The following is a 248648-nucleotide window of genomic DNA, read 5'->3' as shown; positions in this document are numbered from 1 at the left end:
AGGATGGCTGGGACCTGGGAAGTTCCAGAATCTGAAAAGAGGGCGGGGCAAGAAGGAGCCAGAAGAGAGGTCCCACCCCTCAGTGGGCGGTGGGGCACAGAGGTCCGCACCAGCCAAGAACCTCCCAGGATGCCCTGGGCGCCTCATTTCACCCCACGTTTTTGGCACAGTCTGCTTTTTAGGTATTTTCTAAAGGAACTTCTCAGGATTGATTATTTGTCAGAGGAACAATTAGGCCAAGAGAAACTTGCTTGGCAGCCATACGTAAAACACATCTGTCCTAATAAAACTAGAGATGCCTCAAGGCCCAAGCAGGACACAGGCAGGTTCAAGGTCATACACCAGGAAGTTCATAGGGGAGGGTCAAGCGACTGAGGCCAAAGGGGGCTGGTAAAGTGCTCTTTGAGGTCTGAGCATCTGGAAGGCTCCTGGCAGCAGTTACCCTGATTGTGTCATTGAGAGGCACAGCAACTGGGCCCTCACCGTTTCCGCCAGCTCTGCTGAGGCAGCTCAGCCCGTGCATTCCGAACGTCTGACAGCTTCTTTCTCCAGAATGTCTTCTGTCAGAGACTTCCAGAAAAGGAGCTCCCTCCTGTCTCACTGCTGTTAGCATGGGAGCCCTGCTCCCCGGGCTCCACGTCCCCGGAAGGTCCAAGTTGTCCCGCAGCACACCCAGCCCCATTCAGGGTCAGTGCAGGAGGGACCAGGGAATCTGCATTTCAGTAAGCTCCCCAGGTGAGGTTGGAGAGCAGAAACCATGGCTCTCAGTTGTGAGCAGACTCCCTGGGCTGTTGGTGTCACCCTAGGGGTGGGTGAAGGCTGTTAGCCACATCTGTGGAATGTGGAAATGAGAACAAAGCCCCGCTGCTTAGTGCTGCCAGCAAAACCTCAAGTTGCATCAGTGGCTGAAATCTATCATAGGTGTTGAGGATATGTAACTCCCACCAATAAATACAGTATTTTCTTCCCTGCCCCTGAGCTTCCTCTGGGTTTCTTATCATCAGCTATTACACACAGACTTCCAGTGCTTCTAAATTGTACTGTGTAACTTTTATATCATACTTGTGTGCTGAAAAAGCACACAGTAGGTAGTGGCTGGGCCAAGAGACATCACAAAGCTTCCTGATAAATTCGAATCCAGCCACAGCAAGAGCAACGTGCGGGTACCTGGTCCCTGATGCTTGGGTGCACTGTTGAGCCTCGGGTACTTCTTGGACACTATTGTGAGAGCAGCCATCCTGGTGTCTCCGCCAGCATCTTGGGAAAGGATGTGATGGTAAAATATCTGTCTCTCCTCTGGGAATCAGGGCAGCCCCAAGAAGTGGGCAGTTCCCTTTACAGATGGATAATTATTTGTGTAAGACCAACCAGATAAAGTCCAGACTGTATAGAACACACGTGTGCCTCACACATAGCCATCTGAGTAAAGTATTTTGCCAACATAGATTTATAATTAGAAATGATAGATTTGTAATATAGATTTCAGTGAGCTGGGCACAGCTGTCACTTCAGTAGTATTAATAAAAGACTGGAAAACTTGAGCGTCCTTGGCAACCTAGCCTTTGACATTGATGTTTTTACATAGGATTTTCTTCATTTGGGTTGGAATAAAAATGCATTTTTATTCACAAGGCATGGACAGATAAGAACATCATAAGGAGGGAAGTGTCTCCAAAAGTCAGGACTTATGTTTTTCTGTTGAGTGCTATATGTGGAGGTCATTGCAAATTCCCTGATAGAAGTATGGTTTCGCTTGCTACATTGTACCTATTGAAGTAAAATTTTACACAAGCCTCGCATTTCTAAGGTTAGTGTTCCTGAATGAAATGTTAAGAAAACATTAAAAGGTTATATCTTTTTAAGATGGAGGAAAAAAGTGAAAAAAGCTAATTAATCTATAATGAAAATTGCACAAAATAACAAAATAACATTTCTTAACAAATTTAGTACAATTTTGTGTTCTTTGTTGCTAGTGGTATAAAACGAGATTTTTTTCCCTCATTTTTCTAATTGTAGATGTAATCTCTCACATTTATATCAGTGAGGATTGAAATGCTGTGTAGCAGTTACTCAGCACATATGAGAGGGCAGCGAATGAATGAGATTTGTCATGTGCTAATAAAAGCTGAATTTTTATAATCTAAAATGATGTATTTTCTACTATTGCTGTTAATTTGCATTGTTAAAAATTCTTAAAGTTTGACATGTTATGTTCAGTCACTGAAAGCGACCACTCATTTTTTCTTAAAGTTGATGACTTTTCTGCTCTGCTAGAGGTAGTATTTTGCTTCTGGCAGAAGAGCTGCAAACTGTGTATCCTCAAACAGATGCAAAAAGTAGTGCTTTGCAAAATGTTTGTTTTGTGTTTATTTCAGATTAACATCCTTTAATACATGTTTCTTAAGTGTAACTTGTATTTCTGAAAATGCTTAAAATTATTTTATATTTCCCTTTGGGAATTTTGCTCTATTTCCAGCACGCTGATGTGATTTAAAGATGTAAGAAGACCAAGAGTTGGAGTAAAGGGATATTCATTCCATGTTGAAAGTGGCTTCATAGCTACTGACAAATGTCTGAACTATTGTTGTGCCCTTCAAAACTGGAGTTTTCTAAAATAATCTTATTTTTGTACTTGTATATCCCAATTTAAGATATATGCCATTGAAAGGGAAATAAAACATTTTTGTTTATTTGAATAAATAATACTCCCAACCTATTGCTTTTGGAATTTTTTGTAAATACTTCTCTTGGATCACACTTCTGAAATCACCATAGGTGTCATATCTGGTGGTCCATTACCTCCACTTTTTCATTGTGGGTTCCTGGGAAATGTCAAGGATAAGATGGAATGGAAGGGAGTGTTCAGGCTCAATCATTAAGATGCAAAACATGCTGAAGGTGGGGAAGGTAAAGTGCTTTAGAATCTGGAAACCCTACAGGTGGAGAGAAAATACCTGTAGAGAAGAAACCCAGTAAGCACATTTCAGCGGTCTTAAGGATGGGACAGATGGTTCAGCTCGGTCCTGGGGACTGAGGGTGACCAGGTTGGCAATGCCTGTGCGGTCATTCCCATGATCACCCTGCAGGGAGATGGCATTCTCCCATTTCACAGACGAGAAACCATCTCTGAGTCATCTGCCCAGGAAAACAGCGAAAAAGTGGAGAGGAACCCGACTCTGTTCCCCTCCAACAGCCCAGCTCTTTCTCTGCACTACACTCTTTTGTCCCTCTGCCATCCTGAACCACACTCTCAGAGCCTAATGCATCACTTGTGTCAGAAGAATCCAGTTTAGTGGTCAGTCTCTAGAGAGGGGTGTGCAGCAATCTGGGCACAGCAGAAGTACTTAGTGAATGAAATGAAGATCATCCGTGAGCCATGATCTAGCTGCTACGCCAATCCTTTAAATATACACTCCTTTCAATGACTAGACACTTTTCGTCTGACAATATCCAAATGAGGAGGAAAAAAACGAATCTCCAAGCATTAGGAGGTAAAGTGATAGTTACTGGAGAAACAGAATAGGGTATCTGCTTTCTAGTAAGAAGATGATTTATCCTATTTTGCCATCCCTAAGCTGGAGGGGACGTAACGGATGGGATTTTCACGAGTCTGTCACTAGGTGGTGCTGTTGTAAAGCGTTGTGGTATGTATAACGTTTGTGCCTCTTTCCCCATTCCGTGTAGCTTTCACAAAGCAGCTTTTTCTCAAGTATGGGTATGTAAGCAGACTACATTCCAGAGCTTTTTCATTCTGTTCTTTATAGAATCTGAAAACTAGGCCAGCTAGAGGTGTAGTCAATCTTAGAGGCAACCCCCAAATACACATTTCCAGCCCTGACCTCTCCCGGGGTTTTTAGACTTGTATCTCCAAGTTCCTCTGTTCAGATTTTTTATCTCTACTGTATCCGTTTGATAAATTATATTTTCTTATGAAATTATTCATCTAAGTTTCCAAATTAAACGTTAAGCAGAAGAGTGTTATGACTTTTTAAATTTCTCCTGTTTTTATGGTTTTCCCTGATTTCCTATATTGTATATTTTTATGCACACACACACATACACACACACAAAGACACACATACTCAAATCCTTAGCTCATGACTTATTTATTTGATTAAGAATTTTTTCCTAAAGGTTTAATTAGTTGTACTATTTACTGCTCTTGTTGTTTTTGTTTTTGTTACTTTTGCCGTGTTTAGTTTTGATTGATAATTCACTTATTTTCATTCTGTTGCATTGGCATAAGTATGGCAATAAATATTCCTCTACGCACTGATGTAATTGTTTTTCAAATATTCTGACATGTCTTTGTTTTCTAAAAATTTTACATTGCTTCTGTTTAAGAGACATTTCTGAAATTTTCTAGTGACAGGTGCTTTTTCTTTTCTGGTAATTTCTACTCGGGTTGCTCTGTGATTATACGTATGGTCTATAACAGCGGTCCCCAACATTTTTGGCACTGGGGTCTTGTTTAGTGGAAGGCAGTTTTTCCACGGGTGGGGGATAGGGGATAGTTTTGAGAAGAAACTGTTCCACCTCCGATCATCAGGCATTAGTTAGATCCTCATAAGGAGCCTGTAATCTAGATCCCTCGCCTGCACGGTTCACAACAGGGGTTGCACTCCTATGAGACTCTAATGCTGCCTCTGCAGGTCTGGCAGGAGGCGGAGCTCAAGCGGTAATGCTCCGTCACTCACCTCCTGCTGTTAGGAACCAGGCTGCTCACCTCCTTCTGTGCACCCTGGTTCCTAGTAGGCCACAGACCGGTACCAGTCCATGGCCCGGAGTTGGGGAACTCTGGTCTGTAACATGTCCAGGATGTGGAACTTGAGATTTTCTTTACGGCTCAGCACAGACCCATTTGTATGTTCTATGGCTGCTTGAAAAGGAGGTGCATTCTTCCCTTCCTGGTAGAGAATTTGAACTATGTCCATTGATGCTATTCTATTATGCTGCATAGCTTTGCCGTATCTTTACTCTTTAATGTGATCTGTCCTGGACTGAGAGAACTGATGCCTACTGCCAATGTGTTTTTATGTGTTTCTGTTGCACTCAGCTAATCTTTGTGTTATAAACATTGCTGCTGTATTGCTTTGTCCATATGTATTATATGTTATAGACTTAGGAATCTCTCCTTTAAGGCAAAGGGCTTCTCTTTGAAACATTTAATGTCTTTGGTGTGAATTCCTCTTTGACTAGAATGAAGTCCCCTGACCTCACTCTGTGGTTGTTTGCAGTGGCATCCTAGGAAGTACCCATCCCTTTATTTCTTTTCCTATTCATTCTCTCTCTCACCATGGAATGATGGACCGGCTATTCACAGGAGGCTCCACAGGGGCAGAGGGTGTAGGTGGCCTTCCAGGTTCCACCCAACCTTCCAGGCGTCACAATTCCAATAGTCCCTGTGTCTCTACGGGCAGGGAGACAGTCTGTCTTCTGGGAACCCGGAGCATGTGCGTGTACGGTTGTAGAGCCTAACTCTTCTGACTCAGTGTCCATCAACTCCGCTGCCCTGCAGCCCCGCTTGCCTGCTTTTCCATTCTCACTGTGAGAAGGAGGGATACGGCTTTGACGCTTCGTGCTGAGCTCCACCCTAGGGAATGTTTCTGGTGCCTTCTGAGGCTGGACACTGCCGAACCCTCTGACCACTGGCACCCTGTCTCCTCCTCCCCTCCCGACGCCCTCCGCCCCGCCCCAGGGTTGCAGCTCCTGCACATCCTTCGTGCTCTGTGCCTCCCTCTACCCCTGAGTTTCACTGGAAATGCAGCCTTTGGGGATCTGTGGTTCGTTTTGTTTTGTTTCATTTTTCTTGTTGTTGTTCTTCTGGGATTTCCAAGAGAAGGGAGAAGTTGTTACTTTATATGTGATGTTTACACTGGAAGTTTTTATTGAATATATTTTGCCCTTCAGTATTTATTGTATGGTTTTTGTATCATTTTCAGTTTTTTTCCCACAGGAATGTTTTAGTTTGGTTATTTAAATGTTTTTAACTTTTTATTGAGACTTGAATAATGATTTATTATAGACACACTCATAGCTGTGTTATTCAAGGTGGAAAAAAATTGAGGTGATCTAAGTGTCCAACAGTAAAGAAATCAAGTGATTGTTACACCCATAGGGTGGAATATTCAGTAGCCATTAAAAATCGATTTTAACCATTTTAAGGTCAGGAAATAATATTCTTATTAAAAGAAAGAATAAACTGTCTCTGCAGTGTGATGCACAATTTTAAATGCACACTTCCCATACACACACATACACACACAGAGAGAAAAGAAAAAAGACCAAAGACCAGAAATAAATGTACTGACAAGTTAAAGAAGTGAGCTTAAAAAAAATTACAAGTAATGTAAAATATTCTTGAAAAAAGTCTGTATTTTCTAAAAATATATTATTTTTCCAAACAAAATATAAATCAGCCTATTGTCATCTTCCTGTCCCCACATTTGATCTCGTTCCTATTCTACTCCCTATCTTGGTGGATGGTGCCCCGGCCCCCACAGCCTGGGCTGGAAGCCTGAGTCATTCTTGCCTCCTCTCTTCCCTTCACTCGCCACACCTGACTGGTCATGAATCCTTTTGGTTCTGCCCCCTAAACAGCTCCAATCTTTGTACCTTCGCTGGGACTGTTCTAATGATCTGTCTTCTGAATCTTGAGTTAGTTATTTTCTTATTTATCTACCAGCCTTTATCCTCTCCCACTTTGATACCACTTCTCCATGGGTTGTGCCAGTACCAGCCTAAACACTTCCCATGGCTCCCTGCAGCCTACAGGAGAAGATCCAAATTCAGCCACTCAAGACCAGCCCCAGTCTGACTCGAATCTACCTCTCCCACCACACATCTGCTGCACTCCAATCTCTAGGGACTCTGAATTCTAGCACTGAACCTAGAGTCAAGAATGACCATCAAATTCTGTCAGCACTGGCCACACAACAGACTCTAAACAACCAGCACAAATCCTGGCCATGCCAGCTGCCGTGGGCAGCCAAATCTTCCCTGCCTAGAACCTAACAGATGCTCAACAGACATGGCTTGAACAATGAGGAATGGAGGGAGGTGATTCAGTCTGATGTCCCTTTCCAGACAGAATGAGTGTTAAGCCATGCCAAGAAAATGATGGTGTCTCAGCTTAGAGTTGTTAAAGAGTAGAAACCCCAGATTCCTGCATGGCTGATGCACAGCAAGTGAGCCCTAAAATTGGGGCTTAGCCCAGGAGGGTTCTTGGCTTCGCCCAGGAAAGAACTCAAGGGTGAGCTGATGGTGTTAGGCAGTAGCTTTTATTGAAGTGGCTGTGTTCACAGCAGCAGCAGAGGTACTGCTGTTTGCAGAGCAGGGCTATCCTGTAGGCAGTGTGCCTAGAGTAGCAACCCAGAGGCAGTTCTGTGGTCATGTTTACCCACTTTTAATTAGATGCAAATTAAAATGTGGATTGTGCAAACATTTCTAAAAATAGTGTGATAACTTCCCGGTCATTAGGTCATGGCCATGGAAAGGGCTGGCATGGCAATGGCAAACCAGGAAACACCATTCAGGTGTTACCCTGGCAATGGTAAACTGACATGGCACTGGTGGGCATGTCTTATGGAGAGAGGCTTTTGCCTCTTTCCTGTTTCAGCTAGTCCTTAATCTAGTCCATCTTGGTTTGGTGGCCAAGCCCTACCTCCCGAGTCAAGTCTCACCTCCTACTGAGAGGTGAAGCCAGCTGGACTTCTGGGTCCGGTAGGGGATTTGGAGAACTTTTCTGTCTAGCTAAAGGTTGTAAATGCACCAATCAGTGCTCTGTGTCTAGCTAAAGGTTTGTAAACGCACCAATCAGTGCTCTGTGTCTAGCTAAAGGTTTGTAAACGCACCAGTCAGCACTCTGTAAAAATGGACCAACCAGTACTCTCTAAAACGGACCAGTCAGCACTCTGTAAAATGGAGCAATCAACAGGATGTGGGTGGGGCCAAATAAAGGAATAAAAGCAGGCTGCCCAGCCAGCAGTGGCAACCCGCTGGGGTCCTGTGGAAGCTTTGTTGTTTTGCTCGTTGTAATAAATCTTGCTGCTGCTCACTCTTTGGGTCTGCATTACCTTTATGAGCTGTAACACTCACCGCGAAGGTCTGCACCTTCACTCCTGAAGCCAGTGAGACCATGAACCCACCAGGAGGAACCAACAACTCCAGACTGGACACACCACGTTTAAGAGCTGTCTGCAGCTTCACTCCTGAAGTCAGCAAAACCACGAACCCACCAGAAGGAAGAAACTCCAGGCACATCTGAAAATCTGAAGGAACAAACTCCAGACACACCCTCTTTAAGAATTGTAACACTCACCACGAGGGTCTGCGGCTTCATTCTTGAAGTCAGCAAGACCACGAACCCACCAGAAGGAACCAATTCCGGATGCACTACCTCACAGCAATCATTGCGATACCACTTAATATTTTGATTGAGCAGTGTCAGGACAGGGCATGCTCCTATGTTATCTCCATACTTGTCTTTGCACTTTGGCTTTTCCCTTTAATCCTTTCAGCAACTTCACTCAGTAGCTAGAACAGATAGTATCATGTGTTTTCTAGAAAACAGAGGCTCTATCACTCAGTGCTTTGCTGGGTGCCTTTCCAGTCAGGATGTCCAAATTGGTCACCTGACTTGCACGAATCTTATTACTTGTTAAATCCTTGGTAATTTTAGAGGCATCTACTTATTTCAGTTGTAAGATTATTTCTTTATTCTGTATTCACCTGCTTTGTGCACTGTTGCTCCATTTCTTTGGCCCATGTTTTATATGATGTTTCAAGTTGGATTTACCATTTTCCTTCTGTGAACTTTTATACATTGTCATCACCGCTTTCATCAGCTGACCTGTGTGTAGGTAAGGAGGAAACATTCAAATAGAAATTTGCATCCTTGGCCCTGAGCACTAAATTACCTGCTGAAGCAAGAGCCACATTCTCTCCTATGAGTCTCTAAATCAATGCCTTGTTTATGGATTTCATTTTCATTCACTTGAAACTTAGGGCATCAGTAAATGGAGGAAAAAGACGATAAAATACTGAAATGAGTGAAAGTCAGGAAACTTAAATCCCAGTCTTGTTGACGTGCTTCGGAGGGAGAGAACGGGCTAGAACAATGGTCTATAACTTCTCTCTTGGTTCTTGCTCATGGGCACTTTCCTCCATTAGCCCTGAACTCTCTCTTGCCTTCAAGTCTCTGTAGATTTTCCTTGCACAGAATTATCTAGGTCAGGGCTTCTCAGAGTTGAAAGTGTATGTGAGTCACATGGGGATTTTCTTAAAATGCATATTCTGATTCTGTAGGTCTGGAGTGGGCCTTCCTGATAAGTTCTGGGGCAATACTGCTGGCCCGCAGGTACCCCTACCAAGATCTAGGTTACAATTCCTTCCCTAGCCCTACCTTCACTAACCTCTCTCCCTGGTTACTTCCACTCATCCTTCAGGCCCCATCGAGGACTCACCTCCCCCTGGAAGCCCTCCTGGTCCTCCTGAGGTGGGATAAAAATCCCCACCCTAATGATATTGATTAGTTTGGCCTATCTCTGAACCTGCCATTAAACACCGTTCCACCAGGGTCCTGCACCGTGCCTGGCTCCTGAAAGATACTCAGTGACTCTTTTCTGAATCAATGAATGAATGAATGCTTGTATGTTTTGCTCTGTACATTCTACAGTCTCATTAAAACATTTTCAGTCCCCAGACAGTAAAAATGTGAAATGTGCTTGTGTGTGTGCTTATGCGTGCATGTGTGTGAAGATCCATTTCTATGCCGTGCACTCAGCAAAGACACACTATTTCATTCTTGCAGAGCTGCGGTGATTCTCCCCATCAATCCACCTGCGCCTTCCAGCCCCTCCCCCGCACTCCCACTCTCCACCCTGCCACCTGCACTCAACAGGAAAGAGCTCCAGGAGGAGGAAGAGCGTGTCTCCATTTGTCCCCTCCCGCTGTGCACAGGTGGCCTCAGGTGACTCCTCTCCTGATTCCTGACATGTGCAGCCTTCCTTCAGTTATAAGTAGGCATTTGTTTCTCTCATTTTTTGAAGCCAGTTCCAGTGCTGAGTCCCAGGCTTGCTTTTCCTAAGGCTTCTGTGGAGCAGCGGTCTACCAGGCACGGGAGGGGGCCACTCTGACAATTCCTTCCCTGTAAGATGGGAATACTAACACCTACCTTACCAAGATAGCCCAGGTGTGCATGGCTTAGATAATAGTTTTGTTTACCCTCCTGTCCCAGCATGTAGCACATTGCCTGGCAGATATCAGGTACTCAATAAATATTATTTCACTGAATATATGAATGAAGGAAGAAATGAAAGCATTTGGTAAGCTGAACTCTTAGAAGAAATCAGAGGTATTAATACAAGCAGTTTTAATGTCTTTGAAAGAGAAGAGAATGAATCCAATAAATAGAACTGCCTCCCAGGTGTAGGAAAATTGAGCTATTCTTCATGGTTCTTTACTAGGGAAACCACAAGCAGCTTTGTAAAAATGCAGTGACTCAAGTTGTCAGAGGGAAAGGAAGAAGGAAGAGGTGGTTCCTCCCATCGTCATTAAAATAAACGTGGTTCATGGCCGGGCACGGTGGCTCACGCCTGTAATCCCAATACTTTGGGAGGCCGAGGCGGGCGGATCATGAGGTCAGGAAATTGAGACCATCCTGGCTAACATGGTGAAACCCCGTCTCTACTAAAAATACAAAAAAAATTAGCAGGGCATGGTGGCGGGTGCCTGTAGTCCCAGCTACTCCGGGAGGCAGAGCTTGCAGTGAACCAAGATTGCACCACTGCACTCCAGCCTGGGCGACAGAGCGAGACTCCGTCTCAAAAAATAAATTTAAAAAAAAAAAAAAAAAAATATATATATATATATAAAAACAAACAAAGCTGGTTCTTTACCTATTTGCTCACTCATTTATTCTGTTAGTCCCCAAATATTTGTGGAGTGCCAATGTACTCCAGACCCTGTCTTTGGCCCTGGGGATTCAGTTGGGAACCAAAAGCCCTGTCCTCATGGAACTTGGGTCTAGCAGAGAAGGAGGGTCACACTCCAGGTAATAAACACGTTAGCAAGTGAATGTCTAAAATAATGCCAGGTGCCATAGGTTCTATGGAGGAGAGAAAAAAGGCAAAGAAAGAGGAGAGTGATGGGAGGGGGAGGTGCTAATTTAGAGATATACCCCCATGCCCAACATGCCATCCCACCCCACCCATTATTATGCTCCCTTTCCACAGCACCCCTCACAGCCTGCTCTTTTGTGACTTTTCCCATCTTGGGGGCTAACCTTGGTAGTGACAGTCCAGCAGCCATCATCTGCACAAACATTTTGGGGATGTTGGAGGAAACTCCAGGAACTGGTCTTTCAGAAGCCAGAGTGGCATGCCTGCCCTCTGCCCCACCCACCAGCTCTGCAGTGGGTGTGGTGCCAGGCTGTGCCCTGAAGGCTGGGACTTGCTTCCAAGGCCCCTTCTCATTCACGCTTCTGTGGTAACTCACACCCCACCAAGAGGCAACCCTTGTTCATATACCAGGAAGCAAGGGTCTGGCAGGAATGCCATTTGGGAGGTGTCTAGAAGGGCGAGGTACTTGAAAAGTACATTTTCTCTGTAACAGCAGCCAGCTCACTCATGCTACTTCCTGATTAGAGCATCACTAAGGTTTCCTTTCATTCTGCCCTCCTTACCTCCACCCATTCTACCAACAAGGCACACCTCGGGCATGACTTCATCTTCTCACCTGCCTGCCCTGCCAGTCACTCGGCCTGAGCAAGCTCTGCTTCTGTGAGCCAAACCACCATCTCAGTCTTCCTGTCGGGAGGTTGAAATGACCTTTCCAGGGTCCTTTTTGCTTTGACATTCTATGATTCTGATCTCGTATTTTTTAAGATTCAAATGGGCAATTGCTCTTTTAATAAACTAATCCTATAAATAAGTATTTCCAGGAGGAAAAAAACGCCTGTGACCTGGCAGTACTTCTCAAGCTTTTGTACCCAAATCACAGGGGATCTTGATAAAATGAGGATTCCAAAGTGGGGAGGCATTCTTCTAACAAGCTCCCCAGTGGTGCTGATCTGGGGACTATACCTTGAGGATCAGGAGTCAGTGTAGCGTCTCTCCTCTCATCCTTTATTACTAAACTCAGTGGTTCTCAACCAGGCCAATTTTGCCTCCTAGGGAAACACTGTCAGTGGTCACAGCTGGGTCATTGCCACTGACCATCTAGTGGACAGAGATCAGGGATCTGCTCAACCTCCTACTATGCACAGGACAGACCCCCCACAGCAAAGAATCACCCAGCCCAAAATATCGATAGTCTCAGGCTGAGGAACTCTACGTACTAACTTAGCAGGTCTAATTCTGTCTATGCATTAGAGTCCCTAGAGTTCTTTTAAAAAATATAAATTCCTAGGGCCCCTCCTGGCCAATGATGTTAGAATCTCTGGGGGTGGCACCTTGGTTCTGTATTCTTTAGATGTTCCCTATGATTCCAATGTGCAAACCCAGCTGAGACACAATGGCCTCAACCAGCATTGAATCCAATGGAGGAAATTGTGGGCTGCATAACAGGGTTGGTGTGTGGGAACTTTGTATGTCCCATACAACTGCAGAGCATGCATTCTGTTAACAGCAGCTGCCAGTGTGTGGAGCAGCCTGAGGACAAACAGCTGAGTGGTCTGCTCAGTCAGGACCTGGGGAATCTGAGGCCTTTCCCAGTGTGCATGGTGGTTCTGACTGGGCCCTGATGCAAAGGACAGGGCCGAGGCCCTCATGTGCCCTCCTTTCCAAGAGACCCACTCCACCCTAAGTTTATACTATTGACTTCAGGCAGCGTGGAGTCTACAGGACATTTTTTCATTTTATCTTTATTAAAACTATGAAGGCGGACAGTTAATCATCATCTTAATCATCTGGTCATATAGGTGAGAAAAATCAGAGTCAGAAAAAATAGGTGAACTAGCCAGAAAAGTGGCAAAGCTGAGATGAGAACTGGAATTTACAAATTCAAAGCAAAAGAGGCCACGGCGATTATAGAAAATAGTGTGGAAGTGTCTCAAAACTTGACAAGTAGAACTACCATATGATTTCTGGCGATCTCACTACTGGATATACATCCAGAAGAAAAGAAACCAGTATGCTAAAGAGATAGCTGCACTCCCATGTCCACTGCAGCATAGTCACAGTAGGCAAGATTTGGAATCAACCTAAGTGTTCATCGACAGATGAATGGATAAGAAAATGTAGTATATATACACAATGGAATACTAGTCAGCCTTATCAAAAGGAAATCCTGAACATAGAGGTCATTATGGCAAGTGAAATAAACCAGGTACAGAAGGACATACTCCATCTGATCTCACTGATATGTGGAGTCTAAAAACCTTAAACTCATGGAAGCAGAGAGCAGAACAGTGGTTACTAGAGGCTGGGCATAGAGTTGGGGAGATGTTGGTCAATGGGTACAAAATTTCAGTTAGACAGGAGGATGAAAATAATAAGTATGCGAGGTCACACATAAGATAATGAGCTCAATTTAGCCATTTCACAATGTATGCATGTTTCAAAACATTGTGTTGTATACCACAAACATACACTTTTTATTCATCAGTAATACCTTAACTAAAGAGCTGCTGCACAGCAAAATAAACTGTCAACAATAAACAGAGAACCTACAGAATGGGATTAAAAAACTCACAAACTATGCATTTGTCAAAGGTCTAATATCCAAATCTATAAAAACTTAAATAGTTGAACAAGCAAAAAACAAACAACTCCATCAAAAAATGGGCAAAAGACATGAACAGACACTTCTCTAAAGAAGACATACAAGTGGCCAACAAACATATGAAAAATGCTCCATATTACTAATAATCAAAAAAGTGCAAATCAAAACCACAGTGAGGTACCATCTCACACCAGTCAGAATGGCTATTATAAAAAAGTGAAAAACAAAACAAACAATAGATGCTCTCATGGCTGCAGAGAAAAGTGAATGCTTATACACTGTTGGTGGGAATGTAAACTAACTTAGACATTGTGGAAAGCAGTTTGGAGATTTCTCTAAAACTTAAAACAGAACTACCATTCAACCCAGCAATCCCATTACTGTGTGCATATCCAAAAGAAAACAAATCGTTCTACCAAAAACACATATGTGTTTGCATGTTCATTGCAGTCCTATTCAGAATAGCAAAGACATAGAATTGACCTATGTGCCCATCACTGTTGGACTGGATAAAGAAAATGTTGTACATATAGACTATGGAATACCACATAGCCATAAAAAAGAATGAAATAGTGTCCTTTACAGCAACGTGGATGCAGCTGGTGGCCATTTATCCTAAGCAAATTAATGCAGGAACAGAAACCAAATACTGCATATTCTCACTTAAATGTAGGAGCCAAACACTGGGTACTCATGGACATAAAAACAACAGACACTGGGGACTACTAGAGCGGGGAAGGAAGGCAGGGGGAAAGGGTTAAAAAACTAATTGTTGGTTACTATGCTCAGTACCTGGGTGGTGGAATCATTCACACCTCAAGCCTCAGCATCACACAATATACCTATGTAACAAGACTGCACATGTACCGGCTGATCCTATAAAGGTTGAAAAAAAACTTGAAATCTTCTTTTGTTTCCTGTTTAGAAAGATGGCAGACATTTTTATTGAGTGGATTTTAGAACTTTTCTTGTCCTCTTTTTAAAATGTGTGTGTGTGTGTGTGTGTGTGTGTACAGTCTACTGCTCCTTGCTTGGCTTCAGAAAGAAAAAGGAAGCTTTTGGCTCCCTTCTAAAAGGGGTATTTACATTGAAAGAACAAAATAAGCCAAGTTCATTGGCGCAATTGTAAGGTGATGCAAGCAAGGAGTTTGGATTTGCATTACTAACTGGGTATTCAGTGTTGTGTTCTGCAAACAAGATGGAGGACAAACTATGAGAAGGGAACGAGTTTAGTGTTTTTACTACTCTCAGAAAACTACTTTTTTCCAGCCATATCCTGTGCTGATTAAATACCCATATACTTTACCTGTCAATGTTGATGGCCAGGTTGATTCGGGGTTTGGCTTCAACCACTCTTTTGGATTGTTATGATCTGAACTTGAATTACAATTATTGGTAGGAGCCAAGAGCATTGTTGTATGTGACAAATGTTCAAAAAAATGTTAGCTTATTATTACTCCCAGTTGAATACAGTTTGAGGTCCTTGAAGATCGACCTTCAAAAAGAGAACATTTATATACAACACATAGGTATGGAAGCATCCACTCTGAGTAGCCATTGCAGCAAGTCATTTCACTTGAGATTCTGTTTCCTCACTGCTAAACAAGGGCTTGAAGAGCAAACAGCATATAGGGCCTCCTTCCAGCATGGGAAGGTTATGTTGTTCTAGATTTCCATTATCACTGTAATTGAGGAAAAATAATGCCTCAAAGGAATTGACCTAAGGCAAGCCTAGGAATCTTACCAGCTCTGCATTTTAGCAGGCATTTATTGAACACATACAGGCATGCCTGGGAGATATTCCTGATATCCTGAGATATCCAGGAGATATGCCTGATATGGAGTATTTTTTCATATATTTGTTGGTCATTTGTATGTCTTCCTTAGAGAAGTGTCTGTTCATGTCTTCTGCCCATTTTTTTAAAATGGAGTTTAAATTTCAGACTGCTGCAGTAAAGCAAATAAGATAAACAAACAAGTTGTTTATGTTATATTTACACTCTACTGTAGTTCATTAAATGTACAATAGCATTATATCTGGAAAAGCAATGTACACACCTTAATTTGAAAATATTGCTGGAAATGCTAACAATCATATGTCTTCAGCCAGTCATCATAATTTTGCTGCTGGAAGGTCTTGCCTCAATATGGATGGCTGCTGACTAATTCAGGTTGTTGAAGGTTGTGGTGGGTTTCACAATTTCTAAAAACAGACAACAATGATGTTTGACTCTTCCTTTCAGAAAAATATTTCTCTGTAGTATGCAATGTTGTTTGACAGCATTTGGCCCCCAGGGCAAAATCTTTCAAAATTGGAGACTATCCTCTCAAACCCTGCCACTGCCATACCAACTAAGTTTATATAGTATTCTTAATCCTTTGTTGTCATTTCAACGATGTTCACAGCATCTTCACAAGGAGTAAATTCCATCTCAAGAAACTACTTCCTTTGCTCATCCAGAAGAAAAAACTCATCTGTTCAAATTTTCTCATGAGGTTGTAGCAATTAAGTCACATCTTCAGCCTCCAGTTCTAATTCTAGCTCTCTTGCTGTTTCCACCACATCTGCTGTAACTTCCTACACTGGGGTCTTAATCCCCTCAAATTCATCCAGGAGGATTGGAATGAACTTCTCCCAAATTCCTCTTAATGTTGATATTTTAACCACCTTTCGTGAATCATGGATGTTCTTAATGGCATCTTGAATGGTGAATCCTTTTCAGAAGATTTTCAATTGACTTATCCCAAGATCCATCAGAGGAATCACTCTCTGTGGCAAGTATGGCCTTATGAGATGTATTTCTTAAAATATAAGACTTGAAAGTCAAAATTACTCTTTCATCCATGGGCTGCAAAGTGGATGTTATGTTAGCAGGTATGAAAATATTAATCTCCTTCTACATCTCCTTCAGAGCTTTAGGGTGACCAAGTGCATTGTCAGTGAGTAGTAATACTTTGAAAGGAATTTTTTTTCAGAGCAGTAGGTCTCAACAGTGGGCTTGAAATATTCAGTAAACCATCTGCTGTAAACAGATATGCTAGCACTCAGGCTTTATTGTTCCATTTATAGAGCACAGGCAGAATAGATTTGGCATAATTCTTAAGGATAATTATTGGCCTTAAGGTCACCAGCTGCATTAGCCCCTAACAAGAAAGTCAGCCTGTCTTTGAAACTTTAAAGACAGTCATAGACTTCTCCTCTCTAGCTGTGAAAGTCCTGAATGGCATGTTCTAATATAAAGCTGTTTCATTTACGATGAAAATCTGTTGTTTAGTGTAGCCATCTTCATCAATGATCTTAGCTAGATCTTCTGGATAACTTGCTGCAGTCTCTCCATCAGCACTTGCTGCTTTATCTTGCACTTTTATGTTATAGAAATGGCTTCTTTCCTTAACCCTCATGAACCAACCTCTGCTAACTTCTGACTTTTCTTCTGCAGTTTCCTCACCTCTCTCAAATCTTAATAAAATTGAAGAGTTAGGACCTTTCTCTGGATTAGGCTTTGTTTTTTAAGGGAATGTTGTGCCTGGTTTGATCTAACCAGACCACTCAGACTTTCCCTATGTCAACAATAATGCTGTTTCATTTTCTTATTCCTGTGTTTATTGGAGTGGCACTTTTAATTTCCTCCAAGAATTTTTCCTTTGCATTCACAGCTGGCCAACTATTTGGCACAAGAGGCCTAGCTTTCGGCCTATCTTGACACCCCTTCTTCACTAAGTTTAATCATTTTTAGCTTTCGATTTAAAGTGAAAGATGTGCAACTCTTTCTTTCACTTGAACACTTAGAGGGCACTGCAGGGTTATTGATTTGCCTGATTACAATAGTATTGTGTCTCAAGGAATAGGGAGGCCCAAAGAGAGGGAGAGGGAGAGAGATGGTGGAGGAGTCAGAACACAGGCAATATTTATTGATCAGGTTTGCCACCTTATATAGGTGTGGTGGTGTCATGGCACCCCAAAACAGTAATGTCAAAGATCATTGATCACAGATCGCCATAACAGATAGACTCATAATGAAAAAGTGTGAAATGGTGAGTGAATTACCAAAATGATGGCACAAGAGACAGTGAGTGAGCACGTGGTGCTGGAAAAATGGCACCCATAGACTTGCTATATGCAGGCTTGAACAAATGTGAACTGCAAAGAGCCATTCCTTCAAAATGGCTCCCAGGGGACCAGCTGGGCCTAAATTTAGAACACAGCCAACTAGCCATTTGCTGCCTAAGAGCCACACATATACTCTTGAGTTCCTGGAATACTGGCACATTTTTATCTGTTGGACAGTTAGAGCTCACCTGAATCAACCAATCAGAGCTCACCTCCTTGGCCAATAAGGGCTGAATTGTATTAACCAATCAGAGCTCAGCTATATTGACCAATCAGGGTTCAGCTGTGTCAACCAATCAGAACTAAGTAAGTTTCAAGCCTTCTTTTGCATAAACAGACCTGATTGGGAACTTGGGCAGGCACTTTTGCTATGAAACCTGGGCCTTCTCTTTGTTCTCTGGAGTGCACCGTAATTTTTATATCTACGCAGTTTGCAAATTTTTCAGTGGAATAGTGTCTTTTCTCCACATTTTTTTTTCAGAGAACTTGTTCACACAGGGTTGTCACAAACCTTCAGTTTGTAAAAACTACATCTGTAAAGCACAATAAATGGAAGAGAAATAAAAAAAGGTATGCCAGAATTTAATTCCCGAGTGTGGATGCAGAGAAATAAACACAGACCCTCATTTCCAGGAACCTACAGGCTAACAGATGCAGCTGGCACCCAAAGGAGTCCTCAAGCCCACTTTGCAAAGAGTACGTGAAAGTACTGTGGGGGTCATGGATGGGAGGCAACGCCAGAAGCATTTTCACAGAAACATTTTAACGTGGAAATTCATTTCACAGGACTTCAGGAGACACCCTCAGACCCCATGTAATGCTCTCAGGATCCCAGCAGGGAAGACCCGGGAGCTGCACCAGGGTCCAGAACAGCTGGAAAAGTCACCAGTGAGGGTGGGAGGGGGGCGAGCAAGCAGGCGGGGGAGACGTGTGGACCCAGGAGGCAGAGGCGTGGATGGGGGCGGGGGGGCACTGACCGTAGGGGACGGGCGGACCGGGGTGGAGGGGACGGGGGCGGGGGGACCGCCGGGGGCAGGCGGGGCGGGGGCGTGGGGGGACGGGGTGGGGGGTGGCAGGAACACACAGCTGGAAAGTGAAGATGGACACCAGGGGGGGAACCGCAGGGGAAGGAAGGGCGCGGTGGAAAAGAGGAATTAGACGCGAGGGGGGCACACCACAGGGGAAAGGTGCGGTGGGAAAAGGGAGATGCACCCAACAGCCACACTGGGGTCTGAAAGCAGGGGAGGCAGGCAGTGTACACAGAATCCGCTTCCTCGGGTCTACTGGCGGGAACTTCCGCCTAGACTCGATGCGCGACTGCGCTGCTCCCGTGACGCACCGCGCTTGCGTAGGCGCCTAGGTGGGTTCGGCTGGCATGGCGGGGGCGCCGTGGCGCCATCTTCTCCCGGCGCGCGAAGGCAGGAGCCGGAGACTGGGTGAGAGGACGCGGGGCTGACGTGGGGAGGGGACGGCTGGGCGGGCCCCCGGACGCGGCCGCCCGCAGCTGGGACCCTGAGCGGCCCGAGGGAGTCGCCCTCGAAAGGCCCCAGCTTGCCTTTGCTGGCGGTTTCCCACGTGCCCATACACCTCCCGTTGGGGCTGCGTGGGCAGTGGCAGACACCCCTCCAACTCCCTCTAATTCTCAGCCCCTGGGAGACCGGAGCGTGGCACCCATCTGTACCCATCCCCAGACAGGAGATGGGGCTGCCTGGGTACGGACCCCAGACCCTGGCCCAGGGCCTCCTGGCTTGTCCCCTCCTGTGGGCAGCAGGCTGGGCACTGAGGAGCCCCCGACCCCACACGGGTGACCAGGAACAGCGTTCCTAGCAGAGTATTCCAGAACCTATGTCAGGGGGAGGGTGACGCCTGGAGATGGGATTCTCCTGCTTGTCCCTGGAAACTTTGAGAGCCATGGAGGGTTTCATCTGGGGCCAGTGGGAACGTTCCCTGGAGGTCGCTGGAAGACATCTGGAAAGAAGTGACTGTGGGTAGGGAGACCACCTACCTAGGTGGATGCTATGGTCAGGCAGCAAGGGCAGGAGCTGCTGGAGTGAAGTAGGACAATTTGAGATTCAAGAGGAAAGTGGGATCAAAACAAGGAAGCGCCCAGGGAGAGATTGGAACTGAAGGGATGACATGCGGAACTTCGTGACCTCCGCAACATATTTTCCTCCTTTATTTGACCATGTGTATTTTCATTGCTACAACAATGCAGAAAGGAAATGTGTGCAAAATTATGAGTTTCCCGGCTTGAGCCTCTTCATTTCCTGTAACCACACTCTGGGTGGGTAGAGGTCTGCAGGCTGAGTGAGAGACGAGTGACATTTTCAAACACTTTACAGGGAGGTAGAAAAGAAATGGGGTTGTTGCGGGTTCTATGCAGAGGTGTAGGCAATATGCCCTTGGCTTGAGGAATGAGGACATGGGAATCAGTAAAGGGTAAGGAGCAGTCCCATGCCAGCCCAAACTCCCAACACGTGGCCACTCAGTCCCACTTAGGAATCACATGTATTTCAGAAATACATTCTGTCACATACATATACTGCTATGAGTTTTTGTTTTGTTTTGCCTTCTTTCTCAAAGGATTTGTGCAAAACGACGACAACAACAAAAAAGAAAAAACTTTTTTCCTTGGAATACAGGCATATTTGTAGATATTGCAGATTTGGTTCTAGACCATTGCAATAAAGCCAATATCACAATAAAGTGTGCCATACAAACATTCTGGTTTCCCAGTGCACATAAAAGTAATGTCTACTCCATTAAGTGTGCAATAGTATTATGTCTGAAAAACAGTATGTATACCTTAATTTTAAAATACTTTATTGCTAAAAATGCCAACATTCATCTGAGACTTCAAAGAATCATAATCTTTTTGCTAGTGGAGGGCCTTAGCTCAGTGTGGATGGCTGCTGACTGATCAGGGTGGTGGTTGCTGAAGATTAGAGCGCCTGTGGCAATTTCTTAAGACAACAATGAAGTTTGCCACATCAATTGACAAAAGGTTTCTCTGTAGCATGCAATGTTGTTTGATAATGTTTGACCCATAGTGTAAATTCTTTCAAAATTGAAGTCAATCCTCCCAAACTCTGCCACTACTCTATCAACGAAGTTTATGTAGTATTCTCAATCCTTTGTTGTCATTTCAACAATATTCACAGTATCTTCACAAGAGTAGATTCCATCTCAAGAAACCACCCATTTCACTCAATCATAAGAAGCAACTCCTCATCTGTTCAAATTTTCTCATGAGATTGCAGCAATTCAGTCACATCTTCAGGCTCCATTTCTAATGCTAGTTCTCTTATTTCCATCACATCTGCTCTAACTGAAGTTACACTGAAGTCTTGAAGCCATCAAACTTATCCATGAGGGTTGGAATCAATTTCTTCCAAACTCCTCTTAATGTTTTATTTTGACCTCCTCCAATGAATCACAAATGTTCTTAATGGCGTCTTAAATGCAGAATCCCTTCCAGAAGGTTTTCAATTGACTTTGCCCAGATCCATCAGAGGAATCACCCTTTATGGTGGCTGTATTCTTACAAATGTATTTCTTAAAATATAAGACTTGAAAGTCAAAATTACTCTTTGATCCAAGGGCTGCAGAATGAATGTTGTGTTAGCAGATGCAGAAATGACATTAATTTCCTTGTATGTCTCTATCAGAGCTCTAGGGTGACCAAGTGCATTGTATTAATGAACTAATGGTTTCAAATAATTTTTTTTTCTAAGCAGTAGATCTCAACAGTGGGCTTGAGATATTCAGTAAACCATGCTGTAAACAGACGTGCTGTCATCCAGGCTTTGTTTTTCCATTTCTGGAACACAGACAATAGATTTAGCATACTTCTTTTGTAATTTTTATAGATTTAGGGGGTACAAGTGCAATTGTGTTACCTGGATGTTATATTGCATAGTGGGGAAGTCTGGGATTTTAGTGTATTCATCATCTGAATAGTGTACATTGTATGCAATAGGTAGTATTTCATCCCTCACCCCCTTCCTCCTTCCCATTTGACATACTTCTTAAGGGCCCTAAGCTTTTTGGAAAAGTAAGCATTGGTGTCAACTTAAAGTCACCAGCTACATTAGCCCCTAACAAAAGAGTTAGCCTGTCTTTGAAGCTTCGAACCAGTCATGGACTTTTCTCTAACTATGAAAGTCCCAGAAGGCACCTTCTTCCAATATAAGACTGTTTGTCTACACTGAAAGTTTGTTAGTGTAACCGCCTTTATCAGTGATCTTAACTAGATCTTCTGGAAGACATTCTGCACCTTCTGCATTGGCACTTGCTGCCTTACCTTTCACTTTTATGTTAGGGAGATGGCTTATTTTCTTCAACCTCATGAACCAGACTCTTCCAGCTCCGCAACTTTTCTTCTGCAGCTTCTGCACCTTTCAGCCTTCACAGAATTGAAGAAAGTTAGGACCCTGCTCTGGATTAAGCTTTGTCTTGAGGGAATATTGTAGTTTGTTTGATATTTTACCCAGAGCAATAAAACTTTATCCGTATCAATAGGGCTATTTCACTTTCTTATGATTTCTTTTTTCACTGGGGTGGCACTTATCATATCCTTTAAAAACTTTGCTTTGTGTTTATAACTTTGCTAACTGGCACAAGAGGCCTGGCTTGTGGCCTCTATTGGCTTTTAATATGCCTTCCTTACTAAGCTTAATCATTTCTAACTTTTGATTTAAAGAGAAATATGTGTGACTTTCACTTGAATGATTAGAGGCCATTGTAGTGTTATTAATTGATCTAATTCAATATTGTTGTATCTCAGGGAACAGAGAGGCTCAAGGAGAGGGAGAGAGATAGGGAACAGCTGGTTAGTGGAGCAACCAAAGCGCACACACATGCATAGATGAAGTTCATTGTCTTCTGTGGACACTGATCATGGCACCCCAAAAATAGTCACAATAGTAACCTCAAAGATGGCTGATCACAGATCCCCATACCATATCTGATAATGCTGAGAATGTTTGAAATATTGCCAGAATTACCAAAACGTTCCACAGAGACAGGGAGTAAGCACATGCTGTTGGAAAAAAATGGCGCCAGTAGACTTACTGGAGGCAGGGTTGCCAGGAACCCTCATTTTGTAAAAGATGCAGTATCTGCATATGAAGTGAAGCACAATAAAGTGAGGTCTGCCTGTATTTCAGGATGCGTGTCATATAGTTCTTTTTTTTTTTTTGTAATCCCTTACATAAGTTGTTTCTAAATCAACACTGAAATTTAGCCAGTTTCTCCCTTGATGTCTTATGACAGTGAGAGATAAAAGAACCTATTAATATAACAACCACAGTGACCACTTACAGGATGCTTCACTTGCATCCAGGATTATTCAAGTCACCTTCTCTCCATTTTCTCACTGAATCCCCACAACCACCCTATGAGATGGGTGTCACTGTCCCTGTTGTGTAGATGAAGAAACCAGGCTCAGAGAGGTTAAATGGCATGCCCCAAACCACCCAGCCACTGAGGGCAGAAGTAGAGGTTCTGGGTTGGGCTCATCCAATTTCCATGCTCTTCCTCCAAACAATCTGTGCAGCTGCCACCAGCAGAAATGGCTTTATCAAGAGTGAAAAGCAGGAACAAAGGCAACAAGTTTGGGTGCCGGTCTTGTGAGTGTTGGTTTTTGTTTTTCTTTTCTTTTCTTTCTTTTTTTTTTCTTTTTTTTTGGGATGGAGTTTCGCTCTTGTTGCCCAGGCTGGAGTGCAATGGTGCGATCTTGGCTCACTGCAACCTCCACCTCCTGGGTTCAAGCGATTCTCCTGCCCCAGCCTCCCGAGTAGCCGGGGTTACAGGCATGTACCCTCAAGCCTTGCTAATTTTGTATTTTTAGTAGAGACAAGGTTTCTCCATGCTGGTCAGGCTGGTCTTAAACTCCTGACCTTAGGTGATCCTCCCGCCTTGGTTTTTCACATATCTTGCAGTCCAGGCAAGGTATAAATAAACAGTGAAATGGTCATCAGGTCGCAGGCGTAGGATTGGGACAAGGAGGAAGAGAAGTGGTGGCAGGATCACACAGACTCTGGGAGGTCAGCACAAGCATGTGGATCTTCCCTTGCCCTTGACCTGGTGACCTCTCAGTTTGGATTCATCTTCACAAGAGGAAGCATGGGATGTGTTACTGGGACCAAGAAGACTCTGATGCAGGGTCTCAACTTAGGAGACCCAGGCTCTAGCTGAGTGGCGTGGGCTACTCACAGACTGTGTGCACTTCAGTAGCCTAATGGGTAAAAGACAGGGTGGCCAGGGATTTCCATACTGCTCAAGTCAGCACACAGCATCATCCGCCCTCAGGACTAGCTACTTAGATGATCCTGTAAACTATAGTACTGATTTATATTCTTATCTTGGTCAAAACCTCTTTTCCAACTGGACTCTAACTGGAGTCTCCTTTTCTGACAAATGGACAATAATAGCTTCAGCCTCCCCTTGGAGCTGTTTTCTTACTTCCGGGTCACTCAAGTTCATGAGAGTTGGTTGCCTTTCCTTCCCACAGTGGGTCACCCATGTGCTAGGGTCTCTTCCTTGCTAGGCTTGAGTTCTGCTTCTGCTTCTTCCTGTCCTACCATGCTGGCTACGAGCAACACAATGATGCAGAAAACCCATAAGGGACACTTGGAACTAAGGGACACATGGAACTGTAGGATATACACATCCCCAGTCACAGTTGCAGATCAAACCATCTAAAACTTTGGATTCTTCCCAAAACCTGCAGTGTATGTTTCAGGGTGCATTGCTGCAGCTAAGAGTGTGAACTCACACCTTTCCAAATGAGAGCCATGGATTTTCTGCACAGACACATCTGGCACCTTCAGGAGATTCACAGGGGAAACAGTCTGTAAGTAGCAGTTTTACCGGCAGAACCAACAAAAACAGTTTAGAAGCTTGGACACATTGCCCTGAACGTTCAATGGCTGTCCTTACTGAGGGCAATAGTCACGCCCCAGTGCCAGCTACCATCAGGCTTGGGAACTGGACCTTTGCATCACCACCAGGTCCACCCAGATCGTTCCCCAGAACAAAAGGGGAGCAACCCAAAATGGTGGCTTTCCCTCTTTCAGGAGAGCTCAGTTAACCTTTGCCTGCCGCCTCTGACCCCGTTCAGACTCAGAAATTTTTATCTAGGCTAAGCCTTCTGCCAAGCCAGAGTTCACAGGTCTCTGGGTTTCTCATCCTCCCAACCTGGTGCTGCAGGGAAGCGACCAGCAGAGCTATGATTCAGAAAGGTGGGTGGGAGTTTCTACCCAAAGTCAGCCTTGTTCAGCCTCAGCATCTTCCTTGTCTCTTGGTCCTCTTGCTCCAGGAGAAGCCTGTGGTCTCTCCACTGTCCTGACAGTCATGATCCTGGCTCTCCATGGCTATGTTCACAATGAGCCTCACCCCACCCCAGCCCCACATCACCAGTTCCTCTTGGTGGCACCACATGACCATGCACACTCTTTTGGTCACGCACAAGAGCCTGTAGGGTCACTGTCTGTCCTCTGCCCTTTGTGGGTTTTCCACTCTTAGTGCTCCCATCCTCAGGTCAGTCCTCCCTAGGGACCCTGTGAGCTGCTCCCTCATTTTCTGGATCTTTGTACTAGAATGTGAGTGGCACAAGTTCCACATCTGTGTCACTTTTGCGCACTGATGCATCTCTGAAGCTTACACATTGCCTGAGATCTAGTAGGTGCTTCATCCACATCTGGCTGATTGAATTGAATTGAACTAGGACCTGTACTTCCACTAAGGTGCTCTGTCTGGGTTTCTGGCCCTTCCAAAATGAGCACGCCCTTCTCCCAGGTTGGAAGCGCTCTGAAGAATCAGCCGTGCACCATCCTCTGGCTCTCCCAGGGTGCATGCTGGGACACAGAGAGCCTCTTGCTTTCCACGTAGTTGGTCAGCTGGCCCTGATTCTGGATAATGTCACCCCTGGCTCAGCAAGCCTGGCTGCTCCCAGCCCTGCAGGGTGAAGGGCAGCTGCATAAGTAATGGTGGCTGCATAAGTGCCTGCTGGCATGTTTCATGTGTTATCCCATTTAATCTCAACAGTCCTAAAAGGATATTATTTTCCCCATTTCACATATTTTTTTAAAAATCTGAGTTTAAAAAGTATTAAATAAGTTGTTCCAAATCTGCTAGTTTGGTGAGGAACTTTGATTGACACCCAAGTCTGACTCTAAACCTAGGTTATTTGTCCCTTTAGTTTCTAATGGATCTGCTCTGTGTTTCAGCCAGGCAGTCTAAAGCAGTGGTTCTCAAACATTTTTTTCTCAGGACTTCTTTATACACTTAAAAGTGACAGAGAAGCCCAAAGAGCTTTTGTTTATGAAGGTTCTGCTATTGATATTTACTGCATTCGAAGTTAAAAGTGAGGAGCAACATGACAAAACCCTGTCTCTACAAATACACACACACACACACACACACACACACACACACAAAAGAAGTAGTTGGATGTGGTGGCACACACCTGTGATTCCAGCTACTCAGGAGGCTGAGGTGGGAGGATCACATTGAGCCTGGGAGATTGAAGCTGCAGTGAACTATGATCATGTCACCTCACTCCAGCCTGGGTGACAGAGTGAGACCCTGTATTAAAAAAAAAAAAAAATTAAAAGCGACAAATTTTTAATTTATTAATTCACTTAGAAATAAAAACAATACAACCATTGCCTGTTAACGTTAATAGCTTTATGAAGAACAGTTTTATTTTCCAAAACAAAATATCTAGTGAGAAGAATGACATTGTTTTACATTTTTGCAAATCTCTTTAATGTCCTTAAGAGAAGACAGCTGGATTCTCAGGGCTCCTTTTGCATTCAGTCTGTTGCAATATGTTGTTTTCGTTGTAGGTGTGGAGAAAAACCTACTTTCACACAGATACATAGTTGAAACAGTGAGGAGTATCTTAATACCCTTTTCAGATAATTGTGTGTATTAGTCCATTTTCACACTGCTGATAAAGACATACCTGAGACTGGGCAATTTACAAAAGAAAGAGGTTTATTGGATTTGCAGTTTCACATGGCTGGGGAGGCCTCACAATCATGGTGGAAGACAAGGAGGAGCAAGTCACATCTTATATAGGTGGCAGCAGGCAAAGAGAGGGCTTGTGCAGAGAAACTCCTATTTTTAAAACCATCAGATCTCTTGAGACCCATTCACTAGCATGAGAACAGCACAGGGAAGACCCGCCCCCACGATTTAATCATCTTTCACCGAGTCCCTCCCGCAACATGTGGGAATTATGGGAGCTACAAGGTGAGATTTGGGTGGGGACACAGCCAAACCATGTCATTGTGGATATTATTATTTGATACTGCACCAAAACTTGATGCATGGTAGTTTACACTGTTATGTTAAAATTAATTGCTCTATCTGGCACTTTGAATGAACCTTTCCCGCTCTAATGATTGTATATATGTATATACTTTTGTATAATGATTATTATACATCCATCATTTGAAAAGTGCTGGTTCACTGAGTCACACAGACCTTCCCCGTGCACAACTGAAAGCTCCACTGTAGACTTCTGAAAGGATGAGAACAAAAAGCGCAGCTGGGGTCTTTGTATTCAGTTTTGACCTTTCAAACTCCCTCCAGGGTCTCATGGATCCCAGGAGTCCCTGAGCTGCACCTTGAGACCTGCTGGGCTGTAGTGTAAATTGAATGATCACTGAATGCAAAGCCCTATGAGAGGATACGAAAGAAATAAAACATTAAGCCCAATATCTTAACATTTAAAAAGAAAAGCATGTGCAATTCGGTATGTGAGTCTGAGGAGAGGCAAATGAAGACCTGAACATATAAGTTATGAAGCAGAAAAAGCCATTCTGGGTCTCACTGTGTGTGTGAGAGTGTGCGTGTGTGTGTATGATGTCTACATCTAACTGTGCTGCATCTACATTGTGATGACTTGATGTTCCCAAGCCACAGAGGCACATTGTGCCAGCCTCTCAGGAGCTGAGGGGTGACTGGAGAGTTTGGAATGACCAGAGGCCTGTGTTGGCCAATGGGAGTGGGGCAGAGTAGAAGCAAGGCTTAGAGGAGGCCTTTAAGGAAAGGCAGGACAGAATGTAGTGGGGAAGTGCAGACCCCACACTGTTGGGACCACAGATTGTTCATCCTAGTCCTTCTGAAGGAGGTGGGGACAGCCTGAAGTATGCTCAGCAAATCAGAGCTGAAAGCAGGCTTCCCAAGGCCACTCTAGGCCTGAAATGGCACTTGACCATGTTGACCAGACAGAGCTGTGAATGAATGTACCTTCAAGTGACAATGACGTGCAAAGGTCCACTCCCCTGATTGGCTCTGTCATCTTGAACCATTTGTTTTTTCTTTTTTAGATAACATGTTTTATTGAAGTGTAATTTATATGCAGTAAAATACACAAATCCTTGATGTATATAGCTCTATAACTTTTTCATGTAAGATTCTTGAATATTCACCAAGACAAAGACAACTTTCCGTTGTTCCAGAAAGTTTCCCTTGCTCCACCTTACTCAACACCACTCTGCCCCTGCACTCAGGGGAAACCACTGTTCTGACTTCTGTCACCACAGATGAATTTGATCCATTCTTCAACCTCGTTATACAGTATGTATGCATGTCACATTTGAGAGTCATCATGTTGTTGCCCTTGTCAGTGGGGCATGGTTTTTTGTTTGTTTGCTAAGTTGTACTCCACATGAATAGACCAAAATTTGTTCCTCCATTTTCCTGTAGATGGAATGTTGGGTTGTATATGGTTTGCTGCTATAATCATATGTAGATACTGTGGACAGAGGGTATGCATTTTTTTCTCTAGGATCTAACTGCCATAGCTGAATTGCATCCACCCCCACCAAAACAAAAATGAAAACATTCATAAGTTGAAGCCCTAATCTTCCAATTAGATCGCTTTGGGGTGGTTGGAGATAGGGCCTTTGGGAGGTAATTAGGCTCAGATGAGGTCATGAGCGTGGGCCCTCATAATAGGATTAGTGCCCTTCTAAGAAGAAACACCAAAGCCCTCACTTCCTCTCTGTTTCTTCGCCATGTGAGGACACAGTGAGAAGACAGTGAGAAGTCTGCAAGCCAGGGAAAGACACTCACCAGGAGCTGAATCAGCCAGTACCTTGACCTTAGACTTTCCAGCCTCCAGAACTGTGAGAAATAAATGTCTGCTGTGAAGTCCCCAGTGTATGGTGTTCATTACAGCAAACAGACTAAGTCTTGCCTAAGGAGACTAAGACACATGGCAGGTGCCTTGGTGTTATATATAACAAATATTTGTTAATTTGATTTTATTTGATCTGTGTCTATTTCAAAGGCAATGTCAACATCAAATGACAGTCTAGAGGGAAAAATGTACAATGAAAATATTTTTAAAAACAGTACTCCTTGTTATTGATGATGTTTTATTTTAAAAGGAAATATGCAATTTAAGTAATTTAAGGAAATGTGATGCACAACGGTCCACTGGGCAAAGGACTTAAGTGGACATTTCTCCAAAGATGATGTACAAATAGCCAACAAAAGTGTGAAAAGATACTCAACACTGCTAGCCATTAGGGCAATGCAAACCAAAACCACAATGAGATATCACTTCATACCCATTAGGAAGGCTATTATTAAGGAAAAAAAAAATGAGAAAACAACGTGCATTGGTGAAGATATAGAGAAATTTGATCCCCTGTGCACTGTGCGTGGGACTGTAAAATTGTGCAGCTATGGAAAACAGTATGGTGGTTCCTGAAAAAAATTAAGAATAGAATTGCCATATGATCCAGCAATTCCACTTCTGAGTATGTATCCAAAAGAATTGAAAGCAGGATCCAGAAGAGATATTTGCACACCCGTGTTCATAGCAGTATTATTCACAGTAGTTAAGAGTTAGAAGAAACCCAAGTGTCCATGGAGGGATGAATGAATAAACAAAACGTGGTACCTACGTACAATGGAATTTTATTCAGTCTTGAAAAGAAATTTTAACACATGCTATATAGCATGGATGGACTTTGAGGACATGATGCTAAGTGAAATAAACCAGTCAAAAAAGACAAATACTGTATGATTCCGCTTATATGAAGTATCTAGAGTACTCAAATTCATCGAAAAAGTGGAATGGTGGTTTCCAGGGACTGGGGCAGGGGTAAATGGTGAGTTGTGCAATGGGTACAGAATTTTAGTTTTGCAAGATGAAAAACTTCTGGAGATCAGTAATGTGAATTTATTTAACTCTATTGAACTTTACACTTCAAGATGGCATTTTAAAACCACATTTTTTAAAAAATTGAAAACAAACCCAGAGATAAAAGCCTTACCTCTGAAATCAGGTGAGCTAACGATGGAGGTAAGATTGGTGGTCAGTTCATATGTTTAAGGGAATTGTTCGAACTAGCTGGAGAGTGGCTTCTTAGTATTCTTGCAAAGCACATCCGAGTGGCATCCAGACTCAAATGGGCCATGCTCAGGCCCAATGCTGGCATGATTCTTGAGTCATTAGGAAGGATTCCTTACTATGGAGACCCCTGTCTTCTGGTCCCTCTGGTTTGCAGGTGGGGATGAACTGGAGGAATAAAGCCACATTGTCCACAGGACATGTGTCCCTAGAACTTCCCAGGAACAAAGACAATGGTGGAGGGAGACTCAGGGCCAAGCCTGCCAGGGTGACCCACAGGGTGGATGATGTCCCTGGGAAGGCAGGGCACCTTGGGCTTCTTGAGAGAGGAGAGGCAGGAGCAGAGTAGAATACCAAGAACCAGCCGGACCCTGGGGTGGGGACTGGGTCTCTCGCAGACCCTGCTTCCATGGAGCTCTCTTCTGTAAAAGTGACCAACTGGGCTCAGAGTTTTAACTTGCCCTTGGTAGCCTGAGGCCACTGTGACTGTCATGGGCCAGAAGTGCTATAAAAACCTGATGAATGTTTGGATTGAAAGTGTACCCATGGATGGGGAGAGAGGAGCTATTCCTGTTCGGGGATCCTGATGTCTTCACACACCTGCCTGACCCCCACTCCTGAAGCTCCTTGGTCATCATATCATATAAAGGAGGACTTGCAGACCTGTGCTATGGCCAGAGGGGCTGGGCATGGCCCTTGCTTCACTTTCGCAGAATGAATTCATCATCCTGGCAGTAAGAGAAAAGAGGTGGGGCGCCTGCTGGGCTGGGCTGGGCTAGGCTGCGACTGTTCTGGAGGAAGGGAAGAAGACCAATGGCCTCAGACGGTGGACATGGACTGCGAACTAGGCTGGGCCTCTCTGCTTTGTCGTTTGGGTCATGCTTTCCTTTCCTCTTGGGAGACATTAAATGGGAGCCTAGAGGGCGGAAGCATCAAGTGGCGCCGTTTCCTTCCTTCAGAGCCAACCCTGCTGGGCTTCTTGGGTCAGATCATCCCTGGCCCGGGGTCAGCCCGGCGGGGAAAGCAGCCCCCCTACGCCGAAAGCAGCCCCCCTCCGCCGGCGACCTCAGAGCTCTCGGGCACAGCTCCGCGCACCTGCCCCTCCCACGCCCGCCCCGCGCGCCTGCCGGGTCCGCACCTGCACCTGCCATTTGCCCGACTGGCCGCGCACCCAGCTGGCCCGCCCCTGCCCGACACGACCGCTGCCCGCCCCTTGCCTTCCTGACCCGGGGCTCCGGTGGCTGCTGTCGTCTGGGAGCTGCCGCCAGGGCCAGGAGTGGAGCGGCACCTGGAAGATGCGCCCGTTGGTCAGCGGTGAGTGCGCCCCCGCCTCGGGGCAGGGCTAGGGGCGGGAAGGAGGACACCGGGGGGAGGGTCGCTTCCTGGCCCTGCCTGGGACCCTCCAAACTGAGCAAAAGGGTGAGAGCTGGCGCTTGGCGCCGAGGTTAGTCTTAGACCTGGGATCAGGAACGTGGGAAGCGATTCCAGAGAGGGCGAACAGTGGTGGTTTCTAGCAGGGTTCCCCGACCTTGTTTCTCGCGCTCGCCCGGCCTATTCCTGCCGCCCCAGCCGGGGTGCATGGGGTAGGAGAGGAACCTGGAATGTAACATTGTAACATTTTACTTGGAAAGTAGGTTGGAGGGGAGCCCAGGCACAGCCCCGCACCCCTCCTGGGCTCCCCACGCTTCTTCCTGGAGAGGGTACATGCCTGCCCGCGCCCCTGACCTCGCAGGCCAGGTAGGGGCTGGCCTCTGCCAGTTGATAAGGCTGTTTTTTTCCCCCATTTTTCAAACGACTTGACACTGTAGACGATTTGGAAAAACAGGAAAAAGGAAAGGAGAAACCCATTATTTTGACCAGTCACCGCCGTTTCTTGCAGTCTGTCTTAGCTGTGCCTCAGTCCTCTGTCACTTTCCTGTCACAGGCCATCTCGGGTCCTGGTGTCCACTGCCCTGGCCTCAGTCACACATGCCCTTTCTAATTGGTTTTGCGGGTCTCCTCCTATAATCTGAAGAATGTGGATTCCTCCTGGAGCGACGCAGCCTGGCTGTGTGAAATGGAAGGTTCAGAAGTGGGAAGTTCTCTGGGCCTCTTCGGTAGATCACTTCCTGGTCTGGGATCTCAGGTGCTCTGTGGTGAGGGTGTTGGACTAAACCATCGCCATTCCTGCCAGCACCAGCATTCTGGTGGTGATCACACTCCAGCAAGTTCTAAATGCTGTCTTTTCTGCACCATTCCCAAATGTAGGAAAGCCGCATTTTCAGATTTTTGCTTTGTGTAAAATATTCATATTTTCCTTAAAAACTATGAATGACACTGTTTTTGATAACTTGTGTGGATTGTAGGAGAGGTATGTATCTCCTTCCTTAGGGCACCAACTTTCATTATAGCTATTCTGGAAGAGTGTTTTCCATTATTTCTGTATTGTATAATTATTATTTCCTGGTGACTTATGGACAATACTGAATATGATTACATTGCTTTCCCTCACTTTTGATTTTATGAACTAAAGATGAGGAGACATTCTTGGAGTGGGCGTTGTCCTGGACGCTTCTGTCCAGTGCTGGGTTTGCTCCAGGCAGACGTTCCCAGGAGGGACATTCAGACTGAATGGAAGGAGCAAGTTGAGCCGCCACCATGCCTTCACCTGCAGGGCCTGGTAGTGGGTATCTTAATGCCTTGAAATGGGCATTGGCGTATGGACAGTCAAGGCGGGTTATGCTGCACACCTGCTGTGGTGTTTCAGAGTGGCCCTTCCTAGCACTTCTGCCAAAAAGCCCTCCTGCCCAGTGCCCAGGACAGTGATGACAGTGGACACTGAGGCCAGCAAAGCCTAAGATCCCAAAGACAGTGAGTCCCAAAATATGGACCATCTACCCTCAGCAATCCTGGCCTCTCAAGTACAAAAGGTGTGGGTGTGGCCTTCATGGTGAGGTGATCTGAATACATGTTGGCAAGGCAGCAGTGACAACAGCTTCCCTGTCCTCATTCAGGTTGAAGGAAATCCCATCAATAGAAGTGGATCCTAGGGCCTGAGATTGCCCTTTTTAGGTGGCCCTTGGATTGGAGGGAGGGAGAGAGCCCTAAAATCCTCCTAGCTGTAACCCGGTGTCATATCCATTTGGTTTCAGGATTACTTTCTTTCTGGCACTTTTTAGATGTTTATTGTTTACAGACAGGGTCTTGCTCTGTAGCCCAGACTGAAGTGCAATGGAGTGATTATAGCTCACTGCAGCCTTGAACTCGTAGGTTCAAGTAATCCTCCTGCCTCAGCCTCCTGAGCAGCTGAGAGTACAGACACATGCCACCATGCCCAGCTAATTTTTTTAAACTTTTTGTAGAGATGGGGTCATGCTATGTTGCCTAGGCTGGTCTTGAATTCCTGGCCTCAAGTTGAACTCCTGGGCTCCTCGGCTTTCCAAAATGCTGAGGTAACAGGTGTGAGCCACTGCCCCCAGTTTCTGGCTCTTAAGTGAAGCAGCCAGGGCGCTCCTGAGACCCCTGTGGATCTCAGAGTGGGGATTGGCTGGGACACGTGCACATGCACCCACACACATTCACACAGAGGCAGACACACTAGAGGTGAGTCTCTTAGGAGAAAGTTCACTGGCTTTCCTCCTGTGCTAAGAACAGCCTTTGCTCTAACACTCATCCTGTCTGCTGCTCAGCAAGCACAGTGGAAGACATTTCCATGAGCCGATGATGACTTTATTACCTTATGGGGAAAGGCAGGATCCTGGTTACAAAATCACAGAAGTGTTCCTGGACTCTGTACTTCCTGCCCCGCCTCTGAAGCTGCTGGGTCTCCTCCCCTTGGGGCAGGCCCACCGGGGCTCCGGGAGTTGTCTTAGTGGAGGCCCTGGGCTCCCAAGCTTTCTTCTTCCCAAGTGTGTCCCAGCTTAGGGGCTGATTCTTCCCTGCTGCCGGGTGTCTGAGCCTCTGTCTTGACAGGCTGCCTTGGCTCCTGCCCATCCTGCTTTCACTCCCAGGACTGAGCTGATTGTTGGTGTTCAACCCACAGAGAGGCTATGCCACAGCTCACCCGGTGCTATGTTGGGGCTGAATTGTGCCTCCCCGCACAACTCCCCAACCCCCTTTACATGTTGTCATCCTAATCCCTGCCCAGTATCTCAGAATGCGACTGGATCTGGAGATAGGGTTGTTAAAGAGGTATTTCAGGTATAAGGAGGTCATCAGGGTGAGCCCTGATCCAGTCTGATTGGTGACCTTATAAGGAGGAGATGAAGACACACACAGAGGCCCTGTGAGGACACAGGGAGAAGACACCATCCACAATCCAAGGAGAGAGGCTCAGAGGAACCTTGATCTTGGACTTCCAGCCTCCAGAATCTTGAGAAAATAAATTTCAATTTCAATTTTTTTTTTGTAAAAGATGATGTCTTGCTGTCACCCAGGCTGGAGTGCAATATTGCAGTTGTAGCTCCCTGCAACCTCAAAGTTCTGGGCTCAGGCAATCCTGCCTCAGCCTCCTGAGTAATTGGGACTACAGGTCTGCACCGCCACACCTGACTATTCTTTTAAAATTTTTCTGTAGACATGGGGTCTCATTATGTTGCCCAGGATGGTCTCAAACTCCTGAGATCAAGCCATCCCTCCACCTTGGCATCCCAAAGTGCTGGGATTACAGGCATGAGCTATTGAGCCCAGCCTAAATGTCTATTGTTGAAGCCTCCCAGTTTGTGTTAGTTTGTTACAGCAGCCTGAGGAAATGATGCTGCCTGCCTGGATTTTGTCTGTCACGTCCTGGCTACTATGTCCTGCCCTCTCTCTCGTGGCTAGGATACTGCTGTGACTTTGTGCTAGACCTGAGCACAGGCTGCTGGTCCAGCTTACCACCCATCTTCTGATGATGGGCTGACCCCAGTGGCGGCGGCTGGATCTGCCTCCGGACTCTAGGTCATGGCTTCTCCCAGCCAGGTGCATGTTGTAATCTAGACTGTCCCCAGCCTAGAGGCCATTGGATGCGCCCCTCACCCAAAGCACAGATACTCTCTAGTCTTCCTGGGAGTCCTGAAAAGTGTCCCAGAAGAGAGCTCCCTGCCACACCAGGACCCGCCATGGGCTAGCTACCTACCCTTCTTCTTGTGAGGACACTTGGCTTATTTATTCTCCATTTTCTTCTCTGTCATGTCCACCTATTTGTTTTTGTTCAGCTGAGGCCATAGTTACCTCTTCCTTTGTGTAGCTGCTTGTTACACATTCAAAAGGTAGATAATGTTCCTTTTCAACCTGCTCCAAGCTAAACAGCAACTTGTTGCTCAGGATCTCAGGTGTGGCGTGTTGTCTAGAAGAGCCTCTGAACATTGTCTGGTTAGCCAGTTTCCTTCTTCAAATACAACACTTGGATGAAATAGTCCAGCTGTGACCCACATGCACAGGATACAGGGGGCGGTCCTTGCCTTTGTCACAGCTGTTGTCATAGCCCACTCTGCACTCTGTGTTCATCCAACAGAATTTTCTGGAACATCAGTGACCCACACAGTGTCCCAGGCATGCTGCGTGGCCCTGGAGGGAGGCTTCTGTGGCATCTGTGTGGGCGCTGTGGCTGGGCTGCGTAGGGAAGAGCACCCTCTAGGCAGAGACCACTGTTGCAGAGGAGTGAGCCCGGGAGTGTAGCGCCCACAGGTGGCTGAGCACAGCCGTTGGCGCTGCTGCAGGAGAGGGACCTGCAAGCTCACACCTGTCTCATTTTGTTTTCTGTGTCTGGTTTAACTACTTTGAGATGCCCCTCCAGTCCTAGAAACTGCACTGATCACACTGCCTTGGGCCTCTCCCCAGAGGAAACCACCTATGCTTACTAGTCTAACAATCTTAGCAGTTTGGAAATTCAAAATTTAAAAATGGTGTTGAACTATGCACTCGAAAAAGCAAAACAAAGCAAAACCTCAAGGCTAACCAGAAACATATCCTTCCATCCCCATGGCTCCCTCTGCCGAAGCGCTGGGCCTCCAAGCACAAGCACACGCTGCCTTGGTGCAGTACAGCCAGTGCATGAGCTGGGGACAGCTGGGTTCCTGAGAAGGGAAGGACTAGGTGCTGGAAGTCCAGCTGAGGTCCAGAGCTGCACCCTGGGTGGGTGGAGGTGTGGGGCCCATTGTTGGGTCCTTCAGACTCGACATTCCCTTCTCTTCCTTTCCTTTTTCCTCCTTTCCTCATTTCCCCTTCACTTACTTTCTTCTTTCCTCCCTGTCTCTCTCCCTTCTTCCTTCCTTCTCTTAATTCTTAGGACTGTACCTATTAGCACATACTTAAATGCATTAGGCACATACACCATAACCCATCCTACTCAGGGCCTGTGGTCATCCCTGCATGGTAGCAATCTGGGTAAGCGAACTGCTGAATGAGTTCTGATCTATGCTGTATTTAGGGAGCAAATTCTAAAAGCCTAGGCCATGGGTTGCCTATGAAAAGACAACCCCCAGACCTCTGGTGGCCCAGGAGGAGATCAATGTCTTTTCCTTGGAAATTGTGCTGCTCACATCAAACAAGAGAAGTAAGATATTGTTGCCAATCAACCAGAAATATATCTCCAGGGACTTTCTGTCATTGGGAACCTTGACTGGCCCAGCAGGCACATCCGCGATGATAGAACAGGTTTGGGGACTTTTCCCCAGTGTTATGTGACCAGGCCTTGATCTAGCAGGAATCTGTTGCATGCTTGCTGGCGTCAGCTACTATTCCCAGTGCTGGTGATATGGAAATAAACCAAAGGGACAGAGCTTTACCCCTGAAGTTTCAGTGTAATTGCAGGAGCGTGCTCAAATCCAGTTGTATCTCACAGGGGGAATGAGCCACTTTTGTTTTTTCAGGTTCACGTTGGGCATGCTGGTTCACAAGGTGCTTGATTAGCTGTTTTGACATTAACATTCAAGGAAGCACTTAAGACCCAAACCAACAGCAAATACAACTTGCCCTTGAAAGCATTCCTGTCTTGTTTGTATTCTCTGATACTGTCTACTACGAAGGCCCTGACACCGCCTCCCACCTTGCCTATAGCTCAGTCCCCTGACACTGGGCCAGGATGAAAAGCCACAGAGGGATGGGGAGAGCCAAGGGCCGGGGCCACCACCAAGTCCTTCACAGCAGCTGCTTGGTATCCTCTCTGCAGGCCCGCTCAAGGTGGTGTTCCTGGTCCTTGCCTCCTTGTGTGCCTGGTATTCGGGATACCTACTCGCAGAGCTCATTCCAGATGCACCCCTGTCCAGTGCTGCCTATAGCATCCACAGCATCGGGGAGAGGCCTGTCCTCAAAGGTGAGTGCCGTGCTTGGGGCGGACGGCTGCCTTCATGGCTTGTGTGCAGAGGGAGGAGTGGTGGTTTCTGCCCCAGCTTGGGGCTTGGGGGGCCCTGATGGCTTTATATCAGGAAGGAGGAGGAGAGAAGTATTTTGCAGTTACTCATTTAGGTCCTACACCATTCTAAGGCATGTGCCGCTGCTGACCCCATGTGAGACTAGAACAGTGTGGCTTCTGGTTACCAGCACAAACCTGCAGCCTGACCTTGAACTGTGCTCTTTCAGCCCAGATCTTGGCTTCCTCCCATGGGAAGCACAGGAGGGTCCAGGTTCTGTGCTCCAGAATCATTTTAAGGTTTCTATCAGACTGAATAGCTGTTGGAAAGTCTTATGTAATGTCTTGGGAAGCAAAAGCGAATAATTGAGTAGATGTGAAAGAAAGGTCAGACATTGTATGTCGGTGAACAGAGGCCCTCAACCATCAGCCTAGGAAAGGCCCAGCTCTCTGTAGGGTGGCTGCTTTCTGTCCTTCCCCGCAATCCAGGTGGGTTTTTCTGAGAGCCTGCTGTGTGCTGGGCATGTCCGGGAGCTAAGGAGAGACAGAGGACAAGCACACGAGGTCCCTGTCCCTTTGGCACTGAGACCCCAGTGAGGGGAGGTGACAGCTTAACACATGAACAAATGTGATTTGAGCATTTGTTCAATCACATTTGGAGGATGGGCGGGGAAAGCCTCTGAGAAGGAGGTGAAAATTGAGAAGCCATCTCAGTGAAGCAAGGGAGTGGACTGTGCTTGGTTCTGAGGGCTGTGTGCCAGTTTGGTTGGAAGCATCGTGGCTTAGTCCACGCAGGTTACTGTAAGAGAATACCATAGACTGGGGACTTTATAAACAACACATTTATTTCTCACAGTGTTGGAGGCTGGGAAGTTCAAGATCAAGATACCTGCAGATTTCCTCTTGTCTGGGGGGTACCTGCATTCTGCTTCTAAGACGGCTCTTTTTGCCAAACGAGGTCTCTGAGGCCCCTCTCATAAGGGCACTACTCCCATTCCTGAAGGCTTCACCTGCCAAAGGCCCCACCTCCTAACGCCAGCACACTGGGGGTTAGGTTCCAACATATGAATTTTGGGGGGACCTATTCAGTCCATAGCACATAAATTGCAAATTGGGGGCCCAGAGACAGACCTGAGACAAGATTTGTCTAAAAGCAAAACAAATGAAATATGGACAAATATTTTAAAATCAAGAGATTTCCCATAAAACTCCATGTTTATAGCATCTCTTGAAACAGTAGAAGCTCTTGTACCCCAGGCCCTCATTCCTGCAAGGCCACAATCAGCCACAGATGGGCAGGCTGTGGTTACACAAGGGCCAGATTCTGGCCAGGACCAAAGGCATTCATCCAGTGGCCCAGGTGTAAAGTCACAGGAACAGGGAAGGAACAAGGAAAATGAGGTCCTTGTGCTTTATACATAAAAAGAGTACCTACAAGTAGCGCTGATTACTATGTTCTTTGCCCTGGTTTCAATCTTATTTTACAATACACATTCTGGGAAAGACTGAATTATTGCCAAAGGAAATGCCTACTGTCAAAGTCCATTTATTTATTAATTCAGCAGGTATACTTAGTAACAGCCTCCCTCTCTGGGCCATGGTCTGAGTGCACGTGTTTTAAGGTTCATCCTTTACTTCTAAGAACCTCAGAGTCTACTAGAGAAGAACTTAAAAGCCAAATCATAATGTTAGCTGTTGGGAAGGGGTGAAATTTCAAAGGATTTATTAAAAATTATGTTGGAAAACTGTGGAACACTCTGATAGTAGACTGCTCCCTTTTCAAAATTTCACTGCAAATAGATATGCTGGTATATTTTTAATACAAAAATAAAGTATAAAAATCAATTTGCACAAATATAAAAAACTGGGTAATGGTAAAATACTTCTGTAAAAACCATTTCTTTTCAGATTAATTACCTTTTATGACCAAAAAAAAAGGAGAAAAAATAACTTCATAGGAATTGACTATGACTGGGTGTTTTTATTTTTCAAAAGATTTTTGCCTTGAACTTGCCTGTCATCACACTTCCTTATTACATCTAGGCTATGGGTGAAGGATATGTGTGTCGAGGACATGGAAGACGCCCTCAAAGGGATTACTTTCTCTTTCAGTAATTTTTTACATATCATTCATTCATTCATTTTTATTTTAATAGCTTTAGGGGTACTAGTGGTTTTTGGTTACATGGATGAATTGTATACGTGAAGGCTATGATTTTAGTGTACCCATTACTGAGTGGTATATGTCATACCCAATATGTAGTTTGTTATCCCTCACCCCCCTCTTACCCCCATTTCTGAGTCTCTAGTGTCCCTGATATCATTCTTACGCCTTTGCATGCCTGTGGCTTGGCTCCCACTTACAAGTAAGAACATGCAATATCTAGCTTTCCACTCCTGAATTACTTCACTTAGAATAATGGCCTCCAGTTCCATCCAAGTTGCTGCAAAAGACATTATTTTGTTCTTTTTTTATAGCTGAGTGGTATTCCATGGCATATATATATCACATCTCCTCTTCAGTTGATAAGCACTTAGATTGGTTCCATATGTTTGCAATTGTGAATTGTGCTGCAGTAAACATACACGTGCATTTTTACACACAATTTAAAGTTTGTCCAGACAGTGGTGCCTCTGAACCAGTCTTTTTAGAAAGGCTCATTAACGGGGTGGGCCAGGGACGTCCCCACCTTCTTCTTATGACTGAAGGAGGGCTGAGCTCCCAAAGGTGGTGGGAGAGGGGTGGCAAGTGGCCGTGATGTTCGTGTCCTGGCTCCTGTGACTTGAAAGCTCCACTTTGGAGGGATATGGGACTGCTTGGGGCCTGCTGGGCTCAGCGTTTTGGGGCTAACCCTGCTGAGAGATCCAGGTGGAGAATGCTGCTTTGCAGCAAGGCTTATTTGGTGTTGGCAGCACCGGCATGGCTGGTGCGATGCTTTCAAGGAACAGCTTCACCCAAAACACAGGTGCCTTCCTGTCCACATGCTGCATGTACAGCCTCTTAGGGCTGCTCCCTCAAGCTCCTTCTAGGTTGATGTTGCTGAATTGTTAGGAAAGATGGTGTTTTCCCCAGCTTCAGAGCAACTTCAAGGATTAAGGCTCAGGTCCTGGTATCAGTGCAGGTTCTGGGATTTCTCAGTTATACTTTGCTCATGCAGGGCACTGTCCTGCAGGATGTTCATCTTAGATGTCCACAGGTGCCCCCATGCATTTACCTAGCGACCAACATGCTGCATCCGAATCTGAAGCACAGGAACAGACACATTCAGACTTGAGATTGGTACTGGGTACTGAGAGAAGCCACTGAGAAGCTAGAAAACGAAGAACTCAACACAGTTGCTAGAAATGGATGGAAACTAGGAATCCAGGAGCATATGGATGATTATCCATCCTTGAAAGGACTCATGGAGTTCCTCCAACACAGATGAGGACCCTGTGTTCCTTGAGCCTATGGTCTGGTGGAAGACATTGGTGTTCCTTAACTAGAGCAAGGCCTGGTGGCTCTGCACTGGGCTAACTACCAAGGCAGAGAGGTGCTTTGGGCTGGGCTGATAGGACCTACAAGCTAAGTGGGAAGGAGAAGCCGTGCAGGAGGAGAGTGACCCTGGGAGGAGGGCTCCTGGGATCTGAGTGACTTCCATGTGTGGCCATCAGCATGTTAAAGACCGTAGGGCAGTGAAGGATGGTGCATTCATTTATTGCCTTTAAAGACTGGGTGTTCAGCCTTATGGTTAGGTTGGGCCGGGGCTTGGTCTATAAACCAGAAGCATCAAGGGAACTGCCTTTCCTGCGTGTTTGCAAAGCACAGACCTTGCTGTTCTGGTCAGGAGCTCTTTCCAGCCAGGCTAGGTCTGGGCAAGCCAGAGAGGCATTCTCGAGTCACACAAGTGTAGGGCTCAGCACCTATACTTAATTTAAATTCCTTTAATCCTGTCTTCCTTTAACATTTTGATATCTGTTCATCGTGGGTTATTTTGCATTCATGTTGTTGTTGTTTTTTTTTTTTTTTTTTTTTTTGAGACCGAGTCTCGCTCTGTCACCCAGGCTGGAGTGCAGTGGCCGGATCTCAGCTCACTGCAAGCTCCGCCTCCCGGGTTCACGCCATTCTCCTGGCTCAGCCTCCCGAGTAGCTGGGACTATAGGCGCCCGCCACCTCGCCCGGCTAGTTTTTTGTATTTTTTAGTAGAGACGAGGTTTCACCATGTTAGCCAGGATGGTCTCGATCTCCTGACCTCGTGATCCGCCCGTCTCGGCCTCCCAAAGTGTTGGGATTACAGGCGTGAGCCACCGCGTCATGTTGTTTTTTTAACAATTATTGCATTCAACTGTTACTTATTTTGATTCTTGAGCTTTTGGGTACCCCCTTAAGCTTCACACCTGAAGCCAGCACCTCACTGGCCTCACCCCAGTTCCAGCTACTCCTGTCTCTCTCTCAGACATGTTGTCACTACAAGTGCATGTGGAAGAAGGCTAGAAGCGTCTCAGTGCAATGCTACCTTAGATTGAAAAAAAGGTGCTCTGCTGACCAAGGCAGAGAGGTGCCTGTGGATGGTGATTTTGTACAGGAGTGCTAAGCAGGCATTGCAGGGGTTCGCACCACTGAACCCATTTGTAGATGTAATGGCCACCCGTTTAGGTGAATGTGAGCAGATACAAAGGAATAAAGACGGCCCAGCCTGCCCCAGGCTTGCTGTGTAAGTGGTGTGGGGGGAGCAGGGGAGGGTCATCTCTCAGGCTGATGGGAAGGCTGCTGCTGAGCTTCAACACCCTGTCATCTCTCGAGTGTCAGTTAGCACATTAATCCAAGCATTGCTGTTCGAGGGGACTGCCCAGCGAGGCTGTGGCAGAAACGAGACACACTTGGCAGAGAATGAGAACACGGAAGGATGGCTAACACCGCCTTTCCATGTCTGAATGGGCATCACTGCAGAACGGAATGAACCATGTTTTCCTCCTTGTTCTAAGAAGACAGCGCTGAGCCCAGCAGCTTCCACAGCTAGCTAGAGGACGAAGCTGCAGGGCACAGATTGGGAGCCAGAATTTTTAGTAATTAGGATTTTGAAGAGCAGATCCAGCTGCCCAGGAAACTTGGGAGCTCGAAGTCACCCCTTGCCCACCCCTCATCCTATGCCCAGAGTTCCAAGGAAAGTGATCCTGAGGTGCTTCTCAATACCACATTTGAGTCTTTTTTCTCAAAATCGATCTTTTAATTATAGTATGCTATGTGGTCATCAACACAGTGATACACAGGAGTTTCTTAGACATATGCAGCACGAAGCATGCCATACACATCTGTGGGCAAATCCAAGTTTTCTGATTTGGATCCTATTAGGACATAACCAAGGAGTCTTCTGTGTTAGGAAATTCTGAACTGTAACTTCTTGTATCTCAAAGAATAATAAAATATATGCATTTACAGTGCTTTATAAATCTAAAAGCAAGAAAGCATATAATCTTTGTCCCAAACTACCTTTTATAAATTTCACCTCTGGAGATTAGGTAGACACAGTGTCTGAGAAGAAATGTCTGGAATCAGGACCCTCTAACGGCTGCAGCACGGCACTAGTGCACAGCGAGACGGCTCGAGGGCAAACGATTCAGACCCTGAGAGGACTGACCTACTACACGCCACTTTCTGTCCTTCCTCTCACCCTCAACCCTTGGTCATTCAGTCTGTCAGCACCAGTGTTCTGGAACTGCTTTCCAGACTACCACATCGCCAAACCCAGAGCTGCTAGAACTGGGGGGGACTCAGATGCTGGCAGCCCCAGCTTTCCCACCACCTTTTCCCCATATTATCCTCAGGGTGGCATCTTTGTGCTGTTCCTGCCCAGGCCCCCACGGGCTGTTGCTGCTGCTACTCCTTCCCCGCCTCCCCTTCTCTCCTCCTCTTCTTAGATCTCCCCTCATCTCCCTCCTCCTCCTCTTCTTTGTCCTCTTCCTCATCCTCCTTTCCCTTCTTCTCCTCCCCATCCTCCTCCCTCTATCCTCCTCCCCCTCTTCCCCCTTCTTCCCCTTTTCCTCCTCTTGCCCCTCTTTCTCCTCCTCCTCTCCCTTCCTCCCTTCTCTTCCTCTTGTTATTTCTCTCCTCCTCCCTCATATCCCCACCTTCTTTCCTTCTCTCCCCGCTCCTCTTCATCTTCTCTTCTACCTCATCCTCCATCCCCTCCCCGCCTCCATCGTCCTCCTTCTCCTGTCCCTCCTCCTCCTCCTCTTCCAGCTTGCCTGCTCAGGCTGGCCAAACTCCAGCCACTGCATCATGTTTTCTTCATACCCAGGGCCCAGAAGACCCAGTAACCAACTCCTTCCTGCCCTCAGTTTCCTGATCTGTGTAGCCTAAGGCTGGTGAGATTTTATTTTTTATTTATTTACATTTTTTATTGAGACAGTGATATGGTTTGACTGTGTTCCCACCCAAATCTCATTTTGAATTGTAGTTCTCATAATCTGCACGTTTCATGGGAGGGACCCAGTGGGAAGTAATTGAATCATGGGGGCAGTTACCCCCATGCTGCTGTTCTCATGATAGTGAGTGAGTTCTCACAAGATTTAATGGTTTCGTAAGGGGCTCCCCCTTTGCTCAATTCTCATTCTTCTCCTTGCTGCTACCGTGTGAAGAGGGACATGTTTCCTTCCTCTTCCACCATGATTGTAAGTTTCCTGAGGCCTCCCCAGCCCTGGACAACTGCTAGTCAATTAAACTTCATTCCTTTATAAATTACCCAGTCTTGGGTATTTCTTCATAGCAGCATGAGAATGAACTGATACAGACGGGGTCTTGCTCTGTTGCCCAGGCTGGAGCGCACTGACAGGATCCTGGCTCACCGCAGCTGGCTGGAGAGATTTTAAACAGCTCCATCCCCGAACTGCCTACCAAAAACAAAGGAGTCCCTCAATAAGTATACGTTGACTGAGTGGCTTCATTAGTTAAGGAAGGGGCTTTGCAATACAGTGACCCTGTTTTAAGGATAGGAACAGTGAGATTCAGTCCATGCAACTGGTTCTTGGAGTGGCACTGCTGGTCCCTGCTCACTTTCATTCATATTGGAGCTCCCAGCCACCTGTTCTAGAACTGGCATTGATGTTGAGCTCATTGACCTTTGGGTTCTAGAATCCAGCTTTCTGGCAAGCTGGAGACATTTGTTGTCATTCCCATGATGCCCTTGGCCTCCATCATTCCCCAGAGATGAAGGATCGAGAGTCCTCGGGCCCATGTAGGAGCTCATTTGATGCCAAGGTACCCCCACCTGAAAAATAAGAACTTGCAGACTTTCTTTTCAACAGCAAGGACCAGGAGAGAGCTCCTGGTATCCACTTGTTGCTCTGAGCACCTTTATTGTGTCACTGGACAATCACTGTAGCCCTGAACATCAGTGCTTGCCTCCTGAGGAAACTGAGGCACCGAGCACTTCACCAGCTTCATGGCCAAGATTATAGGGAGTGAGACCCCTGAGTCTCGAGGCCTTACTGCCATGCCGCAGCTGTAGCGTCTCGCCCCTGGCGGCTTTCAGGCTTTCCTTTATCCGTGTGCACCCTGCTTTGTCCACCTGCTTACCTATCCTTTCCTAAGTGCAGCTGCAGAGGGCCTTTGGTTCTGGTCTTGGACCCCATCCTCCTTAACCTTGCAGGTCTGCACTCTCCTTGTGTTCATGCCATGGAGATTGCCTCCCCGTCATTTCTACATAGGCTGAATCTGAGCTCATCAGTGTGTCTCGCTGAATTTCCTTTCTAGACACGGCCTCTTCCGCTCCTCATGTGATCCCTGTGGTTGCTGGAAATCTGTTTGAGCACCAGCTGCTCCTGCTAGGGCCTTTCTCGGTGTTTCTTTAGTCCTTTTATTACTGGGAAGATTGAGGCTCACACTGGGTTCATCTGCGGTGTGAAAGACTGCTCACCCAGCAAGGCACAGAACCCTGGCTCTTACCTGGCTCCTTCTCATCCTGTGAAGCCCAGTTGCCTGGATTGCCCTCCTCCCTTCCTCCCCATATCTCTGTCTCTACCCCACCCCCCTACCCCCACCCCTCATTTTCCTCTTAACCACTGAACCAAGGATCAAGTTAAAGTTTTTATCACTCTGTGCAGGGCCTCCTTGGTTTTATATACTGATTCCCTTTTATTCCCACTTCTGTCTCCAGTTCCCCACACCCCTGAGGTGTTTAGGGATGCCTTTTTGTTTGAATATCTGACTGCAGAATGGGCCACTGTGTTTGGCGGGCATGTCCTTCAGTGTCATTTTGTAGACCCCATTCTAGTTCTCCTTTGTCCTTCAGGACCAAGCCTTGAGGGCGCATCTTCATGGAGGTCTCTCGGAGGGCCATGCTCCACACCATCCCGCCTAGGCCCATTTCCCACTCTGTGCACTTGAGGTCAGGCCCGGACTGGCCTCCAGCTCCTCACCTCCTTGCTGTTCTGCTGCAGGGATAGACTTGGGTGAAATTTCCTTTGGGATATATCTACCTAGGAGTGGAACTATTTGGCCATAGGGAAGCTGGAGACATTATGCCTATGATGCCCTTAATTTGACTGAGCCAAGCTAGAGGCCTTCTTCTAACATGTGGTTCATGGGGCTCCCTCCTCCCCATATTCACCTGCAGGCTTCAGGGACCAGCTTCCTGAGTGGGCCCATCCTGAGAGGTGCTCCGGGGACCTCACTGCACCAACAGGCAGCTCTCAGGTTACTAATGAGTTTATGAACACCAAGTTGAGCCTGAGGCTGCTATTTCTTTCTGACAGACAGGAGGAGGAATGAGAAACAGCTTAGGAGAAAAACCCGAGCTCACTAGAACCCCAGTGGGTGCACACCGGATGCAGAGTGCTGATGCCGGAGGGCCCATGCAAGAGGGTGCTGAGCTCTTCCCATGGCAGCCAGAGCCAAGGGCTGCTCCCGGCAGGCTATGACCGCGCAGCACGTTTATGAAGCCTTTGTCCCCGTCGCCCCATTCTGTAAATCACAAATTCCCACTTCGCTGGCTTTTCTATTGGGCTGTTCTCTTTTCCTACTTTATTTGCAGGGAGTTTCTTATCTATACTGAGCGATTAGATTAATGCCTACTTTGTACATAGCACATATCATCATCTGAAAAGATCTTCTTTGGCCAAGTGTCATGGCTTACGCCTGTAATCCCAGCACTTTGGGAGGCCAAGGTGGGTGGATCACTTGAGGTCAGTTGTTCAAGACCAGCCTGGCCAACATGGTGAAACTCTGTCTCTACTAAAAATACAAAAATTAACCAGGCATGGTGGTGGGCATCTGTAGTCCCAGCTACTTGGGAGGCTGAGGCAGGAGAATCACTTGAACCCAGGAGGTGGAGGTTGCAGTGAGCTGAGATGGCACCACTGTACTCCAGCCTGGGTGACAAAGTGAGACTGTCTCAAAAAAAAAAAAAAAAAAATATATATATATATATATATATTCTTTGACTTTACTTTCTGCCTCTTCTATTTGTGTGTGAGCTATTCTATTCATGCTATACCTGTAGAATCTAGGCCAGTTTCTGGTGTTTAATAAATGTTTGTGAGTGAGTAAAGGAGTGAATCTAGTTTAGAGCCATGTGTAGCCCACACACAGCTCACAGCCCCAGGCTGTACAGGTGAGCTTCAGGGGAGAGTCACTAGAAACAGCACCTGTTGACTTTGTCTTGCATGTAGTCAGATCTTAGGGAGGGCCATCATTTTCTCAGAAAGTCTTGTAAAACAGAACTAAACCAAACACATCAGCTGTATTCAGTCACCTCCCTAGACTCTCAACCAAAACAAAATGAACTGACAGCTCTTAAATGGCCATAGTTGAGGTAACACTGAAATTCAAGTCATGAAAACTAACATGTAATGCTAATCTTGCCACTAACTTGCTGTTAACATCTTGGAGTTGTTCCTTATCTGTCAGTGAGGGTGCATAGCAGATGCCACCTATACGTATACTAAGGCTCATTCCAGTCTTGAGATGACATCTACCTCCAATGGTGCCATGTCCTCTGAAATACCGCTGTCCTTAGTAAAACCCAGGATTACCCCGGAAGCACATTGTGTAGGATTCACTGCAGTGCCCTCTGGCTAAAGTCATATAGGAGCAATGCTACTCTCACTTGGTGGCAAAGGCTTAAGGCTTAATAAAGGTGACACAGTGCTGGGAATGGCCACCAACCCGGGGCGGGGGGAGTTCAGCAACTTTTGACAGTGGCTTCCCTTAGCCAAATGCACACCCAGCCATACTACCTTCACTGGACTCAGAAGCACCTAATAAATAATTAGCATTGATTAGCAGAGAAACAAACACTCTTTGATGGCTTCTGGTCTTTGTTTTTTGCAGACTGTACTTTTAATCTCCTATAGAACAATGAGGTAATTGAAATGGTCAAAATGCCATATGCAAACAGCCACCTCCTTTGTTTGCCTGGTCTATATTGACAGGATCTTATTTCATGACTCGATATTTCTAGTGACTTTGCATGGATCTCCTACCCTCTGGAATAATCTTCCTTGTTTATAGGAGTTAAAATGAGATCATTGTTCCCAAATCAGGAAGTATTTTTAAAAGACAGATTCCTGGACCCCACTCTGGGAAATTCAAAGCTCCCTAGGTCCAGGGTGGAAGCTAAGAACCTGTATTTATTTTAATGTTTTAAACTTGGCTTCATACAGAGCCAAATTTGATCGTCCTGGAACTAAGCAGTTGTTATAGTTTCTTTTAAATCTAAGGTTCTTTGTGATTTGTATCTGAATTTCATAAAACCTCCTCTCCACTCTTCCAAGTCCCAGTCTACACATTGCTGTGGTTACAGCACATCTGGGGAAAGCCACCAGGAGAGTCCAGAGGCAAGGCTGCACGAGCTCCATAGCTAGGTTCTCATTGCTGTCGCTACTTTCAGAGCCGGGTAAAGTAGCTATCGTATTATAAACCAGGAGTTGCCCATAAGGACGAGGAATCAGGTGGATTTTCCTCAGCAAGAGAATAATTTCTTAGACTGAAACTGACAGCAGAAGGCCGACTGCATCTTAGGGAATGGTGTCGCTGCTGGAGGCTTTCAGTCTTAAACAAGCCAACTTTTCATGAGGCATAAAAAACAGGAGACTAAATAGAAGGCCCACTGTTCTCCCTGGCTGGGACACTGGCTTCTACGTAAGCCACAGGAACTTTACCTTTTGATTGTTTGGGGGAAGGAATTCCAGCAAAAACACTGAAGACCTTGATGTGGTTCTCTAGGCAGGGTTTGGAAAGAACTGTGTTTTCCCAGGAGCTGTGTCCACCCTCCAACCCCACACTGAGTTAGGAACATGGTCTTCTTTCTTCATTCACGTGATGATACTTTGTGCTTCTGGGAAATGGATGGAGGACTCGGAAAGCCTACTGACTCTTTTTTTTAATGACACATGGGTTCCCTGCCCACTCCCAGGCCCTGTGAGGAAACACAAAGGCCCATCTGGGTGTCATCCTTAGTCACTAAAGCCGCATACTCCCTGGAGCATATGAGGCACATCAAACGCCTCCCTTCTGGAAAGCCCGCCTGCACATGTCCACACGAAACAGGACTCTCACTTTGCAGAGCTCCAGGGGCTGCAAGTCTGGAAGCTGGGGAGGAGGCCATGCTCCTGGCTGACGGGCTGCCAGGCCCTGTAGTGGGGACCTGCTTGTTCTGCTGCTGACCCCGTAGGAGGAGTCCCTGGGGAGAGCATCCCTATGGGACCCCCACAATGGCCCCGCTGGAAACTCCAGCACCAGCCCTTTGGGTGAGTGTCCTGGGTCCAAGGGTGGGAGTGCTGGGCAGGCCTGTGTAGGCCTGTGCACCCTAAGCCCCAGCCCCTGAGGCAGGAGGAGGGACAGGAACAAGTTAGGCTAGAACTCAGCCCACTGTTCTCCAGTTGGGGCTCTTCTCACCCAAGCTCCTCCTTTCCCTCCACCTAAGTTTAGAAGCTGCTGCTCCTGCCTTGGGAACCTGTCATGGGATTGAGGCCAGGCCTGGTGCCCTTTGATCATTGCAAAGGTTCCCAGTGCCTGCTGGTGCCAGAACCATGGAAAGTCAGGAAACAAAGAATGCAGATGTCAGGTGGGAGGAAGGTCCAGGTACCCTGTGGCCCTTCAGCCTCCCTGGGTGCTTATAAAAGAAATATTTAATGCATCTGAAATAAACTTTACCTGGAAAGCATTTACTGCTAGTTTCAGAATGAAAAATGTATTTTTAGGTCAAAACTGTTATTCGATATGTTTGCAGGCACAACCCTTAGCTAAATCACAAAACACGGATTATTTTATAAATCTTTCCACCATTTCTGGAAAGAAGTACTCCTTGGCTTTGTTATCCTCTCCTCCCTCGTTAGTTAAAGGTTTAACTTTGAATTTAGGCTTAACTTCTCTCTGCTTCCTATATTGCTTTTGAGGTTTATTGACCAGAACATGTGACTTGCACAGGAGCCAGAATCATCCCAAAGGTTAGTAGAGACTGGAGAAATATGAGGACCAGATATTTATACCAGTTTAGTTGCAAAGAGACACTGCCTTATTCATCTTGTGTTCCCATTTCTGTTTGTCTTAAGATATTTTTTAATTTCCCTTTTAATTTCTTCTCTGATCCATTTTCATTTCTTCTCTGATCCATTGGTTGTTCAGGAACATGTTGTTAAATGTCTACATATTTGTAGATTTCCTGAAATTACTCCTGTGATTAATTTCTAGTTTCATACCCTCATGGTGGGGATCTTCTCTTTGCCTCCTTTGTGGTGTCTTCAGATCCTGTTTGCCCATTTGTAATGGTTCAGCTGGCTTCACCACAAAGGAAAACTACCTTTTCCATCTTCCCTTGCTACCTCTTGTGCTAAGCTGCTGCCATACTGTTGTCCTAATGACCATACCCTCCAGGATGCAGAGGTGGTTTTATCTTTTAGGAACCATCAGGGCCATGGATGTGGCATGCCATCCACCTCTGTGAGTAAGCGTACCACACCTGTCAGCATGCACAGCGTGTCTGTGTAGAGGCGCACGTCCTCTTCGTCCTCCAGCTGAGAGGATTCTGTATCCAGTTTACTCCCCGCAGCATCCTGATGATGACAAAAAGACCTGGAAGTGTTTCCGAGACAGTTCATAAGTCTCTGAGAGCAGGTCCTGGTTAAACGAACCATGGAGCTGCCGTGCTGAGAACAGCACTGCCCACGGGAAAGCGGACGGGTCTGTGCGCTTGTGAAGGGAACAGGTCGCCGACGCTAAAGGGGAGCACGGGCTCCAGGGAGGATTCCTGAGTATTCCCATTCGTGTATTCTCTCTGAATTCGTGTATTCTCTGAATTGAGAGAATACACGAATTTGCATACACAGGGTGTCTGCAAAGTTGGGAACCAGGACACACCTACTTTTAAACTGTCAGTTACATTTTCAAATGCTATATTCAATGTGTTTTCAGGCGAATACCTAAGTAATGAGTATAATTATTAAATTGAAAAAAAGGAACAAAATGCAGAGTGTCCAAAAATCTAGAAACAGTGGAAAAAATAGTCTATTTATAGCACGTTTTCATGTGAGCAATTGGACACTTGCTTTAAATTTAGGTATCTGGAAATTGACAAAAAACAAAACAAAACAAAACAAAAACATTAAGTTAATTGTTTGAAAAGTGTCACCACATTGGCCAGGCTGGTCTCAAACTCCTGACCTCAGGAGATCCACCCGCTTTGGCCTCACAAACTGCTGGAATTACAGGCCTGAGCCACCGTGCCCAGCTGAGTATTTTTAAAAAGGGAAAAGAAACTGTAGGCTATTTGAGTGTTAACTGCTAAGAAGAATAAAATAAAACAGGAAGTGGGGCTGGGTGGTACTGAGGTGGGCTGGAGTGTTGAGATGAGATGGGGTCGGCAAGGAGAAAGATCTGAAGGAGGGAGCCAGCCTTCAGGATTGGTGTGAGCACTCACGGGAGAGCTCTGTGTTTTCACCTACTGGGGATGGAGGACTGTGGTCACCAAGAAACCCAGACCACATCCAGCTCGGCCCTGACAGCTTGCTCTGATGTCACAGCACCTCTCTGTGCCCAGTTTTCTCCAGCAGGCCCTTCCAGCACCAGTGCTGTTTGCCCTGGTCATGATAGCTTTTATCTTTAATTAATTCATTGACAGCATGTGTTGATATACATATACATTGTGGAATGGCCCAATCAAGCCACTTAACATGCATCACCTCACATATTTAACGTTTTTATGTGATGAAAACACTTAAAATGTACTCTAATGGTGATTTTTGTGTATACAATGCAGTAGTTCCGCCTCCTTATCTGTGGTTTTGCTTTCTGTGATTTCACTTACCTTTGGCCATTCACAGTGCAAATATACTAAACGGAAAACCCCAGAAAAAAGCAATTTATATGTTTTAAATTGTGTGCCATTTTGATTAGTGTGATGTAATCTCACACCTTCTCGTCTTTTCCTGCCTTATCCCATGGGAGACGTGAATCTTCCCTTTGTCCAGCATCTCGGTGCTGTACGCACTCCCTGCCTGTTAGTCACTTAGGAGCCAGCCTGGTCATCAGATTGACTGTCACAGTATCTGTGTTCAAGTCACCTTTATTTTACTGAATAATGGCTCCACAGAGCAAGAGTAGAGGTGCTGGCAACTTGGATATGCCAAAGAGAAGCCGGAAAGTGCTTGCTTGCTTGCTTGCTTCCTTTTTTTTTTTTTTTTTTTTTTTTTGAGATGAAGTCATGCTCCGTCACCCAAGCTGGAGTGCAGTCACGCCATCTTGGCTCACTGCAACCTCCGCCTCCCAAGTTCGAGTGATTCTCCTGCCTCAGCCTCCCAAGTAGCTGGGATTACAGGTGCTCACCACCATGCGTGGCTCATTGTATTTTTAGCAGAGACAGGGTGTTGCCATGTTGGCCAGGCTGGTCAACTCCTGAGCTCAGGTGATCTGCCCATCTCAGCCTCCTAAAGTGTGGGATTACAGGCATGAACCACCACGCCCAGCTGGAAAGTACTTTCTTTAAGTGAAAAGGTGAAAGCTCTCAATTTCATAAGGAAAGAAAAAAATCATTTGCTGAATTTGCTAAGAACTTCAAGAAATACAGTAAGATATTTTGCGAGAGACCACATTCATGTAACTTTATTAGAGTTTGTTGTTAATCTCTTGCTCCAACTAATTTATAAATTAAACTGTATTGTTAATTGTTGTTAATCTCTTACTTTGCCTAATTTGTAAATTAAACTTTATTACAGGTATGTCTGTATAGGAAAAAAATAATAATAATATAGGTAGAGCATCCCAAATCTGAAAACACACAACCTGAAATGCTTCAAAATCTAAAACTTTTTGAGCAGCAACATGATACTCCAAGGAAATATTCATCGGAGAGTTTTGGATTTGGGATTTTCAGATTTGGGATGTTCAACTGGTAAGCATAATGCAAACATTCCAAGATCCAAAAAAATTTGAAACACTGCTGGTCCCAAGCATTTTGGAGAAGGGATACCCAACTGGTATATATAGGGTTCTGTACTATTTGTGGCTTCATGCATCCACCTGGTATCTTGGAATGTACCCTTTGTGAATGACAGGAAGACCACTGTATATTGTTATTAACTGTAGTCACTATGATGTGCAATAGATCTGTTGAACTTATTCCTCCTATGTAGCTGAAACTTTGTACATTTCCACCAACATCTTCCCAAACCCTGAACCTCTGGCCTCTGGTAAGACCATCCTCCTCTCACCATCCTACTCTCTGCTTCTATGAGTTCAACTTGTTTAGATTCCACATGTAGGTGAGAACACGTGGTGTTTGTCTTTCTGTGGGTGTGTTATTTCTCTTAGCATAATGTCCTCCACATTCATCTACGTTGTCACAAATGGCAGGATTTCCTTCTCTTTTAGGCTGAATAGTATTCTATCGTGCACTCTATTATACCACATTTTCCTTATTCATTCATTCATCGATGGGCACGTAGGTTGATTCCGTATTTGGCTATTGTGAATAATGCTACAGTGAACCTGGGAGTGCAGATCTCTGTTTGACATACTGATTTCATATCCTTTGGATGTATGCTCAGATGTGAGATTGCTGAATCATATATTCTACTTTTAATTATTTGAGGAATCTCCATACTGTTTTTCCATAATGGTTATACTAACCTATGTTCCCACCAATAGCGTATAGGGTTTTCTTTGCTCCACATCTTCACCAACACTCATTATCTTTCCTGTTATTAGTAATAGCCATTCTAACAGGTGTGAGCTGGTATCTCATCATGCATTTGCATTGCCCTGATTGTCAGTAATATTGAACATGTTTTCATATACATTTTAGTTATTTGTATGTCTTATTTGGAAAAATCTTTATTCAAGTTCTTTACCCATTTTTCAATCAGGTTTTTTATTTGTTTTCTTGTTATTGGTTTTTTGGGTTCCTTGTATGTTTTGAATATTAATCACTTACCAGATTTACACTTTGCAAATATTCTCCCCCATTTTGTAGGTTGTCTCTTCACTCCGTTGATTGTTTCCTTTGCTGTGCAGAAACTTTTTGGTTTGATGTAATTCCCATTGCCAATTTTTGCTTGTGTTGCCTGTATTTTTAGGGCATATTCCCCAAATCATTGCCCAAACCAACATCATGGAGGTTTTCCCTTATATTTTATCTAGTAATTTCATATTTTCAGGTCTTATGTTTAAATCGTTAATTTATTTTGAGTTGACTTTTTTATGTGGTGTGAGATGAGGATCTAATTTCATTCTTCTGCATATGGAGATCCAGTTTTCCCAATACCATTTATTGAAGGGACTGTCCTTTCTCCATTAACTTGAGTTAATATTATGATGTTAACTGTGGGCTTTTCATATGTGGTCTTTATTGTGTTAAGGAACATTATCATGAAAGGATTTCAATTTTGTCAAATTCTTTTCTTGCTTCTACTTTCTGTCTAAACCATATGACATTATCATACAGCTTTTGTCCATTCTGTTGATGTGGTATATCACATTATTGATTTGTGTATGTTGAATCATCCTTGCATCTGTCCTTGCAAGGATAGGTCCCTCTTGGTCATGGTGATTTAGTTTGGATATTTGGCCCTGCCCAAATCTCATTTGGAATTGTAATCCCCAATGCTGGAGGTGGAGCCTGGAGGGGGAGGTATTTGGATCATGAGGGTGCATCCTTTACAGCTTGGTGCTGCCTTTGTGATAGTGAGTTCTTGTGAGATCTGGTAATTTAAAAGTGTGTGGCACCTCCCCCTGCCACTCTATCTCACTTGCTCCTACTTTCACCATGTGACATGCCTGCTCCCCTTCACCTTCCACCATGATTGTGAGTGTAAGCTTCCTGATGCCTCCCTAGAAGCTAAGCAGATGCCAGCACCAAGCTTTCTGTAAAGCCTGCAGGACCATGAGCCAATTAAACCTCTTTATAAATTACACAATCTTAGACATTTCTTTATAGCAATGCAAGAATGGACTAATACACATGGTGAATGATTTTTTTAATGTCTTGTCAAATTCAATTTGCTAGTATACATATTTTGTTGAGGAATTTGGCATCTATGTTATCCGGGATATTGACCTACACTTTTATTTTCCTGTAGTGCGCTTATCTGGCTTTGGTATCAGGGTAATACTGGCCTCATAAAGTGAGTTTGGAAGCATTCCCTCCTCTTCAGTTTTTTGGAAGAGTTTGAAATTGGTTGGTATTAGCTCTTTAATTGGTTGGTAAAATTCAGCCATGAAGCCATCTGGTCCTGGTTTTTTTTTTTTTTTTTTTTTTTTTTTTTTGATGAAGACTTTCTATTACTGACTTAGTCTCCTTACATTTATTGGTCTATTCCTTTTTTTGGTGTATAATTGTTCACAATAGTCTCTTATGATACTTCAGTGTTTCTGTGGTATCTGTGGTAATGTCTGCTCTTTCATTACTGATTTTATTTTGAGTCTTCTCTTTCTTTTTTTCTTAGTCTAGCTAAAGGTTTGTCAATTTTATCTCTTTTCAAAAAACCAAGTCTGTTTTTATGACCTTTTCTATTGTTTTTCTAGGCTCCATTTCATGTACTTCTGTTATGATTGTTGTCATTTTTTTCCTTCTAACTTGGGGCTTAGTTTGTTCTTCATATTCTAGTTTCTTGATGTATAACCTTAGGTTGTTTATGTGAGACCTTTTTTTAATGTACGCATTTATTACAATAAGCTCCTCTTAGAACTGTTTTGCGGTATCTCATAAGTTTTGATTTGATGTGTTTCTGGGGTTTTTTTTTTATTTTTTTGTCTCAAGATAGTTTTTAATCTCCCTTTTAATTTCTTCTTTGATCCATTGGCTGTTCAGAAGCCAATGTTGTTTGATTTCTATATATTTGTGAATTTTCTGAAATTACTTTCTGATCTAGCTTGAATCCATGTCCTCACCAAATCTCATGTTGAATTGTAATCCTCAGTGTTGGAAATGGGGCCTGGTGAAATGTGATTGGCTCCTGGGAGTGGATTTCTTATGAATGGTTTAGCACCATCTTCTTGGTACTGTTCTCATGATAATGAGTGAGTTCTCACGAGATCTGGTTGTTCAAAAATGTGTGGTACCTCCCTCTTCTCTCTCTTGCTTCTGCTCTGGCCATGTGATATGCCTGCCACCCCTTTTGCTTCTGCCATGATTATAAGTTTCCTGGGGCCTCCCCAGAAGCTGAGAAGATGCTAGCATTATACTTCCTGTACAGCCTGTGGAACTGTGAGCCAATTAAAACCCTTTTCTTTCTAAATTACCCAGTCTCAGATATTTCTTTATAGCAGTGCAAGAATGGACTAATACAGAACATTGGTACATAGGAGTGGAGCATCGCTATAAAGATATATGAAAATGAGGAAGCAACTTTGGAACTGGGAAACAGGCAGAGATTGGAAAACTTTGGAGGCTCAGAAGACAAGAAGATGAGCAAAAGTTTGGAACTTCCTAGAGACTAGTTGAATGGTTGTGACCAAAATGCTGATAATGAGGTGGATGGTGAAGGCCAGGTTGAAGAAGTCTCAGATGGAAATGAGGAACTTATTGGGAAATAGAGCAAAGGTCACTTTTATTATGCCTTAGCAAAGAGCTTGGCTGCATTGTGCCCCTAACCTAGGGATCTGTGGAACTCTGAACTTGAGACTGATGATTTAGGGTATCTGATGGAATAAATTTCTAAGCAGCAAAGCATTTAAGATATGGCCTGGCTGCTTCTAGTAACCTGTGCTCATAAGTGTAAGCAAAGAAGTGACCTAAAGTTGGAATTTATATTTAAAGGGGAAGCAGAGCATAAAAGTTCAGAAAATGTGCAGCCTGGCCATGTGGTAAAAGAGAAAAGCCTATTTTCACAGGAGGAATTCAAGCAGGCTGCAGAAATTTGCATAAGTAAAAAGAAACCTAGTGCTATTAGCCAAGACAATGGGAAAAAGGCCCCAAAGGCATTTCAAAGACCTTTGCAGCAGCCTCTCTTTTCACACAGGCCCAGAAGTTTAAGAATACAGCATGGGCTGGGCGCGGTGGCTCAAGCCTGTAATCCCAGCACTTTGGGAGGCCGAGACGTGTGGATCACGAGGTCAGGAGATTGAGACCATCCTGGCTAACCCGGTGAAACCCCGTCTCTACTAAAAAATACAAAAAACTAGCCGGGCGCTGTGACGGGCGCCTGTAGTCCCAGCTACTCGGGAGGCTGAGGCAGGAGAATGGCATGAACCCAGGAGACGGAGCTTGCAGTGAGCTGAGATCGGGCCACTGCACTCCAGCCTGGGCGACAGAGCGAGACTGTGTCTCAAAAAAAAAAAAAAAAAAGAATACAGCATGGTTTCATGGGTCAGACCCAGGGCCCCACTAACCTGCTGTTCCCTGCATCTCAGCAGCTCTTGTTTCAGCCATAGCTCAAAGGGGCCCAGGTACGGCTGAAGCGGCTGCTTCAGAGGGTTCAAGCCATAAGCCTGGGGGGCGTTCACATGATATTAAGGCTGCAGGTGCACAGAATGCAAGAGTTAATCCTTGGGAGCCTCCACCTAGATTTCAGAGAATATATGGGAAATCCTGAGTGCTCAAGCAGAAGCCGCTGCAGGGGCAGAACCTCTACTAGAATGGTGCAAAGGGGAAATGTGGGGTTTGAGCCCCCACACTAGTTCCCACTGGAGCACTGCCTAGTGGAGCTGTGGGAAGAGGGCCACCACCCTCCAGACCCCAGAGTGGCAGATCCTGGCAGCTTGCACCCTCAGCATGGAAAAGCCACAGAAACCTAATGCCAGTTTGTGAGAGCAGCCTCAGGGACTGAGCCTTGCAAAGCCACTGGGGTGGGACTAGTTGCCCAAGGCCTTGAGAGTCCACCCGTCACACCAGTGTACCCTGGATGTGAGACATGGAGTAAAAGGAGATTGTTTTGGAGCTTTAAGATTTAATAACTGCCCTGCTGGGTTTTGGACTCGTGTGGGGCCTGTAGCCTCTTTCTTTTGGCTGATTTTTCCCTTTTAAGATGGGAATATTTTACCCAATGCTTGTACCTCCATTGTGTCTTGGAAGTAAATAACTTATTTTTGATTTTTACAGGCTTGTAGGTGGAAGAGATTTGCCTTATCTCAGATGAGACTTGGGATTTTGGACTTTTGAGTTAATGCTGGAATGATTTTGGACTTTGGGGGACTATTGAGAAGGCATAATTGTTTTTTGCAATGTGAGAAGGACAAGATGTTTAGGGAACCAGGGGCAAAATGATATGATTTGGATTTATGTCCCCAACAAATCTCATGTCAAATTTTAATCCCTGTTGTTGGAGGTGGGGCATGGTGGGAGGTGTTTGGATCATAAGAGTGGATGCCTCATGAATGGTTTAGCACCATCCCCTTGATGTAGTGCTCATGATAGTGAATTTTCATGAGATTCGGTTGTTTAAAAGTGTGTGGCACCTCCTTCCCACCCTCATTCTCTATTGCTCCTGCTCTGGCCATGCTCCCACTTTGCCTTCCACCATGATTTAAGTTTCCTGAGGCCTCCCCAGAAGCTAAGCAGATACTAGCACCATGCTTCCTGTACAACCTGCAGAACCATGAGCCAATTAAATCTCTTTTCTTTATAAATTACTCAGTCTCAGGTATTTCTTTATAGCAATGGGCTAACGGCCTAATGTACTCCTATTATTGATTTCTAGTTTCATGCCATGGTAGTAGGAAAAGATACTTGATGCTATTTCAATCTTCTTAAGTTTGTTAAGCTTTGTTTTGTGACCTAATATATGGTCTGTCCTGGAAGGCATTCCATGTGTGCTTGAGAATAATGGATATTTTGTTGCTGCTGAATGGAATGCTCTGTATATGTCTATTAGATGCATTTGGTGTAAAGAGCAATTCAAGTCTCCTATGCTGAGTGTTGATGTCCCATCAGTATTTATATGTTGAAACCTCATCACTCATCTGATAGTAGTAAGAGGTAGGGCCTTGTGGAAAGTAAGACATGAAGACTTATGAATGGGATTAGAGCCCCTATGAATGGTATTAACACCCTTATAAAAGAGATTGAAGGGGGCATGTTTGCCCCTTTCCACCATGTCAGGACACAGCAACAAGGTGCAATCTGTGAAAAATGGGCCCTCATCAGACATTGTATCTGCTAGCACCCTGACCTTGGATTTCCCGGCCTCTAGAAGTTTAAGAAATAGGCCAGGCATGGTGGCTCACATCTGTAATCCCAGCACTTTGGGAGGCTGAGGTGGGTAGATCACCTGAGGTCAGGAGTTCAAGACCAGCCTGGCCAACATGGCAAAACCCCATCTCTACTAAAAAGACAAAAATTAGCCAGATGTGGTGGTGCATGCCTGTAGTCCCAGCTACTTGGGAGGGTGAGGCAGGAGAATTGCTTGAACCTGAGAGGCAGAGGTTGCAGTGAGCCAAGATCATGCCACCACACTCCAGCCTAGGCAACAGAGTGAGACTCCATCTCAAAAACAACAAGAAGTTTAAGAAATAAATTTGTATTATTTACAAATTACCTAGCCTAAGGTATTTTTTTTTAAAACAGCCTGAACAGACTAAGACAAAATTTAATTTTTAAATAATTTTCTGCCTGGCTGATCTATTGTTGAAAATGGGATATTGACATCCACTAGTATTATTGTATTACAGTTTATCTCTGCCTTCAGATCTCTTAATTTTTGCATTTAGGTGCTCTGATGTTTGGTGCATATATATATATATATACACACACACACACACACAATTATGTCTTCTTGATGAATTCACTCCTTTATTATCGTATAATTACCATCTTTGCCTTTTTTCAAAATTTGACTTAAAGTCTGTTTAAACTGATGTAAATATAGCTATCCCTGCTCTCTTTTGGTTTCCATTTGCATGAAATATTTTTTCCATCCTTTCATTTTCAATCTATACATTTTTTAAAGGTGAAGTGAGTCTCCTATAGGCAACATATAGTTGGGTCTTGTTTTTGTGTTTGTTTTTAAATCCATCAAGCTAATCTATATCTTTTGAGAATTTAATTCATTTACATTTGAGGTAATTATTGATAGATAAGGCTTTACTGCTTCCATTTTGTTCATTGTTTCCTGGTTGTTTTGTAGATCCTTTTTTCCTTTCTTCCTGTCTTACTGTCTTTGTTTCTGATTATATGGTTTTCTATAGTGGTATACTTTGATTCTTTACTTGTGATCTTTTGTGTATAATCTACCATTTTGCTGACTATACTTCTTAGTTTAAGGTGCTAAGAGTACAGTAATTCATAAAATAGAGCCAAGTCTCTACTCAAACTTAAGGTGAGAGAGTGCTTTCTGAATTCCTTTCTGCAGACTTAGGATTTAAATCTGAAGTGAGCACAGCCCTGTGGGTTCTGTGGGTGATGATAGACAACTATTCTGGGATCTGAGTGGGATCAGTAGTGATGCAGTGAAAGATGTGTGGGGGCTGTTGGGACATGGGAGCCTCAGGGGTGTTCGGGGCCAGGTAGACTCCTCGCATTCCAGCCTCAGGTCCCTCAATCCTCCCAAATTGCTGACAACTGTGAAATAAGGATGCTGATGCCAGGATCTGACATCATAGCATCCTGGGCAAAAAGCTCAGTTCCTCACACTCAAGTGAAGGAGAGTGGGTCAGCTGTGGTGGTCAGGTGTATGTGGTATAGAGTGTGTGTGTGTCTGTGTGTGATGTGTGTGTTGGGGGGGAATGTGTGTGGGAGTGATGTGGTGTGTGTGTGTGTACATGTACAGTGTGTGTGTGTCTATATGGTATGGTGTGCATATGTGTGTGGTGAGTACATGGTGTGTGTGTGAGATGTGCAGTATGTTGCATGATGTGTGTGAATGTGTGCTGTGTATGGTGTGGTGTGTGTGTGTGTGATACATCATGTGGTGTGTGTGTATGCATGTGTGGTGTGTGTGTCAGTGTGTTGAGTATGTGAGGTGTTGTATGCTATGTATGGTGTGTGTGTGTTTATAGTGTCTGTGGCATGTTGTGTGATGTGTGTGTGTTTAAGGTGTCTAAGGCTGTGTAGATGCGGATGCTTTATAGATGCTCCACAGAGGGCTGTCTTTGCTCACCAGCTCTCTTAGACCCCTGTAATCTTTCTTTTATTGTACTGCAAATTACATTGCCCACCAAGAACGTCACAATGGGCAGCCATGGGCAGTGATTCCCAGCCCTTTTGAAATTTTTACGCTACTCAGTATCCCTCTCTCTCTTTGCTTATTTGTCACTTTAAAATAAAATCAGATTCAGTGAGCTTTGTGTCTTTAGGGGAATTCTCAGTGAAGTCTGGAAACCCTTCCCCTCAGGTTTTCCCACTGCTGCTTGGAGTTTCTGGTATGAAGTGCTGGTGCTCTCCACCAAGCAGCAGGTGCATCTGCAAATTACTGTGGGATGTTAACAGCTATATACTTTCTTATTCATTACAGCCCCAGTCCCCAAAAGGCAAAAATGTGACCACTGGACTCCCTGCCCATCTGACACCTATGCCTACAGGTTACTCAGTGGAGGTGGCATAAACAAGTACGCCAAAATCTGCTTTGAGGATGACCTGTAAGTACCAGTGTTTAGAAGGAAAATAAAGCTATCCTACTGATTCTTCCACCTTCCCTGAGGCTGACCAAGCAGCAGTTCTGCCCATAGGAGAGAACCATATGTCGTTGGTCTCAGGCAAAAGGCTAAGAGCATCCAAGTGGAAATGAGAAAGCTCTGCTGTATTCACCAGGGAAGGAGCTGATTGTCTCTAATGGCTGTATGTGTCCGGTGTTGAATGTTTTACTGTTTCATTTGACTGCAGTTATACTTAGGATTTAAATCTGAAGTGAGCACAGCCCTGAGGGTTCTGTGGGTGATGATAGACAACTACTCTGGGATCTGAGTAGGGATCAGTAGTGATGCAGTGAAAGGCATGTGGGGGACGTAGGGACATGGGAGCCTCAAGTTAGACTACTTTACTTTGAATATGTGGCAAAGTCCTTCAAAGTCATGGGAATATGAAAATTCAGCTGATAGTTTCTTAGTTTTATTTTATGATCCTCACCCTCCTGGATTAAAGCAGGTGTTGTTTCTGTTTGCAGTCCATATTTCACACTTCTTCAATATTTTGGGAAAATCCATATAGGATTGATACTATTTCTTCGTTAAATATTTGGTGTGATTTCCCAACAAAGTCATCCTGCCTGGAAGGGTTTATTTTGAGGTTTTTAACTGCAAATTTAATTGATGTAATAAGTACAGCACTACTTAAGTTATCTGTTTCTTCTTGAGTGGCCCTTTTTTTTTTTTTCTTTTTTTTGTGCTTCCTTGATTTATAGCAAAGCCGAGTCTGTCTTTGTTCAGACTGAAATCAGCCATTTCTCTAAAAGGACAGTTCCTTAATGGGATATGGTATTTAGAAACTGAGACCTAGACACCCATGGCCACTTTTAGTGGACAGAACCAAGCAATGCATTTGTTTCTAAATCATAAATTTACATTAGCATTTACAATTCAAATTCAACAGTGCAGGAGTCTTACCCCCTTAAGTTCTTTGATTTTACATTTTAACTCTTCCTTTACACTGAGAATCTTGGTTCCTAGTACTATTAACCTTTGCCTTCAAATTACAATACCAGGACTACTAACAATACAACTACTGAGCGAAGTTAAAACATGTTGTTTGCAGTTCCTTACAGGTTTAAAAATATTTTATTAAGGGTATAAAAAGTCAGATGTCTATATTAATCAAGGCTCTCCAGAGAGACAGAGCCAATGGCGGTGGGAGGTAGGAAGAGAAAGGAAAGAGTGGATTTATTTATTAGGGAAATTGGCTTATGCAATTATGGAGGCCAAGAGGTCCCATGACAGGCCATCTGCAATTTGGAGACCCTGGGATGCTGGTAACATGGCTGAGTCCAAGTACCAAAGCCTCAGAACCAGAGAGGCAGATGGTGTAATTCTCAGTTTGAAAATCAATAGGAGATGGGGGTTCTGCTGGTGTCAGTCTTGGAGTCTAAAGGCTGGAGAGCCTGGAGTTCTCATGTTCAAAGTAGGAGAAGTAGAAGGGTGTCCCAGCTCCAGCAGACAGAGAGAGAGAGACAAAAGGGGATTGAAGTTGTCTTTTTTTTTTTTTTTTTTGAAACAGAGTCTCTCTCTGTCACCAGGCTGGAGTACAGTGGCGCCATCTCGGCTCACTGCAACCTCTGCCTCCCAGGTTCAAGCAGTTCTCCTGCTTCAGCCTCCCGAGTAGCTGGGACTACAGGTGTGCACCACCATGCCCAGCTAATTTTTGTATTTTTAGTAGAGACAGAGTTTCACCATGTTGGCCAGGATGGTCTTGATCTCTTGACCTTGTGATCCGCCTGCCTCAACCTCCCAAAGTGCTGGGATTACAGGTGTGAGCCACCATGCCCAGCCAAAGTTGTCCTTTTATAAGGAACCCACCCACTCCTGTGATAACAGCATTAATCCATTCAGGAGGGCAGAGTCGTCATGGCCTAATCACTTCCTAAATGTCCCAACTCTTAATATTGTTGCAATAGCAATGAAATTTCCACCTGACTTTGAGACATGTGACAAACATTCAACTCATAGCAATGGCCACAGTCATATGAAATAATTACTTTCCCTGTAGTTATTTTACATTGGATTAATTTCCATTTGCTTTCAATGCTAGGTTTTTCTCTTTTTCTTTGGGTTTCATTTAATTTTTGTATATATATTTATGTTGTTCAGAAATCAGCGTTATGTTTGAACATTACAGTTCCAAAAAAGGAGGCTCAGAGAAATCTTCCCTATATTCTCCACCTTTTCTCCCCACCTCCTGTTCCCATCTCCATTAATTTTTAAATTCGTTTTTGATTTATTCTTCCAGTATTTTTTAATGGCAAAAAATAAGCTATATATATATAATTAATACATATCTATGTATGTTTTGTATACATGTATATATGTGCATGTATACCTGTGAATATATGTATATGTGTGTATGAATATGTGCACATATATGTGTATATACACATGTATATACATATACACTCATATGTACACACACATACATATCCTTTCTTACATAAAAGGTGGTAAACTCTATACACAGTTTTGACTTTGGCTTTCTTCACTTAACAGTTAATAGAGGTTATTCCGTATCAGTACATAAGGCTTTTCCTCATTTCCTTTATTGATATGTGGTATTCCATAGCATGAATGTGTCATAGTTTATTCAACTAGTTCTGCACTGATAGGCATTTCTGATGTTTGATATATTTTGGTATTACCAATAATGCTGCAATGAATAACATGATGAATATATCATTTTGTAATAAATTATGATAATGTGAACACTTGTGTAACCACCATCCTGGCTAAGAAGTAGACTATCACTTATCTCTCCATAAGCCCTCTGTGTACCCCTTCCCAAATGCAACTTCCTCTTTCCTTCCTGCCCAATGGTAACCTGGATTTTTTTTATGTCGATTAATTTCCTCACTTTGCTTGGTAGTTTTACTGCCTAAGCATGCATTACAAAATACTGTTATTTAATTAAACATTTGTTTAATGTTGTCTGTTTTGGACTTTGTATAAATGGAATCGTAAACCAAATACTCTTTTGTGTCTGAGATTTATCCTTCTTGTTGGATGTAGCTATTGTTCTTAGATGTTCATTGCTGTCTCGTATTGCATTGCGTAAATATGTTACAGTTATCCACTCTATGGTTGAATGACATTTGAGTCTTCCCCAGTTTGGGGTTATTATGCCCAGTACTGTTTATGTCTCTTGGTGCACATGTACCTACATTTCTGTTGAGTGTTTTTTTGCAGAAGGATTCTCACAACTAGCCTCAAATTCGGTGATACTCTAGAAAAACTCCTAAGACCCAATAACATGTTACACTTATAGGTAAGGTTTATTACAGCAAAAGACACAGAGCAAACGCTGCTGCATGTTCTGCTGATGGTGAATTCTTCCAGTTTATGCTTCTCTGAAGTATCTTTATTTCACCTTCATTCCTGAAAAATAGCATGGTCTGCTGATGGTGAATCCTTCCAGTTTATGTTTCTTTGAAATATCTTTATTTCATCTTTGTTCCTGAAAAATACTTTTGCAGGCTGTGTTGGCCATTATTATATTTCAGCACATTCAAGGTACTATTCCACTGTCTTCTAGGTTCTATATTTTCCTTTTGAGAAGTCAGCTGACAGTCTTATTGTTGCTACTGTGAAAGTAACTGCCTGTTCCCCTCATCCCTGTAACCTTTGAGATTCCTTGTCTTTGGTTTTCAACATTTGTACCCCAGTGTGTCTTTTGTTGTTTTATCTTCTTTGGAGTTTTTTTGAGTTTCTTAAATATGTAGGTATTGAAGTCCTTCATCAAATTTAACAAATTATCTGCTCTTGTATCTTCTGCCCATTCACTTTCTCCTCTTCTTCTGAGATTCTTAATGAAACATATGTTAGACCTTATCACTACTATATTCTCTATAGCCTACAATCTATTTTGTATTTTCCATTTGTTTATCTCTCTTCTCTTTATCATGGTCAGAGATGTTTTCCAGTCACTGATTCTCTCTTCCACTGTGCCTAATCTGCTGTCAAACCCATTCATTCACTACTGATTTTAGGTTACTATATTATCTTAGTTTTAGAAATTTATTCTGGTTCTTTTTTAAATCAGCATGTCAGTTTTGGTACTTTTCAGTTCTGAAATTTTTAATTTTATCAACCATGTTTTTGAATACATTATAGTTAAAGTCTGAGTTGGATAACTCTAGCATTTCGTCTCTAATTTAAGCATTTAGACCTTATTTGGTCTGTAATGTATACAACCATTTAGAGTGCCTGTGAGTCTGTCACTGTTATCTACTGTTTTCTGCTGGTTCCATTGGCTCTTGTGTGCGTTGGCTTCTTTCCTCACGTGTCAGGTTTCATATGATCTTGTACCTGTTTTTTTAGAAAAATTGAGGCATGGGATGATATCTTCTTCTGAGGAATTATCTTTGCTTCTCCCAGGGACCTGGAACCTTTAGCAGAACAGGATGACCTGAATAAGTGTTAAAGATTTTCTGGGCCACCTAGTTGACTAAAAACTAGGCTGAAGTTTATACAAGCTCTGATTTATTTCTGGTTTGCTCTCACTTTCAGGATTCAACCCTTTGTGACCTCAGCCCAAATAAGATGTAGGAGATTTAACATGGCCCTGACCTTGGCTTCCAACTTCTGTTCCCTTGGCTCACATGGTTGTCAGAAGAGCTGTTCACATCCTTACACACCTTTTCTGGAATCAGAAAATTCTCCTTGGTTAAAAGTAGTTTTAAATGCTGGAGTTACCAACATGAAATTTAGTCTTCTTCCAGATCTTGGCCTGGGAAATTCTTTACTACCTTATTTGGTCTCTAATGTATACAACCAGATCTTTAACAACAACAGCAACAATAAAACTTGCCTCATGTTTTCTGTTTTTCTCTATTAGAGAGTTGGTTTAGATTAGCCAATTTTCTATTATCAGAAAGTTCTTTCTGCTTCAAGTTATTATGGAATATTCTCTAAAATTGTCAAAAAGCACTAAGCCTAGAAAACTCATAGGGGAGTTTAGGTAAAGGTGTCAAAACAGAATATTAAAGTTTTGTGTTCACTATTCCAAAGCATGGAGAAAGGAGGAAGGCTTCCAAATTCTTTTCATAAAGCTAACGTCATTGATTCTGACACTTGACAATGGGAACATGCACATGTACAACGTGCACACACACAATTTCTGTGATCTTCAGCAATAATTACCATCTCCAGGAAAGTCATTTAGTCTTCCTGATTTTAGGGCACAATCCTCTTGAATTTGGCATTTCATATTCTCCAATTTAAAGGTTAAAAATTAAGTGACATGGCTGGGCACAGTGGCTCATGTCTATAATCCCAGTGCTTTGGGAGGCTGAAGCGGGCGGATCACTTGAGCCCAAGAGTTCAAGACCCGCCCTTAGCTGCATGGCAAAACTCCATCTCTACAAAAAAATTTTTTTAAAGTAGCCAGTTATAGTGGTGCACGCTTGTAGTTCCAGCTACTTGGGAGACTGAGACGGAAGGATTGTTTGAGCCTGAGAGGCAGAGGTTGCAGTGAGCCAAGATCTCACAACTGCACTCCAATCTGGATGACAGAGTGAGACCCTGCCTCAATCAATAAATAGATAATAAGTTAACAAAAAAGTACATCTGTGAAGAGTCTGAGCTAAATAAATGTTGGTTTTTCTTCATCCTAGCCATTTGTCTAAATTGTAAGATTGAATGCAGTGTCCAGGTGCCCTGAGATTCCAGGTCCCCTGAGGGACTGAGTCTGTAGACATTGGGAGTAGATGTGTGTGGGTAAGCATGGGGGTGGTGTTCTCAGGAGCTGCACCAAGGCCAGTGCAGACCTTCAAGGAAAAGGTGGGGGACAGCAGATGAGACTGACATTTGGTCAGGCAAAGACTTCGTGGAGCGGGGAGAGTTGCATGCCTCTTGGTACTTGACTAATGCTTAGCTCCATTTCAGGCTCATGGGAGAAAAGCTGGGAAATGTTGCCAGAGGAATAAACATTGCCATTGTCAACTGTAAGTTATTAAATATTTTCTTTAAACTTCTCTAAAAGCTCTCTGGTCAGATTTGCAAAGGTACCTTGGGTTTTCAAGACTTTTGTACATGATTTAGGCTAGGTTTATATTTTAATGCATTTTAAAATTATATATTCAATTATTTTCACATGTCTCACTTCACAGATTATTTGTGGTTCTAACAACAAATAAACAACTGAAAACCAACTATAGATTTTATTTTAAAAAAAGGAAAAAACAGAGGGATAGGCCAAAGGTAGGGTTAAAACCAGAAGGGCCGCCAAAGGGGTGCAGACTGTGGTCCTGGACTGAGCCTCTCATTTGCTCCCAGAGTCCCAGTGTCTGCTTAGGGGCTGAGACCACAGACCATCTCATACTTCTGTGTGATAAAAGCCACTGCAGCCTCATGGGAAACAAAACCTGGCCTTTTTCTTAGGTCTGGAAAAAAGTTCTCTCACAGTTGCCATTGAGGGGCCCGGAGGAGAAGGAAAGGGTTTCCCACAACGTCCCTATGAGTGAGTGGACATATAGCCCCGAGACGCGAGGGCTGTGGAAGTGGAGATAAAATGCTCCTAGTCTGACAGCCCTGAAGGAGACTGTAAAGTAGGAAGTGAACAGGCTGAGTGGGCTCTGGTGTTCCTGTGGGTTGAGGCAGGTGGGCCTGGTTGAGGGGGGCGTCTGGTGTTTCTGTGGGATGAGGCAGGTCGGCCTGGCTGAGGGGGCTCTGGTGTTTCTGTGGGCTGAGGCGTGTGGGCCTGGCTGAGGGGGCTTTAGTGTTTCTGTGGGCTAAACTGCTTGGGCCTGGCTGAGCTGCTTGGGCCTGGCGGAGCAGACTCTGGTGTTTCTGTGGGATGAGGCGGTTGGGCCTAGCTGAGCAGACTCTGGTGTTTCTGTGGGATGAGGCGGTTGGGCCTGGCTGAGGGGACTCTGGTGTTTCTGTGGGATGAGGCGGTTATGCCTGGCTGAGGGGACTCTGGGGATTCTGTGGGCAGAGGCGGATGGGCCTGGCTGAGGGGACTCTGGTGTTTCTGTGAGCTGAGGCGGTTGGGCCTGGCTGAGGGGACTCTGGTATTTCTGTGGCCTAAGGCAGATGGGCCTGGCTGAGGGGGCTCTGGTGATTCTGTGGGCTGAGGCGATTGGACCTGGCTGAGGGGGCTGTGGTGTTTCTGTGGGCTGAGCTGATTGCATCTGGCTGAGGGGACTCTGGTGTTTCTGTGGGCTGAGGCGGGTGGGCCTGGCTGAGGGGGCTCTGGTGATTCTGTGGGCTGAGGCGATTGGACCTGGCTGAGGGGGCTGTGGTGTTTCTGTGGGCTGAGCTGATTGCATCTGGCTGAGGGGACTCTGGTGTTTCTGTGGGCTGAGGCGGGTGGGCCTGGCTGAGGGGGCTCTGGTGTTTCTCTGGGATAAGGCGGGTGGGCCTGGCTGAGGGGACTCTGGTGTTTCTGTGGGCTGAGGCGGGTGGGCCTGGCTGAGGGGGCTCTGGTGTTTCTCTGGGATAAGGCGGGTGGGCCTGGCTGAAGGGACTCTGGTGTTTCTGTGGGCTGAGCTGGTTGGGCCTGGCTGAAGGGACTGTGGTGTTTCTGTGGGATGAGGCGGGTGTGCGTGGCTGAAGGGACTCTGGTGTCTCTGTGGGATGAGGCGGGTGGGCCTGGCTGAAGGGACTGTGGTGTTTCTGTGGGCTGAGGCGGGTGTGCGTGGCTGAGGGGACTCTGGTGTTTCAGTGGGATGAGGCAGTTGGGCCTGGCTGAAGAGGCTCTGGTGTTTTTGTGGGCTGAAGCGGGTGGGTCTGACTGAGGGCACTCTGGTGTTTCTGTGAGCTGAGCTGGTTGGGCCTGGCTGAGGGGACTCTGGTGTTTCTGTGAGCTGAGGCGGTTGGCCCTGGCTGAGGGGACTGTGATGTTTCTGTGGGCTGAGGCGGATGGGCCTGGCTGAGGGGACTCTGGTGTTTCTGTGGGCTGAGGCGGTTGGACCTGGCTGAGGGGGCTGTGGTGTCTCTGTGGGATGAGTCGGGTGGGCCTGGCTGAAGGGACTCTGGTGTTTCTTTGGGCTCAGCTGGTTGGGCCTGGCTGAGGGGACTCTGGTGTTTCTGTGGGATGAGGCAGATGGGCCTGGCTGAGGGGACTCTGGTGTTTCTGTGGGCTGAGGCGGTTGGACCTGGCTGAGGGGGCTGTGGTGTCTCTGTGGGATGAGTCGGGTGGGCCTGGCTGAAGGGACTCTGGTGTTTCTTTGGGCTCAGCTGGTTGGGCCTGGCTGAGGGGACTCTGGTGTTTCTATGGGATGAGGCAGTTGGCCCTGGCTGAGGGGGCTTTTGTGTTTTTGTGGGCTGAGGCGGTTGGGACTGCTGAGGGGACGGTGTTTCTGTGGGCTGAGCTGGATGGGCCTGGCTGAGGGAACTCTAGTGTTTCTGTGGGCTGAGGCAGGTAGGCCTGGCTGAGGGGACTCTGGTATTTCTGTGGGCCAAGGTGGATGGGCCTGCCTGAGGGGGCTCTGGTGTTTCTGTGGGCTGAGGCGGTTGGGCCTGGCTGTGGGGGCTGTGGTGTTTCTGTGGGATGAGGCAGGTGGGCCTGGCTGAGCGGACTCTGGTATTTCTCTGGGTTGAGCTGGTTGGGCCTGGCTGAGGGGACTCTGGTGTTTCTGTGGGCTGAGGCGGTTGGGCCTGGCTGAGGGGGCTCTGGTGTTTCTGTGGGCTGAAGTGGTTGGGCCTGGCTGATGGGGTTCTGGTGTTTCTGTGGGCTGAAGTGGTTGGGCCTGGCTGAGGGGGCTCTGGTGTTTCTGTGGGCTGAGGCGTTTGGGCCTGGCTGAGGGGGCTCTGGTGTTTCTGTGGGCTGAGGCGGTTGGGCCTGGCTGAGGGGGCTCTGGTGTTTCTGTGGGCTGAAGTGATTGGGCCTGGCTGAGGGTACTGTGGTGTTTCTGTGGGATAAGGCTTGTGGGCCTGGCTGAGGGTACTGTGGTGTTTCTGTGGGATAAGGCTTGTGGGCCTGGCTGAGGGTACTGTGGTATTTCTGTGGGCTGAGCTTGTTGGGCCTGACTGAGGGGGCTGTGGTGTTTCTGTGGGATAAGGTGGGTGGGCCTGGCTAAAGGGACTCTGGTGTTTCTGTGGGCTGAGCTTGTTGGGCCTGGCTGAGGGGACTCTGGTGTTTCTGTGGGATGAGGCAGGCGGGCCTGGCTGAGGGTACTGTGATGTTTCTGTGGGCTAAGCTTGTTGGGCCTGGCTGAGGGGACTCTCGTGTTTCTGTTGGATGAGGCGGGTGGGTCTTTCTGAGGGGGTTGTGGTGTTTCTGTGGGCTGACGTGGTTGGGCCTGGCTGAGGGGACTCTGGTATTTCTGTGGGCTGAGGCGGTTGGGCCTGGCTGAGGGGACTCTGGTGTTTCTGTGGGCTGAGGCGGTTGGGCCTGGCTGAGGGGACTCTGGTGTTTCTGTGGGCTGAGGCGGTTGGGCCTGGCTGAGGGGACTCTGGTATTTCTGTGGGCTGAGGCGGTTGGGCCTGGCTGAGGGGACTCTGGTGTTTCTGTGGGCTGAGGCGGTTGGGCCTGGCTGAGGGGACTCTGGTATTTCTGTGGTCTGAGGCGGTTGGGCCTGGCTGAGGGGACTCTGGTATTTCTGTGGGCTGAGGCGGTTGGGCCTGGCTGAGGGGGCTCTGGTATTTCTGTGGGCTGAGGCGGTTGGGCCTGGCTGAGAGAACTCTGGTGTTTCTGTGGTCTGAGGCGGTTGGGCCTGGCTGAGGAGACTCTGGTGTTTCTGTGGGCTGAGGCGGTTGGGCCTGGCTGAGAGAACTCTGGTGTTTCTGTGGTCTGAGGCGGTTGGGCCTGGCTGAGGGGACTCTGGTGTTTCTGTGGCATGAGGCAGGTGGGCCTGGCTGAATGGGCTCTGGTGATTCTGTGGGCTGCGGCGATTGGACCTGGCTGAGGGGGCTGTGGTGTTTCTGTGGGCTGAGCTGATTGCGTCCGGCTGAGGGGACTCTGGTGTTTCTGTGGGATGAGGCGGTTGGGCCTGGCTGAGGGGGCTCTGGTGTTTTTGTGGGCTGAGGCAGTTGGGACTGCTGAGGGGACTGGTGTTTCTGTGGGCTCAGCTCGTTGGGCCTGGCTGAGGGAACTCCGGTGTTTCTGTGGGCTGAGGCGGGTAGGCCTGGCTGAGGGGACTCTGGTATTTCTGTGGCCTCAGGCAGATGGGCCTGGCTGAGGGGGCTCTGGTGATTCTGTGGGCTGAGGCGATTGGACCTGGCTGAGGGGGCTGTGGTGTTTCTGTGGGCTGAGCCGATTGCGTCCGGCTGAGGGGACTCTGGTGTTTCTGTGGGCTGAGGCGGGTGGGCCTGGCTGAGGGGGCTGTGGTGTTTCTGTGGGATAAGGTGGGTGGGCCTGGCTAAAGGGACTCTGGTGTTTCTGTGGGCTGAGCTCGTTGGGCCTGGCTGAGGGGACTCTGGTGTTTCTGGGGGCTGAGGCGGGTGGGCCTGGCTGAGGGGCCTCTGGTGTTTCTGTGTGCTGAGGCGGTTGGACCTGGCTGAGGGGGCTGTGGTGTTTCTGTGGGCTGAGATGGGTAGGTCTGGCTGAGGGGGCTTTGGTGTCTCTGTGGGATGAGTCCGGTGGGCCTGGCTGAAGGGACTCTGGTGTTTCTATGGGATGAGGCGGGTGGGCCTGGCTGAGGGGGCTCTGGTGTTTTTGTGGGCTGAGGCAGTTGGGACTGCTGAGGGGACTGGTGTTTCTGTGGGCTGAGCTGGATGGGCCTGGCTGAGGGAACTCTAGTGTTTCTGTGGGCTGAGGCAGGTAGGCCTGGCTGAGGGGACTCTGGTATTTCTGTGGGCCAAGGTGGATGGGCCTGCCTGAGGGGGCTCTGGTGTTTCCGTGGGCTGAGGTGGTTGGGCCTTGCTGAGGGGACTCTGGTGTTTCTGTAGGATGAGGCAGGTGGGCCTGGCGGGAGGGGGCTCTGGTGTTGCTGTGGGCGGAGGTGGTTGGGCCTGACTGAGGGGGCTGTGGTATTTCTGTGGGCTGAGGCAGGAGGCCCTGGCTGTGGGGGCTGTGGTGTTTCTGTGGGATGAGGCAGGTGGGCCTGGCTGAGCGGACTCTGGTATTTCTCTGGGTTGAGCTAGTTGGGCCTGGCTGAGGGGACTCTGGTGTTTCTGTAGGATGAGGCGGGTGTGCCTGGCTGAGGGGGCTCTGGTGTTTCTGTGGGCTGAAGTGGTTGGGCCTGGCTGATGGGGTTCTGGTGTTTCTGTGGGCTGAGGCGTTTGGGCCTGGCTGAGGGGGCTCTGGTGTTTCTGTGGGCTGAAGTGGTTGGGCCTGGCTGATGGGGTTCTGGTGTTTCTGTGGGATGAGGCGGGTGTGCCTGGCTGAGGGGGCTCTGGTGTTTCTGTGTGGTGTAGTAGGTGGGTGTGGCTGATGGGGCTCTGGTGTTTCTGTGGGCTGAAGTGATTGGGCCTGGCTGAGGGTACTGTGGTGTTTCTGTGGGATAAGGCTTGTGGGCCTGGCTGAGGGTACTGTGGTGTTTCTGTGGGCTGAGCTTGTTGGGCCTGGCTGAGGGGACTCTGGTGTTTCTGTGGGATGAGGCAGGCGGGCCTGGCTGAGGGTACTGTGGTGTTTCTGTGGGCTAAGCTTGTTGGGCCTGGCTGAGGGGACTCTCGTGTTTCTGTGTGGTGTAGTAGGTGGGCGTGGCTGATGGGGGCTCTGGTGTTTCTGTGGGATGAGGCGGGTGTGCCTGGCTGAGGGGGCTCTGGTGTTTCTGTGGGCTGAAGTGATTGGGCCTGGCTGAGGGGACTGAGGTGTTTCTGTGGGATAAGGCTTGTGGGCCTGGCTGAGGGTACTGTGGTGTTTCTGTGGGATAAGGCTTGTGGGCCTGGCTGAGGGGACTGTGGTGTTTCTGTGGGATAAGGCTTGTGGGCCTGGCTGAGGGGACTGTGGTGTTTCTGTGGGATAAGGCTTGTGGGTCTGGCTGAGGGTACTGTGGTGTTTCTGTGGGCTGAGCTTGTTGGGCCTGGCTGAGGGGACTGTGGTGTTTCTGTGGGATGAGGCAGGTGGGCCTGGCTGAGGGTACTGTGGTGTTTCTGTGGGCTAAGCTTGTTGGGCCTGGCTGAGGGGACTCTCGTGTTTCTGTCGGATGAGGCGGGTGGGTCTTTCTGAGGGATTGTGGTGTTTCTGTTGGCTGAGGTGGTTTGGCCTGGCTGAGGGCACTCTGGTGTTTCTGTGGGCTGACGTGGTTGGGCGTGGCTGAGGGGACTCTGGTGTTTCTGTGCGCTGAGCTGTTTGGGCCTCGCTGAGAGAACTCTGGTGTTTCTGTGGTCTGAGGCGGGTGGGCCTGGCTGAGGGGACTCTGGTGTTTCTGTGGGATGAACTGGTTGGGCCTGGCTGAGGGGGCTCTGGTGTTTCTGTGGGCTTAGGTGGGTGGGTCTGGCTGAGGGCTGTCTGATGTTTCTGTGGGCTGAGGCAGTTGCGCCTGTCTGAGGGGGCTGTGCTGTTTCTGTGGGATGAGGCGGTTGGGTGTGAATGAGGGGGCTCCAGTGTTTCTGTGGACTAAGGTGATTGGGCCTGGCTAAGGGGATTGTGGTGTTTCTGTGGGATAAGGCGTGTGGGCCTGGCTGAAGGGACTCTGGTGTTTCTGTGGGCTCAGCTGGTTGGACCTGGCTGAGGGCACTCTGGTGTTTCTGTGGGCTGAGGCGGTTGGGCCTGGCTGAGGAGGCTCTGGTGTTTCTGTGGGCTGAGGTGGTTGGACCTGGCTGAGGGGACTCTGGTGTTTCTGTGGGATGAGGCAGGTAGGCCTGGCTGAGGGGGCTCTGGTGTTTCTGTGGGCTAAACTGATTGAGCCTGGCTGAGGGGACTCTGGTGTTTCTGTGGGCTTAGGCGGTTGGGCCTGGCTGAGGGGGCTCTGTTGTTTCTGTGGGATGATGCGGTGTCTGTTTGAGAGGGGTGTCTGGTGTTTCTCTGAGAAGAGGTGGGTGGGCCTGTGTGAGGTGTCTCTGGTGTTTCTGTGGGACGAGGTGGGTGGGAGAGTTATTAGTGTTCCATCAATTGTCACGTGAAGCAAACTGGTAGAAAGTTCTAGCACATCTTCCAGCACTTTCCTGTGATCTTGTTTTGGGGACTCTCCTCAAAGGGCCAGCCGTGTCTCTGCAGGCCGGATCATTACATCAGTGGGGTTTCCTTGAGATTGACAGGGAAGAAATATTTCCTTCCCCAGGCCCTGGTGTCACAAGTGTGCCCTAGTTCTGTGAACTTTCCTTTAAAATACTATTTCTTTCATTTTCAGATGTAACTGGGAATGTGACAGCAACACAACATTTTGATATGTATGAAGGTGGTAAGAAAATTTTTTCTGTTAAAATTCAAATGAATTTTAAACATAAAATTAAGATTACAAAGCACAAAGAAAAATGTCAACCATTTTTATTTTGTCTACTAGAAAAATGCCAGCAGCTCTCCTGAGTAATCTAGTGTGGTCTTATGTAGATCCTCTTAAACTCTAATTGAATTCATAGAACATTTGAAGGCATCATCTACAAATGTCTTTTCTTCTGTTAGTTTTCTTCAGTCTTTCTCTTTTTAGCTCTCATGATATAATAAGAAAGAGAAAAAGCCTTTAAAAAAAAAAAAAAGCCGGTCGGGCACTGTGGCTCACGCCTGTAATTCCAGCACTTTGGGAGGCTGAGGCAGGCAGATCACGAGGTTAGGAGATTGAGACCATCCTGGCCAACAGGGTGAAACCCCGTCTCTACTAAAAATACAAAAAATTAGCCAGGCATGGTGGCGTGCACCTGTAGTCCCAGCTACTCGGGAGGCTGAGGCAGGAGAATGGCGTAAACCCGGGGGGCGGAGCTTGCAGTGAGCTGAGATCCGGCCACTGCACTCCAGCCCGGGCGACAGAGCCAGACTCCGTCTCAAAAAAAAAAAAAAAAAAAAAAAAAAAAACAAATACAAATACAGTCACCAGCATCCAGCCCTAAATACCATCATCCTTTGAAAGCTGTCACAATTACTCCTGGTGACTCACAGTGCTCTGCTGGGCGCAGCACAAGAATTCCCGGAACCCACGGGTGCCCAGTCTCTCTCGATGGTCTCTCCTTTCTGGGCACTGACTCTTGACTACAGCTGCTGGCCAGGATATACTATCCCCTCTTATTTTTATATATCACTGAGACTGTCAAAAACAAGCTTTTATAAAGATAGTGAAGACAAAGAATAGAAAACGCCTGCACCCACCCAATGAGAAGGACACAGTTGTACCCTGCAGTTAACCTAAGCAAAACAGTAAATAATGAGCCACAGTGGTGAGTAACAGGGTTTGTGGTTTATCTTTATTTTATAAGGCATAGATAAGTCTCTTGGCACAGACTTGCCCATGTTCCACACGTCTCATGTTTGAGTTCTGTGTGAGTCTGTCTTCTGCACAGGGAGGTGTGATTGCAAGGCTGCTCTGCTCAGTGGTCATGGTGTGGGTGTGGCGCTTTATCAGTGACTGCAGAGAACACTCCACCTGTGCCACACAGGCTGCTGCTTGTTAAGAGTTTGGTTAATATAATCTTTATGATCTCATTTCTAAGGAGGGTTTTTTTTCTTTTTCTACCAGAGGCTCTACTTCTCTTGTTTGTTGGTCAAAAAAAAGCTCCTTATCTTGACCCCCTTTCACTACCACCCTGAACACCTATTGCAAGTGTTCTGCCTAGTTCTTTTCCTTCTACACTGTGCCACTCACCTCAGATAGTCCCCATGGTACCCAGTGAATGTTCACATATCCAGAGCTAGCACATCATCTGCAGAGTTGAGCAGCAAGAAGAACCCCAAGGATTCAGAGTGGACACAGAATGCAGGTGCAGGAGGAAGCCCAGCACCCAAGGCAGAGCCTCAGTGAATAGCAAAGACCCTAAAACTGACTTGCATCCCCCAATAGATAACTCTGGACCGATGATAAAGTTTATTCAGAGTGCTCCTCCAAAATCCCTGCTCTTCATGGTGACCTATGACGACGGAAGCACAAGGTGAGTGGGTGTAGATGTGTCACAGCGGTGGGCAAGAGAAGCCAGCTGGGACAGAGACTGCCAGGGCCTCTTAGTGACATCCTCTGGGGAGAAGTAGAAAGTCCAGGAGCAAAGTACTTCTCTAAGGAAAAAGAATGAAAGATCATGACAAAATAGATGGCATTTCTTTAAAAAAATTACATCACTAACTACAGAAGTACTAGAATCTAAATCAAAGGAGTATTTCAAGGAATCAAGACAAAGCCGCTGTTGACCATAATTAGGACAGAAAAAATAACCTCTGGACAGAAAGCCTAAACCCAGGGTGGCATTAATACTTACAGCAATGTGAAAGGAAATTGAGATAATTTCCCTATAGAAATAGGAAAAGAGGCTGGGCGCAGTGGCTTACACCTGTAATCCCAGCACTTTGGGAGGCCGAGGTGGGCAGATCACGAGGTCAAGTGTTCGAGACCATCCTGGCCAACATGGTGAAACCTCATCTCTACTAAAAATAAAAAAAATTAGCCAGGCTTGGTGGCACGCACCTGTAGTCCCAGGTACTCGGGAGGCTGAGGCAGGAGAATCACTTGAACCCAGGAGGCACAGGTTGCAGTGAGCCGAGATCGCACCACTGCACTCCAGCCTGGTGACAGAGTGAGATTCTGTCAAAAACAAAAACAAAAAAACACACACACACAGAAGAAGAGAATAAAGAAATACGAACATACACATTCAATACTGTACTAGAAGTGGATGTAGGTCAGTGCTTCTCAGAGTGTATCTTACTAAGTAAACCAAACCTTTGTTTTTGCTGCAGAATGTCTAAGAACCTTCAAAGTGCTTATTTGCATTGTGAATTTCCCAGATAGGGCTACTGACCACAGCGTTTCCCAAATGTATCTGACCTCAGATTCCTTTTTTCATGGAGCATCTTACCAAACCGAAGTTCCTTAGCACATACTTTGAAAAACTCTGATTTCACTCACTTAGAACAATCTAAACTTAACTGTTTACTTTCCTGTCTACCCTCCTGTCACTTCCTCTAAATCTTACTGTTTGCAGTGGCAGTATTGTTTACATTTCTTTTTCCTTTTTGATGCGGACTTTTCTGATTATGAAAAGGGGGTAGTTTTGGCATTTGCTTTCATCTTTCAGCAACTTCTCTCCACCTTATTTTGTGGTCAGTAAACAAGGGGCAGAGCAATAGCCAAAAATTGTGTTGGCTGAGAGTGGGCCTGTGATTGAACCCCAAAGCACAAGGGCTTTCCAGAATTGAGAGGTAGAATTCTGTGTCCCAAATTGGGGTCTAAAATGGCTCTGGATGTCCAATGGTTAACTAGAAATGTGACATCCTCAAGAAGCACGTGTGCCTCTTAGCTGCCACTGTGTGTCATGCACTGCAGCAGGAGATAAATGTGTTTAGAAACCTCCGTCCAAGGACGCACAGTGTAATACACCCAGAGCAGGGCTCCACTCCCCTCCACATCTCCCTGAGATGCTCACATGCTTTTACCTTTGTCCCGCAGACTGAATAATGATGCAAAGAATGCCATAGAAGAACTTGGAAGTAAAGAAATCAGGAACATGAAATTCAGGTCTAGCTGGGTATTTCTTGCAGCAAAAGGCTTTGAACTCCCTTCCGAAATTCAGAGAGAAAAGGTGAGTGGTTTTTAAATGTCCCTTCCCACCAGTGGTGAGTATAGTAAGTGCTGTGACTTGAAAACATTCTGGTGGTAATGTTATAACTCCCTGTCTCCAAACATAAGAGTTTTGTCAACTGTTTCCATGAGATCAGCATTAGATCCGGACAGAAGTTTCAAACTTCTCCAATCTCTTTCAAAGTAGAAAATTCTGAATGGGCTGTTGGTATTGATTTTTCACCATGCTGCAGCCAACGTGGTCTGTCCTGGGCCTCTTCTTCCTTGGGCAGGAGGTTTACCTCCCCAAGCCCCTGCTACGGGGAAAGTGAGAGAGCTCACCTCTTAAGATGGCTGAGAGCATGAACAGACAGGGTGAACGCCAAACATGCAGAAGAGGCTGGACACCAAATCAATGCTGCACACATGTGCACGATTGATTCTAAGTCCCTCCCTTTATGACCTTTATTTATCAAAGAGAAGTAAAGAGCAAAAAATGACGTTCTTACTTACCAACCACTAAGTCTCCTGTGAAAATTCCAACTGAGGGTTTGTAAAATGTGTGGGAGTAACAAGCTGAGCATCCGATGACAATCATGACGTCCTGGAGAATGTCAGAGAGTTCTCCTCTCCAGGAAATGATGCTGCGGTAACCGGTGCAGAAGAGGAGGAAATTGTGCTGCATGGCCAAGGAGCAAGCGCTCCCCATTATACCTTCTGAGGATAAGGGCCTCCTTTCCACTTAGCTAGAAATTCCAAGAAAGCAGAGATTTCTACGTCTCCAGGGTGTGCAGTAGGCTGCTTCTGATTTCAGGCTCTGACATTTGGTCCTAGTCTGCCTCCTTGTGCTGTCTGGTGTGGATACAGTTCTGGGAAGAAAGACAAGCAACAGAAGCAGCTCAGCATCTTCTTGTTGCCATGACCACCTGTGGTGGAGGAGAAGGGGCCTGTATAAGGTGTGACTTCAGTGCAGGCCACACAACCAGATAACTTGTGACTAGTTCCCAGGAAACCCTAGACCTTCTGTGACCCCCTCTAGTCTCATGTTCTGGAGGCTGGAAACCATGGTTATTTTAGCATGCATCTAAACAAGCATGTTTTGCCCCTGTGACTTCATATTCCTCTAGAGCCAGGAAGTCAGCCCTGCAGAACATGTAGGGAATGTTTCCCAGGGCCCTGGCCTCGACCCCTCCTTGCTTATGATTGTGCCTGGGCACTTGCTTATACAGTGAGCTGTCATGGGTCTGCCCTAACAAGAGAGGCACTCTCTGAGCTCTGATTGGTGGGGCTTCTTGGGCCCCACCACTGCCTGGACCCACATTGAGGGCAAGCTGAACCAGCCACACAACAGGGAAGCAGGGGCTTGGGATCCTGTGTTAGTTTTGCGAGGGGACATCATGTGATCTTAAGTCACGTCACCTCTCTGGGCTCCAGCTTTCCTGCCTCCTCCAGGGCCAGCAGCTGTGCTGCGGTGTGCACCCCATTCTCCCCGGGATTTCCTCAGGCCGACCCTGGGGAGCGAATACTCGGCCCTCTTCTCTCCGATCCCTTGTGTGATTGTGCCACAGGCTGGCATCTTCAGAACGTCCAGGCTTTATCCACCTGGCTGTGTGGTCTTGGAAGGTTATCTACCCCTTTGTGCTTAGAATCATCACCTGTGAGAGGTGAATAAAGATAGTTCCTGTCACAGAAGGACTCCTGAAGATGAAAGAAGATAAACACATGAAGCTCAGAGTGGAGTCCTGTAACCCAGAATAGCTGGGCCTTCCTGGAGCTCCCCGGCTGGGGTGGTTAGATAATGGAGGCCCTGGTTCCACATACATACCCACACTTCCCCTTAACAGCGTCCTCTGACTTCTCTGCTCCTTCCCCACTTTTACCCTGTTCCTCCTCCTCCTCTTTCCCTCCTTCCCAGCTCCACAGTCCCCTTCAGCATCTCCAGGGGCCTTGTCCTACCTTATCTAACCACCCCAGCTTATTTAACCAGCAAGGGTGACAGTGAGCAGGTACTCCTGGCAGCCGGGGCGTTGTGCCACACAGGGATCAGCCCATGCACGCGAGCATCCGTGGTTATTATTACTACCAATGCTGCAGTTCTCCAGCTTATTTATGAGAGTGTCCAGACTGTATCAGAAAGGCGGGGGTGTGAGGCTGAAATTCTTTTTAACTCAAATGTTAACATCTCATCAAACAGGTTCTTTATTAATGTTTAGCTAAGTAATAGAAAACAAAAACCTCATTGGAATTGCACAGAGATAGTGGTGGTCCTTCCTTATGATTTCCTTCATATGAAAGAGTTTCTGGAATGGGAGAAATCAAGAGAAAGACTGGATGTCACAGGACTGAATTTAGAAAAGGAATGTGTTTGGAAATGGCGGCTCCAAGTGAATTTCAGGAAAATGCCTGTTTTGCCCACTTGTGTCAGCTAAAAGTTATCCAAGTTACTACAGGAGTATAAAGATGAGACCTGAACATAGCAAGCAGTCAGTGCTGGAGAGTTTAGGAGTTGCTCTGGTTCAGGGGCGCTAAAGGATGTTTGCTTAAATGTTGGCGAGGCCTGGACTGGTAGCCAGGGCTTCAAGACAGGTCTTACCACGAGCTTGAGACAAGTGCCATTGAAGGAACCATTTGTGTCTGTGTTACTTTGGCTATTCAGACTTGCAGGTGATATATTTCCCTAAGGATGGTGTACCCATGTTGGGAGGGCCTCCTGAGTCCTCAGGGGTCTCCCCAGCCCCCTGTTCACTCCCACTCCACCTGCTATTCCAGGAGTCGGCTTTCTAGGCACAGTGCCTGGGCCACTCTCATGCAGAGCCTTTAATGACCCCACTACCTGCTGAATTGAATTTTAAAGTACAAGGAACTTCAAAGATTATTCCATCCAACCTCTTGGTTTTATAGGAGGAAGGAAACTGAGAAATAAATAAGGACAGGAGTCTTGGAAGTGAGGATAACCTGGTTCAGATCTGGACTTGGCCACCCTGACTGCATGACCTGAGGTTGGCACTTCATAGGCCTGAGCCTCTTCTGCACCCTGAACTGTGGGTAGCGGAGCCTGCCTTGCTCCATGACAAGCACGACACAGCAGGAGGAGCCGTCATTCTCATCATCTCCAGCATGGTCTGAGTCTTGTCCCTGGTGATCCTAACTGGAGCACAGACCCTTGTCTTGAGCCCCACTCAGCCCCTCCCATGCTTTGTGTGCTCAGCACCCCAGCAAAGCCTCATGAGTGGCTGCTCTTCCCACACCCTGCAGCGCATATGCTTGTTCTGTTCAGGTCTCGTCTTTATACTCCTGCGGTAACTTTCCACGTGTGGACCTCTGCACCTGCCTCCCTCCGTGCAGGGGGTGCCTTCTCAAAGCCACCTTAAAGATCCACCTCAAGGCTGTTTCTTCTGAGAAGCCTCTCTGGCCCTGCCACCACTGCCGGTAATGCCCTTGGCATTTTGTACCTTCCCTGAGAGGGCATGCAGTACTTTGCATTGTTGTTATTTGCCTTTTCATGCTTGGATTGCTAGCTTTTAAAGGCAGGAGCCACCTTTTAAGATTTCCAGAGTCTCAACAATGAATACATTAATCTGAAGGGTGTTTTTAAGAAGGGATATATAAGACAAGTGGGATTTATCCCAGACATACAAAGTTGGCTTAACATCCAAAAATCAGTCAATGTAATGTGTACAACATTAATAGAATGAAAAGCAAAACGACGTGACTATCTTAACAGACACAGAAAAAAAATTTTGACAAATTCAACACCCCTTTACGATAAAGAACATTCAACAAACTAAACGTAAAAGAGAATTTACTCCTAGCTAATAGCATACTTGATGGTGAAAACCAGAATGTTTTTTCTCTAATATCAGCAATGAGGCAAGGATATTCATCATTGATACATTTTTCAACATTGTAGTGGAGATTCTAAGAAGGAAGGGAGGGGAAAGAGAGGGAGACAGAAGGAAGGGAAGGGAGGAAGGAAGGAAGGGGTGAGAAGGAAGGAAGGGAAGGGAAGGGAGAAAAAGAAAGAAAAAAAAGAGGAAAGGAAGGAGAAGGAAAGAGAAAGAAAGAAAGGAAGGAAAGAAGGAAGGAAGGAAGGAAGGAAGGAAGGAAGGAAGGAAAGAAGGAAGGAAGGAAAGGGAGAGAAGAAAGAGAAGAAAGATCTGTTGTCACATTAGAAAGGAAGAAGTAGACCGGGTGCAGTGGCTCACGCCTGTAATCTATCTAGCACTTTGGGAGGCCAAGGCAGGCAGATCATGAGGTCAGGAGTTCAAGACCAGCCTGGCCAACATGGTGAAATCCCATCTCTACTAAAAATACAAAAAATTAGCCAGGCATGGTGGCAGGTGCCTGTAATCCCAGCTACTCAGGAAGCTGAAGCAGGAGAATCGCTTGAAACCAGAAGGCAGAGGTTGCAGAGCCAAGATAGTGCCACTGCATTCCAGGCTGGGCAACATGAGTGAAACTCCATCTCAAAAATAAATAAATAAATAAATAAATAAATAAATAAATAAATAAAACTATTTCTGTTTACAGATGACATGATTTTTATATATATTAGGCTGATGCAAAAGTAATTGCACCAACTTAATAGAAATCCTAAGAAGTCCACTAAAATACTATTTGAACTTATATCAAGTTTAGCAAAGTTGCAGGACACAAAAATCAATGTAAAAACTCAATTATACTTCTCTTTACTTGCAATGAACAACCTGAAAATGAAATTCAGAAAGCAATTATAACAGTATCAAAAAAATAAAATACCTAGGAATAAAGTTAACATAGGAGATGCAAGACTAGTACACTGAAAACAGTAAAACACGTTGAAAGAAATTGAGGACCTAAAAAAAAGATATTCCATGTTCATGGGTCAGAAATTTTAATATTGTTAAGATCTCAATACTGTATTAATTGATCTACAGATTTAACACAATTCTTACTAGAATCCAAGTTGATATCTTTTGTAGAAATTGAAAAGTTTATCCTAAAATTCATATGGAAATTCAAGAGACCCAAATAACAAAAACATCTTTTTAATGTTCTTGAAAAAGAACAAAGTTGCAGGGCTCACATGTCCCAATTTCAAAACATAACACAAAGCTGCTGTGATTGAGATACTGTCACTCTGGCATAAAGATAGGCATACAGAGAAATTAAATAGAATTTAGACTCCAGCAGATGTGCATGTTCTCACATTTTTGATCAATTCACTTTAGACAAGAGTGCCAAGATTATTTAATGGGGAATGAATCATCTCTGCAACAAATGGTATTGGGAAAGCTGGATATTCACATGGAAAAGAATAGATTTGGACCCTACCTCACACTATATACAAAAATTAAGTAACAGTAAACCGAATATGTAAATTGAAGTGCTAACACTATTAAACTCTTAGAGGAAAACAGAGGCATAAATTTTTGTGACTTTGGTTTAAGCAATGGTTTCTTAGTTATGACATCACTAACAACAAAAGAAGGAGAATAAAATACTTCAAAGAGAATAAAATACCTAGGAATCCAACTTACAAGGGATGTGAAAGACCTCTTCAAGGAGAACTACAAACCACTGCTCAATGAAATAAAAGAGGATACAAACAAATGGAAGAACATTCCATGCTCATGGATAGGAAGAATCAATAACGTGAAAATGGCCATACTGCCCAAGGTCATTTATAGATTCAATGACATCCCCATTAAGCTACCAATGACTTTCTTCACAGAATTGGAAAAAACTACTTTAAAGTTAATATGGAACCAAAAAGGAGCCCGCATTGCCAAGACAATCCTTAGCCAAAAGAACAAAGCTGGAGGCATCACACTACCTGACTTCAAACTATACTACAAGGCTACAGTAACCAAAACAGCATGGTACTGGTACCAAAACAGACATATAGACCAATGGAACAGAACAGCGCCCTCAGAAATAATACCACATATCTACAACCATCTGATCTTTGACAAACCTGACAAAAACAAGAAATGGGGAAAGGATTCCCTATTTAATAAATGGTGCTGGGAAAACTGGCTAGTCATATGTAGAAAGCTAAAACTGGATCCCTTCCTTACACCTTATACAAAAATTAATTCAAGATGGATTAAAGACTTAAATGTTGGACCTAAAGCCATAAAAACCCTAGAAGAAAACCTAGGCATTACCATTCAGGACATAGGCATGGGCAAGGACTTCATGTTTAAAACACCAAAAGCAATGGCAACAGAAGCCAAAATTGACAAATGGGATTTAATTAAACTAAAGAACTTCTGCACAGCAAAAGAAACTACCATCAGAGTGAGCAGGCAACCTACAGAATGGGAGAAAATTTTTGCAATCTATTCATCTGACAAAGGGCTAATATCCAGAATCTACAAAGAACTCAAACAAATTTACAAGAAAAAAATGACCCCATCAAAAAGTGAGTGAAGGATATGAACAGACCCTTCTCAAAAGAAGACATTTATGCAGGCAACAGACACATGAAAAAATGCTCGTTATCACTGGTCACCAGAGAAATGCAAATCAAAACCACAATGATATACCATCTCACACCAATTAGAATGGCAATCATTAAAAAGTTAGGAAACAACAGGTGCTGGAGAGGATGTGGAGAAATAGGAACACTTTTACACTGTTGGTGGGACTGTAAACTAGTTCAACTATTGTGGAAGACAGTGTGGCGATTCCTCAAGGATCTAGAACTAGAAATACCATTTGACCCAGCCATCCCATTACTGGGGATATACCCAAAGGATTATAAATCATGCTGCTATAAAGACACATGCACACGTATGTTTATTGTGGCACTATTCACAATAGCAAAGACTTGGAACCAACCCAAATGTCTATCAATGATAGACTGGATTAAGAAAATGTGGCACATATACACCATGGAATACTATGCAGCCATAAAAAAGATGAGTGCATGTCCTTTGTAAGGACATGGATGAAGCTGGAAACCATCATTCTCAGCAAACTATCACAAGAACAGAAAACCAAACACTGCATGTTCTCACTCATAGGTGGGAATTAAACAGTGAGAACACTTGGACACAGGAAGGGGAACATCACACACCAGGGCCTGTCGTGGGGTAGGGGGAGGGGGGAGGGATAGCATTAGGAGATATACCTAATGTAAATGATGAGTTAATGGGTGAAGCACACCAACATGGCACATGTATACATATGTAACAAACTTGCATGCTGTGCACATGTACCCTAGAACTTAAAGTATAATAATAAAAAAAAAAAAGAAAAGTAAGTTGCCCTTCAGCAAATTAAAACTTTTGTCCTTCCAGCAAAATAATCTATCAACTGAATAAACAGACAACCTTTAGAATGGGAGAAAATTTTTGCAAATTATGCATCTAACAAAGGTCTAATATCCAGCATCTGTAAGGAACTTAAACAAATTTACCAAAAAAAATCCCATTAATAAGACAAAGGGCATGAACAGACGTTTCTCAAAAGAAGATATTCATGTGGCCATCAAGCGTATGAAAAAAAGCTCAGCATCACTGATCATTAGAGAAATGCACATCAAAACCACAATGGGATGCCATCTCACACCAGTCAGAATGGCTGTTATTAAAAAGTCAAAAAATAACAGATGCTAGCAAGGTTGTAGAGAAAAAGGAATGCTTTTACACTGTTGGTGGAAGTGTAAATTAGTTCAACCATTGTGGAAGACGTGGCAATTCCTCAGAGACCTAAAGACAGAAATACTATTCGACCAGCAATCCCCTTACTGGGAATATTCCTAACAAATTATATTTGTTATAAGTAAAATTTAATATTCAAAAAACAAAGGAATGTAAACTGTTATATCATAAAGACACATGAACACGTATGTTCATTACAAAACTATCCACAATAGCAAAGACATGGAGTCAACCCAAATGCCCACTGAAGATAGACTGGATAAAGAAAATGTGATACATGTACGTCATGAAATAATATGCAACCATAAAAAAGAATGAGATAATGTTCTTTGCAGGGACATGTATGGAGCTGGAGGCCATTATCTTTAACAAACTAATGCAGGAACAGAAAATCAAGTGTCACATGATCCCACTGATAAGTAGGAGCTAAATGATGAAAACACACTATCACATGGAGCGGAACAACACACAACAGAGGGGCCTATCAGAGGCTGGAAGGTGGGAGGAGGGAGAGAATCAGGAAAAATAACTAATGGATACTAGGCTTAATACCTGGATGATGAAATAATCTGTACAACAAACCCCCATGATGCATGTTTACCTATGAACAAACCTGCACATCCTGCACATGTACCCCTGAACTTAAAGGTTAAAAAAAAAACACTTTTGTGCTTCAAAGGACACCTTCTAGAAAGTGAAAGATAAACCACAGAATGGGAGAAAATATTTGCAAATAAGGGACCTGAATCTAGAATACATAAAGAACTCTTACAGCTCAATAATAAAAAGACAAGCCAATTTAAAAATGGACAAAGATCTGAATAGATGTTACTTCAAAGAAGATATACAAATGATCAATAAGCACACGAAAAGAAACTCAACATCATTCGTTTTCAGAAAAACACAAATCAAAACCATAATGAGATACCCCCTAACACTTACTAGGTTGGCTATGATTTTTAAAAAGACATAATATGAAGTGCTGGTGAGAATATGGAGAAATTAGAACCCTCATGCACTAGTGGAGGAAATGTAAAATGGTACAGCTGCTTTGGGAAACATTCTGGCAGTTCCTCAAAAAGTTAAACATACAGTGACCCTATGACCCAACAATTACACTTGTTTGTATATACCCAAGAGAATGAAAACATAGGTCCACACAGAAACTTGTGCACACATAACATCATTTATAATAGCCAAAAAATGGAATCAACCCAAATGTCTGATTAATGGCTAAGAAATGTATATATAAAATATGGTATAGCCATACAATGGAATATATTGAAATACATAAAGAAATAAAGTTCTGATACATGCTACAATATGGATGAACCTTGAAAACAGGCTAAGTGAAACAAACAAATACACACAAAAGGTCACATATTGTGTGATTCCATTTATATGAAATTTCCAGAATGAGAGGATCCACAGAGTCAGAAAGGAGATTCGTGGCTGCCTAGGGTGGGGGGAAAGGAGATTCGTGGCTGCTAATGGGTACATGGCTTCTTGTTTGGGTGATGAAAATGTTTTAAAATTGACCATGGTGATGGTTGCACAGCTCTGTGACCATACTAAAACCATTGAATTACAGACTTTACATTGGTGGATTTTATACTATGTGAATTATATCCCAGTAAAGCTGTTATATAAAAAGGGATAATATTACTAGAATTCCAAGGTTATTAATAAAATGCACCTTACTTTATTTAAGCATCAAGTTAAGGTGCTCTATTATCTGTGAAAGAGTTGAAGATATAGAGGACTAAACCCACTTCAGGATGAATACACATTTGCTGAGCAAGGAACTCTGCAAGAACTCTGGGAAAAAAAATACATACGCACACACACACACACACAGACACACACACACACACACACACACACACACACACATATATAAACATGTAGTTTTACCCCCAGAGTTGAAAACTAAACATTAGAGCTACACTGTCCGATATGATACCTACTAGCTAAATTTACATTTTATACTTAAATTCATTAAAATTAAATAGAATTCAAATTTTGGTTTATCAGTTGCACTATTCACGTTTAAAGTACAGATGCTCTTCAGCTTACATCCCAATAAAAGCATCGTATTTGAAAATATTGTAAATTGAAAATGCATTTAGCATACCTAACCTATCAAAGATAATAGCTTAGCTTAGCTTACCTTAAACATGCTCAAAACACTTAACAGTAGACTGCAGTTGGCAAAATCACCTAACACAAAGCCTATTTTACAATAAAGTGTTGAGAGTCTCATGGAATTATTGAACACTGTACTGGAAGTGAAACACAGAATGGTTATGTGGGTCCTCGGAGTATAGTTTCTACTGAATGCATTACCTCCTTTGCACCATTGTAAAGTCAAACCACCATGAGTTGGGGACCATCTGTACTCCATAACCTACTGTGGCTATGGGCTACTCCACCAAATAGGTAGATTATAGAACATTTTCATCATTGCAGAAAGTTCTACAGCCGTATTAACAACTGCTTCAAATATTGTTAAAAAACAGGATATAAATATACAGTTAGAAGAAATAAGACATAGTGTTCAATAGATCGTTAGAGCACCTGTAGTTTAAAATCATCTATCATACATTTCAAAATAGAGGAGAATAATTTGAATGTACCTCTCATAAAGAAAAAGTAATTTAAGGTGATGGATATCCCAGTTACCCTGATACACATGATATGGATATATCACATTATCACATATACCCCAAAAATATGTACATCTATTATATATTAATTTAAATTTAAAAATATATTATTAAGAAATGTATTGGAAATCAAACACCCAGCTTTGGTTGGAGCAAATTCACATCTAGGAAGTGGCTGTGTCTGCTCACAGCTGACACTGATTAAATACTTGTTTATTAGATTAATGAATAAATAAAACTCTTCTTTTCTCTACACAGATCAACCACTCTGATACTAAGAACAACAGATATTCTGGCTGGCCTGCAGAGATCCAGATAGAAGGCTGCATACCCAAAGAACCAAGCTGACACTGCAGGGTCCTTAATAAATGTGTTCTGTATAAACAAATGCAGCTGGAATCGCTCAACAATCTTATTTTTCTAAATCCAACAGTCCATAGTTGATGAGTATTTTGGGTTTGTTGTAAACCAATGAACATTTGCTAGTTGTATCAAATCTTGGTACACAGTATTTTTATACCAGTATTTTATATAGTGAAGATGTCAGTTAGCAGGAAACTAAAACGAATGGAAATTCTTAAAGGTAATGATGTGATTCAAGCTGGAAAGAGGGTTGGGTGAAACAACTTGTCCAGGTGGAGCTATGTTATGATCAGATCTAAGTGTGACCCCTGTGTGGTCCAGACAGCTCTGCAGAGAGAAAACCTTTATTCCATTATCACCGAGCACCTCCTAGTTTCCGACAGTCGTCTCCTTCTGCCGGGAGAATTAGCAGCAGTTCTGAGGGCTTAGGTAACCTCCTTGTTCAACTCAAGTTGAGCTCTTACAGTCTTCCTGTGGGCCTGTGAATGTATTCATTCATTCCACAACTCTGGGTACCTCCCAGCTCTGGTACAGCGGCACAGTACACAGTCCCTGCCTTCATGCCAGGCTGTTCAGCTCTCAGGAGGGCAACCGAACACCTCACTCTCTGGAAGATGCAGCAGTACATCCAAGAGTCCAGGATGTTCCACACTTGCTGAAACGGTGGGTCAGATGATGTGTGTGATTCGGGGCTAAGAAAATAAGAGTCACTGGGGCTAGCAGTCGGTGCCAGGTGTCCATTCTCACCTCTTTCCCGGGCCTGGCCCCAGAAGAGCTAGGAGACTTTGGTGCCAGGTTAATACTGCTTCTCTGAGCCTCTATATCTCATCTGTAAAATAAAAGAGTTGGGATAGATGAATGGTTTCCAAGCATTTTTGTTGGCAGGACTCCTTTTTAAAACATGGTGCTACACGGCACCCTGAATTCCAGCATTCTCACAGTAACAAACTGCCCCAAGTCTCAGTGGCTTATAAGAGCATTGATTTCTTGTTTGTGTTAGTGTGGCCACAGGCCAGCCACGGCTGAGCCCTAGGTGTGAAAAGCCAGGCTGAAGGGGTGTCCCCTGTCAGGTATGAAAGCCAGGGAGGGAACAGAAATCCAGCCTCCAAGCCTCACTAAGCTCGTGGCCTGATGTGTCAGCCCCACCTGCTCACATACCAAGGCCCCAAACATGGGAGGCGCCAGGTCAGTGAGGCCAGAGGATGTCAACCCCTCCCTCAGGGGCCCCAGCAAACCATGGGCAGTGTGGCTGTGGGCTGCATGACGGCCCTCTTCCAGGGAAGGGGGTGGCCACTGTGAGTGGAGATGCAATGACCTGATGACTGCTGAGAGCCAAGCAGTGCTCTAGCTCAGGGAGGAGCATCACCCAGCCTGTGAGCCCTGCCCTGGGCAGAGGCCCCTCAGGGAGCCTGGTGTCTGCAAGGGAGGCTGCAAACCATTGGATGGGGTCATGGCTCAGATCCCAGTAGGGGCTGAACTGTATCCCCCAAAATTTCATCCGCTGAAGTTCTAACCCCCAGGATCTCGGAATGCAACCTTATTTGAAAACAGGTTAACTGCAGATGCCGTCAGTAAGGATCAAGTGGTCCTAGAGTAGGGTGCGCGGGCCCCCACCTATCAGGACTGGTGTTCTTATAAAAAGGAGAAATTTGGACACACCCACCCAGAGACTGGGATGATGCACCTGTATGCCAAGCAACACCCCAAATCACCAGCAAACCATGGGAAGCTGGAGAGAGGCCTGGAACAGGGTCTCCCCTAGAGACTTCCGAGGGAGCACAGTCCTGACACCTCAATTTGGAACTTCTGGCCTCCAGAGTTGTGAGACCAGAGACCTCTGCTGTTTAGGCTACTCAGGTGTGGTTCTTCATGATGGAAGCCCCACAAAACTAATATAGGCCCTGGTAAGTGCTAAGCTCTTGGTATGCATAGACATTTTTGTGAATGAAAAAAGGAGGGCAGTACATTTTTATTCTGGCCGAAATTGCTATATTTTTGTAGCATCGTTGATCTTAGTTCACTGTCATGGAATAGGCCTCAGGGGCACTCCTGGCCAGGCATTGCCCAGGGATCCAGCTTTGGGCTGTGAAGTTCTTGTGACCACGGCCCCTCCTACCCAGTGATGGCCCCTTGGACTTCTGCTATCCCTGCAGATCACTGCTGTGTCTGCGCCCGGGGCACAGGACTGTGAATTGCCATTCATTTCCACATCCTGTTGATGTGTCCCTACAATGTGGTCTTCAGTGTGGAGACTGTCATTCCATCTCTAAAGGTGCTAGGCACTGCCAGCCCCCAGCCCAGTCCCCCACCAGCGGACACCATGCAAGGGGGCTGGCCACGTCACAGTCACATTCCCTGCCCGATATGGACCCTGCTGGTCACTGCTCACACCCGCCCTGTGACAGGATCATGATGATTTAAACCAGTGGAACTGGTGAGGCACAGAGAGGCTAAGGACCAAAGAGCCAGGCTGGGTGCAGTGGCTCACAACCAAATTCCCAGCACTTTGGGGGGCCAAGATGGGCAGATCGCTTGAGGTCAGGAGTTCATGACCAACCTGGCCAACATGGTAAAACTCCATCTCTACTAAAAATACAAAACAAATTAGCTGGGCATGGTGGGACTTGCTGTAATCCCAGCTATTTGGGAGGCTGAGGTGGGAGGATCGCTTGAACCTGGGAGGCCGAGGTTGCAGTGAGCAGATATCTCACCACAGCACTCCAGCCTGGGCAACAGAGTGAGACTCCATCTCAAACAAACAAAAAAGAAACAAAGAGCCAGATCACACGGACAATGAGAGGGTGGAGTTCCACTCCAAGGTGCATCTGCTGCTCCTGTGCTCTGCTGGGAGGGACACACCCCAGGTAAGAACCCTGCTTGTCTACAGCACTTCACCATTGCCTTTGTCCTGTTAATCCAGGGAAGCATTTAAATGCTTGATCTCTCCTACTGTGACTGGAGAGGCCATGGGAGAGTGGATGCATGCTGGCTCTAGATGGCTCCAGGTGCTTCCAGGTGGCCAGAAACTTCATCAGCACACAGAGGCGCTGGTGCTTTCCATAGAGTCAGTGTGCCAGAGCAGGAGGCGGGCACTGGGGCTTCTGGACTTCACCTCTTTACCAAGCTGCACACTGTAACGCTCCCTGATGTGCAGCTGAGGAAAGAGCTCCACCCAGCGGCTGTGACCGAGGCCCGAGCAGCAGCATCTTTTCCAGCCCTGGCCCTGGCCCCAGCCCCTGTGCTTGGATGCTGCGTGGGACATTCATTCACCCTCAGGGCTTAGCGCTCAGAACGCAAGAACCCTGTCCTTGAAGTTTGCATGCGCAGGCACCTCTGGTCCTTCCCAGGGTGGCTGGTGAGGGGCGTGCAGGAGGGAGATAGTGCTTTGATGGAGGGTGGAGGGTCCCCTGAGTTGGCCCAAACTGCTCATGTCCCTCTGTCTGGCTTCTCTGAGGCCTTTCTTTGTGCCTTCCTTGAAGCAGTAGGCCGGTCCAGGCCCTGTTGTGAAAGACATTCCTAGTGAAACCAAATGTCATATCATGCTGCCAAGTCTGAGATTCAAATTCCTCCCCTCACTCCTCAGCATCTGTCCCCGGGCTCTCGGGAAGAAAAGTGGTTCAGGGATAGGTGATCCTGACGATGATCTCCTGGCATTAATATTTCTAATGCCAAGGTTTTGAAAAACATTTTTAAGTTTCTAAATATCTTCTGTAAAGCTAAGCCTGCGCTCAAGGGAAGTCATTACAATGACTTAGCAAAGAGGTGCTCAGGATTTTTTTTTTTTAAATGTGTAAAGTCGATTTTTGTTTGGGAGAGGATCACGGGTGGAAAGGAGAGCTGAGAGCCTACTTCCTCCCTCCCAGCCATCACTGCCAGTCCTCAAGAGGCTTGGTCCCCTCCCCGGTGTCTGGAAGGCTCTTCCTGGAGGTTCCCAGACCTCTTGGCTCCGGTGATGGGAATGCCTGGCCTTCCTTGACTTTGGTCACAGAGCAGGAAGCCTTAGGGAGCACGTGGTTGTGCACCTTCACTTTTGCAGTGAAAAGTAACTGAGGACCAGAAAGATGACATGCAGCCAGTGTGGGGCTGAGTTCCGGAGCCTGGGGTTTGTCCTGGGGCCTCCTTATCTCCAATGGGAAGAAAACCATCTTGGCTATGAGTCGGGGATCTGAGGCACAGGTGCTTGCAGAAAGCTGTTGACCTTCCTTCTTTGGGTTTTCCACACCTAACGAGGGGAGACGTGACATTTGTCAGGTGCGGCTCAGGCATGAAGCTAAGCAGGACAGCTCAGAGTGTTCAGATCATGTACCTGAGAGCATGTCCCCGGGCTGTACCAGCAGTGCATCTGTGAGGTCCAATACCCGAACCACACATGGCTATTAATTCAAATTACATGGAGTTCAAAGTCCGGTCCCTTGGTCACGGTAATCACATTTCAGAGCCACACAGGTGGTACTGGATGGCACTGTCATGGCAGAGCCTTCCAGTGACCGAGCCACTCTGGAGCTGCCCCTATGCCAGCCTCCCCTGGAATCTGTTAGCAATGCTGATTCTCAGGCCCAGCCCAGACCTGATAGATCAGACTCTCCGGCAAGGGGTGGGGGAACTGCCACCCCGTCTCCACAGCTCTCCCAGGATTTGGATGCAGCTCGAGTTTGAGGACCACTCTCTGAGTCATCTGGAGAGCATGCTGATAACTCAGTTTCATTTCTGTGGCCAGATCAAGTAGTTTCATTTCTCTCCCTGTTTGTTGGTGACGGAGCAGGGGAGGGAGTGGTTCACACACCACATAAAAGTGAAGTGGAGGAAAGGGAAGAGACGATTTCTCCATCCTGGACGTGCAGCGGTAAGAACGGGGCCAGTGCAGGGAGGGCTGCTTTGTGTCTGATGCACAGCAGATGCGCGTTTAAAAAATATTTCCCTAGTGACATGACATCTGCTTGGTGAACGTGGCATGTGCTGGGAGCAGGAGCTGTAAAGATAAGATTCTGATGCTGCCTCTGGTGTGAGGCTCAGAAAGAGCCCATGTTGCCTCCAGCCCCCAGTAGCCCTGTGCACAGAGAGACTCTGGAGGGGAAGTGGCTGGCCCTGGGGACAGGGTGGCCTCCATCCTGATCTGGCTAAAAGTTGGGTGAACACAAAAGGGTGGTTTTTAGGACAGCTTTGCTCAGCGTTCTACAAAGTCTGGGGGTTAAATAAGGAGCATTGTGCCCCAAAAGCTGTCTCGGAGGGCTTCAAGTGTTCCTCCTTTTGTGGTATTTGTGATGCTCTGACGTGACCTTGGTGACGGTCATATGCTGGGAAATTGGCTGTCATGGGGCAGGGCGGGGTGGGGCGGGGGGTGGTGCCTGATTTCTAGCCTTTGCAGATTCTCTTCTGTTCTCATGGTGTGAATGTTCCCACCGTGGCCAGTTCCCAGCCAGTGGGGGCCAACTCCAGCACTCTGGACCACTGCACCCTGGATCGCCTGCACTCTGGGGGCTGAAGTCCATTTTATAATTGATACAGAGTGGAAAGGAGACATGGTGGTATCAATGATGCCTTTTTTTTTTTTTTTTTTTTGAGACAAGGTCTTGCTCTGTTCCCCAGGCTGGAGTGCAGTGGTGCGATCATGGCTCACTGCAGTCTCAAGCTCCCGGACTCAAAGGATCCTCCCACCTCAGCCTCCCAAATAGCTGGGACTACAGGTGTGCACCACCACACCTGGTTCATTTTATTTTATTTTTTATTTTTGTAGAGACAAGGGCTCTCTATGTTGCCCAGGCTGGTCTCAAACTCGCTTGCTCAAGAAGTCCTTACGCCTCAACCTCCCAAAGCACTAGGATTATAGGCGTGAGCCACCCCATTCAGCTTTGATGACACCTTTTGAACACTGTTCTTTCTTATTTTGTGTTTAGAATGTTGTCTGCAGCAGTTTAAAAAGATCAGCGTTCCAAGCTATCTTTCCTCGCACCCTCTCCTCCTTTTACTCTGCTCTACTTCCCACCCCCATCCTACCCTCTGAAGCACTTTTGACTCCCTTTGGATGTGCAATTTTTTTTCTTTCTTTTTTTCTTTTTCTTTTTCTTTTTCTTTTTTGAGACAGGGTCTTCCTGCTCTGTTTCCCAGGCTGGAGTGCAATGGTACTGTAGCAGGACGAGCCGCAGACAAAACTCCTCAGACAGGATTAAAGAAGGAAGAGGTTTTTTATTCGGCCGTGAGCGTCGGCAGACTCGCATATTAAGAGCCGAACTCCCTGAAAAAGAAATACCTGGCCTTTTTAAAGGCTTACAACTTTAAGGGGTCCACATGAAAGGGTCGTGATAAATCGAGCAAGCATGGGAAACGTGACTGGGGGCTACATGCATCAGCTACAGAACAAAAAGTTTTACAATGCTTTTTTAATATAGTGTCTGGAATCTACAGATAACACAAGTAGTTTAGGTAAGGGGTTCATGTTATTATTACTACTTTTTTTTAACTCCTAGGGCCAGGTGGTGGTGTCAAGGTTGTCGGCTATTTATCTTACTTTTGTTTCTTTCTCTCTTTCCTCCTGTCTTGTGAACTAGGCAAGGTGGGGGGAGGAGGGCAGCAGGAGTACTAGTGGTCTCCTTCCTTATCCCCCGCTTTGAGAATTTTCACTGATTAGTGGGAGTTCTACTTTTGTTTTTACTTTTTGAGTCTCTTTGCAAGACAGAGTGATAGTGTTTTATGTAATACACTCATGCTGAAGTTTTCTGATGAACCATGATAGCTACAAAACCTTTTATCATTTGAAGGAGCAAGTGTAATACACAGGGGAACAGCAAGCAAGTTTCTATTACTAGTAATATATTTATAATGAGGGTTTTAAATTTTTTTAGCTGGAAACTATTTTCTAAATGAAGACCTAGGATCAAACCTGTGTTAAACCCGTGCAGTGCTATTTTTTTTTTTTTTTTTACACTTAGTCTTTCTTTCTCTTTTGCTCTTTCCCAGTTTTGTTCCTTGGTTACAGTTAACATACACCTTGGTGGCCACTTTTATAGACTAGGTGGCATTCATACCTGCAGCTTCTGCTTGATGTTACCTTGGGCTTGCTTTACAAATGAAGTATTCACTATATACTGATTTTCAGCAGCCTCAGGGTTAAATGGGGTGTAAAACCAGAATGCTTTATAGAAGCTCTTTTAAAACTGACTTAGGCTTTTGTCAGCTCCTTGAAGCATTCCCGAAATCTTTTCTTATATTACTTGCTTTTTTCTACCAACTCTTAGCTTCTGCAGAAGTGCTTCTCAGTACCTCTGCAAACACTGAAGCTGAGTTGCATTCTCTGGGTGTTTTTTTCCCTTTTTCCTAGAGTTTAACAGGCTCTTTTCTTTATATAATTCTCCATGCACTTGGAGGGTTAAACAGGCATTATACCGAGAGTCAGTGTAAATGTTGACAGTCCTACCTTCACTGAGTTCTAAGGCCTGAATTAAAGCAATGAGCTCAGCTTAACGACAGTGTCCAGGGTTACCCCCGCATGCTCTGCACATCTCTCTCCTTGTGGGTTGATGGAGCTGTTCCCGTCCACATATAGCTCCTAGTCTACCGATGCCCAAGGCTGGTCCCGGAGGCCAGGTCTGCTGGAGTAAACTGGAGTCCAACACCTCTACACAGTCATGTCCACAGGGCTCTAGCTGCCGGGAGCAAGGTGGCGGGTTCAGGGTGTTTCCAGTTTAGTAGATCAATGGTTGAAAAGGGCTGATAGATGAAAGTCTGTTGCCCCCATGGATGTAGGCCTGGTCGTTATAATAGACAGGTCCTTGTGTCTCCCTGAGAGGCATTTGCATAGCTGGAGCAAGACCAGATCTGAGACGGCCCACTTGACTATCTTGACTTCCTTCCTTGGCCTCTTGAGGCTCCGATCCTCCCCTTCGAGGGGAGACCTGGGGCGTGTTAGCTCCTGAATCTCATTTCTGAGGGGGTTGTTGGCCTCAGTAAAGCGGGGTAGGCTAGGACATATGGAGAAAGAATTTCTATTATCTCTGGCAGCTCCTGTGAAACTGGCTTCTCTTACTGTTTCTGGGACTCCCTTTTTTAACTCTGTGTCTGCTGGCGAAGCTGCTCTTACTTTTACTTTTGGCTTTTTTTGCAATAAGCTGTTAAACAGGGCTAAATTTATGCTGGTTTTGTCTATATTGTATTTAACCGTGAGTCAATATAAAGGAATTGATCTAGGTACACTGGCTGTCCTCCGACCCGTCACCACCTTAAATACATGGCCAATTGTTCTCTGTCTATAGTTCCTTTGGTGGGCCATCCAACACCAAAAGAGGGCAGTTCTAATTCACACAGAGATCTTAACCTCTAAGGGGTTAACTTAACTCTATAATCTCCTGCAAAACCTTTCTTAAGGTTCTGTAACATGCATTTTAATAGAGTAAGTTTTGATGATTTGATGACTTTCCTTTTTTCTTTTTGAAATGTTTTAACAGAGTTCCTAGCGGAGTGGGCTTACTTTGTGTCTGACCTATTTTTCTCTTGAGACAAAACAACATTCACACTACAAGAAGGAAAGGGTAAAAGATCACTCACTCATCTAATTTACACTAAATCAGAATCAAAACTAAAACCAAAGTGTTGTTAGAGGCACACCTATTTGTCAAGCAATTTAAGCCAAGTCAAAAGCAGAACCAAAACCAAAGTGCCAATAAAGGCATGCCTGTTTATCAAGCAATTCAAGTCAAAAACAAAACTAAACCAAAATATCAAGCAATTAATTCAAGTCAAGTCAAAAAAAAAAAAAAACCAAAATGCCGGTACAGGCACGCCGTGGGTGATCAGGCCACGCTTCCACTCAAATGGAGTGGGTGAGCAGTCTTACCAAGTTTCAGATGTCCGGACTTAAAGCGCCAGCTCCTTCCCGGTGTTCAGCCCCTGTGTGAATCCTTCGCGGGTGTCTGCTGTGCACTGCTCTGACGAGGCGTTCCACCGGGGCAAATGCCTACCCGGGAGTGCTCTCAGGATCCGCATCACTCAAGCTGGCCAGAGTCTCAGCCTCCCAAGGCCAAGGCCAAGGCTAAGGGAGGACAGGACAATTGTCTCTCTCATTCTTGAACAAGAGAGAGCTCCTGGATTCACCAGGAGAGCAAATTTGACTAGCTTGGACTTCTGCAAGGTAATTTGTTGTGATTGCATATTCACGAGACTAATACAATCTTAACATAATTTATTTATATTAAGGAGATTAAATAAATCCATGGGTATGTTCTTGAGTGAAATTTTATTTAAAAAAAAAAAACGGAGACCTTTTCCATGGGATCATATTTTCTTTTGACACTCCTGGGAGGCAGGCAGGACCATGTTAAGTGGCTGTTTTGCAGTGAATGATTCTATGGGGAAACCCGAATAAGATGGTAATGTTGTAGGAAGTGTCTGAGGCAGAACCTGTCAATGACTAAAACTGGAAGACGCAAAGCAGCCTGCTAGTGTGGGAGCTGCAATAAACCAAATCCCTTTTTTTATTCTCAATCAGAAGGAGGGACTTTCCAAGCTTGATCCTCTAAGAAAAACGGATCCCCTCCTATTTTCTTACCAATTTTCAATTTATCCAGAATGCATACTTCTCAGTCTTCAGACTCCTGGCCTGGTCATCCCTTGAAAATATTTGGCAGCTCCCTGGTTTAACAGTTGCCTCGAAGTTGACAGCAACTCCAAATCTTGCGGCTCAGCAGTACAGAGTCATTCGTTCCACAAAGAGCTGACCATTCCAGCTCACCTGACCTCGCCCCTCCTCTGGGCCCACCGCATCTTATCAAGGCCTTGCTCTCCTTCCTTGGATCCGTCAACCCCCACCTGGCCCTCGGTAGCTCCTTCCTGGATTCTGGCCTCACCTTGTTCCTCATCTTTGTCTTAACTCTTAACTTGGGTGTCCCCTGCACCCTGACAGCCACGTCGTCTTCTCCCTTCTCTTCTCTCACCAGCTGTCTTCTTGGTTTTTCAGTTCCTCTCTCTCAAGACCTGCACTTTCTCTTCAAGTCAAAGTCCATGGCGCCCATGGTCTGCATTTGTACCAGGCTCCGGAAGCTCCCACGTGGGGACCGAGCCCTGGAGAGGAAACCACAGTGCAGTGGCTGCTGAAAGCAGAGGTCTGCATCCCCAAGCCTCCTAAGCCCCCCACTTCCATTCTCTCCTGCCTGTGTGCATAGTCCGAGTCCCGCCTGTCCGTCTGTCACCTGGCTCTTCTGTGTCTTCTCCGTGAGCTTGCAGGGGCACCCAGCTAGCCCACGGGCTCCCGAGATAGTCCACTCGTGCAGACACACTGTAGCCATTTCTAAAGATTGCGTAGGGGAGACAGATGGTTCACCAGGCACACACCACACAACCTGAAACCTACATTCCTTATTCTACAGGCCTGTGTCAGAAAATCCTCCCTAAACTGCAATGGGGAGGGGGACTGAGGCACTTCTCATCCCCTACTTGTCACCCCACTGCTCACTCCTGCCTCCGACCTTCACACATGGTCACTCCTGCAACTTTTCACCCCTTTATTTTGCAGAGCAATCTGTGTCCAGCTCCTGTCCTCTCAAACTTAATAATCAGCTCATGATATGCTTAGCAAGACCTGCCCTTCATGGAAATAAGGGTGAGGGTGGCGACAGTTTTAAACATGTTTTAAAAAGAACATGAGATGAAGAATATTGGACTTCAATATTGGACTTATTGAAGAATATTGGACTTCACAAAAGGACCCTCCTTTCCCTTGTTCTTTCTTCCCATGGAGAGGAAGAAGTTGAGGCTGACTTATCACCTCCCATCAGTACTCACTTTTGTTCCTGACTTCGTCACCAAAGGCAGCTGGCTCCAGCTCTCAGCCTTTGAAGGATATTGTGACTGGGGATTCAGAGTCCCAGGCTCCCTCCCACACAGACAGGTGGAGTGAGGCCACCTGAGATCTCAGCTGCTAGGGTGGGTGCCAGCAGGCACACTGAGCTGCTGGGTCCTGGCCAGGCCCTCCTGTACCCCCTGAGAAAGTCTCCACAGGGCTGGGAGCTGTTTGTGCCATCTCTCAGTGATCCCATAAAATTGCTGCCTAGCCCTTCTGGTTTCACAGATTTCACATCAGAAAACTTTTTATGAACCCAGGGCTAGTTCTGAAAACAGGAAGTGCTTTCAGCCCCCGTGGGAGGAGGGGGGTGCAGGAGGCCTGTGGAGCTGGACCTCTGGGAGCCAGGCTGGAGAACAGGGGCTGAAGGCTGAGTGGCCGCGGGGCCATTCACAGAACCATGGTCTTTCCTGTGAGTGAGTGGGGGCCCTGGGTGGGGCTGCTGAGCCCAGGAACAGCTGGCTCTGCTGGAAGATTCGCCCGTCTGAGGCTGCCGGGGGGAGGATGCAAGACAGGGCAGAAGCTCATTAGGAAAGGTTGAGACAGAGGGTCTGAGTGAAGATTCCGCTGCAGAGGGAGCAGTCCAGGTCAGCACAGGGTGACATGTGGGGATGAGGCTGGCCAGGGCATGGGGCAGGTTTTTGAGCCCAGCAGTGTAAGCAGTCTCTGTCCCAAGGGAGGAAAGCTGCTGAGAGCTGCTGGGCCAGCAGATGGGAGTGTGGGGCTGGCCTCAGGGCTTCTGGAAGGGGTATTCCCGAGAAGTGAGGTGCTGCTCTGGGACTGTGGTGCCCCAGGGGCCTTCCCTGCAGGGCACTCTCAGCAGCCACCTTTGGTAGAAGCCAGGATCACCCTGCATGGGGGATGATGCTGCACCTAGCACGGAGCCTTGTAGTCAGTCACTCTCCTCTCTCCACAACTGCAAGTACCTCCCTGCCTGCCACCCCCACCCCACCCCCGCCCCCGCCGTGGCTGTGCCTCTAGCAGGGGACACTACCATCAGCAAAGTCTGGGAACTTCCAGGGAGCCCGCATCCCCCTCAGCCTGCCTTTAGCCGGAAAATATTCCAAGCTCTGCTCTCTAATTTGGAAAGCCAATGTTTGTATTTGGAGATTGTGTTGCTAGACTCGACAAGGGTAACAAAGCAACAGGAAGTGTTCCCAAGAGCTCGGGTGCCGACTTGCGTGGCTCAAAGCTGGGTGGTCGTCCATCCCACTGTGGCGGGTGGATAAAGGTTCTTTTCCTGGACTATATCATTCCAGCCAGAGCAAGGGATAAGCCTGTGATAGTCGTGAGTCAGGAACCACTACCAAGGTCAAAGCCCCTCAAGTTAATTGTTGGAACCTGCGGCTCTAACTCTTCCAGCAAAGCTACTTCTGTGAAAGCTGTGAAGAGCAGATGAAATGGGACAGGAGAGGAGCTGAATCCTGCAATTGTATCACTAGGAGCCCCCAAAGTACGATGATGGTCCTCAGGCCAGCATGGGGGTGCATTGGCACCATGTAAGGAAAGGGGCCCTCACATGGCACAGTTGGGATGGGGCAGTGTGGGGATGTTCAGAGATAAAAGTTTCCCGTGAGCTCTGTTTCAGCAAACAGTGATGACCACTTTGGCAACTTCACAATCTTGCCTTCCTGCACGTGGACATTTTTCTTCATGCATGTACCTCTTGCAAATGGTTCCATTGTTTGTATAATTGTATTTCGTGAGTGGAGAAGAGTTGGAAGCAAAAATCATGACTGTTCATGAGAAATGTAAGTCTGTGGTAATACTGCCTTTAGTGAAATCAAGAGCAGATCTAAAGGGATGTGAAAAGCATCAGGATGGTCATATAGGAGGCAGGATCGTTCCCCCAGACGCCGGCCATGCCGGTTGTGTTTTATGGTAGGAGTGATTATGGCAGCCTATGTGTGTGTGGGCATAAGAATACTTATTTTATGGATCTTAAGGTAACTATGTGTTGGAATTATGTGTTGGAAAATATATGGCATGGAATTCAGTAAGGGAATGCCCATGGTTTGTGTGGTTCCTGGAGTTAGAAATGGGTGGCAGATCCAGCAAGAGGCAAGATTTCCAAACAGACTGCTGAGTCATTCTTAGGGTGGGTTAGGAGAAAATGTGCTTTGGTCTAAAGGAGGGAGGAAGAAGTCAAGAACAAGTAAATTATAAAACGTGGTTGCAGGATTGAAATCTGATCCTGAAAAAGAGAGAACAGCCATGAATATAATGTTTAAAAATGCACACAAAGAAAACCACTGTGGTGGAAGTCACAAGAAGTTCAATCATTATCTGGTCTCATCATCGGGAGTGGAAGCTGCCCACTCCCAAAGCCGTCTGCTTGGTCCACAGCTCTTAGTTTTTGCATCTGGAGGTTTTGTGGTTAGTCCTGGTTTGAGGTCATTGGAGCCGTCCCGTTGGTCTGGGTTTGTTGCCTGTTTCTACTGACTCGTGAGCACTTGGGTCCACACCTTGGATCTTGACGGCCCTGGCATTTGTTCGGAGGACCTGAAATGGCTCCTTCCAAAGAGGTCTGAAGAGTTTTTGCCTTGAGGTCTCTTCCAGTGGACCCAGACCAAGCTGGAGGTCAGAAAAAGTTTGGCTGGCATTTCCTCTGACTGCCATTTCCTTTGGGCACAAGACTTCATGTGTGAGGCTAATCCTTGACAATGCTTTACTGTGTACATGAAATGGAGCAGAGCCAGGCCTTGCTGAAGTTACTCCTGGTCATGTACAGCATCCCGTTATGATCTCATGGGGCGCCGGACTAAGCACTCAGAGATGGTCACGCCAATAGCCTATTATATCCTCGACCTAGGAGTTAAGGAGTAATCTTCTGCTTACAGATAGAGGCGAAGACTGCATGGCCAATAAAGCTGGTGGCAAAACTCAAGGCCCAGAGAGATGGAGGGCTTTTTATAGTTAGGGAATTTCAGTTTCGTTTGGTGATTGATTTTGTATTTTGTGAACACCTAGGGTGATTCAGACACAGTGAAGTGTCTGTGTTGGAAGAAGGACCCTCCGGGACAGTAATTCCACAATCTTTTGACAGGAAGATAGGTATTATCCATGCTGAGAACAGAAAGTCTAGCAAGAGGTAGACTTGCAATCATGAACCCATGGCCCTGAATCCTGTCTCACCTTCACAGTCTTGCCTGGGTTATATTGGTTGCGGATGAGATATGACTCTACCACTTCCTAGGCCAATTCCAGAAAATTTCCTGACCAATATGCATTGCATGTAACATTTAATTTACCTTTTCCATGATGCAAACAATTATGGAGTAATTTAGCTAGGAAGGCTTATGGCACTCACGGGCAGGTGACCTGAGATGACCAGATTCCACCTTTATCGAGAAAGCATTTTTGAGATTGCCAACATTACTTGCCAGAAGTTTGCATTGATTATTATGAGTCAATTATAAATGGATCCAATTTTTTTTCTGAAAGTTTGATGGGTAGATATCAATTACTACTTTAGAACTATAATATAGTATTTAAAGCTACTTTTTAACATGAAGTCAATAAGGACATTGCCCTTGACTTGTGGGATGGCTTCTCAACTAAAAGCTTCTACTTTAGTATCTGGTACCTCCTCTGGATACTGGGTAGCTTCTAATAAGTTACTGATCCCTTACTTTGATGTGGACAATCACATGCTTCCATAGCATCCCCAAATCATAAGCAGCTCCAAATGCCCATCTCATCTATTCTCGGTATAAATGTTTATTTTTTTATCTCTTAAAATAATGTGACTTGGAATCAGGACTACAGCTTATCCACTGGGTTATATCTCACATTAGGAGATAGAACATTTTGATGGGTGAATGACAGTTTCCTATACAATAAATGCTTTTGCCATTTTTATTGTTTTTTCCTCCACAGCCTTTATTAAGCTCCTACTGTATGCCAGGTACTTTGAGCTGCAGGTACAGCTATGAAAAAAACAGGTAAAAATCCCTGCCTCCCTGGGGGCCTTATTGCAGCTGGAGAGAGACAAAATAGGCAGAATCCATCAGGAAAGGTATCGTGCAGATGTTGTGAATGCAACTTTTGACTATTGCCTCCCCCATCAGATCCTCAGCTCTACAAATGGTGGCAATGTCTCCCGGCTGGGTATCTAGAGCCCAGCACACAGCAGGCACTCAGTGAATGTTTACAGAGTGGAGGAAGACTTACACTGACTCAGGAACTGTGGCTCAGAGAGGGCAAGGGACCCAACCAGGGGAGCCATGGAGCTTAGGCAGATAAATTGGGTGTGGCAAGAGGGGTGTCTGCCAGGCCCAGGAGCCCTGGCTGTCACCAATGCACGATGTGACTTTGGGTGAGCCACACCCTCTCTGTGCCTTGTTGGCAGTGGTGGGAGTGGTCATTAGGATGACAGTGTCCTGGAAGCTGAAGCCCATACGGGCCATGGCCTTCCAGGCTCCAGGCAGCCTGAGGCCCTTTGGAATTCTGCGGCTTCCCCCCTAGCTGCTCTGGCCACAGATCTTCCTGCTCTCCCCAGCTCCCCTCTGCCCCTCAACCCCACAGCCGGCCATTAGCTGACTTGTTGACCAGGACTTCAAAGCATCCAGAATCCAGTCGGCTCTCACCACCCCCACTGCCATTGTTTCCCAAAGGGTGTTATCCCTAGGCTTGTCTTTTAGCACCCCCCGGGAGAAAAGAGGACTTTAAAGACAGAAAGAGAGCTAGGCACCAAACCTCAAGCAGGCCTTGCTTTCCCAGACTCTCGAACTTAAAAAAAAAAAAAAAAAAAAAAACAGACAGAGACAGGCAGGCATCCTCCCAGCCGGGCCTCGGTGGCTGTGCCGCAGCCCCTCCTCAACACCAGGCAGGAGCCAGCCCTGGGACAGGCTCTACACACTCACTAAGCACCACCTCCTGCACAGCCCAGTCCCTGCTCTCAGCTTGAGCAGGCCCAGCAGCCCTGCCCTCCCAAGAAAGGGGGTGGTGAGAAGCTTAGCATCCCCTCCGGAGAGACCAGCGCCACACATGACAGTGTTGGTACCAGCACCCAGTCTTTGAGCCACAAGTGTCTGGCACGCTGCTGAGCCTTTATATAAGTAATTGTATGGAACCCTCCCACATCCTCAGGAGGAATGGTCAGCCCCATTTTCTAGATGTGGAAACTGACACCCAGAGAGATTTCAGCACATGCTCCGGGTCCCATGCACAGCCCTTGTGCTGGACGGCCCCAACCCTGCTTTCTAATTCTTTATCCTAAATCCAGGTTGCAGGCCTTGTCTTAGGGAGACGGTGCTGTACCCTGCCTGTGGAGGACAGTATGCCTCGGTCTAGCCCCGCCCTGCCCCTCGCTGGGTGGAGCCTCCTTAGAGGCTCATGCATGGCTTTGGGATTCCGGGCAGTAGGAGTCAGGTCTGGGCTGCTGAGCAGGGACGGGGAAGGCCCCGACAGCAGACCCCACGAGGATGACTGGGCTCCATCCTACGTGCACCTTGCAATGAGCCACATGGAAGCACATCCATCTGAGAGGTGGGAGAAGGAGGGAGCTGTCTGCAGGTCCCTCCGGGTCGGGGGTTCCCCCGGGGCTAGCTTCCCACTCCTCCAGGCTGCCATGCTGAAAGCCAGCGAGTGTCTCAGGTAGCGGATGTGGCAGGTTGCTCGAGGGAGAAACTCTGGAAGCATGAGATCCAGTAGTACAGAGCCTGAGTCCTGTGGCCTGGCCCAACTGTCCCAAAGCCCCAGGACTCTGACCATGTGTAAACCTTATCTCTTCTTCATGCCCTCCCTGATCCAGGGTTGTGTCCTTTATTGTACTTGGTCTCCTTATCCTCAAGGATGCCCATCACGCCACTCTCCAGCTCAGAACCCTCCAAAGGCCTTCCTCACACCCACGTGCAATGCAAGGCCTCTGCCCACATCTTGCAAGCTTTGGTCCTCCCTCTTTTTCCCCAGTCACACTGACCATCTTCCTATTCACTGAGTTCATTCCGACCTCAGGGCCTTTGCACGTGCATTTCCTCTGTTGGGGAGACTGGTCCCCAGTTCCTCCAAGCCTTGCTCCTCTGCCCATTCCCAGCACACCCTCCAGTGGGCACCCAAGTTACCCTCACCCCAGAATCTCAAACCTACCACCTGTCTTTCTCCAGACACTCCATCATCACCTGGAGTCCCTTGTTGGTTGGTGTATTTGTTTTGGCATTTCCCTGCTAGGATGGTGTGCCTGGAGTGAGGGCTTCGTCTGACTTGGTCACCATGATATTCACGTGGTGGAAAGTGCCTGGCACATTCAGACTCGTACCTTTGTATGAGTCTGCTCAGGCTGCCATGGCAAAAGACCACAGACGCAGTGGCTTAGACAACACGCATTGGTTCTCTCACAGCCCTGGAGGCTGGATGTCCCAGATCAAGGTGTCGTGTCGGCAGAGCTGGTTCCTTCTGGAGGCCCCGGGGGAATCTGTGCTCTCCTTCCAGCTCCTGGTGGCTATGGCAGAGGCCTTGGCATTCCCTGGCCTGGGCTGCAGCCCTGCAATCTCTGCCTCTGTCTTCACAGGTTCTTCTCCCCGTGTAGAGGTCTCTGTGTCCCAAATCTCCCTCCGCCTGTCTCTGATAAGGACACCTATGATGAGATTTAGGGCCCATTCTAAATCCAGGATGATCTCATCTCAAAATCTTCACCTTAATTATATCTGCAAAGAGTCTTTTTCCAAAAAAAGTCATGTTCCCGGGTTCCAGTTGAACATAAATTTTGGGGGGACTGTGGGGACACCATTCAGCCTCCTGGATCCACCTTACTACTAGAGGAAAGGGGGATACAGTGCGAGCCAGAGTGTGGGGGGCTCCTTCCCGGAGCACAGGCCCAGTTCTGAGTCCTGGCTTAGACGTCACTGGCCCTCCCAGATGTCAGTTTCTTGACCCTGAAAAACCAGATAAGGGCCAAATACATAGACTTGTTGTGAAACTTAAATGTATGTCTCAGCACGATGCTGCCCTCATCTGAGTGCAGGCCACAGCCTGAGAACTGGGGCTGAACACCTGCTTCTCCCACACTCCCCCAGTGCCTGGCCAAGCCTGGGTGTGAGGCCAGGTCTGGATTCCAGCAGGCCCAGGAGGTGTTGCCTATCATCTCTGCACACCTAATGGTTCTCTTGCCTGGTCCTGGCCACAGGGGCCTGATGCCATAGATGGCACAGACCATCAGAGGTGACAAAGGAGACTGGGTGTGGTGGCTCACTGCTGTATTTCCAGCACTTTGGGATGCTGAGGCGGACAGATTGCTTGAACTCAGGAGTTTGAGACCAGCCTGAGTAACATGGCAAAAACCCATCTCTATAAAAAATACAAAAATCAATCAATCAATCGATCAATAAATAAAAGTTGTTGGGCATGGTGGTGCATGCCTCTAGTCCCAACTACTTGGTAAGCTGAGGCAGGGGGATTGTTTGAGTCCAGGGAGGTTGAGGCTGCAGTGAGCCCTGATGGCACCACTATAGTCCCCACTGGGTGACAGAGTGAGACCCTGTCTCAAAAACAACAACGACAACGACAACAAGAAGTAACAAAGGAACACTGAGACTCTCTACTGGGAATGTGGAGTCCACTGCCCCCTGTTCCCCAAGCCCGGGCCGGTAGAAATCCACTTGTGCTCTCTGGTTGCCAAGAGCCCCTTCGGCAGACAGGGGACCTGCACCGGACCCCTGGTCTCTGCATCTGTGTGTAGAGGGTAGGTTGTAGGGTGGGGTGAGGAGGGGTTGGCAAAAGTGCCACCTTGGGGAGGACTTCTGGTGACCTGTGGGCCGCTTTCCCTCTTGTGTCTCTGCAGAGCTTGTCAGGAAGATTGGAGGTGCCAAGTAGCAGAGAAAGCATCCCCCAGCTCTGACGGGCAGACAGCACATGTCTAAGGCCCACAAGTCTTGGCCCCACCGGAGAAGAAATCAGTTTTCTTCCCAACGCTCCCTGAAAAAAGAAATGAATTTCTTCCAGCAACAGCCACCGCCATTCGGCACAGTGCCACCACAAATGACGTTTCCCCCAAACTGGCAGGGGGTAGAGAAGGACCCTGCTTTCCTCACCAAGGACTTCAACTTGCTCACTTTGAACAATCAGCCACTACCAGGAAACACGAGCCAGCCAAGGGCAAAGGTAAGCCCGGTGGAGGGACGTTTGGAAAGGGTGCATTCTGGCTGCTGGTGCAGAGGGCTGTCATGTAAGCCCACCGTGATAATAGAACCAGCCAGTCTGCTCCTCCAGCACAGCTGGTGTCTCCAGCTCTCCTGGTCATGTCCATCAAGTACCAGGAATGTACACAGACTCTCCTGCAGCAATGGGCTGCTGTGACGTGGGTCTGGGGGCTTCTGTGTGTGGGGGACCCCTTCCTGGAGCTTTTCTTCCAGCTTCCCCTGCAGCCATCACATTGCCACCCTACCCACTTGCCACCCTTCCCAGCTCTGCAGTGCCCCGGTCCAGAACCTCTTCTTCCTCTGACTGGAGCCTCTGCCTCTTGGAACGTCTTCCTGGCTCAGGGTTCCCAGCCCTTTCCCGGCAGGCACACCCTGCACACCTGCAGCCAAATCCTCCCAGCATCTGCCCCAGTGAGGCCTCAATAGGAACAGAACAGAAGGGCCCCTGCATGCAGCGGCACCCCTCCATCCACCTTCTCACCTCCTGTCTGCAACTCCACCTAACATCACAGCTGCGCAAACTCTGCCACACATCCCCATGACACCAGGGACCCTACCAGGGATCAAGGCGGTGGCATCTGTTCTGCCTTCTCCAGGGGCCCGAGAACAACCTGCACAACCAGTACGAGCAGAAGGTGCGCCCCTACATTGACCTCATTGACTCCCTGCGGGCTCTGGGTGTGGAGCAGGACCTGGCCCTGCCAGCCATCGCCGTCATTGGGGACCAGAGCTCGGGCAAGAGCTCCGTGCTGGAGGCATTGTCAGGAGTTGCCCTTCCCAGAGGCAGCGGTAAGTTCCAATGGACCACCTTCCCTCCGCAGCAAGCAGCGCCGCCTGTAAGCCACAAAGCTTCCCCAGGCACCAAGAGGTTTCAGAGACAGGCTGCTGGGAGACACAGCCTCTGGAAGAGACATGCCTCCGGGAGAGACAGGAAACTGGGAGAGACAGGCCGCTAGGAGAGACAGGAAACTGGGAGAGACAGGCCACTGGGAGGGCCCTAGGAGGGCAGCCTCTCAGGCTTGGTGGCAGGGGGCCGGATTCCCCATACATGTTTAAATAGCTCTCACTGCCTGTGTGTCAATTAGGTCCAGGGACCTTGCCACTTCTTCCTACTGGTCTTTGTAAGAATGTAGAAACATTTCTTTGATAGGGTTAAATTGATGCTTTGGGTGACAGGTGAAGTCTTCTTAAAGAATTTTCTCAATGTTTTGAAAATCTATTATTTAGGATCGTGATCTAAGACACCTTTTCCTTGGACAAAAATTTTTAAATCTGTGTACAGTGAAGAAGCTGTTGTACATTTATAATTTAATAAAATAATTATAAAGGATAATTATAAAGGCACTACCCTCAGAGTGGGTACTGGAGAGTGTTTAGAAAGGAGTTTTTACAATGGGATAAGCAGGGCGTGGGGAAGCCAGCAAGAAGGGGGTGGGACAGGAAGGGGAGCAGCTTCCAGAACCCGAGAAGGAGCAGTGTGCAGGGGCCCTGGCAGGTGCGGCGGCAGCACAGAGCACCCAGCTCCTTCTCCTCCCTGACTCCGCTCTCCTGCCGCTGCTGCTTACTTCTTAACCCAACCAGAACCCTGGGGCAGGCGGGAGGCATCTGCCGGTTTCTCCAGGGCTGCCCAGAGCAAGGTGGGGCTGCTGGAGGGCTGCCCGGATCCTCCACACCCCTCTGCAGCAACCTCAAAGCCGCAGTGAGCCTGGGAGAGTGCCCCTCCCCTGGCCTCCCTGCTGCCACCTGCAGCCTGGTCCTTTACCCAGCGTGTCCCGTAAGATGCCCATCAGCCTGGGCACAAGGCAGGAGAGAGTAAGGGTGTGGGACGGCCAGTCCTCCTCCGTGCTCTTGGTTCAGCATTTGGGGCAGCGAGACTCCAGAGTGGAGAGTCTGAATGCCAGACGGCAAGCATAGGCCCCTGGGCGAGTCCCCTACTTGGAAGATGGGACAATACCTCCCTATAGGCACGGGACAAAGGACACGGGTTCTCAGGGCTTCACGGCAGGAGCGTGAGGGCCCCCACCCCAAGGAACTCAGCACCGCTCCCACCTTTCCTGGCTTCAGCGGCATCGGAGGATCCTGCCTCAAAGGGCACTGTCAGGATTCCCCTTGCCCCTCCTTCGGGATGTCCGGCTTCTCCTCCAGGCTCTCACCACCTTCTTCCCACTCCTTGAGAAGGGTTCCATGGCTCCTGGATGGGTCTCACTGCTCCACATTCCTGCTGTCCCCCACCCCCCACCCTAACCAGGGCTGCCCACTGGGACAATTACAGAGCCTGGGGCAGACACCCGACATGCTGACTCCAGTTGCAGGAAGACGGAGAGCCTGGACATGTGCCAGAGCCCCAGCGTTCGCCTCCATCACTTCCAGGCAGTGTGGTGGGGGCTGCAGCTGTGGTGGGGACTGTGGCTACAGCCGTTTGCTCATGTCCATCAGAGCTCAGGGTGCTTAGTCTGGTAGCGAACACTTCCCAAGGACAGTAGCACCTCCCGGGGACCTGTGCCCCTTTGCACCTGCTCAATCCGGAACCCCTCACCTACTACCAGGCCCCAGGGAGAGTCAGAAAGCTCAGACGAGGACTTTGAGGACAGCAGGGCCGGTCCTGGGAGCAAAGGGCCCAGCGCCACTTCTTTTAAAGGAAACTGAGGATGTTTGGGGAATCTCTCGCTCAGGAATCGTAACCAGGTGTCCGCTGGTGCTAAAATTGAAAAAGCAGCCCTACAAGGCGTGGGCCGGAAGGATCAGCTACCAGAACACCGAGATAGAGCTGCAGGACCCTGGCCAGGTGGAGAAGGAGATACACAAAGGTGGGCCCACGTCATTCCAAGGTTCAGATCTGACAGCTGCTCCTCTCACTTCCTCGATTCCTTCTCTTCCTCAAATCACCCCCACAGTGACCACTTACCTCCTAGCTCCATGTGCTCCCACATGGGGCTGCCCCCATTGCTGTCACCTCCACCATCCCTCCAGGTCCTTGTCCAGGTCCCCGCTCATCGAGCCATCCCATGCTGAGGACCCTCTGGTGGCTTCCCTTAGCAGCCTGCAGCCCACGTGGCTGACCTTGCCCGTCCTCTCCTTCCCCAGCCCAGGCTTTCTCCACTCCACAGGATACTCGCCCTCTCTTCCTTCCAGGCTTCTCCTCTTCACCTGCCCAATCCCTACTCGCTCTTTGGCTCTCAGGTCACCTGCGCCCCCTTTGGAAGTGCCGCTGCAGGACCCCTGGTCCCACCCCAGCTGTCACAACCATGGCTTGTCTTCCTGAAGCTCAGCTCTAACCCTGGCCAGCCACCTTGTGGCCACCTTTCCTCCCAGCACCCCCTCCAAACGCAGACCCCGCTCACCCAGCTGTGGGACAAGTTTCCCAATGCTTGTTCTTGGCCATGGCTGATCAAAAAAATGCTCAGTTGCTCCTGCAGTCCACAGCCTTGTACCCCGATGGGCCCTGGTGGTTATGTCCCTTGGAGCGCACAGCCCTGCCTGCCCCAGGCACCGGAGCCTCTCACTCTCCCTAAAGGCTTCTCCCCTATCCTACTTGCACGGCCCATCCTGGACTCAGCCAGGATAGATGGAAAAACAACCCTGAATGTACTAAGACTCCCTGCAGTGAGGAATTAAGTCCAAGGAAGGCCTTTTGCACTACTGGATAGCAAACTCAGTGCCTGAGCGGGAGCCCTATAGATGACCCCATGGGCTCAGCCCTTTCCCAGAGAACCCCTGTCTGCCTGGATCAAATGACTTTCTGGAGGGCTCCCTTCCCAAATAGAGAAGTCTTCACCCCAATTTCACCCATAGCCCAGAACGTCATGGCCGGGAATGGCCTGGGCATCAGCCATGAGCTCATCAGCCTGGAGATCACCTCCCCTGAGGTTCCAGACCTGACCATCATTGACCTTCCCGGCATCGCCAGGGTGGCTGTGGGCAACCAGCCCCGGGACATCGGACTGCAGGTGAGCCCTTCTGGAATTTGGGATTGAGCTCAGCTGAAGTGGGGGAAGGGTCAGAGGTCTCCAGGGTCCTGGTGCACCTTCTGGAGCCTTTACACTGAGGGATGAGGATGGAGTCTCAGGTAAGACCCGCCTAGGTGGGGGCCTCATGCCCAGGTTCTGACTCAGGCTTGACAAGTCACAGAAAAAAGAGAGGTGGACTCTGGGGGACTGGCAGGCATATGGGACAGTGCACACCCTGCCCAGTCATTCAGGACTGTGAGCCCAGTGTGACCAGCTGTGCTGATAGTCAAAAGAGGGCAGAAATTTGGATTTTTACATGAAATCTGTCCATTTTGCCAATATTTTAAAAAATGAATGTTACATAAGTCAGAACGTGGACTGTGGTCCTGGTCGGGGCAGGAGAGGCACAGGGGAGAGGGAAGGCGACCAGGCAACAAGGACACATGTCAGCCAACAGCAGGGCTGTGGCTTCTCTGCCAACAACCTACCCATCTAAACATAAGGCCAGGCACGGTGACACACGCCTGTAATCCCAACACTTTGGGAGGCCAAGGCAGGAGGATCACTTGAGGCCAGAAGTTCTAGACCAGCCTGGGCAACATAGTAAGAGCCTGTCTCTGCAAAATATAAACACAATTACCCAGGTGTGGTGGTGCTTGCCTGGGGTTCCAGCTACTTGGGAGGCTGAGGTGCTAGGATCACCCGAGCCCAGGAAGTCAAGGCTGCAGTGAGCCATGGTTGTGCCACTGTACTCCAGCCTCAGTGACAGAGAGAGACTCTATCTCAAAAATAAATAAATAAATAAACCTGAGGTTGCCTGAAAACATAGTCCTGGCTCAAGTACCTGAACCAAATGTGGTCCAGGAAGACTTGTGCACACCCTGTTTGGGTTAGGCCAGTCCCTAGACCAGCCCTGTCATGCTTTGGCAAGCCAGCTCATGTGAAAATGAAGGAGACAGAGTGGACGCCAGGGCAGGAGAAGGCTGGGGAGATGAGGCCCTCCTCTACTAGAACTGAGGCCACTTTCCTGGCTTCTTCCATTTTGTGGGAGACACTGGTAGTGTTGAGAACCCAACCACAACCAAATTAAGGGGTGGCAGCCCCAAGAGCCTCCTGGGTGGAGTCTTCACTAGCACTGCTGTTTGGGGCAAAATCTTGGTTAATGATCTTCCTCAACATCCAAATCACCATTCTCTGTCTCTCTAAGAGCAGGGAAATTAGCTCATATCCCTTGCTGAGTTAAGTGATGAATTCCCTATTTCTTAGCCCTCCTAGGAGGGTGGCTGATTCATCCATCAAGTTATGGGAATTCCTAGAAACTGCAAAAGATCCTTGGGTGGTGATATGGTTTGCCTCTGTGTCCCCACCCAAATCTCATCTCAAATTGTAATCCCCACGAGTCAAGGGAGGGACCAGGTGGGAGGTGATAGGATCATGGGGGCATTTTCCCCCATGCCATTCTTGTGACTGAGGGAGTTCTCATGACAGCTGATGGCTTTAAAGTGTGGCATTTCCTTGTTCTCGCACACATTCCCTCCTGCCACCTTGTGAAGAAGGTGCCTGCTCCCCTTTTGCCCTCCCCCATGATTGTAAGTTTCCTGAGGCCTCCTAGCTGTGCTTCCTGTTAAGCCTGTGGAACTGCGAGTCAGTTAAACCTCCTTCCTTTATAATTACTTAGTCTCAGGTATTGTTCTTTATAGCAGTGTGAGAATGGACTAATACAGGTGGGGTCAGGACACACAGCTTCTTCCTGCCACTCCGTCCTCTGCTCTCCTCTATGGAGGATACACGTGATTTGGTCTGAGACAGTTTGATCTCAAACAATTTCATCAAAAGCAAGTTGGTTGAGATGGCAAAATTTTTCCATTTTTCTAAACATTGGGGGAAAAATGTGTGCAGTGTCTCTAAGCTGTTCATTTATGTTTCAGATTTCTAAAAGGCTTTGTTTCTCTACATTCTTTTACTTCTAATTATCAGTTCGTAATTACAGCCATGTGCCCTATGGGACTGGTTAGTCCCTAACAGTAAGTTATGATGCACGTCGTATCGGTTACCAAGCCTTGACCTGGTGACCAAAAAGAATTCTATCTGAAAAGGTGGCAGTATATGAAAACACTGCCAAGTGAACAAGAGAAGTGTTTTATAAAAATTAATTAGGTCCCAGCTACTTGAGAGGCTGAGGCTTGAACCTGGGAGGCAGAGGTTGCAGTAAGTCGAGATCATGCCACTGGACTCTAGCCTGGGCCAGAGAGTCTCTGTCTCAAAAAAAAAAAAAAATTTAAAAAACTAATTAGGAATAAAATGTCCTACCTTAAGTTTGTTTCTTTAATTCTTGCTTAAATCATTACAAAGGGAAGGGATTTTGTTATTGAAACTGTCAAGATAGAACAGGAGGAATAAATGTTATTTTATGCCCCATCCCTGTTAACTCCCTGTTATAATGGAGTATATAAACCTGTAAGTGGCGTTCTGTGAGTGTGAGTGTGAGTGTGTGTATGTGTGTGTCTCCTTCCCTATCTCACTGTGTTATCATCCATGTGTTTACTGGAATAGCACTTCTAATTTCTTTCAAGAATTTTTCCTTTGTACTCAACACTTAGCTAATGGGTTGGCACAAGAGGCTTAGCTTTTCGCCTTAACATGCCTTCCTCACTAAACTTCATCATTTCTAGCTTTTGATTTAAAGTAAGAGTCATGCAACTTTTCCTTTTAGTTGAAGGAAAGCCACTGATGGTTTCGCTGTATCCCCACCCAAATCTCATCTTGAATTGTAGCTCCCATAACCCCACGTGTCGTGGGAGGGACCTGGTGGGAGGTAATTGAATCATGGGGGCAGGTCTTTCCTGTACTGTTCTCGTACTAATGAATACGTCTCATGACATCTAATGGTTTTATGAAGGGCACACGCTCTCTTGCCTGCTGCTATGTAAGATGTGCCTTTGCTCTTCCCTTCCATCATGCTTCTGAGGCCTCCCCAGTCATGTGGAACCATGAGTTCATTCGACCTCTTTTTCTGTATAAATTTCGCTGTCTCTGATATGACTTTATGAGCAGTGTGAGAACAGACTAATGCAGCCACTCTACTTAGAGGCCACTATAGAGCTATTAATTGGCCTAATTTCAATATTGTGGTGCCTCAGGGAATAGAGAGAGGGAGAGAGATTGGGGAGCCGTCATAACACAGGCAACATTTATTAAGTTCTCTACCTTATATGGTCTGGTCCATAGCACCCCAAAACAATTATAATAAAAACATCCAAAATCGATGATCACACATCACCATAACAGATAGAATAATAATGAAAAAGTTGGAAATAGCACAAAAATTACCAGACACAGAGGCAGAAAGTGAATATATGCTATTGAGAAAAGTGGCACCAATAGGCTTGGTCAACTCCCACAAACCTTTGATTTGTTAAAAAAAAAAAAAAAAAAAAAAAAAGGCTGGTCACAGTGGCTCACTGTGCCTGTAATCCCAGCACTTTGAGAGGCCGAGGCACATAGATCACCTGAGGTCGGGAGTTTGTGCCTGTAATCCCAGGAGGCTGCGGTAGGAGAATTACTCGAACCTGGGAGGCAGAGCTTGCAGTGAGCTGAGATCACACCACTGCAATACAGCCTGGGCGACAGAGTGAGACTCCATCTCAAAAATAAATAAATAAATAAATAAACAAATAAATAAAATCAGCAAAGCACAAGAAAAGAAGGTTTGCCCGTGCACAGTCCCTCTACATCTGAGCCTTCTCAGGTATAAGTGCTGCCTTCACGAGAGAAAAAAAATTGTTTTCTTAGAGCAAATTGCATGAGAGAACAGGGTCACAGGAGTTTAGAGGGAGCAATGAAAATTGTCATTGTGGCTGTGAGAGGCTGGGAGTGTGAAGGAGTAGGGGGTAAGAACTGTTAATGGCAGAGGGAGAATTTGGATCAAGACCAGCCTGGAAATCCATCCCTAAACATCTCCTTCTCCACCACCTTCCCACCCTCCTTGGCCCCCTCTAGTCTGTTTTAGACCTCTCTCCTGCAGATCGGGGCCTCCAGGTCCCACAAACTCCATGAAGCCCCGGGGCCCTGCCCTACCCAACCTGGCTGAGGCCTCCAGGTGGCCTGTCTGAGCACCAGGAAGCCACTGTTGGGAATTCCTCGATTCTTTGACATCGTCCTCCATGTTCCTGGGCTTGTGAAGGAACACCCTCCTCCACGTTCCTGGAACTTCAGACCTTACTTGGCTCAGGAGTCTTAACTCCTCAGGATGTCCAGGGGTGTCAGAAGGAGAGAATACAGTCACGGGTTCTTAGTTTCTGTTTCTGGTTGGGCCAGTAAAGCCCCTTCCTCATCCCTCTTTGCCACGTATTACTAAAGACAGAAACCAAAAACTATGGCTTCAGGCTGTTAAAAACCTAAAACAAAACAGAACAACAACAACAAAATAAGGCAGGTTGGACAAGCTTAGTCATATAGTCAAACCTTCCTGCACACAATCATGGGCCTTTCTGGAGTCCCACCACCCTTTCCCATCATATTGTTGTGTCTCTTCTCAGATTCTTCATCGTCTTTGATTTCCAGAGGCACTGCCAAGGTCAGACTGCTGGTCATGTGTGCCCTGTCTTCCTCCCCTCCCCGTCTTCCTGAGAACTCATGGAAATCTTAGCTCCTCCAGCAAGAACACATGTGTCTTTCATTTGAAAGATTCATGCCTCTCTTCTGTGTGAAAGCTGATTAATGCTCATAAGGAAGGGGGCGGGTTCTATTCTTGGCCTGATTTGTCTCCCTAGACTCTCCCTGTGAAAGGTCTTTCTGTACTCATGGCCTTATCGTAGAGCTCCACTTTCCCGGCAACAAGCGCTTGGCAGTGTTCACCCACCAAATGTGTTAGTTTTCAAACTCAATTGATCACTCCCTCCTTCTTGAAAGTCTTCTTCTCTGGCATCTGGGCACATTGACCCTGGTTCTTTCCCTCCCTCCTGTTGGTCTCTCCTTAAGTGAATTCTTCCTCACTTCCCTGACCTCTAAATGGTGCAATGCCCTAGAGATCCCTTCTTCCCATTGAAAACTCTCCCTGCTATGTTCCTGGGCTACAGTCCAGTCTCATGACTGTAAATACCACTTCAGCGATTCCTAAATCATTATTTCAAGCCCAGCTCTCTCCCCTGAAATCCAGGCTCCTATCTCCAGCTGCTGATTCACCATCACCCTTTGAGCATCTAATCAGAAACTCAGTAGGTCCAAGCAACACCCAATCTTCCCCCCGACATCTGCCTGCCCCATAGACATCCCCATCTCCGACAGTGGCACCTCCATCCTCACAGTGGCTCAGGCCACGACCACTGGGGTCAGCCTCCCTTCTCTCCTCCTCTCACGCGACACATCCAGTCCAAAGCCTACTGGCTCTGCTTCAAATAACACGCCCAGGCCCACGTCTCCTCCCACTTCCACCAGCACCCTCACCCAAGCTGCTGCCATCTCAGACCCGGGTTATTGCCTCTGCTGGCCTCCTGCTGGGTTTCTCTGCCTCTGCCCTTCTGGGCAGCACCCTTCCCAAGAGTGTTCCCCACGTAGCTCTTGTGTTTTAAGGCTCAAGTCCGATGCTGTCACTCCTTAAAGTTCCCCAGCGGCTCCTATGTCAATCAGTGTAAAAGTTCCAAGGTCCCATGGGATCCAACCCCCCTACTTCATGGACCACATTTCCTGTCACTGCACCATGGCCCCTCGCTCCACCCCACCACATCTGGGTTCTGCGGCCCTTGGTCCCTCCGGCCCACTTTTGCCCGGACTCTTGCGTGTGCACACACGCTTCCCACTGCCCAGGGCTCTGTGTGCCTGGCTCTCTGAAGAGGGCATCCCTCATTCCTCCCAGGTTTCTGCTGCAGGGCTGCCCTACCAGGGGTGCCTGGCCCTTTCCTTTCCACTTGCCCTCCCTGATATGTCTCCATTGTGTTTATGGCTTGTCTCACCTCCTGGGCTGTAAGGCTCTGGGGGCGTATGCTCAATGCAGGGGGTCTTCGGGAAAGAAGATACGCCAGCCATGGGCTTTGAAGGACAAGTGGGAGATCATCAGAGACCAGGGCAGGGCCGCTGGGGCAGGCGTTCCCAGGACGGGGTTCGGCCCAGCAAAGCCCAGAGTCACGCTGTGGGACGGTGTTGCCTTTGCGCCATCATGCCTGTCTGCCTGGCCGTGTGGCTGGGTGACCAGAAGCGAGACATGTGCTCTTTTTTTGTGTGATTCTTTGGCATCAGATCAAGGCTCTCATCAAGAGATACATCCAGAGGCAGCAGACGATCAACTTGGTGGTGGTTCCCTGTAACGTGGACATTGCCACCACGGAGGCACTGAGCATGGCTCACGAGGTGGACCCGGAAGGGGACAGGACCATCGGTAAGAGAAAAGAACCAAGCGGCCGGGCGCGGTGGCTCAAGCCTGTAATTCCAGCACTCTGGGAGGCCGAGGTGGGTGGATCATGAGGTCAGGAGATCGAGACCATCCTGGCTAACATGGTGAAACCCGGTCTCTACTAAAAATACAAGAAAAATTAGCCAGGCGTGGTGGCGAGCACCTGTAGTCCCAGCTACTCGGGAGGCTGAGGCAGAGAATGGCGTGAACCCGGGAGGCGGAGCTTGCAGTGAGCCAAGATCGCGCCACTGCACTCCAGCCTGGGTGACAGAGCAAGACTCTATCTCAAAAAAAAAAAAAAAAGAACCAAGCTTCCAGGGCATGGATGGGAAGGGAGGGAGGGTTGCTGCATGTCTTTGGAAGATCCTGGAACGTATCATATGCCGTGTGTCCTGTGCTGAATACAAGTGCTACTGTGCTTGTTCCTTAGGAATGGCTTATTGAGGGCTGAAGTAGGTAATATCATCTACTCAGTAGATGGACCTGAGCATGTCAACAAAGTTAACGTTGAAGAAAAGAAAGAAAAGAAAAAAAGTTAAAAAAAAAAAGGATCTATTTGAATATTAACATCTCCAAGGAAACTTAGTACTACTTTTTAATAGTCAGTTTTCTGGTCCTCTCATTGCCACAAACTCAGATAATCAATAGTTATCAATAAATATTAGCTATTATTATTATTTTGAGACAGAGTGTCACTCTGCCCCCCAGGCTGGAGTGCAGTGACATGATCTAGGTTCACTGTAACCTCTGCCTCCCGGGTTCGATTCTCCTGCCTCAGCCTCCCAAGTAGCTGGGACTACACGCACATGCCATCACGCCTGGCTAATTTTTGTATTTTTAGTAGAGATGGAGTTTCACTGTCTTGGCCAGGCAGGTGTCAAATTCCCAATCTCAGGTGATCCACCTGCCTCAGCCTCCCAAAGTGCTGGGATTACAGGTGTGAAACACAGCCCCCAGCCAGCTATTATGATTATAAATTCAGTCAATCACTATAGTCATGGGATATACATGATCTGCTCTTAGTATAGCCCAAAACAATATTGTGAAATAAATGCACGTTTTCTTTTTTTTTTTTTCAACTTGGGGTATTTTATTTTATTGTTAACTTTTGTTTTAGGTTCAGGGGTACATGTGCAGGATGTGCAGGTTTGTTACACAGGGAAACTTGTGTCATGGGGGTTTGTTGTACAGATGATTTCATCACCCAGGTATTAAGCCTAGTACCCATTAGTTATTTTTCCTGATCCTCTCCCTCCTCCACCTTCTGACAGGCCCTAGTGTCTGTTGCTCCCCTCTACGTGTTCATGTGTTCTCATCATTTAGCTCCCACTTATAAGTGAGAATTTGTGGCATTTGGTTTTCTGTTCCTGGGTTAGTTTACTAAGGATAATGGCCTCCAGCTCCATCCCACAGAAATGCAAATTTTCTATGCATTCTAGCTCAAGTATAGAAATAGAGAAAAGTGTGCTAGGCTTAAAAGAGAAAGAGACTCATGTTCATAGCAGCATTATTCACAATAGCCCAAAGGTGGGAGCAACCCAAGTGTTTACAGATGGATGGATGGATCAATAAAGCGTGGCATACATGTAAAACAGTATTATTTAGCCTTAAAAAGGAGGGAAATTCTGAAACACACAACAACATGAGTGAACTTCAAGGACATTATGCTAAGTGAAATTCCACCCAGAAAAGAACAAACACTGGATGATTCTACCTTATTTGAGGTCCCTAGAATAGTTGGACTCATACAGACAAAGTAGCATGGTGGTTGCCCAAGACCGGAGGGAGGGGAAGTGGGAAATTGTTGTTTAATGGGTGAAGAGCTTCAGTTTGGGAAGATGGAAAAGTTCTGGAGATGGACGGTGGTGATGGTTACACAACAATGTAAATGTACTTAATTATACCTAACTATAAACTGGCTAAAATAGGAAAATTCACTTTATGTAGATTTTATTACCATTTTTTAAAGAACTTATTTTTTTAAAAAAACAAGGTAGCTAAAGACAGAGTGGGGGGAACATCCTATTTTTATTAGTTGAATTATTCCCTTGCAGACTTGAGTTACGTGTATTTTACATTTCTTTTAGAAAGGAAATTGAGGCCGGGAGCGGTGGCTCATGTCTGTAATCCCAGCACTTTGGGGGGCCAAGGCGGTCGGATCAACTGAGGTCAGGAGTTCGAGACCACCCTGGCCAACACAGTGAAACCCCGTCTCTACTAAAAATACAAAAAATTAGCCGGTCGTGGTGGCACATGCCTGTAATCCCAGCTACTCGGGAGGCTGAGGCACGAGAATCACTTGAACCTGAGAGATGGAGGTTGCAGTGAGCCAAGATCATGCCACTGCACTCCAGCCTGGTGAAAGAGTGAGACTCTGTCTCAAAAAAAAAAAAAAAAAAAAAAAAAAGAAAAGAAAAGAAAAGAAAGAAAATTGAATGACTATCTACACAATACTCCCAAAGGATGAGAATAGAGCAAATTTGATGTGGCTTAGAGAATATCAAGTTTCAAAAACAACAGTGGGTCAATATTTTCAGGCCCTCACTAAGCTGGTTCCCCACCCATCCATTGCTAAATGGATGCTGTCTACTCCCTCGGCTTCAGCTGAGCTCCTGTCCCCTCTTGAGACAGAGACTGCTCCTGTCGAGGTCACCCACACCCTCTGCACTGAGGAGCACATGGTCACATCTCTGTCCTAGCCTTTCCTTTCTCAGCAGCAGTCACCCCAGTTGCCCACTCCCTCCTTCCTGAACCTCCCTCCTTCCTTCACCATTCTCTCTCTCAGGTCGCTTCCATCACTGGCCAGCTGGAAGTCACATTCTCAGACTCCTTGTTTTCATGTCTCTTCAATTCTCAGGCCTCTAAATATGGAAAACTTGGTTCTGGGCTCTCCTTCTATCAACAAATCGTCACATTCAGTGATCTTATCTGGCTGTGGTTTGTAATTCCATCTACATGCCAGTGACTCCCAAATCTGTATCTGTAACCTTGACCTTGCTTAACTGGACAACTCCATTTGGCTGTCTGGTCGATGTCTCCAGTTAAACATGACCAAAACAGAACTCTTGGTTTCATACTCCATCCTGATTCTCCTCCTCCCCAAGGCTTCCCCACCTCATTCACAGAAACCATCCACCCACCCAGTTCTAAAGCCAAATCAAAGAGTCCCATTTGAGTCCTCCCTCCCCTTGCCTCCAAGTCCAATGTATCTGAAGTCCTGGTGACTCTGCCTCCAAAATGGGTGCCAAATCCATCCACTCCTCTCCATCTCCACTGTCACTGCCTAGACCAAGCCACCATGGTCTCCTGCCTGTACTGCTCAAACATTCTCCTGCTGTTCTAGCACTCACCTTGCCCATGGCAGTGCCCTCTCCACTGGCTTTCAAACATGTCAATCAAGTCATGCCCTTCCCTGTTTACATTCTCTCCTGCTGCTGTTTCACATGCATATAAACCCCAGACTCCTTTATTTAGAAAGCAGAGCCCCATGTGACCTGGTCCTGCCTGCCTCTGTCATGACGCTCTGCCTTGCTCATGACGCTTCAATATGGCTCTGCCATCCCTGCTCCCTCTCACCCAGGGTCTGGAGTGCTCCTTCTCCATCCCCACTAGGCTGACTCCTTCCTTCATTCAGATCTCAGTCCAAATGTTGCCTTCTGAGAGAGGCCCTCCCTGTCCACCCAACCGGAGACTACACCACATATCTCTGCCCACAGTCATTTGCCAGCACATCACTTTATGTTAACTCTCTGTGTGGCCCTTATCAATATCCACTCTTCTTTATTTCTTGTATATTACTAGATTAATTTATCTGGAGAGAGAGGTTCAGGAATAGTAGACCAGATAGCCAGACTTATCCACAAATTAAAACGAAGGACAAAATAGCAGGAAATAAGGCTGGGCACGGTGGCTCATGCCTGTAATCCCAACATTTTGGGAGGCTGAAGTGGGTGGATCATGAGGTCAGGAGTTTGAGACCAGCCTGGCCAACATGGTGAAACCTCATCTCTACTAAAAATACAAAAATTAGCTGGGCGTGGTGGCACACGCCTGTGGTCCCAGCTACTCAGGAGGCTGAGGCAGGGGAATCGCTTGAACTGGGGAGGTGGAGGTTGAAGCAAGCCACTGCACTCCAGCCTGGGTGACAGAGCAAGACTCTGTCAGAAAGAAAGAAAGAAGGAAATAAAGAAAGACAGGAAGGAAGGAAGGAAGGAAGGAAGGAAGGAAGGAAGGAAGGAAGAAAGAAAGGAAGGGCTTTTCAACACACACAAACAAGAAATGCAGTGGCTGACACTCAAGCAACATAAACAAAAAAAAAAGCACTTGGAATTCAAAGTTTTCTATCCAGTGCAAGCAGGAAGGAGTGGGGACAGAGGAGGGGGAGAGGAAAGTGGGGAGGAGGAGATCAGAGAAGGTACCCACAAGAGGGAGCTGAGTGAGTCGGTTCAGGAGACACTAGAAAGGGACTCCCCTCATTAGGGAATGAGGCGTTCTTGGAAACATGGTGCATGGAGCCAGTTCATGCTAACCATGCATGCTGCCTTAGTGCTGGGCACCCAGTAGGCATCCAAGAACTATTTGTTAAGTCAACTATCCAGGACGAATGAACTGAGTGAGAGGGTGAGATACTGAACCAAAAGAAATGCAAAGAAGAGGGGTGATGAGGGAATGAGGAGGGAGTGAGGCACTGGAGGATCAAGACTACAGAAGACCTTGCTGGCCAAAAAAGGAGTCCATAGCCCAGTAGGAGTCAAATCTATTTGAGGGGATCAATGACCTTTCCATTTCCCTTCTTTAACCATCTCACAGGGATCCTGACCAAACCAGATCTAATGGACAGGGGCACTGAGAAAAGCATCATTAATGTGGTACGGAACCTCACATACCCCCTCAAGAAGGGCTACATGATCGTGAAGTGCCGGGGCCAGCAGGAGATCATCAACAGACTGAGTTTGGCAGAGGCAACCAAGAAAGAGATTACATTCTTTCAAACACATCCATGTTTCAGGTGAGACTCTTCAGGAAAGTCCTGGAATTAGACTCCATGAAAAGCCAGCCCATCTGCCAGAGTTGGCCCGGATGATGACCAAAGTATATGCACAAATTACACAAGGTAGTATAACCTAGCCTCACCTTATTTTGGTGTTAAATTTCTTGGCTTATTTAGACACATCATTGTTTTTTTTAGATTCTAATGATGGTGCTGATTAAAAACTGGAATGTGTCATGAAGTAAAGCATAGAACACTTTGGTTTTCCAAAATGTTTTCACTTGCTTTCTGATTTGAGTCCTTTTATTAAGAGATACATAAGGCAGGTGAAGTTTCCCCCATGTTCATAGATAAGAATAATGAGGTCAAACAGTGAATGGGAGCAGGACTGAACACAGAGCTCCTAACTTCCAGAACCCGTGTTTACCACTGTAAGTGGCACACAGGAAAACCTGCTCTATGGAACTCTCCACGTTCTTAGAGCCTCCAGTGCCCACAGTCATTCGCCAGCACATCACTTGTTTTTATTACATAGAAATTTAATAATAACTGGTTTTATTAAATAGAAATCATCCTATAGAGACTCTGTAGTTTGTAGGACACTGGGATTTTCCCCATTGAATGGAGCTCTTTCCTCCTTCATTCTGGAACTTGTTATTCCTGAATGATCCAGCAGCACACAGGTCATTCCTGCTTGAAGGAGAACTAATGGGAAAACAGTGAATTTGGGCGGAGCAGGTCTGCTGCTTGCTAACTATGTGATCTTACAATATGGGCCACCTTCTCTGAATTTTGTCTTTTCCATCTTCTCCAAGATGTGGTTAGGATTAAATAACACGACATACACAAAGGTCTTGAGCGCCAGCAGCCAGCACTCAGTGAATACCACCCGGTTCCTTCTTTCTTCCTCTCTGCTCCTGCTCTGAGTGGATTAAACATGCTGTTTTCAATAGCCCTAGAGGACATGAGGAGAAGTAAACTCTCCTCCTCGAGCTGGGAGATTTCAAAATAATCAGGCCCACGGTTCTCCATGCTGAGTGAGCAGCAGACTCTCTGGAGAGTTCCTTAAAACAGCGCTAGCTCTGCCCTGCCCTGAGGTCTGGGGAGGGGCCCAAGACTTTTGCTTCTAACAGGTTCCTCCTGGTTGAGGCTAATGTTGCCAGTTCAGGGACCTCCCTTTGTGAACCGCTTCTCAAGGTCTTTGGGAAATCTGAAATCCTTGCATTGAGAGCCGGCCCTTGCAGTGAGAGGCACTGGCAGTGCTAGGGAATAATCCTGTGTGCTTCATCCTAAATTCCTGCTATTGGCAAACACGCTGCAGCCACGCTGCCTGCTGTGTGGCTGCAGCAAGCAAATGCAGGAAGCTGCTTAACCTTTCTGTGTCTCAGTCTTTCTTGCTCTAAAGTGGGTTGTTAAATGACTAAATGTGTTAATATTTATAAAGCCCTTAGATTGGTGCCCGGCACTTAGTAAGCACCGTACTTTGGTGATGAGAAATAAAATACTAATCCGGGCAACTCAGTTAATCTCCATGAGGCTGGTTTGTTTTCCTGTAGCTAAGATGACCTACCTCATGAATTTGTGGGGATGATAGAAAGGGAGAAGGGAAGGAGGCTTCCTGGCCCACACTTGCTTGGGTACAGGCTGGTGGCAAGTGTCTTGCTCATGCACCACCTGGCTTTTCTGATGGCAAGTGTTGCCCCAGGGAGCTGGGCTCACCTACCACATACAAAGCCCGGTACTAGCAAGATGTTACACAAGTCCTTCCTGAATGCATGAGTGTCTGTCTCGTTTCAGAGTTCTGCTGGAGGAGGGGTCAGCCACGGTTCCCCGACTGGCAGAAAGACTTACCGCTGAACTCATCACGCACATCCAAGTGAGCCACGTGGGTTGGGTGACAAGTGATCAATACAGCATGCCCAAGTCACTCTCTTGCTCTGGAATTGGCTAAGATGCCCCACTGTTCTGTCCAAACAAGCAAACAAGTACCCTCTGAAAACTGTCTCACTCACCGTCATAGGCTCACAGGAAGAACTTCCAAACTGGGAAGCAACAAGTACATAGTGTTAAAACAAAGGGTTGAATTGGTCAGCAGAGGTGGGGAGGGGGAAGAGAAGGAAACAAATTGTAATACCAGTTTAGCAATATAAAAAGGACTGACCACTGAGCGAGCAAGTTGTCTTTTTTCAATATGTTGTTAATACTTCCTGGTAAAAAAAAATTTTTATTGCCAGACATGGTGGCTCATGCCTGTAATCCCAGCACTTTGGGAGGCTGAGGCCGGTGGATCACCTGAGGTCAGGAGTTCAAGACCAGCCTGACCAACATAGAGAAACTCCATCTCTACTAAAAATACAAAATTAGCTGGGCATGGCGGCACATGCCTGTAATCCCAGCTACTCAGGTGGCTGAGGCAGGAGAATCACTCGAACCCGGAAGGTGGAGGTTGCAGTGAGCCGAGATCGTGCCATTGCACTCCAGCCTGGGCAACAAGAGCAAAATTCTGTCTTAAAAAAAAAAAAAAAAAAAAATTCTTGTAGCCTCAAACTTCTAAGAAATAATTGGTTTGTAAGAAACAAATCCATTTTTATGGATTCTCAAAAGCAGACAACTACAGACAAGGGACTCATGACATCATCAATTATAGAAAAACTTCGGTTTGGTGGTTATTGAGAAATTGAATATTTTTAATGCTTGCCTAAACCTTCACAAATGAGGCCAAGCAACATGGGAAGATTTAGGTTTACCCTTTGAGCAAAGATTATTCCAGATCCTAGGACTTGGCCCATGCTAAATTGTGTATTAAACAAAAGCAATGACTTACTTGAGCCAGGAAGCACATACTCAAAGAAAATTTGGTTGGAAGGAGCCAGTGGTTCTCCAACTTTAAGGTATACAAGAATTACCTGGAAAGTTTGTTACAATTTAGATTCTGCTGGGCACACTGGGCATGGTGGCTTACATATGTAATCCCAGCACTTTGGGAGGCTGAGGCAGGTGGGTCACCTGAGGTCAGGAGTTCGAGGCCAGCCTGGCCAACATGGTGAAACCCGGTCTCTACTAAAAATACAAAAATTAGCCAGCGTGGTGTTGTGCACCTGTAGTCCCAGCTACTTGGGAGGCTGAGCCAGGAGAATGGCTTGAGCCCAGAAGGTGGAGGTTGCAGTGATCTGAGATCACGCCACTGCACTCCAGCCTGGGCGACAAAGTGAGGCTCCGTCTCAAAAAAAAAAAAAAATTTAGATTCCTGGGTCCCAGACCCAGAGTTTCTGACTTAGATGTAAGACCTGTGGATTTGCATTTCTACGTTCCCAGGTCTTCCTGGGAACAAACTTTGAGAATCACTGATTCCAGTGGAATTCACTAAGTTTGCAGAAGAGGTTTCTGAAAGCTATATCCCTGTCTAATTGAGAAAAACATCTGGTTTTTGCAAAAATAAAAATGTTGTATTTTTATAACTTTTTTCAACACAAATATTTTAATTTAAAATGTATAATATTTTAAATTAATTTTTAAATGTTAAATCGACTGAATTGTAACAATGACAATTTGAAATATCAGAAGGTAATACACTTTGCCTACAGATACAAACTGTCTCCCAAAAAAGAGCCTAGGAGACCTTATCAATTTCCTGGCATAACCTGTCTTGCCTTGGCATGCTAACCCACAAACCACCTCCAAGTCCCAGGGAGCTCCCCCTGCCCAGGGGCTGTAGCATCCTCGTCCACCAGGGCAGGACCTGGGGTCACTGCTCCCCACGGTGTCTTCACCTGCAGTGTTTATGAGCAGGGTTGGGGAGTTGGTAGGCAGGTTGCGATTGGCCACTGCTGCTCACTAGGTCTGTGAAGATAGCAAGTAATTGGATTCTCTGAGCTTTAGTTTCTTCTCTGACAAAAAACTGGCAGCAGCAGACGACAGTGTGGGGATTAAATGAGGTGTGGAGTGTGTCACCAACCCCAAGACACAGTGTTTTTCAGTTTATAACACTCACATTGTCACCAAAAATCCCATTTTACTAAGACATTGCACATTATATTCAAGTGTTCTTATTCTGGAATTACAAGGCACCAAGCCAAATCAAACAACCACCACAAAACAAAAGTAAAAACTGTCCACCACCCGATTCCTCACCACTCCAATTGCACAGCAGAATGCAAAATTCCGAGCCAAGCCGTCCAAGCTGTGGGACATGCCAAGCTGTTGCATGCAAAACTCTCTTTGGGCTCCTTGGCTGGTTTCCATCTCACTGAGATTCACAAAATAACAAAAATTCCAGATCTTCCTGCATGCTTTAAAGGGTTCCTACCCATATACCAAAGAAATGTGTTGGCCAATCTCTTAAGCCATAGTTTGATTGTTTGCAATTGTTTTCTTTAGAAATCGCTCCCGTTGTTAGAAGAACAAATAAGGGAGAGCCACCAGAAGGCGACCGAGGAGCTGCGGCGTTGCGGTGCTGACATCCCCAGCCAGGATGCCGACAAGATGTTCTTTCTGATTGAGGTGAGGACTTCCGCGGGCCTCCACGTGACACTGTGTCCTTCCCCCTCCTCACCCATGAGATGAGGCATGTGGGTGGACATCTCCTTACAACGCCGGTCCCAGTTCTTTCATATGATTTCAGCACAGACTGTTGACTTTATACCATTTTCAGAAAATCAAGATGTTTAATCAGGACATCGAAAAGTTAATAGAAGGAGAAGAAGTTGTAAGGGAGAACGAGACCCGTTTATACAACAAAATCAGAGAGGATTTTAAAAACTGGATAGGCATACTTGCAACTAATACCCAAAAAGGTAAGTTCTGGGCAGGGCTGCCCGCAAAACAGGGTGGTATTTACCTAGACTGGAGGCTATGTCCAGCACATAAGTGTGCCCAGAGCAGAACACCCCCATCCAAGACTCTGAAATGCTTGGTGATCAGCAACTGTCCCTCAAGGACCAAGACCCAGAAATATGGGGCATTGACCTCAGCAACTCAACACAGGGCAATTCCACTGCCTCTGGCGTCCTCTTGCGTCTTGGTTTTGTTTTGTTTTGTTGAGACAGGGTCTCCCTCTGTTGCCTAGGCTGCAGTGTAGTGGCGCAATCATGGCTCACTGCAGCCTCAACCTCCCGGGTTCAAGTGATCCTCCCACCTCAGCCTCCTGAGTAGTTGGGACCACAGGTGTGAACCACCATACCCAGCTAATTTTTGTACTTTTTTGTAGAGACAGGTTTTCACCACCATTGCTCAGGCTGCTCTTGAACTCGTGGGCTCGAGCAATCCACCTGCCTCAGCCTCCCAAAGTGCTGGGATTATAGATGTCAGCCTCTGTGCCTGGCCTTGCTTCTTGGTTTTGAGGCTAAATGGCATTCCATGTCCACCTGAGGAATTCGCAGAGCAGCCCAGGTTACCTCAGGGCCGCTATTCTGAGTGCCTGGAGGGAAGCCTGTGCCCAAAGCAGAGGTCCAGATGACTCTGGGGGCCAGCCCCACATGAAGGCTCTCCAGCCACTGAGTTGAGTGCACAGCTGCTGGCTGGCCATAGTGCCTGTTGTGGACACACCAGACACAAAGCCTTCGTTAGTAGCAGCTAAACCTCAGCCTGGTAGAAAAAGTGACCTGGGATACTTATTTATTTTGGTGGTATTAAGACAGAGCTCAACATGGGTGCCAGGGGACCACGGGAGGGGGGAGTCCACATGAAATCATTTACCATCTCCCCCTCTGGAAGGTCTAGGGTATGATGATCTAGTTTCAACAATAAGTAAAGACTAGATGAAGTAGCAGTATTTTAAGTGCTAAAATGTGCTCAGGTCACCCAAACAATTCCACTCATCCCAGTCCTCCTTCTCTTTGCCCCTAATTCAAGACCAGGGAGATCCCTGGTTTGACAAGAGCCTGCTGGCTTCACCTGGCAAAGTTTCGATTCCCATGTGCTCCAGCCCAGGTGCCAGTAGGGCGTGTGTGTGTGTGTGTGTGTGTGTGTGTGTGTGTTCATTTTCACACTGCTATAAAAAACTACCTGAGACTGGATAATTTATAAAGAAAGGAGGTTTAATGGACTCACAGTTCCACATGGCTGGGGAGGCCTCAGAAAACTTACAATTATAGCAGAAAACAAAGGAGAAGCAAGCACCTTCTTTACAAGGTGGCAGGAGAGAGAGCAAGGGGAGAGCTGCCAAACACTTTATTTATTTATTTATTTTGAGACGGAGTTTCACTCTTGTTGCCCAGGCTGCAGTGTAGTGGTGTGATCTCGGCTTACTGCAACCTCAGCCTCCCAGGTTCAAGTAATTCTCCTGCCTCAGCTTTCCAAGTAGCTGTGATTACAGTTGTGTGCCACCATGCCCAGCTGATTTTTATACTTTTAGTAGAGATGGGGTTTCACCACGTTGACCAGGCTGGTCTCGAAGTCCTGACCTCAGGTGATCTGCCCTCCTCTGCCTCCCAAAGGGCTGGGATTACAGGCATGAGCCACCACTCTCAGCCCCCGAACACTTTTAAACTATCAGATCCCGTGAGAACTCATGATCATGACGGCAGCATGAGAAAAACCACCCCCATGATCCAATCACCTCCCACCAGGAGACCTTATCAATTTCCTGGTGTGACCTGTCTTGCCTTGGCATGCTAACCCACAAACCACCTCCAAGTCCCAGGGAGCTCCCCCTGCCCAGGGGTTGCAGCATGCTCATCCACCAGGGCAGGACCTGGGGTCACTGCTCCCCAAAGTGTCTTCACTTGCTCTCTTGACACATGGGGATTATAATTTGAGATGAGATTTGGGTGGGGACACAGAGCCAAACACAATTTTTGGGATGAGATTTGGGTGGGGACACAGAGCCAAACACAATTTGGGATGAGATTTGGGTGGGGACACAGAGCCAAACACAATTTGGGATGAGATTTGGGTGGGGACACAGAGCCAAACACAATTTGAGATGAGATTTGGGTGGGGACACAGAGCCAAACCATCTCATTGTGTGTATGCTGTTGTGTTTTTGTTCTGGCACTTGGAGAAAACAGCACTATTTACCTCCGTGGTAAGATCCCTCCAACTGTAATCTGTAGCTGTATGCTTAGGAGGTGAGGGGTACAAGATTAATTTTCCATATTCATTTAACTGATCAGATTTTCGTGTTTAGTTTTGTTTTTATTTTTCAGAGACAGGCTCTTGCTGTCACCCAGGCTGGAGTGCAGTGGTGCGATCACTCACAGATAGCTGGGACTAGAGGCACACACCACCATGCCTGGCTAATCTGTTTTTATTTTTGTAGAGACAGGATCTTGTTATGTTGCCCAGGCTGGTCTCGAACTCCTGGCCTCAAATGATCCTCCCACCTCGACCTCCCAAAGTGATGATATTACAGGCATGAGCCACCACACCTGGCCTCTAAGCAGGTTTTTTTTGTTTTGGTTTTGTTTTGTTTTGTTTTGTTGTTCCTACCAGTTAGAAATAGTAACTTCTCTCTTGGGGTGATGACTTTCAATTGAAACACAGTTTCATAGAATAAGATTTTTGTTTCCCAAAAGTCAGTATTTCTTAAACTCCTGTTATTAGACCATGAATATTTTTCTCATTGTGAACAAAACTTCACTTTGCAACACTGCCTCTGCGTGCAGTGGGGAGCAAGACTTTAAAAAACTGTTGCTAGCTTTACAAAGTCTGCAGAATTATTAGAATTCACCGTGGAGGTCTGTTTGATGTTGCAGTTAAAAATATTATCCATGAAGAAGTTGAAAAATATGAAAAGCAGTATCGAGGCAAGGAACTTCTGGGATTTGTCAACTACAAGACATTTGAGACCATCGTGCATCAGTACATCCAGCACCTGGTGGAGCCCGCCCTTAGCATGCTCCAGAAAGCCGTGGGTGAGGACTTTCATGCAGGACTCCCAAACCATCACTCTCGTACCTTCCATAGACCCCAATGCCTTGGAGGAAGAGATTGGAATGGAGTTACCAAACACAGCCTGCCTGCAGACCAGCTCACTGGTGTGCTAGATTGCTACTTGGTGTGGTCTGTGAGCCAGCAGCACTGGCAAGGCCTGGGAGCTGGTCAGAGCTGCAGATTCTGCCCTTCTGCCTGAGAACTCGTACTGAGGTTTCTAGGAGATGGGGAAGCATGCTGAGTGCGGTAGGCACTTTCCATCGCTGTCCTTCAAACATACGGAGGACGTGGGGAAGATGGTTTCTCTTGTCTTTAGGGGACAGGCAGAGGGTGCACAAGTGCTTCCTCTGTATCATACGCAGCCCCCAACACAGCTGTGTAAGGCAGCGGTCCCCAGTCTTTACGGCACCAGAGACTGCTTTCATGGAAGACAATTTTTCCACAGGCCGGTGAGGGGCGAGAGGGATGGCTCTGGGATGATTCAACTGCATTGCATTTATTGTGCACTTTATTTCTATGATTATTACATTGTAATATATAATGAAATAATTACACAGCTCATCATAATGTAGAATCCTCATCATGGTGGGAGCCCTTAGCTTGTCTTCCTGCAACTAGACGGTCCCACCAGGGGAGTGATGGGAGACAGAGACAGATCATCAGGCATGAGTTTCTCATAAGGAACACGCAACCTAGATCCCTCGCATGCGCAGTTCTCAATAGGGTTTGTGCACCTGTGAGAATCTGGTGCCACTGCAGATGTGAAAGGAGGTGGGGCTCAGGCAGCAATGCTCACTAGCTCACTGCACATCTGCCGGACGTGGACTGGAATTGGTCCAGCCCGGGGGTTGCGGACCCCTGATGATGTGAGGAATAGTCAGAGGTTAACGTGCACACAGGCACGGGAAACGGACGGGACCTGCCCAGGCTGCACGAGGGCTGGACTGCATGTCCCTGGAATGACATCTCACCCTCTCCTATCTTGGTCTGCAGGCCTAGGAAACTCAGTCTCCTGGAATGGGTCAGGGTATCATCAGTCATCCTCCCTGTGTCTTTAACCCTTTTATTTCTGCTTGTGTTTTACTGATGTTTTCTTTTTTCTTTTTTTTTTTGGTCAGAAATTATCCGGCAAGCTTTCGTTAACATGGCCAAAAAACATTTTGGTGAATTCTTCAACCTTAACCATACTGTTCAGGTAAGCGCCCAGAGTTCACTTGCTAGTCACCTGGACCACTGGCTGTTTAACCTTGAGAGAAGCTGGATCTGTTCCCTGTCGTTTGGAACCCTGTCGTTTGGAACCATGAGGCCAGGGATGCAACGGCAGGCTGGTGGGGCTGGTGGGGCTGGCGGGGCTGGCGACTCCAGGAGCATCTGCCTGCTTGGCTTCTGCTCAGGAGGAGGCTTCACTCCCCAGGGGAAATGAAAGGAGGCCTGTGCCCCTGCCATCTGTTTTGCATGACCTCGCGCAGGACATGGGGCTCCACCTAGGACGAGCTGGTAGGCTGAATCTTTTTCAAGCATAAAGCACAGCGTTGTTCACTGGTCCTACTCCCAAGTTTGTATGTTTGACTCAAAGATGTTGCTCTGTGGGTTTCTACTTAGCAACTCTTCCCTGAGTTACCTTCAGCAAAGGCAAGAGAGGGCATGTGCCACATGGGCTCTAAATAAAATTCCTCTTCTGCCCAGGCCTGGGCTCGTGGATTGAAATCTCATTCCTTAGTGCAGGCAAGCAAGAAGGACAATTTCTGTCATTTTTCCGTCATGTAAATTAATTTCTTCTTTCACCCTTTTGGCCTGTTGGTAAAAATTAAATCTCAGTTCTGACTCTCGCCCACTTTCTCAGGGGCTGTGTCTGCGTCCCAGGTGCCTGCTCATGGGGTGGGTGACCTGCCTGGTCCCCAGTCACCAAGATGTCCATTGTCCTTCCCAGACCTTGGTCCCCTTGGTCCCTGAGCTCCTGCCAACCCCTGCCAGGACACATGAAGCACTCTGCTGCAGGCCTGACTGCTCTGGGCCATGGGAACTCTGGCATCCACCACGGCTCTTCACCTCTTTTGTGCTGCCCTTGGATAGACACATCCTTGCAACAGCTCCCGGCTCCATACCAGGGACTACGGGGCTCTCCAAGGCCATGGCCCGCACACTCCCCAGAGCCACATCAGAGCCTGGGGGGCGCGTTGCCTCCTGCGTCACAAATCTTGAGGAGTGCAGCACAGGCCGCTTCTACTGCCAGAGGGTCTACCGTCCATCGTTGTATAGACCGAAAAGTGACTGAGGCAGATCTGCCTCAATCCGAGGTTTATTTTGCCCAGGTCGAGGATGTACCTGGGAAAAAGAAACACAAGTCCCAGTGCGATCTGTGACCTGTGCTTTTCCTAACGAGGGTTTAGAGGAACTTCAGTATTTGAAAAGGAAAGAGCAAGCGGGGAAGAAAGAAGGAGGGTAGGCAGTGAGGCAGAGGTCACACTCTTGTAAGACTCTGACCAGCACTCAATGAATCTACATGTTATATGTGAAAAGAAAGGCGTGGAGGGCAAGTCAATCATGCATTCATCTCGCGCTCAGTAAATCTACATTTTACATTGGATAAAGTGTGCGTGTGAAATCACAGCTTCTGTTTGGGAACAAAAGAAAGACAGTTAACTTTCCCTTTGGTATAGTAAGTTTGTGGTCCCAAGATTCTATTTTTCTTTGACAGTTGTCACATATACTTAAAAAAATAGAAAAGAAAGAGAGAAAGAACCAGCACCCGTGAAACTTCACCTCTGAAACTCACCCTCTTACTCTCAAGCCACTGCTTCTGCTTTCAGTTTTAAAAAGTCTGTTTGAAACTCAAAAGCCTAGGCCGGGCGTGGTGGCTCACACCTGTAATCCTAGCACTTTGGGAGGCCGAGGCGGGCAGATCACTTGAGGTCAGGAGTTCGAGACCAGCCTGGCCAACCCAGTGAAACCCTTGTGTCTACTAAAAATACAAAAATTAGCCGAAAATCACTTGAACCTGGGAGGCGGAGGTTGCAGTGAGTCGAGATTGTGCCACTGCACTGTAGCCTGGGCAACAGGGCGAGACACCATCTCAAAAACAAAAAAAAAGAAAAAGAAACTCAAAGCCAGGACATAACAGTCTTAGTTCAAGCTTCTATCACAAAGTCCCATAAACTGGATGTGTCTTATTAACCTGGGAGCCTGAGATCAGTGTGTGGGCATGGTCAGGTGGCAGTGAGGGCTCTCTTTCAGGTTGTGGACGGCCACCACCTTCTTGTGTACCCTCACACGGTGGAAAGAGCGCTCTCTGGGGTTCCTTTATAAGGGCCTCAGTCACATTCATGAGGCTCTACCCTCATGATTAATTGCCTCCCACCTCCCAATACCATTACCTTTCTGCTTTGTTTTGAACATGTAAATTGGGGGGTGGGGGACACAAATGTTCAGTCCGAGGCAGTGACTCTGTGATCCCTGTTCTCTGCTATATCACCTCTTTCCTTTTTTTTTTTTTTCTTTTGAGATGAAGTCTCACTCTGTCACTCAGGCTGGAGTGCAGTGGTGCCATCTCGGCTCACTGCAACGTCTGCCTCCTGGGTTCAAGCGATTCTCCTGCCTCAGCCCCCCAAGTAGCTGGGATTACAAGCGCCTGCCACCACACTTAGCTAATTTTTGTATTTTTAGTAGAGATGGGGTTTTGTCATGTTGGCCAAGTTGGTCTCAAACTCCTGACCTCAGGTGATCCACCTGCCTCAGTCTCCCAGTGCTGGGATTACAGGTGTGAGCCACCACACCCAACCTTTTTGAGATAGAGTTTCACTCTTGTTGTCCAGGCTGGAGTGCAATGGTGTGATAGCTCACTGCAACCTCTGCCTCCCAGATTCAAGTGATTCTCCTGCCTCAGTCTCCCAAGTAGCTGGGATTACAGGTGTTCGCCACTACACCCAGCTAATTTTGTATTTTTAGTAGAGATGAGGTTTCACGATGTTGGCCAGGCTGGTCTTGAACACCTGATCTCAAGTGATCCACCCTCCTCAGCCTCCCAAAGTGCTGGGATTACAGGCATGAGCCACCGTGCCCAGTCAACCTTTCTTCCTTGACTGCATGGGTGACGTAGGAGCCCTGGGATTCCTGGGAAACAGGTATATCACACTGTTATCCCAGTGTCAGTACTGGAACCATTCCAGCAGAAGTAGAACTCCAGGAATGACTGACACCGTCCCAACAGCATGGACTAAGCCTGTTCCTGATGAAGGAGCAGAAAGCTGGTGGTGTGGGAGGGACTGGGGATGGCCAGAGAGGAAGAAAGGGCAGGACAGAAGGTATGTTGCAAGCGGGGAGTGAAGAAACCAGGTTCATAAGGACAGAAAGGGGGAAGTGGGACTTTCTAAAAATCACCATTTCAAGTCTCAGGACATCTTTGACCTCAGATTCGTTTTAATTCTGAGTTCAGCATCATAGTACTTCCAAATCTGTTTAAGCCAACAGGAAAGAAGAAAAAGAAGTAATGTGCTTGTCTTTCTTATCTAACCAGAGCAAGATTGAAGACATAAAAGTGAGACACACAGAAAAGGCAGAAAACATGATCCAACTTCAGTTCAGAATGGAGCAGATTGTTTTTTGTCAAGATCAGATTTACAGTGTTGTTGTGAAGAAAGTCCGAGAAGAGATTTTTAACCCTCTGGGGAAGCCTTCACAGAATATGAAGTTGAACTCTCATTTTCCCATTAATGAGTCTTCAGTTTCCTCCTTTAATGAAATAGGCGTCCACCTGAACGCCTACTTCTCCGTGAGTTCCCCGGGGGGCAGGATCTGCGCTCTCTGGCATTTGTAGAGTTGAGCAGGGACTATGCTAACCTAGAGAGGCTTTGCTGAGGGAAGGAGGGAGGGACCACTACAATGTATTAGGCCCTTTTGTACTATGATAAACTACTTATATATTTTCTCATTTATAATTTTACACGAGCCCTGCGAAGGCATTTTTAATTAATTTCCCCACAATCAGTTTTTAAAGTGAGCAGAGCATGTACTCAAAATTAATTCCGACCCCAAAATTCTTTATATTTCATATGCAGTCCATGAATTACAAAATTACTATGATCAGAATACAGCAAAATACAACAAACGTCAATGATAATGGCTATGAATCAGCTTTCTTTGGTGTCCAGAAGGCACTAACGTGCCACACTCGCCAGCCCCACAAGATAGGAATGAAATTTCCTTTCCCTAGATTTTGTGACCTAATGAACTTTTTGGCCTCTGACTTTCTATCCAGTATGCAAGTATCACTGTGCCCAGGAAGGAAAAATAGCTTTTAAACTGCAAAGACACCCACCTCCCGAAGCCCTTTCTCAATCAGAATAGAGTGGTCTCCCAGCCATGGGCACCTGGCTGCCGGGCACCTGGCTGCCGGACACACTGGCTGCATCTATGAAGATGGAATGAGGGAGGATTCGAAATGGCCCTGATGCACACCCAGAAGGGAGCCAGGGGAGTCCTGGGCCGGGGGTTCTCTCCAGCAGGGAGGAGCTATGGGGATGCCCAGAGGTGGTATGGGCTTGCTAGCCTAGCAGGGGGATTCTTAGTGCTAGAGGGTATGCCTGGTAGTAAAGAGGAGTCAGTGCAGATAGAACCTTCATGGGGCTTGATGCTGAGCACTGGAGTGGAGGTGGGCGGGCCCACCAGGGCTTCACAAGGCAACCATATGCCCATCCGAGAACTCCGTGCCTTCTGCCTGCAACCACAGGCCTTGGGCTGAGACCACTCCAGCAAACCCTTCTTTCTCCCTCTTCCAGGAAACCAGCACACGTCTCGCCAACCAGATCCCATTTATAATTCAGTATTTTATGCTCCGAGAGAATGGTGACTCCTTGCAGAAAGCCATGATGCAGATACTACAGGAAAAAAATCGCTATTCCTGGCTGCTTCAAGAGCAGAGTGAGACCGCCACCAAGAGAAGAATGCTTAAGGAGAGAATTTATCGGCTCACTCAGGCGCGGCACGCGCTCTGTCAATTCTCCAGCAAAGAGATCCATTGAAGGGCGGCGATGCCTGTGGTTGTTTTCTTGTACATACTCATTCATTCTGAGGGGAGATGGTGCAGGATGCTGCTTCTGCTTTGGGGGCCACACTCTTCTGTTACTATCTGTGTCCATCTCTACTGTGCTCCCTCAGCATCAGAGCATACATCAGGGCTCCACACAGGCTCAGCTCTCTCCACCACCCAGCTCTTCCCTGACCTTCATGAAGGGGTGGGTCTCTAGTCCTTGAGCCCTGTAGCACACAGTTGCAGTGTCCTAAGCTACTGCTCTCATTGTTTACTAATTTGCATTTGTGTTCCCTTCCCCCTACAAGATTATAGACCCCAGGGTGGGAAGGTCCGGGTCAAATTCTTCTTTTGTATGTCCAGTCTTTTGCACAGCACCTGCAACATTGTAACTGCTTAATAAATGACATCTCACTGAACGAATGAGTGCCGTGGAGTGACAGAGATACCTGAGGCTATCGCCGAAGCCCAGGCCTTGGACATTTAGTGACCGTTAGCTGGTCCCTTTCAGATGCACTGGCCATGCCCCCTGCTTCCCATGGTTCACTGTCATTGTGTTTCCCGGATTCTCCACTGCCCCCCAGAAAGAAGCCTGAGTGATTCTCTTTTCTTCTTGTTTCCCTGATTATGATGAGCTACCATTGCTCTGTTAAGTCTTGAAGAGGAATTTAATAAAGCAAAGAGACTTTTTAAAAATGTAGGCAGGTTCAGTGACTCATACCTCTAATCCCAGTGACTCTGGAGACTGAAGCAAGAGGATTGCTTGAGCCCAGGAGTTCAAGACCAGACTGGGCAACATAGTGAGACCCTGTCTCTAAAAAAAATTGGTTTGTAAGTAGCCAGACATGGTGGTGCACACCTGTAGTCCCAGCTACTCAGGTGGCTGAAGCAGGAGGATCCCTTGAGCCCAGGACTTTAAGGCTGCAGTGAGCCATGACTGCACCCTTCACTACAACCTGGGTGACAGAGTGAGAGCGAGACTGTCTCTGAACACACACACACACACACACACACACACACAGAGAACTTCACACCAGTGATCATCATTACAGGTAATTTTATTTTCTTCTTCATGTTTTCCTGTATGTTCCAAACTATGAACATATAGATTCCTTAATAAAAAGACAATAGAATAAATATCATTACTGATTTGTTTTAAAACCCAAGTTTGAGATGAAAAGAGGGCCTCAAAAACATTCAGCTTTGTTCAGGGGCACAGACAAGAAAGATTACATGAATTTCTTTCTTCATTTGCTGTAACAGATATTGGAAAAGAAAGTTCAAGTCAAAAATCACAGCTTGACCAGCGTCCCCAAGAGGTCTCTTGCAGAGGTTTCTTTGATTTGTGTTCAAATGCTAGTGTATTAGTCTGCTATAGCTGCCATAACAAATATCACATGCTGGGTGGCTTAAGCTACAGAAATTTATTTTCTCCCACCTCCAGAGGCTGGAAGTCTGAGATCAAAGTGTTGCTAGGTTTGGTTTCTCCTGAGGTTTCTCTCCTTGGCTTACAGACTGCCCACCTTCTCACCAGGTCTATGCTTGGCATCTTTCTTTTATCTTACAAGGACACCAGTCCTCTTAAATCAGGTCCCCACCCTCAGGGCTTCATTTAAGCTTGATCACCTCTTTAAAGACCCTACTTCCAAATGCAGTCACATTGAGAGTTAAGACCTTCAACACATGAATTTGTGTGGCGGGTGGTAGGGGGTGGGGAGCAGGCGGGGGACGCATAATTTGGTCCATTACAGCAAGTAAGAAAATAGACATGTGCATTCTGAACACAAAACTCGAGCAATGACCAAAAACTTGGAAAACGGTATCTCTAATTCAAAAGGCAGCAGATCTGGCCTGAAGCAAACCAAATGATCGTGGAGAGACTGACACTGATCGATTACTTGCAATCTTCCAAATGTGGAATTCGGGGATATGTTCCAGTTATCTATTGCTGTGTAACAATCACCCCAAAACTTAGTGGCTTAAAACAGCAGAGGTATTCTTTCTCTAGATTCTGTGGGAAGTCTGTGTTGTTCCTCTGCTTGTCTCACCCATGCATCACAGTCACACAGAAGCTAGACAAGGCTGGGAGGTCCAAGGGAGCCTCACTCTTCAAACTACATTTCCATAAGGAACACTTGGGTTTCATTAGCACTGATTTCCAAAATTAAGAATGTCAACCTAAAAGGAAGAAGCTGGCTTTTTTTTTTTTTTTTTCAGAGGGAAAAAGGTGGTTAAGAGGCAGGACTCATGTACATTTCCCACTTGGATGGACAGAACAGCATGTGGAGACACATTGTGAGCTTTTTCTCCAAGAACTACCTCAGGAACACAGCAGGAAAAGCAAAATAATTCACAGACCCTTTGAAAGAAGTGGCTTGTCACTGCAAACACTGTGAGACAGCCGAAAAACTGTGAGCGCCCGAGATGGAAGAGGGGAAAGCACCTCCAAACACACATCCTCACTGGGGAACCCAAAAATCCCAGATCATGGGGGAAGGATTTAACAGTACCTAGAGGTGAAATAAATGTAGAGAGCTGAGTGAAATATAAAAGTAGTAGAAGTGGCCGGGTGCAGTGGCTCACGCCTGTAATCCCAGCACTTTGGGAGGCTGAGGCAGGCGGATCACGAGGTCAGGAGATCGAGACCATCCTGGCTAACACCATGAAACCCCTTCTCTACTAAAAATACAAAAAAAAATTAGCTGGGCATGGTGGTGGGCGCCTATAGTCCCAGCTACTCAGGAGGCTGAGGCAGGAGAATCGTTTGAACCCAGGACGTAAAGGTTGCAGTGAACTGAGATCACCCCCACCGCACTCCAGCCTAGATGACAGAATGAGACTCCATCTCAAAAAAAAAAAAAAAAAAAATTAAAACAAAGATTTTGGGGTAAAATATTTTGCTTTCCTTCAGTAGCTGGGCCACCTGTACACAGTGCCTGAACCCAGGTCCTGCAGCCCCCAGCTCGACTCTCTAAAGCTCACCAGTATAAAAGGATTTCAGCCTCTGTTCCTCCCGGCAGGGCCCTCTGGTGGGCCCCAGGCAGACATGAAGGAAAAGTCCCGCCTTGACCTTGAGGGCCAAGAGCAACCACGCCAGACGCCATCGCTCTCATGCCCAGTTGCCAAGGGATCACCTGAGGAAGGCCCTTAAAATACGAGTGCTAATGCAGAGGTCTTGGGATGGCCCCGGACCCTTCATTTCTAATAATTTCCCAGGTGAAGCCAATGCTGCTGTTCCAGGAACCACCCTTTGAGAAGCATGGGTCTATACCACACGCACAGAAGAGGAAACGAAACGAGGCAAAGAAAACCAGTCCCTGTACTCGCGCCCAGGCAGGACAAAGCGGGCGGGGGGCGGGGGGCGGGGGGGCGGAGGCGGGGGCGGAGGCGCTGGCAGGCGGACAGATTTGCAGGCAATGCAGCCAGGAGGATGGGCAGGTTGGCCGGTTATGGGATGCTCCACCGTTCCGCGACCGCCCCCCTTCCCAGCCCAGCAGAACAGGATCCAAGCTGGGGGAGGTGCCAGTGGTGTTTGTGAGCACCACCACCCCCTCCTCGTGGCACCGCCCCCTTCTTCCCCGCACCCTGGATTCTGAAGCCTGAAGTCATGCAATTTGACTTTTCGTTTCTGGAAACCAGGGAGCAGAAATGAAACCGAAACTGAATTGTCTAGGAAATTCGCGATGGGGGCAGAGAGCGCAGGGAGAAGCCAGCCCAGTGGAGAACCCTGAGGCCCGCTTTTGCAGGACCAGGGCCGGCGTTCCGATTCCCCATTCATTCATTCCAGGAGCACCGAACCACGCTGTGCCCGGATCCCAAGTGCAGTGGCACCCAGCTTGGGCCTGGGGCTGCCGGTTGACCCGGTCCTCAGCCTCGTAGCAGAGGCCAGGCCAGTGCCACAAGGCCAGGCTCCACTGGGCCCTGCCTGCCCAGGAGCCTGTGGTGTCAGGCATGTAAGTCCACCTGGGCCTGGAGGAGGACAGGTGTGCCAAAGAAAATAACATCTCAGGACCCCCAAACTCCTTATGCCAAGGGAAACATCAAGCCTGGGAATTGAGCCATCAACCCTGCCATTCTTTTTCCCAAACAGATCTCTGTTGTCAGAGGCGCATCCAGAGCAACTCCATCTTAAATAGGAGCTAGTAAAACGAGGCTGATACCTACTGGGCTGCATTCCCAGACGGGTAAGGCATTCTAAGTCACAGGGTGAGACAGGAGGTCAGCACAAGGTCATAAAGGTCCTAAAGACCTTGCTCATAAAACAGGTTGCAATAAAGAAGCTGGTCAAAAACTCACCACAACCAAGATGGCCACAAGAGTGACTGGTGGTGGTCCTCATTTTTACACTCCCACCAGCGTCATGACAGTTTACAAATGCCATGACAACGTCAGGAAGTTACCCTATATGGTCTAAAAAGGGGAGGCATGAATAATCCACCCCTCGCTTAGCATATAATCAAGAATAATCATAAAAATGGTCAACTAGCAGCCTTCAGGGTTGCTTTGGGGAGTAGCCATTCTCTTACTCCTTTACTTCAGGCAGGGGAGATAAATTTCCCTTTGAGCCTGTGGACAGAGGGCAGCCTGGCAGAGGGACGGGCATCAACAAAGCCTCTGAGTGTGACCTGGGTGCTGAGTTCAGGGATGGCAAGGGAGGACTGAGACTGGATCAGAAGTTGCCTGGAAGAACAGAGGGCCATTCTCAAAGTTTAAGAGTGTGAAACTTATCTGGTAGAAAAAAAAAAGAGTAACTGCTGTTTGTTTAGTAGAGCGTACACCCCCTGCAATTTAGGTGGGAGGTTGTGAGCTTCCTAAGTACAGAAGCTGCCTCTTGATTTCAGCATAGCGAGGAGGTGCTGAAGAGCACAGGTTTGGAGAATAATCACCTGAATTGGAACCATAGCTCTACCAGTATGGAACCCAGCTCCTTAGGCCTCAGTCTTCTCATGGAGAACATGGTATGATAATCCTACTCCTCTGGGAGGGTGGCTGTTAAGGTGAGTGATTGCACACGAGTCCCTCTAGCTGATATTACCGGGTGGTCCTTGTTTTTAGAGCTCCCAAGATAATGGCGGGCCGCTTCCAAGATGGCGGCAAGCCTCTTGTTCTCTGACCTGGGATTCTTGGCCTCACAGATTCTAAGGAATGGAATCTTGGGGCATGTGGTAAGTGTTCTGGCTAAGGACCAGCCTGGGCACTTAGCCATGCAGGAACAATGGCGAGCCTTTAGCCTAACTGGGAGCAGCAATGGGCGCCTCTCTGGATCAGGAGCACAGGGGACACCCTGCTGGATCCAGAGGGGTGGAAGTCAGCGGCAGGTCTGCAGTGGTGGCAAACAGCAGTTGTGGACGGCAGACAGCAGTGGTGGACAGCAAGTGAAAGCTCAGCTCCAGTCGTAACGAACACGACTAAAAGACTGCAGTTGCAAGATTTAATAGAGTGAAAACCGAGCTCCCTTAAAATGGGAGGGGACCCAAATGGGGTTACTATTGCCGGCTCAAATGCCTGGGTTTATATCCCGATCACTGTCCCTGCCCCTGTGCTCTCAGGCAATAGATGATTGGCTCTTTCTTTACCTCCTGTTTTTGCCTAATTCGCATTTTAGTGAGCTCTCTTTACTACATGATTGGTCGGGTGTGGGCTAAGTTGCAAGCCCCGTGTTTAAAGGTGGACATGGTCACTTTCCCAGCTAGGCTTAGGGATTCTTAGTTGGCCTAGGAAATCCAGCTAGTCCTGTCTCTCTCTGACACCTAACACATACTACCTGCTCAGTAGACATGAGCTATTATTGTATGACTGCTGAATTACACCCCAAAACAATCACCTGTGCTCCCCAGGGCCCTGCCATATCATATGCATATTAGAGGCAATGAAGCACCACAATCTAAGGCCAGGGAGGGACTGGGGTGGACAAGGGAAGTGCCTAGGGCATTAAAACTTAAGGAGGCATTGCACCAACTGGGAGTGAGCTATGTGTGCTGTTTCCTGGGCAGGGTGCCTCACTGCCCTTCCACGCCCTGCCCTGGCTGAGGCTGTGCCTCTATCTGATTTTCAATTGCCTTCAGCTCTTTCTGATTTTGTTTGTGAACAAGGGCCCTTAGGGAAGCTTCCCGCTGTTGGAAGTAGCAGCAGCATCACTAAGTGTTTGTTCACATGAGTGCCAGCTCTGCTCACACCTACCCTGCATTCCCAAGGCACTGTTCCTGCTTCAGAAAGCATCAGCCCAGCCTGCTCACAGCCCCCCAGGATGTGCTGTTGCCTGGGTTCTTGACTAGGCAGTAACAGGCCAGAGAGGATGAGTGTGTGTGTGTGTGTGTGTGTGTATGTGTGTTGAGGTGAGGTCATTGCTGATTCCTGGGAGAACTTGTGTTTCCCTTGGATGAACCCCTTGGATGAAGAACCGCTTGGATGGGGTTGCCCAGCCCTAGGAGTGGATCCTGCAAAGCAAAATAGACTTCAGCACAGGGAGCGGGCTGGGGGGCTCCTGCCCCTCTTGTAGGTGCAGCAGTATTGAATTTGATTCCATCCAGGTTGCCCCTGACCCCAGGACCTAAAGCTGGGGTAGGTTCTGGGCCTTGGGGTTGGTTGGGGGTGACCCTTCCTCATCATGGAAGTCTTTAGCGGGGCTTGTAAGGGACTCTGAGCTGAGCAAAGAAGAATGGAAGTGGGGTGCCAACTGCTCCCAAAGGGAAATGCCATCTCCCACTCAACAGCCAGTTAGCCGGGAATGGGAGCTCCCAAAGGGAGGGCCACCCATGGGTCTGCTTGACTCAGCCCTCCCCAACCCCTTTCACTTGTTGCAGTAAAATTCTATCCAAGGAAGACAAAGAGACCTTTGGAGACCAAAAGAGAACTTTTAATTCGGGCACCCCGGCTGACAGCAGGCTCATGCCCCAAATGACTGCCGACCCCAACAAAGAAAGCAGCTTGCTTATTTGTCGTTTGAGACAGGAAAAACAAGGTAGGATACAGGCTTCAGACAAAGACAGTAAATTACTTAACCCGTGACAATTCTGAGGAAATTGGCGATTTAGTTATCCTGACTAGTCATCCTCCAAGCTGGATAAGGCTGGGGTCCCAAGGCAGGTGATAAGCTTTCGAGATAAGCTTGCATCTGCAACTTGTTAGCAGTGCTGGGAGAGGCTGCTTAAAATTTTAGCCTATGTCTTACTTCTAAATAGCTTATACTAAATGTTAACTATTACCTATGTTTATTATTTTAAATTTTATTATTACTATTTTATTTTCCTTCCACACACCCGTTTCCACCCTGGAGAGACCAGATGAGCCAAACTCCAGGGAGGCCTGGAAATGGGAGAGGAGGAAGATGATATGGGTGTGCCTGATGGGGGTGGGTGGGGGTGGGAGTGCTGGACGGAGTTCAGGACAATAGGGGCGCTGCAACCATTGGCACACAATGCCTGGGAATCCCTGCTGGTGCTGGGATCATCCCAGTGAGCCCTGGGCAGGAACTGAAGACCCCCAATTACCAATGCATCTGTTTTCAAAACCGACGAGGGGGAGCGGGGAGGTGAGGGCATGCCTAGGTTCAAGGATACGTGCAGGCTTGGATGACTCCCGGCCATTAGCGAGCCTCTGGAGCACCTGGATCCTCACACGGGCGTGATGAAACGAGCTCCTGATTCAGCAGGCCTGGGTTCCGGCCCGAGAACCTGCGTCTCCCGCGAGTTCCCGGGAGGCACGTGCTGCCAGTGCGGGGCCAGGAGTTAGGTTTCGTTTCTGCGCCCGGAGCAGCCCTCAGCACAGGGTCTGTGAGTTTCGTTTCTTCGCGGGGCGGGGCGGGGCGGGGCGCGGGGTAAAAGCTGCGGAGCGAGAGGGGAGGCCGCACTCCTGCACTGCGCAGGGACCGGTGAGTGTCGCTTCTGGGGGCAGCGCCCAGTAACCGCGCTAGGAGCACGGAAACGGGCATTGGGAGAGCGGCTTTCGTGGCGGAGACCAGCACTCCGGAGCACGGGCACGGCGGGGGCATCTTCTCGGCTGCTAGTAACTAACATAATAATAATAATAGCAAGGGCGCTGATGGGCGGGCTCGGAGCACGCCTGATTCTGATTCCCACCAGGCTGCCCAGGCCCCTGATGACTCATCAGACACACCCCCGCTAACCCGCGGCCTTCTTGCAGGAGAGGTTGGGAAGGGGTGGGGGACGGGGCTCGGGGGAGGTTTCCGAGGGACTCTAGTAAGCGGGAAAGGGCGCCGGGAAAGTTTCAGATCCACTGCTGCGTGGGCCACGAGCCCACCTGAACGCGGACCACCGCTTTCCATCGACCTCTATTTCCTGCGAACGCGCCAAAGCAAACCCAAGTCAGAGTGCGGAGGTCGCTGGGAAGGGAAGGTTCAAGGAGTCCTCGCCTATCCTGTTGAATAAAGGGGGTTCCGATCTGGGCCGAGATGGGGCATGCGCTGGAAGACCGCTGCCGGGTGCTCCCCCGCCGCAACCGCCCCAGTGGATGCGATGCCTGGGGCCTCCCCGGCGCGTGGGGTGGACGCACCCTCGGGGTCCAGCGTAGTTGGCCGGGATCATGGAGTGGGTGCGGTGGACGAAGGGAGGCAGGACAGTCCCGGGGGTGGCAGAAGGAGCCCGGGCACAGCTGAGACCTGCGCCCCCACCCTATCAACACTAACAGCGGGTGACTGCCGAGCTGGGCAATTGGGATGGCCCAAGTTATTTGGTCAAATTTTAAATCACGTTTGTTATTGGGAAGTAGAGTGGAGTGATGCTAACCACGCGTCTACCTCCACCCCCGGTGTCAGTCCCAAAGGGCTCCTAAAATGGCTCCGTCATCTTTCAGCCTTGGACCGCAGTTGCCGCCCAGGAATCCCAGCGTCGCGGTGGACACGCCTCCCACCGCCTCCCTGGCGCCGCTGCCGCCCACCTGCTCACCCAGCTCAGGGGCTTTGGTAGGTAGCAGTGCATTTGGTCTAAAGTGCAAGATGTTCTCTCTTTTATTCATAACAAATTTAAATGCTAGTGGGGTTTGGGGGAAAAACGCTTTAAGAAAAGGTGAATGTCAGTCCTGCAAGAGTTAGTTTTAAAACTAGACTGGATTGGCACATGTATACCTATGTAGCAAACTTGCACGTTCTGCACATGTACCCCAGAACTTAAAAGTGTATGAAAGAAAAAACTAGACTGGATTATGTTAGGAAAGTAGTAGACTTGCATCTTAGGTATTTCCTAGAGCGTAGGTAGTAGGTGATGCTTATTAGGGGTTTTGGGAGAGGAAGGGGGCTGAATCCTACCTCCCATCCCTGCTCCTCTATGGGGTCTGAGCTGAGGAAGCTTCCCCACAAGGAGAGAAACCCCCTGGCAACCCTGGATGCCACCTCCACTCTCACTGCAGGAATTCTGTGGCCACACTGCTGGGAGATCGTTTCTGGGTCTGGAGGCTACAGGAAAACTCCCGCGCCCTGAAATCTGGAGTGGAGAAGGCCGCCATCCAGCCACCACCATTCCAAGGGACAGCAGAAATGAAGTGGGCCGTTGGGTTCTTTTTTTTTGTAATTTGAGACACGGTCCTACTCTGTTGTCTAGGCTGGAATGCAGTGGTGCCATCTCAGCTCACTGCAACCTCTGCCTCCCAGGTTCAAGCAATTCTGGTGCCTCAGTCTCCTGAGTAGCTGGGTTTACAGGCACACTTCACAACACCTGGCTGATTTGTATGTTTTTAGTAGAGACAATGTTTCACCATGTTGGCCAGGCTGGTTTCAAACTCCTGGCCTCAAGTGATCCACCCGCCTTGGCTTCCCAAAGTACTGGGATTACAGGCATGAGCCACTGCACCCAGTCAGGTTCATTTTAATTGTTAACCAGATTTCCTCCAGCTGTGTGCTGTCACTTTCCCAAAAGGTTTCAGGATGACCTAGTAGGCAATGAGCGATTCTCAAATTCAAGATTTATTGTGAGCAATTCACACACACAATTGAGCAGACATTCACAGTACAATGATTAAAGGGAGTGATTAGGGTAAGGACCCACAGTGGAGGCTCCGGAGGCCAGCTCACTGACAGCCACTCCAGGGAATCAGGAAGTCCCTCTCTAGTGCTGGGTGGTGGAGGGAAATCTGTTCCTCCAGGGGCCTCATCTTGGGCTGCCCAGCTGCCAAAGTCAGGAAAAAGCTTTCAGAAATCTCACTGCTAAGATTCTGAAAATGCTTCAGACGTTGCCAGTCCCTTGCTGCTTTTGCGATCCTCCGTGGGTGTGCCTGCCACCGGATCCTTATCCACTGGGGTCTCTGGTGGCGTTGGGCCACAGCAAGTGTTCCCTCATCCCCTTAGTCTACCACACACGATTACCACTTTGAAGAAAAACCCCTTTACTAAGAGCGAAAATGAGAAACGTGTATGTTTATTGTTTCTAAAGAAAACTACTGTGGGCTTAATGCCACCTAATACGAGTGCCTCCATTTTGAGACATTAGAGTCACAAGTCATTATTATATGTCATGGGCACAAACTTGACCTGGGCAGGGATGGAAGGAAGCCCCTGCACAGGGGCAGTTGCTCAGGATGTGAGAAGAGCCTGGTGCATAACCCCATCCATGCCCACCTAACACCTCAGGCTCTGACCAGTGGGGCTGTGCAGTGACGAGTGGATGGAGGACTGGAAAAGAGAGAGGTGGGAGGCATGTCCAGGCTCCCTGCAGCCTCCTCTGCAAACACAGGGTGCAGCCGAGACATTTTAGGAGCATTTTGGGATGGAGAGCTAGGAGTCACCACCTCTTGGCTCTTCCAAGGCCAGAGCTGGTTTAGTTTGAAGACTGCAGCCGGATGCCGAGCTCCATGGAGGAGTAAGAAATCAGTTTGAACTCCCGAGACTGCCCTGTCCCTGAAATCCAAACGGATGTTCCGAATGATCAGGGAAAGGTGCAAACGTTTATGGTTTACAGACAAAACCCATAAGGTTTAGCTTTCAGAAAATCTCAATTTATGAAACAAATTAGGGAAGGGAATCTACTCACCAAGTCCTGTTTCAGCTGATTGAGTGGAACCCGTGGTCATGAGGTGCAAGTCCTGGTCTCAACAATGCTCCGTATCTGGCTGCAGAAAGTCCAACTGAGGCAACCATAGCCCAGAAGACTGGCACTCCTGAGAGGCAGATGAAGTGGTGGTCTTTGGTATCGAGCCTGGGATGCCCTGGGCACATGAGGTCTTTCTAAAGGCATGGGAGTTTTAGGGAATAAATTTCCAGATTGTCAGACTCCATAAGTACCGTTTACAATGGATTGCCTTTTGTAACCATTCCACTCCTACCTGACAAAAGAGGTGGGCGGATCACGAGGTCAGGAGATTGAGACCATCCTGGCTAACACTGTGAAATCCCATCTCTACTAAAAAAAAAAATACAAAAAATTAGCCAGGCGCGGTGGCGGGCGCCTGTAGTCCCAGCTACTCGGGAGGCTGAGGCAGGAAAATCGCTTGAACCCGGGAGGTGGAGATTGCAGTGAGCCAAGATCGTGCCACTGCACTCCAGCCTGGTAACAAAGCAAGACTCTGTCTCAAAAAAAAAAGGAATACATCCCTTCCTTCCCATCCAAATCAAACAAGGATGCCTGTCCTGGAAGCGTTTAAACCCGGGGAAGGCAGACAGAAAAGGACAGTTTTCAGTATTGGCGTCAGGGACCTGTTCTTTAGCCAAGGCAGCATGAACCCGTGGCAGTGCTTCCCGACCATCCTGACGTGGACATTTCTGTGAACTCCAGTGTGACAGGAGAAATGGCGTTGGCTCAGGTGTGCAGCTAGATATGTTACAGAGCAGGGCGACGAGTTTGTTTTAACCTGTCCCTTCAACCCCCATGATATTAACAAAGATCACGTGGCTCTCGGGGAAGGTTCCCGTGAGGAGAAGCAAGGGAGAGCATCCTTACATATTATTGATCCAGGCAGCAGATTTGCAGCAAAACTCTGCTTTATTCATCTGTTAAAATAGTGGAAACATAGGAAAAGGATTCTGGGAAATCAGAATCGGCTTCAGACCTCCTGCACTTGCACGGTTCTCAGTCTTGGGAATGGGACTGGGTGGGTGGGTACTCTTGGATGTTCCGCGGGTTTGGGTCTTACTTGTATACTTTGCTTGATTTCAAGGAGGTGCAGGAGAACAGCTCAGTGATACCATCTAACTTGTTGACGTTACTTTTATTTGAAGGAACGTATATTGGAGGTAAGTTGGTGCATGCTATTTTCTATAACATTTATTTTGAGTCATAGGAGAAAGATTTTCAGTTACTTTTATCCAAGATTATTGGACACTGTAAAATTTTGTATTTAGACACTTGTCCTACAACATTTTAAAAATGAATTTCAAATACATGTGTATTTGTAGTGCAGACAATATAAGGCAGTCAGTTACATGCTTTCAAGAGTAAAATGAATGACATTTCATTTCCCCCACTTGTGGGAGAAAAAGAATGAAAATGTGAAATTGATGATCAAAAGAAAGAGCATAAAAGACTTAGAGCTCACATTTTTTTTAAACTAAAGGTTTGGGTGTCAAATTACCATAACATTTGGATTCCCTTGGCTACACTGGAAACAGTTCTATAACAATTTTATTTTTAAATGTAAAGTTTTTGTTTTTGTTTGTTGTTGTTTTTAAGACAGAGTCTTGCTCTGTCACCCAGGCTGGAATGCAGTGGTGTGATCTCGGCTCACTGCAACCTCCACCTCCCAGGTTCAAGTGATTCTCCTGCCTCAGCCTCCCAAGTAGCTGGGACTACAGGCATGTGCCACTACTTCAGCTAATTTTTATATTTTTAGTAGAGACAGTGTTTCACTCTGTTGGCCAAGCTAGCTTCAAACTCCTGACCTCAGGTGATCCACTCGCCTTGGCCTCCCAGAGTGCTGGGATTACAGGCGTGAGCCACCTCTCCCGGCCTTTAAATGTAAAATTTTAAATTGTATTACAGTTGCATCAGAAATTGTGTCCTTTGTTATCCTATTCAAATTTATACTGAAAACATTTTTGAAATTTGGCCTCAAATTATGACAGGAGATACACAGAAAATCTTTTGGGGAACAGAGCCATATTCTTTATTTTTATTTTTATTTTTTTATTTTAAGACAGCATCTTGCTCTGTCACCCAGGCTGGAGTGCAGGAGCATGATCTCAGCTCACTGCAACCTCTGCCTGCCAGATTCAAGCAATTCTTTGCCTCAGCCTCCTGAGTAGTTGGGATTACAGGTGCCCGCCACCATGCCCAGCTAATTTTTTTTGTATTTTTAGTAGAGACGAGTTTCACCATCTGGTCAGGCTGGTCTTGAACTCCTGACCTCATGATCCACCCACCTCAGCCTCCCAAAGTGCTGAGATTACAGGCGTGAGCCACGGCGCCAGGCCTAGAGGGATATTCTTGAAGCGTCTTGAGCGGGGAGGCAGCGTGTGTCTTCATCTGACCTCGGCTTCTTTGGGTCCCTCTGTTTCTCTTTCTGTGAATAAAGAGCCAGGGAGCACACACCATGTCCCAGGCACTCTTCTAGGCTCTGGGGACATCACCAAGAACAACTAGTCAGAGTCCCCGCCCTCAGGGGCCTTCCCTTCTGGTGGTGGGTTTGGTTCCATGGTTGAATACACTCAGCTGCTTATCTGTTGAATAGGCATCTGCTTTATTTTAAGCTTAACTTAGAAGGAAGATGGTTCTTTCTGAAGTGGACATTGTAAAAGCTGATCCAGCTGCTGCATCCCAACCTCTATTACTGAATGGAGATGCTGACGTGGCCCAGAAAAGTCCGGGCTCGGTAAGTTGCTCTCTGAAAGTCGCTATCCATGTGACATGAGCCGTGTCCACTCGAGGCTGCCCTTTTCTACAGAGGTGCTGCTGCTGCCCCAGAGATGCCTGCTCTCTCACCTCTCCTGTGCCAGGATGCAGATCCTGACCCTCTACTTGCCAGCTTACAACCAAGTGTAGACTCATTGCCTTAGCTGACTGTGGATGGAGGTGCTGCTGGGGTTGGGGCCACCGGCTGAGCTGTTGATGGGTTCATGTAGGAATTGGCCCAGGCCCTGGCTTCAAGGAGCACTAGGTTTGTTTCTCCTGCCCACATCATGATTCAGTCTCAAGCTACAAACCGTGGGGCATCATTAGGATATTATCTCTGTAGGGAAGCCACGTGGTGCATTTTTTGCCCAGAATCAAGACATATTTTTGGTGGGAAGCAATCATGGCCCCTGGAATCAGTCCAACCTGAGTTGGTCCCGACGCCGACACTCCCAGCTGTGTGATCGTGGGCAGTTATTCCTCCTGTTATAAGCCTGGTTTTCCATATCTAAAATGGGAATAATAGTCTTTGCTTTATATGGCTGTTGAGAGGAGTAAGTGCAGGGAGTGTCCAGGCACTCAGAGTGCTCAGTTTCCTATTACCATGGATCATTACCATGGATCATTGGTCTGTTTCAGGCTGGCTCTGTTTTCCTAGGCAATGTTAAACAATTTTTCAAACAATATTTTAAAAACATTGAATCATTTAGGAAAAACACAGAGGACCACCACCTTTCCACCGCCCTGATACCACTGTTTACATTTTTCTGCATTTCCCTGCCTCATGCATCTCTTGTCTGGCTGTAAGAGATGTAATTATGTCAGGGTGTGGGGCAGGAGGAACTCTCCCTCACTCATACTCACCTGCTTTAGAAGCAGCTTGGCCTTTTCCAGTCAAGGAGAACACAGTGTGTCTTGTGATCTGACAGTTCCACTTCTGGGGATAGATGGTGGTTCTCAAAGTGTGGCCCGCAGACCAGTCCATCAGCATCACCTGGGAAGTTGATTGAAATGCAAATGACCAGCCCCTCCTCCCACTCTCAGACCTGGTGAATTGGACACTGGGGCAGCGCCCACCCCTTGTGCTTTACCAGGCTCTCCAGGTGATTCTGCTGCATGCTGGAGTTTGAGAACCGTGTGTAAACTCTTGCACATCCCCCTGGGAGCCACCTGCATAGCAGCACTGTTTATAACAGCAAAACCCGGACTCTGTCCACGTGCCTGTCATGGTGGAATGGATCCTGGGAGTGTGGTATGTTCATGTAGCAGAATTCTATGCAGTAGTAAAAAGGAATGAACTAGATTTTCAGGCATCAAAATGGCTGCATCAAATGAACAATGTTGAACCAAAGAATTGAGTAACATAGGAAATATACAAAATGATTCCACTTATATAAAATTCCCAAACAGGCAGCAATAAGCAATATACCATTGTAGGAAAAACGTATAGGTGGCAAAACTAAAGAAAAGCAAGGATGTGGTGATTGCAAGCCTCAGGATAGAGGGACCCTCTGGAGGTGAGGGAGTAACAGGAAGGAGGTGACTAGGGAGGTGTGTGCAATGTCCTAAGTACTGGGAGTGTTTGTGTTCTTAACCCAAGTGGTTAGTACATGCGTATTTGCTTTCTTATGTTTGACACACTTTTGTAAATAGATAGTATAAAGAAATGAAAACAAAACAAAAAGTTACAAGGTGTGAACTAAGACCGAGGCTATTGATGGTATTCATGCATTTGGTAAGGCTGTGGTTCTTAGTCGGGGGCCGTTTTGCTCCCTGGAACTTGTGGCCAGGTCTAGAGACATCTCAGTTGTCACAACTCAGGGTGAATAGTGAATAGAGGCCAGATATTTGGCTAAACCTCCTACAATGTGTAGGGCAGCCCCTGCAACAAAGAATCATCTGACCCCAAATATAAAGAGCTTCTTGTCCTGATATAAAGAAGCTATTCTAGTGAAAACTTATGTCCATGTTGAAGCATGCACAAAAATAGTCATTAAAAAGAAAGAGGTAAAAGATGAGATGATTTTCTCATATTTTCTTCCTGAACCCCAATCAGCCCACGTTTGGAAAATTGTGCCCAGCTGCTGGTAGGTGGGCAGGATGAATGTGAAGTCTGCTGCTTTCTCTGTTTTTATGCAAGTACTTCACTGTTTTGATTACTTTAACTTTATAGTAATTATGGAAATTAGGTAATGCTAGTCCTCTGACTTTGTTCTTCTTTTTCAAAGTATTTTGACTAAGAATATTTAGATCATTTATATTTAATGTGACTGATAATATAATTAGGTTTGAGAATATCATCTTGCTGTTTTCTGTTTATCCCACCTGTTCCTCATTCCCCCTTTCCTCTTTTTCTGCCTTCTGGATTATTTTTTATGATTCCATCATGTCTCCTTTGTTGTCTTATTAAGTATAACTCTTGCTGTTTATAGCATATATCTTTAATAAGTCAACCTTCAAGTGATAGTCTGTCCCTTCATGTATAGTGTGAGAACCTTGGAATAGTGTACTTCCATCTCTCTGCTCCCAGCCTTCATACTATTTCTATCATGCATCTTACTTTTACATACATCATAAATCCCACAATATTGTTATTTATGTTCAAACATTCAATAAAGATAGCAAAGTAATAGGAAAAAGTCTAGTAGTTACCCCTTCTAGTATAGACTCCTTTGTGTAGATCCAGATTTCCATTCAGTGTCATTTTCCTCCTACCTGAAGAACTTCTTTAACATTTCCTGTAGTGCAGGTCTACTGGTAATAAATTAGTTAAGCTTTTGGATGGCTAAAAAGGTCTTTGTTTTGCCTTCATTTTTAAAAGATATTTTTGCTGGGTATAGAGTTCTAGATTGACGGTGTTTTTCAGTACTTTAAAAATACTGCTTAACTGTCTTCTCACTTATTGTTTCTGATAAGATTTACAGCAGATTTCTCATTTGTGTTCTTCTGCTCACACTATATCATTCTCTGGCTGCTCCTGTCATTTTCTCTTTATTACTGGTTTTGAGCAATTTGACCCTCTTAATGGCTTGATGATGTTTATGTTTGCTGTGCTTGATGTTGAGTTTCTGGGATCTTTGGGTTTATGGTTTTCGTTAAGTTTGAGGGAATTGTGTGTATTATTTCTTTGAATTTTTGTGTGTGTGTGTGTCTTCCATTATCTTTTGGGGATTCCAGTAACCTATGTATTAGACTTATTGAAGTTGGCCATCTTTAATGGAGGGTATTGGTTTGTTTTCACACGGCTATAAAGAACTGCCTGAAACTGGGTAATTTATAAAGAAAAGAGGTTTAATTGACTCACAATCCATATGGCTGGGGAGGCTTCAGGAAACTTACAATCATGGAGGAAGGCATCTCTTCACAAGGCGGCAGGAGAATGACTGAAGGAGGAACTTGCCAAACACTTATAAAACCATTAGATCTCATGAAAAGTCACTATCATGAGAACAGCCTGGGGAAAACCTCCCCCACAATCCAATTACCTCCCCCTGGTCTCTCCCTTCATATGTAGGGATTATGGGGATTACAATTTGAGATGAGATTTGGATGGGGACACAGAGCCAAACCATATCATGAACATGATCTGCAGGCCATGAAGAATTCTCCATTTTTGCTTCCTCCAGGTGGCTGAGAACAACCTGTGCAGCCAGTACGAGGAGAAGGTGCGCCCCTGCATCGACCTCATCGACTCCCTGCGGGCTCTGGGTGTGGAGCAGGACCTGGCCCTGCCGGCCATCGCCGTCATCGGGGACCAGAGCTCGGGCAAGAGCTCTGTGTTGGAGGCACTGTCAGGAGTTGCCCTTCCCAGAGGCAGTGGTAAGAACTTACATTCTATATTAGTCTGCTCAGGTTGCTATAACAAAATACCACAGATGGGGTGGCTTACACAACAAAAGCTTATTTTCTCACAGTTTTGGAGACTGGAAGTCCAACATCATGGTTTAGTTTCTCCTGAGGCCTTTCTCCATGGCTTGCAGATGGCCACCTCCTCACCGCTCCCCCACGCGACCTTCCTTCTGCACACAGGCATCTCTGCTGTCTCTTCCTGTTCGTAAGGGCATCAGTCATATTGGACTGGGCCCACCCTAATGACCTCATTTAACCTTAATTACCGCTTTAAAGGCCTTATTTTCAAATACATTCCCATTAGGGGTTAGGGCTTCAACATAGGAATTTGGAGGGAACACCATTTCCTAACACTATCTCATTGCACATTTTTTTTCACGTAAGTAATATGTAATCTACAGTTTGAGGAGATCTGAATAAATGCATTTGAGTCCCCCAGTTCAGAACTAGATCAGTGAGGGCTCAAAGAGTTCAGGCCTGGGATGGGTCTTGCAATATAGGTCAGGCATGGTAAGTAGAATATGGAAGGAGTTTACAGTAGGAGGACAGTGTTAAGGTGGCCTGGTGGCAGCAGGATACTTTCCTAATGGGGGTAGCGTGTGTATGTTGGGAGGATAATGGAAGATGTTCGGATGAGTTTGGGGGGTTTCCCCGTGTGGTCTGCCACCTGAGCTGATGGCAGAACACTGGGATGAGGCAGGAAGCCAAGAGTGGTGGCTTTCAAGCGTTAGTGAGCAAAAACTCACCTGGGTTACGTATTCAGAATGCATGTTCTTGAGGTCACCCAGACACAGTGCGATGTCCCCACATATCAGAGGGTAAGACCAGAAAGTTTCCAGTTTTAATGTTCCCACATATCAGAGGGTAAGACCAGAAAGTTTCCAGTTTTAAATGTCTCCCCAGATGAGTGTATAAGAGTTTGAGAACCATGGGCCTAAGGCACTATGTAGGTCTTTTAAGAGCAAAGTGGAGCACTGATGTGGGTGTGGCCTTCTAGGGATCGTGACTAGATGCCCGCTGGTGCTGAAACTGAAGAAACTTGTGAACGAAGATGAGTGGAGAGGCAAGGTCAGTTACCAGGACTACGAGATTGAGATTTTGGATGCTTCAGAGGTAGAAAAGGAAATTAATAAAGGTGAGTACCCCCTGTTTGGATGCCTGGTCAAGCCTTCTGACATGCCTGGGGTCAGTTTGTAACTGTTCCTACTCCCACCTCCCTGGGCCTGTGCTGTTTCCTTAGGACCCCTTTCTCCTGCACATCAGGCCCCAGTTCCTTCTACTTCTTTTACCTCATTATGACCAGCATGCTTGGATATCAGCATCTGATAGCAATAATTTATTTCTGGCCGGGCACAGTGGCTTGTGCTTGTAATCCCAGCTCTTTGGGAGGCTGACGCAGGGGATTGCTTGAGCCCAGGAGTTCGAGACCAGCCAGGGCAACATAGTGAGACCCTGTCTCTTAAAAAAAAAATTAAAATAGCTGGGCATGGTGGCATGCACCCGTGGTCCCAGCTATTCTCAGGAAGCTGAGCTGGGAGAGTTGCTTGAGCCTGGGAAGTCAAGGCTGCAGTGAGCTGTGACCTTGCCACAGCACTCTAGCCTGGCAACAGAGTGAGACCCTGTCTCAAAAACACATCTATTGCTTATTATGTGAGTATCTAGAATAATGTGAATTTTGAAATGTAAAACTTGTCCCCAAATATGGACGATCTGTCCCTTAATCAAAGGCTTCCCTACTTAGATCTGGCAGAAGAGGAGCCAGATGTGAGGGTGAGGGAGCTCCTCCTACTCTTCTTTGTACAAAGAGCTCCACATTGTGGACTGGATCATCACTGAACCCCTCTCAGAACCAGCACCCTTTTCCTAAGAAAGGAGGGGAGTGCCTGGGCTCAGAACCAGCACCCTTTTCCTAAGAAAGGTGGGGAGTGCCTGGGTTTGCATAATCCTAACTTAGGCTAACTCATGGCAGGCCTCCATAAATGCAAACCACAAGGATCAATTTGAAGTTGTCTGCAAGGGGAAACGACACCAGCAGTGTAGATAGGGCAGAGTAGCTGACAAAGAGCAGCCACTGTGAGATGCACGGATAACATCTTCCTCTTGACCTTTCTGTTTTTCTAGCATGTCACATGATTAAGTTTCATTCACACTGGGAAGGTACTGAAGTGACATGAACTGATGCCCAGCAGTAGGAAGGGACAAGTTTAGCATTTGTAAAGATGGAGCATTAATCACATTTGTTGACTGTTTATAGAAAGATAAATAATGTTGTTGACAAACCATGATTTTGAATTAGTTGGGATCAGGTTGGTTGCCTGCAGCAGAACACTCAAAATAACTGTGTGCGTTAGTCAGCCCTGGCTGTGGAACAAACCCATCTTAAAACTAATGGCTTAACCACTTTGATTTCTCATGACTTGATGGACCAGCCAGGCAGTTCTTCTCTGGGCTAGCTGGGCTGGGGCTGGTGGTCCAGGATGGCCCTTGGCTGGAGTGACCAGGCCTTCTGTCTGTGTGGTCTCTCCCCTCCAGAAGGCTAAGCTGGACTTCTTAATTTGGGTGGAGGGGTTCCTAGCAGCAAAAGAGGGCAAGACCCAGCATCTAACACCTTTCAGTCTCTCTTGGCGTCGCACTGTGTAACATCCCCTTAGCCAGAGAAAGTCAAGTGGCCAAGCCCAATTTCAAGGGACAGATTCTCTCTCTCCATGGAAGTGACAGAGGCACCCTGTAAAGTAGCGTGCATACAGGGATGGAAGGGAATGTGGATGCCATTGTGCCAGCAAGTTGCTAACACAGTGGTCTAAACAATGTAGAAGCTTTCTGTCCCTCTCATATAAGTCTGAAGGGGGACAGACCAGAGCTGACTGGGGATTCTAGTGTCAGGAACCAAGACTTATTCTGATCCCGTTTCTTCATTGGGTGTGGCCTCTGTTTCCAAGGCCCCCCCCACGGCTGTGACTTAGTCAGCAAGTCCACTTTGAAGCCAGCTGGACCATGGCAAGGGGCATATCTCCGCCTTCATAAGCACACTCTCTGGAAGTTGCACATAACATTTTCACATGGCCCACTGGCCAGAACCCGGTCTCATGACCACATGGCAGGTACATGGATATTGGGGGAACAATTAGTGGACCATAACCACTGTTATTTCCTAAGTTCTAAATTGATATCAAACATCCCAAAAAGACATTCTAGATGTAGAAAAGAGTAAAAGTGGTGTTAGCCAACAATTTGATGAAACAAATTCCTATCCTGAAATTCATTAAGGAGGAAGGAGCAAAATAAAATCTTATTGGGATGTTAACAACCAGTGCTTATCTTAGCTAAAATGGGCACATCTCCCCATATGATTTTTCCAGTTTATATTTTAGGAATTTCCATACATTTTTGTTTTTATTTTGCTTGGTTGCTGATTTGCTACTGACACCAATGAGAAGGATTTAGGAATGCTACCAGGAAGAACTTCTTGCCTCAGCCCGGCTTTGGACTGGTCTAAGTGGGTGTCACTCATGGTGATGTTCTCACAAGGTCTCTCTACACACAGTGCTGGCCAACAGCAGGGAAAATACTGAGTTATCCTTTGAGATCTCTTTCGTCCCCATCACAGAAAATTGAACCTGCTCCAAATATGCTTTTATCCATGACTCACAGAGAGGAGAAGATGCTTTTGGAGTATTCACTGTCATGAGATCCTTTCATCCTAAGCTCTGGGTTTGATTTTCCCTGCTTCTTCTGTAGCCCAGAATACCATCGCCGGGGAAGGAATGGGAATCAGTCATGAGCTAATTACCCTGGAGATCAGCTCCCGAGATGTCCCAGATCTGACTCTAATAGACCTTCCTGGGATAACCAGAGTGGCTGTGGGCAATCAACCTCCTGACATTGGGTATAAGGTCAGACTTCAGACCCACTCTGACCTTGGCGTTGGTGTGGGGATGGGGGGGGGGTGTGTGGGAGGGGTGGGAGGAGAAAGGGGGTACTGTATTAGAGTAACCATGAGTCCAGAGCTGAGTTAGTATTTGGAGGTGTGAGTGGGGAATTTAGAGAGCCCATTGGTCAGTCTCTTCTGTCAAGTTGAATGGAAGCTTCTTTGGAGAAAGTGAGGCCAATGGGCCCAGTTGGAAACATCTATGTATTTGTTTTATGTTTTATGCAATGCCATATCTAAAGTGCTGTGTATTAGGAAGGGGTCTTATGTGGGAAGAGAGCATTAAAAAGAAGTATAATGGGCCACACACAGTGGCTCACTCCTATAATCCCAGCACTTTGGGAGGCTGAGGCAGGAGGATTCCTTGAGCCCAAGAGTTTGACAGAAACCCGAACAACATAGTGAAGACCCCCTTCTCTATAAAAGAAAGAATTAGCCAGGTATAGTGGCGTGCACCTGTCAACTACTGGGAGGATTGCTGGAATCAGGGAGGCTGCAATGAGCCATGATTGTGCCACTGCACTCCAGCCTGGGCAACAGAGCAAGAACTTGTCTCAAAACAAAAACAAAACAAGCAAGAAAGAAACAGGTATAATGATATTTTAGTATTGGTGAATCTTCCTTTACAGATTAAAGATTTAGGGGTGAAGTGGGGTTTTTTGGCCACCATTTTTCATTGTGACCATCAGATCTAAGGTCTTGGGGGTTAATTACCTGAAACCTCGTGGTTTTCCCTGAGCCTACAGCTCTGTTTCTGCCGCAGATAATTTATTTTCTCATAATTCCAGCTTGGTAGGTACCTCCAGGGTTGCGTTTGTGGGTTCATTTCTCCAAAGTTACTTCTTTTGGGGGAAATACCCCTGGGACTCTCAGGGACTGAAGCAAGTACAAGGTCAGGACCTGTCTCACCTTTCACTTGCCTTTGCCATACTCAGGAGTCACCTCCTCTCATTTCCTTACAGATCAAGACACTCATCAGGAAGTACATCCAGAGGCAGGAGACGATCAACCTGGTGGTGGTCCCCAGTAACGTGGACATCGCCACCACAGAGGCGCTGAGCATGGCCCAGGAGGTGGACCCCGAGGGAGACAGGACCATCGGTGAGAATGGGGAAGCCCATCCGTGCTCGGTGAGAATGGGGGAGCCCGCCTGTGCTCAGTGGTCTGCCAGTGGGCAAGTGTCCCTCCAGTCTCCATGGGCTTTGCTCAGTGGGGACCTGCCTCCACTAAGACCTGCTAAGGGGGCAGGTTTGGTGCCCACCAAGGCCAAGCGAAATGAGCTGCTGTTGACTTTCACTGGCTAGGTTACCTTGTAACCCTTATCTACTTGCTCAGAAAGGCACAGTGGGTTCGGAAGCAGGGCAACTCAGGAAGCACATGGTATTCATTAAGAATGTGTTTGAGATGGGATGTCCATAACTCAAGGGACAAACAAAATGTGGCGTGTTCTACAGTGGACCCGGGTGAAGGAGCTTGGGGAGAGCCACACACTGTTCCGGGAGGCATTCCTGCCTTCACGTGGCTTGCCACGGAGTTCTTTTCTGGAGCGGGGCTCCACTGGCCCCATGGTTCTGCAGGGCCCATGGCCTGCCCTCAAGCAAGGATGGGAGGAAACCCTGGGAGACTGGGGGTATGAGCGGTTGTTCATTCACCTCTGCCTCGTGACTGGGCACGTTCTCTCCCCAAATACATCTGGCTCGCAGGAATCTTGACGAAGCCTGATCTGGTGGACAAAGGAACTGAAGACAAGGTTGTGGATGTGGTGCGGAACCTCGTGTTCCACCTGAAGAAGGGCTACATGATCGTCAAGTGCCGCGGCCAGCAGGAGATCCAGGACCAGCTGAGCCTGTCCGAAGCCCTGCAGAGAGAGAAGATCTTCTTTGAGGACCACCCACATTTCAGGTGCGCTCGCCTGGGTTTCATCACAGATCAGTCCAAGCCCAGGATGTCAGGCCTTCCTGGGGAAAGTGGCAGCCGTCCCACAGATGTGTGGAGTGTGTGTGTGACTATGCCTGTTCCCCAACAAGGACTATGGAATTCAGCTAGAAGAATAGAAAGGGGATTACAAAATACTGCCCCCCCCCAAAAAAAAAAAAAAACTAAAAACCAATCAAAATCAAAATAGGGAGAGAACAATGTACAATAATTTAAATAGTATGGTGCTAGAACCATATTTTATAAAAACATGAACAGAAAAGTAGAAAGTCCAGAAATAGACCTGGATATATATATTTGATACATGATAAACGCAGCATTTCAAATCAAATAGTGGACTATATCAGCTTGATTATCTATTAATGGTGTTGGGCTAATTAATATTTGGGAAAAAAATTAAAATACTGCTCTTACCTCATTATACCAAAATAGTTAAAGTTTAAAGTCAAACATTAAAAGGAAGCAATAAGCATCCCAGAAGAAAAGGTAGGTGAATAGTTCATAAGGCCTTTCTATCCCTCCTGCCAAAAGTGACATTTTTTGAAAGGAAAAGACTGATAAATTGGTAAGATTTAAAATGATGAGACTATGTAGAGTTGTAAACATTCTTGCATTCAGTTCTCCCAGAAGCCTACAGAGAACCATTACTCAGAATTCCAGAAATATCAAACAGAAACTTACATGCTGTTCTGCACATTCACAATAGCCAAAAGATGAGATGACTCAGTGTCATTGACGGACGGATGCAGAAAGCAATGTGGTCTGTACAAAAACGTGGAATACTTTCAGCCTTAGAAAGGCAAGGGCATTCCGACACATGCTACAACATGGATGAAGCTTGGGAACATTCTACTAAGTTAAAGAACCCAGTCATAAGAGGATGGATACTGTCTGATTCCACTTAGCTGAGGTCCCTGGAGTAGTAAGATTCATAGAGACAGAAAGAATGGTGGGTGCCAGGGGCTGGGAGAGAGAGAATGGGGAGGTAGTGTTTAATGGGGCCATTGTTTCAGTTTGGGAATATGAAAAGTTCTGAAGACAGTGGTGATGGTTGCATAATAGTGTGAACGTATTTAATGCCACTCAAGTGTACTCTTAAAGATGGTTAAATGGTCAATTTTATGTTGTATGTGTTTTACTACAATCTAGAAAAATTGACAGAGAAACTGAAGCTTAGGTATGACTATACTCTCACAAAAAGGCACAGAAACTCATGCTTCGCTGCTTCCTTTATCCTAAAATGTCCTATAAAATGTGGGAAACCCTGTAATAATACCCTGGGAGCACAAGTTTTGGATCGGGTGAGAAGATGCTTGACTTCCTTCCTCCAGGCAGCCCATGGTTTAAGTTTTTATCTTGGACAAGATATCTTGTGTCTCTTCTCCTCAGTGTTCTGCTACCCATTTATCTCAGGATGCTTCAATGTATTCGTATGAAGATATGTCTCTATCCATTATGATTACCTACACATATTACACATAGAAGGGGGTATGTGTTATATAAACGTGTCTATACATGCCTGTGTATTTTTGTGATGACCAAGTCTAGAGTCAAATACCATGATACACATTTATTATATCAGCTGGAAGGGCTTATTCCATATCATTGTTGAAATATCCTAGATTGCTAAAATTCAGTCATAATCCTATTCAATCCAATTCTGAGTATTTGTTGGGTACCAATTGCAAGACATTCCATCCAGTTGTAAACAACTGAAATTCACCTTGACTTTTCCCAACAGCAGAAGGCAGACATGCGTGTTCTGGCTACATCAAGGTGGAAAACATTCTTGTGTTCTCTTCTAGGGATCTGCTGGAGGAAGGCAAGGCCACGATTCCCTGCCTGGCAGAGAAACTTACCAGCGAGCTCATCACACACATCTGTGTAAGCACGGGCAGAGCTGTGGGTTCTCTGAAAAGAATACTACAAACACAGCTGAACCTTGCTGGCTGCTTAAACATCGCTGTACACACAGATCTTCTGAGGATCTTGTTAAGATGCAGATTCAGATTCTGTGGGTCTGGAGTGCGGGCTAGGATTCTGCATTTCCAGCAAGCTCCCAGACGATGCGGATACTGCTTTTCAGGGGACCACAGTCTGGGGGGATGCTGACAGACTATCTCAACTGGGCCAAAATAAAAATTAAAATCTTATGCACAAGCTACTAACTCTTCCTTTCCCATTGACAACCACTATTATAATGTCTTAGTCATTCTAACGAACGTATTTTTTAACTTCTAAAAGCTTTGTAAAAGCTCTGTGGTTCTTTTTAAAAATCTGCCTGAATGTAGTCTCTTCCTTTTTCAAATTTTCTTTTTCTTTTTTTTTTTTTTTTTGAGACAGAGTCTCTCTCTCTATTGCCCAGGCTGGAGTGCGGTGGCGTGATCTTGGCTCACTGCAACCTCTGCCTCCTGGGTTCAAGCCATTCTCATACCTCGGCCTTCTGAGTAGCTGGGATTACAGGTGCACACCACCATGCCCAGCTAATTTTTGTATTTTTAGTAGAGTCAGGGTTTCGCCATGTTGGCCAGGCTGGCCTTTTTCAAATTTTCAACTCAGCACCAGAGTGCAAGGTCTTCCCCGTGGTCCCCAGGAATGTGGGTGCAGAATGGGTTTGTTTTCCAGCTGACTGTGATGAGTGCAGAGCTCTTTGGGGTCCCATTGTATGCAGAAAAGGGATGGTTCCTTATTAGATTCCCCACCTCAAGCAAGCCCATGGGTTTTTTTTTTTTTGCCATTGTACCAAGTCAGGCTCGTAGGTTTACGTTTGAGTTTTCTTACCTAGACAGATGCCCTTGCGGCTGAGATAGGCTCCATTGCTGCCTCCTTCTTGAGCCCCTCCTTGGCCACTGTTACTGGGGCTGGCATCTGAGTACCCCTCACTAGCTTGTCAGCCCACCGATACATTTTAAAGGTACGGCTTTCACATGTCAGCCGGCATTGTTAGATGTTTGCTATGGAAGTGTGAGCCAGCACATGGTGCCAACCGTATTGTTAAAAACATAAGTCTCTGATCACTTTTTATTGATTGCAAACAACATAAAAGTTGTTGAATCTCCAATTGCTCCAAATGCCACTTCTTCAGAACCTACTAAACAAGTGGATCTCCCCAGTCTCCCTCCAGAGAGTTTACCTAATTCGACGACAGGAGGAACTGCCCCTGGGTCGCTCTACCAGGGCCCGGCACCCATGCACAGTGGGTGCCTCAGTGCTGCTCATGAGGCTGCTGCCGCAGGAGTCGGGAAGGGGGAAGACCTGGGCAGGAAACAGTGCCCCTAGCGTGTGTCCCCCTGCCCCCCAGGTCTGGAAAAGCTTCCTTTTAGAGGAAGCCAGGAAGTCAAATGGCCCACACAGCTCCTATGTAGAGGGAGGCCCGGGACCTCCTTTTCATTCCCTGTTCATCTTTATCAATTCCCATTATTTTCTCTCCGTTTTCCTCAGAAATCTCTGCCGCTGTTAGAAAATCAAATCAAGGAGAGTCACCAGGGAATAACAGAGGAGCTACAAAAGTATGGTGTCGACATACCGGAAGATGAAAATGAAAAAATGTTCTTTCTGATAGACGTGAGTGTTGCCAGCTACATGGAGCTGGAGAAGCACATGTCATGGTCAGAAAAGGGGCCCTGGGCCTCACGCACTTCCTTCTTCACTCCCCCGAGGCTGATCCAAAGACATCTGGCCCGTCGCACTCAAAGAGTGGACAGGGCTGAGGGAGGCAGGGCAGGGAGTGCGGGTGTGCGGGGGGAGTCAGCAGTGAGGGATGCTCAGGCTGCATTGTGACCGCTCTGTCATGATCATTGCCCAGATCCTTAAGGCAGTAAGGGGTGGGATAGGATTTTCTGGTGCCAAAACCTCTGCTTTCCTCTGATCCACAGTGTCCCATAAGGAAGCAAAGAATGACTCCCTACCCTCCACATAGGCACGGCCTCCAAACGACCTTGACCTTGGATTTGAAGTCTATCCGCTTATACTGATGTTTTTCTTCTTGACAGAAAATTAATGCCTTTAATCAGGACATCACTGCTCTCATACAAGGGGAGGAAACTGTAGGGGAAGATGACAGCCGACTGTTTACCAGACTCCGACGTGAGTTCCACAAATGGGGTATAATAATTGAAAACAATTTGCAAGAAGGTGAGTGTCTTAGTCCCTTCTTTGAGCTGCTACAACCAAATACCTGAGACTGGGTCATTTATAAACAGTAGAAACTTATTGCTCATTGTTCTGGAGGCAAGAAATCCATTCTTAAGGAATCAGGAAATTTGGTGTCTGGTGAGAGCTTATTCCCTGCTTCAAAGATGGCACCTTCTAGCTGTGTCCTCTCATGGGATAAGGGACGAACAAGCTTCCTCAGACCTCTTTTTTACAGAGATACCAGAGGCATACCTCAGAGAGATTGTGGGTTCAGTTCCAGACAAAACAAATATTGCAATAATGCAAGTCACATAAACTTCTTGGTTTCTGGTGCATAAACAGTTCGTTTATGCCATACTGTAGTCTACTAAGTGTGTAATAACATTAGGCCTAAAAAGTATGTACGGACCTTAGTTTAAAACACCTTATTGCTAAAAAATTGCTGATACAGAAACAAAAAGTAGCATGTGCTACCGGAAAAAATGGTGCTGATTTGCTTGACATGGGGTTGCCACCAACCTTCAATTGCAAAAATTACAGTATCTGAAGTGCCTGGAATCCCATTCATGAGGGCAGAGTGCTCATAACCCAATCCTTCCTAAAGATCTCCTCTGTTGATACCATTACACTGAGGATTGAGTTTCAACATAGGAATTTTTAGGGGACACTAACATGTAGACCATAGCCATGAGTCAATAGCGTGGTGAGCCTGGTATGTTGGCTTAAGACAGGAGAGTGGGGCAGTTGGGGAGGATGGTCAGGATAAGGAGCTGATGACAGCTAAAGCCACATTTGCTCTCTTCTATATCACTGAACCCAAATGACCATCCGCTGATGAATCGATAAACTAACTGGCATGTGTCTGTGTGTAGCAGTTGGCTCTGGCTGCCATAACACAGTCCCACAGACTTAGTGGGGGCTTAAACAGTAGAAATTTATTTTCTTACAATTCTGAAGGCTGGAAGTCCAAGATCAAATTGCTGGTGGAGTTGGTCCCTTCTAAGGCCTCTCTCCTTGCCTTGCACATGGCGTCTTCTCGCTAGGTCCTCATGTGGTTTTCCCTCTGTGTGTGTCTGTGTCCTCATCTTCTCCTACAAGGACACTAGGCACATGGGATGAGGGCCTACCCTAGTGACCTGATTTCAATTTAATTACCTCTTTGCCTGTCTCCAAACACAGTAAGATTCTGAGTTCCTGAGGGTTAGGACTTCAGCATAGGAATTTGAAGAGGTCACAACTCAAACTCAGCCCATAACACCAAGCCCTGGAATATTTCCAGCCACAGACAGGCACAGAGCGCTGGTCCACAGCACCCCATGGATGAACCTTGAAAACATCATGCTGAGTGAAAGAAGCCAGCCACAAAGGCCACATATCATATTCTATGATTCCATTGATAGAAAATGGCTAGAGTGGGCAAACCCAGACAGGCATAAAGCAGAATAGTGGCTGCCAGGGGCTGGGGAGGGAAAAGTGGGAAGTGGTCATTGATGGGTGATGGGTGTGGGGTTTGGGAGTTATGTCTGGGGATGGTTGCACAACTTTGTGAATATACTAAAATTCACTCACACATACACTTTCTTTTTCTTTTTCTTTTTCTTTGGAGACAGGGTCTTGCTGTGTCACCCAGGCTGGGGTGCAGTGGCTCAGTCTCGGCTCACTGCACCCTCTGCCTCCCGGGTTCAAGTGATTCTCCTGCTTCAGCCTCCGCCTCCCTAGTAGCTGGGATTACAGGCACCTGCCACCACACCTGGCTAATTTTTGTATTTTTAGTAGAGATGGGGTTTCACCATGTTGGCCAGGCTGGTCTTGACCTCCTGACCACAAGTGATCCACCAGCCTCAGCCTCCCAAAGTGCCGGGATTATGGGCGTGAGCCACCGCACCTGGCCTGAACCATATACTTTCAATCGAGTGAATTTTATACTATGTAAATGATATCTCAGTAAGAAAAATCCTTATGGGAAAGTATTTCCTGACTGAAAAAGGGTACTAGATTACCATTCAAAAAGGAACTCACACCCTCTGAACTTCTGATGGGGCTAACTCTCTCTATGTGGACTGTTGGGAGTACAAACAATTCCAAAAGTTTAAAGAAAAATGCAGCATCTTACACAGTGAACAGTGCTACTGTATCACATTCACACAAGTTGATATACCTGGTTTACTCTGTTATCCCATTTGACTTGTAAACACTTTCTACACACGAATATATGACATGTTGTTAATTCCAGAAAGTGTTCATGCTCATTTCTAATGGGCATACAGTTGAGGGCAAGGAATGTGTTATGGTACAATTTCTTTGGTAAAACTAAAATTAGGTTCACAACAGTTCATACTCGAGTAAGTTTTTAAGAAGGGGTCTTGGCCAGGCACAGTGGCTCACGCCTGTAATCCCAACACTTTGGGAGGCTGACACGGGTGGATCACGAGGTTAGGAGATCCAGACCATCCTGGCTAACATAGTGAAACCCTGTCTCTACTAAAAATACAAAAAAATTAGCCGGGCGTGGTGGCGGGCACCTGTAGTCCCAGCTACTTGGGAGGCTAAGGCAGGAGAATGACGTGAACCCAGGAGGTGGAGCTTGCAGTGAGCCGAGTTTGCGCCACTGCACTCCAGCCTGGGTGACAGAGCAAGACTCCGTCTCAAAAAAAAAAAAAAAAAGAGGGGGTCTTACTCAAAGTTTCTGCATGTGCAGGTTCCTGGCATCGTACCTGACTCTGCACTCCCCTTCCTGAGGTGACTAAGGAAAATTATCTTGAGATCTGGCTTTTCTGTGTGTGTGTGCAATCTCTGAATATTTTTAGTTTACCAGTTAGATTTGATTTGATATCACTTTTTCTTGCCATTTATATTTTCAGAAAATCTAGAATGGTATTGTGTTTAGAAAAATGTGCAAGATTATTTTTGTGAGATAATTTGGTGTTATTTTTTTCCTGCTATAGGCCATAAAATTACGAGTAGAAAAATGCAGAAATTTGAAAATCAGTATCGTGGTAGAGAGCTGCCAGGCTTTGTGAATTACAGGACATTTGAGACAATCGTAAAACAGCAAATCAAGGCACTGGAAGAGCCAGCTGTGAATATGCTACACACTGTGACGGGTGAGTGCTCAGTTTCACTTCTGGGCATTGATTTCTAAAGAAGGGAAAGGTTCGAACCAAAGCCAGCACCAGACTTCAGCACTTTCCTCCTGGGGTGCATCCCACACCACCAAGCAAACCTCTAATTCTGCAGGTGTCAAGTTGGTGTTCAACAATTCAATTCAATTCTGACACTGCCCTGAGTCTGTGTGGATCCCATAGCTTAAAGGGCTCAGTCCCACAAGACCGGCCCCAACTGCAGACGCCAGTCACAAGCCCCAGACCTCCCATTCTTCTGATGGACTGTTTATAAATCAAGGTTCTTGCCACCCGTTCCTCAGGTCAGCCAAGAGCTCTGGAACACACTTCACTAACATTTACGGGTCTATTAGAAAGGATTTGATAAGGGGCACAAATGAAGCTGTTGGAGAGGCACATAATACGGGCCTGAATACAGAAGCTTCTGTCCCCACGGGGTTGGGGGCACCACCCTCATGGCACAGGGATGTGTGGTCATCAGCCAGGGAGCTCTTAGAACCTCACTGCTGAGGAGGGTTCATGGAGGCTTCATCGCGGAGGCATGATGGATGATTGACTCAATCTCCAGGCCCTCCCTCCTCGGTGGAGCTGGAAGTTCTAAGTTTCCAGTCAAGGCTTGGTCTTTCTAGTGCCCGGCCCCAATCCTGAAGCTATGTAGGGGCCCACCGGGCATCATCTCTTAAAAACACAAGATACTCTTAACAGGCTAGACATTCCAAGAGATGTAGGGGCTTCTGTGTTAGGAACTGGTGACAAAGACAAAATATTTCTATTTTTCCTATCACACCACACCTCCACCCTGTTCACTGCTATGCTGGCTTCACGCTCAAAATTCACACTCAAAATCGGCCGTTTATTTGAAATCTCCAAGGAGTAAAGCCAGTGGTTAAATAACTGCACATGTAGACGTGTTTGGAGCATTTTAGAGTGCTGTAAGAATCTAGGTGTGTCACAGATAGGTAGGAAACTATATCCCACTGTGGATCCACTCCCTTCTTGAAATGCTTTGCTTTCTTGGTTTTCCAGACATTATTGAATCTCTTTTCTTCATCCTCTCCTTGACTGACAGCATCATTACTCACATTTCAGCTGTCTCATCTTAGGAATAATTAATAATCACTCATGGATCCATGAACTAAGGAGCTGGAGATAGCTTCAGAACAGCTCATTCAGGGGTGTATTTCCAGTAAAATTGACCTTTTAGCCTTAATAATCATATACCAAAACTTGCAATCATTTTTGCAAGTTTTGGTCCATTGTAGACTCTTACACCAGAGGAAAGTTTGTAATACTTAGAGCCTTATAGTCATAAAAATCAATATAGATATACCTACTTCTTTTTCAGAAATATATGACATGGAGATCCATAAGAGGTTTTCAATCATAAAGATACTATATGTTGTATTACAATAAAATTCTGTGAGGAAGTAGAATAGAAATGAGTTTCAAAAATAAAAAATATAAATTTTTAAATCTAAAAGCTTTTTCTTGTTTTTTTTCAAATGGATAAATTATATCAATGGAATTTGAATGTCTACATTAAGAGTGATTTGACTTATATTGAGTTGTATCATAAAATATTAATATATATAACTTAACAGAAATTATATTATTTGCAACTGTTTAGGATAAAAAGTTAAATATCAAATAAATGTATGCCAGGGGTCATTGGCTTTTAAGATTCTTCCAGCAAGTTATTAAGTAAAAAGAGCCCGCCTTCCTTTTTCATGGTAAAGAGAAGAAGGAAGGGGGGAGAGGGGAAACTTGACTTCATATCATTTGATCCTCATATTTTTTTTGCATCTTAGGAAGAGAACAAATGATCCTACCAATATTGAACTGTGTTTCTCTCTTTGATTAGATATGGTCCGGCTTGCTTTCACAGATGTTTCAATGAAAAATTTTGAAGAACTTTTTAACCTCCACAGAACCGCCAAGGTAAAACCAACCATGTGTTATTTTTTTTTTTTAAAAAACACTAAGCTTGACACTAGAAAACAGATTTCTTGGTGAGGATTATTTCAATTTTATTGTATACATTTAGAGCAGCAAATAACATCACTCACCAGTGCTTCTTCTGGTGTTACTGGTGATGTCTGCTTGAAAGCAATAAAGGAGAGAGTGCTTAAACACATAGAGCAAGAGATCCACAGTTAGTGGAGAAGATTATCACATCTAAAGGCAATGGCTCCAAATCCAGAAACTCATTGAGGAAGCTACATATAAAAATCGAATCTTTCTGGCCCAAGTGGGCACGATGAGCCTGTAATCCCAGCATTTTGGGATGCTGAGGCCTGTAGACGACTTAAAGCCAGGAGTTTGAGACCAGCCTGGCCAACATGGCAAAACCCCATCTCTACTAAAAATACAAAAAAGTAGCTGAGCGCATGGTGGTACCTGCCTGTAGTCCCAACTACTTGGGAGGCTGACACTTGAGAATCGATTGCAGTGAGCTGAGATTGCACCACTGCACTGCAGCCTAGGTGACGGAGCGAGACTCTGTCTCAAAACTTTCCAGAATGAAGAAAAAGCCTACAGGAAATGAGTCTGGGGGACAGACTGGGCCAAGAGACCACACTTAGCCACTCTTAGAAACAGGCATCCCCAGCACAGATGAGGAGCCTGGCCCCATCATTCACCAGCTGGGTGAGGCCTTGGAATGTGCCACTTCCAGCCTGTGCCCCGACTCCTCATTCATAAAATGAAGCTAATAAGGCTTTCCCCAGAAGATCGAGATGGATGTGCAGGAAGATGTTTAGGATGCACCTGCCACCGTGCACTGTGACTCTCATCAAGGCCTGGAAGGTCCAGGAGTGAAGTTTCTCCTCCTCAGGTTTTGACAACCAGTTTCTCTAAACCCCAGGAACATACAACAGAATTTGTCTGACTTAAACTTGGCTCCCCTGCTCATCCCTGTGGATTATCAGATATGACAATCCTCACCATCAGATATAAAAGCTGCTAAAAGAGAAAGGAAAGAAGCCAAGTTATAGTACCTGAAAGCAAAGCTCATGCAGGTCCCCAGGCCCCGGGATGGGGGTCTGGCCCATCTGTGGCTCAAGCCTCGTGGGAAGCTCTGATCCTCAGCCAGGGCTAGAAACCCACCTTAGATACACCAGGGCATGGCCCAGAGGGCTGTTCCCAGGAAACGTGCTGTTTCACTCACGTCAGGTAACCTGGTATTTACCGACTTGAAACCGAGTAGTGTGTGTGTGTTTTTTTTTTTCAATTGTAGTCCAAAATCGAAGACATTAGAACAGAACAAGAGAGAGAAGGCGAGAAGCTGATCCGCCTCCACTTCCAGATGGAGCAGATTGTCTACTGCCAGGACCAGGTGTACAGGGGTGCATTGCAGAAGGTCAGAGAGAAGGAGCTGGAAGAAGAAAAGAAGAAGAAATCCTGGGATATAGGGACTTTCCAGCCCTCCTCGACAGAATCTTCCATGGAGGAGATCTTTCAGCACCTGATGGCCTATCACCAGGTACGTCTTCGCGTGGTTCAGGATGGCAGCTTCCGTTCTTTCCTTTTCTTCTAAGCGCCTGTCTCTTTTGTCTTGCTCTCTCTGTAGGTGACATTGGTCAGCTCTGTCATTCACCTCCTTGTTAGCCTCCTGCCTTAGTTCATTTTCATGCCGCTGATAAAGACATACCCAAGACTGGGCAATTTTCAAAAGAGAGAGGTTTAATGGACTTACAGTTTCACGTGGCTGGGGAGGCCATCCACCATCATGGCAGAAAGCAAAAGGCACTTCTTACCTGGCAGTGGTGGCAAGAAAGAGGAGAGCCAAGTGAAAGGGGTTTCCGCTATCAAACCATCAGATCTCGTGAGACTTATTCACTCCCACGAGAACAGCATGGGATAAACTGCCCCCATGATTCAATTATCTCCCACTGGGTCGTTCCCACATGTGGGAATTATGGGAGTACAATTCAAGATGAGATTTGGGTGGGGCCACAGCCAAACCATATCGCCTCCATAGAAGCAGCTCAACCTCAGACCGAGAGGTGGTGACTTAGAGCCACTGACGTCTGGTTTTGATGGCTGTCTAGCTCTGGCCAAGTTACTTAACCTCTCTGAGCCCCAGCTTTCTTTGTAAAATGGTGTCTTCTCATAGATTGTAGTGGATATTCCAGGAGACAAGTATGGATGATGTTAATTGCTTACTAATGGAAAAACCAAACTCTGTTAAAATATTTGAAAGAGGTTTATTCTGAGCCAAATATGAGGGGCCATGGCTCTGGGAATAGTCTCGGGAGGTCCTGAGGAAGTGTGCCTGAGGCTGTCAGGATGCAGTTTGATTTTATACATTTTAGGGAGGCAGGAATTGTAGGTAAAATCATAAATACATGGGAGATGTACTTGTCCTCCCTAAAGAGGCAGGACACCTTGAAGGAGGGGGAGCTTACCAGTCATAGGTGGGTTCAGAGATTTTCCAGTTGGCAATTGCTTGAAAGAGTTAAGCTTTGTCTACAGACTTGACATCAATAGAAAGAAATACCTGAGTTAAGGGCAGTGTTAGAGGCCAAAGGTATGTAGATGAAGACTGGGTAGCAGCCTTCAGAGAGAATAAATGGTAAATGTTTCTTTTCAGGCCTTAGAGGCAGCAGGTTCTCTGTTAATCTCCTAGATTCAGGGAAGGCCTAGAAGGGGAGAGGTCTGGCTGCATTAATGGAGATTCTTTACGGTGCAAATTCCCCCCCGACAAAACGTGGCAGGGCCATTTCGATCTGTTGGTCCTGTAACAGCCGTTTCAAAATATGTCCAAAAAATGTATTTTTAGGTAAAATATTTGTATTCCTTTAGGGTCTGCTATCTGTCTTGTGATGCTATACCAGAGTCGGGTTGAAAAGTAAGCCACATTATACCAAGTTCATGAAAGCCCATCCAAGGAGATTTTATGGTTTGTTGGGCATGTGTGACTTAACCCCTGCCTCGCATGACTTTATAATCTGGTATCTTACTGCTACAGAGTCTTGTTTGCCAGTCTTAATTTCAACCTAAACTCCAAAAGGGGCCTGGCTTCTCTTCCTGTTATGGCCAGGAATGCAGATTTTCAGGTTTCTCTGGGGTCCACTTGGCCAAGAAGGGGGTCTGTTGAGTTGACTGGAAGGCATAGGATTTTATTTTTGGTTAACAAGTTCCTTAGTGCAGCATTGGAATGCAGTGGTAGGCAGACTAAATGGAAGCTATCTCATAGACACATGCTTTGGGTGATACTGCACGATTCAGATAACCTGAAGTACCATCTAATTCATCCTGGGGAAGGAGGCAGTGAACACAGGCACAACTCAGGTAGAGCCCTTGGGATGTGTAAACACCTGAGGAGGTAAAGCAAATTGTAATCTCTTGGTTTATCACATGTCCCCATTGCCTCACTATTTGGATGCTTTAAAGCAGTGCCTTCACCCAGCACAGGGGTCTCCGGGGAACCTTGTGGAAATGCAGATGCTAATTGCAGATCAGGATGAGGCGGAGATTCTGCATTTTTTTTTTTTTTTTTGAAACTGAGTCTCTGTCGCCCAGGTTGGAGTGCAGTGGCACAATCTCAGCTCACTGCAACCTCTGCCTCCTGGGTTCAAGCAATTCACCTGCCTCAGCCTCCCAAGTAGCTGGGATTAAAGGCACCTGCCACCATGCCTGGCTTTTTTTTGTATTTTTAGTAGACAGGGTTTCACCGTGTTGGCCAGGCTGGTCTTGAACTCTTGACCTCAAGTGACCTGCCTGCCTCAGCCTCCCAAAGTGCCAGGATTAGAGGCGTGAGCCACCGCGCTTGACCTCTGCATTTCTAACAGGCTCTCAGGGGTCCCCATACTACTGGATGGAGACTGCACTTTGAGCAGCAAGGCTCTAAACCAAGGGTCAACTTCTGTTCCTCCAGACACTGGGAGCTGCATGCACGTGAGTGAAGCCAGTTAAGGGGAAGACAGGCATGCACATCGGCTTCTCCTGCAACCAAGCTCACACCTGTCTGCCGCTTACACTGCCTCCTAGAATGAATAGTTACCTTGAGAGTAGGTGAGGCATATACGTTCACAGAATCCAAACAATAGGATGAGTGACAATGGCAAAGAAGTCTCGGAGCCAAGCAGCTTCCTGGAATAGAAGCAGCCCTTCTCCAGGTTCATTTCTGTCCTCCCAGGGCGACTCATGCATTCCAAAGCTCCCATGCATATACATTTTGTAATGGTTTTTACACAAAGATTAGCAGAGGAGGAGACGTGCTGCTCTGCACCCTGCCTCTTTTGCTGTACCGGGGAGATTGTTCTGCCTCAGTTCTGATGGGGCTGCCTTGTTCTTTTCAATGGCTGCTGAGTATCCCACTGTATGGTTGTGGTGTATTGAGCCAGCTCTTTAAGCGAACGGTTTGTTTGCGTCTTTTGCTAATGCAGGCGTGTTGCTGTGAGTAGGTTTTTGTATATCATGTATGTGGAAGCATCGACTCCCAGAAATGAGATTCCTGTTATATTAGGATTGTGCAGGGAAATAGAACCACGGATATATGTATGTAAAGAAATATATTTCGGCCAGTCATGGTGGCACACGCCTGTAATCCCAGCACTTTGGGAGGTTGATGTGGGTGGATCTCTTGAGGCCAGGAGTTTGAGACCAGCCTGGCCAACACAGTGAAACCTGGTCTTTTCTAAAACTACAAAAAAATCAGCTGGGCGTGGTGGCCCATGCCTGTAGTCCCAGCTACTTGGAAAGCTGAGACACGAGAATTGCTTGAACCTGGGAGGCAGAGGTTGCAGTGAGCCAGGATCACGCCACTGCACTCCAGCCTGGGTGACAGAGCGAGACTCAATCTCAAAAACAACAAAAAAGGGAAAGAAATATATATATTTCAAGGAATTGGCTTCTACCATTTTGGGGCCTGGCAAGTCCAAAATCCCAGGGCATGCCAGCAGGGAGGGCAGACCAGAAATTGCAGCAGGAGCTAAGGCTTGAGTCTACAGGCAGAATTTCTTCTTTTTAGGGAAACCTCATTTTTCTTAAGACCCTCAACTGATTGGATGAGGCCCATCCGCATCCTCGAGAATGGCCTCCTTCACTTACAGGGGGTTACACGTTACCCACATCTACAGAATACCTCCGCAGCAATACCTAGATTCGTGTTTGATGGAATCACTGAGGACTCGAGCCTAGCCAAGTTGACACATGAAACAGAGCATCACAGCTGGGGAAAGGATGGCTTGTTTGAGACTGATAAAGATTACCCAGAGAAGGCCTGCTTCCATCCACACTGGCCAGTTTAGTCTGCACTAAAGTTGCTGGGGTTTTTTTTGTTTTTTTTTTTTGTTTTGTTTGTTTTTGTTTTTTGGTGACAGAGTCTCACTCTGTCGCCCAGGCTGGAGTGCAGTGGCTCAATCTTGGCTCACTGCAACCTCTGCCTCCTGAGATCAAGTGATTCTCCTGCCTCAGCCTCCTGAGTAGCTGGGACTACAGGCGCATGCCACCACACTCGGCTAATTTTTGTTTCTTTTTTAGTAGAGACAGGGTTTCACCATATTGGCCAGGCTGGTCTTGAACTCCTGACCTTGTGATCCATCTGCCTCGGCCTACCAAAGTGCTGGGGTTTCAGGTGTGAGCCACTGTGCCCGGCCTCGTTGGGGTTTTTTGACAGCCTAATAGATGAAAATGACGTCTCATTATAATTTTAATTGGCATCCTCTTATGACGATGAGGTGGTGCATCTTTCTGTGTGTTGAGAGTCATTTCTATTTCTTGCTCAGCAAACAGTTCATCCAGGAGGAGTGTCTCGGCATGGCGAGATAGTAGACATCTGCGATTTCTGATGCAGACGCTCTGCATTTTGTCATCTGCTTTGTCATTTTTGTCTATGGTGGTTTTAGACTATGCTCAAGTTTTCTAGAGCAGAAAATTTGAGTGGGATTTGGGCCTCAGTGGTTTTTGTCATACTTTAAAAGGACTTTGTCTCCCCAAGATGATAAATGAGGTAGATGATATTTTCTTTAATTTCTTATTTTAACTGTTACATGATACCTTTGGTCCATTTGGAGTTCTTTGATGTCAAGAATGAGGCAGGATCCAGATGGCAGCAGAGGTCCCAGTCCCGTCCTGGGAGGGTCGTCTAGTTCCCGCTGGTCCGCTCTGGCACTCGCTTCCTCTCTGCATTAGGTACTGTCTGCACCCTGTCTTCAGCCCTGTTTTCCTTCTTTTCATCCGTCAGTGTCACCCAGGTCACACTGGTACATCCCTATCCCATGTTTCACCATCTAGTGCAGCCAGCACCCCCACATCACCCTCACTTTTTCTTTCATTAAATTGTGCAGAAATATTCATCATGTCTATTTTATCATCTTAACCATTTTGGGGTACATAGTTCAGTGGCATTAAGTACATTCATATCGTGCCAGCATCACCAGCAGCCACCTCCAGGACCCTATCACCTTCCCACACTGAAACTCTGTCCTCATTAAACACATTCCCCATTCCCTGTCCCCGAGTCCCTGACAGCTACCATCCTACTGTCTATCTCTGTGAATTCAACTAACCTAAGTACCTCATAGGAGTTGTGACTGGCTTATTTCATGTAGCATGATGTCCTCATCCAGGTGGTAGCAAGTGTCAGAGGTTCACGCCTATTTATTTATTATGAGACAGAGTCTCGCTCTGTCCCCCAGGCTAGAGTGCAATGGCATGATCTCAGTTCACTGCAGCCTCCCCCTGCCTGGGTTCAAACAATTCTCCTGCCTCAGCCTCCCGAGTAGCTGAGATTACAGGTGTGTGCCACCACGCCTGGCTAATTTTTGTATTTTTAGTAGAGACAGGGTTTCACCATATTGGCCAGGCTGTTCTGGAATTCCTGACTTCAAGTGATCCGCCCACCTAGGCCTTCCAAAGTGTGGTGGTGTTTTTAGAGACAGGGTCTCGCTGTTATTGCCCAGGCTCGAGTGCAGTGGTGTGATCCTAGGTCGCTGCTACCTCAGTCTCCCAGGCTCAAGCCATCCTCCCACCTCCACCGCCCAAGTAGCTGGGACCATAGCCATGCACCACCACACCCGGGTGATTTTTAAATTTTTCGTAGAGACGGGGTGTCCCTGTGTTGCTCAGGTTGGTCTTGAACTCCTGGGCTCAAGCAGTCCTCCCACCTCGGCCTCCCGAAGTGCTGGGATCACAGGTGCACTCCTTTTGAATAAAGGCAGAATACTGTTCTGCTGATAGACACACCACATTATTTTTACCCATTTCTTGTATCGTGGATACTTGACCTGTTTTACCTTTTGGCTGTTATAAATAGTGCTACTAAGAACATGGGTGTCCAGTTCTCTGGGTTCCCACTTGTTTTTACGTAGAGATGTTCTGCCTCTTTGTGTTTGTTCAGTTTAATATGAATTTCAGAATTAGTGTATCCAGTTTCTCATGAACGAGGAGAACTGCTGCTGTATGTACTGGGATTGCATTCACTGCATAGCCCTCCGTAGGGAGCGCTGACATTGTGCTGACATCGTGTCTTTTTCCAAGAACATCTTGAGCCTTTCCGGTTTTTTATTGATTTTGTTTTGTTTTGTTTTGTTTGAGACAGAGTCTCGCTCTATCGCCCAGGCTGGAGTGCAGTGGCTCGATCTCGGCTCACTGCAACTTCCATCTCCCAGGTTCCAGTGATTCTCCAGCCTCAGCCTCCTAAGTAGCTGGGACTACACGTGTACACCACCATGCCCTGCTTAAGTTTTGTTGTTGTTGTGGTTGTTGTTGTTTTATTGTAGAGACAGTGTTTCACCGTGTTGGCAAGGCTGATCTCTGTCTCCCAGGATGGAGGGCAGTGGCGCAATCTCGGCTCACTGCAAGCTCCGCCTCACCGGTTCACGCCATTCTCCTGCCTCAGCCTGCTGAGTAGCTGGGACTACAGGCGCCTGCCACCACGCCCAGCTAATGTTTTTGTATTTTTAGTAGAGACGGGGTTTCACTGTGTTAGCCAGGATGGTCTCGATCTCCTGACCTTGTGATCCATCTGCCTCAGCCTCCCAAGTCTTTCTGTTTTTAAGGTCTCCTTTTGCCGGGGCCTCAGGAATATTTTAAAGTTTTCTTTGTATAAGGTGCACATCTCTGAGGTTTATGCCTACATGTTCTCATTGTTGTGTACTGTCAAGCGGCTTTTCTCCCTCTGTGTCTCCTGTTCGTTGGTGTTAGATGTGATTTTGGTATATGAGCTTTAGATGTATCAATGCCATACCTCACACCCGTCCTGACTCTTACTGTTTGTAGCAGTTTTGCAGCTGATTCTCCTCGGTTCTCCTGGTGAGTACTCACACTGTCTGCCCCTGTCTGGGGCTCCAGCATTGCCCTGAATGCCTGCCTTCAGCCTGGTGCCGTCTCCTTTCCCCCATTTCCAGGTGGTGACCGCCCCGCCTCTCGGTCACTCTGGTCACAGAACATGGATCGGGAGTTCCGCCTCAGTCTCACCAGTACGAAGTGCTTATTACATGCCTGGCATCTTTCTAAACTTGCATCTTTCTAAAATTTCATCTTTTAACTCCTTTAATACTTTTAACCACCCCATGAGACCAGTGCCTCACATTAGCCCTGTTTTATAGAGAAGATACCAGAACCTTGCTGAGGGACCAGTACACTGCAACTTCCTGAGATCCACCCATCCTGGGAAAGAAGAAAGTTTTGCTAATAGGTGGGACTTTGGGGAGGGAGAAAGGAAGTGGTAGAAACTGTCTACATGCAGGTAACTCAGGCAGCTCCATTCCGTGGCATTTGAAAGCCCAATGTTTTTTTCTACTGAGTCACTTGAGTGTTGATTAAAAATAAGCAGCAGCCTTCAAATCTCTTTGGCAGGCTTGTAAATAATTTGGAAATGCAGTTTTTTTTTTCTTTCTTTTTTAAATTTTTTTGAGATAGAGTCTTGCTCTGTCGCCCAGACTGGAGTGCAGTGGCGCAATCTTGGCCTCCGGGGTTCAAGTGATTCTCCTGCCTCAGCCTCCCGAGTAGCTGGAACTACAGGCGCGTGCCACCACACCTGGCTAGTTTTTGTATTTTTAATAGAGAGGCGGTTTCACCACATTGACCAGGCTGGTCTGGAAATGCAGTTTTTGCACTGTCTGCCTGCTTACCTTTATAGAGCATATTTTGCCCCCTTCCATCAGAGGTACCCATTTAATGGTCAGGAAAAGCTGGTGGGAATATGACTCATAGCTGGGACATTCTCTGCACTGTGCTTTGTTCCTCTTTGCCACCACCATGGAGGAGATTGGTGGGTTTGAAACCCAGGGAAAGGTCCTTGCCTCGCGAGGGTGTCCCTCATTGAGAATCTGGATCCGCTGATGTGCACATGGTGAAGTCAGAGTCCCTTCCTCACAGTGTCCCCTCCACCCTCCCATGAACTGTTCTTTCCTTCCAGGAGGCCAGCAAGCGCATCTCCAGCCACATCCCTTTGGTCATCCAGTTCTTCATGCTCCAGACGTATGGCCAGCAGCTTCAGAAGGCCATGCTGCAGCTCCTGCAGGACAAGGACACCTATAGCTGGCTCCTGAAGGAGCGGAGCGACACCAGCGACAAGCGGAAGTTCCTGAAGGAGAGACTTGCACGGCTGACGCAAGCTCGGCGCCGGCTCGCCCAGTTCCCTGGCTAACCACGCTCTGTCCAGCCCTGTAGAGGTACACTCACACCGTCTGCCCCTGTTCCCAGGTAACCACTGAACAGACTACTTGAGTGCTCAGTAGTCAGACTTGATAGTCACAGTCTCTGCTTATCCATTAGCCCATGGCAATTTAGCAAGAAGCTGTGAGAGCAGTTTGGTTTCCAGCATGAAGACAAAGCCCCACCCTCAGATGCACATGAGCTGGTGGGGATGAAGGATGCTGTCTTTGTACTGGGAAAGGGATTTTCAGCCCTCAGAATTGCTCCGCCTGGCAGCTCTTCCCCTTCTCTGTATTCTTAGGAGCTGACATGGGCTGAGCATCACAGAAGCTTATTTCCTGGTGTTTGTAATGTCCCTACACCAATCCAGTGTTTTAGGAGCATGAGTGCCATGTGTGTCAGTCCTGTCAGAGCCCTGTCTCCTCCGTTTGTAATAAACTTATTTCTAGTGGACACGGCTCTGCCATGTTTTGTATTTTGGGGAGAAGCCTGAAACTAGCAGGTAGGACGCAATGGAGCAGTCGGCGCTAAAGCTGCCCTCCATGGCGGGGCCAGGTAGGAGCGAGCAAAAGAACAGGGTCTGATGATTTCCTACAGACTGGAGGGAAATGGGGGAGCACACTTTAAAAAAATGAAACAGAATATGAAGCCAGCGGTGCTAACTGTTAATAATGTGCATTGATCAAGTGTCCAATTTGTTGAGTCACTGGGTACCTAGCATGGAGTTGAAAAGCACAAGGTCCAGTCAAGAAGAGGTTGCCAGGCCAGGTGCGGTGGCTCACGCTGTAATCCCAGCACTTTGGGAGGCCAAGGCGGGTGGATCACCTGAGGCCAGGAGTTCAGGACTAGCCTGACCAATATGGTGAAACCCCGTCTGTACTAAAAATCCAAAAACTAGCTGGGTGTGGTGGCATGTGTCTATAGTCCCAGCTACTCGGGAGGCGGAGACAGGAGAATTGCTTGAACCCAGGAGGTGGAGGTTGCAGTGAGCCCAGATTGTGCCACTGTACTCCAGTCTGGGCTACAGAGTAAGACTTCATATCAGAAAAAAGAGGTTTCCCAGTGGGCCTTTACCTGCAGAGGCTGTGGCTGGGGGAGTGGTCTGGGAAGCAGAGAAGGCAGAACACTAACCTTGGAGGAGAACCCGACTGAAGTTCTCTTTGGTCTAGCCTGGTGGGGGGAGACTCTAAGCCACACTCTTATGCCCTGAGCCTGAGAACCATGGCTGCCAATCAGTGCTGCTGTTGGGCCTCCTCACCCTGAGGCCAAGGCAGGCTCAAGGGCAGGAAGTTGAACAGTGGACTGGATGGATGGGGCAGGAGAGGACCAAACACTGTGTCCCTTAAGGGGAGAGTTGAAGGATCAGGATTGCCCGAGCCTAGGAAAGAGAAAGCCAAGAGGCAACAAGAGAGATGAAGTGTGAGCACCAAGGTGCGATGTCCTCTGGGGAGGTACATTCTAGGTGATCAGTGTGGGTAATGGGGGTACTTTCTACAGGGGGGCCCCCGGATGGCATGGCTTCCTCAGGAGCTGTGAGGTCCCAGGCAGTGGAGGCATCAGGCCAAGCTGCACAGCTGCTTGTCAGGTTGGGGATGGGGGCTGGACCAGCAACTCAATCCTCTCCCCTCTGGACTGCCCCCCATCCCAGATCTCTTCTGACTCTTGGGACTCTATAATTCTCAATTCTTCGGAAAGTTTGAGAATTCATTTATAAGAGAGGATGTCCGGAGAGCAGTGGGCATTTCACAAGCCCAGGTCAGCAGCTGCCGCTGGGCAGTACCTTTATGGCTCCCCCAGGTGCTGACGTGCACCTGCAGGCTGACTTGAGCTACTGAGTTAGCAGAGGCTGATCATTTTGACTCATGCTTAAGGGAGAGACGACACCAGCACACACACAGGTTTGCAAGAGTAAGGCTGGGCGAGTCCAGGCATTCTTTTTTTTTTTTTTTTTTTTGAGACAGAGTCTCGCCCAGACTGGAGTGCAGTGGCGTAATCTCGGCTCACTGCAACCTCTGCCTCCCAGGTTCAAGCAATTCTCCTGCCTCAGCCTCCCAAGTAGCTGGGACTATAGGCACATGTCACCATGCCCAGCTAGTTTTTTGTATTTGTAGTAGAGTCAGGATTTTATTGTGTTAGCCAGGATGGTCTCGATCTCCTGACCTCATGATCCACCCACCACGGCCTCCCAAAGTGCTGGGATTATAGGCTTGAGCCACCACGCCCGGCCGGGTCCAAGCATTCTTAATTCAATACTAGGCACGCGTTCTTGCAGTGGAGGTGGCCCAGGTCCTCTGCTGTGTTGGTGAGTCAGACAGGCCAGCCCTTCCATGAGGCGGGTGCCCTCTTGTGGCAGGCCTGGGAAACTTCTCCACTACAAAACGTCCCTTCCTTCCACCACCACCCAAGTTAGTCTTCCACCTGCCTTAAGGTTCTGCTGCACTGGAAACAGAGTCGGAGGCGTCAAAGTGTTGCACAGGATTCTATTTTGCTGTTGTTAGAATTTTGCTAGTGATAACCAGAAAGGATGAAGAAAGCTGACAATGTGTGTCCCAGAGAACAGCAATTTCAATTTCCCCAGGGGAGTGAACCTGCTGGGGACGCCCCACGGTGCCCGCAAGGACGTTCCTTTCGGCCAAAATGAACATGTGTGGTGATCCCCCAGGCCTGTCCTAACTAGTCATTGAGAGTGGAGAGGGGAGGGGTCCCAGTGGTCAGAACTTGGAGAGAGCCCTGGAGACCGCTTTGTGTGATTCCTTCCTGCACTTAGAGGGGCCCTGGGCTCAGGCAAGCGATGGAACTGCCCCTCCCTACCCATCCCTCCATTCCCACCCATGACGGACAGTGCTGGGATCAGAGCCTGCTCTCCAGCTTCTGTGGTCTGCCCTGTAAGTGAGGCAGGAAAATAGGGTCTGGAGGAGGGAACATAAGGACGGAGTCTCACTCTCTTGCCTAGGCTGGAGTATACTGGCACAGTCTCAGCTCGCTGGAACCTCCACCTCCCAGGTTCAAGCGATTCTCCTGCCTCAGCCTCCTTAGTAGTTTACAGTAGACTACGGGCACCCACCATCATGCCTGGCCAATTTTTGTATTTTTGTACAGATGGGGTTTCACCATGTTGGCCAGGCTGGTCTTGAACTTTTGACCTCAGGTGGTCTGCCTGCCTTGGCCTCCCAAAATCCTGGGAGTACAGGGGTGAGTCACCACACCTGGCCTTTTGAATGGCTTTGACAAAAATGCTGATAATGATATGGACAATGAAATTCAGGCTGAGGTGGTCTCAGATAGAGATGAGGAACTTGCTGGTAACTGGAGCAAAGGTTACTCTTGTTATATTTTAGCAAAGAGACTGGGGGCATTTTGCCCCGGCCCTAGAGATTTGTGGAACTTTGAACTTGAGAGAGATTTGGCATAAGAAATTTCCAAGCAGCAAATCATTCAAGTAGAGACTTGGGTGCTGTTAAAGGCATTCAGTTTCAAAAGGGAAACAGCATAAGAGTTTGGAAAATTTGCAGCCTGACAATGCAATAGAAAAGAAAATCCCATTTTCCGAGTAGAAATTCAAGTCAGCTGCAGAAATTTGCATAAGTAATGAGGAGCTGAATGTTAATCCCCAAGACAATGGGGAAAGTATCTCCAGGGCATGTCAGAGGTCTTCACAGAAGCCCCTCCCATCACAGACCCAGAGGCCTAGGAGGAAAAAGTGGTTTCATGGGCCAGGCCCAGGGTCCTTGTTCTGTGTGCACCCTAGGGACTTGATGCCCTGCATCCTGGCCACTATAGCCATGGCTAAAAGGGGCCAACGTACAGCTTGGGCTGTGGCTTCAGAGGTCACAAGCCTTAAGCCTTGGCAGCTTCCACATGGTGTTGAGCCTGCCAGTGCACAAACTGAGGTTTGGGAACTTTTGCTCAGATTTCAGAAGATGTATGGAAATGCATGGATGCCCAGGTAGAAGTTTGCTGCAGGGTGGGGCCCTCATGGAGAACCTCTGCTAGGGCAGTGCAGAAGGGAAATGTGGGGTTGGAGCCACTACACAGTCCCTACTGGGTCACTGCCTAGTAGAGCTGTGAGAAGAGGGCCACCATCCTCCAGACCCCAGAATGGTAGATTCACTGACAGCTTGCACTATGTGCCTGGAAAAGCTGCAGACACTCAACACCAGCCCAAGGTGCAGCCAGGAAGGAGGCTATATCTTGCAAAATCAGAGAGGGAGCTGCCCAAGACCATGGGAACCCACCTCTTGCATCAGCATGACCTGGATATGACAGATGGAGTCAAAGAAGGTCATTTTGGCATTCTAAGATTTGACTGGCCTGCTGGATTCTGGACTTGCAAAGGGCCTGCAGCCCCCTTTATTTTGGCCAATTTCTCCCATTTGGAATGGCTGTATTTACCCAATGCCTGTATTTACCCCATTATATCTAGGAAGTAATTAACTTGCTTTTGATTTCACATGCTCATAGACAGAAGCGACTTGCCTTGTGTTGGATGAGACTCTGGACTTTTGAGTTAATACTGAAATGAGTTGAGACTTTGGGGGACTGTTGGGAAGGCCTGACTCATTTTGAAAATGTAAAGATATGAGATTTTGGGGCTGTAGGGGCAGAATGATATGGTTTGGCTCTGTGTCCCCACCCAAATCTCATCTTGTAGCTCCCATAATTCCCAGGTGTTGTGGGAGGGACCTGGTAGGAGATGATTGAATCATGGGGGCAGGTCTTCCCTGTGCTGTTCTTGGGATAGTGAATGAGTCTCACGAGATTTGATGGTTTTAAACATGGGAGTTTCTGTGCACAAACTCTCTCTTTGCCTGCTGCCACCCACATAAGATGTGACTTGCTCCTCCTTGCTTTCTGCCATGATTGTGAGGCCTCCCCAGTCATGTGGAATTGTAAATCCAACAAACTTCTTTCTTTTATAAATTGTGGTCTTGGGTATGTCTTTATTAGGAGCATGGCAACAGACTAACAGAATAATAATGAGTCATTTGAGGGACCTCTCCAACAGGACAGGCTTCAGGAACTGAGGGCACCAACCAGAGGAGCGCCAAGACCGACCTTGCCTCACCTTGGTCCTCTGACCAGCAGCCTCAACATCACCCCCTTACAAGGAAATGGAGGCTTGTCCTACTCACCAGGCGGCAGAACTTCAAAGATGCAGTAATTACTTTGAAAAAAAAATTGCATAATTTATTTGCATGATATTCATTTTCACAACTGAACTTTACAGTTTAAAAAAGATACAAAAAAGACAAATGGTTGCTCACATAAATAAAAAGGGGCAATAAAGAAGGAAGACGTTTTCACCATTATAACACCTTTTAGGATGTGTCTTGGGGAGCAGGCACCTTATAGTGCCACCTGTTTCCAAGGTGCCTGGGAATGCTGCTCTCTACAGAGGCACGTGTACAGACAGATCCTGCAAATGGGATTGCATGACCTTCCGTTTCAAGGTTAAGTCCTAGCAGTAGAATCATTCATTTCATTCTTGCAAACCAGCCTGCTTGGCCAAGAGGCAGAACCATGCTAGAGTAGTGCTCATGGTTATGGCACTTGGTAATACAAGAGGGACCCTTCCCCTGGTTGGAAACCCACGGCATTGGAAGGAACCACAGAGAGTCCAAAACAAAACACATCTTTCTCTTCTTCACCGCCACCATGGGCACTTTCCTTCAGCACATTCATTTATAGAACATAAAGTCAGAAGCCAATCATTTTGTCAAAGTATCTCAAATAGGCCACCACTCAAACTTGGCAAAAAGATGATAGTTTCAGAGTTAAATGTAGGTGGACTACTTGGAGACATCAAATGCTAAGATTCCAGGAGCATTGAGGTAGCAATGTGTAGAAACATAACTTGGAAACAGTGTACCTAAAACTGAGCATCCTTGATTTCCCCCATGGACCTCAATTTCCAGTGACTAGTAGGCCTGAAGAGGCCAACGTGGTGCCAGACTTGGCCCCCTGCCAGGACCAAGGGGCATGTGCAATCTCCAGGGAGCCCCACCCAATGTGCAGGTGGAGACCTGCACCAGGAGTGCTCAGGGCAAGTGCCTGTGCAATTGCTTCCCTTGCACCAAGGGCACTGTCTACATTCTCACCCTGTAAAAACAAAAATGTTTCTGTTGCCCTTACAAGTGACTACCACGTCACCACCCATGAAGGGCTGGTCCCTTTATTTCCAACCACCATCCGGGGCTGCTAAGGCACTAAGAACCAATCATCAAAAACCCCCTGTGGAGAACTAGGCTGGGGACACTACCCAAGTGGCCCCAGAGGGCAGCCGCTGCAGGTGCCACCTGGCTGTCTCCCTTTCCACGTCTCTCCTTTTCCATCTGAAGTCGTCCAGCAGCGGAGAGGCAGCAGCGGAGAGGCAGCAGCGGAGAGGCAGCAGCTCCGTGCTCATCCGAAAGTGGCCCCTGGAAAGGACTCAAAAGGAAGATCTCAATGGGGCAGCCTCCACCCCTCTCCTTCACACTTGACCACCAGTGTCCACAACCAGCCGGCCATCACCCCTTGTGGACAAGGGGTTAAGGAGAACAGGCTGGGCAGTGGAGCCACTGCAGACTACACAGAATGGCAGAGAGTGCCAAAGCCAGGCAAGTTCACTGTTTAATAAAAATGAAGTGACCTCTGAATCATCTGTAAGAGTAAATCACGCACGGGGAAGCAAAACCAGCCGCTTTGTTTTCTCGTAGAACGACGTCAAGGACAAAGACCATGAGGATTAGTCATCTGCCTGTTCAAATAGGAAAAAAAAAAAAGTATTATTTTCTTAAGACAAACAAAGGTGGGAAATAGTTTTTTTCCTCTAGGTTCACATGAAGCACTTAGAAACCAAATAAGCAAGGCTTAATAGCACAAAGGATCATTTTTCTCTCCAGCATGGAGGTCAGAGTTAGGCTGAGCATGGTGGGGCAGGAGCTTCTGGAGGAGCAGGCAGCATATGTGCAGGCCAGCCCGAGGGACATCTTTTCAGCAGAGTCTGGGCTTCCCCCAGCTGCTCTCCTGCCACACAGCCCTTCCCTCCCCGCACAGCCACACGGACCCACCTGCAGCCGCCAAACATACCCAGCTCATTTCTCCATCCTGGCGTGAGTCCACCCCTCAGCCTGGCTGACCGTCCCAGCCCTGCCAGCTTCCCTCCTGCCCTGCCTCCCCTGGGGTCATCTGTTTCCAGCACTGGGCCCTGTGCCAGGCGAGGCTAAGCTGGGCACCATGGTCACGGGAAGGCCCTGAGTCCTGCATGTCATCTGAAGGAGACACAGGTCGGGCCTTAGCGGGAAATGCCCCCTGGTTCTGCTCCTCCTTCAACAGACTGGGCATCTGGGAGACTTGAGAGGACACAGAATAGAGCATTTTCTTCCACTAGTAGCCCGGCCCTGGAAAGCGTAGCAATGTGAGAAAACTACAGGTCTGAGGCCCTGGAGATGAGAAGATCTGGTTCAGAGACGTCCATGAGGTTCACAGGGAACCCCTGGGACCTTCCCTCGTGCTTGAGTCTGGGGCATCAGAGAACCCTGGCTGCTCCTGCACTTCCTAACCTTGGGGGCTGCCCAGGGGCCACTCGATAGCCCCAGAAAAGGATGGGCACAGTCGGTTCTTCCCTCTGCTCTCTATAAATCAAAAGCTTCATGTGAGGCCAGGCGTGGTGGTTCACGCCTATAATCCTATCACTTTGGGAGGCAGAGGTGGGTGGATCACCTGAGGTCAGGGCTTCGAGACCAGCCTGGCCAACACGGAGAAACCCCATCTCTACTAAAAATACAAAAAGTAGCTGGGCGTGGTGACAGGTGCCTGTAATCCCAGCTACTCGGGAGGCTGAGGCAGGAGAAACACCTGAACCCAGGAGGCAAAGGTTGCTGTGAGTTGAAATCGTGCCACTGCACTCCAGCCTGGGCAACAGGGTGAGACTCCATCTCAAAAAAAAAAAAAAAAAAAAAAGTTTGATGCAAGGTGGCCTGGGTGGAATAACTGAGTCAGCTGAGCCAGAACTAAGTGTGGTCGGCAGAGCACGAAAGAGTACACAAGCCGAGCCCCAGCACTTTTCATCCAAGCACCAGGGGAAATATGCAAGTGAAGTCAGTGAGAGGCAATGAGCAGTGGGTGGACACCAGGGGGACGGGGCTGTGGCTGGAGTAAGCGGGGTTTGTTTCATGCTGACCAGTGGTCAGCAGTCAGCTTCCGGCAGTAGAACCATGCCTAACAGATGTCTGGCTTTGGCTTGAGGAATCAGAGAATAGTTAGAAGGAGGACAGGATAGTTACCCTCATTTGTCGATAAATCCAGTCCGTGAAGACGGTCACATTTCCGTACACTCCTGGTCTGTTAGCTTGGGCACAGCCAGATCCCCAGCTTGTATCCCCGATCAGCCACCAGACATCGTTCTTCAAAGTGACCAGAGGCCCTCCACTGTCACCCTGGGGGACATGGCAAGGTACAGAGAGCAGAAAAATCACAATCCACTGCACACCACTGACCAGGCCTAGAGGAGGTGGGGGTGTGTGTTGCGGTGTGAGTTACGAGTGACTGTGTGGGCTTCAAGTCTCCACCATCAAAGGGTGACGGTCACAGAGATGTAACCCCCAAAGAGACAGCCCCCACCCTGAATTTTAATCTGTACAAGCTGATAGTTACCAAATAAATTGCTGTTCATAATTTAAAATAGTCTAAATACTTGTTTCTGTTCCACTGGCACTTTTACCAAATACCAGTTTTTCAGAGGGCGCGTGTGATTTGCTGTTTGTACTTGCTTCTGCCACCAGAAGTGTTCACACTGTTTGTGGCCATCACTTCCCATGACTGCCCCGAGCTGGCTCCATGTCACTGCGGAGGCTCTGCTGACCCCAAGAATGCCCTCTCTCTCATGAGGGGTTCAGTAGGATCTGGTAAGGGTCAAAGGTAGAATAAACATGTTGAATTACCTGGCAAGAATCAACGGTCCCCCGCAGGAAGCCGGCACAGATCATGGCTGGTGTGATCAGGCCGTCGTAGACGTATTTGTTGTTGCATCTCCGCGGCTCAATGAGAGGCACCATGGCAGCGTTCAGCACGTCTGAGGTCTTCCCTAAGGACAGGGAGACTTGTTGAGCTCCCAGTGTTGCCAGCAGCTCTCGCAGGGAGAGCACACTTCCCTCCCTGAGACCCGCACACACACTACACAGATGGTCACAGCTCTCTCTCCAGCCCTGCCCCCGTCAGCTCATCCTAGCACCAAGCCCTCTCCTGGGAAACCTGGATTCTCCTTACAACTGGCAGTGCCTGTGCTGAGTGCAGCTCTGGAGTTCAGCTTCAGGGAAAGAACTTCCCAGTTCTGAAACCACAGGGCTCTATCAGTGCCGTGGAATCCCCCTCTTATTCACCAAAGGCTTGGTTCTGCCAAACCAATTTGCCGCTCCTCACTGAACACTACCCAGGACACAGGCTCCCGTTTCCCCTCTGGCACGCACACACCCTTCTGGAGCACACACAACCCTCCCTAGGCTGCCTGCTTCTTGGCTCCCCTGCACATGAGAGCTTCTCAAGACACGGCCTGCACTTGCTACCTCTGCATTTCCCACTCTCGCTTCGCCTCCCCTTGGGTATCTTCTGGGCACCGTGGGCTTAATGTGCAAAACCAGAACCCTCCATCACACCTTCTCCCACCCCAAATCTCACCAACTAATATTCCCTGGCTTGGAAGATGGCACCACCCGCCACCCTGGGACTTCAGTCACAGAGCAGAAAGCCATCGTCCCTGACTTCTCACTCTCTCTCCCACAGACGTGCAACCCATCAGCAAGTCTGGTGGCTCTAGCCCAAATGTACCCTCATCTCTCCACAACCATGCCCACACTCTGCTATGAGCTGCCTTCCTGTCTCAGGGAACCACAGCAATGGACTCGTCACCATGATCCTCATCTCCATCTATTCAGCCCCACTCCCCGCACAGCTGCCAGATCATGGCACTCCCTGGCTCACGATCTCGCTACCTCAAGCAGACGAGAAGCTGGTGTCTTCACCATAATCCACAAGGACCTATGCAATCTGGCCCCAGCCCACCTCCTTGGCCCCTTGACCACACCTTAAGATACATGCACTAGCCTTTTTGATGTGTACACATTTCTGCCATTTGAGTCTCAGCTCAAATGCCACCTCTTCCGAGAAGCCTTCCCTGACCACCCCTTCAAAGTAGCCGGGACCTTGCTCCCCACCCTCAGATATTTGGAAGTACCTCGCTCAGTTGTTTGTCTTCTGTCTGACCACACCTGCCCCCCGCCCCCGGCCCCCACATCCACAAGAGAGGTAAAGCTCCTGACAGCAGAGATGTTTGTCTTACTCTGTTCACTTCTGCATTCCCGGCACCTGAGTAGCACTCAGCCCGCACTAGGTGAGGTGTGCACACATATTTGTCGCTATTCCCTTCATCTTGGATTCCATGAGGCCTTTTGCCCAGCTTGTGGCTTCACTGCAGTAAGTTTCTGCTGATGAGGAGCCAGGATGCCCCCCACTACCTTCCCTGATGCTCCCCCCAAATCACCCAACCTTTGTACTTTCCCCTGTTTGAACGGATTTGCTGTCTGTATGGCCTAGACGCTTTTGAGAAGGATGTAAACATATGTAAAATGAACCTTTGCCTGCCACTAAGCTCTTCCAACCCTCCATAAAAATGAAGCAGCCAGGCTCCCTTCATTTGAAAGACTGTCAGAGAGAAATGCAGACTGCAACTGAAGGGGGCCGAGAGAGCCTCTCTCTGTGATTATCAGGGCAGAGGACAGGTTTAGATGTGGCCACCACAGGTCCAGGATGCCCGTCCTTACCAAGCCCCTGTCACTCAGCCATGGAGGCCTTGGTGGGATCTCCAGGGCAGCTCCAAGCTCACAATGGGTGCAACACAGGAGATCCTGCACCTCTAAACTCGTATGACCCAGATACTTCAAAAGCCATTCCACATGCTGCTCCGTGTGATCGTAATAAGAACACAGTGTATTAGGTAGAGTGGGCAGGATTTCTCCCATTTAGCAGATGGAGAAACTGAGGCACAAGGACTGGGGGAATCACCCAAAGTCATCCAATCATTGAGTAGTAGAACTGGGATTAAAACCTGGACCTCCCACTTTCGAACCCAATGCTCCATCTGTGGGCCCTGCAGTCCTACATGCCCAGGAGCCTCACCTTTCTCCTGGGTGGCCCCCCACCCAGAAATCCAGCAGTGCTGTTCCGGCTCCAGCATCATGCCTGGGTTGGGCAGACATACTGGTTTCACCACCTCTGTTTTAAGAAGAGAAAATACAGTGAGCCAGGCTAGTATCACCCAAGGCCTCAGGCTATGTCTCCACCTGGCCTTCCCACATGCAGGCTGCTGGGCCTGGCACCCCGGCCACCCTGCCCAGAGGACCCTGCATCCCAACAAGTCCCACATTTTCACTTTCTCCCCTTGCCAGACCCCTCCTTCTGGCAGGCAAGAAGTTATGCTACTTATAAGTAGAATTATTTGCTAACTCTGCTATAAGAGGAATTATTTGCTAGCTCTGCTTCTAAAATTACACACTCCAGGTGACCAAGAGGGGAAGGACACACAGGAGGCAACAGCCAAAAAGCCGATGGAGTCAGCTTTCGCCCCAGAGGCACCACGCCGTTGCTCATGTGTTCGCTCTTCTATATGTGAACCATTTCCCAGTGTGAATACAGACACGTTGTAGGGAGGGCTGAGGTTTTGCTGCTTCTCTATCCACACGGGCCTAGAACATTCCAGACCGTTGGATGGACCAGAGTGGGACCGAATAAGAGGCTAAGAGAAAGCATGTTTGTCCTGAATTAAGCAACTTGGTTTTAAAATGTATCTTTAAAAATCAAGGATCTTTACACATCTCAATAGTAGTTCTCAACTAGAAGTGACTTTGCCTCAAAGGGGATGTTTGGCAATGTCAGCAGACAACACTGGTTGTCACAACTCGGGAGCTGCTGGCCTCCAGTGGGTAGAGGCTGGGGATGCTGCTAAACATCCTACAAGGCACAAGAGAGCCCCAGAACGGAGAACCACCTCAGATGTCAAGAGTGCTGCAGTGGGAAAGCCCTGTTCTAGCCTTTTCCACCCCTGGCTTGAATCATCACCACTCAGTACAGTACAGAACAGATGTGGTGGCTGCTGCCTCCCCCAAAATGCGGCAGGTGCTCTTAGCCTCTGTGAGCCTCTCCCACTGGCCACCCACTGCACACCACCCTCGCTCAACGCAAATGCCTCCCTTCCATTTGGCACAGCACAAGTGTCATTTCCAATCAACATCTCCTTAAGATTCTGCCAACTTGCTTGCCAAGCCTGAGCCACGTGTACCGTTGAAAGTCAGAGGCGTATGCAGCTTCATCAGCGCAATGTCATTGTTCTTGGTCTTGGAGTCATAATTTGGATGAGAAATCACTTTTTCTACTCGGTGTCCTTTTTCATAGAACATGGAAGATTGTCTCAAAGTCCCCACAAATGCCGTCCATTGCCACGGACTGTTAAGAGGTCTGGGAGAGAAGAAGGACTCAGTATCTCAGAGCCACAAACACGGAGCTCTTGGTGGATGAACTGCCAACATCAGAAGCTGGAGGCAAGACACCCAGAGGCGGGATGATTCACCAAAAACCTCACAGGGAGACAGTGGAGGAGGGGCTTGGCCTCCCCTTCTCCCCCACGCTCCCTCCACTCCGACTCCCCGCCTCAGCCCCCGACATCATCCCTCTTTCTGGCTCTTGTGTCACCGTGGAGGAATCTGCAGCACCCACCATGGGGCCGACATCCCTCCCTGGGGTTTCAAGGCCATTTCTAGCAGGACTGGCCCTTATTTTCCTTTGTATGCCAAAGCATTTCCTGGCACATAGTAGGTGCTTAATAAATGGGTACTGATGAACAGACTTGAAGTCCAATATCCATCAAACCATTTCCTTTATCCAGGTGTTTCCCTCTTAAGATAATCCCAGCTCCTAGTGGACCCAGAGCATTTGGGAGTATGAAGAGGGGGAGAGAAGGGCGCACCCTTGGGTAACAGCCCTTGAGAGAAACCCAGCTCCTAGAGGGCCCAGAGCACGCGAGGGTGTGAAGATGGGCAGAGAAGGGAGCACTCTTGGGTAACAGCTCTTGCTTCCTTGACCTTCATAACAGCCCGAGAGAAGAAGGGCATGCCCATCTTATAGCTGGATGCACCATGGGTCAGAGATGTTGAGTGAATCATCTAAGGCCACGCAGCCAAAAAGGGCTGGGCCAAGAGTCAAACCCAGTTCAGCCTCTCTCTAAGGCAGAAAAATACATCCGCCGAGTAAGGCCTCCTCCAAAGCAGCATGTGACCAAAAGCACTATGTGTTTAAGAAAAAGGGGAGGGGTTGGTAGCTTCCATAAATGCTAACACTGTCACAGCTAGCCTCACCCCTACCTAACCCTTTGCATGAGCAATGCTGTGGCCAAGAACACTTAACCCCAGGGACCTTCCAGCAGGGCAGCCTGAGGCCCCTGAGCCTCTCTGAGTGTGTCCTCTCCTGGGACTAGTGTCCCGGAGAGAGGAGACCTCAGGGGGCGGGGGCTTCACTCAAGGGCAGGACAGAGCTCAGAGGACAGCGGCTGGAAGGAACGCTGGTCATGGTGACATCGTGGAGAATGTTCCACCTGCACCCTGTGTCCCGCGTGCAGGGGACACTCAGTGCATACGTGCTGAAGGACGACACAGCCATGCGCTGCCTGGCATGAGTGCACCTGGTGCCCCACAAGCCTAGGAAGCAGGCGCAACACTCTCCCCATTTAAACACAAGGACGCCCAGGCTGCAAGGGTTGAGACCCTGCTCAAGGTCACAGGGTGACTGGAGGCCAGCCCGGAGACCCCACCCAGCCCGCGCCGCCCCTGGCATACTTTTCCACGCAGTGAGCAGCTGTCACGATCCACTCGGGGGTGATGATGGAGCCTCCACACACATGGATGTTCTGGACGTGCAGACTGACCTGCCAGGGCCAGGCCCCCAGGAGCGCGTTCTGGCCGCCCACGATCCTGCTCTGGCGGCTTAAGTTTGAGCGGACCCCACAAGCTGAGGAAGACAAACAGGAGGCCAGTGGGGTGAGGTCAGCAGAAGCCGCCCAGCCACCCAGCGCCCTCCCCTCCCGAGGGTCTCCCAGGCTGCAAGGACAGGGCAGATGGCACCGGCACCACTGCTGGGGGCAGACTCAGGGGGCTCCTGGGGGTCTCCTCTTGCTTGGAGAAGGGAGGACGCCCCTTCAGCCCACCCAGACCCAGGAAGCACCGTATCCCTGAACACTCCTGTGATCCCATGGGGTCTCCTGGGACCCAGGTCGGGGTGTTCTGGATAACAAGGCCCTGGGGACTCCTTGAGTCTTGGAGGGACTGACACCACTCAAGGGCCCCAGATTCTCATACAAAGAAAAGGAAGATGGGAGGGGCAGGCTGGGAGTGAGGGGGTGAGGAGACGAGGGGGTGAGTGAGATGGTGAAGGGGTGAGTGAGTGAGGAGGTGAGTGAGGAGGTGGGGAGTGAGGGGGTAATTGAGAGGGTGAGGGGGTAATTGAGGGGGTGAGGGGATGAGGGGGTGAGTGAGGGGGTGATTGAGGGGGTGAGTGAGGGGTGAGGAGATGAGGGAGTAAGGGGTGAGTGAGGGGGTGATGGGGTGAGTGAAAAGGTGAGGGGGTGATTGAGGAAGTGAGGGGGTAAGTCAGGGGGTGAGGGGGTGAGCGAGGAGGTGAAAGGGTGAGTGAGGGGGTAAGGAGGTGAGTGAGGAGGTGAGGGGGTGAGTGAGGGGATAAGGGGTGAGTGAGGGGTTGAGGGAGTCATAGAGGGTGAGTGAGGGGGTGAGGGGTGAATGAGGGGGTGAGGGGGTGAGGGGGTGAGTGAGGGGGTGAGGGGTGAGTGAGGGGGTGAGTGGTGAGTGAGGGGGTGAGGGGGTGAGTGAGGGGATGAGGGAGTGATAGAGGGTGAGTGAGGGGGTGAGGGGGTGAGTGAGGGGATAAGGGGTGAGTGAGGGGTTGAGGGAGTGATAGAGGGTGAGTGAGGGGGTGAGGGGTGAGTGAGGGGGTGAGGGGGTGATAGAGGGTGAGTGAAGGGGTGAGGGGTGAATGAGGGGGTGAGGGGGTGAGTGAGGGGATGAGGGGTGAATGAGGGGTTGAGGGAGTGATAGAGGGTGAGTGAGGGGGTGAGGGGTGAGTGAGGGGGTGAGGGGGTGATAGAGGGTGAGTGAAGGGGTGAGGGGTGAATGAGGGGGTGAGGGGGTGAGTGAGGGGATGAGGGGTGACTGAGGGGTTGAGGGAGTGATAGAAGGTGAGTGAGGGGGTGAGGGGTGAATGAGGGGGTGAGGGGGTGATAGAGGGTGAGTGAAGGGGTGAGGGGTGAATGAGGGGGTGAGGGGGTGAGGGGGTGAGGGGGTGAGTGAGGGGGTGAGGGGGTGAGTGAGGGGGTGAATGAGGGGTTGAGGGAGTGATAGAGGGTGAGTGAAGGGGTGAGGGGTGAGTGAGGGGGTGAGGGGTAAGTGAGGGGGTGAGGGGTGAGTGAGGGGGTGAGGGGTGAATGAGGGGGTGAGGGGGTGAGATGGTGAGGGGGTGAGATGGTGAGTGAGGGGGTGAGGGGTGAATGAGGGGGTGAGGGGGTGAGTGAGGGGATAAGGGGTGAATGAGGGGTTGAGGGGGTGATAGAGGGTGAGTGAAGGGGTGAGGGGTGAATGAGGGGGTGAGGGGTGAATGAGGGGGTGAGGGGGTGATAGAGGGTGAGTGAGGGGGTGAGGGGTGAGTGAGGGGGTGAGGGGGTGAGTGAGGGGATAAGGGGTGAATGAGGGGTTGAGGGGGTGATAGAGGGTGAGTGAAGGGGTGAGGGGTGAGTGAGGGGGTGAGGGGTGAGTGAGGGGGTGAGGGGTGAGTGAGGGGGTGAGGGGTGAATGAGGGGGTGAGGGGGTGATAGAGGGTGAGTGAAGGGGTGAGGGGTGAATGAGGGGGTGAGGGGGTGAGGGGTGAGTGAGGGGGTGAGGGGGTGAGGGGGTGAGGGGTGAATGAGGGGTTGAGGGAGTGATAGAGGGTGAGTGAAGGGATGAGGGGTGAGTGAGGGGGTGAGGGGTGAGTGAGGGAGTGAGGGGTGAGTGAGGGGGTGAGGGGTGAATGAGGGGGTGAGGGGGTGAGATGGTGAGTGAGGGGGTGAGGGGTGAAGGGGCCTGCTGCCTTCCCTGCTTCCTGTGTGCGAGTGTCTTCTCCACCAGGAGGTGAGTACATGGGCAGAGGGCAGGGCGGGTACTATGTGCCCTTGGAGCTGTGCTGGACCCCAACTCAGGACCTAAAGAAGACCTGAGCCAGCCCTGCTGGGATGACTGTGTCAGCGCCTTCCAGCTCTTCAAATGAAAAGCTGAGCTCAGGACCACGGCCCCACAACAGCACTGGGCCATCCCAGAGGAGGAGAGCGATGGCGGCTTCCACATTTGCAAACGGTTTGGAAACTGTAAGCACTCCAAACACGGAGATGGGGACAGCCAAGTCTAAGCCACTGTCCAAAATTCAGGAGAGAAGAGGCAAGAGCGCTGTTGTTCTCCGGGTTTGTCTCTCCTCCCAGGTCCCACTGGCTGATGGGTACGTGGTGGCCACACCATGGTGCTGGACCACAGCCCTGCAGATGCTCCAAGTCCACATTAGGTGGCTGCCAGGGCTCACTAACGCCACCCCCTTCACTTTCTGGAGAAAGAGACCTGCCGCGCCTCCGGCTCATGGGTGGTATAAAGCGTAGGGCTTTGTCAGCTTCCTCAGGGGGCCTGACCTCAGGGGGTGTCCCTTGGACCCAAGGCTGAAGGTGTCTGCAGGCCATGGAAATCCAAACCAAGAGCTCCTTGGAAAGAGCGAGAGGCTGCTGGGCACATCCCAACCCGTGACCCCACCTTCTTCCTTCCCACGCCCCCAGAGACACAGGGAGTACTGTTCTGAAAGTAGAGAGCATTTCCTAGTTAGAAGTGTCAAAAGGGGGACTCCAGATGAACTTACCTATACAGCGTAAAGAAACCACTGCTTTTGAAGAACAGGCGTCACTACAAAAAGAACAAGGGAAATTCTGGTCACGATACTGAGGAGTCACCTGCCTCTCGCATGCTCAGAAATCAGTCATTTCTTCTGATGTTCCCTCTCCTGTCTTCTGAGACGTAGAAGGGTCTGTGATTTACAACCCCAATAAGGTAAGTAAATCCATATAGGGACAGTGGCAAAGACCGACATTGAGCCAAAGTATGCAGCTCATATCTCCACTGTGTGACCTTGGGCAAGTTACTCAACCTCTCTTAAAATTGTACCAACTCCTAAGGTGGTTGTGAGGGTAAGCATGCGATAACGCTAGTTTTTCTTTTTCCTCTTGGAATTTAAAATCATCTTCTAATTTTGTAAGGAAGACATTTGGAAACTTCTGGGCTCCTATGACTGCTTTACATTTGTAGTGTTGAAGGCAACATAACCAATAATTTCCCTAGAATTAGAAGAAACATAAGAGTTACTCCTTTGGGAGTCAAACATCCCAGGTTATGGATGAAGAGGAAGTCATTCGTGCCTTCTGTCCTTCAGTGAATTCCCCAGGCTATGCTGAGAAGGAAAGTCACAGCCCGTGGCGTGCAGAGCTGGCCCACCCCGACAACTGGGCCGTGTGCTCTGCGGAACATAAACAATTTCACTGAGCATCAATATCGGACTAGGCTTCCCATGTCCGAGATGGGGCCAGACACAAGGAGCCTCCTCTGAAATGATGTCTGAACAGACAGAACAGGAACCTGGGGGTTAGAACCACAAAATCACGACCTGAACTCGCCTCCTATCCTGGCTAACTTGAACGATGGACGTTTCTTTACCAATCATAGCTCTAGCCTAGCCTCATTCCAACCTCCTCCTAGAAAAAAAATAATAAAGCAGCCATCACAGAATTACCCCTGCTTCCTGATAGCATCCAATCCAGAGCAAAGCCCCGCTTCCTCCAGCCGCCCCAAACCACCTCACAGGAGCCCAGGCCCTACAATAATAGGTCCTTCCTAACACCCTCTTACTGAGGCACACCCCCCGGGTTCCCAGTGACTACAGGTGCATTCCAGGTGGACTCTGGCTCTGGGGCACTGACACGGCCAAGCAAAGACATGTTCTCTTCAAGAGAAGACATTTCCTAAGAATCCTAAGGGCGGTAGAGATAGCCCTGTGTGGTCACAGCGTCAGGGCACATGTGGCTATTCACAGAAGCCCGACAGAAAACAAGCCAAGAACTCAGGCATCCAAGGGCAACTCCTGCACAAAAAGAGGAAAAGAAGTGCCTCCTCCGCCCACCACCACCGCGGAGACAGAATAGAGCCTACCAGACAATGGCCTTCTCTTCTTCCTTCCAAGCCCTCCAGCCTCCTTGTGAGTTCCCAAGGCTCTTGCCAAGGGATGGCAGCACCTCCTCCCCTCCCCCACCCCTGCCCAGCTGGACTTGGCTCCCTGATTCTGTGTGTAACCCAGGAAGACAAAGAACCACTCAGCATTTACAAAGTGCCCAGGCAGCTGTGTTTAGCTTCTCCACAGGGACAAACCGCAGCCCTGCTGTTTTGATGGGTGCACCTGGCCGCGCACAGCCCTCCCCACTGGGCTTGCCCTGCCACATTCCCCAGGACAGCAGGCTGTGGTGGAAGTCAGGCCCCCAGACACCTCTGCCAGCGGCCACCAGGAATGCAAACCTGCCCCAGGCTCCCACTCAGAGGAAAGCTGGCGCAGGGTGATTAGTTCATCCTCCCCCAAAACACAGCACCTGGCACCTGGCGGGCAGGGAGGTGATGCCTAGACACCAGGCATAAGCCCTGGGGACCTGGGAGGCAAGGAGAGCTCATGGGCACAGGACACTGTGTATCTTTCACATCAGAAAACACTCACATAACAGCAACAATCGTAGCAAACATCTTAAATGTGTGCAAAGCAAAAGGGATAGCTAAGTCCATCCCCTCTTCCGCCCTCCCAGCCAGGTCAGCCACTCATCACGTGACCTGTGGCTTGTGCCTACTTCTACCCCCTGGACACACACGACTCATTCCCAGGCCGCCAGAATGCTGCCCACCCCTCACAAAGCACCGTCTGGCACTGCCGTCCCAGGGTTGGGGCTAAGGGGACCAGCCAGCCCAGCGGCCTGGAACAGAGCAGGACTTTCCTTGCTCAAACCAGTGAAGTCCCTGGCAAACTGGGATGAGCCGGTCACCCCGGCTGGGACACTGAGATATTATCTTGGATTCCTAGAACCACACCCTGACACAATAGACACATCTCTAAATGTCTGAAGAGCAAAGGAAAATAAGTAGAGTTGAATGTCAGTGTTGCAGTGTTATCCGGTACCATCGAGGGCAGACGGTAGAGGCTGAAAATGAAATAGCAGAGGAACCTCGGCCACTTCCTATGAATAAACCAAGGGCTGCTTAGAGTAACCAGGCCTGGTCAGACTCTCATCTCCTCCCAATGCAAAACCCATCCAGACCGAGTATTGCAGCTTGGAGAAATGAGACTCAGGACAGCGATTCCCCATGGTGTCTCCTAGTTGATTTCATTCCAAAATGTTTCAAAGAAGAAGTCACTGCATACCTGTGGTACAGTTTTTTATAGATATCGACATTGCCAGCACTTGTGTTCAGTTTCATAAAGCTGGTGGCTCCACTGTTATCCACTATTCCTTGGCTAGAGTAAAAACTATTCCTAAAAAAGACAGAAAACCTTATTTATGTAATGGTTAAGACATAAGCAAATACAAATCCTATACTATGTCATAATACCTCTCATATGACATTCAAAATAAGAGGGAAAAACCTTAGCATTTAGGAAAAAAAAAAATCACACATTCTAACCAAGTGTAACAATTTTTTTCAGTTCAATAACCCTAAAGTGTCAGGTAAAATTTTTTCATTGGTTGTGTTTCTTATCCAGGTTAGGATCAAGAAACTATGAGAAGGACATAGGAGTGTATAATCATACATACATTTAATCTAATAAAAGGTACAGATGTTAAAATGTCCCCAGTTATCAATTCCACCAGGTTCCTGGACTGTGATTGGGCGCTTTGCTGTGTAATTCTCCCTTGCTGTTTAGGGATGGCAGAGTGACTAGCTAAGATGCCAACTTTCTCATCAAGTTGTAATTCATTCTGAAAACTGGCATATCGAATACCCTAAAGTTGCATAGAAATCACCTGGGGACCCTCCCATGGAAAATAAAGTGGCAGTAGAATCCTACCGCCCTTTCCCTGATGCCTGAGGGCTGCCACATCTCCCCAAGCAGTGCTGGTAAGTGGTAACCACCGCACCCCCGGCCAGGAACCACTGGCAAGGGACACACACCCCCTTAAGCCTTCCCACCTTCCCTCAGAGCTGCAAGCAGGAATGACATTGTTTAAGTATAAATCTGATTGATTGATTCTCTCCCCGGTTCAAAAGCCTTCCATGGCTCCCGAATGCAGTGAAACTGGGCACAGGATTTGTCCCTGCTGCTCTCCCCAGCCCAACCCTCCTCGCCGGCTGTTCTGGCCCAACCTCTACCCAGGGGGTGAATGGACCCTGGCTGAGAGGCATCTTGGGAAAAGAGGCACCTAATGCCCTCAGCCTGCACCCCTGACCAGACGACCACAGCACTGGGCACTCCCGAGCAACTAGAAGTCTATAGAGGCCAAGGAGGAGGCAGGGCAGGGTAGCAGCGAGCCGAGGTCCGTGTGCTGGGCACAGCCCTAGCGGGACAAGTTCCACCTGCTGGTTACAGGGCTCAGCTTTTGGAAGGTGACAACTGTCCCCAGCACTCATGTGCCGGTACTTTCACGGCGAGGCAGAGAGAGGGTCTTCTCATGTTTCTACTGTCTGTTCCCGTCACCATGCGGGTGCTGCCCCGTACTCACTTATAGCCCATGTCCCTGCAGGCTGCCCGCGCGTAGTTCTCGTTCCAGTCGTCTTGGCATACAGGGTGCCAGGACTTCCTCTGAGATGAGTACACCTGAAGAATGAAGTTTGGTCCATAGAGGCGAACTGCATGAGAAGGAGGATTCTCTGTGAGTTTCTTTCTTTTTTTTTTTTGAGATGGAGTCCCGCTCTGTTGCCTAGGCTGAAGTGCAGTGGTGTGATCTCCACTCACTGCAGCCTCCACCTCCCGGGTTCAAGCGATTCTCCTGCCTCAGCCTCCTGAGTAGCTGGGATTACAGGCATTCACCACCCCGTCCAGCTAATTTTTGTATTTTATTAGAGATGGGGTTTCATCATGTTGGCCAGGGTGGTCTCAAACTCCTGACCTCAGATGATCCCCCTGTCTCAGCCTCCCAAAGTGTGGGAATTACAGGTGTGAACCATTGCACCAGGCTTTGTCCCAGCTTGTATTGTCCTAGCTGCTACCCGAGCCCCGCGCTCCTTGAGACTCCGGAGGTGGCCGCGTAGAGCTTACTCTTTGCGAGGCACTGACCGCACACAAAGGGAGGCCACAAACTATTCTTTTTCTGCAAAAAGTGCTCTCTACATAAAATAATTGAAACAGGCATTGGGTCAAAAACTTGTATGAACATACACTGCAGCCCTCTTAAAACAGCCAAAAGGCAAAAACACTCCAAACGCCCACCAACGGCTGGGTGAGCAGAATCGGATATGTCCACGATATATAATGGAATATGATTCAGCCAGAAGAGGGAATGAAATTCAGACCCAGGCTGCAACCTGCATGAGCCTTGAAGACCTTACGCTCAGTGAAAGGAGCCAGACGTACTGCATGAGCCCACATATTGCACGATCCCACTCACATGGAATGCCTAGAGTAGGAAATCTATAGACACTAAGTAGATTAGTGATTGCTTAGGAGTAGGAGGGATGGGCTGGGAGGAGGGATACGGGGTGATAGTTCAAGGGCTTGGGGTTTCTTTATGAGCTGATGAAAATATCCTAAAATTGACTGTGGTGATAGCTGCACATATTCGTGAATATATAAAAGTCAGTGAATTATATATTTAAATTTGATGGTACATAAATAACATTTCAATAAGCTGTTTTATATAAAAAAGTATATCTCAGTAAGTTATTTTATATATACAATGTTTTATATATAAAAGCACTGAATTATATACTTGAATTTTATGGTACATAAATTATATCTCAATAAGCTCTTTTTAAAAATAAATAAGATAGGCCAGTCACGGTGGCTCACGCCTGTAATCCCAGCACTTTGGGAGGCCAAGGTGGGTGGATCATCTGAGGTCAGGAGTTCAAGACCAGCCTGACCAACACGGAGAAACCCCGTCTCTACTAAAAATAGAAAATTAGCCGGCGTGGTGGTGCATGCCTGTAATCCCAGCTACTCGGGAGGCTGAGTCAGGAGAATCTCTTGAACCTAGGAGGCGGAGGTTGCGGTGAGCTGAGATGCTGCCATTGCACTCCAACCTGGGCAACAAGAAAAAAACAAAAAGAAAAAGAAGCAGCATATCTCATTTCAGTTACTTTTAAAAAAGTGAACAGACACACATCTGTGTGTGTCTGGGGTGTAAGGTGGGGGATGGGGGGTAGGTAAGTAAGCAGAGCAAGGAAAAAGAGATTTTTCACAGCATACCCTTTTGTACTTCCTTGATTTTGACCTACCTGGGTGTACAACTATTAAAGTATTTAAATAAATACGACTTAAATACTAAGAAGAGAGCAACTCTTCAGGTAACATAAGGACTTTGTTGGTGTTTTTCCACCCACATGTTCACATAGAAGAATATCAAAAGCCATTCCAGGCCAGGTGCTATGGTTCACGCCTGTAATTCCAGCAGTTTGGGAGGCTGAGTTGTGAGGATTGCTTGAGGTCAGGAGTTCGAGACCAGCCTGGACAACATTGACGAAACCCCATTCCTACAAAAAATACAAAAATTAGCCAGGCATGGTGGCGAGCCCCTGCAGTCCCAGCTACTTGGGGGGCTGAGGCTGGGGGAATTGCTTAACCCCAGGGGGTTGAAGTTGCAGTGAGCCATGATCATGCCACTGCACTCCAGCCTGGGCAACAGAGTGAAACCTTGTCACCAGGGGAAAAAAAAAAAAAAAAACCATTCCACGTGCTATCTTAACTACAAGCTACTCCATCTTAAAAACTCCCCACTTTATTTAAGAAACTAAATAAAGCAAAAGAACTATATTTAATCAGCAAATGTATCATTTTCAAGTGCAAACCCTTTTCTGGGAAGCAAGGCTGTGCTGGAGGAAAGGTATCAAGAACACAGAACACTCGGGCCGCTCAAGGGCCGAGCTCCACGGGCCAGTGCTCCTCACCAGAAATTCCACAGCCAGGACTTACAGTGAGGGCGTAACAGGAAGCCAGTCCCCATCAAGGATGGCCCTTAGGAGAGAGGAAATTACTTTAACATGGAAAACTCTGTCTAGAATTCTTGGCCAGCTCTGAGGCTCATGGTTTCTACAGAAAACCCCAGGAGGTTAGGACTGCACTTGAGGGAGGGGAGGAGAACTACCTAAGAGATTTCTGGTAAGTTCTCTGACTCTACAATTCTGAAATTTCTATTTCTAGAAAAAAAAATGGTTCTAGTGTAAACATGTCAGAGTGTGCTTAGCGGGAACTAAGATGTAAGAGCGCACCCTGCCACCAACGCTGATCCGCAAGCCTGGAATGCTTGGGAAATTTGAGATGGAGTCTCGCTGTGTCGCCCAGGCTGGAGTGCAGTGACACAATTTCGGCTTACTGCAACCTTCACCTCCCAGGTTCAAGTGATTCTCCTGCCTTAGCCTCCTGAGTAGCTGGGACTACAGGTATGCACCACCACGTCTGGCTAGTTTTTGTATTTTTAGTAGAGACAGGGTTTCATCACGTTGGTCAGGCTGGTCTCAAACTCCTGACCTCATGCTCTGCCCACCTTGGCCTCCCAAAGTGTCGAGATTACAGGCATGAGCCACTGCGCCCAGCCAGGAAATAAGTTTTAAAAGAAGAGGAAGAAAGTAAAAGGCCCCCTGCCGAGCCCCATTCAGTATGCAGCGGGCAGGAGGGGGATGATTAGCACAACCCTCATACTCAGGCTCCTTTCCCTGTTACAGCCACTAACTACCCTTGAAATCACCCTCAAAAATTCATGAAAAATACAAATAAAAATGCAAATGAAAACCACAATGAGGTATCATCTCATACCTCTAAGCATGGCTCCTATCAAAAAGATGGAAAATAACAGGAGTTGGTGAGGATGTAGATGAGAAATGGAGCCTTTGCACCCTGTGGGTGGGAGTGGAAGTTGCTACGGCCATTATGGAAAACAGTATGGAGTTTCCTCAAAATGTTAGAAACACAACTGCCATGTGATCCAGCAATCTCACTGCTGGGTTTATCTCCAAAGGAAAGGATATCCATGTGTTGAAGAGACCTGCACTCCCACGCTCACTGTGGCATTTTTCACAACAGCCAAGATATGACATCAACCTAAGTGTCCCTCGGTGAATGAATGGATAAAGAAAACGTGGTGTATATGCACAATGCGATACTATTCCGCCATAAGAAAGACGGAAATCCTGTCATTTCCGACAACATAGATGAAGCTGGAGGACATGACGCTAAGTGAACAGGCTAGACACAGAGATACAAACACTGCATGAGGCCACCGACACGTGGAATGTAAAAACATGAAACTCGCAGAAGCAGAGAGAATGGCAGCTACCAGAGGCTGGGGGCGGGGGGTGACAACACTGGGGAGATGTTGGTCAGAGGTCACAAAATCTTAGCTAGACAGGAGGAATAAGTTCCAGAGATCTATTGTACATCATAGTGATTGCAGTTAATAAACGCTATGTTGCATATTTGAAAATCACTATGAGAGCAGGTTTTATGTGTTCTTCATAAGACATGTATATGAGGTAAGGCCCATGTTCTAGCGTGACATGGCCATGCCACAGGCATACATGTATCCAAACATCATGTGGTATGCCATAAATAGGTGCAATGCTTCCTCGTTCATTAAAATAAGTAAATAGATAAACCACAGAAAATAAAGTAAAACAGATGAGCCCACTCTGTGACAAGAGATAGACCTTTAAAGGCAGCTTGTTTTGAAAATAACATAGTGCATCTCCAACTTTGTTTTTAATTAATTAATTAATTAATCTTTTGAGACAGAGTCTGGCTTTGTCTCCCAGGCAGGAGCAGTGGCATGATTTCAGCTCGCTGCAACCTCCGCCTCCCAGGTTCAAGTGATTATCCTGCCTCAGCCTCCTGAATATTTGGGATTACAGGCACCTGCCACCACACCTGGCTAATTTTTATATTTTTAATGGAGACAGGTTTTCACCTTATTGGTCAGGCTGGTCTCAAACTCCTGACCTCAGGTGATCCACCTGCCTCGGCCTCCCAAAGTACTGGGATTACAGGCATGAGCCACCGTGCCTGGCCTGCATCTCCAACTTTATAAACAGTTTGCTCATCTTAACTGACTTTCTGTGGCAGTTCAGAGCACGTATGGTTCCAATGACACAGTCCTCGGTGGCCCTGTCATCTCCCTCCCACCTGCTGTGTGAGGTTGGGCCAGAAACACAACCCCTCTGAGCCCCAGGGCTCAGCCTGGAGCAGGAATTCAATGGCATCATGTGTCAGCGTACTGGACACAGGCCAGGCCCAGCCACCCAAAGGCTCCTGGACCTGGCTGCTGTCTCTAAGGTGAGCAGAGCAGTCCCTTCCCAAGGCCAAGGCCGACTCACCACACCGGTTCTCGTCCTCCCCGTTCGGGCAGTGTGACACGCCATCGCACCAGTTAGAGAGGCTGATGCAGGTACCTGAGGAGTCGCACTCTATCCCAGAGTCGGAGCACTTGCTGCCCACTTGCAGAGAAAACAGAAGAGAGGTGCCCATCAGGCTGAGAAACCCAATGAGCCTCATGGAGTGAGGAACACAGTGGCATTACTGTAGCTCTCTGCAGCCTCCAACTTTTTTTTTTTTTAGACAAAGTCTCACTCTGTCACCCAGGCTGGAGTGCAGGGGCACAGTCTTGGCTCACTGCAACCTCTGCCTTCTGGGTTCAAGTGATTCTCCTGCCCCAGCCTCCCAGGTAGCTGGGATTACAGGTACGTGCCACCATGCCTGGCTAATTTTTTGTATTTTTAGTAGAGATGGAGTTTCAACATGTTGGCCAGGCTGGTGGTCTCGAACTCCTGACTTCAGATGGTCCACCTGCCTTGGCCTCTTAAAGTGCTGGGATAACAGGCGTGAGCCACCGCACCCAGCCAATTCCCCCACTTTAATAAGGAGGAGAAGTGTCCTTGCCACCAGCAAGTATAAGTGGAATTAGCACTGGGCCACCTTACTTCCGTGGGGGCAATGGGAAGGACCCTCTCAGTGTTTGCGTTTGGACGGCACTCACACGTCCTCTCTATCACACAGGTAACTTCAAGGATCCACAATGGCGCATGAGTCTGCACCACCCCAGGCTAATGGGAAAGGCTCAGGCTGCAGTTGCAGGAGGTAGGACAGGGAGGGGCAGGCCTGGCCCCCAACAGCCACTGCTGTGCAGTGAGATACAGGTAACTGAGTATGGCCCCAAGGTAGAACTTGTGCTCACAGTGCTGGGTGGCACCAAGCACCCCAAAGCATTGGGTACATTCTAAATGCTTTCCCCATGATGTGTCAATCTCATAGCTGAACAAGAGAAGGGAAGACAGACAGCCTCGTTATGGAAGAGAGGAACCTCACGGAGGGCCTCCAGAGGTCTCAATAGCCCAGAGAGCAGGGTCTGGCTCAGAGCACTGGGGACTGCAGGAGCACATGGTGGGATCAAGGCTCCCTGCACTTACTGAACTTCCAGAGCAGGCCAGCGGCCAGCGCAGCTCCCACGAGGACAGCCCCCAGGGTCATGGTGACGCACAGTGCTTTCTTAGTCTCTGGAAGAAGGAGGAGAGTGCAACGTTCAGACCAGAGTTGTTTAGAAGTCATGCTCTCAAATGTTATCTATTATTTTTATAGTACACCATATTAAGAAATAATTATTTCTTAAAAATGTGACTTTTAATTTTAAGAAATATGATGGACGATCCTGCTTCTTCCATAACACTAAACCTTATGCAATTTGGAGACCAACAGGAGGAAGCCGTGATCTTCAGCAAAGTACATGAAGGTTAGGCTCTTTAAAAAGTATGGTATGCGTGGCTGGGCGCAGAGGCTCACGCCAGTAATCCTAACACTCTGAGAGGCTAAGGTGGCTGGATCGCCCGAGGTCAGGAGTTCAAGACCAGCCTGGCCAACATGGTGAAACCTCATCTCTACTAAAAATACAAAAATTAGCCGTGCGTGGTGGCAGGTGCCTGTAATCCCAGCTACTTGGGAGGCTGAGGCAGGAGAATCACTTGAACCCAGGAGGCAGAGGTTGCAGTGAGCTGAGATCACGCCATTGCACTCCAGCCTGGGTGACAGAGCAAAAACTCCATCTCAAAAAAAAAAAAAAAAAAGTATGGTATGCTAAAAGAGGATCTTAAAATAGGCAGATGATTAGTGTAAAAAGAAAGAACTAAGACCTCATCCTGGTAATTACAAGCATAAGCAAAATAATAATACCGTCCTCAAAACTATCATCACTCTGTCAGCGGTACTCAAAGCAGAATAAATTGTCTTACCCAAGGTTGTTTAGCGAATGGATGCTACTGTCCCATTCGGACATCCACCAGCCACATGTGGCTATTTAATTAATGTTCCATGGAATTAAGTAACATGATGTAAATTGAGGTGCTCAGTCATCACATGTGGCCAGTGGCTACCATGTCAGGCAGTGCAGCAGTAGAACCTTCCCATGGCGTCCCTAAGTCCTGCTGGACAGCACCAGCATAGGCCCTTTGATCCAAGCGCAGAAATACCAAACTCAGAGGAAAGGCACATTTCAGATAAAAATTAAGGAATTTGGAAGAGGTCACTGATTTTCTCTAGTAAGACATGGCATTATTGGTCAGAGGGTAAAGCAAAAGTCACACAGAGTTCAGAGGATAGCTACAGGCACCAGAGAGGCATGGCAGAGTCAGACGCTGGGCTCAGCCAGCTCATGGGCCAGGAGGGAGGGCGTCCATCCACATCACCCCACTGATGCCCAGCAGCCCCAGGTCCAGGAGCTCCCGGGAGCTTTCCCTGAAGAAAGGTGCAGAGATGGAGGAGAGAGGAGGAGAGGGCATTTGAACAGACCCTCCTGGGCTGGAGAGGTGGCATGGCAGCCTGGAACTCCGAACCTGGCCACACCTGTGCCTCTGGAGGTCTGCCAGGGAGACAAGCTGAGAGCTGATCCAGCTGCTGAGGGCTCAATGCCACGCCTCTCACTTTGTGACAACATTCTGACAATTCTACAATCACTCTTAAACTGTCACAGGCTTAAGAATTACCTGGGGAATATGGTGGTTCCCATCACCAGAGATTCTATTTCAGTTGGGGATCGGGCATGAATCTGCACTGCTATTTTTTTTTTTTTTTTTTTTTTTTTTTTGAGACAGGGTCTTGCTTGTTGCCCAGGCTGGAGTGCAGTGGTACGATCATGGTTCACTGCAGCCTCCACCTCCTGGGCTCAAGCCATCCTCCCACTTCAGCCTCTCGAGTATCCGGGACCACAGATGTACGCCGCTCTGCTGGGCTCATTTTTGGTAGATGAGGTTTCACCATGTTTCCCAGACTGGTCTCGAAATCCCGGGCCCAAGTGATCCACTCACCTCAGCCTCTCAAAGTGCTGGAATCACAGGTGTGAGCCACCGCGCCCGACCTGAATCTGAATTTCTAACAGGTTCACAGGTGATGCCAGCACCACTGGTCTGAGGACCATGCCCAGGCACACAACGTTCTCATAACTCAGCTGCAATGATTATATATGATGGAGGTAAGCTAGGGCCAAGGTAGTTCATGAGAGAAATTCCAGATGGCCTCTCTGGCCCATTACCAAGGACACTTTCCTCCACAGACGGCTTCCCGAGTGCCGTTTTATCCAAGATAAAATAACTGGTCTGCTGAGTTGAGGGCTATTCACTTAGGTATCCTGAACCTCACACTCAGCATGTGCTGACCTGTACAGGTCTCACCAGAAGTGTGTGCAAACCCAAGTTTACTTTGCTGGACAGGCATCTGTAGTCAGCGCAGGGTCAGTACAGACACCACTGGGTCCTGGCTTGGCATGGCTGCTGTTGCAGTTTAATTACACCCCACCGGCTGGGCACAGTGGCTCATGCCTGTAATCCCAGCACTTTGGGAGGCCAAGGCAGGCGGATCAGCTGATGTCAGGAGTTCGAGACCAGCCTGGCCAACATGGCAAAACTCCGTCTCTACTAAAAATACAAAAATTAGCCGGACGCGGTGGCACACCTGTAGTTCCAGCTACTCGGGAGGCTGAGGCAGGAGAATTGCTTGAACCTGAGAGGCAGAGGTTGCAGTGAGCCGAGATCATGCCACTGCACTCCAGCCTGGGTGACAGAAAGAGACTCCGTCTCAAAAAACAAACAAACAAACAAACAAAAAAACACGCACACAAAACCCACTATGCATTTCCCTCAATCATGACCAATTTAAGGTTGTCAACTCAGCCCTATGGTTTCTTGTGTTTAACTGCTTGTTTCACGCACACATTTGGAGGACTATTGACCTTCGATTCCCCAAAGCCTAAGCTTTAAGCTGTGGGTCTGCTCCTATTCAATCATCAACCTTCTATGGCTGTTGCTAAAGCAAATAAATACATTAAGTCTGGAAAAAGTTCTTTATACTCCTGATACATGCTTCTGAATGTGTGCTACCCAATAACTGGGAGAAGAGTTTCAAAGCCAAACATTACACTTTCAAAATGTACACATTTCTATATATTAAATGCCAACAGTGTTTTCTTAAAAATAATACCAGCGTAAGTTCAATTAAATTACTAAATTACTTTTGAGTTTATGAATTTTATAATGCAAAATCATACATGTAGGTTCATATGCTTCCCTTGTAAAAGCAACCGATAAGGGATTGATATAACCCGTCCAACTCTGTCATCACCTAGTCTTTCCTGGGAAAAGTGGAAATGTGTCTATCAGGTGGGCCAGGGGTTCATTTGCCCTCCTGGGTTTGGCCGTCACTGGTGGGAACACCACTGTCTGGAGGTGCTGACTTCAGGAGAGGACCTTCATGCTGTTTCTTTGGGAGGTAGCTCATACAGACAGTTCCTTAACCCTTTCACCCTGGCTTCCTTCCATCCCCAAAATGGACAAAGACCAGGAGTTCCCAACCTCCACACTAAATGATATTTTGCCTGGAGCATTCTTTGCTGTCGGGGGGCTGTCTTGTGCCTTGCAGGAGGTTGAGCAGCATCCCTGGTGCCTACCTGGGAGCAGCACCCCCTCCCTACTTGTAACCGCCCACACTGTCTCCAGACACTGCCAATTGTCTCTAGGGGGTCCAAATTGTTCTGACTGAGAACCACTGGCTTTGACCTACCCAACCACCCCCAGAAGCAGATCAGTGCAAACACAAGTACTCGCTTGGTGCGGGGCATTGAAAGGAGGAAAAGAGAGAAACACAGAAGGGAGAGGAAGGAAGGGAGGAAGCCTCATGAAAGGGTAGAAAACTCAGAGACAGGAGGTGGCCGGAGAGGAACAGGGCAGAAGAGCCATTTGTGAAGGGTGAGGGGTTGAGAGAGGGGCAGAAACACAGGAGTGACAGCACTTGTCCTGAGTGGGGGAGAGGTGGGGACAGACAGAGCTTCACAGAGCATTGGCGTTAATCACGTCGATGACTGATTATGTAATGGTGGACCTGTGGAAATTCACATTCTGACGAATCTCTAACTGTATAAGTTGTAGAGACAGGATGCACATTTCACAAAATAAAATAAAAACACTATCAATTAAAAGATCAATGTAAAAGATCTTTGGTGTAGCTGCTGCTATGCTGTTTCCACCTGGGCAATTCTTAGCACTGAAACTAGCCTGAATTAAAAGCTGGGAGGCAGTGCAAGAGGGGGCAGTCTGGAAAGACACGAGACCAAGCGAAATGGCAAAGAAAGGAGATGAATGGGAGGGTGACGAAGAGGAGGGACTGAAGTGACAGCAAATAAAATGTAACCTCCAGTCCTCCCACGCTCACTCTGGCCTGCTCCAGCCACCCGCAGGACCCTGAAGCCCACTGAGACAGCTCAGACACAACCACACTCTGTGCCACAACCACACCAGCCAGGTCATTCACTAAACACAAAGAAACAAGGAGCATCTTAAACATGACCCGTCATATCTAGGGGACTGTGTGACAAAGAAAGGTAAATAGTTGATTTCTGCTCTTGGAAGCTTACCAGTTATTCAAGTGCAGCCATCAATAAACCACACAGCCAAGAAACCCAGAGAAGGTGATCTCAAAAGCCTATGCTGAGTAGAACAGGCAAAGCTGTACAGGAGAGTTAACGGCAGACAGAGGTCTCTCTGCAGGCCCTGGGCAAGAGGCTAGAGCTGATGGCGACAGCTTTGATCCAGCAGGAAGAGAGTGGAAAGCCATGAAGACAGACTGGCTCCGGCAGATGGAGAAGGGTCAGACCAGGCGACAGTGGTGGTGGGAGCAGAGAGCCCCCTGGGGAGGCTGACCCAGGACCTCGGGTTTATTACAGGAAATAAACACAAAGAGAATCCTACTTGAGGTGCACACTGTCCCCGACGGGGATTTGGGCTGCCTGCAGACGGCGGGGTTGGAAGCATGCGTCAGGACCCTCGGGGTGTACTGGGGTACGGGGGACGGGTAGTACTGAGCCGGATGCACCTCGTAGACATTGGGGGCCACGGTGGGCTGTGCAGGATAGGGGTTTTCCGGTTGGTATCCATGGTTTTCGTAGTAAGGTCCAACACCTGGCGGTGACCCCTAAACAATTGAAAAGAAGATGAATAATATAAAACTCTTATTTGCACTAAAGGGTTCAATATAAACTATCACATCATATCACAGCTGTACCAATGATCTTTTAAATTGATAATGTTTTTGTTTTATTTTGTGAAATTTGCATCCTGTCTATACAACTTGTACAGTTAGAGATTAATAAGAAAGTGACAAGATATTAAAAGGTACTGCAAGGCTGGGTGCGGTGGCTCACGCCTGTAATCCCAGCACTTTGGGAGGCAGAGGCAGGTGGATCATGAGGTCAGGAGATCGAGACCATCCTGGCTAACATGGCGAAACCCCGTCTCTACTAAAAATACAAAAATTAGCTGGGCGTGGTGGCGGGCGCCTATAATCCCAGCTACTCAGGAGGCTGAGGCAGGAGAATGGCTTGAACCCAGGTGGCAGAGATTGCAGTAAGCCGAGATCACGTCACTGCATTCCAGCCTGGGTGGCAGAGCAAGACTCTGTCTCAAAAAAAAAAAAAAAAAAAAAAAAAGAGTTAAAGAAAAGAAAAGGTACTACAGATTCTCCCTAGGTGTCTACAACTATGTCAAACATTGAACTTATTTAGAATAAAAACTAACCAGAACTTTCAATTACCAAAGTTTTTTGTTTTGGTTTGGTTTTACTATTCATTCCTTTTTTCTTACATGTCCATTTATTAAACAGGAGTTCCTTCATGACAATTTAATACAATATTATTCACGATTACAGTTGAGAAGATTATTTCCCTCTACATACAAAAATACCGATTTGGCTGGGTACAGTGACTCATGCCTGTAATCCCAGCACTTTGGGTGGCTGAGGCAGGTGGATCACCTGAGGTTGGGAGATTGAGACCAGCCTGGCCAACATGGTGAAACCCCCATCTCTACTAAAAATACAAAAAATTAGCTGGATATGGCGGTGCGCGCCTGTAGTTCCAGCTGCTTGGGAGGCTGAGGCGGGAGAATTGCTTGAACCCAGGAGGTGGAAGTTGCAGTGAATGGAGATTGCGCCACCGCATTCCAGCCTGGGTGACAAGAGCGAAACTCCAGCTCAAAAAAAAAAAAAAAAAAAAAAAAAGCACTATGAAAACAATCAAGACAAGCACCATGAAAAGTCGGTGCTTCAAAAGAAAGAGGGAAAATTGAGGTCATTGTGAGGCTTTGTCTGCTGTTGGGGAGAAATCAATGGCAGCAAAGCTCTGGGGCCCCTGACCCACTCCAGACGTACAGACTCAAACTTAAGAACCACACAAGCCAGGGCATACCCACCCCAGGGCTTCCGCACCTGCGGAAAAGCCAAGGACACAAACCCAAGTTTGCCCAACAGGCTATGTATTCTTTGAAATTTAAAAAAAAGTGGCAGACACTGGGATTTAGTAATATATAGTAATAATTTTAAAAAGTTGTGTAGAGGTCTGGGTTAGAATCCATTAAGCCAAAATCCTATACTTTTAATTCCTCCAGTCTTTTCCTTGAGTATTGATATACAAAATTATAAACTAGCAATACCATAATTATAATGAGGAGAATAATAGCTAACATTGGAGAATTCAGCTGCTGCCAGGCCCCTGTACTCATAATCTCCTTGAACACTCACCATAACCCTTCCCGCTACCAGCAAGACTGGCACAGGTACGAATTAATATAACCATTTTGCAGAGGAAAAAAACTGAGTGAAGAAATTTGCCTAAAGGAGCATACTCTCTGTGTTATCCTGAAAATACCTCTTCCACATCCTCTTCTCTCATATAAGGAATGTATCATCATTCACTCACCATCTCTTATTAATGGACATTTGAGTGGTTCACAATGTGGGCTGTTAGCAGCTGTGCTGCAAGAAACGTTCTTACAAAGTACATGCATTTTTGTGCAGAGGGCGGAAATGTGTAGCTACATCCCTTTAAATGAAATTTCTGGGCCAGAGTGTGGCCATACATAAATGTGAAAGAAACTGCCTAGAAGTAGCATTTTATTCTCAGCTCCGTCCTTCAGTTGGTGCCTATCTTCTTAGAATGACGATCTCCCCTTCCTCAGCCTACTTAAAAATTGCCTTCCCAAGGCCTACCCTGTCAAGACTCGCCCCAAACAGGCCACTCTGGGCCCCACTAGCCCACATCTTCCCCTTCTTTCAGTTCTCCCCAGTTACCTGTTGGCTGGGCCACTCTGGGAAGCCACATTTTTCCTCTTATCTGTATCTAAGGGTCCCGATGCAAAACTTTTACCCATTAATTAATTTCTGCCCCTTGTCTCTCTCGCTCGCTCCTTTTTTTTTTTTTTTTTTTAGACAGTATTTGCCTCTTGTTGCCCAGGTTGGAGTGCAGTGGCACGATCTTTGTTCACCACAACCTCTGCCTCCCAGGTTCAAGCGATTCTCCTGCCTCAGCCACCTGAGTAGCTGGGATTACAGACATGCGCCACCACACCCGGCTAATTTTTGTATTTTTAGTAGAGATGGGGTTTCTCCATTTTGGTCAGGCTAATCTTGAACTCCCAACCTCAGATGATCTGCCTGCCTCGGCCTCCCAAAGTGCTGGAATACAGGTGTGAGCCACCGCGCCCAGCCTGCCCCTTGTCTCTTATTGACCTCAGAGAATGACAGCAAGTTTGTACTCAATGGACAGGTGTTCTGAGTAGAGGCAGCATAGCTCTTAGAACTTTAAATGAGGCCTCCAGGGAAGTTGATTATCATGGAATGAGCCAAACAAGGCTTGCAGAGTTCACCTCCACTTAATAACTCACTAATGCTATCCTTCAAAAGTCCGAAGATTACAACTCTGAACCAGAGTGGCACACAGAGGGAAAACACAAGGCAATCTCTCATCTAAATGAGGGAGCCAGAGGCTGCAATCTCAGCCATCTAAGAATTTGCCATCCACTAGCAAGGGCTGCAGTAAGCAAGGAGGTTTGTCCCTGAAAATGCCTGAGCAGTGGACTTGAAATTAAACACAGACCCAGTAAAACATGAATATCAGTAACAAAGGAGAAAACAAGGTCTGTTTTCCAGATATAGAATCTATGAAGTGTTTAAAACTCTTTACTAAGTGCACTTATTTTAGGTAGAAGGCAAATGGGTCAGTTACAACGGGGAGCAGAGATTAGCCACATTTGTCTCCAAAGGCAGTGGGCTCCAGGCAGAGGGAGGGAGAGGGAGGGAGAGGGAGGGAGAAGGAGGGAGAGGGAGAGGGAGAGGAAGAGGGAGAGGGAGAGAGAGGGAGAGGGAGAGGGAGGGAGAGGGAGAGGGAGGGAGAGGTAGGGAGAGGGAGGGAGAGGTAGGGAGAGGGAGACGGAGAGGGAGACGGAGAGGGAGACGGAGAGGGAGACGGAGAGGGAGAGGGAGAGGGAGAGGGAGAGGGAGGGAGAGGGAGAGAGAGGGAGGGAGAGGGAGAGGGAGAGGGAGAGGGAGAGGGAGAGGGAGAGGGAGAGGGAGAGGGAGGGCCCACCCATGCCTCATGCAGTTATGACTTTTCCTAGTCCTTCAGTTGGGCATCGATAGGATCCCACATGGGTCTCTTCCCTAGGACATACCCCCGTTATCGCCATCCTGCCTCATCTGTCCCCATTCCTTGTCCCTGCCCTCTGCCTCGCAAAGCAGGAAGGGATGAGGTTAAAGTGAGAATGCATATCACTCACGTCTACCCAACAGCCATGGCTTTTGCGACTCACCTGGGCAGCTGTGTGGCTGCGCCCCAAATCACTCTTTCTAGAGGTGAACAGCATCTGCATGGCCCAGCATTCCCTACAAATAGCCCTTGCAATTGCTGACCCATAAACACTGTTGGGAATAACAGAAGGGACAAGGGAACAAAGAAAAGGCCAGGAAGGTAATAATTAACCACTTACTGAGTTCAAAGCCATCTTGCTTTTATCAACAGCATCGAGTAATGATAGGTATCTGGAATGTTCAGTATGACCTAGAAGAAAGAATTACAGCACTGTAATATTTCCATATCAGTTAGTTTTTAGAAGATAAATCCAGAAAGAACTAGAAGAATCTCTAGATGAAGGTTACCTAGAACAAAAACCAGTGTTGCCTGCTGACCTTTGGCCTGCATCTTCACCACTGCTTCCCCACATCCCTCCATATTTAAGGACTTTGGGACCCACTTGTACCTTAGAGGTAACAGCAGAAGCACTCTCCTCAGGGATCAGAGTGGGGAGGAGGATGGGTGCAATTATAAGTGCTGCAGCCAGGACAGCCTGACCGGGAAGAAGAAGGAACACACTCAATGACTTAGACATCCATCGGGAAGGACTCTCAGGGGACTGCCTGGGACTCAAGGCCACCCACAACTCCACTGCCACTAAGCCCAGGCATCCTGCTAGATTTAACCCAGTTCTCACCAGGCAGCTGTGATCTCCCCTATACAGAACATCTACTCAAGGGAGACTGCATGGGATAAAAATGCTGAAGAAACACGACAAGGTGACTAAACTCATCAAGGTTGACAGAGGTTAAGGACAAGATGGGCTCAGAAGGGAAAGGCCTGGGCGAGTTCCTGGCAACACAGCTCTCTGGAAGTGTCACGGGTGAGTTACTGAACCTTGTTGAAATCTCAGGGTCCTCATAGGAAAACGGACAGAGCAATCGCCACTGTTGTGTTAAGCTGAGGGTTCCAGGAGAGTGGGGAAGGAGTGCCTCACAGTACCAGGAACTAAGGAAGAGCAGGTGCAATCAGACTGTCTTTCCCAAAGAACATCCACAGGCACTGCCAGTAGCCACCCACCGCCCAGTGGGTGGTCCAGGGCTCAGCACCAGACACAGCTCAAGGTTGACGTTTTAAAGCTGGCCATGTGGGCCCTCCCAATTTTTAATAGATACGTACGTTTAAAAGAATCCATAAAACATGCCCACAGTGACTCCATTTACCCCAAACCCAAAAAAGAAAGAAATTCAGAGTCCACCATTTTGACCATTTCTAAGATTAGCAGTAATGAAAAGAAAGCTGTGGGGCATTTCGTTTGTTGTCCTTTGTGAACAGTTAACAATAATAGCTAGAGATGCCTTCAACACGAAATGCTTTATAGTAAAGCCGCATTCTGACATCACTCTCCACGGACAAAGATTCTTCGCTTGATCAAACTTACATCAGGCTCCTGAACCTTCTAGGCCATCTGTGCATTTCCTTGTAAAATCCAGTTTTAGCAAAAAAACCTTGCTCAGTCAGTTAAGCCAGAACCTCCCACCCTCGGTATGTGATCACTCTTGATATCTGATCGGGTTCCTCAGCCGCCACCATGCCACAGGTGATGTCTGATCACCCAGCCTATCTTCAGCAAGAATCCTGTTTGGTTGGTTCAGCCAGAATCCCCCTTACCCTTGATGCTTTCTCTTAGTGATTTTTCCACCAACCCCACCCTGATCTTTGGTTATAAATTAACTCCCCCTTGCCCATACTGTGCTCAAGTGGATCCCAGTCTCTTTCCCACGGCAAAATCTGCTGGCTGTGATCCCTGTACCTGTCTCCGTGATCCTGAATAAAGTTCGCCTCGCCATCTTTAACAATGTCATTGAATGATTTTTTTTCTTTAACAATCACTTCGTGAGCAAATAAAGGGCTTTTTTCCACCCCTACCCACTTGACTTTAAATGACCAAAGAATATTTTAAGAAACGGGGTTCGAGATTATCCATCCAGAAGACCATGTTCCCAATGAAAGAACAAGAGCCTGGAGGAGGCTCTGGGCTTTGGAGCTGGCCAGACCAGGGTCCACTGCCTGTGACATGCCCGCAGAAGAGTATTTCCTGCCTACTGGCACACAACCGGTGCTCAAACAGCAGCAGGCGGCACTGGGCAGTGGTTCAGCCCCTGACCTCTGAGACCAGACTCTAGATCCAAACTCAGGCTCAGCCACTCACTATTCATGACCTGGAGGAAGCTATCGAAGGTTCTGTCCCTCAGTTTCCCCATCTGCAAATGTGGATAACAGTAACACCTACCTCCAGGGCATTAAGTGAGTTAATACTAATGAAGTGCTTCGTGCTTAGCATAAAATGAGTGCTATATAACTTTCCATTAAATAAGAGGAATTATAAAGCTGATAAACATTTAACCACCTGCTGAAGGAAAAGAGGACTGTCTTGATTTGCAGGTTTGCATTCGGTAAGTATTCCCAGGCTACCAACATGAAGCTCACCACGGAGCCAGGTACGGTAGGGCTGGCTTCAGCACACCATTGCTTTCCTATGTCCTAAGCAGAACTAGCTCCTGAATCATTAAACTACAAAACCCCAACAACCTGCCATGAATGAAAATGAGTATGACTTTTTAGTCTCGAGAAACCTCACCAAACAGGTTACGACAAACATACACTGATCATTTATTTACCCTTCACGTACAGATAAAAATATAACAACCAGGTCATGTCATAGCTTTGGGATTTTTTCTAGGATTAAAACTAAAGTTCACATCTTCCTGGGTATGAGGAAAGGAAAGTGACTAATATACAGGTGGGAAGGATCACCATTTAAAATGTATCAAAAATGTTTAAGCCTTTTAGTCACATCTTAATAGACCTTACCTATGTCTGCTTTGTGAAGAGAGAGGATCCTCAGGCCTGACATCAACACAATAAATCCCGCATTCTTGTCTCATAAGCAGGAGAGAACTCAGTACCGTCCTAAGATTGCTTTCAAAGAGTCCTGCTTAACCAAACACATTCTCACGCCTCTGGTTTCTCAGCTCTCCTATCTCCCCAGTTATAGGTTTGGTTGAAGTTTCAGGAAGTGAAAATTCGATCCCATTGGCGGCTCTCCCAGCTCAGAAGCCCTCTGAAAGGAATGAAGAATCAGTGCTCAAAACCCACACTTGCTATTCATTCACGATCCCTAACAAGGAAGCCAGGGAAGGAAGGAACACCGGGAGCCACCACCATTAATTGTCAAATAAAAGCCACGGGACCCAGAGGCAGTGGCAGGATAATCCTATCTCTTCCAGCAATCAGAACATGATAAACAAAAATATTCAGCGTGCCCAAATCAGCTACCATGGACTTTGAAATGGAAGACCAGAGTGTTGCTGCCAATAACGTTCTCCAGCTGGGTCGGGCGTGGTGACTCACACCTGTAATCTCAGCACTTTGGAAGGCCAAGGCGGGCAGATCACCTGAGGTCAGGAGTTCAAGACCAGCCTGGCCAACATGGTGAAACCCCAACTCTACTAAAAATACAAAAATTAGTTGAGTGTGATGGCAGGTGCCTGTAGTCTCAGTTACTCAGGAGGCTGAGGCAGGAGAATCGCTTGAACCCGGGAGGCAGAGGTTGCAGTCAGCCAAGATCAGGCCACTGCACTCCAGCCTGGGCGACAGAGAGAGACTCCGTCTCAAAAAACAAACAAACAAACAAACAAAAAACAGAAACAAAAACAACAAACAACAATAACAAACATTCTCCAGTTGAAGAGAAAAGAAGGGGGGAAAGTCCTACTCTGACATTTGATCTGAGAGGGGAAGCACTGCTGTCCCGAAAACACCAGGAACTCACACTCACTCCTGTTCATCTTCAGAACAGGCATTTCCTCGTTCACACAAGCTTGCACATCTCATTAACTAGTTTCTGAAAGGAGCAAGATGTAACGTAGATGACGAGAGACAATGCTGTTTAGCAAATGCTTACTCCTGTCATTTAAAGGACCGGAATGATGGCTCTCAATTCTGGAAAGCCAGCCATCAGGAGCACTTGGGGAAATTTTCCTTTAAGTGCAAAAAAGCAACAGCGGGTGGCACTCAGGCCCCATTCCTGGATGGCAGGGAGCTCCTTCTTCAAAACAGACAGTGTCAGCCACTTGAATCTCACAATGGCACGCAGCTGTCCTCACATTGTTTTGGTCCATCCTGGGCTGAGAGTTGAGTCAGCCCATGAGTCACCTGCCTGGCCACCATGCAGCAGGACGATGCTGTGGTATCACATCTGCATCCCATGACATGATGAAGTTACTGCCAAAACAAGAATCATTTCTCCTATTTTCTCTCCTCTGGAGATCTCGGGACACGTTTGCTGGAGACTTACTTTCCAAATAACCAAGTCAACGCGGATGAAGTCAGGCTCATAGACACTGACTCCCACCCAAGATCCAGGGGTATTCTCTGCAGTGAAGTCTCCACTGACCTCACCATGCACCACTGTGCACACACCTGCTCCTTCTCGAAGCCCCCACGTGTGACTGGTACTGTTCGAGTTGCTGGAGGTGTGAGAGGGAACAGACAGGCCAGCCTCAGACTCAGTGACCCTTCTTCAAACTCCAGACAGCACTATCACCATCCACGGACACGTCCCAGCCAATGACCAAATGATCAAAAAGAGCCTCTTCTGCCAAAATAACCACACTAACATCACATTATACAACGAGATGTTCTATCCTCTTAAGGATAGAATGCACGACTAAATGAAAGTTAGCCAACAGTGGATTTCAGTGGCTGTTGAGCAGACACTTGTTTACGTGTAATCAGGTAAATTGCGTACACAATGATTGGCACAAGAGTTCTACTGAGAGAGAAAGGCTGAGCGAGAAACAGAAAGATCACCTCAGGAGAGGTATTGCCTGCATCATCCAAGTTTCTTTTCCTGTGAATGACTCATTGTCCCAAAGAGATTATAAACTTTTTAGGGCAGAAATCAGGTCTGGTTCTCTCTCTTTCTCTCTCATTGTTTTTTAAATCTAGCTTTGTAGCTTACAAAGACAGTATTTAAATGTTTTTATGGAGCTCCTACCACCTGTACCTCAAAAACTATTGAGGAAAAAATTAATAAGCATGTTTGACAAAGTTGAGGGACACAAGATCAATATAAAAATCTATGTGTTTTTATACACCAACAACAGATGATTGGAAATGTAAATTTGAAATACAATACAATTTGCAGGAAAAAAAATATTTTCTCAGTTCCAAAGGCCAAATGAGTAAGACGAAATTTAGCAGAGGGAGATGAGATGCCCACACCCAGACAACACCAGCACCCCAAGTCAGGACAGTGGGTGACCTCCCAGGAGTCCAGGTGCCCCAAACTGAGTGCAGCCTGGCATGACAGGCAGGCAGGTGGCAGAGGCCCCCCAGTCACTCCAGGCAGAGACTTCAACACCACACACAAGCCACTGGCTAAGGTTTAAAGAACTTGTCCAAGTCAGTCTGTAAAATGGGGATGATACAGAAATAGGATTGTTGCGGGATTAAGGGAGAAAGCAAGGCCACAGCTCAGTGCCCGACCCATGACGAGCACTCAATAATAACATAATGATGGCAGATAAGGTTTATCTTCCAACCACCTAAGACCCGGCTATGTGGAGAAGGAATTCAATTTATTCTGCGTACATCCAAAGGACAATACCAGAATCGTGATCAGAATTTCCAGAAGAGCAGACTTGGATTCCATCTGGGGAAATCAAGTTTCCAACAATTAGAAAGTTCAAATACAACTTGAGGCTGGGCGCGGTGGCTCATGCCTGTAATCCCAGAACTTTGGGAGACCAAGGCGGGTGGATCACGAGGTCAGGAGATCGAGACCATCCTGGCTAATGCAGTGAAACCCCATCTCTACTAAAAATACAAAAAATTAGCCGGACGTGGTGGCAGGCATCTGTAGTCCCAGCTACTCGGGAGACTGAGGCAGGAGAATGGCGTGAACCCGGGAGGTAGAGCTTGCAGTGAGCCGAGATCACACCACTGCACTCTAGCCTGGGTGACAGAGCGAGACTCGGCCTCAAAAAAAAAAAACAAAGGAAGTTCAAATACAGCCCGAAGCTACCTTAGAAAGTACCAAATTCCTCAAACCTAAAAACATATGTTTCAAGATTCCTCAAACCTAAAAACGTATGTTTCAAGACTGGAAGATCATTTCTCTAACATATTCCAGAACAGAATTAGGCTTGAGCGTCAAGACCAGACATGGTGATCTCTCAACATTGCTCCCAACTCCTTATAAATGCATCACCAGTGAACTTGAAAATGTCAGCGAATTCTCTGTCAGCAGAATCTTGCAGAAAGAACTCCAAGCCCATTGTCCCTAGAAAGCATGCTCGCCCATGACCCCTGGGCTGTACCGCAGTGGGGTCAGGCTAAGTGCCCTGCCAGGACAGCCCCTTGGAAAGCAATGGTCTTAAAGGGAATTTGACACTGCATTGTGCACCTCATACAAACAAACAGTAATAAAAAGCCTCAGCTTAGTTCCATCTGCCAAGTCAGACCTCACTTGAACGTATTTTTCTAGCAAATCCAATGGTCAGAGCCTCTCTTCTGAGTCCCACTTGACAGCCTCAATTTTTCCACCTAGTCTGCCCTTGAGTGAACTTCCAGACTTCTGCTGCCGCAACCACAAGCCAAGGTGCCCTTCAAACACTTCCTGCTTTCTTGTCACAGTTCTGTGCCCTAAACCCCCCCTGCTCTCCTGCCATCGATGCCCAATGGCTCAGCGCTGTCCACACACAGATGTTGGAGCCCTCGCCTCCCTCTCGTGGACTCACCTCCAGGAGGATGAAAAGCCTGTCTTTGAGTTTCTTGCCCTCTCAAACTTCACTCTGTTTACAACAAAAGTAACTACCCACACCCCCGCCAGAAAACCAGCCTCGACACCCAACCAGTGCATTTCCACTCATTCAGTACCTCTCTCCTGACCATTGCCCAGCGACCAGGAATAACCGAGTCCCAGGTCAGGCTCTGCGTCCTCCTGGAGCGCAGCCTCTGTTCTAGGTCATCCTGAAGAGCTGCCTGTGTGCTCAACCAAGCTGCTACCCTGTCACAGATCCCCTCCCTGGGTGTCCATAGGCTAGGTGGGGCCAGGGTGGTCAATGGCCATGGGGACATCATAAGCCCCCTCTTTCACACGCAGGCCCATACCTAACTTGGTGCTTGCAAGTCAGGGCCTTCCAAATCGCCCTTAGGGCCAGCAGGGGCCCCACAAAGGCTGACCCCATTCAGGCCTCAGCTGTCAGGTACATAATGCTCCTGCACCCCAGTACCGAGGCCACGCAATGCATCTGGTATTGGAAGACCCCCTGGCAGGTGTCCTGGAAAGCAAGGCGGGGCCGGGAGGAGTAGCAAAGGCCTGGTGACTGTGGGATGAGGGACACTCAGGGAGTGCAGAGCAGGAGGGACCAGAGAGCAGAAATGCACCTGGGCCTTCAATGCCCTTGGGCTCTCTGGATCCCCACAGGGAGCTCTCCCTGGCCTCACTCTCCCCACCAGGAAGGCCACTTTCCAAGTCTTCAGCAACCAAAACTGAACAAACACTCCATTGACCATTCACCTTTCTTTTCTATCTCAATGCCCAAGGTTTAGATATGCTCAGTGCTCCCCAAACCCAGAATTTTCAAGCAGGCTAAAAATAAATAAATAAATAAATAAGCTGCCTGGGCCCCATTCTCAGAGTCTGATGCAGTAATTGGGACCAAGGCAATGATCCCATATTATTATGAAGATCCCCTAGGGAATCCTGCCACAGATTCAGGTGGGAAAGAGTAGGAGTTATCAGCCAGACTTCTGGTGTACATTTCCTGGTAGGGCCCTCACCCTTAGGTTGGACCCAGAGTAGGGGGACAACACACTCCGATGATGATGGTGGTGGTGGTGGTAGTGGTTACTGGCATAATGTACTGCATGCATCTACCTTTTCACCTACAGGACATGTGCACCAGCCTGCTTGAAATGCCCCCATGGCCCAGGGACGTCAGCCTTCTGCAGGACATGTGCACCAGCATCTTGTCACTCAATGCCCCCATGGCCCAGGAGGTCAGCCCTCCGCAGGCCCCCTTTCAGAGTTCTAGGCACTCTGACCATGTCATACTGCTAGAGGGGGCAGCACGGAGCCCAGGTGGGGCTTTGGGCAGGGGCTGGGCTCTTTCAGGTCCGGGAGAACCAGAGCCTGGCCCAGGAACAAGCCCTTTTCAATCAAGATTCCAGGTGCCTTGTTTTCAGCTTCCTTCCCTCCTTTTCTCCACTTGCTGGTAACATTCCAACATCCCGGAGGGAGGACCCAGGGAAGGAGCAAGAGGAATCGATACTGTGCGGATTGTCACTAAAGCCCCTTCTAGGCATCCTGTGTCTCCGACTCAGAGCCCGACACTGGAAGCCCTGACCTGTGGAGCCAGATAGGCTGTGTTTACCCCCAGTTCTGCCCCTTACAGGTTAAAGACCTTGGACAAGCTACCCAACCTCTCTTCCCCAGTTTCCTTACAATTGAGTTAAGTATATTATAAAGGGTTTGCAATGATGCCTGGCTGAAAAAAGAAAGTGCCACATCAATGCCTGTGGTTATTATTATAATGCCAGTGCAGCCAGATGTACTCCTATGATTAAGGTGACTTGAGTTCAAGATAGAGTGGCCAACGGTGCCTGGCAGGCCAGCACCTAGCAACCTGGGAGGCCCTGCCTGAGGCTCCAGCAACAGCACAAGCTTGTTGTTAGAAGGTTGTCCTTGGCGGGTGGGAATAAGGGAAGCTGCTGGGGACCAAACAAATGTCCAGGCAGAGAACAAAGGCCCAGCCGGCTCACCAGCTGATCATCAAAAATAACCAGAGGCCGAGGTGCAGATGGCCACCTCCAGGCAGAGGTCTCAGCACATAGGATGCACGCCGAGCTCTCCAGCCTAGTGTGTCCTTACCCGAGGGTGTTGCTAGGTTTCATTCTAACTTCATCTGTCCAGGAGTTCTACAGCGAGCAGGGCAGGTCCCACTTCTTCAAAAGCACTCAGCAAAGGTGGGGAATTCTCAAGCAACCTCCAGTGACTTTCTGGGAGAACTCCTGGTTACCTGACCCACCAGGCCCTCCCTTCACAGCAGCAGCTAAGGAGCCAGGACTGACTGAGCTCCCTCCCTCCTCAAGTCTCTTTGCGCTGGTAAACTCTCCCTGCCACACTCCCAGCCCCCATCCTTCCTGCAGGGGAGCTGGCTCCATCCCCACTTCCTGGAGTACCTTCCCAGACTGCTGGGACAGGTCAACAGCCGTAGTAGTCTCACTTCAGGTTTTTCAAACGCCTTGTAACTGGGCTGCGTAGCCTTTGTAATTTTCCATGATTCGGGAGGTTCTCGCGGCTGGGAGCTCGGTGAAGTCAGGCATTGCCTTGGGCGCGATGCGCTCATCTTTCCCATGGGACCACCGCACGGGTTCGCACAGAGGGGAGGGCTGAGCAGCCTCGAAGCCGAGCCCTTGGTGTCCCCTGCCCAACAGGCTCACCTCAGGCCTCCGTGTTATCCTTTCCTTCCCAAACAAGCCACCAGGATTCCTCGTGACTAGGCCTGCCACCAGGGCGTTCTGAACAGGATTTAGGGCCACCGCGCTGTGCCCTACGGCGGAGCGGGCGAAGGCCCTCCTCTGCCACAAGCGCTCAGGGCTCTCGGCGCACAAACTTTCTGGACATGGCGCAGTTTTTCATCTGGACCCGTGCTCGAGCAGAGCGCCCACTGCTAGGCTGGAGCACTTGACCACTCAGGGTGCCACTGTGCCCAGCCCGGCAGGACAGGTTGAGGTGGACCGAAGCGCCCAGGTGCCCAGCCTTCCCCCCAACCCGGCACGCAGCGCAAGCCAAGGAGCCTGACGGCTTCCTCCCTGGCGGGTAACTGCGGGTGCCAGGTGTCCAGGCGGCCCCGGCCCTGATCGCCGCCAGCGGGTCACCGCAAAGGGGCCTGGGTCGCGAGCAGTCCCTCCCCGGGACTGACGGGCAGTTCGCGCCTCGCCCGGAGGCCCTCCCGGAGCCTGGCCCAACGGTCCGCGCCGCGCCGGCCGTATCGTTCCCGGCATCTCAGCGAGTTTCCAGTTTCTCCCTACCTCAGTAGGGAACCAAGAAGCAGAAGGAGTTCAGGTAACACTGCGGGACTGCAGAGATTTCTCCCAAACAAAGAAGCCAACGGACAGCACTCCCGGTCCTCGTCCTCAAAGAGAAAAGGCTTACCGGTGCTCCCAGGCGGGGGCCTTGGAGGGCAGGCGGACGAGGAGCCAGCTTCGGGGACCCCGGAGGACCCTCTTCCACCAACTGGCTAGGGACTCGCAGGACCACCTGCCCCAGCCTCGCGACGCCAAGCCAACAGGGGCGGCCAGGGCTCTCGGCCGCACGCAAGGGGTCCCAGGCGCCCAGCACTCTCCCAGCACCCCCGGAGGCGCCCTGCCCGGCTGACCCCAGTGCTCGACCCTCGGGCGCACTCACTTGCCGCGCCGCGCTCCTCACACCCGCTTTCACCTCCGGGCGGGGCAGGGGGCATAGGCGGGTCCCAGGCGCCCAGGTTCCCCTCCCCAGCCCGGACCCCGAGCCGGGACCCCGGTACAGGCGCCGCTCACCTGCCGAGCTCCGGGCGGCGCTCCCGCCCCTTGCCCTCCTCCGACTTAGCTCAAGCCTTCTCGACCCGCCGGCCCTGGCTCTCACTTTAATCTCAGGAGGCGGCGTCCCAGGGCCCAGGGCAACACCCCCAAATGCGCGTCGCGGGTCACCCCGGGCGGGCGAGGGCGGGTGCGGCGGGAGGAGGCGTTTCCCAAGGGAAGCCCGGGACGGGTTCCCAGTCTGGCTCAACCCCGGCTGCGGCCGGACCCAGGAGGGACTCTGGGGCACTTCCCGGGCCCTACCCCAGCGGCCAGCCTGCCCCACTCGGGTCCGCGGCGCAGCGCTGCCCGAGGGCTCGAGTTTGGGTTAAGGAGGGGGATTCCGGGGAGCGCTCCTCGAGTCCTGGGTAAGCCCCCGGAGCTGCTACCTCACGAGCTCCTGCAGGCGGCCGGCCCCGTCCTGGCCTCCGGGGAACCCAGTGTGGCCTCTGTGCAGTGACCCAGGAGTCAGCCTTGGGGGACCGCTGGCCCAAGCACGAGTGGCAGGGACACAGCGCCAGGCGCCCAAGACCCTCCCCAGTCCGCCTAGGCTGGCCTTTCTTGGCCCCCACCAGCGTCCAGTGGAAAGGGCTCCCCAGGAGGGTCCCAGGTCTCTCTGCACCACTGGCCAGGGTGGGATTGAGGAAGCGGTGGGACACACCTCAGTCAGGAAGACGTGGCTCTTCCTGGGCACTTCAGAGGTTCTTTCCAATGTTTGCAATTGCGGGGGCTCAGAATTCACCAGAATTTAATAGGACTGGAGGAGACCAGAATTCACCACCCCAAGTAGGACTGGAGGAGACCAGAAGCTGCTACCCCAAAACAGTCCTCTTTGGCATACTGATGATTTGGAACTGGTTATGTTGAGAAACTGCAGACACCGGAGTACCTCTGAGAAACTGCTCTTTTGTAAAGGAAATTTGCACCTATAAAGGAAATGTTCATTAGTCAGCATATTTGTACCAGGAAGAGAGCTGTTCCCGACAACCTCTGTCACCTGGGAAACTTTCATCTGCCTCACTGGGCAACCTGTGTTCGCCAGACACCTCCTCTCCTTACGCTCCCCTCACTCCTCCACCACTCCCCAGAAGCCTCAAACCCCCATTTCTTTGTGTCACTCAGAGTGACAAATCATCTGGCTGCTGTACCTTTTTTTTCCCCAGAAGGGGTCTCACTCTGTTGCCCAGGATGGAGTGCAGTGGCTCAATCCTGGCTCGTTGCAGCTTCAACCTCCGGAGGCACAAGTAATCCTCCGACTTCAGCCTCCCGAACAGCTGGGACTAGAGGCGAGTGCCGCCACACCCAGCTAATTTAATTTTTTGTAGAGATGGGGCTCTCCCTATGTTGCCCAGGCTGGTCTCCAATCTGGGCTTAAGCGATCCACCTGCCTTGGCCTCCCAAAGTGCTGGGATTACAGGGGTGAGCCCCGGCTCTGGACCCCCCAATCACCTGGCCTGCTCTTTAAGTCTCATATTCTTGTGGGATTCCCATCTGTGAGTACATACATTGAAACAGCTTTTCTCTTGTTCATCTATTTGATGTCGATTTAATTTGTAGACTTCCTGAAGAATCTAGAAGGGTAGAGGGGAAGCATGCTTTCTCCTCCCTTGCATAATATACAAATCAACATCAACATGATTTGCTTTAAAATGAGGTGAAAGCAGAAAAAAGCCCCACTCAGTCCCATCCCAGGCTGCCTTGGCTCACTGTTCCCTTCCTGGGAAGCTCTCCTGGAAGTCTCCTGTCTGGCAGGACTTTCCTAGTAAACCCTTCCCTCTCACTCCCTCCTTTGGCACCTTTTGTGGTCTGCTGGTGGCACCTACAACAGGGATTGTCCCAAATATGCCCCAGCCCTCCCCATCCCCCACACTGCCCTGCTCTCCAGTCTGCCCCAGTGGGAGACCCTCAAAGACCGCCTCCAGCACACAGGTCAAGTCCAGTTGTCTTTCGGCAGCAACTCACTTATTTCTGTCTTGACAGTGTGTTTAGTGCCTGCTACTTCCACCCACAAACCAGGGAGTAAGTGCTGCCACAGACTCAGACCTCTTGTAGTGGTTGTTCATTCACCATTTATTTTTCCTTTTATATTAATAACCAGGGTTCTCCAGAGAAACAGAAACAACAGGAGATATACAAATATTTACATACACATATATATGCACACACATGTATATACACACATCTATATTTCTATATATTATTTATAAATATGAATATCTTATATATTATAGATAAATACATATAAATAATATGCACATAAACATGCATATTTATATGCATAATATAATACAGATATGATATATATTATACATAGCTTATATGTAATAAATATTATCTATAATATATATAAAGATTTATTATAAGCAATTGACTCATACAATTATGGAGGGTGAGAAGCTCTACATTCTGCCATCTATAGACTGGAGACCCAGGAAAGCTGGTGTTGTAGCTTTCAAAGTCCTGAGAGTCAGAGAACTAGAGAGTAGATGGTACAGATTCCAGTCCAGGTCTGAAGGCCTGAGAACCAGGAGTGCTGAGGGCAGGAGAGGATCAAAGTCCAGCTCACACAGTAGGCAGAGAGCAAATTCAACCTTCCTCCCCCTTTCTGTTCTGTTCAGGCTCTCAACAGATTGCCCAGATTGAGGGCAATGAGTGTTACACAGTCTATTCAAACATTAATCTCTTCCAAAAACACCTTCCCACACAGACACCCAGAAATAATGTTTAACCAGTTACCTGGGCATCCCATGACCAGGTCAGCTTGACACATAAAATTAACCATGGCTGGATGCAGTGGCTCCCACCTGTAATCCCAGCACTTAGAAGACCAAGGTGGAAGGATCTCTTGAGCCCAGCAGTTTGAGACTAGCCTGGACACTACAGCAAGAACCTGCCTCTACAAAACGTTTTTTAAAAATTAGTCAAGTATGGTGGTGTGCACCTGTAGCCCAAGCTACTTGGGAGGCTGAAGTGAGAGGATCAGTTGAGCTGAGGAGTTTGAGGCTGCAGTGAGCTTTGATTGTGCCACTGCACTCCAGCTTGGATGACAGAATGAGACCTTAGTTTTACCTAAGCGTGAATATATATATATACCATAAGTTGACCCCTTGTCAACTTCACACCCACACATCTCCTTACACCATACTTTATCTCTAAAGACAATAGCAAAGTAATAATTTTGCCTAATGTGATAAAACTCTTCTACATACAACCAAAAAATGCACTAAGCCCTTCCCCAGAAGTGGATGTAAAATTCTCAAGTGTTTACACTTCTCCCTGGTATTCCATAACTAAAACACCATAACGTAAAATTAACAATACTTAATACAATGATATAATGTCAATACACCTTAAGTTGTGTAATAAGGGAATATGAGAGAAAAGAAAACAGAGATATATACTGTATATGCAAATATGTGCACAAATGTATTTAGAAAAAAATGAGAAAATATTCATGACAATCTAAGGCTTTGTAATAGGTTGCATGGGCAATAGCTGGTGTTTGTAACTGTCTTCTTCCACTACCCACTCTACGTTCTCTCTGCCTTCGGAAAGCATGGAAACTGGCCATGGTTCTTAATCTGATGGAGTGATAAAACTTTCATTCCTTAAGGGTCTGGGCCATTAATAGCCCTGCCTGGATTGTGTTGTAGTTTTCCATTGGCCTTAATCACAAGCATGGTAAAACTAAAAGATACCCTAAGGAATCACTGTATTCCAGACACACTCTTCCTTACCTGCCTGGTGGAGTAGTAGTAGTCTAGCTTCTCCTTGATAGTCCAGATCGGTCTCCCCAGCCAATGCCATAACTCTCTCCTTGCCTGTTGATTCAGAGGCATGTGGAGCTCAATGTGGCCAGGTGGCAGTCGTAAATTCTAGTTTAATGGAATCACTGTTGTGTCTCCTGGTGGCAGCATTCCTCCCTCTGGAACTAAGACCTCTAGGTCAGCAGAGCGTAAAGTCACAGAAACAGGAAGCAAAAATTTTGCTAGTGGGCCACTTGGAGTAATAGTGCGTGGTGCCACTCCCATTTCCACCCCTTGATTCCTGGACCCGTGAATCCTGGCTATGGGAGAAACAGCACCGCATATTGGATGCTGATTTGGAGCATACACAGCCTTCTGGAGAATCTTGCCTCAGCCTGCAGAGCATTTTCACCTAGCCGGCACTGTAACTGCGTCTTTAAAAGGCTATTCCACCATTCTATCAAGTCGGCTGCTTCATGGGGGTGGGGAATATGGGAAGATCAGTCGATTCCATGAGGATAAGCCCATTGCCATGCTTGTTTGAGAAGTCAGTTCCTTGGTCAAAAGCAATGCTGTGTGGAATACCATGATGGTGGATGAGGCATTCTCTGAGTTCCACCAGAAGCACTGTGTGCAGGGAAGACAAATCTGCATCCAGACTGTCTATTCCAGTAAAGACAAAATGCTGCCCCTTTCATAGTGAAAGCGGTCCAATGTAATCGGCCTGCCACCAGGTTGCCGCCTGATCATCCTGGGGAACCGTGCCATATCAGAGCCCTGGTGCTGGTCTCTGCTGCTGGCAGATGGTCACTCAGTTGTGGCTGTAGCCAGTTCGGCCTTGGTCAGTGAGAGTCCATGTTGTTGAGTCCATGCATAATATCCTTCCCTGCCACCGAGGCCACTTTGTCCATGAGCCCATTGGGTGATGACAGGAGTGGCCGGGGAAAGGCTGACTGGCATCTACAGAATGGGTCATCCTATCCACTTGATTTCTTTTTTGGAGATGGAGTCTCACTCTGTTACCCAGGCTGGAGTGCAGTAGCACAATCTTGGCTCACTGCAACCTCCGCCTCCCGGGTTCAAGGGATCTCCTGTCTCAGCCCCCTGAGTAGCTGGGATTACAGGCACCCCCCACCATGCTTAGCTAATTTTTTGAATTATAGTAGAGACGGGGTTTCACTGTGTTGCCAAGGCTGGTCTCAAACTCCTGAGCTCAGGCAATCCACCCACCTTGGCCTCCCAAAGTGCTAGGATTATAGACGTGAGCCTCCGCGCCCTCCCCACTTGATGACTAAAGTCCTCTTCTGGCCGGGTGCGGTGGCTCACACCTGTAATTCCAGCACTTTGGGAGTCCAAGGGGGTGGGGGGGTTGGATCACCAGGTCAGGAGTTTGAGACCAGCCTCGGCCTCTAAAATCCAAAGATGCCTTCTAAGCATGTGCCTCTGTTTTGGATTTTAGAGGCAAAACAGTTGGATGTGTTACTCTGGCCCACTTACTGAGTGACCTGAAAAGATGCTAGTTTTGAGTGGGTCCCAGAACAGGAGAAGGCTCTACAACAGGCCAGGCTGCTGTGCAAGCTGCTCTGACACCTGGGCCATAGGACCCAGCAGATCCAATGGTGCTTGAAGTTTCAGTGACAGAGAGAAATGTGATATGGAACTGTTGACAGGCCCTGGAGGTGAATTGTAGCACAGGTCCTTAGGATTTGAAGCATATATAATAATAATAATAATAATAATAATAATAATATGATTAGCATCCAAACCCAAATAATTAAAAAATGGGATGAGAGGAGGGAGGAGGAGATGACTTAGTGAAACCAAGCAAAATAAAGCAAAGAAGAATGCCTAAATCTGCAACTGCTCCGCCTTCCCCTGGATGTTCTATCAGCTCGTCTGATTCCAGGGCCAGGTGTGTATGTCCAAGATGATGAGCCCCTGCCCCAGGCCCAGCTTGACCCTCTTGTCACTGTTACAGGCAGTGGTCTGGCCTTGTGGGCTCCAGCTCATGCTCATTGGTTCCAGCTTGTTTTTCCTCATTTTATAACCTTCTTCCCTTCCCAAATGCTTGCCTTGTGGACTTCAAGTCCCAACTTCAGATGCAACGACAAGAGCCATTGAGAGACCGCTTAGTCAGATCCCACAGTTTGACCCAGAAGGCCAAATCCTCTAAGCAATCCCTTTTAAAGACACACACACACACACACACACACACACACACACACACCACCACATCATTATAGCAAGTGGAACACAAAACCAAATGAGTGCTCAGCGTGGAGGAACCTTGAGGACACTATGCTGGGTGAAATATGCCAGTCACAAAAAGACAAGTACTGTATGATTCCACTATTATGAGGTCCCTAGAGAAGTCCAAAGTAGTTATAAAGACAGAAAATAGAATGGTAGGTGGCAGGGGCTAAGGGGTGAAGGTGGAGGGTTGGGAGTTAGTGTTTAACGGGTAGAGAATTTCAGTTTGGTAAGATGAGAATGTTCTGAAAATAGATGGTGGTGATGATTGCATGACAGTGTGAATGTACTTAATGCCACTCACCTGTACACTGAAAAATGGTAAAAGTATAAATTTTATGTTATGTATATTTTACACAATTTTAGAAATGAGCTACCATTTTATACACACCAGACTGGCAAGAATTAAAATTGCTCAACAGTATGTATGGCCAAAATGGGGGATCTGCTGGGGGCAGAGGGAATGAGAGGAGCATATAAATTGGTACAATCACTTTGAAAACCTTTTCAGCATCATGCTGTAATGTTGAAGATATGAAAATCTTTCACCCGGAAATCCCGCTGCTAAGTATGTGCCCTAAACAAACTCTTGCAACATACCAAAAACCTTCATATGTTCAGAGAAGCACTATTTCTACTGCAAAGCCTGGAGAAAAAGAAAACAAATACTGATAGGAAATTCTGTAAGTTCCTACTGATAGGAGGAAAGATAAACGTGCAGTGGTGTATGCATGTGATCCAATCCCCTCCAACAATGAAAGATGGTGAACTAATGTTGTATCCACACGGATAACTCTCAGAAATAAAGTATTAGGCAAGAAAACCAGTTGCAGATCTTATTTGCATAAAGTTCATTAACAACCAAAGCTAAATTATGTATAGTCAGAAATATATACTAAATCTATGAAAAAGGGAAAGAAATTGATAAACACAAAATTCAGTAGGGTGATTCCCCTAGTAGAAATGAATGGAGATTCAATGGGCCTGGGGGTACAAACTGGGGAACTGGGCAAAATAGTATTGCAATAATCTGTTTCTTAACCTAGATGAGAACCTAGGTAAATACATGGGTGTTCACTTCATTTTTTTCTTCATTCCTTTTTTGTATTTTTTATATATATATATATATATGTTTTTGTATGTATGAAATATTTCCTAATTTGAAAAGTGACATTTGGGCAGGTGTGGTGGCTCACTCCTGTAATCCCAGCACTTTGGGAGGCCAAGGCGGGTGGATTGCCCGAGGTCAGGAGTTCGAGACCAGTCTGGCCAACATAGTGAAACCCCATCTCTACTAAAAATACAAAAAATTAGCTGGGCATGGTGATGGGTGCCTGTAATCCCAGCTACTTGGGAGGCTGAGACTGGAGAATCGCTTGAACCCAGGAGGTGGGAAGTTGCAGTTAGCCAAGATTGTGCCATTGTGCTCCAACCTGGGCAACAAGAGTGAAACTCTGTATCAAAAAAAAAAAAAAAGAAAAAGAAAAAGAAAAGTGACATTTGATTCTTCATTAATGGATTTTAAAATGTGTGTACCTGAAAACGAATAATGCAGCTATTCATGATGTCAGCAATAAAACAATGTTTGTTCCAGTGTTTGTCCCAGTGTCTGTACTTTAGTTTTGATGTGAACCAGCTCTAAGATTCCCACAAGTACTCGTAGTCAGAAGGCAAGACAGAGAATTCACGAGTTCCTTGTAAAGACAGGATGTGTAGAATGCTATAGATGGGATGATCAGCTCTCACAAGAGCCAGGTGAAGCAAATCTCTTGAGTGCCGAGGACCTTTGGCCATGTCCTCAAGGGATGAATGAAGTCCCTTGTTTAGAAAAAAATAAAGACTGTCTTAGTCTGTTTTGTATTGCTGTTACAGAATACCACAGACTGGGTAATTTACTAACAATAGAAGTTTATTTGGCTCATGGTTCTAGAGGCTGGGAAGTCCAAGATTGAGGGGCTGTGTCTGGCGAGGGTCTTCTTGCTGCATCATAACATGGCAAAAGGTATCACATGGTGAGACAGCAAGAGCTGGAACACATAACCTCAAAACCTCAAGCCCTCTAATCATCATTAATCCATCCCTAAGAGTTAAGTCTCATGACCTAAACACTTCCCATTAGGCCACTCTCCCAATACTGTTCCATCAGGGATCAAGTTTCTAACATTCTTACCATAGCAAAGACTTTCATGGATCTCTTCATACAACCACCAAGCTTTCAGCAAATTCTTCAGATGAATTCCAGATGCCAGTTGTTCAAACAAGGAAAAGGTTGTTTAATATTTGTTGTTTTTCATGGTTGAAACAAGTTATAAGGCTCAACCCCAAGGCTCACTGTGTATGCTATAAAAACAATTACCTTTTACTGAATATTTGCTTTGCCAGTCACAGTGCAAGATGGATATGCTGATTTCCCCATTTTACAGCTGAGAACACTGGGGTTCAGAGAGGGCACTTGACTTTGCTGTACCACATAGCCCCTAGGAGATGGGCAGCTGAGTTGGAATCAGGAGCTGGGGTTCCTGGGGACAGGATTTGGGGAGGGAACCCTGTTGGTGGGGTTGTTCTGCTCCCTTTCTGTCCCCAGGGGCCCCAAGTCCTGCAGGCTCTCTTAGCTCCAGAACCCAGAGGGAGGCAGTTGCAGGGGGAAAGGTGTTTCGGAGAGCATGGGGAGTGCAGCAGCAGCTGAGGGTGAGAAGACACCTGGTCTGCTTCCTCTCCTTCTTCCCTCTCTGTGGGCCTCTTTCTCCTCCCACCTCACTGCTGTCACCTCCATGTGGAAACCCCTGTGTCTAGGATGGGTCACCAGCTGCTGAGAAATCCTCTCACTGGGTAGACAGGTCTTCAGGAGGAGGTTCTGGGACCTCTGTCATAATTCTAACTGGTCCCAACACAGCGCATTCACAATGATAGGGGGACACAGGATCATTGCAATAAGAACTCCCCCTGTGAAAATGTGGCAAGGAGGCTTATATGTCACTCTGAGTGACAGAAAGGAATGGAGGTTTGAGGCCTCTGGGGAGCCCATTCTGATCTCCTCCAGTCCTATTAAATCCTAGAGAATTCTGGTCTCCAGTCCTATTAAATCCTGGAAAATTCTGGTCTCCTCCAGTCCTATTAAATCCTGGCAGATTCTGAGACCCCGTGATTGCAAACATTGAAAAGAGCCTCTGAAGTGCCCGGGAAAAACCACATCTTCTGGGCTGAGGTGTGGCCCACCACTTCCTCACCCCTGCCCTAGTCAGTGGTGCAGGGAGACCTGGGCCCCACAATGGAGTGCACTATCCTCTGCCTTGCTGTGTGAAAGACTTTTTTCATCATCCAGGACCAACATTTTCATTACATTGTTGAATGCCAACATTTTTAGACAACAAATGGCCACCTGGTGAAGTGCAGATGCTAATCAGATATGAGTACCTGCCGTACCCTTTAAAGTTTTTAATAGATGCAGCACTAGCTCCAGCAATAAGAGTTTATGATTAAACAAACTTCATTAAAGGTCAGCTTCCAGAATTACCTTTCAAGTTCACGTCCTAGGCTTTTTGAAAAAGCACCATTTTGAATGAAAGGCTACATAGGTCAAAGATGGGTGAGGTATCACAAGGCTTCTTTTAAAAGGGCCTACAAGGTAATATCACTGCCCCAAATCCTTCCCAGAAAGGCAGCACCTGCTTTCCATGGTTTAAAAAGTTATTTGAAGACCCTTGTTAAAGATGGAAAGGCAGATTATTCAGGACCATTGCAATAGGTATAGGCTCCACGGCAATGGGACTTTGCGGCGTAGGAGAGACTGGGCTCCACTCTGATTACAGCACAGGCAAGTGGGAACTGATAGCCCAGGAGAAGAGTGGGGTCCGTGGATAGAAAATCACTAAGAGGAAACATCAGGGGTGAGGGGGATTCTGGCTAAACTGCCCTTGCTGAGGACAGGCTGGGGTGATCAAACATCATCCGGGGGATAGTGGAGGGTGAGGTAACCCATCGGATATCGAGGGTGGAGTTCTCACCAAACTGACTTAGCAGGGTTCTTTGCTGGAGCTGGATTTTAGAAGGAAGTTCACATATGGACCCTAAAAAAAACTCAGGAAGTTGACTGAAGTTCCATTAAGCAGAGTCTTTTAATTTTAAGTCCTGGTGAAACTTTGCAGGATATGCAGGTTTGTTACATAGGTAAACGTGTGTTATGGTGGTTTGCTGCACCTATCAACCCATCACCTAGGTATTAAGCCCAGCATGCATCAGATATTTTTCCTAATGCTCTTCCTCCCCCCACCCCACTCCTGACAGGCCCCAGTGTGTGATGTTCCCCTCCTGTGTCCATGTGTTCTCATTGTTCAGCTCTCACTTATGAGTCAGAACATGCAATATTTGGTTTTCTGTTCCTGTGTTAGTTTGCTGAGGATAATGGCTTCCAGCTTTATCCACATCTCTGCAAAGGACATGATATTGTTCCTTTTTATGACTGCATAGTATTCCATGGTGTATATGTATCACATTTTCTTTATCCAGTCTGTCATTGATGGGCATTTGGGTTGATTCCATGTCTTTGCTATTGCAAATAGTGCTGCAATGAACATACACGTGCATGTATCTTTGTAACAGAATGATTGATATTCCTTTGGATGTATAACCAGTAATGGAATTGCTGGGTCAAATCAAGCAGAGCATCCTTGTCATCATCTTGTCCCTTGGGAGTTCTCCACGGCCTGGGAGTTCCCTGCACTAGGAATGGATGAGGAAAGGCAGCCAGGGACTCCAGCGTGGGGCAGAGGGAGTTTGGAGGAGACACTTCTCCCTCCCCAGGACAGGAGCCCTGGTACCTAGCTCTGTCTGTGGTGTGGGGCAAGGAAGTCCCACAGCAGTGGGGAGGGGATGGCTGGGCTGGAGGCCAAGGGAGGGCAGGCACTAGCAGTCTGAACACCCTCTGTTATCCACCTCAGCTAGGGCCCATTTTGAAGAGGGTGTGCAAGATTTCATCTGCAAAATGGAGGCTGCTGCTTTCAAAGGTTTGAAAGTCCCTGCTGTTTGAGGAGGAGGCAGGGATCGATGAGACCCTGGAGGCATCAAAGACTCATCCAAAGAGCTTAGTTTGACCTCAGGGCAAGGGCATCCTGGAAGGGTTGAAGAGGGAAGGGACTTCCTTTCTCAATGTATGGAGGTAGAACGAGCACCTCTGATTTCTCCTGCCCCCTCCCACCTTCTGCCCACCCCAGCCAGGTCCAGAGTAGGAAGGGGCATGTGCCTGTGTTCTGGGGGCTGAGATGCCAGTGTGGTTGGAAGCCCAGGAAACTAGTTTTAGAGCTTCATTTGCATAGACAAAAATCTACCTCTCCTATATTTTTAACATCTTACTAAAATGTGTTTCTAAATGAGTAGTACAGCTTTTATTATCTGTTTCAGAACCCATTACCTATGGTCTGTCAAGAGAAAATAAAGTATGTCTGTTGCCAAATGCAATTTTATATCCAGAAAGGTGGCTCTGATAGAATGGACCTCACTGAAGCCCTCCCCTAAGGCTGGGCCTTTGCCCTCCTCCACTCCCACCCAACAAAGAGGAGTCTCTTCATGGGTGAAGATAATCTGGGTCATATTTTTTTTCATTGCTTAGAAAAATGAGAAACATTATTCCACTTAGAATAAGTTTTTAAATATCTAAAATTCAAGGTTTTGTTCGCAAGTTTTTGGTTTTTTTGTTTTTGTTTTTTGTTTTTTGTTTTGAGATGGCATCTCGCTCTGTTGCCCAGGCTGGAGTGTGTGCGGTGGCACAGTCTTGGCTCACTGCAAGCTCTGCCTCCCGGGTTCACGCCATTCTCCTCCTCAGCCTCCTGAATAGCTGGGACTACAGGCACCGGCCACCACGCCCGGCTAATTTTTTGTATTTTTAGTAGAGACAGGGTTTCACAGTGTTAGCCAGGAGGGTCTCAATCTCCTGACCTCGTGATCCACCACCTCGGCCTCCCAAAGTGCTGCGATTACAGGCGTGAGCCACGGTGCCTGGTCGTTCATAAGTCTTTATAATCATAAAATATGCTTTTTGATCCTTGTACATTTTTTTTTCTAGCTAAAATACATGCAAGTAACTTCATAAAAATAGGTTAAGCCGGCCAGGCATGATGGCTCACGCCTGTAATCCCAGCACTTTGGGAGGCCGAGGCGGGAGGATCACGAGGTCAGAAGATCGAGACCATCCTGGCTAACACGGTGGAACTCCGTCTCTACTAAAAATACAAAAAGAAATTAGCCGGGCATGGGGGCGGGAGCTTGCAGTGAGCTGAGATCGCGCCACTGCACTGCAGCCTGGGCGACAGAGAAAGACTCCGTCTCAAAAAAAAAAAAAAAAATTCCCACGGATGCTCCCGCGGTGCTCACGCTTAAACGCCTTTGAGGCTCTGGGTTAGTTTGGGGCTCCCAAAGCCTTGGCGGCCAGGCACTGCTTCTGCTGCTGCACTTACCCCCCTTCAACTCCTCCCAGTCCCAAAACCCCGCGGCGCAGTCAGAGTCCATTTAGGGAACTGCACCTGTTTTTCATTTGTTTTGTTTTTTCCTGAAAATGGCTGACCCAAAGGAAGGTTCACAAAACCCTTGAATCGCTGCGTTTACAGAGAAACAAACACGACATGTAGCTAAAGAGGGACTGAGCAAAGGGTCCCTGAAACATGCAGATCCATAGGGATGGGGGCGATGGGCTTCTGCGCTGAACAGGAGCGACCCTGGGGTGGCTGCATGTCGCAGATGGCTAGGTCACTCCTCTCTCATTTCTTCAGGGACAAAGAAGCAGTACGCTGTGAGCCTGCTGTTATCACTCCCAGCACCCGGTCAGGAGCAAGCCAAATGACCAACCAGCAACACAGTTCATCCTACTTGAGCACCTCTGCTTCCAGATTCTGGGATATATCACATGCTGAGAACAACTTAATTATCTATGCACATGTATGTGTATGTGTGTATGCACGTGTATACACATATGTGTACAAACAGGCATATATACAGTATATATACATAAATATAAATATAGTTAAATGTATATTTATATTTATAAATGTGTATAGTTAAAGATTCAAATACACAACTGCCCATTTTTCCCACTGATTTTGGAAACCATAGCAGCTTTAGTAAATCTGTCCTTTAAGAAACAAGAACTTTGGCCAGGTGCAGTGGCTCACGCCTATAATCCCAGCACTTAGGGGGGCCAAAGTGGGTTGATCACTTGAGGTCAGGGGCTTGAGACCAGCCTGGCCAACATGGTGAAACCCTGTCTCTACTAAAAATACAAAAATTAGACAAGCGTGGTGGTATACACCTGTACTCCCAGCTACTTGGGAGGCTAAGGGAGGAGAATCCTTAAACCTTGCAGGCAGAGGCTGCAGTGAGCAGAGGTCGCGCCACTGCACTCCAGCCTAGGCGACAGAGTGAGACTCTGTCAAAAAAAAAAAACAAAAACAAAAAAACAGAAATGAGAACTTAAACCACCTGTGCCCCGCACCCCAAACAGTTCCCTGTGTAATTAAGGAGAGACTTTGCTCTTCCACTGTTTCCATTCATGTGACTGGCAAAGTCATTCCAGGAGACTCCAGCCCCAGTAAATGAAATGGGGCAAATTTCTCATGGAAACCTCCAGAAAGACCTATCAGCTCTTCAATGGAAAGCAGCAACGCTGTGCCCTAAGATTCTTTGAATCTCTCACCTTAAACCCCTTGTCTAGCTGTCCCCACCAAGCCTGGGCTGTTGCAACATGGTCCACACCCATTCCTCACCAACTCCTCGACCCTTTGACCCTTTGACAGGGAATGTTCCACCTTATCCCAACTCCAATCTTCAGGGGGTTCCAACCTTGCCCTCCTGCCTCCCAGGCACTGCGTGACTTCGTTTATCACTGTGACTAATTAGCCAACTTTGTGTTGGTGTGTTAGGGATCTGGAGAGCCTATGTCTGCCAATAACCAGTGCCAACTATACAGTGATAAACTACTCAATAAAACTAACAGAGAAAATAAAACAGCAGCTATGTTCCTGGTTGTAAAAGTCTTCCAATCATGCAACAAAATGTCTGCTGTAAAACAGTGAAGAATTCTACTTATAAAAAGACCGGGCATGGTGGCTCACACCTGTAATCCCAGCACTTTGGGAGGTCGAGATGGGCGGATCACCCAAGGTCAGGAGTTCGAGAACAGCCTGGCCAACATGATGAAACCCCATCTCTACTAATAGTACAAAAATTAGCCGGGTGTGGTGGTGGGCGCCTGTAATCCCAGCTACTCAGGAGGCTGAGGCAGGAGAATCACTTGAACCCAGGAAGCGGAGGTTGCAGTGAGCTGAGATCGTGCCACTGCACTCCAGCCTGGGCAATAAGAGCAAAACTCCATCTCAAAAAAAAAAAAAAAAGAATTCTACTATAAAAAGAAAGCAAGGGGTGGGGGGCAGTGCGGAAGCTACTTCCTTCTTTACCTACTCTGTCCTTCAAAAATCACCTGCAATCCCTTAGGCTAATGGCAGTTTGAAAATTGTTTTAATATCTGAGATGCTAAAAAAAAATGGTCAGGAATTTCAAGATTCCTGCTCAAGGTGAGTTAGACCTTTTAGGTGATGAGGTCATCACAGGTGACAAGAAGTCACAGGCATGTGTGCGGTGAGTATGCTCGCCTCCTGGGAGTCACCCAGCCCTGTGTGTGAGAGGCATGTGGAAGGTGAAAGCATCTGTGCTCAGCGCCTGTGAGCCGGCTCGGCCCGGCATTTAACTGCTCACTGAAACACTGGCTCCTGGTCACCCCAGGCAGCACACTGGGAGGGACTGAACCTCACCCCCAGGGTGGACTATGGGTGCCGGGGTGGGGGTGAGGATACCCACCTGCCCAAAGGATAAGGAAGATGCACCAAGTCATGCAGGGTGGACCATCTCAGCTCCAGGGACCCCTTAGATCAGAGCACAGCTTTGCCCCTCACTGTACCTGTAACTAATTCTGTAATCTCAGAAAAATTGCTCAGCTTCCCCGAGAATTAGTTGCTTTATCCATAAAATAGGCATAATAACATATTTCTGGGTCATGAAGGATTAAATTAACCAATGAATAAAGAGAGACTTGTGAACGACAAAGAGCTAGCCAAATCCAAGGTATATTTTCCAAGAAGTAGAGAATTCAGGCAACTTGCAAAGCAGTCTAGAGCTGGACTGGGCTGGAAAGAGATATCCATACCTAGGGTTGCCATGTGTAGTTGTTCAGGTTGTATACTGAACAAATGTAGGGATGACTTTCACATTCGTAGTAATGAAGGATATGTATATTTAACATGACACTTTCCTGCAGATGCTTTAAAATGTCTATGGAAAGGATGATGTATTCATATTCATAAGAAAATATTGAACAAACTCATGGTGAAGTTATCTGTCCACATCCTATTTTGTAAGATGAAAGAAACTAAACCTTAAAACTGAACTCTCTTCTACATGGGTTGTAACATTGAATCACAGTTCTGTATCTTAATTGTTCTGTGACTTACATATACGGCTGGAGGCCAGAAAAAAAAATCATCAACTTTTAAAAATGCATCAATTAACTTTAGATTGACCCAGAACAAAACTGTCAGTTGACTGTAGTGGGCCAAACCAGATACAATGTATCTTACTAGAAATACAGAAATTTACAAACATTTGAACTGACATTTTAAAACTAGGAGACTTCACATAAGATTCAGCTTTCCAGCTTCTCTTTAAAATATGGGAGACCTGGCTCACTGGGCCACCTTTTAGAGGAGCAGGAAGGAGCTCCCCAGCCCTGCGGGCATCTGAGTGGCAGCCCTGCAGGGAACTGAAATACCATTGTCCTAAGCTGTTCCAGGAGGCACTGGGGTCTGGTCAACCCCTGATGCCCAGCAGCGAGCTCCAGAGACCCGTCTCCCCGCAGGATGGAGGTCAGAAGCTGCCGCCAAGCACATGAACCACCTTGGCTTCCCTCTGTGCACCCTCTCCACTTCCTAACTTCCCTAGCTTGGAAACAATGAGGAAAAGGCTGGGCGCGGTGGCTCATGCCTGTAATCCTGGCACTTTGGGAGGCCGAGGTGGGCAGATCACCTGAGATCGGGAGTTCGAGACCAGCCTGACGAATATGGTGAAACTCCATTTTTACTAAAAATACAAAAATTAGCTGGGTGTGGTGGTGGGCGCCTATAATCCCAGCTACATGGGAGGCTGAGGCAGGAGAATCACTTGAACCCGGGAGATGGAGGTTGCAGTGAGTCGAGATCACACCATTGTACTCCAGCCTGGGTGATGGAGAAAGACTCTGTCTCAAAAAAAAAAAAAAAAAAGAAAAAGAAAAAGAAAGAATGAGGAAAATGATGGAGGCCCCACACCTGCGCCCCTGCATCTGCTCTGCAGGGCGGCTGCACACATTTACTGCCCACCTGTGCCTGGAAGTTCAGAGAGCAGAACATGGAGCTTCCTGCAGCTTCTGTCCCAGCAGGGAAGGCAGAAACTAACAAATAATGAAAGTGTAGCGCTGGCGCTAAAAAAAAAAAAAAAAGTAAAGCCAGGAAAAGAGGCCAACCTGACTATTGAAGGGGCTCCATCTCCGGCAGGAGTCTGGGAGGGTGCCCATGTGCAGGAGAAGCAGCAGGTGCCTCTGCATGGGAAGAGCTTTCAGGAGGGCAGTAAGAGTGCATTATGGAAGGCCCTGAAGACTGCAGGAAGAATTCAGGATTGTATTCTGGATGGCTGGGACCAGAAAAATTACATACCCTGGTTAACACTTCAAAAGAAACAGTCTGCTCTCTGCTGTGTTACTTTTTTTTTTTTCAGTAGAGACAGGGTTTTGCCATGTTGGCCAGACTGGTCTCGAACTCCTGACCTTAAGTGATCCACCCACCTTAGCCTCCCAAAGTGCTGGGATTACAGGTGTGAGCCACCGCGCCCGGCCTATCTGCTGTGTTACAAGCGAAGTGCTGGGAGCAGTGCCAAGGAGGGGAGGTCCTAGCAGAAGGCTTGTTCAATAGTGCCCAAGACATCCTAGAGCGGGGGATGGGAGTGGAGGACTAGCAAATAGAATATGGGGGCTAAGGAGAACTGGGCAGTCAGAGGTGACCCCAGGAATTTTAGTCTGAATAGCTGAAGGAATGGAGCCGCCACTGACGAAGGTGGGGAAAGCAGATGTGCAAGATGACATCAAGAACTTGGCCTTGGACAGGTTCAACTTGAGGTGCTAATTAAACAGTGAAGTGCAGGTGGTGGCAGGCAGTTGGAGTTGAGGGGATGGAGATGTGAACTTGGGGGTCGTCAGCAGGGAAGTGCTACTTAGAGCTGGGGCCCAGAGGAGCTACCCAGGGAGGGAGGGTCAGCCGTGGACAGAGCTCTGGGGCTGCCCACGAGAGGCAGAATGGGGGAATTCCAGGAAAGATACGAATGAGCAAGAAGCTGTGAAAACAATTTATGTCCACCTGAAAAAAGTGCACGGCACAGACATGGAAGGAAAGGAATGAGGACAATATTAAAGTATTAAAATTCCATGTACATCAGACAGTAACGAAAAATAAAAATAAACCCAGTGTTGCCAGGGATGTGAGAAATAAAAACATTATTTTGTGGCAGGAGGGGCACTGAAAATAGATTTAATGTTGTCGAGAGCAGGCACCAACTATGCAGCAGGAGTTATAAAACTCTATCTCCAGAAATATTCTCTGAGTGGGGAGGTAGAAAGTTCAAAAAGGAACAAATGATAACAGCCTTCTCAAAGCTCTGAAAGCAGTGCTGTCACACTGGGCAAAGGCAGACCTCACCTCAATACCCTGTAGCAGGGGACCCCTAAGCACACACAGGCTGGGTCTCAGCAGGTGGGCGTCTCAGTCCGCAGGTGCAGGGGAGCCAGTGGCCTTCGGTCCCACAGCTCAGCGGAACTCTGCCTCCCAGCTCCGGAGCGACCTAGCTGGCCAAGGAAAAGCCAGGAAGACCCACGGGTCACTCTCTCCAGCTGCCACCTCCTTCTCCTGAGAAATAAAGTCCACAGCCAGCTCCAGTCTGCCAGAGGGAGAGAAAAGGGAAAAACAAAAGAGAAATACATAAATTAACATCCAAAAATAACTGGGCACATACAAAACCACTAATAACGTCACAGCATAGGACCGGACAGGATCATAGGCCAGGAACTTGCCTATAGCGTGAGATTAAGCAAAATAACAGAATTAATAATAATAACAATAATGAAGTATGTGTTGTTCTAGATGGAGTGACTGACAAGGCTGTTGCCCCAAAAGTTGAAAGTAATGACACAATTGCTTTCTCACCACAAAACTGCAAAGGCAGTTCACGCAGGATCAGAGCATAAGTATTCAAACCATGTTTAAAGGATAAAAATAGCTTAATGCCAGCAAGATCTTATCTTCGTGGATCGAAAGTACGCATACAACTAAACACACAAACAAAACCAGAAGAGTGTGCCACTGATGAGCAGGGTTGGCTGGCCACGGAGTTTAGAAAATGCCATTATGGGGGTCAGTGCTGGCTGGGCTGGCTGTCAGTGAGGGAAAGGGGACACAGATGGGAAGCAGGGGTCCCCTGACCAGGGTGGCTGTGACTGGAGACAGAAGCACCTCATATAAGGGACAGAATGCTCAAAGTTCTGGTCAGAATAATCACGTGTGTGTGTGTGTATGTGTGTGTGTGTATGTGTGTGTGTATGTGTGTGTGTGTGTGTGTGTTGGGGGTGTATATGTAGTACCTCCAGTGATTCACAAATGTCATTCCATATAAGAGTTATTGAGAAAGCCAGACTTTTAAACAATGCAAATTTCCAGGTCTTTTGCCTCCAGCAAGGCAGGCATTCTTGGGGTTGAGGTGAAGCTAAGGTCGGTGGTCCAGATCCCATTTGCTCCCCTCCCAGTGGTCTCTGGGCTTGGGGACCGTGAGACTGTCCTCTTTTTGCCTCTGGTGGGCTGAGAAGTCAGATCTCAGCCTGAAAGAGTGAGGAGCAGCTCTGCATTGTGACTTCTGGGGGGCATCCCCCTGTCCTCTATGAGAGCCTCACCTGGGGGGTGGGCCCAGGCCACCCCTCCCCACAAACCCAGCCCTAGGTGCCTCTGCCTGCAGGTCACCTGGTGTGAGACGGCCTGTGAGCCCCCTGCACCCTCTTCTTTTGCTTCCATTGTTGATAAATACATAAAAACACGGCCATGTGTCAATGAAAAAAGTGAAACGCTATAAAATATTTGAAGAATTTTATTCTGAGCCAAATCTGAGTGACCATGGCCCGTGTCACAGCCCTCAGGAGGTCCTGGCACCTAAGGTGGTCAGGCACAATTTGGCTTTACACATTTTAGGGAGGCATGAGACATCAATCAAATGCATTTAAGAAATACATTGGTATGGTCCAGAAAGGCGGGACAACTCAAAGGTGGGGGAGGGGGGCGTGTGGGGGGTGCTTCCAGGCTCTAGGTGAATTTACACTTTTTTGTTTGTTTTGAGATGGAGTTTCACTCTTGTTGCCCAGGCTGGAGTGCAGTGGCACGATCTCAGCTCACCGCAACCTCTGCCTCCCAGGTTCAAGCGATTCTCCTGCCCCAGCCTCCCGTGTAGCTGGGAGACTACAGGCATGCACCACCGCACCAGGCTAATTGTGTATTTTTAGTAGAGATGGAGTTTCTCCATGTTGGTCAGGCTGGTCTCAAACTCCCGACCTCAGGTGATCCGCCCACCTTGGCCTCCCGAAGTGTTGGGATTACAGGCGTGAGCCACTGTGCTCAGTCAAATTAAACATTTTCTGGTTGACAATTGGTTGAGTTTGTCTAAAGACCTGGGATCTGTAGAAAGGAAATGCTCAGGTTAAGATAAAAGATTGTGGAGACCAAGGTTCTTGTGAAGTCTTATAGTGGCTGCCCTTAGAGGCAATTGATAACAAATGCTTCCTATTCAGACCTTTATGGGCTCTTAGTTAATCTCTTCAGGATTGGGAGGGCCTGGAAGAAAAAAGATCTGGCTATGTTAATAGAGATTCTTTACAGATGCAAATTTTCTCCCACAAAGGATATCTTTGCAGGACACTTCAAAATATGGCAAAGAAACACATTTTGGGGTAAAATACTTTGATTTTCTTCTTTGTCACATAATGTTATGCCAGAGTTAGATTGGAAAGTCAGTCACGATTTATAGGGTTAAATAAAACCCATCTGACGAAAATGTATGGTTTGTAGGAAATGACTTCCCAGACCCCTTAGATAGGAATTTGGGCAAGATAAAAAATCAGAGTTTAGTCCTTAGTTCACCAAAGATGAAGAGTTTATAATTTAATGTTACCTTTCCTTTTTTAAGTCATCTGAGTTAGATTGTCTGTAAAAATAACTTTACACCACTGGCTATTGGCTCCTTCTCTTCTTAGACCTGGACACAGTTCCCAATGTCTACGGCTGAAATGGTTTAGAAACATGACTTTAAGGTAAGACAGGGACTCCAATGACAGCTACTGAGTCCACTGAAATGCAGGGAGGGGTCCTGGGCTTCTCAGAACCCCACCTAGATTTGGAGAGAACCTCTCTGAGGGGTGCACATCCATGGACAAACTCCTGGGGCGCCTGGGGAGTGGCATCCCCCAGAGACATCTGTCTTCCTCTCCTGCTGTTGCCAGGAAGCTGTAGGCGTCCTGGCGTCTAGGCCCTGCCCCTCTTAATCCAGAAAATAAAGAGGGTGTCCATGCGGTCACCAGGGAAGAAAATCTTGGTCATTTCCTCAGTTTCTTTTCTACCATCAGGGAAAAAAGTACCACTTCTTTCATCTGGAAAGACCCTGGAACCTGCCCCTGCTTCTAAACATTTGCATAGTGTTTGGGTGAGGGAGAAGGGACAAGATGGAGGAAGGTGAACAAGAAGGCATAATTCATGTTGCTTCCGGGTTCTTCCTCACCAACTTTCCCCCGCGCAGGAAAATGCAGCCCGCCCCGGGAAGATGCAGATCAACCGAGCATGCGCCAGGTGATGTCAATCCGAAGAGATCGAAGCTTACCCAGCCACGCCTACGGAGATGCCCCTATCATGCCCTTATCCCGCCCACTGCCCTCCCCCTTCCAGTACCAATGCATAAAAGTCCGCCGCCCGCAGGAGCCGGTGTGACTTCTTTGGCCCCCGCATTTGTGGACCGGAGAACATCACCCGAGAGCGCCGGCGCGACTTCCCTGGCCCCCCACACCTGAGGACCAGAGAACCTCGTCCGAAAGTGTGTGCATATTTGCAATAAAAGACTGACACTTTCTTATGTACTTTGGCCTCATGTTTAATTACTTAGCTCTCTTAAATTAAGTTACATTAAATTAAATTAAAACACATAGTACATGCACCCAGAGCTTAGTGTCTTCCTCGATTTCTGTTTTGTTTTGGTGGGGTTTTTTTGTTTTGTTTTGTTTTGTTTTTGAGACAGAGTCTTGCTCTGTTGGCCAGTCTGAAGTGTAATGGCACTATCTCAGCTCACTACAACCTCCATCTCCCGGGCTCAAGCAGTTCTCCTGCCTCAGCCTCCCGAATAGCTGGAATTACAGGCGTGTGCCACCACGTCTGGCTAATTTTTGTATTTTTAGTAGAGACGGGGTTTCGCCATGTTGACCAGGCTTGTCTCGAACTCCTGACCTCAGGTGATCCACCCTCCTCAGCCTCCCAAAGTGCTGGGATTACAGGCATGAGCCACTGCGCCTGGCCCTTCCTGAATTTCTTGTGTTACTTAAACAAAACAAAACAAAAAACACACACACAGAGGAAAAGAAATGATGTATTCAAGCCCTGTCCTCTGCTTTGTGGCTCTTACACGGATGCTGGGATTGTGAGCTTGAATTTTGGGTCGTAGCTGATTTTCTGACGAAGCTCCCCATTCCTCCCTGAGCCTGCTGCCCCTGCACCGTCCTCACCATGAAGCTTAAAAGGGAGAGAATATAGATCCCACCCCAAGGGCAAAGAGTCAGCGGCTCCACATCCAAAAGTCATAAGCAGTCTTGCATTTATTTCACAAGTTGGTGAAAGCCAATGAGATCTCCCTTTCCGATGATGCATGGGAGCATTGAGAAGCAGCCAGAGAGGTGTCACCTGGCCAGGCGGCTGGATGGCATATGGGGGTGGCTGTGACCAGCTGGAGGGGGCTGCTGGGCATGGTGGGGGTGAGGGGCAGAGGACAGCACCTGAAGGATGCTTGGAGAAGGGATGGGGAGCAGAATCCATCAGGGCGCTCCCAGTTCAGTGGCAGGGACTGTGCTGGCTGCTGGGGTGTAAGGCAGTAAGAGAGCAGGGAGAAATGCAGTCAGTGACCAGGAGGATTTCTGGTAATCAACGGCACAGTTCTTTACTTAGAAGACAGTTTTGTTGGGGATAAAAGCTCCTGGAGTCCAGACTCTATAACCCCCTTGACACCTCTTGATTCCAGGAATTCACTCTGTGCTTGGGACGATTATGTGCTCTGTAAAGAGGGACTGGCTGACCAGTGTGTTCTGCTCAAGTTCGTTACAATCTTGATTTTGACATCAGACAAGTGGTCTTAACCCTCAGAACTGTCATTCCTGAGATGTGTAATCTGGAAAAGTTGCTTAAATTCCCTAAGCCTCGATTACCTCATTCGTGAGATCAGACACAGAATGTCTATGCTGTAGGCTGATTGAAAAGATGAACGCCCACGAGGTACCTAAGGCAACAGCATGGTGCTCGCTGGATTCTGAAGAAGCACAGCCTCTCCTTCTCATACTTGGGCAGCATCTGACAGTGGTCAAAATTCTTTCATGTGGCCGGGCGCGGTGGCTCAAGCCTGTAATCCCAGCACTTTGGGAGGCCGAGACGGGCGGATCACGAGGTCAGGAGATCGAGACCATCCTGGGTAACACAGTGAAACCCCGTCTCTACTAAAAATACAAAAACTTAGCCAGGCGAGGTGGCAGGCGCCTGTAGTCCCAGCTACTCGGGAGGCTGAGGCAGGAGAATGGCGTGAACCCGGGAGGCGGAGCTTGCAGTGAGCTGAGATTGCGCCACTGCACTCCAGCCTGGGTGAAAGAGCGAGACTCCGTCTCAAAAAAAAAAATTCTTTCATGTGTGTTTTTCAGACCCGGATCAACCCCAAGAGAAAGAGACAAAGAAAAAGTGTTTCTACTTTTAGAGAATCCCCATGATGATAGCTTGACGTAAAACCAAGGGGTGGGAGAGAATGGAACCAGCTGGAGGAATTAAAATGCCAAGGGCCAGGACTTGGGAAAGAAGCCTGTGGCTCGATCCTCAGCATTTCTGCCTGTTTTTTCCCTAAACCTTTGTGGTTTTTTTAGAGACAGAGTCTTGCTCTGTCACCCAGGCTAGATGCAGTGAA

At 47.5% G+C, this 248648-nt stretch overlaps 4 protein-coding genes and 2 long non-coding RNA genes across 24 annotated transcripts; 3 read left to right on the top strand and 3 right to left on the bottom strand.

The window, feature by feature from the left end:
* Positions 1 to 19927: 19927 nt before the first annotated feature.
* On the bottom strand, positions 19928 to 34377 carry LOC144339649 (uncharacterized). The gene is made up of 4 exons (XR_013414905.1): positions 32070 to 34377; positions 26304 to 26422; positions 22137 to 22238; positions 19928 to 21653 (listed from the first exon to the last, which is right to left on the bottom strand). It is a non-coding gene; the product is annotated as an uncharacterized LOC144339649 (long non-coding RNA).
* FAM3B (FAM3 metabolism regulating signaling molecule B) lies at positions 31010 to 88787 on the top strand. 3 transcript variants are annotated; one of them, XM_077995735.1, is made up of 8 exons: positions 31010 to 31526; positions 37342 to 37485; positions 61381 to 61504; positions 67448 to 67506; positions 74740 to 74787; positions 76378 to 76465; positions 77974 to 78106; positions 88658 to 88787. In XM_077995735.1, the coding sequence occupies exons 1-8, from the start codon at positions 31508 to 31510 to the stop codon at positions 88745 to 88747; spliced, it is 705 nt and encodes a 234-aa protein (XP_077851861.1). In that variant the 5' UTR covers positions 31010 to 31507; the 3' UTR covers positions 88748 to 88787. The 3 variants fall into 3 exon arrangements, with proteins under 3 accessions (XP_077851861.1, XP_077851862.1, XP_014988334.1); XM_077995736.1 differs by lacking the exon at positions 88658 to 88787 and adding an exon at positions 80986 to 82056 and having other exon boundaries at positions 31012 to 31526; positions 74740 to 74790; XM_015132848.3 differs by having other exon boundaries at positions 31014 to 31526; positions 74740 to 74790.
* On the bottom strand, positions 86901 to 98695 carry LOC114676800 (uncharacterized). Its single transcript, XR_003727862.2, has 2 exons — positions 97590 to 98695; positions 86901 to 89591 (listed from the first exon to the last, which is right to left on the bottom strand). It is a non-coding gene; the product is annotated as an uncharacterized LOC114676800 (long non-coding RNA).
* Positions 93577 to 137369, top strand: MX2 (MX dynamin like GTPase 2). Of its 5 annotated transcripts, XM_077995258.1 has the most exons (15): positions 93577 to 93605; positions 98709 to 98853; positions 107371 to 107690; positions 108325 to 108517; positions 110401 to 110535; positions 111521 to 111675; positions 117910 to 118048; positions 122873 to 123071; positions 124851 to 124929; positions 127431 to 127553; positions 127705 to 127846; positions 130748 to 130906; positions 132044 to 132120; positions 135439 to 135693; positions 136700 to 137369. In XM_077995258.1, exons 3-15 carry the CDS (start codon positions 107442 to 107444, stop codon positions 136940 to 136942), a joined length of 2148 nt encoding a protein of 715 aa, XP_077851384.1. In that variant the 5' UTR covers positions 93577 to 93605; positions 98709 to 98853; positions 107371 to 107441; the 3' UTR covers positions 136943 to 137369.
* A 4398-nt stretch (positions 137370 to 141767) lies between these two features.
* Positions 141768 to 179747, top strand: MX1 (MX dynamin like GTPase 1). Of its 11 annotated transcripts, none has more exons than XM_077995179.1 (17): positions 141768 to 141908; positions 143754 to 143911; positions 145762 to 145870; positions 149053 to 149128; positions 150581 to 150702; positions 154349 to 154541; positions 155569 to 155706; positions 158310 to 158464; positions 159462 to 159600; positions 160203 to 160401; positions 162240 to 162318; positions 163876 to 163998; positions 164427 to 164568; positions 167514 to 167672; positions 169552 to 169628; positions 170926 to 171171; positions 179056 to 179747. In XM_077995179.1, the coding sequence occupies exons 5-17, from the start codon at positions 150598 to 150600 to the stop codon at positions 179284 to 179286; spliced, it is 1986 nt and encodes a 661-aa protein (XP_077851305.1). In that variant the 5' UTR covers positions 141768 to 141908; positions 143754 to 143911; positions 145762 to 145870; positions 149053 to 149128; positions 150581 to 150597; the 3' UTR covers positions 179287 to 179747.
* A 4708-nt stretch (positions 179748 to 184455) lies between these two features.
* TMPRSS2 (transmembrane serine protease 2) lies at positions 184456 to 225762 on the bottom strand. Of its 3 annotated transcripts, XM_077995732.1 has the most exons (15): positions 225337 to 225390; positions 215192 to 215278; positions 214922 to 214992; positions 210854 to 211076; positions 206036 to 206122; positions 204947 to 205066; positions 200146 to 200272; positions 198849 to 198959; positions 196260 to 196303; positions 193154 to 193325; positions 191605 to 191780; positions 190446 to 190541; positions 188216 to 188358; positions 187559 to 187711; positions 184456 to 186030 (listed from the first exon to the last, which is right to left on the bottom strand). In XM_077995732.1, exons 3-15 carry the CDS (start codon positions 214934 to 214936, stop codon positions 186019 to 186021), a joined length of 1479 nt encoding a protein of 492 aa, XP_077851858.1. In that variant the 5' UTR covers positions 214937 to 214992; positions 215192 to 215278; positions 225337 to 225390; the 3' UTR covers positions 184456 to 186018. The 3 variants fall into 3 exon arrangements, with proteins under 3 accessions (XP_077851858.1, XP_014988331.2, XP_028701149.2); XM_015132845.3 differs by lacking the exon at positions 215192 to 215278 and having other exon boundaries at positions 225337 to 225762; XM_028845316.2 differs by lacking the exons at positions 215192 to 215278; positions 225337 to 225390 and adding an exon at positions 217600 to 217970.
* Between the last annotated feature and the right edge of the window lie 22886 nt (positions 225763 to 248648).

Source organism: Macaca mulatta, chromosome 3, assembly GCF_049350105.2.
Source record: "Macaca mulatta isolate MMU2019108-1 chromosome 3, T2T-MMU8v2.0, whole genome shotgun sequence".
In the NCBI taxonomy this organism is placed as follows: domain Eukaryota; kingdom Metazoa; phylum Chordata; class Mammalia; order Primates; family Cercopithecidae; genus Macaca; species Macaca mulatta.
This window is presented reverse-complemented; position numbering and strand designations above follow the sequence as displayed.

Excerpts from the sequence above, each read along its gene's own strand:
- FAM3B (XM_015132848.3), top strand. Across the intron at positions 67,507-74,739 it reads AAACATTGCCATTGTCAACT|ATGTAACTGGGAATGTGACA; the intron begins GTAAGTTATTAA and ends TTTCATTTTCAG. Across the intron at positions 78,107-88,657 it reads CCGAAATTCAGAGAGAAAAG|ATCAACCACTCTGATACTAA; the intron begins GTGAGTGGTTTT and ends TTCTCTACACAG.
- MX2 (XM_015132841.3), top strand. The coding sequence starts at position 107,442 with ATGTCTAAGGCCCACAAGTCTTGGCCCCACCGGAGAAGAAATCAGTTT. Across the intron at positions 110,536-111,520 it reads GGAGAAGGAGATACACAAAG|CCCAGAACGTCATGGCCGGG; the intron begins GTGGGCCCACGT and ends TTTCACCCATAG. Across the intron at positions 124,930-127,430 it reads AACTCATCACGCACATCCAA|AAATCGCTCCCGTTGTTAGA; the intron begins GTGAGCCACGTG and ends TGTTTTCTTTAG.
- MX1 (XM_077995179.1), top strand. The coding sequence starts at position 150,598 with ATGGTTCTTTCTGAAGTGGACATTGTAAAAGCTGATCCAGCTGCTGCA. Across the intron at positions 154,542-155,568 it reads TGCCCTTCCCAGAGGCAGTG|GGATCGTGACTAGATGCCCG; the intron begins GTAAGAACTTAC and ends GTGGCCTTCTAG. Across the intron at positions 171,172-179,055 it reads ACCTGATGGCCTATCACCAG|GAGGCCAGCAAGCGCATCTC; the intron begins GTACGTCTTCGC and ends CTTTCCTTCCAG.
- TMPRSS2 (XM_028845316.2), bottom strand. The coding sequence starts at position 217,642 with ATGTCAGGCCTGAGGATCCTCTCTCTTCACAAAGCAGACATAG. Across the intron at positions 200,273-204,946 it reads GGAGGACGAGAACCGGTGTG|TTCGCCTCTATGGACCAAAC; the intron begins GTGAGTCGGCCT and ends CTTCTCATGCAG. Across the intron at positions 196,304-198,848 it reads TATAAAAAACTGTACCACAG|TGACGCCTGTTCTTCAAAAG; the intron begins GTATGCAGTGAC and ends TTCTTTTTGTAG.